Genomic DNA, 243,793 nt, shown 5'->3' with positions numbered 1-243,793 from the left:
TGTTTCATCTGTGGGTGAGATCCACATACAATTTATCAGCAAAAAATCCCATCAATTCTACCTTCACAATGTGTTCAGAATCAAAACGTTTTTCACCAGCACCATGCACAAACCACCATCATCTCTCAACCAGAAATTACAATAGTTTTTTCTCAGTTTTATTGGAGTCTAGTTGATTTACATTGTGTCAGTTTCAGGTGTACAGTTAAGTGATTCAGTTATATATATGCTGTATATATACTCATTCTTTTTCAGATTTGTTACCCATATAGGTTATTACAGAATGTTGAGTAGTTTCCTGTGTGATACTGGAAGTTCTTTTTAGTTATCTATTTTATATGCGAAAATGAAAGTCGCTCATTGTGTCCAACTCTTTGCGACCCCCAAGGTCTATACAGTCCATGGAATTCTCCAGGTCAGAATATTGGAGTGGGTATCCTTTTCCTTCTCCAGGGGATCCTCTCAACCCAGGGGTCGAACCCAGGTCTCCCACATTGCAGGCAGATTCTTTACCAGCTGAGCCACTATGTAGCAGTGTGTATGTATGCTCGTCCCAAGCTCCTAATTTATCTCTCTTCCCTCCCCGCCAACCCAACTCTGGTCCCTTTTCACAAAATTCACAAGAGTCACATTGTCACAGTTAAAATGTAAATCAGCCCACTCACTCCTCTGCTCTCACCCCCACAAAGCCTGCCCCTCTGAGTCAAATCTGTGACGATAGCCTACAGGCCCTGAAGAGTTGGAGCTCCAGGTTTCCTAGCTGAGTGTCATCTACTTCTCCCTCACCTCCTTTGGGCCTTTGCTTGGATATCAACGTCTCACTAAGATTATTCTTTTGAAAAATAAAAAAAAAGTATTTCTTATTGCATCAGGATCGTTTGTTGCTGCAGGCTTAGCTGCCCCCCAAGGCATGTGGGATCTTAATTCCCCAACCAGGAATTGAACCCGTGTTCCCTGCCTTGGAAGGTGGATTCTTAACCATTGGACCACCAGGGAAGTCCCTCAGTAAGGTTGTTCTTGACATCCTAGTCATGACAGCCTGTTAAAAATTGACCTTATTGTACCCATCTCCTTGCTATATTGTCTTCCTTAGCATTTTATCACTGTGTGACATTATATGTGTTTTACTCACTTATTCTGTTTATCTGTCACCCACTAGAATATAAGCTCTGTGACCAGGTCCTTTCTTATCTGTTTGTTTACTTCTGCAGGATGTCTCTTCTGAAGGAGGGGGCCTGGCATATTGTAGACACTGTTGATGAAAATAATCAATAAGCCATAATATGAATAGAAAAGAATTCTCTTTGAGCCTAGCTGAGGACTATAGCCCCGAAGCCAACTTCTCAGATTTCTCTGAGAAATTAACTGGTCCAGAGTTTCAGCACAGTTTTCTATTGTGTCAGAACATTAAATAATTCGGAAATATGTTTCTTCCAGATTTGAAAAACAACCAGACCAAAACATACACAGTAAGAAGCATGGCCTTGGCACCTGGGAAGGGAGTCTCATGGTCAAAGGAGGAGCAGCACTGGCATCCCAGGAAGAGGAGAATTTCATCTTTATTTTTGACATGGACATTCTTTACTTCTGGTCAGTGTGTTCTTCCCTCTAAATAATTAAAGTGGATGCACAATGTGTATTTGATAGTTCACAAACACATTGTCATAACTTGGCATACAATTCAAGTTAGCTCATAAAAAAGCCAGAATGACTTTCCCATACCTCCATATGTGACATTTTCTTTTATCAACACCCAATAAATGTTTTTGAATGGATGGGTGAATGCTTGTGAAACCGATTGGTGTCATTTCAGGCGGGGTCCAAAGAGCTCCAATATTGTAGTCCTTTATGTTTCAGTTCAGAGCAGAGTTCAGCAAGAGCAAAGTGGTAGATAAGCTATTTATTAGACTAGGATACTTAGGGGCCCACAGTCAGGTGGGCGAGAAATGCTGCACCCTGAAAACTTAGTGGGCTGCAGTTTTTTAATCGAAGGGAAAGCAGCAGAGGGGGAAACCCTTCTTTGTCTTTCTTGAGTTAACGTCATGCTTCCCTCATCAGCTCCTCCTCCAAGTTGAGCAGGGGAGTTTCCCTGTCCCTGTGTGGTCAAGCTAGACCCACAAATTATTGTTTTTTGTGTATTTAGAGAACATGTACTAGGGATCATTAACTGACTGAGTTCACTGGGCACTCACTATGTAGGTCTTATGCAACCATTGTTTTATTGTTTTGGGGCATGTCCCGTGCTTCTGTTGCATGGTTCTGTTATTAAGCAAACCTTGAGTAATCATTAACTTATGGGGGTCTCCCATATTTTTCTAATTACAAACCCTTAGTGGGATTAACTATTTAATCACCTATTTTGTCCCTTCATTCTGTCCCTACCACTTGGATAAATGAATGGAGAAACATACAATGTTCTTTGTGGGAAAGATTCAATAAAGCAAAAATTTGATTACCCCCCAATTAATGTGTGAATGTAAAGCAGTACTGTGGTAGACACAAAGATAAGACAGCCAGACCTCACTTCCAAAAAGGACTTGGTGCCCAGTCATGGGGTGTGTAACCTGTACACACAACACAGCCACTTCCCCTGAGGCCCCATCCCTGCTGTGATAGCCGTATCAGCTAACTGAGCGAGATCAGGTAATAAAGGCCCCATTTCTATGAAGCAATGGGCAGCTCTGACAGCCAGTGCAGTCTGAACCCCTAGAAGCCCCTGTCGGATGTGCTAAAGCTTTGTGGGGTCTTTGTAGCTCTAACTTCTCCCTCTGCCACCACCTTCTCTCCCCTTCCTTCACAGGTGTGAACCCTAAGAACTAAACTGTACCCCATATTCAGTCTCCACATTGATTCCAAAAACCCAGCCTGTAACAGATACTAATCCAAACACTGAATAAATGCAAAGCAAGAAAGCAAAAGCATACTGGAAAAAACCTAAATGTTTATCATAAGGGAAAAAGCTTAGTCAATAAACTATGGCAAAGCTTATGAAATGAGATGAAGTTAAAAAAGAAATAAAGGACATTTTATGAACTGATGTGGCCAAATAGTCTTAATAAAATGTTACATGAGTTTTAAAATGCAATTATCAGAGCACAATCCCATTTAACTAGAAAATAGAATCTGAAATGTATTTGCTTTCCTTCCTCCCCTTTTAAGATACTAATAATCTTTCCTATGAAAAGATTGTATGTGTGAATTCAGGGAAAACCCCTTAGAGGGATTTAGAGAGCTGACAGTATTAAACTGAACCCCTTTCATGAAAATAGTATATTCAGAGAGAGCCCAGGCTAGGGTGTGGGGCAGCCCTAGGCTGGAATTCTGGCTCTTATGCTTACCAGGCGAGTGATCTTGGGCAAGTCACAGGATGGTTCTGAGCCTAAATTCTTCATCCAAAATTCCTCCCAACAATCTTGTGGGAATTGAATGGTTAATGCAAATGTCTGGCACAATCCTCATCACAGATTTGATGCTCAATAAATTCTATTCTTTCTCCTGGATCCTCCCTTTCCATTCCAGCGAGGGGGTCCTATTCTCCACCACCTCTTCCCTCCATTCAAATGAAATGAGGATGTAGCAGGGAAAAGCCAATTCTCACTCCATGTTGGAACTGTTTCTCTGAGTTGGATTTTGTTATTATAATCATACATAAAGACCTGCCTCAGAGCATCTGCCCCTCTGCCTGACTGTTAAAGTGTTCAGGACCCTGTCCATCTGTGGATGGAAGGAAGGAAAAATCAACACATCCCTGCCTGAGGTTTGCCATTCTAGGAGATATTTGCAAGACTAATAGCCTTTTTACTTTGTTTCCTCACCCCTTTCCTGACCCCATCTCTGGTCTATAAAAGAAGATGGTTATTTTGAGACATTATTCTGCCATCTTCTGGAAGTCCAGTGCCTGCTTTCTGAATAAAGTCTTTTTCCTTGCCTCAACACCTTGTCCCTGTCATTTAGTGATCAGAGCAAGCTTGGACTTGATAACAAGGAGAGCTGGCCAGAACTCAGGGAGCTTGCTGGCTGAGGCCCCAGAGGAAGATGTCAGGGGCCCTGGGTCAGGATTGAGCAAGAGTAGAGCAAAGGACTCCTCTGGACCTGGGTTTGCAATGATGGAGATGTCAACAATTCCGAGATGTTCACATCAAGGAAATGTAAGGCGGTGTGGGACAGAGGAAGAGCAACACTGGAACTCTGGTTCCTTCTGATCCAATGTTTCACTGCCAAATAGTAAAATTAAGGAAGTCACTGGAGGTCTAAAAAAGTCCAGCTGCCCTACACACGCCACCTCTGCCTGAGTTTTGATTTCAATTCCTTCTTATTAGTTACTGCCTCAAATTGAGGAAATGGGAGTTTCCCAGTTTATAGACTCTTGGTCATTCAGACACAAAGACTAGCAGGTCTCCACTCAGGTGACTCTTCCATCGGCCACCCCCATCCCAACTGTCCGGGATTTCGTTTTTTCCAACTCTGGTCATTGCTGCACAAAGAACTCAAGAATCACAGCCTCTTGACTTCTCACAGGTAAAGGGGCTAGGGATGCATGTGAGACTAAAAGGGCAGGGAGGATGTCAGAGAAAGCAGGGAGAAGGGACCATGGGTCTTTGGTGGAACTCAATGGTAAGATATATAAGGGGGCAGGTTGGGGATTTAATGACTCATGGGAGATTTTCAACTCTATTCCCTTCATTGGATTTGGATTAAATTAGGGAGAAGGCAATGGCACCCCACTCCAGTACTGTTGCCTGGAAAATCCCATGGATGGAGGAGCCTGGTGGGCTGCAGTCCATGGGGTCGCTAAAAGTCGGGCACGACGGAGCGACTTCACTTTCACTTTCCACTTTCATGCATTGGAGAAGGAAATGGCAACCCACTCCAGTGTTTTTGCCTGGAGACTCCCAGGGACGGGGGAGCCTGATGGGCTGCCGTCTATGGGGTCCCACAGAGTCGGACACAACTAAAGCGACTTAGCAGCAGCAGGGCAGCTACAACCTTGGTCACAAACTGATACTTACAGTCAACCCCTTCCCTAGCCTGGTTCTAGCCCTGTCTTCAGCCCCTACCCCAGCCACATCTCAAACCCCATACCAACCCCAGTGGCAGCTTCACCCCCAGAGTTCTTACATCATTAAAAAAAAAAACCTTGGGGGCAGCCCAGCAGGACACACAGGATCCTAGGAACTAGGGATGAAACTCCTGCCCTGTGAAGTGGAAGCATGGAGCCTTAACCATTGGACTGCCAGAAAATTCCCAAGTTAGCTTGACTCTTAACACCAGCCTGCCCCTCTCCCCCACCCCCCGAAAGCTTGAACCTCAACTCTGTCCTATTTTCAACTTCAGCACCAAGCCTATGTCTATCTCCATTCATGGCTTCAACATGAGTACTGATCCCTATACTGACCCCAGCATGAGTACTGATCCTAGCAGGAGACGCAACCTCGGTTCCAGCCCCAACATCAGACCTAGTCCTAGCAATGCATTTAGCTCCAACTTCACCTCCACCATCACTCCAGACTCAACCTGACCCTAGCTCAAACCTCATCCCTGACCCCACCTCTGACCTCAGCTGCAAACCCAAGCCCTTCCCATTCCTAGCCTTCACCATGGGTTCCTTTTCAAACCTCACTCTTTTCTCATCTCCAGCCCTGCCTTGCAGCTCCTCCCTGGTCCCCGCATTCCCCCTTTAATCCAGCTCCTGCCCCGGCCTGCCTACTGCCTCGGCCTCCACTTCTGCTCCAACAGTCTCAGAGACCGTGTTGGTCCAAACATGTCAGTGAAGTACGAAGACCTTCAGTACTTGGAGAGTGAGAAAAAAAGCCAGAGGCTTGCAGAAGGTAAAGGAAAGGGGAAACAGTCTTTGCTAAGCTCTTCTTAATATGTTTAGAAGGCTTTCTGCTGTCAAGTGTGTCACGTCTGCACCTCTACCATGTGTCCTGGTGGGGTCCCCCACTCTGAAGGGGGTCAGGGCCCAGCCTCTGGGGGACCTGGTATGAAGAGGATTCAAGATCCATAGTGGGCCTGACTTCCTGTGCGCTGAGGAAGGGCAAAAGCGTAAACTGTCTTTCTAATGTGTTTTCGCCCTTGAGTGTGAGCTTGCCTTGTGGGCCTAGAGTGTGGGCTGCCCCTCGCTCTCTCTGGGTCCTCCTGCTACCTCCCCAACTCTGATGAGAGGACCTTACACATCGCGATGGTCCTCTGTGTGTCTTTGTGTACACATATCCCCAGGCATGTGAGGGGCCCCTGTATCTGAGCACTGGGGCTGGTCCATGAGGAGTCAGAGACCTGGACACCCCTGGTCCCCCAGTTCTCATCTGGCCTCCCACCAGCATGAGCTGCACTGGCCTCCTCCCTGAGAGGTCCCTGTGGCCCCATCCTCAGCCCCGTCTGTCCCACCACCTGGACCCCCTCCTCCTGACACCCTCTCCTCCTGCAGTGCTGTTTTCTTCCCAGACCTTTCTGAAGCGGCTCCTCTCCAGCCCTTGCCTCCTCCTGCTCTCCCTGGGCCTCAGCCTCCTGCTGGCCAGCATCTGTGTGATGGGATACCAAAGTGAGTGGCACATGATGGGCAAGGAAGAGAGAAATAACGAGGTGTGGTGGGGATGCTGAATGCAAGAGTGATTGGATGAGGATGACTGCTGATTCTGTCACTTGTCAGCTGGGGAATGTTGTCAAATTATGTCCTCTCTCTGAGCCTTAATTGCCTCACTTGCAGTATAGGACCTCTCCTTTTGGGTGGGGTCACTGAAGGGACCCACGAGATGATGCATGTTAGGAGCCCAATGCTGGCATAGAGAGGGCCTGACAACCCTTAGCACTGATTGTCCCATCCTCCTGATCAGATTTCAAGTTTCAGAGTGACCTGCAGACCCTGAGAACAGGTTTCAGTAACTTCACTTCAAACAGTATGGCCGAGGTCCAGGCACTGAACTCCCAGGGTGAGCCTGGCATGAAAGGGGCTCTGGATTGAGGTGGGGTGGGGTGGAGCAGGGGTGGAGGCTGACTCCTGAGTCCCTGAATCCTCCAGGTGGCAACTTGCAAGAAATGATAACATCACTGAAAGCTGAGGTGGAAAGTCACAAGCAAGAACTGCAAGCTGGTGAGACCCTCAGGGAGAGGGTGTGGAGAGGTGGGGGCTGGGCTCTCAGACTGGAGGGTGGGGGATGGGAGCAGTAACAGGGTACTGAGTGCCCTCCCCTCCAGCCCGTAGCTTGAATGACAAGGTGCTTTCTCTGGAGAACAGGCTGGAGAAGCAACTGGAAGAACTCAAAGCAGGTCAGGCCCTTACTGCCTTCTACCTGGGCATGAGGTGTGTGGGAGGGCAGGGCAGGGGCGTTCCTAGGCTGGGTCCTGGGCACGGACCCCCAGTCTCCAGGGACTCATGGAGCAGAAGCCACACCCAGGGCACTGTACCCACTGCCCATCTGTGTGCATCCCAGGTGATTCTGAAATGCTCCTTCAAGTCCAGCAGCTGGTCAAGAACCTGAACTCCCTGACCTGCAAGATGGATGCTCTCAAGAGCAATTGTAAGAGCTGTGCGGGGCATGCCTGGAGCCAGTTCCTGCCCACGTCCCCCTGGGCAGCATCTCAGCCACTCCCCCAACCCCGGCCCCTTAGGCTCTCAAAACACAGCCTGCTGTCCCACAAACTGGCTGGAGCATGAAGGCCGCTGCTACTGGTTCTCTTCCTTGGTGAAGCCCTGGCCAGAAGCTGAGAAAGACTGCCAACTGAAAAATGCCCACCTGGTAGTCATCAGCTCCAGAGATGAACAGGTGAGCCCCTCAAGCTCAGGTCCCAAGACTGGTCTCATTGGCATCACCTGGGGAGTTTTAGCAACCACTGCAATCTAAGCCAGAGTCTGAGATTCCACTGGTTCCGGCATTGGGATCAACACCCTGAATTTCCTCCATGGCTTTAATGAACCCATGAAGTTCAGAACTGATAGTCCAAGGAGCGGGCCTTGGGGCGGGGGAAGTCACCGCTGCCCTTCTGTCGTCCCAGGATTTTATCCAGGCCAACCTACGTCCTTACTTCACCTGGATGGGCCTCAGTGATCAGGATGGAGTCTGGAAATGGGTGGATGGGTCGGACTATGAGACCAACGTCAAGTGAGTGCCTTGGCTTTCTGTACCTTCTTCATTCTTCAGCTCTGCTCCTCCAGGGTCTGGCCCACAGCCCCTTCTCTCCAACCTGGATTCTGTTCTATCTGTTCTTCCTAGCTGGCTGTTTTCCTCTCACACCAACCCTCCCCCTCCCCAACCAGGAATTGGAAGCCAGGCCAGCCGGATGACTTTCATGGGCATGGGCTGGGCGGGGGTGAGGACTGTGCCCATTTCCACCCCGATGGCAAGTGGAATGACGATGCCTGCCAAAGACCCTACCGCTGGATCTGCGAGGCTGGACTGAGCAAAGGCAACTAAGAGAGTGGCCCCTGCCTGGGAAATGGCAGGGTGGGGAAGGGGGACCCTTCTCCTTGTAGGAGAGCAATAAACCCTGGGAGATTAGAGCACTGCCATTGATTTGAGGTTCTTTTTGTCCCCTTAACTTTGAAAAGACTATCTAGAGTTCCTAAGGTATTTTTAAAAAATTTCAGCTTTATTGAGGTATAATTGACGTATGAAATTGTAAGATATTTAAATATCAGGCTTTGATACATATATACTTTGTGAGAGGATTCTCGCATCTAGTTAATGAACATATCCATAACCTCACGTTTATTATTTTTCCTAGGTGAGAATACTTAAGTTCTACTCTCAGCAAATTTCAATTATAAAATAGTGCTATCAACTATGGTCACCACATTTAATGTTAGATTCTCAGCTATAAGACTTTTATAGCTGAAAGCTTGTTCCCTTTTACCAAACTCTTCCTATTCCCCTCAAACTCCCGCCACTGGCAACGACTTTTGCACTTTTAATTTTTTTTCCTGACTTTTTTTTTTAATGATTCTGCAGATAAGTGATATCATGCAGTACTGTCTTTCTCTGTCTGGCTTATATTACTTGATATAAATACCCTCTAGTTCAATTCATATTGTTGCATATAGCAGGATTTCCTTCTTTGTCAAGGCTGAATAATATTCTGTCATTATATATATATGATGGAATTTATATATGTATATATGATAGAATATTATATTATTCTTTATTCCTTCATCCACTGATAGACACTTAGGCTGTTTCCATATCTTGATTATGGTGAACGATGCTCCAATAAACACGGGAGTGCTGGTATCTCTTTGATACCCTGTTTCAATTTCCTTTGGATATAAACCCAGAAATGGAATTACTGGATCATATGGTAGTTCTATTTTTCATTTTTTGAGACATTTCCATATGCTTTCCATACTGGCTGTACCAATTTACATTCCCACCAAGAGTGCATAGATGTTTCTTTTTCTCTACATCCTCACCAACCTAAGGTTTTTTTTTAACCTGAAAAATCAATTTTACTGAAGTGTAATCCTTACATAATAAAATGCACCACTTAAAGAGTAGAGATGACTTTTGGTGTGGCCCAAAAGGATATTGTATATTGGTGTTGATATACAAAACAGTGTTATCAACTATGGTTACCATGTTTTTTTAATGTTAGATTCTCAGACCTTATTCATCTTATAACTGAAAGTTTGTTCCCTTTTACCAGCCTCTTCCTATTCCCTTCCAACCCCCAGCCCCTGGCAACCACTTTTCCACTTTCTGTCTTTTTTTAATGATTCTGCAGATAAGTGATACCATATTGTATTGTCCTTCTCTATCTGGCTTATAGTACTTGCTATAAATGCTCTTGAGTTCCATTCATGTTGTTGCAAATAGCAGGGTTTCCTTTTTTCACAAGGCTGAATAATATGCTGTCATTTTATACATACCTTTATGTATATATTGGATATGGGCTTCCTGGGTGACACTAGTGGTAAAGAACCCATTTGCCAATGCACAAGACGTAAGAGATGCAGGTTCCATCCCTGGGTTGGGAAGATCCCCTGAAGGACATGGTAATCTACTCCAGTATTTTTGCCTGGAGATTCCCATGGACAGAGGAGCCTGTTGGGCTACAGTCCATAGGGTCGCAAAAAGTCAGACATGACTGAAGCTCCTCAGCATGCACAATATATATTGGCTATATGGTAGAATATTATATATAGGTATATATTATATATAGATCATATATACTATTTTCTAGTAGTCATGTATAAACGTGAGAGTTGGACCATAAAGAAGGCTGAGCACCAAAGAACTGATACTTTCAAACTGTGGTGTTGGAGAAGAGTCTTGAGAGTCCCTTGGCCAAGATCAAACCTGTCAATCCTAAAGGAAATCAATCCTGAATATTTATTGGAAGGATTGATGCTGAAGCTGAAGCTCTAATACTTTGGCCACCTGATGTGAAGAGCTGAGTTATTGGAAAAGACCTTGAAACTGGGAAAGACTGATGGCAGGAGGAGAAGGGGGTGAAAGAGGATGAGATGGTTGGATAGCATCACTGACTCAATGGACAAAATTTTGAGCAAACTCTGGGAGAGAGTGAAGGACATGGAAGCCTGACATGCTTCAGTCCATGGGGTCACAAAGAGTTGGACAAGACTTAGCCACTGGACAACAAACTAATGGAGTATTATATTATTCTTTATCCATTCATTCATTGATAGACACTTAGGTTCTTGCCATATCTTGACTATTGTGAATGATGCTCCAATGAAGACATAAGTGCAGATACCTCTTTGATAGCCTGTACAGAATCTGCCTGCAATGAAGGAGACCTGGGTTCTATCGCTGGATTGGGAAGATCCCCTGGAGGAGGGCATGGTAACCCACTCTAGTATTCTTGCCTGGAGAATCCCCATGGACAGAAGAACCTGCTGGACTACAGTTCATGTGGTTGCAGAGTCAGACATGATTGAGAGACTAAGCACAGCACAGCATGGCAGTTCTATTTTTAATATTTTGAGGCACTTCTATATACTGGCTATACCAGTTTACATTTCCATCCACAGTGCTAAGTGTTTCTTTCTCTCTACATCCTCACCAATCTAAGATTTCTTTAACCTTAAAAATCAGCTTTATTGAGATGTAATTCTTACACAGTAAAACGTGTGTGTGTGCTCAGTCATTCGTTGCGTCTGACTCTTTTCAACGCCATGGACCGTAGCCTTCCAGGTTCCTCTGTCCATGGGATTCTCCAGGCATGAATAGTGCTGTTTTTTATTTTTTTTTTATTTATTCAACAATTAGGAAACACTGCCACCATGTGGCTGTCGGGTAATGTGGCTGTCGGCCAAACAGTAATGTAAACTGCCAGGTTTTCTCTGATGTTGTTTAATAAAGGAGAGAACAAAACCCTTGATTCAAAGTAAATCAATCTTAATGTAAAAAGGAAAGTTTTTCCAAGAAATCAATACCTGGGTTCAATTTTCGGATTTCTTACTTTGTTTTTAAAATTCCCATCTAAATCTTCAGGGATTCTGATCCCAAGAATCCTTTCTAGCCCCAGAAACCCCTAGCTCAGAATCAATCTACCATTTCCAGGTCAGTTTGGCATCAAATTGTCTCCAGGCAGTTTCCCTCCGTGGTGGCAGATTCTATTTCAGTAGTAGGTCTGTTCTTGGATGGTTCCACAGTTGGACAGACCCAGACTCAAATATTTTTCTTACTTTCTTTCTTTCTTTTTTTAAGTTTGGCGACTCGGGCAAATCACATAACTTCTCTAAGTCTCAGTGACTTCATCTGTAAAATGGAGGGAACACCTTTTCACAGGGTGATTGTGAAGATGCAACATGACGTGTATATGTCCCTGGCCCATCACAAGGAAGTCCTCTTCCTTCCGCTCTGTCCTGGAGGGCGTATTGTCGTTGAGCATGCAACATGTACTGGTCTGTGATTTGACACCCGAGGTTTACCAGGTTCTCCAGCAACGTTCCCTGAGAACGTTGGAGCTACTCATCCCCTCAGGCTTTGGGAGGACACTATTTCCGTGCGTTGCCTACCAACGTTGGGGAGGCTGGCGATTGCAATCCATGCATCTCCCGGGTGCGCAGCCAGCTGAAGGTGCGTGGGCATGGGCGGGGAGGTGTTTATTCCTCGCCCCTCCCTTCCTTGGGATTGGGGGTGTAAATGGATAATTCAATCCCCGTGGGACTCGGCTCGGTGGATTGGCTGTCTCAGCTCGCCCCAGCCCTCGACACTCCCCATCCCCCCGCCCGCGCGTCCCAGGTGGCTCAGGCGCCCTGTGGCGCTCTCTGTTTACCTTGAGAGCCGGTCCAAGTTGGGCTCCATCTCTGCATTTGCTCCCCTCTAAGGCCCCGCCCTCTGGGGAAGCGGGGAGAAAACCGGGCCGAGCCTTTCTTCGCCCTTCCCCTCCCCCGGACCGCCCAGAGAGGTCGGGTAAGGGGAACCTGGTGTGTGTGGGAGGGGGAGTCTCAGAACTGGGGGATCTGGCTGTTATCCCGCTCTTGTACGGCGCGGACCTGGAGTTCTAGCCCTAGGCCCGAACACCGCCCCCCCCCCCCCCCGCCTCCGTCCTGTGGTGCTCAGGGCTGGATCTCAGGTATGCTAAGATCCATAAAGGAGACACAGACGTGGCGACTTCTCTGATAGATGTTCCCCCTTCCGCAGGAGATGATGACCCCCAAGCCAACCGGACCCCCGGACGGAGGCTGGGGCTGGGTGGTGGCGGCCGCAGGGTTCGCGGTGAATGGGCTCTCCTACGGGGTGTTACGCTCCCTGGGCCTCGCCTTCCCTGACTTCGCGGAGTATTTTGACCGAAACGCTCAGGAGACGGCGTGGGTCAGCGCCCTGGCCCTGGCAGTGCAGCAGGCAGCCAGTGAGGAGGGGCCCCGAGGTGGGAGGTAGGAACTGGGGTGGGGGGAAGTGCCTTGAGAGCAGTGGTAGAGGACACACTTGACTAGTTAACAAACAACCTAAGAAAAGTCGACCCTTAGAGTTCGACCTTCAGACCTAGGTCGAATTTAAAATTCTAAGTTCTAGAATTGAGTGGGCCTTGAGATGAAGCGGGGCAGGGTAGTGGTGGTGGTGTTGCTCTAAGGCGGGGGAGAAGTTTAGGCCAGGAAAACAGCCAATGAGAAGTGTTCGAGCGAGTTTGGGGGTCCAGGGGGCGTGCCTTCCTTGACTCCGCCCCCTTCCAGGCCCAGTAGGCAGTGCCCTGAGCACCCGCTGGGGGGCGCGCCCCGTCGTGATGGTTGGGGGCATCCTCACCTCGCTCGGCTTCGTCTTCTCGGCTTTCGCCCACAGTCTGCTGCACCTCTACCTTGGCCTGGGCGTCCTTGCTGGTGAGGGGAGAGGGATACCCGGGTTCTTAAGGGGGTGATGGTGGAGATAGGAGCTTGTCGGGTAGGGAAACCGAGAGGGCGGGGGCCTCCTGCGAGAAACGGAGCTAGGATGGCAGGGCCTGGCAACACTGGTTTCTGTCTTTACCCGGTCCTATCCATTCGCAGGCTCCGGCTGGGCGCTGGTGTTCGCCCCTGCCCTGGGGACCGTCTCCCGTTACTTCTCCCGCCGTCGAGTCTTGGCCGTGGGGCTGGCACTCACGGGCAACGGGGCCTCCTCGCTGCTCCTGGCGCCTGCTTTGCAGCTCCTCCTTGATAATTTTGGCTGGCGGGGCTCCCTGCTCCTCCTCGGAGCCGTCACCCTCCACCTCACCCCCTGTGGCGCCCTGCTACGACCCCTGGCGCTTCCTGGAGACCCCCTGGCCCTACCCCGAAGCCCTCTAGCTGCCCTCGGCCTCGGTCTCTTCAGACACCGGGCCTTCCTAGTTTTGACACTAGGAACGGCCTTAGTGGGGGTCGGTTACTTCATCCCCTACGTGCACTTGGCTCCTCACGCTTTAGATCGGGGCCTGGGCGGGTATGGGGCAGCGCTGGTGGTGGCGGCGGCTGCGGTGGGGGATATCGGCGCTCGGCTCCTCTGCGGGTGGCTGGCGGACCAGGGTTGGGTGCCCCTCCCGCGGTTGCTGACGGTATTCGGGGCTCTGACAGGCCTGGGGCTGCTGGCGGTGGGATTGGTGCCCGTGGTGGGGAACGAGGACAGCTGGGGGGGCCCCCTGCTGGCAGCGGCTGGGGTCTACGGCCTGAGCGCCGGAAGTTACGCCCCGTTGATTTTCTGTGTGCTCCCGGAGCTGGTGGGCATCGGAAATGTGGTACAGGCCACCGGTCTGGTGATGATGCTGCTGAGCCTCGGGGGGCTTCTAGGCCCTCCCCTGTCAGGTAAGGGCCAGAGCCAGCAGATCCGCTCACCACCCTCACCCCCCACCTGCATCTGGGGACCCAGCCCTCTAAGTTCCTTTCCCTCTCCTCTCAGGCTTCCTAAGGGATGAGACCGGAGACTTCACCGCCTCCTTCCTCACGTGCGGCTCTTTCGTCCTCTCTGGCAGCTTCGTCTATTTGGGGCTGCCCAAGGCGCTGCCCTCCTGCCGTCCGGCCTCACGTCCAGGCACTCCACCCCCTGAGATGGGGGAGCTGCTCCCGGTCCCTCAGGTTGCCCTGCTCTCCCCGGGAGACCCTCACTCCACTCTGGACACCACTTGTTGAGCCCCTCCCCCAATAAAGACTTTTTATCTGCTTTTCCTGCAAGCTCCAATTGTTAGACAATCTATGCTGCAAACAGTCTGCTTAAGATATCCAAAGAAGCTGGTTGATGGGAACAGGATCCCCCTAAGCCATGCCAGGCGGGGTGTTTATCCTGTCAGTCCATTTCTCTTTGCCATTATAACAGGAAACCTTTGAGGCACTCCCTGTCTGTCTGCTTCAGGTTTGTTGGAGGCAGAGGGGTGCTCATGAGTGCTAGCTGCCCCATCCTCATTTCCCAGATAAGTCTTTCTGCATTTCAGTCCCCCTTTACTGGCCTGAGGAAAATACAAGCATCTCAGACTTCTCTCTTAGCTTTATCTCTCCCTTCCAAACTAGCACCCCTCCCCTACATCTCACACCATTTTCTTAATTTCTAAGTTACAGGGGAGAGTGGGAAAGAGGGAAGTCTGTGGGCAAGTGGGAGAAACTGTAGTCCAGAGAGCAGACTCCAGGATTAAATGCTCTGGGTCACCAGAGGTCCTGGATACCTCCCCTCCACTCCCCAGTCTGACCCTATTCAGCCCACTCAGGCTTATGGGCCCAAGCACTTTCTGAGGTTCTGAGTTTTGTCCAGTTTTCTTATTCAGTTTTATCCCAAAGACAGATCTTTTCCAAGGAGGGCAACATTAGAGATCACATGTAAAAAAACTATGAGAAGTATCTTGGCCTTTGATTTTCCACAGTTGATTCACAGCTCAGTGGAGCAGGCTGAACTCCTGGATCCTTCAGAAAAAGTTGTGGGAGCAAACAAGAGACAAGAATCCTCGAGAAAATACAAAGGGTTGGCACACACATTGCAGGAGCCCCACGCCTGCTCTGAGGGGCAGGGAGGGGGTGCAGATCAAGATGCTTAAGGCATTGTGGTTCTCTGGGTGCCAAGATGGGGCAGGAGAAGACCTGGAGCCACCAACCTCTTGTTTTGTGGGTCTGTCTGCCCCTTCTTGGAGTTCAATCCTCTCCCAGCCCCTCCTCAGGCAGGGGGACTTTGGTATCCAGTGCCTCTGTTACAAGGTCCTGGGGCTTGGAGGTAGGAGCTGAGAAGCAGAAGAAGTGGGGCAAAGTGATGAGAACTCCACTTCCTGCCAGAAGGAAGGCCCCAGCCACCACAAAAGAAGCTGTGTAGTTGCCTGTCACATCCCGGAGGTAGCCTAGGTTCAAAAGAGAAAAAGAATACACATGGGTGATTTGTTTCCTGGGACTGATGACTCTGACACATTTTGGGGTAGAGGGATGAAAATGATCCTTAACCCATCATCTTGGAAGAGTTCAGACTGGGTGAGCGTGAGAACTCTGGTTTCCCAAGGGCCCTCAAAATGTCACTTCAACCACCTTCCTGCCTTCAGAAAGGACTGCCAAACTAGCCAGTTTAGGGCATCCCCAGATTTGGGGATACAGATTGAGTCAGCCATACCTGTGCCTTTCTTTATCTTCCATGCCTTCAGTTAATAGTTAGAGGAAAACATTAAGGGTCTGAAGGTTCTGGCTTCTGAAGTGTGGGGAACTTTGACCAGAGGGCTCAGGCCCCTGGCCTGGGGCCCAGTGGGCCAAGGGAAAAGACAGGCACTAGCATGCTATGTCTGGCGGAATCCTCTGAAAACCCCAGCTGTAGGTACACTGCCAAGGGTGCCTCAGAGGTCCTCTTAATCTTTCCAAAGCCCCAGTTTCTTTTCCCCAGACCTGTTTCAAGGCTGCTGTGATTGACTATATGGGCTGTGTATCTTCCATGGCAGAGGGCAGTATTAACATATGCTATGTCAATTCCCCTCCCCTCCACCCCCCGCATGGTAAAACACAGCAGCCATGGCCCACCTGGAAATCCTATTCCCCTTACCTGACAGAGGAGCCCCCAGAAGCCCCCCGATGCTTTCTACCATCTGTACCAGTCCCAGGCCACAGTATATCTTTCCAGTCCCCACCAGTTCAGGCAGCACGGAGAAGGCCACTGGGGTCAGGGCCCCCGATGTGAAGCCATAGGCCACAGTCAGGGCCACCAAGCCAGTGGGCACCTCAGCCACAGGGTACAGGGCCAGTATCACCCCAGTCAGGGTGGTCCAGAGCATCAGGAGTCTTGCCACAGGCCCTGGGACAGCATCGCCTAGCCACCCAGAAGCCACACGCCCCACGAGGTCAGAAATAGCCGCCACCGAGAGGAGGAAGGCAGCGGGCAGTGGGTCCCAACCCAGGTCCCGAAGATGGGCCACCAGGTGCACGTAGGGAATGAAGTAGCCAGTGTTGATCAGGGTGATGGCAATGGTGTAACGAAGGAAGGGGCCGTGACACAGGAGGGAGGTGATCTGGGCCCCAGGGCCACCCACGACAGGGTCCTCAGCCAGGGAGAGTGGACGGAGAAGAGCACCGCAGGCCACTAAGTGAAGGGAGAGGGCGGACACCAGCAGTAGGGCCCCCCGCCAGGCATAGTGGTTGAGCAGCCATTGGAAGAGTGGGGCAAAAGCAAAGGAGGAGAGGCCCACGCCCGTCAGTGCCAGCCCGGTGGCCAGGGATCGCCGGCGAGAGAAGTAACGGGACAGGCAGGCCAGGGTTGGAGTGAAGGTCAAGGCCCAGCCAGATCCTGTCAAAAAGGAAGAAGTGGGGGTTGAGGACCCCTTAAGGAATTCAAACACCCAGTCATCCCAACACTGCCCAGCAACAAAGTGGAGCACAGGCCTAAATCACAACCCTGGTTCGATACTTTCTAGCTGTATGACCTTGTGTACCTTAACCTCCTGACTTCAATCTCATCTGCAAAATGGAGGTAATATAACTTAGCAGACTCTGGAAGCTTAGAGACACTGTTTGTAAAGTCACTACCACAGAACTTTGCAGTTAGACCTGGGCTCTACCATTGCTGGCTGTGTGAACTTCATTTGCCAAATTGCATAAGCTTTAAAGACTTTCCGCATCTGTAAATAGCATCATGATGTTTATTTTACGGCCACAGTATCTTACACAACTTTACAGTAATTCATTCCTTTACATTCCAGTTCCACCAGTTCTTGCCTTGAATCTTTGAATTTCCTGATTTCCCCTAACCTGTTTATCACTTTAGTTACCTCTGTTAAGAATTCCCTTCCAGGCAGAGGTGCTAGCTAAAACTTTCTCTGAGAGATTCCCGTGTCTTTAGGAAGGAGCAGGAAGAAGGTAAAATCCTGAGGCCAAAAAGACTCAGGTTGTGACTCACTGGCCCTGCTCAGGGTCTCACCTGAGAGCAACCCAATACTCAGGTACAGGTGGGTCAAGGAGGTAGCAAAGGAGGCGAGCAGCATCCCCAGTGCAGCCAGGATACCCCCGGTCATCACCACAGGCCTGGGACCGAACTTCGTGCTCAGCACACTGCCCACTGGACCTGGAGAAGAGGAAGATTTCTGAGAGAAAATCTCAGGCGTCCTTCTCCAGCACCGCTTCCCCTCCCCAAGTCCTTTACTGTCCCCGCATCCCCCACTCCCTTCCGAGGGTCGAGGGACACAGGACTCCGGACCTAGGCGCAGCACTCACTCCCGAACTGCTGCACCGCGATTCCTATGGAGGCGATCCAGGAGACTCGCGCGGCCGGCTCTTCAAACGCCGCCACAAATTCCACAAAGAAGACGCCGAAGGAACGGAGCACCCCGAACACCAGCGCCGACTGGAAGAACGCTGAGAGCACCACCATCCATCCCCAGCCCCCGTCGGGGGGCTCGGCCCTATAAGCCATCTGGGTGGTAACAGGTCTGCCTCTTTAAGCCCCTTCGGGAGCGGAGCTCGGGTCGTTCCACCTCTGCCCACCCACCCAGCCGGACAGCTCGGGGCCGCGCCGGAGAGGCGAGGGTGGCAGAGAGGAAAGTACCAACGAGGGCTTGAAAGCTGCAGAGAGGCTGCGTGAGACGCCTGCGCTTCTCCCCTAGTAGGGGCGATTATAATGGGGAGACTAGGCCCGAGCTGGCCCCCACGTTAAGCGCCGGGGGGCGTGGCTCCGCTGGCTTCAAATCTGGAGTCGAGGCCTGGGCGGGACAGACTGGGGAGGGGGCTGAACTGGGCCCCACCCCTGAGGTGCGCCCGTCTCCAGGTGGATTATCCATCTTATCACTGAAAGTGTTACACCTGGCCAGCCAGGGTCTGCATCCCTGTCCGAAGCTCACCAATAAGGACTCGGGACTCCTTAGCAGGGGGCGGAGCCAGAGGGGCAGGGCGGAGTTTAGAACCCCAAACCCCATGTGGGGCTGCAGAGTGGGCTAAGGAGTGTGCACGTAAGGAGTCCGTGGGGGTTGGTGGTGGATAAGCTGGTTCAGGAGAGGAAAACATATTTAATAAGGGGTCCAGGAGTTGAAACGCTGGGCGGGGGTAGGGGGCGTAGAGCGATTATGAGATAAGATTAAATCTAGATGCCTGGATGGAGAGGGTTCAGAGGCCAAGGAAAGAGGAGAATGGGCTGTTGGATTCCTGGCATATATTTCTGTAATGGGAACTTGTTCCTGTCTCTTCTGTTCCCACTAACAGGAAACCTACAGGTCACAGAGACCAAAAATAACTGGGCAGAGGAAGTGCATCTGTGAACTCACTCAGAGCCCCACCAGCACCCGTCTTCAGTGGGGCTGGAAACTTTCCCTCTGCCCTCTGGTAACAACCACTTCCTACTGGGGGCAGGAGGAGAAGGGGACGACAGAGGATGAGACGGCTGAATGGCATCACTGACTCGATGGACGTGAGTCTGAGTGAATTCCGAGAGTTGGTGATGGACAGGCAGGCCTGGCGTGGTGCGATTCATGGGGTCGCAAAGAGCCGGACACGACTGAGCGACTGAACTGAACTGAACCACATTTTTCGATCCCATGATGGGATAGACTAAAAGAGACAAGCCATGACCACTGGTACAATCAGCCCTTTCTTCCCAACCAGTACCCAGTTCCTCCAGCCTTACGTAGCACTAATGATTTGGCTTCAAGCTCCTTAAAACACTGACTTTGAAATCTGAGCTCAAGGGGTCAGACAAGTGGGGCTGGGGTGGGGAGGACGGCTGTGTAATTTTAAAAAGCATATTGAGCCTTATACTTTTTTGTATGTGGGAAATAAAAATAGTCATACCCAAAAAGTTTTTTTTCTTTCTCTCTCTCTCCTCTTTTTTTGTAAGTGGAGTCAGAACTTTGACCGGTAGGGACTATATCAAAGATGTAGAAGTTGGTGTGGCTATATAACATAATAGTTAAGAGCACAGTCTGTAGAATCAAATTGTAGTTCCAATCCTGGCTTCATCACTTATTAACTTGGCCAAGATACTGAATCTCTCAGTTGGTCTCCCTACTTGTAAACTGAGGCTAGTAATAGTTCCTACTTTTAGGTTGTCAGGGGGTTGAATTAGAAAATCTATACACTAAAATGCCTTGGGCTTCCCAGGTGGCATTAGTGGTAAAGAACTTGCCTGCCAGTGCAGGAGATGTTAGAGATGTGGGTTAGATCTCTGGGTCAGGAAGATCCCCTGGAGGAGGGCATGGCAGTCTACTCCAGTATTCTTTCCTGGAGAATCCCAGAATCTCTCCTGTGGACAGAGGAGTCTGGTGGGTTATAGTCCATAGGGTCACAAAGAGTCAGACATGATTGAAGTGACTTAGCATGCACATGAAGCAGGAGATAAGTAATATTAGCAAGTCTTATTTTAAACAGGGGATAAGCCCATAGAGGGAAGGGAAGGGAGGTTTCCTTTAGTTTGTTTTGTGCTTAAAAAACATCTAATCCATGTCACGGGTTTTAAAAGACTGAGACACACAACCACAAACTATAAATGTTGGAAGGAAATTATTCCTTCCATGTTAATGGACTTATTTCACAGATGAGGAATTTAAGTCCAAGAGGGAGGTAATTTATCAGAATTGGTGACCCTTCACCCTCTGGGCAGAACAAAGCTGTGCACCAAGACACACAGGACAAGAGAAAGGGTGGAAGAGAATCGAGTACTAGGCACTGGATGGATTCCAAGACATCGCTGCTGGGGGACGGGTAGCACTGGCACACTGGCTCTAAACACATGGTCTTCTCACCGCCACCTCTAGCATCTGTTGTCCTTAGGGGACCCAAGTCCTAACCATTTTCCGTGGTGCTAGGGGGTGTCCCAAGCATCAAGTTCCCCTGCACAGATGCATCCCCCAGCATCTTGGTATTATTTGTGGCTTCCTGGTTTCTCCCTGCTACCTCCACATCTCAGGCAGGAAGTGACTTCAGAGCAGCAGGATGCAGGTGGCTCCGGAGAGACTTCATGAAGTCACTGGTTCCTACACAATGAGCCGGAAGGCAAGGGCAGGGAAGGGGAGAACAAGGGCCACTTAAAATGGATGGGACAGTGGGATGGGCACAGAATCCAAGATGGTATCCATGAGGAAGAACCATCTTTCCCCAGTCCCCAGATCACCACAGGCAAGAACCCAGGACACAACAGGCAGCACAGAGAGGCTTCTTTATTCCATGATTCTGATCTTGCAAGATCTAACATCTCCACCCCTTGGCACTCTCCACCTGCCCATCCAATCTGCTTAAAAAAATATATATATATATAGTTTCTTCTCAACTCTTTCCTCTGCTTTCCCTCCCTCCTTCAATTCTGCACTGAGGTTAAGAGGGAAAGAGGAAAAAGAGTAGCTTTCTAACCAGTCCCCAAGTGACAGCCACTAGGACTGACCTGTCTTGAGGAAGCTCCATCCCACAAATTCAAAGTGCTTCTTACCCTCTACCCCATGTCCCTAAACCAACAGGCCCCAGAGCAACAGGGGCAGGACTGTAATATTTCAGAGTATCATCTAACATTCTAGACACTCCACACAGTTAAGAGGCAATCCATTTCTAACTTTCTACCTACTTGGCCTACACCAGAGACTATGTCCCTCAAACAACCTTCTTAATCCTATGGGGTACTTGGTCAACTAGATGGTCCATCAGTCAGTCTTTTAAAGCTTTAATCCCAACTACAGCAAATCCATAATGGAACTCAGCCCCTTTTCTGTCCCTGTGGAAGGTTCTAGTGCTTTCACTGGTTCCAGACAGCAATGTAGTGACAGGAAGACCAGGTCACAGACTCAGCTTTTCTAAGGTCAGAAAGTTACCAAGCACCTGTGACTTCTAGAGGCAAAGAAATCTCTGAAATCTGGACACTTGCCAGAAGATGTCCAAATATCTACTAAAAGAAGAAGAGGTCATCTCATGTAGAACCCCCAAGGAACATTCTAACCCAGATGGCTCTGCAGTAAAGGAAAGGTCATAGTCTTAACTCAAGATACTTCTCCCCTAGGTCACTGCATTCTTAGAGACTGGGCAGACTCAGAAAAGATTGCATCATTTTTGATATGGAACTGCAGATCTCTCCTGCATAGAGGGAGCAACTTCGTGTAAGAACAGACCCTAATGGGAGGATTGTGGGCTCAACTCAAGCTCCTGGGTGAGTTCTATCAGATAGCCAAAACTACCATGGAGCCAAACCTAGGTGGCCAGACTAATAGGACAGTCAGGGGCCTAAGAGAAAGTCTCTCAAGTCATCCCCCAACTTCCAGGACTGACAAAGGCCCCACACTCACTGCCTCCAGGAGGTATATATTACCCCCACTTCATCATAGTTTCCTTGAAGGACAGAAAAAGTCTATATCCAGTGCTAGCCTGCTAGAAAACCTACAATATTCAGAACATTCGAGAGGGTTCCTGACCCAATTCCACAAACCCACATGTTCCGAGAGTTGCCTTAGAACAAATAAAGGTTCCAGACCTAGAATTGAAGGGGCAGGGCACAGGGAACCCTTTTCTCCATTTTAAACAAACCAACAAGCAAGTGGGAAAAGAACAATTCTAAAGATAAAAGTTAAGACAATAATAATATAAAACACTCAAGCCAAAGGAGGCAGCCAAGTGCTAATCTCTGCCAGCAGAGCTGTGACCTCTCATTCCGAGTTTCAGGTCACTTTTGATCACACTTGTAGAAGAGGGACATGGTAAATGCAATAGTATGAAGGCCCTGGTGCCACCCAGAAGCCTCAATAAATTATATTTACAGATAAATCAAATGAGACGGGGGCTGCAGGTGGAGGCCTGATTCCTTAAGGAAATCAGGCTTCCAGTCTCTCCGCTCCTCCAGCTCCTAGCTTGTTCTCTGCTCAGAAACAATATCGATTGCGGGGAAGAGGTTTTGACCAGCAAAACAGAGGCAGATCAGGCCAGGATCTCCCACCCCTGCTCCCCACAGTGAGAAATTAAAGGTGGTGGCCGTCGCTGATATCCAGGGGCCTCGCACACCCCCACGCCCAAGCCTGGCAGCGAACCCAGGCGTGAGCCGCAGCTTTCCGTCTTCCGGGAAGGGAGTGGGGCCGGGGCGGCACTCGGCTAGGGCCTCCCTAGAATGTGGTAGTGCACTTTGGTGTTGGTAGCAGCTCCGTGTTTCTGGCGCAGATGTAGCCGAAGTTGACTCTTGTGCCGGAAATGCAGACCGCAGGGGTCGCACTGTAGGATGACAGCCGGGTCAGGTCTCTTCCCCACCCACGACCACCTTTCAGATGTTGAGCGAGGGAGAACCGCCCAGCGCTCCACCTGAGAGAAGCTCTGGGAGATATAGGGAAGCCCCTTGAGTCCCCACATCCTCCCAAATCCTCTGGGGAAGGCCTAGGAGGCCCCCTTCAGCAAAGCGTCTTTCCACCTGTCACGTCCTCTCCAGGACTACGCCCAGTCCAGGAGCCTAACTTCCATACCTGCCACCCCTACCTCGGCCCCACCCGTTTCTTACAAGGACACCGCCCACCTAGCCTCGATCTAAAGCCTCCAGGCCCGCTCCTTTCAGAGCCCCGCTCGTCGGTAAACAGGAGGTAATTCCAAGGCTTTGGGCTAGGCCAGGTCGGGGACTCACGTGGTAAGGCTTCTCTCCGGTATGGATGCGAACGTGACTCTTCAGGGTCTGTAGATGGCGGAAGCGAGTCCCGCAGGTGGGGCAAGGATAGGGCTTCTCCCCGGTATGGATCAGCACGTGCGCGCGCAGATGCGCTACCTGGGGAAGGAGGGAATCTCAGGCCGCGCCCCTGGAAGGGACGGAACCCTCCCCATTCGGCCCACCTCGCCCTCTCGCAAATTTGCCTGCGATCAGGCTCTGAAACTGTCGTACCTGTACAAAGCGCGAGCCGCATGTGTCGCACTTATAGGGCTTCTCTCCCGAATGGATGCGGCTATGCGTTTTCAGGTTAGCCGGCCGGTTAAAGCGGGCTCCGCAGATGGAGCAGTGGTAGGGCTTTTCCCCTGGAGGCGGGGAGGAAGGGAGGTCAAGGAGAATAGCAGTGGGCACCAAGGCCAGGGTCCTCTCCCTGCTCCTCCCCTACCTGTGTGCACCGTGCGGTGACTGGCCAGGTTGCCCTTATAGCGGAAGGAAGACCGGCAGAGCTGACACTTGTAGGGCTTGTCCTCATCCCCAGAAGCCACGGGGTCCAGCCCCGATGAGCACCCAGCCACAGCCTCACAGTTCTGGCAGCTGAAAAATTCACCTCCTGGGGACCGGGTGAGTCATGACAATAATACCAGTGAATTCTCAGACCACAGGGTAGCAGGTTTGGTTTCGTTTTGCCTCCAATTTACTGTTAAGGCTGCTGAAGCTCATTTGACCTGCTCTGGGTCACATGGTTATTTGGGAGGACAAGCCAGGATCTGTCTCTATGTCTTTATAATTTGAGAGTATTCTGCTAATCACTCCAATAGTGGTGGTAGGAGGTGGAGGCCCCTACTTATGGGTGGAAGTTTCTGTTTCTCTTTCTCTCTCACTCTCTCTTATTTTTTTTATTTAACAATATTTATTTCTTTGGCTGCATCAGTCTTAGTGGAGGCATGTGGGATCTAGTTCTTTGACCAGGGATTGAACCCAGACTCTCTGCATTGGGAGCATGAAGTTTTAGCCACTGGACCACCAGGGAAGTACCCCCTCTCTTCTCTCTTGCACCAGCCTGGATGACAGCTTGCCAGAGAGGCTTTGCCAGCTCTGGGCTGACCACTCAGCCCTTGATGGGAACACGCCAGAAGTTGCCAAACACTGCTGCTTATAGGAAGCTTTAAAAAAATACTGATGCCTGGATTCCACTTGCAGACATTCTGATCCATGGGGTGTGACGTGGGCAGTGGGATTTAAAGAAGCTCTCTAGGTGATTCTAATTTGAAAATGGACTAGGCCTTCCCTGCGGTCTTTTGGCCCCAACTGGCCTTGAGTAGCCACAGGAGAAAAGCCAAGGGGGTAGAAGGAGAGGCTCTTACCTGGTGGTGGATGAGCCCTCCCAGAAGGTGACCCAGTGGTCTCTGGAGCCTGGGGTGTGAGCCGATGAGGGGTATTGACTGGAGCCCCACATTTGAACTGCACAGTGGCAGCAGTTGGAGAAAGCCTAGGCAGATGTCAAGGCCCAGAAAAATGGTTAGGAGACATCATATGATGGGGTATTGACCAATGTACCCTATCCAGTTGTATTGCCAAGGGCCCACCTCACTAAGTAAGCCTGGCCTCTGGCCAGCTCCCTAAGGTGAAGCCCATTCTGTCACTTCCTGTTACTGATCATCCAAGCCCAATGGTTGTGCCTCTTGAGCTGAGGCTACTGCTATAAATTCTGGGGGTGGGGTGGGGTGGGGTGGTTTCCAGTTTCTGTACCTGCTCTGGGGACTGGAAATGGGTCCTTCTTCACTGCTGCTGCTGCTGCTGCTGGAAGCCTCATCTCCACTGGGGAGCTGGGAGCAAAGTTGACCAGAACTCTCCCCGGCCAGACTCCCTGCTTGGGAGGCCTGAGAGTTCAGTATGATGAACTTGTATTTTTTCCAGTTGCAGGCCTTGGGGTCTGGGCTGTGTGGACTGGGGGGCCCTTGACTGCAGCTGCGAGACTCAGTAGGTGGGTCAGGGTGCCCCTCCGAGCGCCTGGGACTGCCTGGTGGAGGGGCCGTTGGTGGCGTGGGGGGTTCTGCCTCCAGGGGCCGCAGAGATATGCCCAGAGGTTCATAGCTGAGAAAAAGTGCGATGGACATTAGTGCTGTTTCCTAATCTTGGCCTCTGCCCTTGACACCTGGGATGCCATTTCACCCACGAGGAACACCAAGTTGGGGCTCCCTCACCTGGCCTGGATGAAGCGGTGGCATGCCTGGACCACATGCTCCATCTGCAAGTAGGTGGCGGCCGCGAGGACTGCTGGTGCGGTGGCGGGAGAGAGACGTAGGCGCGAAGTGTACATGAAGTCCAGAAGGGGAGCGAAGCCTCCGGCTTCGGGGCCCCCGGGCAGGGAGAGCATGTCTACCCCTACTCCTGCACGGCCTCGGAAAATTGAATAGAAGAAGCCACTGGAGGGAGGGAAGATATGTCGAGTTAGGGGCTGGGGAACCAAGGGGGAACTCGACCCCGTCGAAAGCCCCGCCCCTACACGAAGCCCCGCCTCCCTAACTCTCACCCCGCCCTCAATTCCCTGTCGCTCCGCCTCCTGTTTGTGGAAGGCTTGGCTTCCGGGTCCTCCCAGAGACCTTATAGCTCCGCCCCCTTTTCCATTTGGTCCCACCCCACTCCTTGAGCCACCCCTCGAACCTGCAGGCAATAAGAACTGCCTTGTGAGCTCGAAGGGGTTGCCCGCCAACCAGCAGCGTGACGTCAGTGAGGATCCCGCGCAGGCGCAGCTCATTTAGGTTGCCGAGCACGTCGGAGGAGTGGCGAGTAAACTCGCGGACATAGCCCAGCGCTCCCTCCGGGGTAGCGGTGGAACCCATAGCGACGGAGGCCTGCGGGTGCCAAGGAAAGGGCTCAGGGATCCTTGTCGTCCCAAGACGGTTTCCCTTCCGCAGTTTGCTTCTTCCTCCTGAGGTGCAGGAGAAAGCCCCCGGCCCCGGCTCACGCAGTTTTACTTAATTCATCTCGTTCTGTCAGCCCTCAACCTCAGTATCGTCCGATTTCCTCCTCTAAGATTCCACAGCGCTTGAGGCGAGTTGAAGTGTCCCACACCGCTGCGTCGATGGCAAGCGTTGGGAATCCAGTCCACAGCGCCCTTACTTAGACTCCCAATGCCCTTCCAGTATCCCCATTTCCCCTCTGCCTCACCGCGCGCCTGGTCTCAGGTGTACGATCCTGCCTGGAGACCTCAGACGACGTGTGGTCCTCATCCCTCCATATCCCAATCCAAGCTCCCTTCCCCGAACCACGAAATTCCACTCTCTAGTCCTGGATCCCTAGTTTAGCCCAATTTCTGGGCCTCGGTCTTCCTACCATCAACAAGCCCCGACCCTCTTAAGGGACCCAGGAGTCTGCCTCCCTCAGTCTCTGGTTCTTACCCCCGTCCTGCAGGGGCTTCTGCTTCTCTTCTCAAGGGGGCGGGGTCTCTCTCCCCTCTTGGCCTCGGCTCCTTTATCTGGCCGGGATGTCGGGGGCGGGGGTGGAGGTGGGGTGAACGCCTGGGTCTGTATCCTTCCTTCCTCCCTCGCTCTCCAGATGGCGAACCCGGGGCGGGGTCTCCGGCTCCAGGGCGGGACCTCGGAAACGCTTGGGTGGTCGTAACGTAAGGGGTCTTGGGCCACTGAAAGTGGAACCGAGGGTGGGACATTGGTATTGGGGAGGAGGTTGGGGATGTTGAGATGGGAAACTTGGGTGAATAAGTCGTTGGGTGACTTTGGTCGTCGGGGGACCCGGGACAGCGAAAATTGATGTGTTGGCTTTAGAAAGGAGCCTGTTACAGGAGTGAATACAGCAGACCCCCGCCCCTGCAATGTACGGTATTAAGGGAGATTGAGGGGAGCCCAAAGAAACACCGGGTTTGGGGAGGAGACAGTGGGCTCCCGTGGGGTCTCAGACAGGGAGGGTGTGGTCATTCAACAGGCTCCTCTAGCGGGGCCTGCAAAGAGGGGCTCTGACCGGGCGCGATAGGGAGGGGGCGGATATGATTTCTAGTTCGTTTCCTTCCATTGTCCTGCGACCGGACGGCTCCGCCAGCTGCTTCCCCTCGAGGAGGTGGGGAAAGCCCCGGGTGGCGGCCGAGAGACGCTCAAGAGACCTAGGGTCCGAAGTTTTCGCTCCCGATGCTCTTCTGAATCCTTTTAGGGATCCAGAGAGGCAGATTCCCGCCCAAAGCCCGCTCACCCTCCCCCAGTCCCAGCTCTTTAGGGCCTTGAGCACCCGCCCGTCGGCGACGCTTAGAGGCTGGCGGGACGCCGCGGTCCAGCGCGGCAAGCAGGCGAAGCTCGGCAATGTTCAGCTCCTTCCACGAGGGGGCAGAAGAGCACTAGCCTCGCCGCGCCCTTCGTCTCCACTCGGCTGGGGGTCCATTCAGCCGGGGGCGCAGGATGGATTAGGTTTGGGCGGTCATTCTCCCCCTCTTTGCTCGCATTTACTTTGTCCAGGGGACTAGGGTTGGGCGGAGGGAGGGAGAGTTAGGCGACAGAAGTGACTTCCCTCTGAACCTGGGGTTCCTGCCTGGGGTGAGAAATCCGCGGGCTTTGGGAACCAGGAAAATGAATGGGACAAAGAGCCGAGGGTCTGAGCCATGGGAGCCCAGGATTTTTTTATTAACCTCGATGCTATTATCTGTATTTAGAGGTGATTTTTTTTTTTTTTTAGTAAACATTAATGTAATGGCTGGATGGCATCACCGAGTCGATGGACATGAGTTTGAGTAAACTCCGGGAGTTGCTGATGGACAGGGAGGCCTGGCGTGCTGTAATTCATGGGGTCGCAAAGAGTCGGACACGACTGAGCGACTGAACTGAACTGAATGTAAAAGTTAGATGCACTGAACAGACAGAAGAGGAAAGCGAGGGTCTCAGGGTAACAAGGGAGAGAGGGCAGAAGGGGCTGATAACCCCAATTTAAGTCCCTGATCTGGGAGATAGGCACGGGTCACACCCTCGTATTTTGTTTGGGGAGAGGAGGTTTATTTGGATAACAGAGCTGAGTCTAGCTGCCAAGCAGGACTTGCATTTGGGCTCAGGAACGTCTACAGTTGCCCAGTAATGACTGGCCATAATCCGTGGAGCTGCATATAAAGACATGGGGCCCTCCTCTTCAGAACTGAGGATGTCTTTGTTTGGGTGCAGGAAAGAACTGCTGAGACATTGGGAATGGGGAACTAGGGATTCAAGATGGTATGGTGGCTTCTGCAAATGAGGGTTACTTTGGTCTCTGCCCAGTTGGAGGTGAGAGTTAGACCCGCCGCTCCTTTGGTATCAGGGCGGAGTTACTTTAATGTTATCTGGTCTATCTGTCAGATGTGGGGTGTTGAGTTACTCATCATTCTCGGCCCTGAGGGCTGATTCAGGGTTGAGGGCCAGTAATAAGTCTGAGGTATGGAGCTGATTTTGAAGCTACATTGGGCTTCCTGGTGGCTCCGTCAATAAAGAATCTGCCTGCAATGTAGAAGACCTAGGTTCAATCCCTGGGTTGGGAAGATCCCATGGAGAAGGAAATAGCAACCCACTCCAGTATCCTTGGCTGGAAAATCCCATGGACAGAGGAGCCTGGTGGGTTTTAGTCCATGGGATTGCAAAGAGTTGGGCATGACTGAGTGACTAACACTTTCATGGAGCTGATTTTGAAGCTATATTAGTTCTGGGGATTCTTACACCCACAATCAGCTAGGTGTTCTTTGGAGATGGATGAAAATTTGGTGTAGGGGATTCATAGTCATTGGTGTATGTGGACAATCTGATTTCAAGTACAGTAATCATGGTGCTTTTAGGGTACAGTCTGATGGGGTACCAGATAAATGTTGAGGTTCAGATTATATTTGGGGCGACATGAAATTCAATTTGGGTTTTTTATTAGCTTGAGGTGGAACATAATAGGAACCTGGGAGCAAGTTTGAAGGCCTTTTGTGATTGTGGGTCCTTGCCGGGGAGCAAGGCTTTATATTTGAATGTTGTGCAAGCTTACTTTGAGGAGGGGGATATTTCTATGTATGCATGAGAGCCAGGAGGCTTTTTCCAGGGGGAAACAAGGTGAGGGCTGAGGGTAGGAGACTAAAGCTTTGGGGTGTCCTTATTTTGGGGTGTTTTGCCACTCTTTGGTGCATCTGTTGAAGCTGAGTGGTGGATCATGACGTGAGATTGATTTTAGGGTTCACTTAATTTGGACTATGATAATGGTTTGGGATATCCTTTGCTTTTAGCTCTCTCTCACCCTAGAGTCTAGAAGTCTTTTTAGTGAACCTCCAAATATGCCCAAGATTTGATGGAAGAAATTTGGAAAGGGAGTGTATCTCCTCTTATTTTTATGTGGCCTGGATAGATCTGAGGGAGAAAAGGTGGTTTCAGATTCTGAACCCCAATTTATTAAGGGCACACACCTTGACTTAGGGAAAAGTGGGGGGAAGTGGGGTATCTTGTGGTCAAGTGGACACTCCTGACTAGGGCAGTGCTGTTGAAATTGTGGCAAGGAGAGGTGGTGATGAGGTACGAGGAGGTGAATCTGTACCCTGATTTTCTAGGATAAGAGCCCCAAACAGAAAGCAGACAGAGGACTGGGAGTGTGGGTGAGATGAGGGGGGGTTCCCCACGGCAGCAGGGGCTGGGGGGTAAGCCAGGCCAGCTCTGCACACCCCGGTCCCTGCTCTCTTCGGCTCTCCTCCCCTCTCTCCCTCCCACCGCCCACCCCCCCAACCCAAGGAAAAAAAAACTGCCTGTGCAACAGCAATGGCAGATTCCAATCCTCCAGGCTTTCCTAAACCACCACGGAGACCAGCCAGGGGGGAGGGGAAGGGAGGATCGGGCTTTCCTGCTTCCCTAAGACTGGGGCTATGAGCTTGACCTCCTGGCCCCTAGCCCTTCGAGGAGTGCCCCCCTCCCCCGGCCTGGAAGCCAGGTGTCCTGGACCCTAGCCCCCGAGCGGGGGGGCCTGGAGAGACGGGAGGAGGAAGGAGGGAGTGACTTCCAAAATTGGCATCGGGACAGAGCAGGGCTGGCGGGAGGCAGGTGAAAGACGGAATTTTCCTGAAAAAACGGGGGGATCTGAGGACCCCAAATTTGGGGAGCTAGTCCAGGACCGTCCTGCCAACATCCTAGATTTTTTTGGGATTTTTTGGGGGCCCCGGGACCCCTCTAGATGGGGTGAGGAATGTAGTGTTGGGGGAATCTGACTGGGGCACTGCAGCTGCCTCTCCCGCCGAGTTGGAGACGGATGGGCTGGGACGGGTTTGGGGGGGGGTGTCCCCAATTCTGACTGGAAGTGGAGGAACCCCCTCCTGTGCTCTCTTGTGGGGGTCCCCCCTCCCTAGGGCACTCCCCACTCCCTGAGCCAGCCGAGAGGAAGGAGGCCAGCGATGCGACTGGGGCGGCTCCTTTCTCCTGCACCCCAAATGTGAGGGATGCACCCCAAATTTTGTTCCCTTCAAAATAGGGGACCAGGATCTCAGGGGAGAGTAGCTGAGGTAAGTGGGGAGGAAAGTGTCCCCTGTTTTCAGGAGAGACATGGCGGTTGGGGGGGAGGTTTGGAGGTGCGTGCTCGGGTGGGGTTGGGCTTTGTCAGTCTTGAAATTGGGGGGATGATTGAAGAGGCTTTCTCTTACACCCCCAAACTGTAGTCCCCCAGATGGAAACCAAAGACTGAGACCAGAGGGCCCCCCAACATCCCCAGCCGTTAGTATAGTGTTTGATTTGTTTCATCCATCCCCACAAAGGCTCTGCCGAGGATGGGAGCTGGGGGCAGCTGTTCAGTTTTGGGGTTATGGAGGGGGGTGTGAGGAGCAGGAAGCTTTGGCAGAATTTGATGTGGGACAGATAGGGGTCTCGTCTGAGGGGGTCTGGCATCCCCCGGGGCCTAAAAATACTGCTTACACCACCATCTTAGATCTTTTTGATTGCTAAGAGTTTTGGGGGGTGTGTCGGAAGGGGGGGTGGTAAAGGGAGGATAACTTTTGGGTTTTAGAGGATATTATTTTGATTTGCGGAAGGGATTTTGGCCCTTGGATTTTGCTTTCTGGGGGGTGTTTTTTAAAAATCAAGTCCTGGACAGGAGAAAAAGGCTGAGGGAAGGCCTAGGGTGGGGGTGGGGAGAGGCATGTTTGTCAGCTTAAACGTGGCTTTCTGGGGTGGGCCCGCCTTCCTGGGCCTGGTGAATAGGCTGGTAGGGGTTGTCGTGGGGGGTGGGACTTGGGTCCTGGGGGGCCATGAGGAATGGGGACAGTCCTGAGGGTTGAATACCTGGCCCCCAGGTCCAGAAGGCCCTCTTCTTGGGCCCTGCTGCTCCCCTTTCCCCCTGGCCTCCATTTCCTGCCTTGGGCCTCCATCTTGTGGCAGGCCCAGGGCCCAGGGCGACTTCCGGCCCCCCTCTCCCAACCATCTTCCGGCCCCACCACCTCTGGACTGCCAACTCCCAACACTGCTGTCCTTGGCCTTCTGTCTTTCCTTGCTTTCTCTTGGGTTCTGACCCAGGGAGGGGAGGAACGGACACAGGAAGCCTTGGGTCCCTGCCCTTGCTGAGTCGAGAGGCAGTCTGTTGGTCCCCTACAGTCATTCCCTATTTCCTCAGATCCCACCTCCCCACACACTGGGGATCCCTTGAGCAGAGTTCCTACAGGGAAGATGGTTCCAGTCTTACTACACTGTAAGCTCACCCCATAGGCCCCTCTCCCTTCAGTGGCCTGCTCAGCTCCTAGCTCTAGTTTCTTGCTTTCCCCAACCCTTCTTGGGGCCATGTTTGCCTTTCAGCCTTCTCTATCTCCCCACCCTTGGTGGTGGTGGGGTCTTCACAGCACTGTCTTGTGCTCCCTTTCTCTCAACCCACCCCAGTCCTGCTCCCGCCCCAGCAGCACACTGTGGTTTGTACGGCACTGTGGCCACGTCCAAACCACACTGTGGTGTTAGAGCGAGGGTGGGGGAGGCGCCGCTGAGGCTTGGCCCAGGAGGCCACCCTGGAGAAGCGACACAGAAAACATCTGGGGCCTTCTGGTGAGGTGGGAGGTGGGGTGGGGTGGGGCGGGGAATGGGAGGTGTGAAAGCCCTGGAAGCTGCCCTTCTGAAGTCCCCAGGGCAGTCTCAGGAGAACTGGCTGCCAGAGACCCCAGAGTACATGCTGCCTCCAGAGAGCAAAGTGGAGTCTTTGTTGCCCACGCCCAGCTCCCCTGGCTCTAGCAGCACAGAAATGTTGGTACTGGGAAGAGAGCCTGCCAATATTGGCTGTGCTGCTCCAGGCAGGGTGGTGAGAGCTGCCGAGGAGGGGCTGAGCCCCGGAGGCTAAGCTGAGAGAGAAGTGTCCCCCATACTCCCGTAATGTCAGGCGGAAAGCACCAGGCTGAGAGGGAGATCTTTATTGTTTTCTGTATAAAAACGTCCATCAGTTGCGGGGGGGGACCCAGGGGTTGGGGTGCAGATGCTCATACGGGAACAGCAAGGTGGGCTGCCCCTGGCAGCCTTTCCACCCTGTCACATGCAGGCCTTGCTCAGAGTCCCAAGCGATCCACAGGTCCAGGGTGAACAGTGAGAGGGGTCAGAGGTGGAAGGCTCAGCATGAGAGCAGAGGAGGATCAGCGGAGGTCAAGAGAAGGCCAGAATCCAGGGTCAGGCTGTCTGGAACAGGAAGTAAAATGGGCCGAGATGGAGCGAGTCCCAAGTAGGACTCCCGCTTCCCCAGAGCACCTGGCTCCTTACAGACCTGACCCCTGCATGCATAGCAGGGAACTTTCTCTTCCCCAGTTCACAGGAGGGGGCTCCTGCTGAGACCCTCCCTACCATCCCCCATCCCTTCAGCTGTTGTGGGAGGAAGAGGACTCCTACCCTGGTCGAAGTTGAGTTTCTTGGCTGGAGGAGTTTCTCCTAGCCCCTCAATATCCACCAGGTCACTGTTGGCGTCCGAGTCGTTCAGAGCACTGAGTGTCACATCTGGGAGGGGGGCACAAGCTAGGTTCTAGGTTCCCTGATGGTTCTCCCCCCACCCCACCCACTTCCCAAAGTTTCAACTTCTCCTTCCCTCCCTTCCCCACCCCAGCCAGTTTCTGGAACCTTCACTGGGAGAGGAAAAGAGATCTGTCCTCTGACCAAAGCCCAACTCTCTCACTGAACCGCGGATGGGACATCTAATCCCCAGGCAGCAACTCCACAGCCCTCACCAGCCTTCTGTTTCTTTATGGGGGGACCCCCGGCCTCAGGGACACTGGAGCTGCTTGGTGGAGGAGCAGTTGAAGGAGGCGACAATACACCAGATGCCACCTTCTTGGGCCCTTTCTTGGGTGAATCGGCTGGAAGGGGGATACCAGAATCTTCATATACCTTTCGTTTCACAGTGGCCTTTATTTGAGCCCTAAAGAGACGAGAGAGCAAGTTAGGAAGGGAGTCATAAAAAAGGCTGAGAGAATAAGGGGGTGGGGGCAGGGGAGATGGGCCACTCTGAAGGAACACTGGGGAGCCCCTTCATAGGAATCCAGGTGAGGGCCTCAACGACCTTTGCTAGGGTTCTTGTTTTCCTGGAAGCTTTGCAGCCAATGAGGGCAAATGGAGCGTGAAGAGTGGAGTCCCTCAACTGAGGAGTGGGAAAGGCCCACCCCCTAATTCTCTTTTGGGAGAGATGTATGGACGTGGAAGACTACCAGGTAAGCCTGGGTGACCTACAGGTAGATTGAAACTTATTAACAGATCCTGATCGACTAGTTCAGGATCATAATATCCCTGGAAACACCACAGGAGTGTTCAAAAGATCTGTATAAATAACCAGGGAATTCCTATTAGCAAATTCAACTATTGGGTATCTTAAACTACTGGGTAACCTAAAATTAAATTCATGTAAGGTCCTGATGACCACAGCATTTTAGTAACTTCTGACCAATTGTGACAATTCTTTTATTCTTTCAGTTCTCAAGGGACTCACAGAGTAGGAAAGATGTTGAGCTGGAAGGGAGTTTGAGGAAGATGGAACAAATGGGTATGGAGGAAGAAAGCTGCCCACCCGCCCTTTCTCTGCCAGCCAGCCCTCCCTCACACTGTCCGTTCCTTGATGACACAGCTGATGTGATTAAGATCGTCCCCAAATCGCTTCACAGCAGCCCTCAGCATCTCTATCTCCGTCTCCGTCCACTTGGCACTGTCAGAAGGGGAGAGGGGAATAGCGAAAGTGGGAAGAGGAGGGATGTGGAGCCAGCCCACAGGCTACGCATTCCACAGCAACCAGCCTCCTCCCTGCAATGTCCGGGGCCCCTTCCATAAAGAGGTCCTCTTTAAAAAACAAACAAAAAAAGCAAAAAAATTCTTAAGGCCCTGTGGGAACCCTGAGGACCCCCATCCAAACGATAATGCAACAACCTTAGAAGAAAACGGCTCCCCCATCAACGTGAAACAGCTACTGTAAACAGCCCACTGAAACTAATTCAACAAGTGGGGGGGTGTCTTACCAACAGACCCCCTAAACACAATCTGTTGCAATCTGATGGAATCCCACATGATTTGGGGTGAATGGGTAGTGGTGATGGTCTATGCTCTGCCAATGCGCAGCAGGACAGAATTGTAAAATGAGTCCAGATTACGAGCCTCAGTCTGTGGTTTATCTGTCATTCATTCATTCAATAATCATTTATTAAGATCTACTCTGCGCTGTGCCAGGCACGAAGGGAAACTAACATCTGTCCCTGCCCTAGAGAGTGTCGGTGTCTGTGATCGAGTCCCAGCGTCTGATCTCAGCGTCCAGGTCCCCAGCCCGGGCTCACGTACCCCGCGGGGGAAGAATCGGCCACGGGATGCAGCTGCATCGTCAGCTCTCCGAGCTTCGTGAAGGCGGCGCCCGCCGCGGAGAAGATCTCTCCGACCTGGGGGCGGGGCAGCGTTACGGGGGGCCGGCGCACAGCCCCGCGCCGTCCCGCCCGGAGCCCCTAGCCCCACCCCAGGTTGGACTCCCGCCCGCCCCCCGCCCGGGACGGAAGAGCCGCGAGCCAACTGGGGGGCCCGCCCTCCCGTGGCCGCCAGGGAGCGCTGTCCGCGAGGGAGGTCGAACCTTTGTGGACGCTGACGTCATGGCCCCGCGCGCCTCCTCACGGAGACGCCGCCGCCGCCGCTACCTCGGAGCCGGGACCGCGAAGAGCGAGGCGGTGCAACGGCTCCAGCCCCCGCGCAGGAAGTCCCGCCCCTTCCCGCAGCTGATTGGCTCCAGTTCGGGCGCTCACCGCCTCACCAGCCGCGGTTACTCAGGCCGCCTCAGCGCGCGGGAAGGAGAGTGGAAGACACCGCCTCACTTCCGGCCCGGTTTCACTCCACTTCCGTCTAGGGGTCGGGATTCCCTATTTGGAGACCGACCTCTAGCCCGGGTACCCGCCTCCTAACCCAGACACACACACAAGTCTTAAGAGAGCAGTTTCTCTTTATTGTGGAACGGGACGAGGCGAGAGGGCCGGAGGGACAGGGAACGGCCAACCCCAACCTCCCTCCACAGAAGCCGGGCGCCAGAGGTTGGAGAACAAGGGATTGAGTCTCTCGCCAAGAAAACCTAGTCCGCAGAGGGCACCAGAATGGGAGGCGGGGGGCTGTGACCTGGGGAGAGTCTTTAAATAGAGGAGGGGGCTGGAGAGGGGGAGCGCCACTGTGCTCTAGCGCACCATGTATTCCTTGCGCTTATTGAGCCGAACTTGACAGAAAGAGAAGCCTCCGAGGAGGAGGTAAAGGCCCGCCGCGATGAAACAGTTGTAGCTGACTTGCTCGTAAAGGTTGTATATGTTCTGGGGGCCATTCCTAGGGGTGGGGATTAGGCAGAGAAATATCAGAAACATTAACAGCACACATTTACGGAACACTTACTATGTGCCCTGTACCCTTCTAAACGCTTTAATGTGTATTATCTTATTCAATCTTCATAACCCTTTGGGGGAGAGTTCTGTTATAGCATCCACTTTGCAGGGGTGGACGGAGGCACAGAGAAATCCAGTAAAATTCTTTTTTTTTTTTCTATGAATTAACTGATTTATTTTTCATAACAGCCCTATAAAGGAGGTGTTATGAGCATCCTCAAAAAATATGGAACGCTTCACGAATTTGCGTGTCATCCTTGCGCAGGGGCCATGCTAATCTTCTCTGTATCGTTCCAATTTTAGTATATGTGCTGCCGAAGCGAGCACCAGTAAAATTCTTAACAGCCACATTTAAAGCGGTGGGTTTAGGATGGTCTCTGAAGTCTGACTCCCAAGACTGTTCCCGGGTGCTAGAGAGAGCACCGTTTCCCAGCCACCGCGGCCCAAGCGTCTAGCCTCCTGCGATTCTCCGCCCCCAATTCTGACCACATCCCCTGCCTCTCCACTTACTCAAAATCTTTCTCCGTGAAGGGGACGTCTTCAATTAACACAGCAGAATGGACATTGAAAAAGATTCCGAGCATTATCTGAAAAAAGAGAAAGAGTAGGTTGTTTTAACTCAGGCAACTGACCTGGTCGCTGCCTGAACTCCTCCCACTTCGAATGTTGCCACAACATCTGGGTCTGGGAATTACAGAATGAGCTGGGATTAGGGATGGTTGTTCCCGGATCTGGACTCCGGTCACCTGGAATAGAGCTTGAATGGTGACACAGAGAAGACGTGGTTGGGGCAAGGGCAGGAATAGTGAACAACCCAGGAACCCTGATTATCCTCCTCTCTGGAGGCGTCATTATCACGGGACAGGGCGAAGAGGGGGGTAGAGGGAATCGGCACTTCTCCATATTATTTCTCCCTTTAGTACAGCGGGTAGAGTCCTGAGGAAATAAGGCCTAGCTATCCATTTCGGGAACAAGCGGTCCCTCTCCCCACTGCCCTCCATTCAGCTCAAGGATCTCTCAAGAACTTAGATCTCCTTCCTCTTACCTTGAGGGTACTCCAGATTTACCAGCCCCGGCTCCCATTCCAACCTCCAGCTTCCCCTCTCCCCTCCAAATCCTCATTTCTCAATCCAGTTCTGTCTTATTCTCCAGAGGCTAATCAACCACCCCCCACCCCCCCAGCCTGTTTGCTGCTTTTCAAGGCCTGGAGTCTCCTAGCCTTCCAGCCCTCCGACACTGAGCCCCTCAGGCCCTCTCCTCTCCGGTAGTCGCCCGGCAGTCCCCTCACCAACATGATCACTCCCCAGGCGCTGAGGACGATGCCGCAGGCGGCCAGCTTGGGCCCACAGCACAGAAGCGACGCCATGAAGAAAGGAGTTGGGAATCGCCTAGATATGGGCCAGATAGGATATCGGTGAGAGGAAGGCCCTAGGAGCTGGGAAAAGGGAGCTGGACTTCAGGGCTCGAGCTGCGGAGGACGTAGAGTAGGGAGGGAGAACGAGGGGGCGTGGCCTCCGGGCTCAACCATCGGGCCGGGGGGGGCACCAGGCGGAGAACGCTGGAGCCTCCGGGTCCTCTCTGGACTTCCGAGGGGAAGGGCGGTGTTTCTCAAATTAGAGTCCATTATTGACCAATATGGATCAATAACTGGGGCGCGAGTTTTGTAGGAGCAAAGTCCTCCGGTTTCTTGGCTACCCCCTCTCTAGTTTGGAATGGGAGGAGCCAGGGTGTCACGTGACCAAGTTCGTCGAGTCACGTGACAAGGAAGAATGGGTAGCCCGGTCTTGGAACAGCGTTTATCTCTGGCGGAGCTCCAGGTAAACTTGGCGATGGGCTGTCAGCAGCCGAGGATTATGTCATTTTGGTCTCAGATACCTTAGTCTTGAGTGGTGTTCTGCGCTGGGAAAATGGTAATTGAGATAGATTTACACCGAGAGAACGCCTCTGTCTCCTCTCTACTCATCCATACCGTTTGAAATAGACACTCTGACACGGTAAAAGGAGATGGCAACCCCTTCCCAAGACCAGGCGTGTTGTCGTGGCTAGAACGCTTTAAAATTGCTGAGAGTTCTTGGCTTTGGAAATCCTTAAGTAACGTTTTGTTACCAAACATGGAATACTGAAGAGTTTTGGATACCAAATCCAGGAAAAATATGGGCGTTAGGAAAAGTCCAGGGGAAGCGGACTCAATGAACAAACTGTTAAGGTGAGTGGCCCTGCCAAGTGTGCTGGAGAAGGCAATAAGTGCACAGAAATGTCAGTTTTCTTCCTTACGGTAAGCGAGAAAACGGAAAGTTTGAACATGATAGAGTCCAAGATTTTAAAGATATGAATAGATTATATACCTTCCAAAGAAAAATTTTGTATACCTCACTGGTGAAACGGAGAAGGCAATGGCACCCCAACTCCAGTACTCTGGCCTGGAGAATCCCAGGGACGGAGGAGCCTGGAGGGCTGCAGTCCATGGGGTCGCTGAGTCAGACACGACTGAAGCGACTTAGCAGCAGCAGCACTGGTGAAAAACAGGTCTATAGACATTATTCAGGGAAATAGTGGTGTTTGAAGAACATAATTTTTCACTGAGTTTTTTGTACCTTTTCTAGTGAGGGCAGTGGTCATAGTATAACTGAGAGGGGTCATTTTGATCCCAAGACCCCAGAACCAGACAGACACTGCCAGTGGTTAGCATCACTTTGTGATATTTCCCCCTTTATTTTGTACATATTGTTCTTTAAAGGATCCTGAAAGAACTTGGAACCTGGGAAACACTTAGAGACCCCAGGGCACTGAAGCTCCTGAGGAAGTGACCTTCAGACTTGTATTTTGTGTCTCTTTTGTTTGAGACTGTCTGGAAGGACATCATTTTGGAGTGAAAGTTTTTCTTTTGCCTTAGAAGCACCATTCGCATGCAGGGACTTTGGGGTAGGTGTATGAATAGGAGAAACGGGTGGAGGGAAAGCTGCCAAGGTAGAGTCAGGAATTTTTAAGTTGGCCACCAAGCGTGAAGTCAAGCTTCTGGTAAAGGAGGATGAATTGAGGTTGTCGGTTTCTCCAAGAAATCTTCCCCTCCCTGCCTCCCTTACCATCCCCCCACTCCCCAGCATTCTCTGGATGTTTCTCAGATAAGGTCAGTACCTCAGGCTGCTGCAGGGGCACCCTGGTGCAGGTACTGCCCCTGAGGGCAAAAATCCACAGGGTTTTGTTGTTGTGTTTTTTGCATTTTAAAATGGTTGACTAAACTGAACAGAGAATATTCTATGACACAAGAAGTTCATATTTCACTGTCCATAAATAAAGTTTTATTGGAACATAGTCACATTGATTTACACGTTGCCTGTGGCTGCTTTTGTGCTACAACAAGAGAATTGAATAGCTGTGACAAGAGTCAGTGTGGCTTCCAAAACCTAACATATTATCAGACCCTTTCCTTAGGGGCTTCCCAGGTGGTGCAATGGTAAAGAATCCAACTGCCAGTGCAGGAGATGCAGGTTTGATCTCTGTATTGAGAAGATCCCCTGGAATAGGAAATGGCGACCCACTTCAGTATTCTTGCCTGGATAATCCCATGGACAGAGGAGCCTGGTGGGCTACAGTCCATGGGGGTCGCATAAGAGTTGGACATGACTGAGTAACTCAGCATGCACACCTGCAAAGGCCCTTGGGCTCATAGGATACAGATGTAGGTGGTTTAATTGGGAAAGGAAATAACCTCAGCAGCAGGATGAATTTGAGCATACTCTGGGAGATAATGGAGGACAGAGGAGCCTGGTGTGCTACAGTCCAGGGGGTTGCAAAGTGTCAGGCGCGACTTAGCAAGTGAACAGCAACACAGAGTTGACTCATTGGAAAAGACTCTGATGCTGGGAGGGATTGGGGGCAGGAGAAGGGGATGACAGAGGATGAGATGGCTGGATGGCATCACCGACTCGATGGACGTGAGTTTGAGTGAACTCCGGGAGTTGGTGATGGACAGGGAGGCCTGGCGTGCGGCAGTTCATGGGTTGCAGAGTCGGACACGACTGAGGGGTTGAACTAAACTGAACTGAACTGAAACTCAAGATGGAATTGTCAGTCCCAGAGCTGATCTGCAGTCTGCCCATGGGGGGGCGCCCTAGAGCTCAAATAGTGACGCTGTTCTCTATGTGGCTGGGCTTTAGGTATTCATAGGGCAGGTCAAGTTGCTCATTGCGGGCTGTAATTTCCCTTTCCAAGTTTTCCAGATCTGTTTGGAATTGATTTAGTACAGACTTGGCCTTGGGGTCTGAGAAATACTTTTCTTTGTGATGCCCCAGAGGCACCTAAGAAAGAACAAAGGATCAGTCAGTTTTGAGTTCAAAGGCAGACACACCTAGAGCCTTGCCCTACTGCTGTTCCTTCCAACTGTCATTTCCATTTCCCCAGAGTCCTCTCTTACCATGTCTGGCTGGCGGCGACCCAGATGCCACGTGATGGCCATTTGAAGACAGGCTTGTCGGACATCAGGTAGTGAGCCCATCACGGTGGCCATTGTCACATCTTCCTTGGTGGTGGGTGGGGGCATCCGCATTGTGCATGGGGCATTAGGGACCCAGGCATACCAGTCCAGCTGGGGGAAGAAACTGCAACCCTAGGATCCTAGTACTTAGGGTTTGAACCCCCGTCTCTCCCATGGGCATCCCATGTCCAAACACTTGCCTTCAGGGATCTGGGCTTTCAGCGCTCCATACCTGGCCCTGGTTGATGGCCCCATGCTGAGCAGTGCACGTGAAAACACACATGGTAAGGAAATGGCAGAGTTGATTCTGGGACTGGAAGGAGACAGGGAAACCTGGGCAGAAAAGGAACAGGATTTAGAGGCTACAGTCTGAGAGGAGAGAAATAAAGGCCGATGTCTTCAGATGTCTAGGTTTTGGAATTGATGGATGTTTGTTTAGTTCATTTGTTCAAGTATATCTGCATCAGACATGGGCTTCAACTCAGACTCAAGTAATACAGTTGGGTTACTTGACCTCTCTGAACCTCAATTTCTTGACCTGTAAAATGTGAGTGATACCTACTTTATAAATGAGTTAATCACCTGGTATGGAACAAGTCTTCCAATAAGCAGTTATTGTTATTTTGGAAGGGTGGGGGGGGTGCTGAAAAGGTTTGAATGATCAGAAACCCTTTGCCTCAAAAAACAGCTGAGAATTTAGGGATGTTGCCTTCTGTTTGCAGACAGGGAATTGCAGGTATCTAATTTATAATATGAAAGATAAGCAAAGTTATAGATTTACAGTGTCACAGGCAAGAGAGGCTTTCTGCAAAGATTATGCTCAAGCCACTCAATTCATGGTGGAGGTGGGGGCTCAGAGACCCAGTAATCCTACCAGTTAAGGTGAGCAAATGTAACACTCCCTTTTTATAGATTAAAAAAAAAATCAAAGACAAAAGAGATTAAACTGCTTGTAGAAGAGCTTTCCTGGTGGCTCAGTGATAAAGAATCCACCTGCCGATGCAGATGTGGGTTCATGGGTTCAGTTCACTGGGTGGAGAAGATCCCATGGTGAAGGAAATGTCAACCCACTCTGGTATCCTTGCCTGGGAAATCCTATGGACAGAGGAGCCTGGTGAGCTACAGTTTGGGCCATCTCATAAGAGTTGGACACGACTGAGCCGCTAAACGAACAACAGGACTGTGGTAATTGGGAAAAGGCAGAGGCTGACCTTGAACTTGGGTTCCTAACTGCTAATCTCAGGTTTGTTTTTATTTTAGCACATTTTTTTCTAAAATGTCTGCTGAGAAAATGAGGCAAAAGTGAGCTGTGAGAATTGAGGGAGAGTGAAGAGAGAATGAGAAGCACTTATTGGAGGCTAAAGTTGACATGTGGATGTTTATTTTCATTTTCCAAATGTAGATGCTGGTTGGGGAAAAGATGGCCAAGGAGAGGAGGAGGGGTCTCCCAGGAGCCTGTAGAGAAAGTTTGGTCCTGGAAGCGGGGTGGTGCAGCCACTGATGCTCCAGAGGGACGCTCCCTCTTGAGGGCGAGTGTCAGACTAGTGCTCATGGCACCCCCAGAGGCTGGCCATAGCGGCTCCCCAGTAAATATCTGTAGTTGCCTCACAGAGGCCGAGATGTCAGTGTGAAATGTGAGGGACAGGGATGGAAGGAAGATTTGGAGCAGGCCATGCTGGTCCGTGTGTGTTAGAGGAGGAGGAAGCCAGGAAGAGCCAAGAAAGGCTGCTGCTTCCCCAGAGGGTAGAATGCCAGTAGGGGTGCTAAAGGCAGTGACTTGATTGTGGGGGAGGCTGGATCGGCCAAAGTGACATGAGCCCCAGGGGGGCACTGACTTCAGGGTTGATACAAAGCCTGTAGAGCATTGTGTTTACATCTAGAAATGACCTTGCACTGTGGCCATTGTGCAGATGGCTTGGACTTTCTTTCTTTGTGCTGGACAGTGGGAGGCAGGAGAAGAAGAGGGAAAACAGAAGGGGTCATCATGGACTTTGGTGGAAAACTCTTCCCATTTATATCCTCAGGAAGGTATAGACAGCCACGAGGAGAGAACGTGAACCCCAGCAGGGCTTGGGAAGATCCCCCACTGTTCCTGGGGGGTGCCATGCTGTGGCAGGTTAGGGGAGGGGGTGAAAGTGAAGGATGATGGCCAGGGTCTTTGAGGAGGCTGATCCTTGGGCATTGGGAATTGTCCTGAGTCTCAGGAGGTAGAAATGGTATTAAGATGTTTGAAGTGTGGAGGGCAGAGGGTGTGATGAGCGGGCGGGGTTCTGAACTCAGACTCTGCTCTGGGCAGAGTGTCTGAGGAGCTCCCATCTCTGGGAGGGATCTCACCTCGCTCCTGGGCCTGGCGCAGCCCCACCTCAGTGATCTCCCGACACCAGGCTTGCAGCTCAGGGTCCCCTTTTACAACGTCATCCCCGTGGTAGAAGAGGTGGACAATCCCCTCCACATACCTGCCCCGGGGAGAAGGGAGGTGAGCTCCTTAAGAGGAGAAGGCTCCGGCCTCTGACCTCTACACTGTTCCATGGTCTCTGGCCAGCTGACTGTTGCTGTGTCTGAGTATAGAGTCTTCTAGGCCTGCCTTTTGGGTCACTCTTAGCTGTTTCTACAGAATAGCCTAGAGAGGAAGGACACGTGGGTCCTTAGTTCTAGGCATTCCCAGACATTGTTGAAAGCCTTTCTTTCTAACAAAACCGCTGATTTGTCCAGGTCCCTCAGCCTTTGCATCCACAGCTTTCCCAATCTATGCTCTCTGTCCCTAGTCTGCTCCTCAGACCCCACCCACTGACTCCCCACTCTTCCTCATCTCTCCCCAGGATCCCTTCCTCTGCTTCTCCTGTCTGGATCTTCTTGTTTTCATGTTCCTTCTGCCCCATGCTGACCTTGGGACCAGAGCCCCACTCGCCTTCTCCCCACCTCACCCCTCCACCGACTCCTTTCTTGGCTTCCCCCTCACCCACCGGGCAGTGATTTCCCAGAGCCGTAAAGCATCGCAGGCGTAGAGAGCACCTGGGGTTCCCAGCAGGTGTCGATCAGCCAGATCGTCAAGAGGACAGAGGGAGCGGTAGGTCAGCTGAGCCAGGGCCCGGCGGAGCAAGTGCACATGACCCCCTCCACCGGTGCTCACAGCCTGGGACAAGAGAGATGCAAGGCCTTGAGGAAGAAGCCAGTGCACAGTATATAAGGGGTTTTCAGATGTGGGGTTTTCACATTTTAGAGACATGGATATAAAGGGCTCATAGGTTTAAGGGTCAGGACATTTATCCAGGTTGGTCTGGGATCTTCAAAGTGGCAAGAGATGGTAGAAAGTCAGGCAGTGATGCAGCCCCACTTACTTTATCAAATATGCCTCCATCTGAGATGAGCTGAGTCCGTGCCCTGGTGTTGATTTCCATCGTGTAGCGGATGTGTGGCATCAGGAGCTGGATGGGGGAGAATAGAGGGGGTCGATTATGGGGGACATGCTCAGGTCCTTCCTTGTAGGCAGCATGATGGCCTTCTCTTCTCTTGGCGCTTTCCTCCCTTGACAGGCTGGTCTCTTCCTGTTCCTATGATCATGCCATCTCATGATCTTGTCACCTCTGTGAGTCATCGTTCTCCAGCCCCACTGACCTGGGTTTCACTTCAGCAGTCATTTTATATTTGTCCAAGGTACAGGACCCTCTAAGTGGTGACCTTTCTCATCTCCTATCCTCATGTGATAACGGTGGCTGATTATAGGGTCTTTTGTCTTAGGAGGCTACAGTGATGCTTACATGAGTGATGCCCTTGAGTAGCAGCTATTATTTATCTTGATGATTTCCACTTGGAGTGTAGGTGGCCTTTGAGAATCAGCCCCTTTTGATTTGCTTTTACTTTTTTTCATCCCCTCTTTGGCTGTGTGGCATGTGGAATCTTAGTTCCCTGACCAGGGATCAAACCTGCAGCCCCTGCATTGTAAGCAGGGGTTTACAATGCAGGAGTCTTAACCACTGGACCACCAGGGTCCCTAATTTGCTTTTTTAAAAAATACTACACATTTATTAATAAGGTCAGAATTTAAAGAGACTAAACATATTGGCAAGGATATGGAAGCATTGGAAGTCCCAGACTCTTCTAGTAGGAATACAAAAGAAAACAACCATTTTAAATCATAGTATGTGTTGATGTGCTCAGTCACTTAGTCGTGTCTAACTCTTTTCGACCCCATGGACCATAGCCCACCTGGCTCCTCTGTCCATGGGATTTTCCAGGCAAGAATACTGGAGTGGGTTGCCATTTCCTACTCCACAGCTGATTTGCTTTTATACTCTGTCATCCTCACAGTTTAAATTAGTCTGTCTGCTCATTTCCAAAGTCACACGTCCATCCCCTGGTTGCTTCACTGTCAGGTTTTGAGGGGTAGAGTTGGGTACCTTCGGTGAGGAGGAGCCATACTGTGCCACCTGTGTAAGCAGCAGAGGTGAAGTGAAAGTCGCTCAGTCATGTCTGACTCTTTGCGACCTCATGGACTATACAGTCCATGAAATTCTCCAGGCCTGAATACTGGAGTGGGTCGCTGTTCCCTTCTCCATGGGATCTTCCCAACCCAGGGATCGAACCCAGGACTCCTGCATTGCAGGTGGATTCTTTCCCAGCTGAGCCACCAGGGCAGCAGAGAGGCTGTCATCAAATCTCCTCCCACCCCAAATTAGGCAGTTAGATTCCCTCTATTTTGCAAGCTTTTCAAGAAATAACTTTTCCTTAGCTATTAAAAAAGGCCACCTGATCTTCCATGCATTTCTTTTTATCTCAGACTATTTTGTTTTCATTTCCACCCAGTTTATGTACAGATTTCACAAAGGGTTGGTATTTATCTAAGTAGTTGTTGCTGGAGACAGAATGAGCCAGAGAGAACTATGGGGTCAGAAGTCAAAGAAGCTTACATTGGACTGAAACTTCAGAAAGTTCATGAAAGTTGCTGAGTGTCATAGAAAGCCCAACATCCACTTGAGAGGAGAAGCCTGAGGACAAACAATTCTTAATAACCGGGACCTCCTCTATGGTCCAGTGGTTAACAATCTGCCTGCCAATTCAGGGACACTGGTTTGATCCCTGGTCCAAGAACTAAGACCCTACATGCCAGGGGGACAGCTAAGCCGTCTCCTGAGCCTGAGCTCTAGAGCCCACAAGCTGCAACTCCTGAAGCCCGCCTGCCCTAGAGCCCGTTCTCCACAACAAGAGAAGCCACTGCAGTGAGAAGCCCACGCACCATAACTGGCAAGTGGCCCCCACTCACCAAAACTAGAGAAAACCTGTGCACAGCAATGAAGACCCAGCCCAGCTCCCTGCCCCCCAAAGGTAATAATAACAAAAATTGCAAGAACTAATTTTTTTCTAGCTTTTAGCCTGTGTCATGCTATTAGGTCATTTCATCCTTTAGCAGCCCCACGATGGTGTTCCTTTTGTCCCCTTTAAGACATGAGGACACTGAGCTCACACCTGTACGAAGGTTAGGACTCAGGATTCAGGCCTTGGCAGTCTGAATCCAGAGCCTGCACAGATCACCACTGGGACATTGGCCGGCTTGGCTCTCCTGTGTGTGCTGATAACAGTGCAGCTCTTTGACATGATTTTGCTCTGGGAGTGGAGACAGGTGGGCACAGGGCTCAACTCGTAAAGGGGGGATATTTTCAGTGTGAAATGAGGCTTAGCCTATCGAAGGTGAGCAGAAGATAGTGGTGCAGGAGCACCATGAGATGAGTAAAATCCAAGATTCTGCTCATCACACTGGACTCCATCTTGTCGGTGCCGCCCCAGCCTCCCAAGAGGCCACAGCTACTGCTGGCCAGGCTTTCAGGGACCTGGCAGGCCCCCGGCTGAAGTACAGTTCAGTCCTTCTCCCTGCCAGGTGCTCACCTGTGTGTCCTGCCAACACTTCCAATTCCATGAACCTCAAACTGAATCTCACCTTCACTTCCCAGCTGGCTTCTTTCCTGGCTTTCCTGTTTCTGACGATTGCTCTGGTTCATATGCTTGTTTCATATGCATATGTTCGTATGCAGTTTTGTCCCTTTTGCCTTGTTCCCTATATCTCAAATGTCATCAAGATTTTGAGGACATTTTAAAGCAAGCATGAGCCTTATGTTGCTGCTGTCAGCTGAGCAGTAGATGCTGAGCTCACTCTTTTATAAAATTACAGGATTTCTAGGTCAGTCTCCCACACCACCCTTGGGCTCCTGAGTGTTGTAGAAGCTTAGACCTCTGACTTTTCTGTCTCTGCTCTGATACCCAGGCTTGCTGCAGCTACTGTTCCTTCCCTTCCCCAAGTCTGATGATTAGAGCCATGTGGCATGTGGGATCTTAATTCCCAGACCAGGGATTGAACCTGTACCCCCTGCAGTGGAATTGTGGTGTCTTAACCAGTGGACAGCCAGGGAAGTCCTTGATTTTTTTTTTTTTTTAATTCTTGTCACCACCTTGCCAACACATGTCTTTCTCCATTTCTCTCTTGGGCTGGAATAAGCACCCTGTTGCGCCGTTCTCCTTGCCTATTGCTCTGTTCCTACTTAGCACTCTCAGTTGGGGTGGAACATTCTCCATCAATATTCTAGTGTTTACCAGCTGTCTCATGATTTCAAATTCTAGGTCCAGGTATTGTTCTCTGGGTAGTTCTTGTGGGCACCATGTGTCTTTCTGGCTAACTCATAAATCTACTAAGGCAGGAACAAGGCTTTTGTTTTACTGGCAATATTCTGGCTATACTCTCGGCCCATTGCTAGATTGTCAGATCTGAGAATTTCAGAGGGTTCCTTTGTAATATGTCCTGAAGAAACGTTAAGTGACTCAACTTAATTAAAACACAAGTCTCAAAATATTGATACAGTCTTTCTTCCTTCTGTTCTCCCTTCTTTTACAAAGTGATAAAATTTTTTTGCTGCTATAATATCATATGATGGGGCTTCCCAGGTAGTGCTAGTGATAAAGAACCTGCCTGCCAGTGCAGGAGATGTAAAAGTCCTGGTTCAGGAAAGTCCCCCAGAGGAAGGCATGGCAACCCACTCCAGTATTCTTGCCTGGAGAATCCCATGGACAGAGGAGCCTGGTGGGCTATAGTCCATAGGGCTGCAAAGAGTCAGAAATGACTGAAGCAACTTAGCATGCACACATGCAGTATCATATGATATTGGCCTGTTTCCTTTCTTTGGGGTCTGAATGAAGTAGGACGTGGAGGGTAGAGGTGGTACCTTGAAGACAGGGTGCAGCCCTGGGAGGCACCTCATGGTGGCCACGGCAATGACCTCAGCCAGCAGATGGGTGTTGAGCAAATGGTATTGGAGCTGATGCAGTTGGAAATCTGAATTTCGGACCCAGGTCTTTGCCAGGAGCCAGGCGAGTGGAGGATCCGAGGGCAGGAACAGTGGTGGGGTTGGGGAGATGGGGCTGGGAGGCTGGATCTGGGAAAAAGAAATTAAGCCTTCATTGAATTCCCACTTTCTGTGTGACCTTATGGTCAGCCATCTTGGGGAAACAGATGAGTAAGTACGATTTTTGCCACCCAGGAGGCTGTAATCTAGAGGATTAGGAGGAGGAAGAATGAGGCCCCTTCCACCCTGCCTCTTACTGCTGTGGCACCGTGCACCTATCATGGTCTTCAGGGTGAATGCAGGGGGTCTGAATGCAGGGAGTCCAGTGAGGAGGTCCTGATGGTGGTTTGGGAGAAACGTTATGGGGGTCTGAGTTATGGTGGGGGATGGAAGGGGAAGCTGGGTGTATGAGATAATTGACAGGGTTTGTTAAACTGACTATTGAGAACAGTGGGAGAAAAGAGAGTGGACTGAGGGATTAATTAGTGACTCTTAAAATGTGTTCCCAATCTTGAAGCATCCACGTCACTTTGGAACTTAGAAAAGCAAATTCTCAGTCCCCATCCCAGACAGACTGAATCAGAAAATCTCAGGCTGAGACCCAGCACACTGTTTTAACAAGCCCTCTAGGTCATTCTGAGGCACACTGCAGTTCAAGAACCACTGGGTATAGGATGAGAACTCCAAAAGGCCATTATGACTCTTGAACAAGTCCTTCCAGTTGGGCAAGTCAGGAAAAACCAGGCTGTAAGCAGAGTGACATGAGGACAGGTCTCACTGTGTGAGGATGGAGCTTGGGAGCAAGGGGCTGGGTCCTCAGGTGCAGAGGTGGAGGTGAACAGCAACAGAGTTGGGAGGGGGTGCCTGGGGCACCTCACCTGGATGACCATGGGTAGCAGCTTTCCACTGGGGTCCATCTTGAGCATGACGAGGGGGGCAGCCAGGTACTGCTTCTCTCCTCGGATCACGTTGGCTGGAATTCCATCCAGGAGGATGAAATCAGCCTCAAACAGGGAACCGTTCTGGGGAAAGGAGGAATGTATCCATCCTTTGAGTTTAAAGTCTAACCCGAGAGGGCAGGGGCAAAAGGGGAACACATTTCAAGATATTTATCTTGATTCTTGCCATCATCATGTGTCAGTTACGGAGTCTTATTGGCAGGACCAGAGCATCTGGCCTGATTCCTCTCATTTTAAGTGACAAACAGCCTAGTGAAGGTAGACGTCTTGTGCAGGTCCGATTTCAAAATGGGCCTGCCTAGTCCAGTGTGCACGCTGGCCCCTTGTCCAGATGGCCAGGCCCCTACCCCACCATCCTGCAGTGACCTGCTCCCTGTGTTCAGCTGTTACCAGCTCAGCAGACGCTCTTTCACTCCCTCTCCAAAACTCACCTCCTGTGTCAAGGAATCCGCTGCCAGCACTGCTGCCCAGTCCAGTGCACACATGCCCATGACATGCTCACATCTGGCCTCGCTCATCATCCTCATATGCAGCTCACCTCCTCCAAACCCAGGAAACCTACACAGTTCTCCCCTGCTGATGGCACATTTTCCATCTTTGTTCCTCCCTTTGGACACTGGTGTCCAGCGCACTGACATCAACCAGGAGATGACATTGTCCCTGGTAACACCACTGAGCCTGTCTGTACCCTGGGGATCCATCCTGCTTCTCCATGCTAGGAGCTCCTCAGAGTTTTCCCCACATACTGTATCACCTCTAGTTTTTTCCAGCACTGGAGTCTGGACCAAGGGCTACCACAGCCTCCCTTCCTCAACTCATCTTTGGTCCCTCCCCTTCATCACTTCTGGCTGCACTGCCAAGGTGAGAACAGTGCAGGGTGGGAGGGATACCTGGAGTTCTCTCTCCAGCTGGGCCCGTAGCTCCTCCATCCCCGAGGGCAGCACCAGCCGAGAAGGCAGAGAGGTGCAGCGTCTCAACAGCATGGGGTTGGCGCCATTGAGAAACTGGTAGCCAAACAACTCATCGTCCTGCCAGCGCTGGTGAACCTTCTCTGTGGGGTCGGGGTGGAGTGGAGTGGAGGAGGAGGTTTACACAGTCGGGATGTCCCTCCTCCAGGCCCTACCCCAGCAATGTAGGCATGTGACCACCCCATATCCAGTCCCTATCTTTTCATCTTGAGGTCTCTGAGAAATGACCCAGCACAATATAGTCTCATCTATGAAACACTTATGAGGGACTGTGGAGTGTGAAGGTCGGGACATCAGGAGAAGCCATCAACAGGTTATAGAGACCTGGGGAACCACTGACCAGCCAAGGGGCTCTTCTGGCCCCAGAAGATGAGATCAAAATCCTCCAGACTGGTCCAGGAGCTCAGGAGGGTGTAAACACGTTTGAGGACCATCTCCAGAGCCCTAGGACAGGAATCAAGGCGTGAACCCACTTGCCCATCCCTCAGCCCCTCACCATCTACCACCATTTTTTAGATCTCCCGGCCCTTTCACCACTCTGAACTCCAGGCCTGTTCTCACCCTGCCTTCAGTGTCCACTCAAAGTCCAGCCTCTTCTCCTCGTGGAATCTCATATTTGCAGGTAGATCGTCCTCACAGCCTGCAGCTATTGTCAGGGGTAACCCTTCCTTCCAGGTGGCCCAGCTAGGAAATGGGGACAAGGCTTCAGGAAGGGTGCCCAGGTCAGTAGTGGGGGTGCGGTCAGGGAAGGGGGTACCACTGAGAGGCCCTGTGGGTGGGTGGTCACCGGTATATCTTATGTCTTTCTTTCAGCTCCTTCTCTCGATGTCTCTGGAACACATCCAATGCATTGTTTCCTGCCAGGCGGGCTGTGGAGATGTTAAGACAGTTGGCCACAGTCTGTGTGGTCCTGGGCTCTCCCCCGCTTGTCTTCATCTTCCTTTCAGCAGTCATGGGCCCTGTGTTCAGTTCTGCTCTGTTGCTTTTATCTCTGGCCTTGCATCACTCCATTGATTTCTGAGACACATTTACCTTGTCATTGCCAACTGTGTACTCTGGGTTTTGTTAATCTCAACCCTCATTTCTTGCCTTGAGACAATCTCATGTTTGACATCTTTTCTTGTCTGTTAACTCGCCTTTCCCCGCTTGATCCTATTTCATCAGTATCTATTGTTGGAAAAATCACTGTAATTAAGGTGATAAAATCTTGTGAATCCCTTGCAGTCCAGTGGTTAAGACTCTGCAAGTCCATTGCAGGGGGCACGGGTTCAATCCCTGGTTGGGGAACTAAAATCCCACATGCTGAGCAGTGCAGCCAAAAAAAAAAAAAAAAAGGTGGGGGGGGGGTAAAGTCTTAGTCACCCATATGCCCTTACCTGTTTTCTTCTATATATTGCCTTGGTTAATTTCATATGTGCTGAACCTCACCTGCCACACCTCAGCCGTCTGGAAAGCTATGAGGAACAGCTCTTTGCTTTCTTTCTCTGACTTCACTCTGCTGAGACCCTCAGAGTCTATTATCACCTTGTTCCTGCTCTTAGCTGCATGTTTATTCACCAGTGTCAAAGTGATGTCTTTCTATCCTTACTTGCCCTGGCGTGCATTTTCCTCCGTGATCATCTCTCTTACTATTTCCCATGATAACAGATTCTGTATTGGCTGTCCTCATTACCCCCGCCCGCTGTCAGTGTGCACCCTGTCCTCATGGTTTGCTTCTGTGTTTTTCCAACCAAACCAGCTCTCCCAGTCACATTGTTTATTATTTCCCACACTGTCTTCTCTCAGGGTCGCCTCCATCCGCTATTCCACATGCTACCTGTACCTGCCCTGCCCCAACTTGTTCCTCATCCCAATACAGATCTCCCGTCTGCTTTTACTTTGGCACTTTCGGTGCTTCTGTTTCCCATCATCGCTGCGACTCCCATCCCCTGCCCTCATCTTCTTGGAGGGTGGGATTTACACGTGAACTTATGTCCCTGTCCAGCTCCACTTGCAGCTTTTTTTTTCCTGTGTATAAATTTGGTATTTTATAACTTTCCAGTGTCCTGCCTTCCCCACACTTAACTTGCTGAACCCTCACTTTCCTCAAGGCCCTCTGACCTTTCTCAGCTCCATCCCCCCTCCTTTCCCATCTGTTCTCCAGGACCTACACCCCTCCTCTCGACACTGCCCCTCACCGGTGGCCTCTGGCAGGCACAGCACGCCGTCACCCTGCACCCAGCGATAGCACGGGAACGCGGCCTCCTCGCAGGCTCCAGGGCCCTGCACCGTGATGCGGTCGCAGAACCACGCGTCGTCCACCAGGGAGTGGTGTTTGCGCAACTTCACGAACTGCAACGGCCCCAGGTCCCCCGGAACTTCGTGCTCAAACTCCTCCTTCTGTGGGACCAGAACCCAGAGACAGTAGCAGGGTTCCAGGAAAGGCCATTTTGCCGGGGTGGGTGGGGGGTAAGTAATGCGGGGGGGGGGGGGAGGACAAGAGAGGAGGGGACCTTTGTGGAGCCTCGGTTGGCAGGGCCTCCAAATACAGCATTCCTCGTTCTGCCTCCGAACGCTTGCGCGGTGGGTCTCACCCCTATCGCCCCGGCAGAATGAGGGAGCCCGGCGTGTGGCTCGCAGTGTCTTGAATTGATGTCTGAACATCAGCACCTCAATCGGTCCTTTAACTGAGCTCCCCCCGCGCCCTCCTTACTAGGAGCATCCTGCTTGACTTCAGATCCTATTACTGACACTGGCACGGGTCACTTGAAGAAGGAGTTGGAGGCTGTGAGGACCAGGGCCGTCGGGGAGCGAGAAGGGTATGCGCCCTGCCTGCACCCTGGCTCCCGATCCCCTCCGCCCAGGCACTGGCGGCCCAACACCTGAAAGCCCCAGCGGACACGGTCCTGCCGTCGTCTCGCCCCCTATCCCGCCCCCTCGCCGGCCTCCCGCGTCCCGGCTCGCCCGCTGACCTGGCCCCGCACTGGCCGCAGCTGCAGCTCCAGCTCCGTTTCCCCGCGCGCCCCGACCAGCCACAGCTGCACGCGGTTGTGCGAGCCGGCGAAGAGCGAGGCCCCGGTGGCCACGAGGATGCGGTAGCGGCCCATGGCCGCCCCGGCGGCTGAAGCGAGGGAAGCCGGGTTCGTGCGCGCTTCTCGAGGCCGCCCGGGGCCGCCGGCAGGTGTCCAGGCGCCTCAGGGCCGGTCCCGGGCCTTTAAAGATGGGCTCGCGTCCCCGCCCTCCTCACCACATTCTGGCGTTCCCAGTCTCCGCCCCAGACTAGCCCGAACCTGCGAGCCGCCGCAGAGCCGGCTGTGGGGAAGAGCCGCGCCTCCCGGCCCGAGCGCAGCTGCGAGGGAGATAAAGGGACCGCGGCCTGGGGGAAGTCGAGAGGACGGATGTGCCCGGGTTTCTCCTCCTCCCGAGGCGGTCAGGGGCCTCGGCGTTGAAGGGAGCAGGACGAGGACACTCCCCGAGGTCGGCGGGACTTTGGGGGAGCTCGAAGGAAGAGGGAGTGTGTCGGTCTTCCAAACGGAGGAGAAAGTCCCTGCTTTTGTGGGCTGGGACCTGGGGAAGACCGTGGGCCGAGCCCTGGAAGGTCGACCTGGGTGGCTGCGCTGGGGCATTCCTGGAGAGTGGGCTTCTCCGGACCCAGTGCAGCCCAGTCAGTCTTCAGTTTCTGATTGCTACCTGATTTGAGCGCAGTCCTTCAATAAATGACCAGAGTTTCCCCAGGTTGCCTAAAACTTGGAAAAGTAACGGCTGAGAGACTTGCTCCTCACCCCACCCCCAACCTCGTCAAACATGGCTGGGTTAGGACACCCCCCCACACACATACACGTCAGATACTGCATGCTATGCATGTTAAGTCGCTTCAGTCGTGTCTGACTCTTTGGGACCCTAGGGACTATAGCCCACCAGGCTCCTTTGTCCCAGGGATTCTCCAGGCAAGAATACTGAAGCGGGTTGCCATTTCTTCTCCGGGGGTCTTCCGGACCCAGGGATCCAACCCGCATCACTTTATGTTTCCTGCATTAGCAGATGAGTTCTTTACCGCTAGCGCCACCTGCCAACCCCTTCAGATACTGAGGGAGGCCTAACTGAGGCAGGGCAGTGAGTGCTTCCTTTTGTCCTGTCTTCATAGTGGGTGCAGAGAATGTTAGGGACCCAGGTGTGAGGGTGCAATGTGGAGCCACTTAGGGACCCAGCATCCTTGGGCGATTCCCATGGACTTTGTCCCTCCAGAATGAATGCAGCCTCTTTCTCTTCTATATGTTCCAGGTACATTTTTATTCTGGCCTCACTGACCCTGGTGCTTGCTTTCCCCACAAGAATCCAATTTTCTCCTAAAAGACTCAGGTGTAAAGTTCTTATTAGTCATGAAGTTCTACTTCTTTCATCTTCCCCCTTGTTTTTATCCCACTTGAAACACATCCCCCCACCCCCACTGTCTCCTGGTCGTTTTTGGCACTCAGGGCGAGAAACTGGGGAACCAGGGAGCAGCGGTGGGACTTTGTCAGGAGGATGATTCAGGACTCAGGCTTTAGCACCCACCCAGGAAGCCTCTTGCTGGTCCCTACCCAAGTCTTCTTGGCCCTAGTCTTTATAAGCATTTGGCTCACAGTGGACGTGGTTGGCAGCCTGGGCTAGGCCAGGGCAAGGTAAACCTGCTTTCATGAGCCAGACCCTCAAAAATGACCCAACATGTTGGTCTTTGGTGGGCGTAAGAGGGATTCCAGTCCTGCCTTCCAGCCTCCAGACCTTACAGAAGTGTCTGATCCTTACTGGGTGCCCTTCCCCTTATCTTCTGGGCCCACTCCTGCCTACTGCATCCTCAGTGCTCAGGGCTGGTGTCTGCTGGCCCCCAGTTTCCTCCAGTTTGGGGTATCCTGTAATATCCAAATAGTGTGGCTCACATTCCCCATCTTTTGTAGTAGCTGAACCTGGCCTTTCCACACGTGCCCTTCAAGTATCACTTTTACCCAAAAAGAAAGTTTACGTGATACTTCCAAGACTAGTCCATACTTCAGCCTGCTTCTCTGCTGTTCAGTGACACGTTTTCTGCCTGCTGGAGCGTACTCAGAGGCAGGGTGGAGGTGGGGATGGATAATTAAGAACAATAATCCAAGCTACTACATCTGCTAATAAGTTAATGTTTAAAACAGAACAATACCTGGCAGTAGTCTCCTTATGTGTTCATTGCTATTATTCTATTACTTACATTCTGGAAACAGTTTTCAATTGAATGTCAGCATCAGTGTTTCTAGAACTTTCTCTGCCTCTCCTCACCCCATACTATTTTTCCACATCTTTTCCATTTAGACGTCTTACTCCTTAAAACCTTCTCACTTATTTTTTTTTCTTTTTCAGCTCATGCATTATATTGGGAAATATAATGAAAAACAAGATTTCCCAACCCAGGAAAAGCTCTCCACAAAGGCAGTGGAGGAAAGAAAATAGTTTTATACTTGAATAAGCATTACCAGAATGTGATGTGCGTCACAGGCCATCTGCTAAGAGATTGTAAAGATAAAGTAATCCCGTCCTGTTATAGTGCCAAACAGATGCAGCCTTTACACATGTTCTCAAGATAAACAGTAACTAGTTCTCAAGTAAGAGGCTTGAGAGCACCATTTGTCACACACTGTTCGTCCTAACTTTACCTGGTGATTGGTGATCCTTGGTGTTATTAATAGGGTTAATCACAGGAAAACCAATATCCTCATATCTTTATGACAGGAGGTTGTTTTGCATCTCAGAGCAAGGTGCTCACCTCAGTTAGGGTCCTGTCCTCTCACAGAAACTAGGAGGTAGGGGTGCTCTCTCTCCTGATTTTTCCATTTCAAAGAGATGACTGCCAGGGCCTTGGGAGAGACATTCCTGGGTCATAAAGCTGCAAGAGGCTGGTTTAGCTTCTAAAAAGATTCCCATACATTTCAAAGAGACAGAGAAAGAACTTACAAGTTTTCTAACATTAATGCTCTAAGGAAGGGATTGGAGATACTTCCCTGGTGAGTCCAGTGGCTGCGACTCCACACTCCCAATGCAGGGAGTCGGGGTTCCATCCCTGGTCAGGGGACTAGACCCCACATGCCACAGCTAAGAGGTCTCATGCTGAACAGTCCACATGCAGCAATGAAGGTCGAAAATTTGCCTGTGCCTCAACTAAGACCTGATGCAGCCAAATAAATAAGTAGTAAAAGAAAAGAAAAGGTTGGAAGAAGTCTCTTATTTTCAACAGGAAGAATTAAGCTTCTTATTTTAAAATGTTTACTGGTCCTTACAGTTACCATTTGTTCTTCTGTTTACCACACGAAGGACCAGGGGCTGGGTTTTGCAGTAGGGAAGCCCATATGTGCACCCCAAAGCTGAACTCTCCTCTTCTTCCAGATCCCCAGGGCCCTGCTTTCTGTCTCACTTTTCTACCACCACTCTTTGCAGGACAATTTAGCTTCTTGATCAAAGCTTCTCTCACTAGATACTTCCCCAGGGACTGTGGGCGAGGGGGATGGACCTTGCATTTCATAGCCAAAAAGTCTTGTTTAAGTGTTCTGAACACAAGAGCAATTTCATCCCCTTCTTTTCTCCTGTACCAGTGTGGCTTAGACTTCAGTTGGCTAGAGGGTCACCCCACTGTCCCCACTCCATGAGTGTTTGGAGCCCATATTTAGTACAGGACTACAGAAGTTTGTGTTTATTCTTTGAGGACAAATTGGACATACAAACACAGCATTATAAACTATGTAACTTTAAATATAGGCTCTGATTTGAGGGTAGACTTTATATCACATATTTTTCCAGTTAGTAATTTGAGTACCCCTCCCCAGTGTGCAGGAAGCCCAGCACCTCCCCTCTCTGAGTGTGGTACTCACTTCTGTTCTTGTTCACTGGTGGCACTAGGGAAACGTCATTCCTGCACCATCTGATGGGTCATTTCTAGTGCCGCATGGGCCTGCTGCACAGGCCACAAGAGTGACCCACACTTGGGCTTCCCAGCTCTTAGCTCATAGAGGGTCTCTCAGAGTGACTGTGGTGCCAGGGGCCAGGGTCAGGGCCGTGTCCAGCCTCAACCCCTTAAACCTTGAGTCTTGATACTGAGCCTGGTCATTTGACCAGATGACTGCTCACAGGGGCTTCCCTTTGGAGAACTTTAGGGTTCTTTCCTGCCGGTGGATCTCTGTTGGAACCTTCTCAACATTCAGAGAGAACTTTATTCATATCAAACAAGAATTCAGTCTCAATCTCTTTTCTTCCAGGTAGAGTCTTGGTCCTTGAGGCATATTTGCCCCCTCGTCCTCATCCACCATCTCTGCCTACAAAGGGAGTTTTGGGATGGGACTAAGAGGGAAGAGCCTTTGTGGGACCTCAAACGGGTGCTAGTGAGGGAATGCTTAAGGCTCAGAGGAGAGTCAAAGAAGGTTTGCTCCCAGGGAGCTATGTCCATTCAGAGAGAAGAAAGCTGGCAGATTCTTGGCGCCTTGCCACCTGTCCCCACCACCTCTGCTGCCTTGATCCCAACAAGTATCCCCAAGTCAAGCCCAAAGAGAGTCTGCTCAGGTTTTGTGGGTTGCATAGAATCATCTTCAATCATGAGTACGCTTCTAGGAGTGGCTGTTTTTTGTTGTTTAACAAATCTGTGCCATACTGTATACTTCTTCCTCATTTAAGAGGACATCTTAAATGTCCTCATGGACGTCTCTGTGGTTCAGTAGTTATACCCTGGACTCATTCTTTTTTGGCCACGCCATTGGCACGTGGGATCTGAATTCCCTGACCAGGGATTGAACACATACCCCGCTGCGGTGGAAGTATGTAGCCCTAGTCACTGGACAACCAGGGAACTCCTTGGACTTTTTCTTTAACAGCTACATGGTGCTCCACGTTGGTTTTAACCATTCCTCTGCCAGTGATCATTCAGTTTACACTTTTTAGACATTTGATGAATGTTATAGAGAGCATGTTTGTATTTATATCCTTATATACTTGGTGGCTTTATTTCTATGGGTTAAAGTTCAAGAAAAGTTACAAAGGGTGAAAGACCACCATTAAAAAAACAAGAACAAAATAAAATGAACAGATAAAAACAGTCAACAAAATTAAGTGTCTTTTTTTGTCAGGCAGAAGAACCCACTAGCGAAGACATTAACTGAATTATTCAGGGAGGAGCCTAAGTCAGGGATTTCTGACTGCTTGAAAGGGGCTGTTCTTAATGTTTATGATGATTAAAAGTTGCAAGTTGGACCCTGGAGAGGCTGGAGAGAGTCCATAGGTTTGTACACAGTGGAGACAAGTCCTGTTGTTCCAAGGGAGTCTTGAAGTTAGGACCACTAAGGATTGGGCAGAGCAATGTTACTCAATATTCACAACCATTTAAAATCCGGCTGGTTAGAAAGAGTTATGGTGAAACATAGTGTCCAGTTTTGCTATCTTCTAGGCACATGCTGGTAAGGTTTCTTTGACATGGAGATTGCTGGGTGGAAGAGTATGTGTTGACGTCGGGACTTGGAGTTCATTTGTGATATTATGGAGAACAGGTTCAGTAGAGAGAAGGAGACAGAATGCAGATCAGAGTGTAGCATGCCCTTCAAGAAATAAGGCTGGAGCTTCCCTGGTGGTCTAGTGGTTAAGACTCCATGCTTCCATTTCATGGGGCATGGGTTCCATCCTTGGTTAGGGTCCTAAATCCCTCATGCCACATAGCCAGAAACTAAAATAAAAATAAAACTTAATTACAATGTATTATCCTTAAAATTTTTTTTTAAGTAAATCATCTAAAATTCTAAACCTAACAGTGTACTACAAGGCCTTTCATTTACACCCCATTTCAATTATACCAAAATTTCTTGAAAGAAAGAGGGCCAGGCAGGGAACAGAGAGGGGGCCATGGCTGGAGGTGGGTGGAAAGGTTGAGATGTGGAGAAACAAGAGTGTAAATGATGAGGGGAAGACCCTGAGGGGGATATAAAATCCAGAAACCGTGGGGAGGAACTGGCTACAGGCCAATTCTCATGGGTGGAGCCACAACACCATAGATTCTATAATAGCTTATGGCCCTTCAGAGGGCCATAAGCAGATACACGACGGTAAAGGCTTTGTAAGGGGGCCATCACAGAAAAAAGGTAGAGAAACATGACTGGGGTGTGATACCCCTAGCAGTACTCACTGCTTGGTTGCTAATGCAAGAAAAATCAAAGATTAGAATCATCCAGAACATTATCCTGAGACTCCGTCTCGCAGAAGCTGATGTGAGCCCCTCCCTCATCCTTATCTCCCCAGCATCACTGGTAGAGCAGGCAGGGACCCTCACTTTTATGTTACCAATTAGCATTTTATGTGAACCTTGTATCAAGAAAAGCCTCTCAGAATCTCTTTCCACTAGATTGACGTCTTGAAACTACTTGGATTTACTTGTTCTCACACTGACTTTCCTCAACATTTCTGTAAAGACATTGTAAGGTTAATCCTGGGCCTTTCTCCAGCCCCCACTGCTTATCTCTGTTCCTCAGGGATCCAGTCTCAAACCCTTCGACTCTCTTCTCAGGACTGAACTGCAAGCCCAGACCCGTGGCATCTCAGGCTTCTCACTCCATCTTGGAGACAAAGATTAAGGGACAGATGAGTTGTGGGGTTCATCAGAGGGTATAGGGAACACAGAAATTCCACCCCTTCTCTGGGATCCCTGCCAATACCCAAAACCAGCCTAAACTCTTTGTTCTAATTCTACGTATTCAAATTTCTTTTTTTTTTTAAATAATCTTATTTATTTATTTTTGGCTGTGCTGGGTCTTCATTGCTGCACGGGGTTTTCTCTAGTTGCAGCGCACTGGTTTCTCATTGCAGTAGCTTCTCTTGTTGCAAAACATGGGCTGTAGAACATGTGGGCTTCAGTGTTTGCAGCACCTGAGCTCAGTAGGTGCAGCTCCCGGGCTCTCGAGCACAGGCTTGCTCAGAAGTCGTGTACATGGGCCTTGTTGCTCCTCAGCATGTGGGATCTTCCCAGACCGAGGACTGAACCTGTGCCTCCTGCATTGGCAAGTGGATTCTTTACCAGTGAGCCACCAGGAAAGCTCCAGATTTCTTAGTCACACTGATTTCTAGATGATTTTCTTGTCTTGTCCACTGCTGATGAATCTCTGCTCCACCCTGTGTTGGACCATGTTTAAAAGCGATCACTAATCCAAAGCTGTTCCTTGTAACAGATTTGTACTAAAGGTTTGAAAAGGCAGTAACCTAGGTGAAGACTAGAGAGAGGCAAGTGAGGCACTTAGCTTGGGTGCCTGAAAACCTGGTTATCAAGGTAAATAGTATTTTAATGCAATATTTGAAAAAAATCAAAATTAGTGCAAAAAATTAACAGTTGACAAAAGATCAAAATTTTAAATAAAGACAGGATCAGTTGAAAGACTTAATATTAGCTATCTCCATGTATTCTGAAATTTTTTTGCCATCATTTGTGCCACCAGAAATTTCTCTCTGATGAACTTGAGCCCCAGCTCCTTAACCCAGGGATTAATGGAGGCTGTTTGCTTTTCATACAGATTTTCAGTCAGTCTTACTGTGTTCAGTCTTAACCTGCACCCCTGTCTTCAGGGATCGTTGGAACTCTAATTTCTGAGCCTTTCTGGGGACCTGGGCTGATTGCTCCACACATACCCTGGAGCCATTTGACTTTTAAAAAAATCATCCATTATTTTATTTATTCTTTTATTTTTTTAATTGAACTTTAGTTGATGTACAATGTTGTGTTAGTTTCAGGTGTACAGCAGCGTGATCTAGGTGTGTGTGTGTGTATGCACGTTTTGTTTTTTTTTTTTCAGATTCATTTCCATTATGGGTAGTTTGCTGTAGGAGGGTGGACTCCAGCATCTATCAGTCCACCATCTTGTAATCAGTATTGAGTATTTATTCGCTCCCAAATCCCCTTGTAGAGATGACTGAAACATATTTTAAAACAATCTTGTGGCAAACTCTGGATCAAAGAAGCAAAAAGTAGTTTAACCAATATATCCTGCTTTACCAGTTTGTTACAAAATTAGGTCACACTCCTTTCAGTTTTTTTTTTTTTTTTGGCCACACCATTCCGTGGCATGCAGGATCTCAGTTCTCCAACCAGGGATCAAACCCGTGCTCCCTACAGTGGAAGTGTGAAGTCTCAGCCACTGGACCACCAGGGAAGTCCCTCCTTTCAGTATTTAAACTGTTCTGTACCTCCATCCTGCTTGTTATGATATTTTTCCTTCTCCAGGATCCTTCTTCCATGATGATAATTAACAGTTCTGTAGTATTTACATTGAGTCAGACATTCTTGTAAGTGCTTTTTACATATATTAGCTCAGGCAATGGCAACCCACTCCGGTACTCTTGCCTGGAGAATCCCATGGATGGAGGAGCCTGGTAGGCTGCAGTCCATGGGGTCGCTAAGAGTCGGACACGACTGAGTGTCTTCACTTTCACTTTTCACTTTCATACATTGGAGAAGGAAATGGCAACCCACTCCAGTGTTCTTGCCTGGAGAACCCCAGGGATGGGGGAGCCTGGTGGGCTGCCGTTTATGGGGTTGCACAGAGTAGGACACGACTGAAGCGACTTAGCAGCAGCAGCAGCTCATAATAATTCCAGACTCCTCAGGGAAGCTTTTTAAAGTATAATGCTTGTTATTATTATCTTGAGGAGAACAAACTCTGAAAGACTGTTCAGTCTGCCAGAGAGGCCTGGGTGTTGTGTGTGTGTTGACTGTTGTTGCTCTTACTCAGATGTGGATTGTTGGTGAATCTCAGGTTGCCTAATGATTTTGATCCTTGTCTATTAGTAAGTGACCCATTGAACACCAGTCAATGACAGTAACATATCCTCCTGGGCAGTGATTGCTTAAGAAGTGGACACATGACCCAGGCTGGGCTAATCAGAGCCAAAGATGCTTGCTTCTGGGACTTGGATGAAAATGGAAAAAATGAAGTCTCTGTGTTTCCACGGTGGCTCCCAAACTTGCAGACTATAGCCCTGTTGACAGCAGTGGCCTCCACTTAAAAAAAACCTAACAGAGAATGTAGCCCACGTCAAGGAAAGCAAAGCTGAATCATGACAGGAGAGACTGAATCCTGACGGTATTGTTTGAACCCCATCATTCAGCCACATTTGAGGTCAGATTGCTCCTGGCTTTTCAGATTACAGGAACCAATCAATGTCTTTTCCTTTTATTTAAAAGCCGCTTTGAATTGACTTTCTGATACATGGATACAAAGAATGCTAATAATGTGATGTGTAGGCAGTGACAGTCTGTAGGCTGGAGCACCTGGGCACCTGTGGACTGAGTTCAAGAGATAGTGACTTAGAACATGATGTTAGCCTGTGAGCGCCATTCTCTCCAGGCAGCCTGGAATATGTATAAGTGGTTTGGATATGGATTTCTCACTCTCTTTCTAGGGTCCTTTTCTAAGTTGTACTCTTCCTTTTTAAATATTTATTTTTATTTATTTATTTGGCTGTGCCAGGTCTTTAGTTGTGGTGCACAGGATCTTTAATCTTCATTTTGGTATGCAAACTCACCGTTGTGCCAAGTGGGATCTAGGTCCCTGACCAGGGATTGAACCAGGCCCCCTGCAGTGGAAGCTCGGAGTCTTAGCCACTGGATCACCAGGGAAGTCCTGGTACTCTTTTCTTAATTGCTGGGACTTTCTCCTCTCAGGGGTGGGAACCTGGCATCTCCTGACTTTTGTCCTATTTCTAGAAACTCTTTGGGTGAGTCAGTTAGTTTAAAAGGCATTGCATTTGGTCATGGGAAGACTGCCCAGTGACTGGCCTTATATTTTCACTTTGAGTCACTATTTAATATTTCCTCTTTCCTCTTATATATAATTGGCAGTAGAAATTCTGGGTGGTTTTTTTTTCCTTCTGAACAACTGTGGTAGGTATTTTTTTGAGGGGAGTGGGTTTTGTCCCAGTGCCTACCTCTCTAGCTTTGGAGGGGTGGCAGGACAGTTCTGTCCACCAGCTGGCCCGGATGAGCTACTTTAAAGTAAGTCTCCTTACGAATGAGTGTATCTACAAAACAGAAATAGACTCACAGACATGGAGAATAGGCTTGTGGCTGCCAAGAGTGGGGGTGGGAGAGGGAAGGACTAGGAGTTGGGGTTAGAAGCAAGCTAGTATTTATAGGATGGATAAACAACACTGCCCTACTATATAGCACAGAGAACTATATTCAGTATCCTCTGATAAACCTTAATGGGAAAGAATATGAAAATGAATACATTTTATGTATAAGTGAATTACTTTGCTGTGTAGCAGAAATTAACATAACATTGTAAATGAACCATACTTCAGTAAAGAAAAAAGTAGGTCTCCTTAACGTGGTTTCTCTCATTCAATTTGTATTTGTTCACAGTTATTGTTCCAGATCTTTTCATCAGTAGGCAGAGAGCAGCTGTCCACTGGTCAACAAGTTTGTTAGTTTTATATTAGTATTGGTTATCTTTTCCATCGTTCCTGGCATCTAAAAGCATTTTTATGAGCAGCAGCAATAGTTAACTGATAGGTTTTGGGGGGTGTATTTTGAGTGCAGTTTTCTAAGTCTCTCTTCCACAAATCCACTCTAGAGCATGCATCTGTGAGTACTTTTGTGGTCTCCACCTAACATCAAAAAGCAGCATGTAAAGCTGGTGATGTCATGAAGGTTTCACTGATTCATGTTTCAAAAATGTCACAACTCCTGCTCAGGTCGCAGCGTCAACAGTATTTGTATATAAAGTTCAGTGGGTTATTTTATAAAGGAATAAGTTCTTTTTAAAAGGTAAACTTTAATTTTATAATAGTTTTAGATTTACAGGAAAACTGTGAAGGTAGTGTAGAGATTTTGTCATCAATAATTTGCCGTTTTTTAGAAAAGTTTTAAATTGCGGGTTCTCTCTGGGGTTATATGGTGGTGACTCTGTACTTCTGTGTACTAAGTTGACTGTTTCAGGTGGTGGCTAGATCTTACCCTCTCTCTCTTGTAATCAGACTGAATTATATCAAGCAACCCTTATACTGAAATATCGCTTCCCCTGCATTATATTTGTGCAACTGTGGTCACTTTCTGGCTTCAGGTGGCCTACACCATACATAGCTAGTGAAGTAATTGATCAACCCATGTGCCTTGAAGGCTCCAGCTCTCAGTCTTTGAGGATGATCTGAGGGTATACAATGTCCGAATACTACCTGGAAATCTATGCAAAGTGTCAGTATTAGCAAGGCTTTTATGTAAATATTGGGTATTAAAATTAGATGTGACTTTCTCATCCATCTTATACTCAAATGGCCAAAAAATGCCATATTTTATAATGAAAACAAAATTTAATCTTACTGTACATTAAAATATTTTCTTTTTTCTTTGATTTGATAACCTTCTTTCATTTATTGTGATCTTAAATCAGCTTTAGTGAGGAATAGTTTGGGTACAATAAAATGCATTCATTTTAAGTGTAAATTCCCGTGAGCTTTGACCTTCTATCTGTGACCACATAAATATATGGAACATTTTTATTAACCTAAAATATTCTTTTGTGACCCACACCTGTCAACCTCCTTAGCCCCAGGCAACCACTGGTTTGCTTTCAGTTACTATAGATTAGATTTCTCTTTTCTAGAGTTATATAAATGGAATCATGTTTTTATCCACTCAACATTATGTCTTTGTGATTTCTACTTTATTATGGGTATCATTAGTTCATTCATTTTAAAAAAACTTTTATTTTGAAATATTTATAGGTTCACAGGAAACTGCAAAGAGGTCCTTAATGTTAACTATAGTACAAGATCAAAACCCAGAAATTAACACTGGCACAATAGGTATATATACTGAAAGTCGCTCAGTCGTGTCTGACTCCTTGCGACCCCACGGACTATACAATCTGTGGAATTCTCCAGGCCAGGATACTGGAGTGGGTAGTCTTTCCCTTCTCCAGGGGATCTTCCCAACCCAGGGATTGAACCCAGGTCTCCCACATTGCAGGACGATTCTTTACCATTGTAACCACCACTGCAAGTGACATATATAACTGTTCCCTTAACCCAGAGGTCTCCCAGTTTCAGGGCTTCCCCGGTGATGTAGTGTAAAGAATCCACCTGCCAATGCGGGAGATGCTAGGGTTTGATCACAAAGAGTCAGATACGACTGAGCACACAGGCATGCATCCTCCCTGGTTTCACATTCTCCCTCCTCCCCTCAACATCCCTGATCCTTGGCAACTACCGATTCTATTCTCCATCTCTGTAATTTTGTCATTTCTAGAATATTATACAAATGGAATGAATAGTATATGGCCTTTTGAGACTGGCTTATTTTTTTTTTTCTCACTCAGCATAGTGTTCTTGCGTCTAGCTGAGTCATGTTTTTTAATCTACTCCATCAATGCCCTTGGCCTCCTCTGAGTCTGGTGGGGAGTGGGAGTGGCACCTTGTTATCACTGGGTGGGAATGGGAGTCTGTGATCACCTTGTGAAGGGAGGCTCCAAGTAGGGATGAAAGTCCTAGATCTCTACCACATCTTCTCCCATACCACCCCAGCAATACCTTAGAGGTACCTTGTTACAGCCAGGCAAGAATGGAAGTCTGGGGACTTCCCTGGTGGTCCAGAGGCTAAGACCCCATGTTTCCAGTGCAGGGGCCCTGGATTCGATCCCTAGTCAGGGAACCGGATCCTACAAGCCGCACCTGAGAGTTCACAGGCCACAACTAAAATAAACATCCTGTGTGCCACAACTGCAGAACCCACATGCTGCAACAAAGGCTGAAGACCCCATGTGCTGCTACTAGATCCAGGTGCAGCTAAATAAATAAGTAATGAATGTTTAAAACAAAGAAAAAGAGTGGAAGTCTGGGCTCCCCATTCAGCTGATATCAGTGGTCATGGGGCTATGGTTCTTCCCATGGTGTCTGGCTGGAATAGGAAGGAAGGAAGGAGGTTTTTGTCTTGCTGATTTGCCCCTTTTCTATTCTTTTGACCAGATAGATTTCTTGGGGATTATTTTGTTTGTGCCCATTGGTGTTCCGGGTTGGTAGCTTCTCCAGAGTCCAGACTGAGCTATGTGAGGCAAAACGAAAACCCAGGAAACTCACTGCCATGTTGTTCCCAAGGTCCCTAGCTTGTCTGTCTTATTATCTCTACCTTTTAGAGTCTTACTTTTTTTAACGTATGATGTTCATAGTTTTTAGCTGTACTTAGTGGGAAGTAGAGGAGGAAGTGTATCTATTTCATCTTCAATTCATTCCTTTTTTTTGACACTCTTTTTTTCCTGAGTCGTAATCTATTCTATAGAAATACCACAGTTGGTTTATTCAGTTACTTGTCCATGTATGTTTGGATTGTTTCCAATTTGGGGCTTTATGAATAATTCTGCTTTGAACATGATTTAATGCTTTTATGAATATACATCATCAAGGGTTTGTGTGGACACATGTTTTCATTTATCTTGGATAAACACATGGGGTAAAATTGCTGAGTCATATGGTAATTATACGTCTAACTTTATAAGAAACTGCAATTGTTTTCCAAAGTAGTCGTACCATTTGACTTTCCCACCAGCAATGGTCCAGTTGCTCTGCGTCCTCACCGACATTTGGTATTGACAGTCTTTTAAGGTTTAGTCATTCCAGTTTTAATTTGCATTTCCCTGGTGACTGATGATCTTGAACACCCTTTCATATGCTTGTGTGCCATTCATACGTCCTCTTTGGTTATGTGGCTGTTAAAATATTTGACCTATTTTGTTTTATTGTGTTGTTGGTCTTATTATGGAATTGTAAAAGTTCTTTATATATTCTGGATGCAATTCTTTTACTAGATACATGTTTTACAGATATTTTCTCCCAGTCTATGGCATGTCTCTTCGTTGTCTTTTGTGTGTGTGTGTGTGTGTGTGGTTTTCACATGTTTATTTGGTGCCATAGAGGAGGGGGCCTCTCCCTGGGTAGTTGTAGGGTGTGGCCTGGTTGATGGTGAGTGAGCACTCGGTGTAGGGACTGAGTGCAGGCAGAATTACAGCGAGGCCCCCAAGGGAGAAGGATGCCGCTAGCACTGCTTCCTTGGCCCAGACATTCTTAAGGAAGGCTGCGATTCTTGTGGTCATCTTGGTCTCAGCGGTGGCATCTTCATTGTCTTAATAGTGTCTTTTGAAGTTTTTGATTTATCAGTTTTTTTTCCTTTCATAGTTGATACGTTTTTTGTCTTACCTAAGAAAACTTTACCCAAATCAACACTAAAAAATTCTCCTATGTTTTTGTCTAAACATATTATAGTTTCAGTTATTACTGAAACTTATGACTTACTTTGAGTTGTTTTTGTGTATGGTATGAGGTAAGGGTTGAGATCCGTTCTTTTGCATCGTGTGTGTGTGTGTGTGTGTGTGTGTGTGCGCGCGTGTGCTAGTTGCTTAGTCATGTTTGACTCTTTGTGACCCCATGGACTGTAGCCTGCCAGGCTTCTCTATCCATGGAATTCTCCAGGCAAGAATACTAAAATGGGTTGCATAAGGATATCCAATTATTCTGGGCTTCCCAGGTGGCTCAGTGGTGAAGAATCTGCCTGCCAGTGCAGGAGACGCAAGAGACACAGGTTTGATCCCTGGGTTGGGAATATCCTCTGGAGAAGGAAATGGAAACCTGCTCCAGTATTCTTGCCTGGAAAATTCCATGGACAGAGGAGCCTGGCAGGTTACAGTCCATGGAGTTGCAAAGAGTCGGACATGACTGAGCATGCACACGCATCCAATTATTCCAGGACTTTTTGTTGAGAAGACTAATCTTTTGTTGAAAAAACTGTCCTAAATTACCTCAGAATCTTTGTTCATGATCAATTGACTGTATATATATGGGTCTATATCTGTACTCTATCCCAGTGATTTATACATTTATCCTTATGCCAATATACTGCTAGCAACCAAACACACACACACTATATATGTTGCTATTCCATAAATTAACACATATTAATGTGTAATAATAGAGTAGGTTATCAGCTTGATCCACTATGTTGACCATTTGCCTAATGATTTTACTAATTGTTAGGGCTGTTACCTAGATCTGTAATCCTTCATCAAGGATTACAAAATGGTGATGTTCTGTCCTTGCTTTTGTACTTATGAATTGTAATTCTTCTATTCCAATCTATATTTAACAGAAGAAAGGGGTTAATCAGGAAGAAAGTGTGCAGTCGTTTTTTTGAAGAATTGGTGGCTCAGTGTAGCCAAGTTAGGTGGTATGGAATCCAGTGGTTAAGACTCCATGCTTCCAAAGCAGGGGGTGCAGGTTGGGTCCCCGGCCAGGGAACTAAGATCTCACACGTTGTATGGTGCGGCCAGCCAAAAAATAAAAGTAAGACTTGGGGTGCTTTTCAAGAGGATCCCCCCTCTCCTTCCTAAGTGGGTGCTGGTTGAATCACAAAAAGGAGGCTGCCTTGTGCTGCTTCCTGGATATGAGGAAAGTGTGGAGAAAGAATTCTTGGGATAATCTTACTTACACCGTCTGGAGATTAGGGAGGTACCCAGAGAGGTACCTGATCTTTGCTCTTTCACCTTTCATCCTTTTCCTCATCCTGATTCTGGAGAAGCCAGAGTAGTATAGGTAGGGGAGAGGAAGGAAGGGAAAAACCAGAAAGAAAATATTTAAAGTTATAGACTACTCCCTCCATTTTCCTTTTTGTGGCGTTTCTGAGTCTCAAACCTGAACTGGGAGGAAGTAAATATACTTTGAATTGGATGAGAAATGCAAATTTAGTAATAGATTAGACTAGGCCTTTTAATATCTGAAATTATCATAATTCGAACAGCCAAAGTAACACAACGGGCTATAGGATCTCAGATGCTACTTATGTAAGTCTATTCAGTTTGTGAAAATTCACTGGACTGTATATACATGATATGTATACTTTTCTATATGTAGCTTATATTTTGATAACAATTTAAAAGAAAGCTACAGGTGGTAATATAATCCAGAGGTCCAGAAGGGAGATGCTACACAGCAGATCTGAGAACAGTGGAGGGTTAAGAAGAAAGAGATTTGGGGATTCCCTGGTGGTTCAGTGGCTAAGACTTTGTCCTCCCAATGCAGGGGGCCCAGATTCAATCCCTGGTCAGGGAACTAGATCTCATATGGTGCAACCATTAATAAGAATTCTCATGCTGCAACTAAGAACTGGCACAGCCAAATAAATAAAAATAATTTTAAAATAATAAAATTAAAAACAAAGTGGGATTTATATATATATATTTGAAAATAATTTTTAAATTTGTTTTTGACTGGACTGGGTCTTTATTGCTGCACAGGCTTTCTCTTATTCTGGAGAGCAAGGGCTACTCTCTGGTTGTGGTGTGTGGGCTTCTCATCGCAGTGGCTTCTCTCGTTGCGGAGCACTGGCACTAGGGCACCATCGAGTGGGCCCAGTAGTTGGGCTTCCAGCTCCTAGACCACAGGCTCAGTAGTTGTGGTGCACGGGCTCAGTTGCTCCACGGCATGCGCGATCTTCCTAGACCAGAGATCAAACCCGTGTCTCTTGCATTGGCAGGCTGATTCTTTTCCACTGAGTCATGAGGGAAGCCCTGTATATACATATTGAAAAAAAAAGGAATAAAGAGATTTTTGATTGTGTCCTATTGAATCCTGCCCTTTTATACCAGTGTCAGGTTGATTATTATCTGACCTTCTGTTGTGTCCAGTCTGATGTAGTCAGGCAAATCCCAGGAATCCGTGCCCTGCTGGGAAATTCTATCATGAAATTAATGGAAAGGATCCCATACCGGGGAGTGACATTCTGAACCATTCACTGAAGTTTCCATGTCAGTAGACTGGAGACCAGTGGATTAGGCAACACGGTCAGGAGGCTATGATGGAAGCTGGGGCTGGACTAGAGCACTGCATGGTGACAAGGATTAAGATTACGTTTAGTTCGAATTTCCACCAACAGTGCAAGCATGTTCCCTTTACTCCACACCCCCCAGCAATTGATACAGTTACTATGGAGCGTAGTATAGAGATTCCTTAAAAAACTAGGAATAAAACTACCATATGACCCAACAATCCCACTCCTGGGCCTATGCCCTGAGAAAACCCATAATTTAAAAAGACACATGCACCCCAGTGTTTATTGCAGCACTATTTAGAGTAGCTAGGACATGGGAGCAACCTAGACATCCATCAACAGATAAATGGATAAAGAAATTGTGGTATATATACACAATGGAATCTTAGCCATAAAAAGGAATGTATTTGACTCAGTTCTAATAAGGTGGATGAACCTAGAGCCTATTATACAGAATGAAGTAAGTCAGAAAGAGCAAGACAAATATCATGTATTAACACATACATATGGAATCTAGAAAGATGGTATAGATGAATCTATTTGCAGGGCAGCAGTGGAGATGCAGACATAGAGAACAGACTTGGGGAAGGAGAAGGGAGAGGGTGGGATGAATTGAGAGAGTAGCATTGAAACATACATGTTACCGTATGTAAAATTAGATAGGCAGTGGAAATTTACTGTATGACACAGGGAGCTCAAACCGGTGCTCTGTGATAACCTAGAGGGATGGGATGGGGTGGGAGGTGGGAGGGAGGTTCAAGAGGGAGAAGACATATATATACCTACAGCTGATTCATGTTGATATATGGCAGAAACCAACACAATATTGTAAAGCAGTTATCTTCCAATTACAAATAAATTAATTTTAACAAGATTACATTTATACCTCCAGCCCACACCTCTCCACCGAGGTTCCCTGTACACAGTTGCCTGCTGTGTATCATCTTTTCACTATTAAAAGACTTATCAGTCTCAACACATTCAGCCTGAACTCATGATCTTTCTCCCAAAACCTAATCCTATTCCAGTGTTCCCAACATCAGAATCATTTTCATCAGATATTAGTTATGCATGTCAAAATCTAGAAGTTACTCTTGTCTCCTCCCCTTTTGCAAGCCTTGTTGATTTTCTCTCTTAAATGTCTCTTGAATTCTTTAGTATCCCTGCATCTCCATGATCTTTTTCCCTGTTGAAGTTGTCTGGGCTATTGCAGCAGGACCCTAATTTGTCCACCTTTGCCCACCCCCTCTGACCTGCATCTGATTCATTTACCACACCAAAGGCAATTGATCTGAATTATTTAGGGTTCTTATGAATGGATCCATTCCCTTTCGTATGTGTTGGCTCCCAGTGCCTCTAGGCTTATGCTCTGCTGTATGGATGACTCTGCTGTCAAAATTTTGTGCACCAAAATCACTGTGGACAGTGACTGCAGCCATGAAGTTAAAAGACTCTTCTTGGAAGGAAAGCTATGACAAACGTAGACAGCATATTAAAAAACAGAGACACCATTTTGCCAACAAAGGTCTGTATAGTCAAAGCTATGGTTTTTCCAATAGACATGTACGAATGTGAGAGTTGGACCATAAAGAAGGCTGAGAGCCAAAGAATTGATGCTTTTATCAGTTGAAAGAATTGTGGTGCTGGAGAAGACTCTTGAGAGTCCCTTGGACAGCAAGAAGATCAAACCAGTAAATCCTAAAGAAGATCAGCCCTGAATATTCATTAGAAGGACTGATGCTGAAGCTGAAGCTCCAATACTTTGGCCACCTGATGCGAGGAGCCAACTCATTGGAAAAGACCCTGATGATGCTGGGAAAGATTGAGGGCAGGAGGAGAAGGGGACGACCGAAGATGAGTTGGTTGGATGGCAACACCAACTTGATGGACATGAATTGAACAAACTCTGAAAGATAGTGAAGGACATGGGAGCCTGGCGTGCTGTAGTCCATGGTTGCAAAATTTGGACACTACTTAGAAACAGAACAATAACAGTCAACATATAGATGGTGTTTCAAGGCATTGGAAATAGATGAGCTTTGCCAAGGACGGTTATGTGAAGAGAAGATGGCCATGGCCAGAATCCTGACCCAGGGGGCACTGCCTGTACCTGGTTGCTAAATAAGGAAATAGCCAGGATGCCAAGACTCAATCCAGCCTCCTCCACCCAAAAGGGAGTGTCTAGAATATTTGATCAAATCAGGAAGTCTTCCCCTTCCCTATTTTTTTCCCCTCCTCTAAGTTTTTTTTTTTTTTTTTTTGGAAAAGACCTTGATGCTGGGAAAGATTGAAGGCAAAAGGAGTAGGGGGCTGCAGAAGATGAGATGGTTGGATGGCATTACCAACTCAATGGATGTGAGTTTGAGCAAACTCCAGGAGATTGTGAAGGACAGGGAAGCTTGGTGTGCTGCAGTCCATGGGGTCACAGAGTTGGACACAACTTAGCGACTGAACTACAAGCTTTTTCTTCTGTGAGGTTTGGGGACTCTCCCAATAGCAGGTTTCTGGGAATTTGACCTCCCCCAATCCTCAGGTTCATACCCTTTTCTTGGGTGAGGTTGATTGCTTTAGAGATAAGTACCTGACTGTGGCTGGCCAATCCTTCCCAGGAATTTGGAAGGCTGATACTTCAGACTGATGAGATAAACAGGACTTTCTGGAAGCATCTAATCCCTGATTCCAGACTCTTTTGAGCCTGTTTTTGAGGACCAGCCAGATCTCTGCCCTTGAGTTCTGTGGCTAACTCCAGGTCCTTAAAATACAATTTCCTTCACAAATGTAAGCTAGTTCAAGTGGATTTGTATGACCCGTACTCAAAATATTCCTACTCTATGACTCTCAGGAAACACTGTTTAAAATCCTGTTTATAAGCAGAAAAACTCTCTGACATTAGTCATAAAATTGTTTTCTTTCCTTTCTAGAGAAAAAGATGGCAATGACAGACTACATATTAAACAAATAACCACAAAGTTCTACCCTCCTTGCAAAAGATAAATGTCACAACAAAGGAAGAACTTTGTTGCAGAATTCCTACTTGAGCTCTTTGAATATAAATCCTGTTCAGCTTTGCTTCAGTTCGGTTCAGTTCAGTCGCTCAGTCCAACCCCATGAATCGCAGCACACCAGGACTCCCTGTCCATCACCAACTCCTGGAGTTCACTCAGACTCGCATCCATCGAGTCAGTGATGCCATCCAGCCATCTCATCCTCAGTCGTCCCCTTCTCCTCCTGCCCCCAGTCCCTCCCAGCATCAGGGTCTTTTCCAATGAGTCAACTCTTCGCATGAGGTGGCTAAAGTACTGGAGCTTCAGCTTTAGCATCATTCCTTCCAAAGAAATCCCAGGACTGATCTTCTTCAGAATGGACTGGTTGGATCTCCTTGCAGTCCAAGGGACTCTCAAGAGTCTTCTCCAACACCACAGTTCAAAAGCATCAATTCTTTGGCGCTCAGCCTTCTTCAAAGTCCAACTCTCACATCCATACATGACCATAGGAAAAACCATAGCCTTGACTAGATGGACCTTAGTCGGCAAACTGGTTGGATCTCCTTGCAGTCCAAGGGACTCTCAAGAGTCTTCTCCAACACCACAGTTCAAAAGCATCAATTCTTTGGCGCTCAGCCTTCTTCAAAGTCCAACTCTCACATCCATACATGACCATAGGAAAAACCATAGCCTTGACTAGATGGACCTTAGTCAGCAAAGTAATGTCTCTGCTTTTGAATTTGCTTACTTAAACTTTATTGTTGCTATTCAAGAATAAGAGGGAGTTTTCCTTGAACCTGCCCTGGCCCCCCACCCCCCACTCCCGTCTTCAGTAACAGAACAGTCATGGATGGATGTTCACACGTGGAGTTAGGTGGCCATCACCACTATCATTTCTGTCTGTTTGAAGGATTTACCTGCTTGTTCCTCCTGAGTCTGGAGGCAATCTTCAGGAAGATGGAGCCTCAAAAATACTTGAAAGGGTTAGGGGAAAAAAAAAAGTATCTCAACAGTGAGGCTTAAAACTTGTATGGAAATTGTTGAGTGTCTCTTAGTTCTAATTTATTGTTACTGTTGAGTCACTAAGTCGTGTCCGGCTCTCTGCGACCCCAAGGATGGCAGCACGCCAGGCTTCCCTGTCCTCCACTATCTCTGGGAGTTTGCTCAAATTCATGTCCATTGAGTCAGTGATGCTATCTAACTATCTCATCCTCTGCAGCACCCTACTCCTTTACCTTCAGTCTTTCCCAGCATCAGTCTTTCCCAATGAGTTGGGTCTTCACAATAGGTGGCCAAAGTATTGGAACTCCAGCTTCAGCATCAGTCCTTCCAATGAATATTCAGGGTTGATTTCCTTTTGGATTGACTAGTTTGATCTCCTTGCCAGGGACTCTCAAGAGTCTTCTCCAGCACCACAGCTCAAAAGGGTCAATTCTTCGGCACTCAGCTTTCTTTATGGTCCAACTCACATCCATACATAACTGCTGGAAAAACTATAGCTTTGACTATATGGACCTTTGTTGGCAAAGTGATGTTTTTGCTTTTTAAGATGCTGTCTAGGTTTGTCATAACTTTCCTTCCAAGGAGCAAACATCTTCAAAGAAAATAATGTTGGAGTATAATTTTAATAACATGAAAATATGGTAACGATATATTAAGTGAAATACATAAGTTCAAAATGGTATGTTCTCATTGTGTTGCAATTTGTCTGTGCAAGTGATGAAAACTCAACTAAAAGTGGCTTCAGAGAAAGAAATGTATTGATTCATGGTACTAGAAAGTCAGGGCACGTAATACCTCAGGCAGGTTGGATCTGGGGACTCACATCATCATGAGTAATCTGTTTCCATCTCTTAATTCTTATTTTGTGTTGGTTTTACTTTTACATAGACTCTCCTTGAGAGCTGTTAAAGAGGGTGTATTAGTCAGTTTTCTCCAGATAAACAGAGCCAAGGGGACCCAGAAAGCTGATGGTGTAATTCAAAGGCTGACAGCCAGAGAGCTGACAGTGTAGATTCTAGGCTGAGTCTGAAGCCCAAGACCCGAACTGCTGAAAGCAAAAGATTGAAGTCCTGACCCAAAGGATCAGGTGGAATGTGAATGCAGCCTTCCTCCACCATTTTGTTCTATTGGGCTCTCAGTGGATTTGATGAGCCCCACCCACACTGGGGAGGGCCGTCTTCTTTCCTCAGTCCACGAACTCAAAAGCTAATCTCTTGGAACACCTTCAGGCAAACACACCCAGAAATAATTTGTAGCCAGCTGTCTGGGCACCCCTGTGGCCCAATCCAGTTGACACATAAAATGAACCATCACACGCCCACCCCGTTAAGCTGACGCTCATGTGTATCTTCTTAAACCATACTAATCTCCAAGTAAAGAATAATAAAGGTTTAATTCCACCGGCCACAATAAAACTGAAAATGCACTAGCCTCTTCCTCAGAAGAGGAGGTAAAGCCCCTGAGTGATGTTTACTCTCCTTGTTATCCTCTAACTTAAACGGTATGATGTAGAATTAACAATACTTAAATACTATGGTCTCAAGTCAGTACATCTTATGTTGCATGATAAGGAAATAAGAGAGGAAAGAAAAGATAACTCACACACAATCATAACAAAATAAGAAGGAAACCTCTATGAGTTAACAATCCTCATTACTCTGACTAGCCATGTGGCTGGTATTGATAACTACCTTCTACTCACTGAATTTTTGTTGGGTTTATTTCCCACCTTCTGGTGGGCAAGAGTCTTACCAAGTGTGGAGTAGTTGCTACTTCTTGCTTACTAGTGCTCTAGTCATTAGTCTGATTAGACTAATGTCAGTGTAGTGCACCAGAGTGATAGCTTGTGGAAAGGAAGTGTGTGAAGTGTTAGTTGCTCAGTCATATCCAACTTTTTGCAACCCCATGGACTGTAGCTTGCCAGGCTCTTCTGTCCATGGGATACCAGGCAAGAATACCAGAGAGAGTTACCATAAAGGGATAAAATCCCTTTCTCCAGGGGATTTTTCCAACCCAGGGATTGAACCTGGGTCTCCCACATTGCCGGCAGATTCTTTATGTCTGAGTCACCAGGGAAGCCCCAGGGAAAGGTGATCAAGATTCCTATGAACTAAATTATGACATTAGGCTAGAGAGGTAAAATATCCCTGAGGTAGGACAGTAAAGGTCTATTATTGGCAGTGCCACCTAAAGCAGACTGCTTAATGAGGTGAAGAAAAAGGCATTTGCCAAATGAGTAGCTGCAGGTGAGGTGCCAGGAGATGTGTTACTTTGCTCAGTCAAAGGAACCACCTCTGGTACGGTATCTGCTATCAGAGTTATTACCTGGTTAAGCTTATGATAATCCACTGTTATTCTCCAGGACCCATCTGTCTTCTGCATAGACCAGAAAAGCAGGTTGAATGGGGATGTGGTGGGAATCAACACCCCTTTATCGTTGACATCCTTGATGGTAGCACTGATCTCTGTGATGCCTCCAGGAATGCAGTATTGCTTTTGGTTTACTACCTTGCTACATAGAGGCAGCTCTGGGGGCTTCCACGTGGCCTTTCCCACCATATTAGCTAGCATTTCACAGTTTCAGGGAACCAGTGAGGGGGTTCTGCTAGCTTCTGAGCATATTTATTGCAATTAAGCATTCTGGAACTGAGGAAATAACTACAAGATGGGCTCAAGGATCCCTGAACCTCTATGAGACAGACCTGAGTTAAAACTCCATTGATCTCCTGTCTTACATTAGGCTCTCCTCTAACTGGTGGGTTCCTAATGACATTTTGGGTCTCCTGGAATTAACTTCAGTTCAGAGCCAATGCCCCAAAGTCTTGAAAGGTCTAATTGTTTCCTTTCCACCGATGCACAGTTACTCTGGTAAAAGCTATAGGTCCCCTGAGGGGAAGGCTGGGAGAAAAATCGATAGCATAAATTTTGGATAGCATACCAGGCTCTTTCCTCAAGGGGACTGGCCTCCCCTTCATTCATGGGGTTCTGGGTCTGTAAACCGGCTCAAGTCTGGGAATTGACTGTTGAACCATTATTCTAGTTACATTTTGTTCACTTGACCTGGAATTCTTTCGCTTACACAAATCAAGTTTAATAGGCTTCCTATCTGTTTCACTTCTGGAACACCATCATCAACCATCCAACTAGGTCAGTGAGAGGCTGATTAATACTTTGACTCTGCTACCCATTATGGCAGTCAAGCCCCTCTTGCCTTTGGGGAGTTGCGTGCTATAACCTGGCCTTCATCGTTCTGGAATCCAGTTACCCCTGTCGCCTTTTGTTGTTGTGGTTTAGTCACTAAGTCGTGTCTGACTCTTCGGCGACCCCCTGGATTGTAACCCGCCAGGGTCCTCTGTCCATGGGATTTTCAAGGCAAGAATACTGGAGTGGGTTGCCATTTCCTTCTCGAGGGGGTCTTCCTGACCCAGGGATTGAACCCGGGTCTCCTATTCCCGTCACCTTTAGGTTTCCCAGTTCATTAGCTGCAGTTCCCCCTGGGGGGTCTAGCCTATCGGGAAGAGCGATCTCAGAGCTCCTCCAGGCTCTGAGGAGGCTCCCCTCACAAGTTTGCTTCTTACAGTAGCGGTGGTGCTGTCTTCCAGACCCTCCCAGGTGGCTAAGCCATAAATGACAGGTCCCCTGTAACATTCCCATCTCCCTGATCCTTTGAATCCTTTCCTCCACATTTAACCAAGGTGGGTTCAGCATTTCTAGTTCACTCACTGCGCCACTCCCCCCAACCCCTCTTGGCCCATATTTCAGCCAATCAACCTAACTGTCAGAGCCCTTTCTAACTTCCCAAGCTGTAGACTAAATGCAGAATCTCTGCTTAGTGAGCCCATAGCAATATATTTGACCTGATCAATTTTATGTTCCTTCCACTATCATCTCACACCCTTATTATCCATTCCTACATGGTCCCCAGATTTTTATCTGTATAAATTAGGGAATCTTAAATTATATATTGTTGTAAATTATGTGTGAATGTGAATACTAGAAAGAGATTTATTATAAGGTGCTGGCCCATGTGATTATGGAGGCTGAGAAGTCCCATAATCTGCCGTCTGTAAGCTGGAGACCAAAGAGAGCCGATGGTGCATCAGAGGCCAGAGAGCTGGAGAGCTGATGGCATAGGTTCTAGTCTGAGTTTGAAGGCTTGGGGACTAGGAGTGCTTGAGGGCTATTTAGATAGTCAGGCAGAGTGCAGCCTCTTCACACCTTTTTGTTTTGTCAGCCCTCAGTGGATTGGATAAAGCCACCCACATTGGGGAAGGCCTTCTGCTTTACTCAGCCCACTCATTCAAATGCTAGTCTCTTCTGGAAACATCTTCACGGACCACCCAGAAATAAGGTTCAACCAGCTACCTGGGCATCCAGTGCATAGTCAGTTTGACATAAAACATTAACCATCACAGAAGGCTAGTAGCAGCTCTGGGATGGTGTTTTATCAATTTAATAACCTAATAAGAAAAGAGTCTTTCCTTTCAAATCATTCCAGTAACCATCCCAGTGCTGAATCTCTTTGGCCAGGCTTGGATCGTGTGCTCCTCTCTTCTAAACTATTATTACATAATAGCAAAATTTATGGAGCACTAATTATGTGTCAAATCATAAATCTGAGTCTGAGTTTTCTATGATTAGATGTGTAACCTTGGACAATTTAGACTTCCCAAGCTTGAAAAGGCACTTAATCTGTGTCCTCTGTATTATTTTACTTAATCCTCGACAACCCAATAAAATAGATTCTATCATCATCTTCATTTAAGTGATGAAGAAACTAAAGCCCAGGCAAGTTAAGTATATTATTCAGGACAAAAGAATTAGCAAATGGTAAGTCAACTTGTATGGGTTGAAAATGTGAGTGGAAGAAAGTTCCCTGCAAAAGAATCAGATCCTGCTTCTGACATTGAAGATAAGACTTAAAAACAAAAGAAAAAACACAGCAAAACAACCACACAGGGTACAGGGGTATAAATACTTTAAAAATCTCTCACTAATAAATTCCTAAAGATAAGAGAATATATCGAATTCATGTTGTAAGAACACGTATGCATGCTCACTCAGTCGTCTCCAACTCTTTGTGACCCCATGGACTATAGCCCACCAGGCTCCTCTGAGGGAATTTTCCTGGCAAGGATACTGGAGTGGATTGCCATTTCCTTCTCCAAGGGATCTTCCTGATCCAGGGATCAAACCTGAGTCTCCTGTGTCTCCTGAATTGGCAGGCAGATTCTTTACCACTGAACCACCTGGGAGGCCTGTTGTAAGAACAGGATTATATAATTATAAATATTAAGAGAATAAAAAAGAGCCTTAAAAATTAAGGCAGGATAGTAGACCTGAAAAAAGTAATAGAAGAGTTGGAAGATAAACTTGAAAAAATCCTGAAGATGAAGAGATGGATAGGAGAGAAAAGATGAGAATATTAGAGTATAAGCCTGGGAGGTTCAATATCTGAATAATAGGAGCTCTAGATAGAACAGAGAACATTTGAAGGAGGTAGTCACCAATAAAAGTGAAAGTGAAAGTCACTCAGTCGTGTCCAACTCTTTCCGACTGTATAGTCCATGGAATTCTCCAGGCCAGAATACTGGAGTGGGTAGCCTTTCCCTTCTCCAGAGGATCTTCCCAGCTCAGGGATCACACCCAGGTCTCCTGCATTGCAGGCAGATTCTTTACTGTCTGAGCCATCAATAGAACAGTACAGAAAAATTTACCAAGCTCGAAGACATGAGTTTCCAGACTGAAGGGTCCTTTGACTGCTCAGAAAAAAGGATGAAAAGAGTCCCACCCAGCTGGACACATCATCATGAAATTTCAGGACACAGGGTCAAAGAGATTTAAAAATCTTTGAGAGAGAAAAAGAGATGGAGATCAGGAATTAGGTTTGACTTTTCATACTTCAGTGAATAACCCTGGAAACAGCAGAGCAATGCCTTCAAAATACTGAAGCAGGGACTTACCCTGGTGGTCCAGGAGTTAAGAATATACCTTCCAATACAGGGGACTTGGGTTCAATCCCTGACTGGGGAACTAGGATTCCACATGCTGAGGGGCTACTGAGCCCACACACTGCAACTAGAGAAAACCCATTCACCACAATGAAGACCCAGCTCAGATAAAAAAATTAATAAAGCAACTCTTTAAAAAATATCAAAGCAGAATGCTTTCCAATCTAGAATTCTCCACTTAACTAAATCATCAGTCAAGTTTGAGGGCAAATAAAGACATTTTCAGATAGGCAAGATTTCAAGGATGCATTTCCCTCCCATTCATGCTTTCTGAAGAAGCTACTGGAAGCTATGCTTTTTGAACAAGAGAATATACCAAGAGGAAGGTGTGCATACATACTCAGCCACTCAGTCATGTCCAACTCTGTGTGACCCCATGGACTGTAGCCCACCGGGCTCCTCTGTCCATGGGATTCTCCAGGCAAATATACTAGAGTAGTTTTTCATTTCCTCCTCCAGCATGGAATACCATAAATAGGAATCTGACACAGGAGAAAGGTGAAAGGAATCTGAGGATGATGGGCGATCTGAGGATGACAGCTATGCACTAGATTCGGAAGGAAACAGATTGAAGCAGTACAACCCCAAAGAGAGACAACATGGTGGAGGGCCACCACCACCATTGCCCCCCTACCCCACTCTCATACAGACTTGTAAATCAAGGACAAAATGCCCAGAGAGTCTGGCCCAAATTTTTCTCTGAACTTCATCAATCCGCTGATCACTCTTGCATGCCCTGCTGCCTGACCTGCTGTAGATAGGGTCTAGAAATGCTCTGCTTTGACCTCTTGGAAGAATTGGAGGGCAAGTCCTGATGAACAGAAGATACAGAACAGCCTTTCCTTCTGACTGTGTCCTGGCTGAACAGCTAAACACTGGCCCATGCTGTGGCACTGGCTCACGTCTCAACGGTGCTGAGCCCCATGCCCAGTGTTACTCATCATCTTACTCATGATTTTCCTATAAAAGTCTCTCGTAAATGCTCAAGGAAGCTGAAGCCCAGACAATGACCCGAGACAGTTGAGTTCATCTCCTTCAACAGTTGCAGCATCACCCTTTCCTTACCCTCCTTCACTGGTGCTTGCTACTCAGATTTTCAAAACTAAGGCATGTTTAGGGAAAAATGTCTAGGCGGAAAAATGATCAATGGCAGAAGTCACCACAGTGTTTAGTGCTGGGAGGTAGAGAAGAGGAGTAAATAGAGAGTTTGGAAAGACTGGCTTTGTTTTATATCTCAAATTTAGTGGATGGTTGTTTACACTATAATTATATTTAGGTTGCATGAATGATTTTATCCCCCCTTTTATTTGATGATGCATTTCACAACAAACTGTTGAAAAACTCAGGTGCTGTTAATAAATAAGGAAATGAGTGGGGACAAGCACAACTAAGAGCTATTCATCAGACTCTTTGAAAAATGAGAACATTTGCAAAGAGAAAAGATAGGAGGGGATATTTGTGTGTGGCTCATTCTATTACAGAGAACAGAGACCTGCTTAATTCATGAAAAAAAAATTCACTGAAGTATAGTTGATTTACATTGTTGTGTTAATTTTTGCTGTATAGCAAATTGATTCAGTTATATATATATATACATTTTCATGTTATTTTCCATTATGGTTTATCACATATAGTTCCCTGTGCTATACTTTGGGACCATTCTCTATATAATAGTTTTCATCTGCTAATCCCAAACTCCCAATCCATCCCTCCCTGCTTAATTTAACTTAAGAAAGGAGTGGGGGTTGTTTTGAGTCTACCTGTGGAATGACCTAGAATGATAAAACTCAGGAATTTTTTCACTCTCCTTATAGGCATCTCTGTGTCCTTGATTGTCTATCCTGTTCCCTATTGGCTACATAGTAAACCTCCCCCAAATTCTTTAGCTTAAAACAACAATAGCCATTATTTATTGGCTCATGATACTGTGATTTAGGAAAGGGTTGGCAGGGACAGCGCATCCTTGCTTTGTCAGGTGTTGGCTGGGTCAGCTTGACTGGGGCTGGAGGATGATGCTGGCTTCACTGACAAGTGTGGCTTCTCAGCTAGGGTGTCTAGAATAGCTGGGAGCTGGCTGGACCAGTCTCTCCAGCAGGGCTTCTTTACACGGTGACTCAAGGCTCCAAGAGGAATAAAGCAGTCAGGCGCCTTCAGCTCTAGGTCCAGAGCTGGCACTGTGTCACTTCTGCGGCATATCTTTGGCCAAACAAGTTCATATCAGAGAGGAGAAATAGACTTCACCTCCTGATGGGGGAAGTGGCATGTGCTACAGAGATGGGAGGAATACTTGGCTGCTGTTTTTCAAACAGTGCTATGCAGCATTCTCCCACCTCATAATTTTGATTTGCATATAATTTTCGTTTGTTGGGGCTTTTTATTTTGTTTCTGTTTTTGCCCTTGCAGCCTGCCGGATCTTAGTTCTCCAACCAGGGATCCAACCTGCTGCCCTGCTGCAGAAGTACAGAGTCTTAACTGCTGGACTGTTGGGGAATTCCCTAATTTGCTGTTGCACTGGATTTCCCAGGTGGCTCAGATGGCCCTGGGTCAGGAAGATCCCCTAGAAAAGGGAATGGCAACCCACTCCAGTATTCTTGCCTAGACAATCCAATGGACAATCCCTGGACAATCCTTGGTGGGATACAGTCCATGGGGTCACAAAGAGTTGAACGTGACTGAGCAACTTTCATTTTCTTTCATTTAAATCCAGCCGTGTTTTTCTGTCACGTACAACTTTATTGCTAACTAGCAGTTTCTTTTTTTTTAAGTAATCTTTTTAATTTTTCATACTTTATTCCTTATATTAATAGGTTAAGAAAGTGAAATCTTCCTAAGTACTGATTCATAGATAATGTTTATAAGTGGCACACAAAACGTTCAGTTTCACAAAGAGTAGTATCCAGTGATCCCTTTAAATGCAATTTTAATCCTTACTTTAAGCTAAGTGCAGGAATAATACAATGAGCCAAATACACACAAAATTTGTATATCCTGAACTACAAAAGTGGTTTCCTTAGCCATACATGGTTTTAGTCAAGTACACATTTTCACAATAAATAAATACTAACAAATACGTTAATGAAACCCCAAATGCTTACCTGCCATCAACTTTTTCAGCAATACCATTCCTGCTACTGAAAGCACTTTCAGAAGTTTTAATCTGACTTGGGGAAATGAGTTCTTTTAAAATCTGATGAATAGTGTATTATAAACCCCAGAGATTTTTAATCCAGTAAGTCTTCCAACACAGAAACATTCATAGGAAATTTTTAGTTTCTCAAAAAATAAAAAATTAAAATTAAACCACTCTTGTTATCTAAAGAAGAGTATTAAATTATCTTAAGGCAAATAAACATTCCTACAAAAGGCTGTATTTTCTAATGTCATTTTCTCCTTAAAAGAAACACAAACCATTTCACTATCTTTTAATAACTTACACTACTGTAGTCTAAAAGCTTTAGAAATACATGAAATACATCTTAGCTATCAAAGTCAAAGGTGCCATTTAGATTTCACATATTAAACAGATGCAGTACAACCTACAATGGCACAATATGATTAATGGCATATATAAATATTAATTCATCGACATGGTCAAGAGTCAGAAGAAACTGAATGGTTTGCAAACCAAAGATACTTAGACTTACATGTGGTCATTAAAATCCAATAAGTAATTCAAGTATGGTAATATAATGGCAGGCAATTAAAGGCTCACATATCACTCTAAAATTGAAGATGTGAAAATAAAGCCTGAAAACTTTGTGTTCTCTGTTTTTCATTCACATGGTTAGGTATCTGGACCTTACTGTGGAAAATATAGTTACTAAGTATGGTTTCCCCAGAAGATAGTGAAGCTTCAGAAAGTACAATAGGTGTCAAGATCCATAGTTTGCTTCATCAAATGCTTTTCTGGCATGTTCCAAATCGTTATTCATAGTAAGCAAGTCTTTAACCCTAGCAAACTTTCTTGGGTCCTTTTGAATCAAGAAGATGATATCTTCAACTTGTACCCGACCATGACTTCCTCCAATTGACTTTGCCTTATGAGTCATTTCAGTGATGAACTCTGACAAGACCTTCAAGAATATCTGCTGATTCAGTATAAGGATTCTGGTCATCTCCAAACCCATACATCATACACCTTAATTCTTTAGAAAAAAATCTCTTTCTTTTACCTTGTCCATCTGCTGTACCTCCTCCAGTTTCTTCATTTTCTTCCTCAAAGGTGGGATCTGCCACCCCACCAGCCAGCCACATCTGCAGCGTACCTACCTCCCTTGGAGCTAGCAGTTTCTTTTTATGCTTTTAGGTTCTAATTCCTAAGAACTGATTGGTTCAGTTCATCTTTTTCTCCTTATGCCACTGGTCAAAGCCTATTTTTTTTTCTCAAGTTTTTAGTTTGAAAACCGTTCAGTTTTTGGAATAGTCGCATATATAGTACATTGCAAGTCTATAGACCCTTTCCTTAGAGTCACTGATTTTATCATTTGCTACATTTGCTTGATCACACTTTCTTTCTCCATGTATATACGTATGCAGTCAGTTGAAGATATCAAATACTTTGGTATATATCTCCTGAGATCAAGGGCATTCTCCTGCATAACCACAGTCAAACAGTCACACCAAGAAGTTTAGCAGTTATAAACAATGTAATCTAATCTGCTACTCAGATTCATATTTCCACAATTGACATATGAATTTTTTGGATCCAGTATTCAAATAATGAGCTCACATAGAAACTAGTTTTCATGTCTCCCCAGTGTCCTTTAGTTTAGACAAGTTCTCTGGCTATTTTTCATCTTTTGTGACATTGACTTCCTGGAGAGACTAGGCCAGCTGTTTTGCACAATTTCTTTCAATTTGATTTGCCTGATTATTTCCTCTTGATTAGATTCAGCTTAAACCTTTTTGGTAAGAATGCTATATAGGTAGGATTTCTCTGGTGGTCCAGTGGCTAAGACTCCGTGCTCTCAATGCAGGGGGCCCGGGTTCAATCCCTGGTGTGGGAATTAAGAGTTCACACGCTGCAACTAAAGATCCCACATGCCACAAGGAGGATGGAAGATCCTGCAAGCTGCAGCTAAGACTCGGTGCTGCTGCTGCTGCTGCTAAGTCGCTTCAGTCGTGTCCGGCTCTGTGCGACCCCAGAGACGGCAGCCCACCAGGCTCCCCTGTCCCTGGGATTCTCCAGGCAAGAACACCGGAGTGGGTTGCCATGTCCTTCTCCAATGCATGAAAGTGAAGTCACTCAGTCGTGTCCGACTCTTAGCGACCCCATGGTCTGCAGCCTATCAGACTCCTCCACCCATGGGATTTTCCAGGCAAGAATACTGGAGTGGGTCGCCATTGCCTTCTCCAGACTTGGTGCAGCCAAACTTAATTAATTAACTAAAAAAAAAAAAAGAATACTACATAGGTGATGTGTGGCTAACCAGTTGATTGGCTGCTTTTAGATAATTGCTGGCCAGTTGCCTATTTGTACTCACTCCCATTCCCTTCCCTGGTCCCCTTCCCCATCAGTCCTCAGGCTCCTTAGCCCAGAGCCTTCTAGGTAAGTTCGGCCAAGAGAAGACAGATGGTTAGAGAACAGGAGGAGGGCAAAGGCTGGGATAGTTCCTGCTCTTTCTCTCTTCCTGTGAGGTCCTTGACTGTGGCTACTTCTTTCCCAAGAAGTCTCCTCTCCCCAACAAACAGACCCAGCCTCTGTGATTCCAGCTCCCTGGAAATCCCCCTCCTTGGTTCTGGCTCCTTCTGACTGGCCCCGAACTCTGTGCTCTGATAAAACCTCCTTCTCCTGCTGTCCCTTCTGCCTAGAGCAGCAGTTGTTTCTGGCCAGTTGCTAACCTTCAGTCTCCTCACCATCCTGTGTTTGGCTTCTCAGCTTTTCCATTTCCTGTGGAACCAATTTCCTTTATTTGGTTTGAAAAACCCAGGGTGGTGTTTGCTTTCCTGACTAAACCCTGACTAATACAGGGAGGGTGTCTAATCCTGGTGACCTGTGGGATGGAGTTATGTGGTATAAACTAAGGCAGCATTAGCAGCAGGGGCTGTAAGAGGGGAAATTGTTTTAGAAGGAGGAGTATGCACTGTAGGGCTCCTCCCTGGTTACATGGAAAAGAAGTATACAAAAAGGTAACATCCCTGGGTGGTATAATTTGGGTGATTTTCACATTATTTTTTCTTCTCTTTTGTTTATCCACATTACCTACATTTTCTGCAATGTTGTTTTGGCATGAAGAAAAAACTCTAGCATGCCATATTTAGAAAGTAAATGAGAGAATGGTACACATGTACAATAAGCTATATCAGAGGATACGGAAGTGGCTACCCCCATAAAAGTACTTTGGCTCCCAAATATTTTTTCCAGCTTTATTGAAATATAATTGATAAATAAGATTTTAACATTAATGGATTTAAAGTGTACACTGTAATGATTTGATTATGCATGTATATTGTGAAGTGACTCCCACAATTGAGTTAACACATCCATCATCTCACATATTTATCACTTATTTATTTATTGGGAAAAGGAGAAGGGAACGGCAAAGGATGAGATGGTTAGATAGCATCACCAACTCAATGGACATGAATTTGAGCAAACTCCGTGGATAGTGGAGGACAGAGGAGCCCTGTGTGCTGCAGTCCTTGGGGTCACAAAGAGTAAGACACGACTGAGCTGCTCAACAACAACAACAAATTTATTTTGGTGCAAACACTAAAGTTCTATTCTCTTAATAAATTTCAGTCATACAATGCAGCATTATCAACTATAGTCACTGTGTTATACATTAGATATACGTATCCCCCAGCCCCTAGCAAACACCATTCTATTCTTTGTTTCTATGAGTTCAACTTTTTTTTTTTTTTGGCTGTGTGGCATGTGGGATCTTAGTTCCTCCATCAGGGATCGAACCCCCATCCCCTGCATTGATTGGAAGGCAGATTCATAACCACTGGACCACCCAGGAAGTCCCTATTGAATTCCTTCTGGAGAGTAAATTTCCAGGAGAAGAATTAATGGGGAAAAGGTCATGTATATTGTTGTTTCTGGACCCCTAAAGACAAATCTTTTCCTATAAGATAGTACTAATACCTACGGTCTCCAAGAACCTATAATTGCTTTAGTTTCACTTCAATTCATTTTTTAGAATAAATAGAAAGGTAGAGAATGAAAACCTTCTTCCTGTTCCAATCTTTCTAGTTCCTACACACATCTTTCCTGGAGACCATGGTATTCATTTCTCATATGATTTAGAGTTTCTCATGAACAAGCCAGCAAAATGAATACATGTAAAGAGAGCATACTAAACACTCCATTCTTAATTTTGGCTTTTAAATTTGTATTTTGAAAATCTTTCTATATCAGAACAGAGTACTTCATCATTCTTTTTACAACTGTAGAATATTCCATTGAATAAATTTACTATGATGTACTTAACCACTCATCTAATGATGGACATGTAAAGTTTTCCCCCAATCTTTTGCTAAAGCAAACAAGGAGATGATTAACCTTCCCCTCACATTATTTTGCCTGTGTGCAAGTAGATTTGAATAATGAATTCTCAGAAACATTACTGCTGGTTCAAAGGGTAGATGCACTAGTGATCTTGCTGAAGAAGTGAAGTTGCTCAGTTGTGTCCAACTCTTTGCAACCCCATGAACTGTAGCCCACTAGGCTCCTCCATCCATGGAATTTTCCAGGGAAGAGTACTGGAGTGGGTTACTGTTTCCTTCTCCAGGGGATCTTCCTGACCCAGGGATCGAACCTGGGTCTCCTGCATTGCAGACAGATGCTTTACCGTCTGAGCTACCCGGGAAGCCTGTGATCTTGTTCAGTTCAGTTCAGTTCAGTCGCTCAGTCGTGTCCGACTCTTTGCGACCCCATGAATCGCAACATGCCAGGCCTCCCTGTCCATCACCAACTCCTGGAGTTCACTCAAACTCATGTCCATCGAGTCCATGATGCCATCCAGCCATCTCATCCTCTGTCATCCCCTTCTCCTCCTGCCCCCAATCCCTCCCAGCATCAGGGTCTTTTCCAATGAGTCAACTCTTCGCATGAGGTGGCTAAAGTACTGGAGCTTCAGCTTTAGCATCATTCCTTCCAAAGAAATCGCAGGACTGATCTCCTTCAGAATGGACTGGTTGGATCTCCTTGCAGTCCAAGGGACTCTCAAGAGTCTTCTCCAACACCACAGTTCAAAAGCATCAATTCTTTGGCGCTCAGCCTTCTTCACAGTCCAACTCTCACATCCATACATGACCACTGGAAAAACCATAGCCTTGACTAGACGGACCTTTGTTGGCAAAGTAATGTCTCTGCTTTTGAATATGCTATCTAGGTTGGTCATAACTTTCCTTCCAAGGAGTAAGCATCTTTTAATTTCATGGCTGCAGTCACCATCTGCAGTGACTTTGGAGCCCCCCAAAATAAAGTCTGACATGGTTTCTCCATCTATTTCCCATGATCTTGTTAGATGTTACCAAATTGCCCTTCAGAAAGATGATATCTATTTACATCCCCACTAGCAATTTTTGATTGGAAAAGGAAATGGCAACCCACTCTAGTGTTCTTGCCTGGAGAATCCCAGGGATGGGGGAGCCTGGTGGGCTGCCATCTATGGGGTCACATGGAGTCGGACATGACTGAAGTGATTTAGCAGCAGCAGCAATGTTTGAGACTGTGATCACTCTATTATCCTATTATGCACAGAAGAGTGTGTTATTAAATCTGTGAGTCCATGTGTCTCATGAAATGTTTATTGTAGTTATATTTATCTTCTCTCGATCTACCATTTGATTATTTTGTATCTTTAATTCTCTCTTTATTATCTTATTGTAATATTTACAGTAGTTGTTTTACAGCCCTTGTCTTCTGATTCCATCATCTCTGTCATATCTGGTCTATTTCCATTGACTTTATTTTCTTCTAATTATTGGTAATATTTTCTTGCCTCTTTGCATTGCTGGTAATTTTAAAATATCATTTATTATTTATTTTTAGTCAAGGCTATGGTTTTTCCAGTAGTCATGTATGGATGTGAGAGCTGGACTGTGAAGAAAGCTGGGCGCTAAAGAATTGATGCTTTTGAACTGTGGTGTTGGAGAAGACTCTTGAGAGTCCCTTGGACTGCAAGGAGATCCAACCAGTCCATTCTGAAGGAGATCAGTCCTGGGATTTCTTTGGAAGGAATGACGCTAAAGCTGAAAGTCCAGTAGTTTGGCCACCTCATGTGAAGAGTTGACTCATTGGGAAAGACCCTGATGCTGGGAGGGATTGGGGGCAGGAGGAGAAGGGGACGACTGAGGATGAGATGGCTGGATGGCATCACCGACTGGATGGACATGAGTTTGAGTGAATTCCGGGAGTTGGTGATGGACAGGGAGGCCTGGCGTGCTGCAATTCATGGGGTCACAAAGAGTCGGACATGACTGAGTGACTGAACTGAACTGAACTGATTATTTATTTTTAGCTGCATTGGGTCTTCACTGCTGCATGCAGGCTTTCTCTAGTTGAAGGCAAACGGGGACTACTTTCTAGTTGTGATGAGCAGGTTCACTAGTTGCAGCACTTGGGTTTAGTTGCTCTGTGGCACATGAGAGCTTCCTGGACCAGGGATCAAACCCACGTCCTGAATTGGCAGGCAGATTTTTATCAACCACTGGATCACCAGGGAAGTTCCCCAGGATTGGTTGCTTGTTTCACAGAAAAAGAAGGATAAAGATAGGAAAGTATTTTGTTTGTTTACTGGATTCATTCACAGAGTGTTTACTGAGCACCTATTATATGCTTGCGTGCTCAGTCATGTTGATTCTTTGTGACCGTATGAACGGTAGCCCAGTAGGCTCCTCTGTCCATGGGATCCAAGCAAGAATACTGGAGTGGGTTGACATTTCCTACTGCACTCCTCCCCCATTGAGGGGCAGAACCCTCATTTCCTGCATCTCCTTGCATTGGCAGGCACATTCTTACTACTGAGCTGCCTGGGAAGCCCTTATTATACACAAGCCATTAAAAATATGGAATTTGTACCCTCGAGGAGTTCCTAGCCTGGTGGGGGAAACAAAATGATAAAAAAAAATAAATTCAACTCTGTACTACTGTGAAGAATGAATTCTGTGTAGGATGTGGAGCACAAGGCGGGGGGAGGGGGTCAGGTTATGTTGGGGAGACAGAAGAGACTTCTTGGGGAGCAAGCTGACCTGAGTCTTGAAATTTGAGTAGGCATCTGCCAGGTTGGTAGAGATGGAGGAGAGTTGGGGAGAAGGTAGGCATTCTGGGCAAATAGGCAGCAAGAGTTCCAGGATGTTGGTGAAATTTCAGGGAAATCCATGAGGTTGGGGCCAGGAAGAGATAAGTGATGTGGTTGCAAAGGAAACAGGAGACCCATGAGAAAAGTTCTTTGGAGTGCTGGTGAGAGATGATAAGGACCAGAAACGGGGCAGGGTTAGCAGGAATAGAGATGGGGGAGGGCGAAAGAGATGCTAAGGAAGTGGAATTGTCAAGACTGTTGTTCCATTGGTGATGGTAGGGAGAGAGAAAGAAGAGAGGGCAGAGGAGAGGCAGAGATGGCAAAAGTGATTGATCCAGCATGACTCCCTGGTTCTTGACTGGGGCAAGTAGGTGTATGACGGTGTCATTTACAGAGATGTGGGACATGTAAGGAAAGACTGGGAAGTGTAATCAAGTTGGGTTTTGATTAAGTCAAGTTTGAAGCACCAGGACTTCCCTGGTGGTCCAGTGGTTAAGAAGACACCTTCTAGTGCAGGGGACGCAGGTTCGATCCCTGGTCGGGGAACTAGAATCCCACATATTGCAGGGTAACTAAGCCTGAGTGCTTTCGAGCCTGTGCGACACAGCTAGAGGACCCCTCGCACTGCAAGGAAGAGCCTGCATGCTGCAACCAAGACCTGAAACAGCCTAATAAGTAAACACTAAAAGAGAAGATTAAAAAAAAGTTTGAAGAACCTCTTGAAATTGTAGATAGGTACCTCATGGCCCACTTTACTGTCCACTGCTTTGCGTGTGTAAGGCTTTGATGTCTGAGAAAGGTCAAAAGTTACCTGCCGAAAGTTCTTCTTTGGTAGAGGAACTATAAGCAAGTGCAATTCAATTCAAAATAAGTTATTGAGCATTTACTATGTGCCACACGGTGCAACGCACACTAATCTCCAAGGGGAGAGAGAGTCTATCTGCCTTGTTCACATTTGCATCCCAATACCTGATACAGTGACTGATACACAGTGGACATTTGATTAGTGTTTGTTGAATGACTGACTAAATGTATGAATGAACATGTTTGGTAATGAAAATAGCAACGAGTATCTCCTGAATCCCAAAAGCTTGGGGAGACAAATGCACAGACAGGGTCAAACAGCATATTAAATGCTTGAATAGAATGGATGTAATGGGCAAGGAGGACTCACGGGGAAAAGGAGTGACTTGTGCTGAGTTTTAAAGTTTTCTGGGCAGAGAAGAGGAAAAGACATTCCAGAAAGAAAGAATAGACCATATAAAGGCCTAGAAGGGTGAAAGTGCATGACATGGTTCTCAGATTAACAGTTTAGTGCAGCTGTACTCCACCTGGCAGCCAGCAGGCCTGCCATCCCCTTAGAAGGAAATAGTCCCCATCCACAGCCTGTGCTGAGGGGAAGCTCTGGGTATTCTTACTTTACACAAAATGAAACTGCTGTTCAGCCACAGGCAAATCATAAGCTGTCTAGGACCCTAAGAGTTACACTTGAGTGGAACAACTGACCCAACCAGAAGGAACAGGGCCAGTCTCTCGCTATGATGTGAGTGTGTATGGTTGTGGTGGCAGCAATGGTATGGAAACCACAGACAGAATCAGTAGCCATAGCATCAAAGATGGAGAGAAGGCAGAGAAGCCAAGATGACCATAGGAAACAGGAGTTACAGAAAAAACTAGAAGCCACATGGCAGAGAAAAGACATGCTGAGCAGAGGGAGAAGCAGTTGCTTTCAGGGAAGCAGATGGAATCAGAGGTCAGCCTGTTATGTCACGTCTACGTAGATTAAAACCCATTATAATGTTACAATGTGTGTGTGTGCGCACTCAGTCACTTAGTGGTGTCCGACTCTGCAACCCCACAGACTGTAGCCCACCAGGCTCCTTTCTCCACGGGATTCTCCAGGCAGGAATACTGGAGTTGGTTGCCATTTCATCCTCCAGAGGATCTTTCTGACCCAGGATCTAGCCCATGTCTCCTGCATTGGCAGGAGGATTCTTTGGCACCCTGCCACCTGGGAAGCCCTAGTAACACTGTAATACTTGCTCAGTTCACTTCAGTTCAGTCACTCAGTCGTGTCTGACTCTTTGCGACCCCATGAATTGCAGCACACCAGGCCTCCCTGTCCATCACCAACTCCAGGAGTTCACTCAGACTCACGTCCATCGAGTCCGTGATGCCATCCAGCCATCTCATCCTCTGTCGTCCCCTTCTCCTCTTGCCCCCAGTCCCTCCCAGTATCAGAGTCTTTTCCAATGAGTTAACTCTTCGCATGAGGTGGCCAAAGTCCTGGAGTTTCAGCTTTAGCATCATTCCTTCCAAAGAAATCCCAGGACTGATCTCCTTCAGAATGGACTGGTTGGATCTCCTTGCAGTCCAAGGGACTCTCAAGAGTCTTCTCCAACACCACAGTTCAAAAGCATCAATTCTTCGGCGCTCAGCCTTCTTCACAGTCCAACTCTCACATCCATACATGACCACTGGAAAAACCATAGCCTTGACTAGATGGACCTTAGTCGGCAAAGTAATGTCTCTGCTTTTGAATATACTATCTAGGTTAGTCATAACTTTCCTTCCAAGGAGTAAGCGTCTTTTAATTTCATGGCTGCAATCACCATCTGCAGTGATTTTGGAGCCCCAAAAAATAAAGTCTGCCACTGTTTCCACTGTTTCCCCATCTATTTCCCATGAAGTGATGGGACCGGATGCCATGATCTTCGTTTTCTGAATGTTGAGCTTTAAGCCAACTTTTTCACTCTCTTCTTTCACTTTCATCAAGAGGCTTTTTAGTTCCTCTTCACTTTCTGCCATAAGGGTGGTGTCATCTGCATATCTGAAGTTATTGATATTTCTCCCGGCAATCTTGATTCCAGCTTGTGTTTCTTCCAGTCCAGCGTTTCTCATGATGTACTCTGCATAGAAGTTAAATAAGCAGGGTGACAATATACAGCCTTGACATACTCCTTTTCCTATTTGGAACCAGTCTGTTGTTCCATGTCCAGTTCTAACTGCTGCTTCCTGACCTGCATATAGGTTTCTCAAGATGCAGGTCAGGTGGTCTGGTATTCCCATCTCTTTCAGAATTTTCCACAGTTTCTTGTGATCCACACAGTCAAAGGCTTTGGCATAGTCAATAAAGCAGAAATAGATGTTTTTCTGGAACTCTCTTGCTTTTTCCATGATCCAGCAGATGTTGGCAATTTGATCTCTGGTTCCTCTGCCTTTTTTAAAAGCAGCTTGAACATCAGGGAGTTCACGGTTCACGTATTGCTAAAGGGTGACTTGGAGAATTTTGAGCATTACTTTTGAGATGAGTGCAATTGTGCGGTAGTTTGAGCATTCTTTGGCATTGCCTTTCTTTGGGATTGGAATGAAAACTGACCTTTTCCAGTCCTGTGGCCACTGCTGAGTTTTCCAAATTTGCTGGCATATTGAGTGCAGCAGTTTCAGAGCATCATCTTTCCGGATTTGAAACAGCTCAACTGAAATTCCATCACCTCCACTAGCTTTGTTCATAGTGATGCTTTCTAAGGCTATCAGCCATCAAACATGTTGAATAATTCACTACTACTGCTGCTACTGCTAAGTCGCTTCAGTCATGAATAATTCACTAGGAGAGGATATTTTAAATTTCTGGAAAACTGGTCAACCACTTGTAACTTTCACTGCACACAAAAATAAACTCAAAATGGATTAAAGATCTAAATGTAAGACCAGAAACTATAAAACTCCTAGAGGAGAACATAGGCAAAACACTCTCAGACATAAATCACAGCAGGATCCTCTATGATCCACCTCCCAGAATTCTGGAAATAAAAGCAAAAATAAACAAGTGGGATCTAATTAAAATTAAAAGCTTCTGCACAACAAAGGAAAATATAAGCAAGGTGAAAAGACAGCCTTCTGAATGGGAGAAAATAATAGCAAATGAAGCAACTGACAAGCAACTAATCTCAAAAATATACAAGCAACTTATGCAGCTCAATTCCAGAAAAATAAACGACCCAATCAAAAAATGGGCCAAAGAACTAAATAGACATTTCTCCAAAGAAGACATATGGATGGCTAACAAACGCATGAAAAGATGCTCAACATCACTCATTATTAGAGAAATGCAAATCAAAACCACAATGAGGTACCACTTCACACCAGTCAGAATGGCTGCGATCCAAAAATCTGCAAGCAATAAATGCTGGAGAGGGTGTGGAGAAAAGGGAACCCTCCTACACTGTTGGTGGGAATGCAAACTAGTACAGCCACTATGGAGAACAGTGTGGAGATTCCTTAAAAAATTGCAAATAGAACTACCTTATGACCCAGCAATCCCACTTCTGGGCATACACACCGAGGAAACCAGAATTGAAAGAGACACATGTACCCCAATGTTCATCGCAGCACTGTTTATAATAGCCAGGACATGGAAACAACCTAGATGTCCATCAGCAGATGAATGGATAAGAAAGCTGTGGTACATATACACAATGGAGTATTACTCAGCCGTTGAAAAGAATTCATTTGAATCAGTTCTGATGAGATGGATGAAACTGGAGCCTATTGTACAGAGTGAAGTAAGCCAGAAAGAAAAACACCGATACAGTATACTAACACATATATATGGAATTTAGAAAGATGGCAATGACGACCATGTATGCAAGACAGGAAAAAAGACACAGCTGTGTATAACGGACTTTTGGACTCAGAGGGAGAGGGAGAGGGTGGGATGATTTGGGAGAATGGCATTCTAACATGTATACTATCATGTAAGAATTGAATCGCCAGTCTATGCCTGACGCAGGATACAGCATGCTTGGGGCTGGTGCATGGGGATGACCCAGAGAGATGTTATGGGGAGGGAGGTGGGAGGGGGGTTCATGTTTGGGAATGCCTGTAAGAATTAAAGATTTTAAAATTAAAAAAATAAAAAACTAAAAAGAAAAAATAAATAAATAAAATTTCTGTTGTTCTTTATTCCCAGTGACCCACGTTTCCTGCTCATATAATCTCCCTTCTGTCTGAATAACTTCTTTTATCAGTTCTTTTGGAGCAGCTCTGTTGGCAATGGATTCTCTTAGTTTTTCTTCATTTGAGAATGTCTTTATTTCATCATCATCCTCCAGGTTTGTTTGTTTGTTTGTTTGTTTTCCTGGATATAGAATTCTGAGTTAACAGGTTTTTTCTTCCCTCTCTCAGCCCTTAAGGAAATATGATTCTACCTTATTTTGGCCTCCATTGTTTCTTTTCTTTTTTTTTTTTAAATATTTATCTTTATTTATTTATTTGGCTGCGCCAGGTCTTAGTTGCAGGATGTGGGATCTTCAATATTCATTGTGGCATGCAGGGTCTTTTTTTAGTTGTGGTATACAAACATGTGGGATCTAGTTCCCTGACCAGAGATCAAACCCTGACCCTCTGCACCAGGAGCCTAGAATCTTAGCCACTGAACCACTAGGGAAGACTCCAGAAGTTGTTTTCAAGTATATTTTTAGGAGTAAATTTCCTCTTTGTTATTATTTTTTGGTTTGAAAACACGTTGGAGTTTTGGCGTGTTCACATTTCTTGGTTCACCTGTGTGTTCTTTCAATGTGATAAATACCCAGTCCCATTGTTTTCTGGCTTCCGTTGTTGCTGCTGAGACTTCTGTTGTCATGCTAACTCTTGCCCTTGGTTATGATCTTTCATTCTTAGAAAGGTCCTGTTTTCAGGACCTTTTCATCTGTGGCATTCTGAAATTTTACTTTAATGTTCCTGGTTATGAATTTTCATGTTCATTTTTCCCTCTTTGGGATACACTGATCTGTGAGTTTTAATGCTTCATTTGTTCTAGAATACTGTTAACCGATGTTGGCTAAAATACTTCTGTTGTTTCTTATGACCATACTTTCCTTTCAAAACTCCAGTTATTTCTATGGTATACCTTCTCATTTTATCCTCCATGTCTCTAAATCTTTCTTTTATATTTTTCGTTTCCATATCTATTTTTCTCATATTCTGGATATATCCTTTTGACAAATCTTCTAATCCTCTAATCCTTTCTTCAGTTGTCCCAAATCTGCTTTTTAAGCCATCCTTTAAGACTTTAATTTCAACAATCTTGTTTTTTCTTATTTCTAGAATATATGTTTTCCTGATCTATCCATTCAATCTTGATCGTCTTTTTATATGCTTTCATTTGTAAATCAACTATTTTTACCCTTTAACATTTCTTGTGTGTATGTGTGTTCTATATTCTATGTTTGTCACTTTAGATTTTTATTTCTTTATTGATTTGATGTGCTGGGTCTTCATTGCTGCATGCAGGCTTTCCTCTAGTTGTGGTGAGCGGGGGCCACTTTCCAGCTGCGGTGCACAGGCTTCTTCTGTTGTGGAGCACAGGCTGTAGGGCATGCAGGCTTCAGCAGCTGTGGCTTGAGGGCTCAGCACTTGCAGCTCCCAGGCTCTAGAGCACAGACTCAGAGTAGATCTGATGCACAGGTTCAGTTGCTCTGAGGCATGTGGGATCTTTCCAAACTAGGGATGAAACCCATGTCTCCTGCTTTAGCAGGTGCACTCCTTACACCTGAGCCAGCAGGGAGCCCTGTATTTGTTGCTTCTAATAGCTTTATCCCCTTGGAATCGAACTCTGTTTTTTTTCTTGCTACTTCTGATTTTTACTCATAGTGGCTGGCTTCCTTATATATTTGATAATCTTTGTGAATCCGTTGATTTGATTGATTGCCTGCATGCTCAGTGGTGTCTGACTCTTTGTGATTCCAGGGACTAAGCTGCCAGGTTTCTCCGTCCAAGGGATTTCCTAGGCATTGCTTGATCTTTGTATGCGGAAGAAGCTTTCTTCCAGACAGTGTTTGCTTTGGCTTCTGGAATAGTCAGGGAGTGCTCCAACATAAGACCACTTTATCCTTTCTTTAAAGGTATTGGCTCAGATTAGGAGTTGCATGCTGGTGTTTCAAGGTTAAATGCCCCCTACAACATTATTCCCCTAGAAATCTGGACTCTGTGTATCCCTGCCTTTCCTGGCTGCATGACCACACAGGCTGAAAACTTGCCTCTCTTTCTCCACAACACTCTGGCTCCCTGCTAACCAGCACATGTAAAAGAACCATTTAGAATTCCTGGAAAGGAAATTTATACTCACTGAAAACCTAAACAGTATACATGAAAAGTTCTAGGCTGAAAATAGTCTATTTCACTAAACAGTTATCATTCAATTCAAATTTATTTGCATGATGTTGAGCACAGTCAGTTATGGTATTTTGTTGTTGTTGCTAAGTCGCTAACTCATGTTGTCAGGACTCTTTGCGACTCCATGGACTGCAGCACACCAGACTCTTCTGTCCTCCACTGTTTCCTAGAATTTGCTCAGATTCATGTCCACTAAGTCAGTGATACTATCTAACTATCTCATCCTCTACTACCCCCTTCTTTTTTTGCCTTCAATCTTTCCCAGCATCAGGGTCTTTTCCAAGGAGTCAGCTATTCAAATCAGGTGGTCAAAGTATTGGAGCTCCAGCTTCAGCATCAGTCCTTGCAGTTAATATTCAGGGTTGATTTCCTTTAGGATTGACTGGTTTGATCTCCTTGCAGTCCAAGGGACTCTCAAGAGTCAGCACCACAATTCGAAAGCATCAATTTTTCCGTTATTGTCCAACTCTCACATCCATATATAACTACTGGGAAAACCATAGCTTTGACTATATGGACCTTTATCTGCAAAATGATGTCATTGCTTTTTAATTCATTGTCTAGTTTTTCATAGCTTTCCTTCCAAGAAGCAAACGTTTTTTGATTTCTTGGCTATAGTCACTGTCCACAGTGGTTTTGGAGCCTAGGAAAATAAAATCTGTCATTGCTTCCACTTTCTCCCCTTCTGTGTATTTTAAATATCTTCTATCTCTTTATTTCCTTCCATTATTTGTTCTTTTTTGTATTTGCACTTTCTCACTTCCTCAGTTTTGTTTGGGCTAATGAGTTATTTACTTTTTAAAAAAGTATTTTAGGTTTATATAATAGTTCTGCTTTTCTTGTTTTCTAAAATTTATTATAATTTGTTTTTTCATTTATTCATTTCTACAGCATTCCTTTAGTTCATTTTGTTATTATTTTCTAACTTTTAAAGAGGAACTCTGATTTCTGCATTTTGTTTTGAAGTATGTATTTAAGGTGATTAAGTATTCCTCTGAGTACTACTTGAACTGCATTTCATAGATTCTGGTATATATTCTTTACGTTATTTTTATTTCCATTAATTCCTTAGTTTTGGGTATGTTTTCCTTTTGACCCAATAATTATATGAAAGAGAGTTTTATTTTTAAACTTCCAAATAGAGAGGACTCTTTGATTTTCTTATTAAATTCATTTGTTGCAATGTGATTATAGGATAGTTTGTGCATTATTTCTGTAGGTGGGGGGTTGCGATAGTCCTTAAGTCTTAAATATGATGAATTTTCGTAAATACTATTGGACACTTGAAAAAATGGTGTGTCCTCCACTTTCAGGATGCAATGTTTGATATATATTAGTAAGGTTTACTCGGAGAAGGCAATGGCACCCCACTCCAGTACTCTTGCCTGGAAAATCCCATGGACGGAGGAGCCTGGTGGGCTGCAGTCCACGGGGTCGCTAACAGTCGGACACGACTGAGCGACTTCACTTTCACTTTTCACTTTCATGCATTGGAGAAGGAAATGGTAACCCACTCCAGTGTTCTTGCCTGGAGAATCCTGGGGACAGGGGAGCCTGGTGGGCTTCCATCTCTGGGGTCGCACAGAGTCGGACACGACTGAAGTGACTTAGCAGCAGCAGCAGCAGCAGCAGCAGCAGCAAGGTCTACTATGTTAATTACATTGTTTAGGGCCACTCTGTTTTTAGCTTTTAAAAAAATTATAACTTGTTTTGAATTGGACAACACAAGTAAATGAAAGCCTCTTAAAAAAAAAATAATGTATTTATTTGTTTGACTGCTGGGTTTTAGTTGCGGCACACAGGATCTTTTAGTTGCAGCATATGTGACCTAGTTCCCTGACCAGGGATCCAGTCCAGGCCCCTCCCTCCACTGGGAACATGGCATCTTAGCCACTGGACCACCAGGAAAGTCCCTAAAGCCTCCTTTTTATTAGCATGTTTTTGTTTCTTTTTCCTTGCTTATCTTGTAATTTCTGCTGTATGAAGGTTACTTTTATGTTATTTTGTAAATCAGTATTCGTAATTATTATATTTTCATTGCCAGTTGTACCCTTTAGCTTTCTAAAGGAACCTTGCTTTCTTGGCTCATATTCTACCTTGTCTGTTATTAAGATCATGACTTCTGTTTTAAATAGTTTGTTGTATACCCTTGCCAATCTTTTAATCTTTAAAATAAACTTTAAGATTAGTTTTAGAGTTACAGGAAAATTATGAAGATTGTACTGAGAGTTTTCATGTACCTACACACCTAGTTTTTATCTTAGATTATTAGAGGGCTTTAAACATGAAGAGAATAGGAGGAAGCAAATAACACAAATTGATAATGTAGGAAATGGAGAAACAAGAATACACATAAAACATTTAAAAATAAAACCAATAAAATAAGCAAATCTCAAACGAGCTTAATTTTTTTTCCACAAAGTGAGAGAATAAAAATAAGCCATATTAGGAGGGAATGAAAGAAACATTACTTATACAATATAGGTTTAAAACAAAAGCAAAAACAAAAACCAACCCACAGTAACTGTAGCAGAGATAGAGAAGAGGGAGTGCTCTAGGAATCCCTAATAATTTATAGAGCCTGCTGCTGGAGCTTCCTCATTTTGCCATGTCTGGTGTTTATGCTGTGACATTCTATTCAGTTAAGTGTCAGCGGTCCTCTTTTTAAGTAATCGGAATTGGTGCTTCGATTTCAGCCAGTCCACACAGTGAAAAATAGAACCCACCTGGTCTGAAGATGAGACACTCTAGAACCACACGTTTTAATTCTTCAGTTTATTGTTCACGGTTTAAATAGAGAGCCCTCTAGGGGGCAGCAGTGGAATAACAGGAGCTGCTGTTGGGCCTTTGTAGAGAGGAGACAAAATGGTGACCTCTCGTCTAGAGCTTCTAGCTCAAAGAGAACAGTTAGCATTACAACCCTTGACCCTTTCTCTTACTGTTTACAGGTGGCCACCATGTTACATACGGCAGTGTGAACCGTTCACGGAGAATCCAGTGTGAGTGCCCACCTGGAATTGGTGCAACAGTACTGCCCTGCATGAGTACAGTTGGATTAAGAGACAAGAACTGATCAAGGTCACATCAAAGGGATGTGACCAGGATTCCTGAAGCTGTTTTGAGCCTGGTATGAAAGGAGGGGAGAAAGACGATTGGTGGGAAAATTAGGGGTGTGAAGTTCATACAGAAATCAACATTAACAAAGATTTAGAGCCTCTTATGTCCAATGATGCCTGGGCAGATTCTGTCAGTAAAATAAGAGTGATTGTACCAGTTCCTCCTGGAAGATTATAGTGGGCTTTTTTTTTTTAAAGTATAGTTGATTTACAGTATTGTGTTAATTTCTACTGTACAGCAAAGTGATTCAGTTATATATATATATATATATATATGTACATTCATTTTTAGCATATTATTTTTCATTATGGTTTATCATTGATACTGAATACAGTTTTCTGTGCTGTACTGGAGGACCTTGTTTATTATGGTGAAATGATTTGAAGACTGGCGTGAGTCCTTGGCCTACCCGCATTCAGTCTTGATAGTTTAATTTGGGTCTCAGTAATCCTGGTCCAATCGTCTGCTTAATTTCTTCACATAAATGTCCATTGTTCATCTAACTCAATTTTTCTTCTCTCCAGCCCAGTCGTGCCCATACTCATAAACCCAGACTCAGTCCTTTAACCTCCTTCATTCACTCCTCTTCTGAAACTCAGTCTTCAAGTTCTTTCAATCTTTACCTCACAGAGTTTCTCCAGAAAAGCTTATGACCAGTGAAAAAATTCTGAGAGTTTATTTCTGAGACTGTCTTTTATAATCCTTCTGATAAGGCAAGTCCTAAGCTCAAACTCCACCTCCTGCTGGGTGAGATGGTGACTGAGTTGTTGAAAGGTTGGCAGCAGTGGGTGGTTTTTAATGGGCCATATATGTCTGTTTCTACCTTATTCACTGTATTATGTTGTTTTTGTTGTTTTGTTGTGGCACACGGACTCTCTAGCTGTGGCTCACAGGCTCTAAAGCATGTGAGCTCAGTAGCTGCAGCTCACGGGCTTAGTTGTTCCATGGCATATAGGATCTTATTTCCCTGACCAGGAATCAAACCCACGTCCCCTGCATTGGAAGGCAGATTCTTAACCACTGAACTGCCAGGGAGGCCCCATTCTTTTTTTCTTACAGCTGAGTATATTAGGAAGAAAAAAAAATGTATATATATGATATTTCTTAATCCAACCATATGTTAATGGGCACTTGGGTTGCTTCCTTGCCTTGGCTATTGTAAATGTGCTGTGCTATGCCCAGTCGCCTGGTCATATCTGACTCTTTTGTGACCCCATGAACTGCAGCCTACCAAACTCCTCTGTTCATGGAATTTTCCAGGCAAGAATACTGAAGTAGGTTGCCATTTCCTACTCCAGGGAATCTTCCCAACTTAGGGATCGAACCAGAGTCTCCTGCATCTCCTGTATTGGCAGGCAGATTCTTTTACCACTGAGCTGTTGTGAATAGTGTGTATCAGAGTTTTAAGTGAGAGTCCCAGAAATTCATGCTCTCTTAGCAAGGCCCCCCTCTCCTTTCCCACCCCCTAAACCCCTCCTCATCTTTATCTCCAGATCGGAGACTGATATTCCATGTCGTTTATCTCTGTTTATGTCAATTGTAATAAGAAGAACAGGTTTAGCGCTGTTAATATGATTCTTTTCATTGCTAGAAGTATTTATTTACACTTTCATCCTTTTTATGTTTGACCGGGCTTGACAGAAGATTGTCAGTTTTGTCGGTCTTCTCAAGGAGTCAGTTTTTTACTTTATTGATCCTATCAACTGTATCTTTATTCCTAATGTATTATCTTAAATTTTTTAATTCACTGTTTCAGTTCCCTGATATTTTATGGATTTTTTCTTCTCCTTTTTCTAACTATCATGGTAGTCTGAGGTCTTTGAAAAGGGAATAGATTGGGGCTAATGTACTGATGCTGTTCTCTATGCAGCTGGGTTTTAGGTATTCATAGGGAAGGTCTACGCTCTCATTTCTGGTCTTGTGTCCTTTGCTGCTGAGGGTAATTGGTAAATAAAACAATATTGTAAATACAAAATGATAATAAATTTGATGAAGTGTTGAAAGTTCCCAAAGTAGAACTAAATCTTCCTCGAGAATAGAAAACCTAAATATATTTTAAACTATTAAAGAATTTTATCATATAGTTAAAAACCTTCCTACCAAAACAAATGAGCAAACAAAACAACAGCAACAAAAATCACACACATACACACACTCAAACAGACCTAGAAGTTTTAGAGTTGTGTAAAATATTCTAGGAAAAGATAATCCCAGTCTTAGATAAGATGTTTCCAAAAATAGCAACAACAACAAAAAGAGAAACCCTACCCAAATAACTCTACTGGGCAGTTAAAACCTTGATAAAAATCAGAGAAGGATTGCTTAAGAAAAGAAAATTATAGACCTTTCTCTCAATAACATAGAGGTAAAAATGGCAAAATGTTAACAAATTGAATTCAGCAATATAAAAAATGACTGGGTTAGATACATATCAAATGTACAAAGTTAGCTTAAGACTTAAAAAGTCATGTAGACAATGCCAGTCAAAATCACAGCAGGTTTGGGCTTTCCTGGTGATCCAATGGATAAGAATCTGCCTGCCAATGCAGTGAACATTTCCTGGTTCGGGAAGATCCCCCTTGCTGAGGGGTAACTAAGCCTGAGTGCCACAACTACTGAAGCCTGAAAGCTTTAGAGCCCATGTTCTGAAACAAGAGAAGCCGCTGCAGTGAGAAGCCTGTACACGCAACTTGAGAGTAGCTCCTGCTCACCTCAATTAGAGAAAGCCTGTGCACAGCAACATAGGACCCAGAGCAACAGCAGCAACAAAATCACAACAGGTTTTCTTTATGGAACTTCACAAACAGAATCTAATATTTATACGGAAGGCCAGAAGTTGAAGAAAAGTGAAAGCACCCTTAAGGACAAATTAAATGAATATGTATTTTCAAATAATAGGCTATGTTCATCATAAAAATGTAGTAATTCTGTTAGTATGGAACAGAGAAAGACAAACTGATAAAGGAAATAAAACAGCCAGAAATAGTCCCATTCATACATGGCAACTTAATTTATGTCAGCATTATAACCTAGTTGAGAAAGATGGACTTCTCAGCAAACAGTGCTGGGATAACTAATTATCCAGGTGAGAAAAAAATGGAATTGGACCATTATTTCACACCATATCTTAAAATTTTATTTTAATTAATTAGTTAATTTTTGGCGGCACTGAGTCTTTATTGCTGTGGGTGGGCTTTCTCTAGCTGTGGCAAGGGGGACTACTCTTCCTTGCAGTGCACGGGCCTCTCATTGCAGTGGCTTCTCTTGTTGTGGAGCTTGAACTCTGGGCATGTGGGCTTCAGTAGTCGTGATGCACGGGCTTAGTTGTCCCGTGGCATGTGGAACCTTCCCGGAGTAGGGATCAAACCTGTGTCCCCTGCACTGGCAGGCAGATTATTCACCACTGGACCACCAGAGAAGTCCCCATATTTAAAAAAATCAGTTTCAAGATGAATAAATGGAGAAGTCAGGGTTCATGCAAAGCCACAGAAATATAGATACCATATAATTTCACATATATAAAATACTTAGAAGAGTCAAAATCATGTAGACAGAAAGTATAATGGTGGTTTCCAGGGTCTGGGGGCAGGGTAGGATATAGAATTATTGTTTAATGGCTATAGAGTTTCAGTTTTATAAGATGAAGTTAGCAGTGGATGATGGTGAGGTCTACACAACAGTGTGAGTGTATTTAATGCCACTGAACTGCTATACTTTAAAATGGTTAAGGTGGCAAATTTTATATTATGTGTATTTTAACACAATAAAAAAAGAGAGAGAGAAAGAAAAAAGACACGAAAAATCCTTGGCTAGCTTTTTCCTTGAATATTTTGAAGGGATGGACCCGATGCTGTTTGGCATTGACTACTGTGACTTGATCTTTTTGCCCTTCTGCCTACAGGACTGTTTACTCATCTTTAAAATCCAGTAACTTTAGGGATATACCTCTGAGTTGACAATTCTAGGTCCGCTTTCACTGGTACTTGATTTTTCCATTCAATATGTAGATTTTTATTTCAAGAGAGATTTCTTCCATTATATACATTTTAACATATGTATTCTATTCCATTGTTCTATCTCATTGCTTCTTTTTTAGGAATTGCAATTAATCTGTCCTTCACTCTCAGTCATTCATACCCGTTGTGTATTTTCCCTCTAAACCGTTCATCTTTATTTTGGTTTGCATTTTGTTTTATTAGCTTTTAAATTTCTAACCTTTCTATTGTGCTTTGTATGTCTAGTCTCTGTTTTGCTCTTCCTAATTTTATCTTATATTTCTTCCATGTTTTTTTCTTTCGCCTTGTGTTTCTTCCCAGAATTCTGCTAGTTCCCTTCTTTACATATATATATATTTCTTAAATATTTTTATTTTCTTTTTTGTGCTCCTGATCTTCCCTCATCCTGTGTTCTGTTAATTAACTCTTTTTTTCATATTCCATTGACTTTCTTTATTGAAGTATAGTTGATTTACAATATTGTAATAATTTCTGCTGTATAGCAAAGTGATTCAGTTTTATATATGTATTGTTTTTTAACAATGAATATGTGTCTATTTATTTTCGGCTGTGCTGGATCTTCGTTGCTGCACTCGGGCTTTTCTCTCGTTGTGGTGAACGGGGGCTACTCTCTGGTTGTGGTGCGCAAGCTTCTAATTGTGGTGACTTCTCTTGCTGCAGAGCTCTGGTTCTAGGGCATGCCGGCTTCCGTAGCTGCAGCGCGTGGGCCGGGCTCTAGAGCACGGGCTCAGTAGTTGCGGTGCATGGACTGAGTTGCTCCACAATGTGTGGGTTCTTCCTGGACCAGAGACCCACCCTGTGTCTCCCGCATTGGCAAGTGGATTCTTTACCACTGAGCCACCATGGAAGTCCATATATACCTTCTTTTTTAATAAGCTTTTCCGTTATGGTTTATCATAGGATATTGAATATAGTTCCCCATGCTGTACAGTAGGACCCTGTTGTTTATCCATTTTATATATAATAGCTAACATTTGCTAACCCCAGCCTCCCGCTACATCCCTTCCCCAAAACCCTCCCCTCGGCAAGTAGCAATCTGTTCTCTGTGTCGGTGAGTCTGTTTCTTAAGTCTCATCAGTGGGTTAATTCGTGTTGTATTTTAGATTCCACATATAAGTGATATCATATGACATTTGTCTTTCTCTTTCTGACTTACTTCACTTAGTATGATAGTCTCTAGTTCCATCTATGTTGCTGAAAATGGCGTTATTTACTCTTCATGGCTGAGTAGTATCCCCTTGTATGTGTGTGCCACGTCTTTATCCGTTCATCTGTTAATGGACTCTTAGGTTGTCTCCATGTCTTGGCTATTGTGAACAGTGCAGTGTACTTTTCTGAATTAGGGTTTTGCCTGGATATACGCTGAGGAGTGGGATTGCTGGATCAAGTGATGATTCTGTTTTTAGTTTTCTGAGGAACCTCCATACTTTCTCCATGGTGGCTGCATCAACTTACGTTCCACTAACAGTATAGGAGAGTTCCCTTTTCTTCACACCCTCTCCAGCATTTGTTTTTTGTAGAGTTTTTAATGATGGCCACTCTGACCAGTGTGAGGTGGCGCCTCATTGTAGTTTCAATTTCCATTTCTCTAATAATTCTGCTAGTTCCCTTCTTACCCCTTCTTTTTGATATTCCTTCACAGTTCTGATTAAATCATGAGGTTTTTTCCTAAACTCACATTGGAAGTATAATTTTGATCTGCTCCCTAGGAGTATGTTTCTGGTGAGAGTCCTCTTCATGCTGAAGATTTTTTTGTTCTTTCCCACGTGTCTCTGTACAGATGCAGGTGGAAAAGAACAAGAAGAATCTTCCAGAGTGTGCAACTCCTGTTTTTAAGGACTGTTTTTTAAAAATGTGCTTTCCTACAACTAGAAGGAGAATTCAGATGGATTCTATTCTAAATCCTACATGTCCCTAAGTATTTCACTGGCCCCTGTCAAAGGTACAGACCTAGTCATCCAGGGTAACCCCTTGACATTTCACATGTATATTTTCCCTGGTGATTTCTCAGTTCTACCAATAGGCCCTCCTTGCCTTCTCCTTTCTTCCACGCTGCTCTCAACCCTGATTTATACAGTTTCCTATACAGCTTTGCTGGTATTCAATGCTTTGGGCAATCAATCAGAACTTCCCTAATTTAGGTTTAAAAGGTTTAAGAAAGCCCTTGAAGGATGTATTTATTACAGGAAGAAATTTTTGTTCCAGGAAAGCATCTTTATTTTCCTTCCTTGAAATCTGAATGAGAGAACAGGAAACAAAGATCTTTTTTCCCACCTCTTTCCTTCACCATGCATAACCAACTTTATTATTCAATTAGATCTTTTCATTTATTTTATATGTCTTTTCATTTCATTTATATACAAACTAGATTCTTTGAGAAAGAGGAGACAGGGACAAAGGACAAAGAAGTGTAGGGCTAGGTGGACATTAAGGTAGGGCAGCTGTGGGTAGGGATGGGCTCCAAAATTCAGTGGGAACCCTTCATTATGTATTCCCTAGAGTTGGGTGATGTAGCATCCCTGAGCACTGACCACACAGCTTAGGGGACAATCTGTTCACCAGAGGCTGTGGCCAAGGAGGGTGGGGTATTCAAAGGGTACTTAGGGAGGGCAGAGTTTGGGAATGATGTGTGCAAGGCATCAGATGGTCACACTGTTCTCTACCATGCTGGGTCGAAGATACTCATAGGGCAGGTCCAGGCCTGCATTCCGGACCTCAATCTCCTTGTCCAGGGCAGCCAACTCCTCCTGGAATTGCTTCAGCACAGCTTGAGGCCCAGGGTCAGAGAAATAGTTTTCTTTGTGCTGCCCCAAGGCCACCTGACAGGGGAGAACAAAAAGGCTCAGCCCGTGGACCCCGCAGCCAAGAACACTGCTCCTTCTCCCCTAGGGTGTAGGCATCCATCTCTAACCATGACAGGCTGGCGTCGGCCAAGGAATTTTATGAAGGTCTTCTGTGTTCGGGCCTGGTGCAGACCAGGCAGTGCGTCTACTATATCCTTCTCTGTCACGTCCTTGGAGATGGGCGGAGGCTTCCGCATGGTGCATGGACCATTCGGGATCCAGGAGTACCAGTCCAGCTGCAGGTGGGAGAGCCTCTCAGAAACCCAGGCTGATGACCCAGGCGTTTGGTCCCCTATCTTCTACCTCCCGGGAGCCCCAGGGGGTGAGGATCACAACAGGTTACCTGGCCGTGGTGGGTGGAAGCGTGCTGACCAGTGCACGTGAAGATGCACATGGTGATGAAGTGGCAGAGCTGAGCTCGGGACTCTAAGGAGATGGGGAACCTGTGTGGGGTAAGAGTTTGAGGCTTTGAGACCAGGACAGGAGACAGTTGATCTCAGGCAGTGAAAGATATCTGGGGATATGGAAAAGAATTCCTGTGTGTGGCTGTGCCTCTAGTACACACATAGTGTGTATTCACGTGTTTATGGGCTTGGATGAACGTTGGCATTAGGGAGAAAGGGTAGGAAAAGGTGAGGGAAAATAACTAAGGGAAATGTATTTGGTTCTACAGGAAGCTCTTAGCAAGTTGCATAAGGATGGGGAATGCTATATGAGAAGATGAGAAAGGAAGGGGGCTGGGGAATCGGGAGTGACTAGAATTAGAATTTCTGGAGGAAGCTCTGAGTGTAGGGTGTCTTAAATTTTTTTTTTTTGGCTTTAAACTTTTTTTTTTTTTGCACTGAGATATGGCCAGTTAACAAGCTTGTGAGTTTCAGGTGAACAGCAAAGGGATTCAGTGGTACATATACATGTATCCATTTCCCCCCAAACTCCCCTAGGGTGACTTACAGTATTGTGAAAAGGTGTGGATTGTTGACAGGGTCAGTGGGGAGGGATCTGGGCCTTACCCCCGGTCCTGGGCCCCCTGCAGTCCAGTCTCAGTGATCTCGCTACACCAGGCCTGCAGTTCTGGATCATCTTTCACAGCTCCATCACTCTTGTAGAAAAGACTGACCATCTTCTCTACATACCTGCTCCCCAGGGAAGAAGACACTGGGTTTCAGATGGCCAGCCTAGGACCTTCTGGATCTGCAGTCCCCCTTGTTCTCACCAGGGGGCCCACGGGATCTTCCCTGTGGTGTGGCTCTCACCGGCTGATGGCTCCCCAGAGCCTGAGCGCATCTTGGCCATAGAGAGAAGACTTCACATCCAGGAGCCCACGGTCTGCCAGGTCATCAGGAGGGCAGAAGGAGCGATACGTCAGACCAGCTGTGGCTCTCTGGAGAATGTCTACGTGGCCGCCACTCCCAGTGCTCACCACCTGAGGGCAACCCACAGCAGATAAATTAGTGTTTGCCACGTCAGCTGAGGGCTTACCTGGTGGCTCAGAGCATATAGAATCCGCCTGCAATGTGGGAGACCTGGATTCAATCCCTGGGTTGGGAAGATCCCCTGGAGAAGAGCATGGCAACCCTCTTCAGTATTCTTGCCTGGAGAATTCCATGGACAGAGGAGCCTGGAGGGCTACAGTCCATGGGGATGCAAAGAGCAGGACATGACTGAGTGACTAAGCACGAAGCACATGTCAGCTGAGGGGGCTGGCAGTCAGGGTCAGGAGATTCAAGCCCAGTGGCCCTACTTAGGTCCCTTTATGAAGGAAGCTACTCAGGTGTGAGGCAGATCAGGGCCGGCCTTTGGTAGAGGACACAGAGCTTCAGGGAGGAATGGGAAAGTGAATTTCTTCATCCTTGTACCCTCCTCCCTCTTTACCCATCCCTCTCCATACCAGATCAAAAATTCCCCATTCAGAGACAAGATTACTCCGGGCCAGCATGTTGATCTCCATGGTGTAGCGAAAGTGTGGAATCAGGAGCTGATATGGAAGAAAAAATTGGGACACAGTCAAATAAGAGGGGTCCCAGGACCCATGAGTGGAAAGGAGATTAGAGGACCAGAGAGAGGAAATAAACAGGGGAGAGGATGGGTCTTCATGAAAAGAAGAGCGTGCCTGTTGGATTGTATTGGGTCAGGTTAAGATTTGGAAGAGGGAAGATGAGAAACTGTCTTCTTGGGGTCACCCAAGGTCAAAGTTCACTTATTTGCACAGTTTTATGTAATATATAAGAATTTTAGGAGTCCTTTGTCTCACATCACAAAAAACTAGAAAGTTTCCTACAAGTGAAATTCTGTCTTATACCTGTGTCTTATTCCTGTCAGTAAAGTATCTCCACTGGTTTCCAATGCAAACTCTTCACCTCCTCTTTGCCTTCCCTAGGATGTCACTCCTGCTCGTTCTCTCTCTCACTTAGTATTTGATACTCTAAAGAAGAAAAACCCTTGGCTTAAACTTAAACCACTCTCTAGCAGCATCCTCATTGCTTGCTTCCCCTTTCATAGCAAGTCTTCTTTTTTTAAAAACTTTTTATTTTATATTGGAATATAATTGATTAATAAAGTATTAGTTTCAGGTGTACAACAAAGTGATTCAGTTGTACATATACATGTATCTATTCTTTTTCAAAATCTTTTCCCATTTAGGTTGTTACATAATAATGAACAGAGTTCCCTGTGCTATACAGTAGGTCTTTGTTGATTGTCCATCTTTTTTTGTTGTTTGCTTTGTTTTAAATTAATTTGTATATTTTAATTGGAGGCTAATTACTTTACCGTATTGTGGTGGTTTTTGCCACACATCGACATGAATCAGCCACAGGGTGCATGTATCCCCCCATCCTGAACCCCCTCCCACCTCCCTCCCTACCCCATCCCTCTGGGCTGTCCCACAGCACCAGCTTTGAGTGCCCTGCTTCATGCATCAAACTTGCACTGGTCATCTGTGTTACATATGGTAATATACATATCTCAATGCGATTTTCTCAAATTGTGCCGTCCTCTCCTTTTCCCACATAGTCCAAAAGTCTGTTCTTTACATCTGTGTCTCTTTTGCTGTCTCGCATATAGGGTCATCATTACCATCTTTCTAAATTCCATATATATGCATTAATAATATACTGTATTGGTGTTTCTCTTTCTGACTTACTTCACTCTGTATAATAGGCTCCGGTTTCATCCACCTCATTAGAACTGACTCAAATGCGTTCTTTTTTTGTAGCTGAGTACTATTCCATTGTGTCTATGTACCACAACTTCCTTATCCATTCATCTGCCAATGGACACCTTTACTATAGCAGTGTGCGCATGTCAATCCCAAGCCCCCTGACCATTCCTCCCCCCTCCCCTGCCCCGGTAACCGTAAGTTCGCTCTGTCAGTCTGCACATCTGCTTCTCACAGCGAGTCTTAAAGGAGTTGCCTAGTATTGTCTCTGCTTCCCCACATGACATTTTTCTGCTCAGCCCACACTGACCGGGCTTCTGCCACCTCCGCTCCCCTGAGATAGGATTAACCAGCGGATTAACCAATGACCTCCATATCAACAAATCCAAATGTCACTTCTCTGTCTGTAACTGTGTTTGCTTCTCAACAGCATGTGACACCGTCACACCTCTCTCTCGAAACACTTTTTCCTTTTGGCTGCCCTGGTATCACATTTCTTGTTTCCTTCCTTCCTCAGTAGATAGCTCTCCTCTTGCTCCTTCTCTTACTTAATTCCCTCCTTTCAATTTATAAGGGTTATGACACCCTAGACTTATATCTGGGCCAAATTCTCTGCTGTAGCTACAAACCCTAGACAGCTTCATCGAGTCTTCATAATGACTTTAGATATGTCTGTTTTCTGATAACTTTAAAATCTATACCTTCAGCCACACTTGCCTTCTAAGATGGCCCACACTCTGTGGAGTGTGTTTCTCTCAAAATAAATCCACTTCTTACCTAAAAAAAAATACATAAAGAAATCTTTATCTTTAATCCTGACCCATTCCAAGAACTCCAGGCTCATATCTAACTGCCTTCCTGACTTTTTCTTTTTCTTTTCTTTACTTTTTTTTTTTTTTTGGCCACACCACATGACTTGTGGGATTTCAGTTTCCCAACCAAGGAATGAACTCAGGCCTTGGCAGTATAAGCTTGAATCCTAACCACTAGGCCACCAGGGAACTCCCTTTCCTGACATTTCAAGCAGAGCTCTTGATTCTTCTCCCCACCAAGTAACAGGGCTTTCCCCCTCATCTTCTCCCACCTCCCTTTCCTCCTACCCAGCACTTCGATCACTCACACCCTTCTCTCCAGTCACACCTGATATCAGTCATCATCCACAGACCTCCACAGATCTCTCTGACTGGAATGTCCCGCCCCTTGCTATCCAACTGACAACATCCTCAGCCCAAATTTCAATTTCTTTGTAAAACCCATTCTCACTCTTTCTTTAATCCTAGGCATTTCCATAGCACTGTGTATATGTGTGTCTGTGTAAACTGAGATTGCTACTAAACATGCCACAAGCTCATGTGTAAACATCTCCAGAGTCTAGGAGTATGAAATCTGAAGGGCAGTCAGATGCAGAATTAAGAGATGCTGAAAGGTGGCGCCAGTGGTAAAGAACCTGCCTGCCAATGCAGGAGGCATAAGAGACGCAGGTTCTATCCCTGGGTCGGGAAGATCCCCTGGAGGCGGAAATGGCAACCAAACTCCAGTATTCTGGAGAATCCCCTAGACAGAGGAGCCTGGCGGGCTACAGTCCATAGGATGTCACAGAGTTGGACACGTCTGAAGCGACTTAGCACACACGCACGAAATACCTTGTAGATAGGATGCAGGCTGGGCAGGCTCCTCATGGTGGCCACAGAAATAACCTCAGCTATCAGGTGGCCCCTCAGCAGGTGTGACTGTAGCTGGTGCAGCTGGAAATCAGAGCTCCGGACCCAGGTCTTGGCAAGGAGCCAGGCCATGGGGGGATCTGAAGGCAGGAACAACACAGGTGGGGGGCATCCATTCCGAGGTGGCTGGAGCTAGAGCAGGAGAGAGAGTTGAGGGCTAAGGACCTGGGTGTCCAAGTCCCTAAGGAAGATCAATGACTGGGGGCAGGACACCTGGGTCCTCTCACCTGGATGACCATAGGTAAGAGTCTTCCATCGGGCTGGAGCTTCAGCATGACCAGAGGGGCTGCTACATACTGTTGCTTAAAAATGATGACATTAGGCTTGACCCCATCCAGCAGGGAGAAGTCAGCTTCAAACAGAGATCCAGTCTAGGGGGTGGGGAGCAGGGATAGATAAAGGGATTGAGGTTAGTTCTGGACCTGACCTGCCCTTCTCTCATTGGTCAGGCTGATTCCTTTCCCTATCCATCAAGTCTTTTACTTAAATACCAATTACTTCTCCGATAACCAAAGCCCTAAGTGCACAGTTTCCATGTCCAGTATCTTTCATCAGAGTTGGAGCTCTCCGATGTGAATTTTGTGGTTTTCCTTCTACCCCCTTAGCCCACAACAAAACTCTTCCCTTATCACCCTCCTTCAGGCTTTAGCCAAATGTGGCACATTTCTTTGATCTGAATTCCCGTCCCCCAAAAAACATAGCCCCAACTGTCTCCAGGGCTTTGTTTAGTCTCTCTTGCTATTTCCCTCCAAAAGTTTGGGCTCTTCCCTAAGGCTGAGAAATAGCTAATGAAGAAAGAAGAGATGAAAATGGAGATGGAAAGAAGAGTTAGCAGAAGGAGATAACAGCAGTTGGTGTAGATCAGTGGGTCTCAACCCAAGATGTTACCCCCTAGAAGATACTTGGCAATGCCTGAAGACACCTGGGGGATGCTGCTGGCAGCTAGTGGGTTGTAGCCAGAGATGCCACTAAGCATTCTACAATGCACAGGACAGCCTCCCAGAACAGAGTTATCTGACCCAAAAATATCAGCGCCAAAGTTGAGAAACCCTGAAGTATAGATGGAGGAGGGTGTAGATTAAACAGGTGCTGATGGAGGAAATGAGGGAAGGGGAAGAGAAGAATGAGGCAAAGAGAAGGAGACTGGAATGACGGTTGGGTGATGGGTGAGCAGATGAAGCACAGCACCTGGAGTTCTTTCTCCAGCTGTGTCTTCAAGTCTTCCATTTCTGGAGGCAGCACCAACCGTGACGGGAGACTCGTGGAGCGTCTCAGGAGCATGGGGTTTGCCCCGTTGAGGAACTGGTACCCAAATAGGGCATCATCCTTCCAGGAATTGCGGACCTGCTCTAGGGACAACAGGTGGGAGGATGCTGTGAGCTCCGAGCTCCTGATGTCACAGCCCTATTACTCCCTGACCCTCTCCCCTCTCCTTTCAGATCCCTGAGTTAGAAATATGTGGGTAGGTCTGGGGAGGTTAAGGTAACTGACCAGCCAGAGGAGTTTTTCCTCGTGGGAATACTTTACTGAAGTCTTCCAGTCTTCTTACAGAATTTGTGAGATCTAATGTCCCCTTTAAGGCCAAGTCCTTCAACCTGTGCAGAGAAGGCAAGTGCAAGAAGTTCAGGAGAGAATCCCACCTTGCATCCTGGGATGAAGATGTCAGCCTTAACCTGGCACTCGAGAGTTGGACCATAAAGAAGGCTGAATGCCGAAGAACTGATGCTCTCGAATTGTGGTGCTGGGGAAGACTCAAGGGTCCCTTGGACATCAAGGAGATCAAACCAGTCCATCTTAAAGGAAATCAACCCTGAGTATTCATTGGAAGGACTGATGCTGAAGCTGAAGCTCTAGTACTTTGGCCACCTGATGCAAAGAACTGACTCATTGGAAAAGACCCTGATGCTGGGAAGGATTGGGGGCAGGAGAGGAAGAGGGTGACAGAGGATGAGATGTTTGGATGGCATCATCAACTCAATGGACAAAAGTTTGGGCAAACTCGGGAAATTAAGGACAGGGACTCCTCATGTGCTACCTACAGTCCATGGGGTCGCAAAGAGTTGGACATGACTTAGCAACTGAACAGCAACAACCTGGCACTCACACTTTTGCCAGAGAGAGACTGAAGTCTAAATCCTTATCTTCAAGAAATCTCTCGTTTCTGGGAAGATCCCATTGCGAATTCCCTGCTATAGGCAGGATTAATCCCTCTTTCCAGAAACCCCATCTGGAGGAAGAAGATGGAATTGGTATAAGTAGGGTGGTGGGTTTCTTAGGATCTGTTAGGGATCAAAGACTTCCTGGGGCTCACCGGTACACCTTCCTTCTTTCCTCAAGCTCTTGCTCCCGATGTTTCTTAAACTGGTTCTGGGGATCATCCCTCATGGTCCGGGCTGGGGAAGGGGTCGCAGTAGAACAGGGTCTCCATTAACATAGCTTAGTTCTCGGACACCTTCCACAACTGAGCTGCTCAGCCCCATCCTTTCCCTTCTCCCTTTCCCTCCATCTCTCTTCTTTCCCTCTTATATCAGAACATCCAGCCCACCAGGTGCCGCCTCCTGTTTTCCCACTGCTCTCACCGGTGCCCTCGGGCAAGCAGATGATCTCGTTGCCCTGCACCCAGCGGTAGCAGGGGAAAAAGGCCTCGCCTTGGGTGCCGGGACCCTGGACCGCGATCCACTTGCAGAACCAGTCGAAACCCACCAAGCTTTTGTGCTTGCGCAGCTTCACCAGCAGGAGGCGCCCCAGATATAGGGAGACTTCGACCTCTAGCTGCACCTCCTGCAGCACAGGACGCGCTCAGACATGGGGTGCAGGGGTCTCGGAGAGGGCGGGTCAGAGAACCCTCCGAGAAGCCAGGCTTCTCTTTCCCCTCCGACCGCTCCCCGGAAGAGACCTGAATCCGGGTTGGAGGCGAGGAAGAACAAGCCACTCCGAGGGGAACTCAGGCCGGCAGGCGTCTCCTTTTCTCTTCCCCTCCACCCGGGCAAGTAAGTGTAGCGCTTCTCTCCCAGACCTCTCGCCTTCTCTTTTGCTACTTGGCACCCCACCCGTGCCCGATCTCCTTCCCCAGATGCCCAGGGGTCCCTCGCTGCCAAGGCCCCAGCGCCCGCCATGTGCACCCCTCCGCGACCGCCGCAGTCACCACCTTCTCCACTAACCCTGGTCCGTATCGGCCGCAGTATCTTCCCCAGGTCCTTCTCCCCGTGCTCGCCCACCAGCCACAGCTGCACCAGGTTGCTGGAGCCAGCCAAGAGCGAGTCTCCAGTGGCGACGCGAATCCTGTATTTGCCCATCTTACCCGGACTTGGACCTGGGGTGGGGGACCTGAAGGAAAATAAGCCTTTTATGGGAATCTGAGGCCCAGCCCCCGAGGAAACCACACCCAGACCACTGTCTCTGTTGTGTCTAGTTTCAGGGTCCCCACCTAACACCCACTGGTTCGTCTGGCCCTCAGATGTGCAGGTCCCTGTCTTGTCAGCTGCTCTGTGTCCGCAGGGTTTCTCACAGAAGCTCAGGCAGGTGAGCAAAAGAGAGCAAAACTCACCCACCCTTACGCATTTGGCAAGCACTTCGTGATGCTAATTCCACTCCCAGCTAGGAGTTGAACACACACACCAGCTTGTGGATGATGGCAGCTAAACAGTGCCATCACTGTTTGCCTGTCATGCCCACCCAATTTTGGTGAATAAATAGCAACAGGCAAGAGAGATAAGGAGGGGTGGGACCATTTGAAGTGTGGGGGTGTTTTCAATGAAGAGTGAGTTAACCATCTTGGCATTTTTTCGAGGATGAGATAATACCAACAGGTGAAACAGAGGAGTTTGTTGTTCAGACTCCTCAACCAAGAGGAGAGAGTTTGGAATTCCCCTTCAAGTCGAGTCCTGAAGCTTCCTTTGGACTTCCCCTGAAATGAGCTCCTTGGGGCCAGCACCATGGATGGAGCACCAGTAATATACCCAGTCAACACACTCCCTTTGCATCCAGTTTTCCACGCCACCCCCCACCCCTCCTAATCTTGGCTCTCCGAAGCCTCTTTAGGGACCACTGCTGTCCCAGGTACAAATCCCTTCCAGATTCCTTCTTTGGATGTTCATTTCTACCCACCCGTCTAAGGTACTTCATCTCTCCAGTCCACTTGCCTCTTCCCTGGACGTCCTGTTCCATTGTGAACAAAAATGTTTTGAATCGCTCTCGGCTCACAGTCCGGCCGCCCGGAGGGGTCTCTTCCCCCAAGGTCCCAGCACCTGCGCCCTCATGGCCGAGGTGAAGGTGAAGGTGCAGCCGCCTGACGCGGATCCGGTGGAAATCGAAAACAGGATTATAGAATTATGTCACCAGTTCCCTCATGGAATCACAGACCAAGTAATTCAGAATGAAATGCCGCATATAGAAGCCCAACAGTGGGCAGTGGCCATCAATAGACTGTTGTCCATGGGTCAATTGGATCTCTTAAGGAGCAATACAGGACTTCTGTATAGAATAAAGGATTCTCAGAATGCTGGTAAAATGAAAGGATCAGATAACCAAGAAAAACTAGTGTATCAGATTATAGAGGATGCAGGAAATAAAGGAATATGGAGCAGAGACATCCGATACAAAAGCAACTTGCCATTAACAGAAATTAACAAAATTCTAAAGAATTTGGAAAGTAAAAAGCTTATCAAAGCCGTTAAGTCTGTGGCAGCCTCAAAAAAAAAGGTGTATATGCTCTATAACCTGCAGCCAGACCGCTCTGTGACAGGTGGGGCCTGGTACAGTGACCAGGATTTTGAATCTGAATTTGTGGAGGTGCTTAACCAACAGTGTTTTAAATTCCTACAAACTAAGGCAGAAACCGCACGAGAAAGCAAACAGAATCCAATGATACGAAGAAATAGTTCATTTGCTTCATCACATGAAGTGTGGAAGTATATCTGCGAATTGGGAATCAGTAAGGTGGAGCTGTCCATGGAGGACATAGAGACCATCTTGAATACACTCATTTATGATGGGAAAGTAGAGATGACGATCATTGCTGCCAAAGAGGGCACTGTTGGCAGTGTGGACGGACACATGAAACTCTACCGGGCGGTCAGTCCCATCATCCCGCCCACAGGCTTGGTCCGGGCGCCCCGCGGACTCTGCCCAGTTTTTGACGACTGCCATGAAGGTGGTGAGATTTCACCATCTAACTGTATTTACATGACAGAATGGCTGGAATTTTAATAGAAAGCCATGAACTTTGCTGACGTTTTGCAAATGAAGTTACTTCGGAAGTAAATAATTTAATTCATGATGGAACATCACACTCCCTTGAAAGCATTCAAGGTACAGACTTGCTGCTACAGAAAAATATTTTTTTTAATCTATGAAGACTAAATTTATATTGATAGTGTAGTCAGCAGGGTATGAAACAGATAACAAGGTTAGTGGAGAAATCCATTCTTCAGTAAGCAAAATACTCAGAACCTCTTGGAAGACCACCTGTTGGAACGTTCGAGACTTCTGATGATTCACAAGAAAAGAAGCCAGCAAGTCAGTATTCGCCAAGGACTGTGATAATGGTCAGAACTTTAAAATGCCTGTTTTAAAGGTGTTTATCAAGGTCTTCATTGGGAATTTTTCACATATGGCTCAGTGTCACCGTTTCTGTTTTCTCCATGGTTTCATTGAGGACGCAGACTTGGAGCATGAGGTGGGAGACAGTAGAGCATCCCTTTCCACACACTACTGATGCCTTTTTATGTCAGAAATATTCTTTCCGAGGATGACATTGGTGTACTTACCTCAAACCCAAATGGTAACTGTTTGTCAAGGTCATGTTTTCAGTGCATAAATGTTCATTGTTCTCATCCTAAAGGGAATATCTTCCCTGGCTCTTTGTTGTTAAAGTCTGTGGCTCAATTGTATTATTTGCTAGAATTTTCCCCTAGATTCTTACTTAACTAAAATTAAAACTAAAAAAAAAAATGTTTTGAATCCACTTTTTGCTTTTAAGCTTCTATCTCCTCTGCTGCAATAGTTAATCAAATAGTTGGAGCAAGTGAGAATCAAAAAATATACAGACATATGTAAACATTTTTAAATGAAATCATAAATGTATAGCTACTGGTGAGCTTCCCCCATAGGTCAGTTGGTAAGGAAACTGCCTGCAATGCAGGAGACCCCAGTTTGATTCTTGGGTTGGGAAGATCCCCTGGAGAAGGGATGAGCTACCCACTCCAGTATTCTTGGGCTTCCCTTGTGGCTCAGCTGGTAAAGAATCTGCCTACAATGTGGGAGACCTGGGTTCATTCCCTGGGTTGGGAAGATACCCTGTAGAAGGGAAAGGCTACCCACTCCAGTATTCTGTCCTGGAGACTATACATTCCTTGGGGTCACAAAGACTCAGGCATGACTGGGCAACTTTCCCTTTGCAACTTACCCTTTCATAGCTAGCTACTGGTCAATGTTTTTGTATAGCGCAGGGAGTTTTCAAGAGTAGGTCCAAAATAAGAGATTTTTTCAGTCTTTCTTACATATACCACACCCAAGTGAGTTGACATTTATTTTTTATTTGATTTTTGTATGGAAGTAGTTGATTTACAGTGTCGTGCTAGTTTTAGATATACAACACAGTGATTCAGTTTATACATATATATATTCTTTTCCAGATTTTTTTCCCTTATAGGTCATTACAGAATACCGAAAATATTTCCCTGTGCTGTACAGTAGGTCCTGTTGTTTGTCTAGTTTATATATAGTAGTGTGTATAGCAATATTTCATTCTTCTTATGGCCAAGTAATATTCCATTCTATATATACCATGTTTTCTTTATTCATTCATTTGCACTTAGATTGCTTCCATGTCTTGGCCATTATAAATAGGTGCACATATCTTTTTGAATTAAAGTTTTCATCTTTTCTGAACATAAGCCCAGGAGTGGAATTGCTGGATCACATGGTAGCTCTATTTTAAGGATTCTCCCTACTGTTTTCCATAGCGGCTGCACTAATTTACATTCCCACCAAGATTGTGGGAGGGTTTCCTTTTCTCCACAGCTTCTCCAGCATTTATTATTTATGGACCTTTTGATGATGGCCATTCTGACCAATGTAAGATGATACCTCATTATGGTTTTGATTTTCATTTCTCTAATAATTAGTGATATTAAATATCTTTTTGTATGCTTCTTGGTCATCTGTATATCTTGTTTGAAGAAATATTCTATTTCAGTCTTATACCCATTTTTTATTGGATTGTTTGAATTTTTTTGATGCTGAGTTGTATGAGTTGTTTGTATATTTTAGAAATTAGCCCCTTGTTGGTTGCAGCGTTTGTGAATATTTTCTCCCAGTCAGTAGGTTGTCTGTTTGTTTTGTTGATGGTTTCCTTTACTGTGTAGAAGCTTTTGTGTTTGATTAGGTCTCATTCGTTTATTTTTTTATTGCAAAATCTTTGTGCAAATACACTACAACTAATATATTTCTTGCCTTGTTGACTGGCATTTGGGTAGTTTCCAGTTTGGGGATATTGTGAATAGTGCTGCTATGAACATTCTAGTGAATTTTAGCAAACATACATACACACATCTATTGGCTGTATAATTAGGAGTGGAATTGCTGGAATATGGGGTATGTATATGTTCATTTTTAGTAAATATTGCCAAATAGTTTTCCAAAGTAGTTGTACCAATTTATACTCCGACCATCGGTGCAGAAGGGGTCTGTCTGCTCCACCATCTCACTCCATGGCACTTGGTATTTTCCATGCAGGTATGTTCCCTCCTAAAGAGGACAGTGGATATTGGAGAGCAGTTAGCAGTCTCTGTCTCAAATAGAGAAGGAAATGGCAACCCACTCTAGTATTCTTGCCTGGATAATCCCATGGACAGAGGAGCTGGTGGGCTACAGTCCATGGAGTTGCAGAGAGGTGGACAGGACTGAATCGACTTAGCACACATGCACACCTCAAATAGAAACACCTTAATACAGAAATTTACTCTGGGGAAACAACACCTTCACTTTTTCAAGTACTTTCCAGACAGTTTTCCATTTTGGATAGAGAAGTAATTTTCCATTTTGTCCCATTTTGGGACAAAACCGCTGGGGTTTTTGTCTAGGAACACCTGGGTGCTGAGTATTCTGTGAATGGGAGTAGAAGAAATCAACTGTTTTGAACACAATATTTAAATTAATATCTATTTTTAACCCTGCTTCTCAGTTCTCTTTCATCATACTTTGTACCTGGAATGCATGATCCTATCTAAGGATCTGAAAAAAGGATCAGCTTATCCACAATATAAGCTTCTCACCTTTTCAAGTCTGCAGCTTCCTTTACCCCACTTCATCATTCAACCCCACATCTCCTTTCCATCTAAAAGTTGTTGGAATTTTCCATTCACTTCGGACCTTCTCCAGCCCTTTTCAGTATGGGTCCTTCCTTGTTCCTTTATAATCATTTTAATAGCATCTTGGGAAGAAAACTAAGATCATGGCATCCGGTCCCATCACTTCATGGGAAATAGATGGGGAAACAGTGGAAACAGTGGCAGACTTTATTTTGGGGGGCTCCAAAATCACTGCAGATGGTGATTGCAGCCATGAAATTAAAAGACGCTTACTCCTTGGAAGGAAAGTTATGACTAACCTAGATAGCATATTCAAAAGCAGAGACATTACTTTGCCAACAAAGGTCTGCCTAGTCAAGGCTATGGTTTTTCCCGTGGTCACGTATGGATGTGAGAGTAGGACTGTGAAGAAAGCTGAGTACCAAAGAATTGATGCTTTTGAACTGTGGTGTTGGAGAAGACTCTTGAAAGTCCCTTGGACTGCAAGGAGATCCAACCAGTCCATTCTAAAGGAGATCAGCCCTGGGTGTTCTTTGGAAGGGATGATCCTAAAGCTGAAACTCCAGTACTTTGGCCACCTCATGGGAGGAGTTGACTCATTGGAAAAGACTCTGATGCTGGGAGGGATTGGGAGCAGGAGGAGGAGACAACAGAGGATGAGATGGCTGGATGGCATCACTGACTCAATGGACATGAGTTTGAGTAAACTCCGGGAGTTGGTGATGGACAGGGAGGCCTGGCGTGCTGCAATTCATGGGGTCGCAAAGAGTCGGACACGACTGAGCGACTGAACTGAACTAAACTGAATTGGGAAGAAAAGGAGAAAAAGAGCCCTCAGTTCTTCATATCCAATCAGAAAATCTTTTTTTTTTTTTTTATTGAGTAAATAGTTTGTTAGGTTATGATTCTTGCTTGTGGAAATGAAACACTTTCTGATGGGCCGTAAATATCTATTGAAAGGGAAAGAAATAGAGTGAGTACTTTTGTGCACAAAAAGACGGAACTAAAGAAGATGGAATAGAAAATGTAGGAGGGGAGTTCCTCTCCTGGCATGACACTGTGAGGAGTTCAGTGGACCCAATCTCTAGTGAAACTAGTGCAAATTATTTTTAAATAACAACCGTTTAAAATTTCTGGAGGGCTACCCTGGTGGCTCAGTGGTGAAGCATCCACCTGCTAATGTTGGAGACGTGGTTTTCATCCCTGATCTGGGAAATCTCACTTGCCGTGGAGCAACTAAGTCCTTGTGCCACAACTGCTGAGCGTGCTCTCTAGAGCCAGGGAGCCGCAACTACTGAGCTCACGCACCCCAGAGCCAGTGCTTCAGAAGCCACCGCAGTGAGAAACCAATGCACCTCAACTAAAGGGTAGCCCCCACTCACTGCAACCAGAGAAAGGCCCATGCAGCAGCAAAGACCCAGCACAGCCAAAAATAAATAAATAAAAATTTTAAAGCGATAAAAACTACTATATATAAAGTAAATAAGCTACAAGGATATATTGTACAGCACAGAGACTGCAGCCAAAATAACTGTTCAGTTCAGTTCAGTTCAGTCGCTCAGTTGTGTCCGACTCTTTGCGACCCCATGAACCGCAGCACGCCAGGCCTCCCTGTCCATCACCAACTCCCGGAGTTCACTCAGACTCATATCCATTAGGATGTCAATGATGCCATCCAGCCATCTCATCCTCTGTCGTCCCCTTCTCCTCCCACCTTCAGTCTTTCCCAGCATCTTTTCCAATGAGTCAGTTCTTCACATCAGGTGGCCAAAGTATTAGAGTTTCAGCTTCAACATCAGTCCTGCTGTGAATGGAGTTATAATCTATAAACACTCTAAATCACTGTCTTGCACACCTGAAAGTAATATAATATTGTAAACTAACTATACCTCATTTTAAGAAGATAAATATTACATACTGATGAGAAAAAGAAAATCTATATAAATTAACTGTGCAAAACAACTGTTATTATTAACAAAAATTTACTCAATATTCTTATCTCAGAATACATTCTTCCTACCTCTCCAAAGTGTTTGGATGAATAAAAGGAAAATTTTTACTCATATGAATTTACATCAAGCCAACTTTTAGTGATCATAAAAAGCCTTAAACTCTTTTTACTGAGACTTTTAATTAAGATATAGAAGAACTTACTTTTAATCAGTAGAAGAAAAAATAAGTGAATCATTTTAATCACTCTAAATTTTAAATCAAGGCAAACCCTCTGGTAGATTAAGTTGTTCTGTAAATTTTGGGTAGAAGGTGGGTCTACATAGTGTCCTGGTATTTTCCAAAATGTGAAATAAAAGTACAAAATGATATTTAAGTTTATGGAAGCATTGAGATATGTCTGTTTAAAAGGCTAAAAAATGTAACTTTCTAAATTCCCTATACTTGCTTTATGGGTCAGATAAGTTACATTACACTATTATTTAAGAATATATAAAAGTGTATGTGTGTGTGTGTGTGTTAAGTTGCTTCAGTCATGTCCAACTCTTTGCAACCATATGGACTGTAGCCCACCAGGCTCCTCTGTCCATGGGATTCTCCAGGCAAGAATATTGCCGTGGATTGCCATGCCCTCCTCTAGGGGATCTTCCCCACCCAGGGATTGAACTCGCACCTTTTACATCTCCTGCATTGGCAGGCAGGTTCTTACCACTAGTGCCACCTGGAAAGTATACATGTATTCAGCTAAATTGGTATTGCTTAAATTTAAAAATGCGGATGACTCCCACATGTGTGTCTAGCATGGATCTTTTGCTGAGCTCCATACATTCATATACAACATCTCTATCTTGCATCAAACTCAAGTTTTTGAAAAATTGCTCACTCCTCTCCCTCAGCCCCCTCACTCTCACTGTCACCAGATCCCCATGCTCATCTCTCCTGATGTCTGGGGCAATGCCACTGCCCTCAACATTCATCCTGGGAATTTTCAATTGGCTCTGACTCCTCTCTAACTCTCCTTAGTCATCGAGCCACTTGATTTAGCCTCCTTTGTATTTCTCATGTCTATTTCTTGCCATTCCCCCTCACCTCTCCCTTATTATAATCCCCTATTAGGAATAGGGAAATACTGTCATAACTGGTCTTCCCACTCCAGTATCTTTCTCTAGTCACTAAACCTCTGCCAAGTTGATCTTTCAAATGAGCTGATCTGATAATGACACTCCCATACTCAGCAATGAACACTGGCTCCCTGCCATCACTGCAACCTCAGAAAATCCCACTACAAGCTAATTACCAATGAATCTTCCTATCCCTCAGTTGTTTTTTTTTTTTTTTACTATAAAACGTAGTGCATACAGATTCTGGAAGATGATATCAGCAGAGGCAGCAATAGATTTTGGATTTTCCTGAATATTCACATAAAAACAGACAACTACGTATCAAAACCAAAAACCCATTGATTTTTTTTTTCCTTTTTTGGGCTGTGCTGTATGCAAGATCTTAGTTCCCTAGCCAGGGGTTGAACCTGTGCCCCTTGCAGTGAAAATGCAGACTCCCAACCACTGGACTGACAGGGAAGTCCCCAAAATCCATTGATTTTTACACTTATATTTTTATATTTACTAAAATTTGGACAGCAAGTTGTCCCACAAATCCTGTAATACAAGTGAATTGGGACAAACCACCAAGAGCCACAAGAACTATGAGTTTTCAGCATCTCATCTGGCGAGAGAACACAGAAGGAAGCAACAGGAAGCCTGACAGAGGATAGGTGGGAGCAGGCCACTTTGGGAGCAGCGACTGAAACTAGAGAGGGGTTTGTTCCCCCTGCTCTAATAGCAGGTAGGTGCTCGGGCCTGTGATTAGGCCTAAAGGGACTAGAACAGTCCATGAACTCTTGAAACCGACCAACTAAGGCCAGGACAAAGCTTCACACTGAGGAGAAACTCCTTGGACAATTCAACAAAGATGAAGGAAAGAAAAGATCCCGATAAAAATAGGGAAGGGGAACAGATCCAGGAAATCTCAACAATCAAGACACCATGGTTTGTGAACATTACAAGAAAAAAAATATAGAAGGAGATCCAGAAAGTTAGAAATGCTAGCTGAGCAGAGCCTCTTCCAATAACACAGGAAAACTAAATTCACATAGAAACGGCAATACAAAGGGAGTAAGGTGAAATGCCATGCAAAGGTACTATAAGGAAAAGAGAGAATAAAGAACAAAACCAAAAGAACACTCACACAGATGTTTATAGCATCTTTATTCGTAATTACCAAAACTTTGAAGCAACCAAGTTGCCATAAACTGTGGTACATTCAGACAGTGGAATGTTATTCAGCACTAAAGACAAATGCACTATCAAGCCATGAAAAGACATGGAGGAACCCCAAATACTTTCACGAAGTGAAAGAAGCCAATCTGAAAAGGCTACATAACATTTCAAAAAAGGTGGAGACAGGTTATGATATAAAAATGTCATAGTTGCCAGGGATTAGGAAAGAGGAAGGAATGGATAGGTGGATCACAGAGGGTTTTTAGGACAGTGAGAAAACTCTGTATGATACTGTAATGATGGATACATGTCATTATACGTCTGTTCAAACCCACAGAATATAATGCCAACTGTGAGCCCTAGTGTAAACTGTGGGCTTTGGGTGACTTTGATGTGTCAGTGTAGGTTCCTCAGTTTTAACAAAAGTACCACTCCAGTGGGGGCTGCTGATAATGGGGGAAGCTGTGCTTGTGTAGGGGTGGGGTCTATGGGAAATCTCTACTTTCCTCTCAATGTTGCTGTGAATCTAAGACTACTCTTAAAAAATTATCTTTTAAAAAAAAGTACAAAATAACATCATTACAGAAAATGAAAGCATACCAGAAAGATGATCAAAAACCAGAGCAAGGGCTCAGAACAAATATTAAAACTTATAATCAAGAAAATATTCCTGAAATAAAAATGAGCAAATATGATGTAACATATTATGAGTATAATATATACCTAAGAAAATCAACCTAGAATGACCGGCACTAAGACATGACCTGATAAAATCACTGACCTTTAAAGAAAAACAAAAAAAGATATTTGATGCATCTAGACAAACGGCATATGACTTATTAGGGAAATATAATTAAATTGTCATCAGACCTTTTTAACAGCGTAGTAATGTACTATGTCATTTTAGTTAAACTCAAATTTACCAGAATTGCCTTCCCTCTGTGGTTCTGGATGAGGGTTGATCAAGAGAGAAATTTGCATAAGATTTGGAACGCTTAAGAGAAAGGGCAGCTATTTTGTTGTTGTTTTCACACTTGCAGGGTTGGAGGAGGGCCCCAGGCACTGTGCCAACTCAAGCACGTTGCTGCTTGTCTGCTGGCTCACCTTATCAACGTGGGATACCACCTGGGGCCACAGCTTCTTCGAATTCCCACCAGATCACTTCCTTCAGATCTTTAAGTCCTGGGCCAGCAGCATACAGAGCTCCATGATGAATGCACTAAATTCTCTTGGGGGGCTTCACACCTTCGACGGTAGAAAGAGATATATACAGGTTCCAGTTTGTCCTCACAAATTCCAATTTGTCCTTTCTCTCTTCCACGTCACATCTACATTTCCATCTGCTAGCTGAGCTGGCTTTTAGAGACTTTAGTCTCTATGCTAGTCACAGAGGCAGCAGACACGCATAGTCTTCTCCAACAGCTCCTTCAATTGTGTTAGGTCTAATTCCTGTATTAATCCCTAATTTTGCTTCTCTGATTGAATGCTGACTGATACAACCGATGCTTTGTACCAAAAGGAAATGAAGAGATATATTTAAGACGCTCATAGAAAGAAAATGTGTTAGGGATTTTAGATCTAACAAAACTGGTTTTCAAATATAAACGGTCTAGACAGACTGTTATCAAAATGCAAGAAGATGGAGAATACTGTTCCTACGGGTCCTTCCTAAGCTATCCCGTACTAGAAAATGACCTTGAGACAAAACTGAAACAAAATGGCTGGAGAGTCAGAACTGGTGATAAGCGTTGAACTGATTGTTACTTGTAGAACAAAATAAGGATTAAAAGGAGGATGTTTTAGATTTTTAACTGAAGTAGAGTTGACTTACAATTATTCAAGTGTACCGCAAAGTGATCCAGTGATACACATCTCTATATACTTTTTCAGATTCTTTTAATTATTGCTGCAAGATATTATTGGGCTTCCCTGGTGGCTCAGTTGGTAAAGAATCGGCCTGCAATGCAGGAGACCCAGGTTCGATCCCTGGGTTTGGAAAATCCCCCTGGAGAAGGGAAAGGCAACCCACTCCAGTATTCTTGCCTGGTGAATCCCATGGTCAGAGGAGCTGTGTGGGCTACAGTCTGTGGGGTTGCAAAGGGTCAGACACGACTGAGCAACTTTCATGTTCACGTTCACAAGACACTGAAATAGGTCCCTGTGCTATGCAGTTAATTCTTGTTGTTTATCTATTTTATATGTAGTAATGTGTATCTGTTAATCCCCAATTCCCAATTTATCCCACCACCCCTTTCCCCTTTGGTAACCATCTGTGAGTCTGTTTCTGTCTTATAAATACGTTCATTTGTATCATTTTTTATATTCTAGATATAAGTGATATCGTATGATAGTTGATCTCTCTTTCTCTGTTTGGCTTACTTTTCAGTTAGTGTGATAATTTCGAGGTCCATCCATGCTGCTACATATGGTATTTATTATTTTATTCTTTTTATGGCTGAATAGTATAACATTGTATATATGTCCCACATCTTCTTTATCCTTTCATCTGTTGATGGACATTTAGGTTGCTTCCATGTGTTGGCTGTTGTATATAGTGCTGCGATGAATGTGATGTGCATATATCTTTTCGCATTAGGGTTTTCATCTTTATCAGATACATGCCCAGGAATGAGATTGCAGGATCACAAGGTAGCTCTGTTTTTAGTTTTTTAAGGAGTCTCCATACTGTTTTCCACAGTGGCTGCACCAACTTACATTCCCACCAACAGTGTAGGAAGGTTCCCTTTTCTGTACACCCTCTCCAGCATTTATTATTTGTAGACATTTAAATGATGGCTGTTCTGACTGGTGTGAGTGATACCTCATTATGGTTTTGATTTGCATTTCTCTAATAGTTAGCAGTTAAGCATCTTTTCATGTAGGTTAGTGTCTTAAATTTGTACAGCCGTAGAGTTCTGGGTGGGCTACAGGTACTGTTCCAGGCTGGGTGGAGAGGGAAGGGGAGAGACTCAAAGAGACTCACAATGCTAATCTTGGCATTAGCAAATGCAAAGATTATACCTATGGGATGAAAGCTGATAAACTGCAGGAGTTCCGAAGTAGCTGTGCTGGTCATTGGCTCCTATTTCAGTATCTAAAGCTGCTGAGTTTATTTCGAGGGTAGCTGGTCACTGACCACAGTCATTCCTACTGTATCATTACTATTAGCAGACCCTGCTCCTTTTCTTGTTCCTAACCGTATCCATATGTGTTAGCTTTGCTGGCCTGGATGGGATGAAATATATACACGACCTTCCTGAGGTGCCCCCAAAGTCTGGGGAACCTGCTTGTTTACTCCACTCTTTCTTTCCTGGCAAAAGGAATGATGACAACATTAATGTAGGCTTGCAAAAAGGATTAAATCTGGATCAGATCAAGTCTCTTGATCTAGCTGCTTGGCTGTGGAAAATACATGGGACAGAGGTGTTGAACTCCACCATGAATAGGCAATCAGCAAACTCCAGTAACTCCACTGGTCAAACAGCCTGGGTTCTCCAACATAAATTATAAGGGTAAGGGAAAAGAGGGAAGGAGAAACTATGGAATAAAGGAGATGTAAAAGACATATGTTTAATTAATAAGCAATACTACAGTGTTTACACATGCACACTTGAGTGATAGAACCAAGAAGAAGTACAATGAAATGATGGCTATAAAAGTCAGTATGTTAGTTACTTTTGAGAGAAAGGTATGTGGGGAGGAAGGAGTTGTGATCAAGGTTGGTTTGTCCTGTTTTGGTCAAACATTAGGGTGACATCTACTTGATTATAAGCACCTCAGTGGTGGCAGAGGCCACATGTCAACTCATCTTCACCTCCCAGAGCGCAGGGACAGTTAGTAATAAACGCTCAATACATATATATTAAGTGAGTGAACATGTGATTGGGTTTGTATTTCTTTTGCCTGTCAAGGAAGTATGCCTGGTTTGTTCAGTTTCATTGGACAGAAACCTGTTGCTTTTTTTTTTTTTTTTTTTAGCATGCTTGTCTAATCAGCCCAGCCAGTAGGCAAGGATGTCTAGGGACAAAGTATAATCTTGCTGAGGGCCACACAGCTGATAAGTGCTGTGTGGATCCAGGATTGGACAGAGGAGCCAGCTACAGTCCATGGGTTCACAAAGAGTTGGACAAGACTAAGCACACACGTTCAATCTTCCTTCTTCCAGGACTGGAACCTAAGCAGTGCAAGCCCAGAGCCTGTGTTCTTAACCACCACTCTTCTGAAATCCTGTGATGGAGAGACTGTCGGAAGCGGGAGCCTCTGAGCCCATCAGGGACTCTATTCCTCCTTCTGGGATTTCAAGTATCTATTCAGTCACTCAATTTTTGAAAAATGAAATCTATTTTTTTTAATGTAAAAATGTATGTATAAAATAAATGCACAATGCTGGTGTTGTCATTTTGCCTCAGGATTGTGATCAGTATATAAGAGTCCCCAGCCCATCCATAAACTGCAGAAGGAAAGTTCAGGCCCTTCTGGCCACTCTTGTTTCATTCACAGGGAGGCAGGAAGTGTTCAGAGTTCCTAGGCCAGCTCTGAAGCCCCCACAGCTGGCCTGTTTTTCTTGGCTTTGTGGGCACCCTGAGGTTCCTGCATCTAGTACTGCTTGGCAGTCAGCAGGTGGCGCACAAAGCTCAAAGTAGGCTAAAGAGCCTTCCTGGATTTGTCAGTTATCTTTTGAAGACAGGGGCTTCCCAGGTGTTGTCAGTCACTCGGTCCTGTGTGACTGTGACCACAGGGGCTGCAGCACACCAGGCTTCCCTGTCCTTCACCATTTCCCAGAGTTTGCTCAAACTCACGTCCATGGAGTCGATGATGCCATCCAACCATCTCATCCTCTATCATCCCCTTCTCCTGCCTTCAATCTTTCCCAGCATCAGGGTCTTTTCTAGTGAGTCAGTCCTTTGCATCAGGTGGCCAAAGTGTTGGAGCTTCAGCTTCAGCATCCAGTGATACAGTCCTTCCAATGAATATTCAGGGTTAATTTCCTTTAGGATTGACTGGTTTGATCTCCTTGCTGTCCAAGGAATTCCTAACAGTCTTCTCCAACACAACAGTTTGAAAGCATCAGATCTTCAGCCCTCAGCCTTCTTTGTGATCCAACTCTCACATCCATACATGACTACTAGAAAAACCATAACTTTGACGGGACAAATCTTTGTCAGCAAAGTGATGTCTTTGCTTTTTTAATGTGCTCTCTGGGTTTGTCATAGCTTTTCTTCCAAGGAGCAAGCATCTTTTAATTTCATTTTTATAGTCACTGTCCACAGTGATTTTGGAACCCAAGAAAATAAAGTGGGGACAGGGTGATATAGAGCAGATAATTCAAGGATAGTTAAATGCCCTGGGACTCGAGCAGTCAGGTTCACTTCTCATAGATGAAGCACATTGTCCATCACTGATGGAGGCATTGCTTCTTTTTTTCCCCCTTAAGATGTATTTATTTGTTTTGACTGTGATCAGCCTTCGTTGCTACGTGGGCTTTCTTTCTTTTTTTTTTTTTTTAAGCATGCAGGGAGCAGGGGCTACTAGTTTCGGTGTGCAGGCTTCTCATTGCGGTGGCTTCCCTTGTTTCAGAGCGTGGGCTCCAGAGCTCAGGTTTCCATAGTTGCAGCTCACGGGCTCTGTGGGCTCTAGAGCACTGGTTCAGTTCTTGTGGTGGACGGGCTTAGTTGCTTCGCAGCATATGGGATCTTCCCAGACCAGGGATCAAACCCATGTCCCCTGCATTGGCAGGCGAATTCTCAACCAGTGGGAAACCCCAGGAACTGCTTCTTAACTGAGAAGAAAGCAGCTCAAAGTCCGAGTAATGGTGGAAATTCAGGCATCAGGAGTATGCGCATCTATGGCCCAAGGTCAGGGTGAGCAGGAGAGATGAGGTGGAGAGGACTAGCCCCATTTGTTGACTTTACTGTTCCTCCCTGTCACAAATGCCTCTCTTCAGCTTCCCTATAGCTCAGACGGTAAAGAATCTGCTTGCAATGCAGGAGACCTGGGTTCAATCCCTGGGTCAGGAAGATCCCCTGGAGAAGGAAATGGCAATCCACTCCAGTATTCTTGCCTGGAGAATCCCATGGACAGAGGAGCCTGGTGGGCTACAATCGATGGGGCCACAAAGAGTCAGACACCACTAAGTGACTAACACACACACTGTTCCTCCCCAGTCACAAATGCCGCTCTTCAGCTTGTAGTTAAGGATGGATCTACCTTTGCAAAGACCAACATTGTGCCCTGGGATGCTGCGTCTCTGATCCACGATGCCCAGTGGCCCCCTCTCTCCCTCAGATCCTGGCCCGGGCTCAGCACCACGTTTCTCTGGCTCCTAGCCTCTCCTTCTGGACTTTGTTCTGAGCTTGGCCCCCAGATATCTGTGTTTCACACAGTGTTACCAGATCATGCCTATCAGAGCCAAGCTGGGTGTCCCGAGCCCCAACATCCATTCTGGGGTCATGACTGGAATTGCACCACCACGGCCAGTTGATTATCTTAGCTTGGTTCTCTGACATAGGTTCTAACAGTTTAGGTCAGGAGGGCAGATCCTGGGTGGAAAAAGAAATGTCTGAAAGCTCTCCACCAGCCCAGACTGCTTCTCACCCTCAGGGAAACACTAGTGCTTCAACTTTCTGAGCACCCTGCTTCCCCACTGAGAGCTGTGAATTTTGAATGACTGGTCTGCCTCCAATTGGCAAGAGGAAGTGGATTTAAAGTCCTTATTAACCTTTTCCTGAAGATGCTGCTCCTCCCTGGCTTAGACATGGTGCTGCCACCTCACTAGGAGAAGACCCGGATTTACAACAAGATAATAATTCTCCCTCAGACTCACTCCCCGTCACACGATGGGTTAGAAATCGGGGAGCCTCACCAAATGTGGAGAGTCACTACTCTCCTTCCCCTGCTCTTTTAGAGTTAACCGCCACCTAATGTTGCATTTAAAAAGCTGCTAGCGGACTTCCCTGGTGGCCCAGTGAATAAGAATCTACCTGCCAATGCGGGGGACCCTTGAGCTGCAGCTACTGAAGCCCACTCACCCTAGAGCCTGGGCTCCGCCCCAAGAGAGGCCACAATATTGAGAAGCCCGTGTTTCGCATCAAAGAGTAGTCCTCGCTCGCTACAACTAGAGAAAGCCTGCGCACAGCAGTGAAGACCCAGCACAACCAAAAAGAAATAAATAATTTTTATGAAGATAAGAAACTGCTAGCCAAGCTCCAAATGCTTTGCTTCAAACACTCTTATGTAATAGAACGTTTATTCGTACCCAAAACAGTTATGTTATCATTGCATGTTATCTTGTATTACTTAGTCAGTTGGGTTATTGCCTGGAAAGTTCATAGGAATTTTATGTTCTACTCTCCCCGTTAGGTGAAATTCCATACTTAAGTGGATACCCAAGAAAGGGAGTCAGGCTCCTGGCATTTGTCCTGTTAGAGATGAACCTCCGCTCCACTCCTCTTCACTGGCTTAGACACGATGGAGCCACCTCACCAGAGGCAGATCCCATGCAAGAAAACCAACCAACAACTCCCCTCAGTACCCACTCCTCCACAAGAGCCAGTCCTCAGAAAGGGGCCAGTGACATGTAAATGTAAACCACACATAAGTAAGATACCAGATCTGGAAGAGAAAGTTTGCATATTGAGAAGATCAGAGATTTTGTTTATTACTGTCAACACAATTCCAAGGACTTTTCTGGGAAGCAGATTTTGAGGGCAGCCAGCCAAGAGAAGAGGAGCATTATTTTACATCAAGCTGAAACTGTTGGTATAGGTGGGCTTAACAGGGATTCTGAGTTCAGTATGTTGTATCACATGTGGGTGTGATTCTAACAGCTTGATAGATTGAGCAGTAAATTGCCAGGTACAGTTCTGGGTGATATAAAGGGAGTTTAGATGCCATAAAATCTGGGCATTTTGCACAGGAAGAAACTAAGACCCAGAGACATAAGAATGCTGGGTTAGTTCCAATATATGTCCCTCCCATTCGCACGCTATGTCCCCTTATAGGATCCAGAATTTTCTCCCCTCACTGAGACTAAGGAAGCATTGTGTGTGTGTGTGCGTGTGCTCCGTCGTGTCAGACTCTTTGCAACCCCAAGGACTATAGCCCACCAGGCTCCTTGGTCCATGGGATTTTCCAGGCAAGAATATTGGAGTGGGTTGCCATTTCCTCCTCCAGAAGATTTCCCTGACCCAGAGATCAAACCCCAGTCTTCCAAGTCTCCTGCACTGGCAGGCGGATTCTTCAACTGCACACATGGGAAGCACATGGGAAACATTGGTTCTTTTAAATAAGTTTTACTGGTTCTCCTAAAAAAAAAATGTTACTCAAGAAGATAGCTGGAAGCTGTACAATGACCATGCTTTATTTCCTCTGCTCTGTAATTTTTATTTTCACTAGTAGCCTCCATATAAAATAAAACTACCCACTCAGTTACCTCAACTTTGATTTAGATTAAGGTCTCATAAGCGATTAAGAATTCTAGAAAGTACTAGGACTTCCCTGGTGTCCCGTGGCTAAGACTCTGTGCTCCCAATGCAGGGGGTCCAGGTTCTATCCCTGGTCAGGGAACTAGATCCCACATGCTACCACTAAGAATTCACAGGCCACAAGTAAAGATCTCAAATGCCACAACTGAAACTTGGCAAGGCAAATAAATCAATAAATAAAATAGAAAAAGTTTAGAAAGTATATAATAATACCATAAAACTAATACCATAAAACATCATCATTATTGAGAATAAGCATTCCTCAGAAAAATTGTTGGCCTTCAGTTGCTAAGCTGTGTCCGACACTTTGTAACCCCATGGACTGTAGCACACCAGCCTCCTCTGTCCTCCACCATCTCCCAGAGTTTGCTCAAATTCAAGTTGATGGAGTTGGTGCTGCTCTCTAACCATCTCCTCCTCTGCTGGCTCCTTCTTGTTTTGCCTTCAGCCTTTCCCAGTGGCAGGGTCAGAAATATATGCCATCTTAAAACTTTCTACCCAGATAGTATAGATAGAATAACTCATAGCTACACATATTTTTCAATTTTATCTAATACTTGTAAGAGCTGGTTTATAAAGATTTTTTAAATGTACCAATTTGGTTGAACACGTATGGTTTCATCACTAAGTTGTGTCCGACTCTTGCAACCCCATGGACTGTAGCCCGCCAGGCTCCTCTGTCCATGGGATTCTCCAGGCAAGAGTACTGGAGTGGGGTGCCATTTCCTTCTCACTTTTATATGTTTTTAAATAATAGTGTGGTGTAACTTTTCTGACTTATAAAGCAAGTATAGGGAATTTAGAAAGTGACATTTGTTTTAGCCTTTTAAAAAGACATATCTAGGGGACTTCCCTGGTGGTCCAGTGGTTAAGAATCTGCCTTGCACTGCAGGGGATGTGGGTTCCATCCCTGCTTGAGGAACCAAGATCCCACATGCTGCACAGCATGGCCAAAAATTTTTTAAAAACTTAACAAATAGAACACTGTCAATTTGGTATTATCTCTATCTAACCCTCTTTGCACTTTTCCTTTTTGTAAAAAAATATTCATTTATTTGCTATGCTGGGTCTTAGTTTCAGCACAAGGGGTCTTCCATCTTCGTTACAGCATGCAGGACCTTTTTTTTTCCCTTGAGGCATGTGAATTCTTGCCCCGTGGGCATGAGGGATCTTGTTCCTGACCAGGGACTGAACCAGGGCCCCTAGGTTGAGAGCTTGGGGTCTTAGCCACTTGACCACCAGGAAGTCCTCTTGCCACTTCGTCATCTTAGGTTTTTACAAGTGCTCACTGATTTCTTATAATTAAACAAAATAGACACTCTGTTTAACTTGGAAGATTTCATGACCTTTATCAGTTCAGTTCAGTTCAGTTCAGTTCAGTCGCTCAGTCGTGTCCGACTCTTTGTGACCCCATGAATCGCAGCACACCAGGCCTCCCTGTCCATCACCAACTCCAGGAGTTCACTCAGAGTTGCATCCATCGAGTCCTTGATGCCATCCAGCCATCTCATCCTCGGTCGTACCCTTCTCCTCCTGCCCCCAATCCCTCCCAGCATCAGAGTCTTTTCCAATGAGTCAACTCTTCGCATGAGGTGGCCAAAGTACTGGAGCTTCAGCTTTAGCATCATTCCTCCCAAAGAAATCCCAGGGTTGATCTCCTTCAGAATGGACTGGTTGGATCTCCTTGCAGTCCAAGGGACTCTCAAGAGTCTTCTCCAACACCACAGTTCAAACGCATCAATTCTTCGATGCTCAGCCTTCTTCACAGTCCAACTCTCACATCCATATGTGACCACAGGAAAAACCATAGCCTTGGCTAGACAGACCTTAGTCGGCAAAGTAATGTCTCTGCTTTTGAATATACTATCTAGGTTGGTCATAACTTTTCTTCCAAGGAGTAAGCGTCTTTTAATTTCATGGCTGCAGTCACCATCTGCAGTGATTTTGGAGCCCCCCAAAATAAAGTCTGCCACTGTTTCCACTGTTTCCCATCTATTTCCCATGAAGTGATGGGACCGGATGCCATGATCTTCGTTTTCTGAATGTTGAGCTTTAAGCCAGCTTTTTCACTCTCCTCTTTCACTTTCCTCAAGAGGCTTTTTAGTTCCTCTTCACTTTCTGCCTTAAGGGTGATGTCATCTGCATATCTGAAGTTATTGATATTTCTCCTGGCAATCTTGATTCCAGCTTGTGTCAATGACCTTTATAATATCTCAAATTCAAAGATACTCCTTTCTGAAGGAAATTGTTTTTCTTTGTTATCCTTGAAGTATGTATAGTGCCAATCCTTGGAGGATTGACAACTTTGGCAAGCATACTATTTTTTTTTTGATTAAAGTATAGTTGATTTACAATATTGTGTTAGTTTCAGGTGTACAGCAGAGTGATTCCAGGTTTTTTGGGGGGGGTTTTGTAGGTTATATTACATTACTGGTTATTACAAGATATTTGGTGTAATACCCAGTGCTATACAGTAAGTCCTTGTTATCTATTTTGTGGATAGTAGTTTCTATATTTTAATCCTATACTCCTAATCTGTCTCCCCCACCTCCCTCTGGCCTCTATGGAGAAGGGGGTGTAGCCTCCAAGGAGAAGGGATGCCTTTGTGGGTGTGACTTCCAGGACCCTGTCATTCGCTTTGCTTATAGTTCTTCCGTGGCTGTTTCCTAAGGGTCAAGCCTAATTTCCTGAAATGAACCACATTGTTCTGGAGACTGCCCCTCTTTCCAGGCAAGAATACTGGAGTGGGTAGCCATTCCCTTCTCCAAGGGATCTTCCTGACCCACGGATCAAACCTAGATGTCCTGCACTGCAGGCAGATTCTTTACCATATGAGCCACCAGGGAAGCCCCTTTGGGTTCTCCTAGATAGACCCCTTAGGAGAAGGCAATGGCACCCCACTCCAGTGCTCCTGCCTGGAAAATCCCATGGATGGAGGAGCCTGGTAGGCTGCAGTCCATGGGGTTGCCAAGAGTTGAACACGACTGAGCGGCTTCACTTTCACTTTTCACTTGCATGCATTGGAGAAGGAAATGGCAACCCACTGCAGTGTTCTTGCCTGGAGAATCCCAGGGATGGTGGAGCCTGGTGGGCTGCCGTCTATGGGGTCGCACAGAGTTGGACACGACTGAAGCAACTTAGCAGCAGCAGCAGACAGACCCCTTGGAAAAGACCCTGATGCTGGGAAAGATTGAAGGCAGGAGGAGAAGGGGATGACAGAGGATGAGATGGTTGGATGGCATCACCTACTTGATGGACATGAGTTTAAGCAAGCTCCAGGAGTTGGTGATGGGCAGGGAAGCCTGGCATGCTGCAGTCCATGAGGTTACAAAGAGTCAGACACAACTGAGCAACTGCACTGAACTGAGATAGACCCCATCATTAAACTCTACTCCCACCTCTCTTGTTTATTTCCTATTCTTCCTTCAAGGATCAGACCAAGCATCACCCATATGTCTTCTGCCAAACTAAACAGAATCAGAAGCAAGAAGCAACTTTGATCATACTGTAAAGGAAACACTTCTGGCTTGTGTTTACTGTTAGTTTCTATTTTAAAATATCCACAGACAATCATATTAAGAAATCAAACTTCCTAGTTTATTTTTCCAAAATTTTAATCAGATACAGAAGTTGGATTTTACTGACTCCTTTGTTGTTACTTGTTAAAATAATGAGATTTTTAGTACTTTTCCAGCTAATCATTTTTATTTGGTGCTTCCCAACTGATGAAGTGCAAATGGGTTACAGACAAGGATCCTTTGGGGAAAACACTGAGGCCAGATATCTCCAGCTGAGAGCAGTTTCTGTCGTTTAACCAGTTTCCTTCCATTGATCATTTTCTAACTGAGTGAGTCTTGAAATAAAAATTGTGAGAACTGCTGTGTTAATTGCTTTGTGTTGTGTCTGGTTTCAGGACAAGTGGTGATTCCCACCCGGTTAGAAAGTTATGCTGTATATTCTTCTGCCAGTATTTGACTTAGGATGCATGTGTGCATGCTTAGTCACTACAGTTGTGTTCAACTCTTTGTGACCCAATGGACCATAGCCCTCCAGGCTCTGTCCGTGGGATCTCCCCAGGCAAGACTACTGGAGTAGGTTGCCATGCCCTCCTCCAGGGGATCTTCCCCTCCCAGGGACCAAACCTGCATCTCCTGCATTGCAGGTGGATTCTTTAACGCTGAGCCACCAGGGAAGTCCTTGATTTAGGAGTCTGGACTAAATTCTTTTCTTTCCTTAGTCTAAAATGCCATTTTTCTTGTCATTAAACTCAACTTAGGTTCAAAGTCATACTTGATTCTAAAGGTATGGAGTAATATGTATGATACCCTATTCTATTCTTGAAACTGTTTGTATAAATGTGGCTATTACTGCTCAATGGGAGATCTGAATGATCAAGGAGGAAGGGCGAGGGCAGAGAGGAAGAAATGGGAATGACTTCCCTAGGTGGTGTATCTAAAGTCAGATTTGTTTACGGTGGGTGTGGACAGTGGAAAGGTGATTTGGGGGAAGATGGAAGTTGGGAAGAGGATGTGGTTGGTGGAAGAGGGCTGAAACAACCCACGGCTGGGGGTACTCATATGGCCACGCTGTTTTCCACCAGGCTGGGCCGCAGGTATTCGTAGGGCCAGTCCAGCTGGGCATTCCGGATCTCGATATCTTTTTCCAGGGCAGCCAGCTCCTCCCTGAACTTCTTCAGCACAGCCTTGGGCTCAGGGCCTGAGAAGTACTCTTCCTCATGCTGACCCAGAGCCACCTGGGACAGAGAGAAAAGGCAGCTGAGAGCTTTAGCCCCGCAGTTTGGAGTGCCACACCTCCCTGTGCCTGTCCCCTTCCTCGGGACCCGCACCCAGCTCTCACCATGACGGGCTGGCGTCTGCCCAGTTGCCAAGTGATGGACATCTGGAGAGAAGCCTGATGGAAGTTCGGCAGTGTCGCCATCACTTTCTCCAGGGTCACATCTTTGGTGGTCGGTGGGGGCAGCCGCATTGTGCAGGGTGCGTTAGGGACCCAAGCGTACCAGTCCAGCTACAAAGGGCAGATATCTAAACTCACTGTCTGCTAAGCAGGAGAATCCCTTAGCCTGCCTGCACGTGGCCCCCTCCCCACTCCAGGCACAGATGCTCAGCTGGCCCTCTGTGATGAGTACCTGGCCCAGGTGAGTGGAGGAGTGCTGACCAGTGCAGGTGAAGATACACATGGTCACGAAGTGGCACAGCTGGCCCTTGGACTGCAGGGTGACGGGAAACCCTGCAGTGGAAAGGAGAGTTAGAAGCTGGGAGGCCGAGGCTAGAGGCAGAGCTCGTAGGAACTGAGGAGGAGACCAAGGGCTCTCAGACACCACGGTGGGGAGTGACTGAGTGTGGGCTGGGGTGGTGGAAGCAGGGAGATTTTTGGGAGGGTCCCACTCAGTGGGGTGCTGGTGCAGCTCACACTGGCTCACAGGGACCAAGGATGTCAAATGTTCAAGTATTTAGCAAACCAAATGACATCACCCTGGTAGCCACGATGGGACTATTTACATCACGGGGATGGGCAAATGCTACAAATCAGGGGTTTGTTTTGCTGTTTTTTTCTTGGAGAGCAACCACTGGTCCCACTGCATCTGGGACCTAGAGGGGCTCCCCCTGCACAGGATGGAGACCTGCCTCTAGCTGAGAGGAAAAGGAGTCTGGGAAAGCTTTGGGTGTGTTCATAGGAGTTGGAAATGCTTCTGGAAGGTTCCATAAGAAGTAGAGAAGATTCTGGGGAAGTTCTAGGGAAGAGTCACATGTTGGAGTCTTGGGGCTCATCCTACCTCGGTCCTGGGCACCCAGCAGCCCGATCTCAGTGATCTCTCGACACCAGGCCTGCAGCTCAACATCATCTCTCACAGACTCATCCGTCTTATAGTGGAGACTCACAATCCCCTCCACGTAGCTGCCAGCAGAGGGGTCAGGGTGGGAGAGTGGAGGCTGACAAATACGGAGCCCTCAGGCCCTCTACTCCTTACCCACGTGGTCAGGCCAGGGCCCACAGACCCCTGGCTGGGGCACAGACCTCCTCTTCTCCCAGACTCCCCCCACCACCAGCCCTGCCTTCCTCCCACCTCACCGAGAGAGAATTTCCCAGAGCCTCAGGGCATCTTGGGCATAGAAAGAAGACTTGACTCCCAGGAGCCCCCGGTCAGCCAGGTCATCAGGGGGACAGAAGGAGCTATAGGTTAGAAAGGCTCCTGCTCGCTGGAGCAGCTCCACGTGGCCGCCCCCACCTGTGCTCACCACCTGAGGAGCAAAGACAGCATGGTCAGGCAAATCCACCTGCCCTCAGGCCAGAGGGAGCGTGAATCCCACTTCCTCTCCTGGTACCTGGTCGAAGACTCCCTTGTCAGCGACCAGCCCAGTCCTGGCCCGGATGTTAATTTCCATGGTGTATCGCAGGTGTGGAATAAGAAGCTGGAGGGAGAGGAACAGGGAAGGACAGGGTCAGAAGACAGCTGTGGCTGGTCCCTGAAGGAAATATGGGCTGAAAAGCAGGAAAAGTGCCAAGTCCTCAGGAAAAGCAGACAGAAGACCAGTGGCCTCTCGACAATAATGTTCTTTGATAATTGAAGGAAGCCATTCTTCTTTTCTCTTCGTGGAAGACCAAGGTCTAGCTCAACATTTCTCCACCTTTTTTTCATTATCACTTCTCTAAGGAGGCTTCTTAGATATTTTTTTTTTGTATTCTCACCTGCCCCATGACATTTAGTGCTACAGATATGCCATCTGTAATGTTCTCTATGTACGTATGTCCTGTATACAAAAAAATAAACAGATTTTTTTGCCTTCCCCAGAACATGATCTAATCCACTACCTCCAGAACTTCACCCAGTTCCCTCCCCTTTGTCCATTACACTCACTTTCTTTCTGTCCTTCAGACACACCAAGCTTGCTCCTGCCTCAGGACCTTGGCACTGTTTGTTCCCTCTGCCTAAAGCAATATGCCCCTTCCTCATCCTATGACTGGCTCCCTGTAATTTCTTTTTATTATTTCTTGGTTTTTGGCTGCACTAGGTCTTCCTGGCTGTACTCGGGCTTTCACTAGTTGAGGCAAGGGGGAGCTATTCTCTCTTGGGGAGCAGGGACTTCTCATTGTGATGGCTTCTCTTGTTGTGGGGCATGGGCTCTGGGCATGTGGTCTCAGTATCTGTGCTCCACGGGCTTACTCCTCAGCATCTTCCTGAACCGAGAATTGAACCCATGTCCCCTGCACTGGCAGAGGGATTCTTAATCACTGGACCACCAGGGAAGTCCATCCATATAAGTTCATTCTCTCTTCCACCTCCTTAAAGGAGCATTTCCCAACCACCCAGTCTAAGCTCACTGTCACATCACCCTGCTCTGATTCTCTGCAGTGGACTCATCACAGCTGATCCATTATAATGCTGTCTGGTAGCCCATAATGGAAATGACAACCCCCAAAGACTAGGACCTCGCCTGTCTTGCTTAGCACTGGCATCTAGAATGGCATTTTTTTTTTTTTTGCCATGTCAGAGACTCTCAAGAAAAGTTAATGGATGAACACTCTGTTCTCACTGTAATAAGCCAGGCTGCTCTTGTTGACCTGAGCCCCTATAACTGGCCTTTGTGAAGGGTTCTATTTGAGAACCCTTCAAAACTGACTGGAAAAGTCTTCTGTTATTTGCACGGTCCCCTCTTGTTGAGGGAATCCTCAGTCATTGAGTATTCTGTGTATATACTGTATATGTAACTGTGCTTTATACATAAAAAGTGTAAGATTTCTCACTCCCCACCCTTCACCCTCCCACCACTCCCCACCCCATTAGGGAGCCACTTTTATCTCCTCAGCAAGTGATATCAACGTTAAAAATGCAGAGCAAGCCACGCTCTCACGTCTTGTTCACTTGTCTTTTATTGGTTTTCTCCCCGAACGCTGAGATTCCACAGAGAAGGTGCCTCCAGAGATGGAACCTCACTGTAGGGTAGAGAGTTTGGGGGCGGGGGGGGACGTGGCTTAAAGTGTTACCTTGAACATAGGATGTATAGACGGAAGGCACCTCCTGGTGGCCACAGCCATGACCTCAGCCATCAAATGTCCCCTCAGGAGATGAGAGTGCAGCTCGTGAAGCTGGAAGTCAGAGCTCCGGACCCAGCATTTGGCCAGGAGCCAGGTCATCGGGGGATCCGTGGGCAGGAAAAGCAGGGGTGGTGGGGACCCCTTGTGTGGCAGTTGGAGCTGGAGCAAGGACAAAAGTGGGGGGGAGGGAGGGGTGAGGGCCAGTGCACAGCAGACTCCCGCGCCCCTTGCATGTTTAAACGCTTCCCTCTCTCTTCAAAGTCACTTAGCATTCTCTATCTGACCACTACCGCTCCCCTACAGCCCGGGTCCTCTCACCTGGATGACCATGGGTAAGAGTTTCCCATCGGGCTGCAGCTTCAGCATAACCAGAGGGGCAGCAACATACTGCTGGGTACACAGGATGATGTTGGCCTTGATCCCATCCAGCAAGGAGAAGTCGGCTTCAAATAGCGTGCCTTGCTGAATGGGGGCAGAGGGCAAGGGCTACATCAACATAAGGCATCTCTTCCTGCCTTGATTCCCCAAAGGAAGAAAGAACTAACTTGTTTCCATCACCTATTTAATACTGGGTAATGGTTCCTGTACTTATGGCCTCATATAATTCTTAGGTGCCCTTGAATTAGCCCCAGGTTTATGCAAGAGGAAACCGATGGTCAGAGAGGATAGATATGTTGCCTGAAGTCACACAGCTTATAAAACAGCAGAGCCAAGATTCAAGCTCAAGTCTGTCTCACCAAAATCTCATGAGTTTTCTGTTTTTCAAATGTACTGTTATCTGGGGGGAGCTGTGCTGGGTGACTCTAAAGCTCTTCATACTCATTAACACTAAGGCCCTCCCTTGCAGCACCCGGGCTTTCTCTAGTTGCGGCATGCGGGCTTAGTTGCATCACAGCAAGTGATTTCTTAGTTCCCCGACCAAGGTTCGAACACACGTCCCCTGCATTGGAAGGAGGATTCTTTACCACTGGACCACTAGTAAAGTCGCCTGAGTTTTCTCTCTGAATTGCTCCGTGCTGACCCCATCAAAAGCCCCAGCCCTGATCCTGATTCTCTTACTCCACACTCTCCCTAAATCCCCAGTTATAGCTCCTCATTTTGACTCTGTCACCCATCACATATTCTCCCTCCACAGCATGCTGTTCTCATTAGGAGAGGAGAGTCATGGAGGGTCACCCCAGGATCAGTCAAGATTTCTACTGTGGAATTCCGTCTTGCCATCCGGCAGCAGGCTGGGTCCACAGTGGACCCTGCAGCAGCACAAACGCTGACCCCACCCCCATTCCTCTGTGCCGTCTCCTGAGGGCTCTTCTGTGCTCACCTGGAGCTCCTTCTCCAGCTCGGCCTGCAGCTCCCCCATCCCTGGAGGAAACTCCAGGCGGGCAGGAAGGCGAACAGAGCGTCTCAGCAACATGGGGTTGGCGCCGTTGAGAAACTGGTACCCAAATAAGGCATCCTCCTTCCAGGAGTCCCGCACCCGCTCTGGGGATGGCATTTGTGGAGCTTGCTGTGGGATCTGAGCTCCTGGTCCTTCCTACCCCCACTGAACCATCCCCACTTGATCCCAGCCTACCAGGCCTCTGGTCTCCCATCCCTGGTTCCCTAGAATGGGTAGGATCTGGCAGTAAGGGTCTTGGGATAAATACTGGGGTAGGGGTACTAACCAGCCAGCTTGCTCTGGCCACACCAGAAAATCCTGTTGAAGTCATCCAGACTTTTCCAGCAAGTCAGAATGTTTAAAGAGTCTTTGATGGCTAGGTCTGCCAGCCTTTGAGGAAGGATGGGTGAAGAGTCTGTTATTCTCAGAATCAAACTTTACAACCCCGTGCATCCCTCTTGGGCTGGTCCAGCCCTGTGAAATCCATAAGCCTGGACTGACCACTGGACCAGGAAATATCCCTGTTACCCAGCCTGCCTTGTTCTTACCCCTTGGTCAGTGAGGCCTCGAAGTCAATTCTTTTGTCCTCTAGAAATCTCTCATCTACAGGAAGGTCATTTATTGTGGCCCCAGCTATATTCAGAATTAACCCGTCCTTCCAGTTACCCCACCTGCAGTGGAAAAGAAACCAGGCATTGGTACTGGGAAAGGGTCGGCAGCTCGCCGGTGGGGCCAGGAGGCAGGGGTGGGGCTGACCGGTACAGCTTCCTTCTCTCTACCAGCTCCTCTTCCCTGTGTTTCTTGAACAGACCTTGAGGGTCATCGACCACGGTGCGACCTGAAAGTGGGGAGAAGGGCACTGGCTATAAGGCTCCTCCTGAGAGCCTCTCCCCTGTCCCTACCAGGGGACCCTCGGCCCACCCCTGTGGCTGGCCCCTGACCCTTCAGCATCTCTGCCCTCTCCCAGCCTCCACTGCCCTGTGCCAGCTGCTGCGTCCTGCCTCTTCTGTGACCCCAAAGGCCACGCTCCCTTCTCCCCTCCCCCTTAACTTCTCTCCAGCCCCAGGCTTCTTACACTCCCAAGCCCCCCGCGGCTCACCGGTGCCCTCGGGCAGGCTCAGGATGCCATCGCCCTCCACCCAGCGATAGCACGGGAACCTGAACTCGTTCCCACTGGCCCCGGGTCCCTGCACGGAGATCCAATTGCAGAACCACGCATCTTGCGAGAGGAAGTGCCGTTTGCGCAATTTCACGAACAGCAGCCGCCCCAGGTACTCGGACACGTCCACCTGGAATTCCACCTCCTGCCGGCGACAAAAGAGGATCAGCAAGCGGGGCTCTCTGGAAGGGATCCTCGGATGAGCCCTGGACGCCCTTCCCTCTGGGCCTCTGGCAAAGCGGCGCAAAAAGAGCCAGAGAGGAAGCGGGCGCACGCACCAAGCAGTTGGCTCCACGACCCCGTCCTCGGTCACAGAATTCCTCAGCCCCAGGTGAGGTGGGGGACAGAAGATGGAGCGGGGCGTGACTCCCCGAAGTCCCTGATTGTGCGGAGCACTGGGCTGCACCCTGGGCGAGCTCACTGGTGACCAGACAGTTACCGCGGCCCCCTACCGTGTCACCAGGGCCGTGGGCTCAGCACTTGTGGCTCCCCGGCTCTGGAGCACAGACTCCATAAATGTGGCTCAGGGCCTTAGTTGCTCGGAGGCATGTGGGATCTTCCCAGACCAAGGATGGAAGCCAAGGCTCCTGCATTAGCAGGTGGATTCTTTACCACTGGGCCCCCAGGGAAGCCCTGCGGGGATGTTTTAAGGGTGGGAATGTATTGGGAAGAAATCGCTGGCTGCAGAAGGGGTTGGAGCTGGAGCAATGAGGCGGGCGAAGAGGAAGAAGGTGATGTAGTAGGCTCGAGGGGACACTGGTCGTCAGAGTGGGATGGACATCAGGGCAAGGGTGCGAGAAATGTCTAAGAGATGAACTGGACTACACCGGGTTTTTGGTTAGACGCAGGCGAAAAGAGGCAGAGGCGCGAGTGCACCTGGGAGAAAAGAGGACCGGTTTGGGAGGTGGGCAGAGGGGAGGACCTCACGTGAGCACGGTACTCTGAAGCGTCCGTGGGATAAACGTCGGGTCTGGGGCTCTTGGGGAGAGCCGGATGGGAGATGGAAATCTGGGACTCGGCGGAGGCAAAAAGTAACAGGAGCCAGGGGCGAATGCCAGGTAGACGTGATGGGAAACAGGGTGGGCCGGGAAATAAGAGTGCTGTCACCAGGCGGCTTCTTCGGTTCTCCCCCGCTTCCCGCGTCCCCATTCCCGCTCCATCCCGGAGATAAAGCCCGCAAGGTCGGAGATCTAGCAACCTTACAGAAGATTTGAAATAGCAGCTTCTAAGAAGAGGAAACAGGAGACCGATGTCCGCTCCAAGGACCCCGGAGTTTCCGGAAAAGACCGAGAACCACGAGACTATCCCAATTCCAAGCAGGCCGGGCAGCAAGAACACTTATTGAGCACTTTACCCAGCGGCCTCCGAGCGATCTCCGGGCTGGGGGCGTGCGCCAGGAGCCGCCCGGGAAAGCTGAGGCCATCTGGGGCGCGGCTCTTCTCGAGGACTCGTGGGCCTGGGGGCCAGGGGCGCCGCGCACCCCGCCCGGCCCTGGCCAGCTCACCTTGCCCCTCGCCGGCCGCAGGCGCCCCCCGAGCGCCGCCTCCCCGTGCTCGCCGACCAGCCACAGGTGCACCTGGTTATTGGAGCCTGCGCAGAGCGAGGACCCGGTGGACACGCGGACGCGGTAGAGACCCATCTTGCCCACAGACGTTTCCCCCCTACTGCGGGGGAAGCAGAGAGGACGCCAAATAACCCCTCGCGAGACCCCGCCCCTCCAAAGCCTTGCGAAGTTCAGGGTGTGGGTAGCGGATCTCCACCCAACCCGATTTGGACCTCTCTGCCCCCGCGCCCCCCCACCCCGGCTCCGCGCCTCCCAGAGCTAAGCCCTGATGGCAGGAAGGCGGGGCCCTGGCGGCGGGCGAGCGGAGTGTAGGGCGCGCAAACCAGTATCTTGGTGGGAGGAAGATGGTAGGCGCAAGCAGATGAGGATCTGGGCAGAAAACATGCAAGAAGGAATCGATATATGGCCCAGCAGACAGATGATGTGGCTGGAAGCCCCTCCATCTAAACATACACACACACGCAAACTCACGAACACGCGTGCCTCCCAAGTTGGCTCACCTCTACTAGGGGTCGCGCTTAAGGTTACAAGGGAAGATGGAAAGGGCAAGGAGATGTGGTCATCACAGCATTTGTGTGCCAAGTAGTCCCAGGAAAAGAATAAGAACTGTTCCAAGAACAGTAAAGACGGAGCAGTCCATCTGACTGCCCAGAATAACCAGGTAGAAAGGAGGTCCAACCAGTTAACCAACACTGGCACTCACACTCTGTGACCGAGGGGAAAGAGGGTCCTGAGATGCTGAGTTAGCCGCATGCCCTAAAGAGAAGCAGACACAGCCCTCCTCTTCCAGGAGATGGGTGCACTAGACGTGCTCTTAACCATAACAAGATATTAGCAATGCATACATAAGTCAATTTGTCATTATGACCAAATCAGGAATTCCAGACTCTGGCCAAGTGAAACTAAAGGAATCCATCATTTCAGAGGAGAAAGAGAGATTGCGGAAATTAAAAAGTTATGTAGAAAATGAAATTTTGAGGTGACAGGAGAAGTTTTACTGGAGCAAAGATAGCTCCTTGGGAGAAACAAGCCTCGGATGCCCAAGCATGAATCAACCTGCTGCGAAGCCTGAGATTCTGTAGCTTCAGTGCATTTGAGGATCTGAGACAATATTCTTTGGAGGGAATGAGGGAATCTGGCAAAATTTCGGTAACACCAAGAAAATATCTGAAATATTTTAACAACCTTAAGAAAGTATCTTATTCCTAGAAGAAAACAAGAACAAAGAAAACCAACGAAGTAATTAAATCCATGATATTGGTGTTCGAAAATAGATATAACGACAGCAAATCTTTTAATCATTGCCTTTGTGATTCTTTCCTGTACTATTTAAAGTGTATTCAAAAAAATCATATTAAATTTGTAATCACAGTTTAGAGTTTTTTAAGGAAATTTAATAAACTCTGCAATTAATGTTTAAGTATTAAAATATGGATGGGATGGGGTGGCAGATGGGAGGGAGGTTCAAAAGGGAGTGGATATATGTAGACCTATGACTGATTCATGTTGAAGTTTGACAGAAAACAACAAAATTCTGTAAAGCAATGATCCTTCAATAAAAAAATAAAAAATTAAATGTATTTTTCAAAGTTCTGTTTATAGATGTATGTTTAGTAAGTCAGGCATTAAGTAAAATATGGATATTTGTGGGGTGTCCTCTCCAATGACAAAAATTTTCCTCAAACTTTAAAAACTCTGTCAACAATGAGCATAATATGTGTCCACAATAAGCATAGAAAAATAGCTGAAAGAGTGGACATCAAAGTATTAGCAAGGATTATTTCTATGGAGTGGGAAAAGGTGGAGAAGAGACTTTCATTTTTTACATACTTTAGAATTTTTCAAATGTTTAGAGAAGCATGAGTTATTTTCGTAATCTCAAAAATTTAATCTTGAACAAGATTCAAGGCTATAAGAGAAATGCTATCATAAATGCAGTAACTATAATCAAGTGTGACTAAAAGGGAAGCCCCCAAACCAAAGTTCAAGTTTTCTTTTCTAAATGAAATTCAGAAAAATTGAAATATAGTGGATAAAAGTCACTACCTGTAGCAATAGAACGAACATAATACTTTCTTCAGATTAAAAGTGTGATTGAGGGACTTCCCTATCAGTCCAGTGGTTCGGACTCCGAACTTCCACTGTAGAGACGGCAAGAACTAAGATCCCATATGCAGCACGGCACAGCTGAAAAAAAAATAAAGCAAACCCAGGACATTTCCCCTACTTTTGGTTTTTTATTTGTTTTGTTTTTCTTTTCAGAATTTAAAAAATGAACCTAGTTGCTGCATGTGGGATCTAATTGCCTGATCAAGGATGTCTTAACCACTGGACCACCAGGGAGATCCTTCCCTCCCCCTTTGAATACGAATGACTAGGTTCAGTTCAGTTCAGTCGGTCAGTTGTGCCTGACTCTTTGCGACCCCATGACTTGCAGCATGCCAGGCCTCCCTGTCCATCACCAACTCCTGGAGTTCACCCAGACTCACTTCCATCGAGTCCGTGATGCCATTCAGCCATCTCATCCTCGGTCGTCCCCTTCTCCTCCGGCCCCCAATCCCTCCCAGCATCAGAGTCTTTTCCAATGAGTCAACACTTTGCATGAAGTGGCCAAAGTACTGGAGTTTCAGCTTTAGCATCATCCCTTCCAAAGAACACCCAGGGTTGATCTCCTTCAGAATGGACTGGTTGGATCTCCTTGCAGTCCAAGGGACTCTCAAGAGTATTCTCCAACACCACAATTCAAAAGCATCAATTCTTCGGCACTCAGCTTTCTTTACAGTCCAACTCTCACATCCATACATGACCACAGGAAAAACCATAGCCTTGACTAGACGGACCTTTATTGGCAAAGTAATGTCTCTGCTTTTGAATATGCTATCTAGGTTGGTCATAACTTTCCTTCCAAGGAGTAAGCGTCTTTTAATTTTATGGCTGCAATCACCATCTGTGGTGATTTTGGAGCCCCCCAAAATAAAGTCTGCCACTGTTTTCACTGTTTCCCATCTATTTCCCATGAAGTGATGGGACCAAATGCCATGATCTTCGTTTTCTGAATGTTGAGCTTTAAGCCAACTTTTTCGCTTTCCTCTTTCACTTTCATCAAGAGGCTTTTTAGCTCCTCTTCACTTTCTGCCATAAGGGTGGTGTCATCTGCATATCTGAGGTTATTGATATTTCTCCCGGCAATCTTGATTCCAGCTTGTGCTTCTTCCAGCCCAGAGTTTCTCATGATATACTCTGAATGTGACTAGGTTACCTTATGCCTTTTCCACCCTCATATAGGGGATGGGGAGGTGGGGAGGCAGTTGACTTCCTCTTTAGTTCACAGATCTTCAGAAGGAGAGGAATTTCACTGGAGAAACAATGCTTAAGGCTATATACTTGAGAAGCCTCATCTATGCCTGAACCTGATTTAGATGATGGAATTCTGGAATTCAGGGCTTCCCTGATAGCTCAGTTGGTAAAGAATCTGTGTGCAATGCAGTTAAGACCCCGGTTCTATTCCTGGGGTGGGAAGATCCCCTGGAGAAGGGATAGGCTACCCACTCCAGGATTCTTGAGCTTCCCTTGTGGCTCAGCTGGTAAAAGATCCACCCACAATGTGGGAGACCTGGGTTCAATCCTTGGGTTGGGAAAATCCCCTGGAGAAAGGAAATGGTACCTGCTCCAGTATTCTGGCCTGGAGAATTCCATGGACTGTATAGTCCATGGGGTTGCAAAGAGTCGGACACAACCGAGTGACTTTCATGTCACTGGGCTTCAGGCTGATACAATAATGGGATTAGATTTTGGGGTGCCTTGAGAAGGGATGGGTGTATTTGGCATGTGGGAAGAATATGAATTATCGGGGGCCAGAGGGCATACAGTGGTAGCCAGGTTCCAGAGCAGCCCCCAGGGGCCCATACCTCAGGGTATTCATGCCTTTGCATAGTCTCCTCCCAAACTGTATCAGAGTTGGTCTTTGTAACCAGTGGAGTATGGCAGAAGTGATGGCACATGACTTCTGAAGCTAGGTCCTAAAAGATGTCTTCTGCATGTCCTGCGTTGCAGATGGATTCTTTACCAGTTGAACTACCCAGGAAGCCCCTTATTCAGCTATTTCTCCCTTATTGGTACCAGTTACCAACCTTGCTTATTTCTTTGGTTGCAGAATGAAACTCCAAATGTTGAAAAAGAGAAGACTGAACCAAGTCCATGGAAGTGCTATTAGAAAACTGATCAATCAGCGAAGCGTTAACAAATAACACGGATGTAGTAAGAAGGATGGGCTTCTCTGGTGGCTCAGACGGTAAAGAATCTGCCTGCAGTGAGGGAGACCTGGGTTCAGTCCCTGTGTTGGGAAGATCCCCCAGAGAAGGAAGCAGCAACCCGATCTAGTATTCTTGCCTGGAGAATTCCATGGATAGAGGAGCCTGGTGGGCTATTGTTCATGGGGTCTCAGATTCGGACACAACTGAACAACTAACACACATACACAGTAAGAAGGGTCACCCACCTGAGCTAATTCAGACAGGGGCTAAGCAGGGTTTTAGGGCAAACAGTCAACAGGTGACGCATTGGCCACAATCAAAGGGACAGGCATGGCTTGTCTTTTCCCACAGCCATGATCTACTCATGGGAGTCTTTTCCAATCCTAGGCTTTGCAGCTCAGAAATCCAAAACTAAGGCTCAAGTAGGGTAGGGCCAGCTGAAATTGTGGAAGAAAGTATCAGGACCTTAACCTATGTTTCCATTGTATTTTACAAGTATTATTACATCAAAGTGGGACCCAGCTATGTAACTTAACTGATTATAAATATTGCTCCTAACAGTCATGGGAGAAAGGTAGGAGGGGGCAGAAGGTCAAAGAGATTGCTGAGTATTCTGTGCTGCGTGGTGTGGTTCCTCCAGTAAACCTTCCAGACCTTCCATAAATGTTCTGAAATACTTGGTGTGATGTGATCTGATGTGAACCGAATTTTGCATCTAAGTTTGTTCAGGAGCCATCCCCGTGTTGGGAGTTGGGGTCAGACGCCAGAGTTTTACTGAGACGAAACCGAGTCGTCTGTGGAAGACGTCCGCAGAAATTTAGGGGACCTTTTGGATTTCTCTAGGCCTTTAAAGTTTGAGGAGTATAAGGAGATTTCCTCTAGAATGTAAGGAACAGGGGTGTTCCTAATTGATCATCATGCTACATTTTGAGGATCTATCCAGGATAGTTTGAACTAAGGTGGTGTAAACACACACACACACACAACACAATGAACTAAGGTGGTGCATATAACCAGCTATACGTTGATCCTGAGCAAAGAGTACACCCTCCCCACTACTGCCAACTCTTAGATGGTTGATGCCAGGATACTGATGCTAATTCCACAGAACCCTCTATGGTCCCAGGGAATCCACTTCAAAGATAAAGGGAAGTTGTGTTACTTTAAAATCACCCATATAATTTTCAGAGAATGAATGTACAATCTCGAATTGGATGTTTCGACAGGAAGCTTTATGTGAACTTAGAGCCAGCGGGGCCTAAGAAATGCTCTGGTGAAATAAGTAGTGGCAGAACACCTCAGCAACTGGTGTTCACCAGCCTCTGTAGACATCCCATTCCTTAGGAGAGTCGGGTTTTTTTTTTTTTTTTTTTCAGGAAACTTATGACATGCTTGAAATTATCATCCTCTATCCTGTTTCTTTGCTGAAAAGGGTTCCATTATCTACTTGAAGAACATTGGGTTGTTTATATTCTGGGTGATTATAAATAAGACTACTATAAAGATTTGCACACAGGAACTTGTTTCCTTATGGATAAATACCTAGGAGTGAGATTGCTGGATCATACGGTAAGTGTGTGTTTATAAGAAACCCCCCAACAGTTACAAATAGTGGTTATCATTTTGCATTGCCACCAATGAGGAAATAAACAAAGATTGCCCAAATGAGAACAAACAGGCTGTTTACTCAGAGCTTACTATATAGCAGGGGAACCAGCCGTTATCACTAGAGTTTGGCAAGCAGGGTAGTTCAAAAGCTTTACGGTAGGAAAAAAGGGAAGATTTTAGGTATTTCCTGATTGGAAGCTGTTAGCATGGAAAGATTGTAGGCCAGTTGAAAAGAAGTGGGGCATCCTATGTGATTGGTTAGGGGAGCAAGTATGTCTTTCTCTGGTTCATCTGAAATTGGAAACAGGGGCAAAATAGGGAAGCTGGCAGTTACTGACCAAGTCTTGACCGTTTGGGTCCAGTTGCTACAGAGGTTGTGGTTTGACTTCTCTGACTGGTTGCTTCAGAGGTTGTAGGTCATGGCTCTGTTTCTTTATACAATTCTGGTCATTGCCTTTGTGTTGATTCAGTCTCTCACTCAGAGAAGGCAATGGCACCCCACTCCAGTACTGTTGCCTGGAAAAATCCCATGGATGGAGGAGCCTGGTAGGCTGCAGTCCATGGGGTCGCAGAGTCGGACACGACTGAGCGAACTCGCTTTCCCTTTTCACTTTCATGCGTTGGAGAAGGAAATGGCAACCCACTCCAGTGTTCTTGCCTGGAGAATCCCAGGGACGGGGGAGCCTAATGGGCTGCCGTCTATGGGGTTGCACGGAGTCGGACACGACTGAAGCGACTTAGCAGCAGCAGCAGTCTCTCACAAGCAGTTCCAGTTCCTGATTTTATTTATTTATTTTTTTTGAGGAGGGTTCCAGTTTCAATGCATCCTTGCCAGTACAGCTGGCAGAGATGGAATGACTGGTGGCGGGGAGTGTTGGCCATCCTAGTAGGTATATAGAAGTATATACCATCATGGTTTTAGTTTACACTTCGTTAATGACTATGAGCATCTGTTCATGTCCTTCTTTGACCCTTGTATATCTTTCTTGGGGAAGTATCTTTTGCCCACTTTTTTTATTGTGTTGCTTCTCGTTGTTTTGAAAGTGTTTTATATATTCTATATATAAGACCTTTCTAAGCTATGTGATTTGCAAATACTTTTTCTCAACAAGCAAGGTCTCAGGAAGTGAGGATATCTTTTCATCTCTTATCGGTGTTTTCAGCAGAGCAGAAGTTTTCAATTATAATGAGATACACTTCTCTTTTATGAATTGTGTTTTCCTATGCTTTCATGCATTGGAAAAGGAAATGGCAACCCACTCCAGTGTTCTTGCCTGGAGAATCCCAGGGACTGGGGAGCCTGGTGGGCCGCCGTCTATGAGGTTGCACAGAGTCTCTCTACTGTGCTTTCTTCTCGAAGTTTTACTTTTTCCCTTTTTTTGTTTTTGGCTGCACAGCTTGCAGGATCTTATTTCCTTGACCAGGGATCATGATGGTGAAAGCGTTGAGTCCTAACCACTGGACTACCAGGGAATTCCCATTTATTCACATTTTGCATTTAGGTCTGTGACCCATTCCAAGTTAATTTTTGTATGAAGTGTGAGGAATGGGCCAAGGCTGATTTTTTTTTTTTTTTTGCATGTGATTGCACATGGAAATGGTGTTCCAGCACATCTTCTTCTTTTTATTATTCATTGTTATTGGAGTATAGTTGTTTTACAATGTTGTGTTAGATTCTGCTGTACAGCAAGGTGAATCAGCTATACATATACATATATCCCCTCTTTTATGGATTTCCTTTCCATTTAGGTCACCAAAGAGCTTTGACTAGAGTTTCCTGTGCTATACAGCAGGCTTGCTTCGGTTCTGCAAAAACTTGCATGTCCTCCAAGCATCATGTAGCCTAAACAATAAGGTGTTTGCCCAAGTTGTTTTTTCAGAAACTTGGAGTCAGCTGTTCCCAGTTCAAGCTAGAGCCGGTAGGAACTACCTACAGACCAACTGGGCATATGCGCATGTCCAGCAACCTTCTGAGGTCAGAAGGCCGGGAGCTTCAGCCTCAGAATGTGCTATGCTGCCACTCTCTGGACGTGCATCCCATGAGGAAGCCCGAGGTTAGTTGTGCAGAATGGTGCTTGTTGAATATTTGCTTATCTCCATCCCCTTTCTCCATGCTCCTTATGCTCCCCATGCGCCCCACTCCCAGCTGCATCTTATAAACACCTCAAGCCTCTCGCGTTGAGGGAGGTAGAGCTGAGGTTTGTTCTCTTCATTTGGCTGCTCTGTGAATAAATCCTTCCTCTACCACAAACCTCGGCATCTCAGTGTTTGGCTGGCTGTGCGTCGGATGAACGAAACTGGTTCAGCAGTTTTACCTGGCTTCAGTGATTCGGTAAGACTGGCTTCATCAAATGAACTGGGGAGTCTTCTCTCTTGTGGTTCCCAGAAGATTTTGTGTAGAACTGGTATTATTTCACCCCCAAACGTCTGGTAGCAAAGCTCTCTGGACCTGGAGTTTTTATTGTTGGAAGGTTTTTAACTATAAATTCAATTTATTTAATAGATATATTAATGTTGTGATTTTAATAAATATGTATTTGGTCTTCATCCCCATTTCTGGCACAGAGTTCCTAGAATGCTTGGAATTTCCTAAATGATAAGAGCAATAAGATGTTTTTACTGTCAATAAAGTGACTTTTGGGAAAGGCCCTAAGGATGGGAGCTGGGCGCTAGAGAAGGCGACTAAGTAATTAGATGGTTGGAATTTCCATCCAATTGACCTGACTTTTGGGGAGAGGAGAACAGCTGGAGGTTGGATCAATCACCAATGATTTAATCAATTGTGACCGTTACCAAACCAAACTTGGGTCTGCTCACCTGGGTGCAATAAAGTCAATCTACTGACACAAGGTTGTAGTGAAGGGAAGTGCAGCGTTTGCTCTAAAGCCAAGCAAGTTCTCTAGGCAGCTAGTACTCAAAAGAACGGTTTTGGAAGATGCAGTGGAGAGGGTTGTGGGGTGCATGGTCAGCTCGTGGACATTCTTCTGACTGGTTGGTGGTGAGGGAACTGGGGGTCAGCAGCATCAGATTTCTGGTTCCAACCTATCTGGGGTCTCCATGCTTGTGGTCAGCATCCAGGTAACTACTTTCACCTGGTGGGGGTCTCAGTATCTGCAAAACAGCTCAACGGATATGACTCAGAATATTTTCTGTAGCCCTTGAGGAGGTACTAAAGGCCTTTGGCTTTGTTTAATGGGTAAGCTATTATTACTTCGTTTTGCTTAACTGTTCTCCTTTGTTTCTGCATTTTTCTCTCTTCCCATTAAATTTGTTCTTTCAAGCTCTGAGAAGGCCTCAGAGGCTAAAGGCTTTCGACAAACAAGGCAGGTGGCGGGCAGGAGAGTGGGGAATCTGTCCTGGGAAGCCCTCATAGGGTCCTGCTCAGTCACAATCCCCCCTTTTCTCTGATCCTTCTCAATCTTGAGGGGGATCGCGTATGGGACAAGAAAATGAGTAAAGCTTTGGATAGAGAGGTTAATCATAAATTTGAGTGAGGAACTTGGTTTTTTGAGGAACTCTGCTTCATAACGATGTGTTTGTGTGTTAGTCGCTCAGTCGTGTCTGACTCTTTGTGACCCCATGGACCACAGCCCACCAGGCTCCTCCATCCATGGGATTCTCCAGGCAAGGATACTGAAGTGGGTTGCCATTTCTTCCTCCAGGAGATATTCCCGACCCAGGGATCGAACCTGCGTCAGTTATATCTCCTGTATTGTCAGGCAGTCTCTTTACTGCTAGTGCCACCTTGGAAGCCCCATGACAATGTATGAAGCCTCCATAAAAACCCAAAATGACTGAGTGTCTGCATTAGTGAGCACATGAAGATTTAGGGAGAGTGTTACCCTCAGAGCGAACCTGGGAGCTCTGAGCCCTTCCTCATACCTTCCCCTATGCATCTCTTCTATCTAGCTATTCCTGAGTTAGGTCCTTTTACAGCAGACCAGTGGTCTAGTAAGTAAAATGTTGCTCTGAGTTCTATGAGGCTCTCTAGCAAGTTAACTGAACCCAATTTGTGAGGGGGGGGGGCAGCGGTTTGCTGGAACCTCCCATCTCTAGCCAGTTGGTTAGAAGCACAATTGATAACTTGGACTCACAGTTGGCATCTGCCATGTGTGCACACATGCTTGTGTGCGCGTGTGTGGGGGCCGATGAAGGGAGAGGCAGTCTTGTAAGACTGAACTTTGGGGACTTCCCTGGTGGTGCAGTGGTTAGGACTCTGTGTTTTCACTGCTATGGGGCATCTGGGTTCAGTCCCTGGTGAGGAAACTAAGATCCCACAAGCTGTGCAATGTGGCCAAAAAAGAAAAAAAACTGAAGCTTTCTTTTTCAATATTTGTTTTGAGTTGCAGTGAGCAGGAATTACTCTTTGTTGTGATGCTCAGGCTTCTCACTGCGGTGGCTTCTCTTGTTGAGAGCACAGGCTCAGTAGCTGTAGCTCGTGGACCTTAGGGTTCATTGGCTTCAGTAGTTGTGGCATGCATGCTCGGAATCTGTGCTGCATGGGCCTAGTTGCTCTGAGGCATGTAGGATCTTCCTGGACTAGGGATTGAACCCTGCATTAGCAGGCAGATTCTTACCCATTGCACCACCCAGAAAGTCCAAGACTGAACTCTTAACATGTGAGATCTGGTGCTATCTCCAGGTACATAAGAGTGAGAATTGTGTTGAATTATAGGGCTTCCCCAGAGAAGGCAATGGCAACCCACTCTAGTACTCTTGCCGGGAAAAGCCTGTGGACGAAGGAGCCTGGTAGGCTGCAGTCCATGGAGTCACGAAGAGTCAGACGCGACTAAGCGACTTCACTTTCACTTTTCACTTTCATGCATTGGAGAAGGAAATGGCAACCCATTCCAGTGTTCTTGCCTGGAGAATCTCAGGGATAGGGGAGCCTGGTGGGCTTCCATCTCTGGGGTTGCACAGAGTCGGACACGACTGAAGTGACTTAGTAGCAGCAGCAGCAGCACAGGGCTTCCCTGGTGGCTCAGACAGTAAAGAATCTGCCTGCAATGCTGGAGACCTGGGTTCAATCCCTGGGTTGGAAAGATCCCCTGGAGAAGGGAAAGGCAACCCACTCCAGTATTCTTGCCTGGAGAATCCCCGTGGACAGAGGAGCCTCTCAGGCTACAGTCCATGGGGTTGCAAAGAGTCAGACATGACTAAACCAACTTAACACACAAGTCTTTCAAGTAGTTAGTCCATTTCATCTGCGCTGTCAGATATGTGGTGGAACTGTTTGTAATATTCCCTTATTAGTCTTTTAATGAGTAGAGTCTATAGTGAAGCTGTGCAAACAGCAAAGATGATTTTTTTCCAACTTAAATCTCTGAAGTACACTTGTATTTTTTAAAAATGCAGACACGAGGGTCAGTGCTGGGACTTCCCTGGTGGTCCAGCAGCTAAGACTCCCCACTCCCAGGGCAGGAGTGGGGGCAAGGTTTGATCCCTGATCAGGGAACTAGATCAGTGTCACAACTGAAGATCCCTCATGCTGCCTATAACTAAGATCCAGCGTGGCCAAATGAATGCATTTTTTAAAGAGAATTGGCCGGGATGGTGCCCTCGGCTATATGCAGTTTTTCTATCCTGAGTTACCTTTTTTCTGCTGTGAAGTTAATGTAATTAACCAGGTGCAAAAATAGTTGCAATCAACTGAAATTAACCTTAAGCAACTCATAGTGAAGCACCAAGCTCTAAACGGTTCTTTGAAGACAGGCCACAGAAATTGTGGAGGTCACTAACTATTCAACAGCAAAATGTTAAGAAAATAGGTATTTACATAGTAAAAAACCAAATGGCAAAGAAGTAATGCATTTTTTAAAAAAGTAGGGATCCATAACTTTTCTACTATTTATATAATTTTTATACATAATTTACATTATATAATTAAATAATAAAATTTATATTCATAATTTATGTAATTTTATTTTTATAATTTTAAATTCACTTAAAACCCTTACATGATACAGACTTAAGTTCAATAAAAGAAATGCTTCATTATCTTCCATTTTCTAGCCATAATTATAATTATTTTCACATATGACTACTAAAACATAATTTTTAATATGCTTATCAGTTTTGGGTATCAAATAAGCTAGGTATACAGCTATGCCCGTTTCTATTGTAGCAAAAATGGCACTTGTGATTAAAACTTAACCTGGGACATTAAGATGGATTGTATTTTCCAAACATGGCTGCCTTACTGCTTTCTTCCCATTGAGAGATGCTTCTTATGTTCGGTCACCTTGCTTTTGAGTGGACCCTGGTGACAGCCTTGACCAAGAGAGTACAATAGGAACGGTGTTCTGACTCCCAAGGCTAGGTCATAAAAATTTATGCATCCCCTCCACCTTATTCTCTTGGAGCCCAGCTACCATGTTGTGAGGAAGCCCAAGCTACTCGGCGAGACCACAGGTAGGTGTCCCAACTGATACCAAGCATCAGAGACAAATGTCTGCCTAAGGAATCCTTCAAGACAACTTCACTTCCAGTCACAGCCTGAGTGTAGTTACCTGGGATTCCAAGTGAGACCCACCTAGGTCTGGTGACCCTCAGAACCATTAGAGATGATGAAATTGTCTGTCTTTTAAGCCTCCAAGTTTTGGAGTGATTTGTTACTAGCAGGAGGCACCCAGAACAGATTGTGGGACCGTGAGTAGGGTGCTGCTGAAACAAAAGCCTGAAATGTGTGGCGCTGGCTTTAGGATCAGATGCTGAGCAGAAGTCTAAAGTACTTTAAGGAGGATATTGGTAAGGACATAAAGAAAATAAAAATGTTACTGGAAACTAGCAGAAAAGAATGATGTATGCAAGGAAAACTTTGTTATATGTGTAGTATCTTTACAAAATAGTGGAATCTTGTCCCCTGTATTAGATGAAAAGTGGGAAGTGTAGCTAAGTAGCTGAGGAAATTTCTAGGCAAAATGCTGAAAGTACCACTTGACTTCTCACTACCTGAGATTAAAAATAAGAGAGTGAAGTTAAAAGATCAAATATTACATGTGAATGATTCAGGATTTGCTGAGTTCAGAAATAAAGCTGTTTCTTAGCCACTCTAGATGATTAGCAATGCCAAAATTAAGAAATGGCTCATAGGCAGAGGTCAAATCCAGGGTATTTCTCAGGAAAACATGTTCTAAAGATTAAGCCAAAAATGTAATAGAAGACTTTTGTTAAAGCCTCAGAAAGATTTAAGGTGGTGTTTCAAATAAAGGCCTTTTACAGATAGTAAGGGTATGCCTGGAAATTTTTCTCTAATAGGACAATAGGTTTCTAAGAATTGTAAGGGCAAATACTAGAGCAGGAATTATCAGGAAGTGATTTGAGTATGGTTTTTGTCTGACAAATTGGATTATAATTGCATGCAATACCCACAAGTTTTGTTTTTTTTTTTAAAAAATTATATGCATTAGAACTGAAAGGAACAATACAAACAGAAAAATGATTTGGACCCAGAAATTCTATAGGCTAGGATTAGGCTAAGAAAACCACTCACCTGCAAACAGAGGCTACTGTACAGAAAAGGAAGGAGGACTTAGAAGAAGAAACAAAGATCCTAGGGGCAATGCCTAGAGCCACAGTGGACTTGCAGGAAATAGAACTGAGCCCTGATTAAGTAGCTATACCTGAGAAACCACACACAAGCCCTTCATCCACACCTGGGTGAGACCCTGGGCTGTAAGCTGAGGCCATTGTTGTTGTTCAGTTGCTCAGTCGTGTCTGACTCTGCAACCCCATGGACTGCAGCACGCCAGGGTTCCCTGTCTTTCACTAACTCTCAGAGTTTGTTCAAACTCGTCTCATCCTCTGTCATCCCCTTCTTCTCCTGCCTTCAGTCTTCAACCTTTCCAACCATCAGGGTCTTTTCCAATGAGTTGGCTCTTCACATCAGGTGGCCAAAGTATTGGAGCTTCAGCATCAGTCCTTCCAATGAGTATTCAGGGTTGATTTCCTTTAGGATTGACTAGTTTGATCTCCTTGCCATCCAAGGGACTCTCAAGAATCTTCTTCAGCACCACAATTCGAAAGCATCAGTTTTTCAGCTCACAGCTTTCTTTATGGTCCAACTCTCACATCTATACATGACTACTGGAAAAACCATAGCTTACACACCATAAATGAGATGCAACTTGAGGGAGGTACTGAGTGTACCTGTGAAACAGGAGGGAAGGGGGCAGGGCACAACCTTTAAAAGAACGACAAAGCCAAGGACGCAACAGAAACTGATAGAACCAAAGAGGTCCAAGATGGCGGATGAGTTGATTTCCAGTAGACTGTGAGCCTCGGTATACGCTCATTGTAACACATCAGCAAGCTAAATGACACACCCACAGGTGCCATGACAGTTCCAAGTGAGTGAAGTGAAAGTTGCTCAGTCGTGTCTGGCTCTTTTTGACCCCCATGGACTGTAGTCCTCCAGGCTCCTTTGTCCATGGAATCCTCCAGGCAAGAATACTGGAGTGGGTTGTCATTCCCTTTTCCAGGGGATCTTCCCAACCCAAGGACTGAACCCAGGACTCCTGCATTGCAGGCAGATTCTTTACCATCTGGAGCCACCAGAGAAGCCCAGGCCAACCATAAAGATTAAAAAAAATGGGTCTGGCCTAATTCCTGGAAATCCCCACCCCACCAAAATAGCTAGAATACTACAACCCATTAGCCTATGAAACAACCCACTCCTATAAAAACTGACAACCCCATACCATGGGGCTCCTGCTCTTGCCTTGTGAGATGACTCACACTGTGTCTGTGGAGTGTGTTTTTCTTTAAATAAATCCACTTCTTACCTATCACTTTGTCTCTCACTGAATTCTTTTTGCAATGAGACATTAAGAACCTCAGCTGCATTGAGTCCTGAGATCAGGTGTGATCTTAATTAAAAGACTGTACATTCGTTCAAATCCCACTCTGGGTTTTGGCTGAGTTCAAGTCCCAGCTCATGGGTTGAAACCCCAATTTGAGTTACATGGTTTCATCTGCACATGGAAGGGATGTGACTTGTGGTCAGAGGGTGGACTGTGACCAATTGTGTTTTGCAAATATCCTCCTCCAGGAGATCTTCCCAACCCAGGGATCCAACCTGAGTTTCTTATGTCTCCTGCGTTGGCAGGCAGGTTCTTTACTAGTGCCACCTAGTTCAGTTCAGTTTAGTTGCTCAGTCGTGTCCGACTCTTTGCAACCCCGTGAACTGCAGCACGCCAGGCCTCCCTGTCCATCACCAGCTCCTGGAGTTCACCCAAACCCATGTCCATCGAGTCGGTGATGCCCAATCCAATCATCTCATCCTCCCTTCACCTCCTGCCCTCAATCTTTCCCAGCATCAGGATCTTTCAAATGAGTCAGCTCTTTACATCAGGTGGCCAAAGTATTGGAGTTTCAGCTTCAACATCAGTCTTTCCAATGATCACCCAGGACTGATCTCCTTTAGGATGGACTGGTTGGATCTCCTTGCAGTCCAAGGGACTCTCAAGAGTCTTCTCCAACACCACAGTTCAAAAGCATCAATTCTTCTGTGCTCAGCTTTCTTTATAGTCCAACTCTCACATCCATACATGACCATTGGAAAAACCATAGCCTTGACTAGATGGACCTTTATTGGCAAAGTAATGTCTCTGCTTTTTAATATACTGTCTAGGTTGGTCATAACTTTCCTTCCAAGGAGTAAGCATCTTTTAATTTCATGGCTGCAGTCACCATCTGCAGTGATTTTGGAGGCCCCCAAAATAAAGTCAGCCACTGTTTCCCCATCTATTTGCCATGAAGTGATGGGACTGGATGCCATGATCTTCGTTTCCTGAATGTTGAGCTTTAAGCCAACTTTTTCACTCTCCTCTTTCACTTTCATCAAGAGGCCTTTTAGTTCCTCTTCACTTTCTGCCATAAAGGTGGTGTCATCTGCATATCTGAGGTTATTGATATTTCTCCTGGCAATCTTGATTCCAGCTTGTGCTTCCTCCAGTCCAGCATTTCTCACGATGTACTCTGCATAGAAGTTAAATAAGCAGGGTGACAATATACAGCCTTGACATACTCCTTTTCCTATTTGGAACTAGTCTGTTGTTCCATGTCCAGTTCTAACTGTTGTTTCCTTATCTGCATACAGGTTTCTCAAGAGGCAGATCAAGTGGTCTGGTATTCCCATCTCTTTCAGAATTTTCGACAGTTTCTTGTGATCCACACAGTCAAAGGCTTTGGCATAGTCAATAAAGCAGAAATAGATGTTTTTTCTGGAACTCTCTTGCTATTTCGATGATCCAGCAGATGTTGGCAATTTGATCTCTGGTTCCTCTGCCTTTTCTAAAACCAGCTTGAACATCTGGAAGTTCACAGTTCATGTATTGCTGAAGCCTGGCTTGGAGAATTTTGAGCATTACTTTACTAGCGTGTGAGATGAGTTCAATTGTGCGGTAGTTTGAGCATTCTTTGGCATTGCCTTTCTTTGGGATTGGAATGAAAACTGACCTTTTCCAGTCCTGCGGCCACTGCTGAGTTTTCCAAATTTGCTGGCACACTGAGTGCAGCACTTTCACAGCATCATCTTTCAGGATTTGAAATAGCTCAACTGGAATTCCATCACCTCCACTAGCTTTGTTTGTAGTGATGCTTCCTAAGGCCTACTTGACTTCACATTCCAGGATGTCTGGCTCTAGGTGAGTGATCACACCATCATGATTATCTTGGTCGTGAAGATCTTTTTTGTACAGTTCTTCAGTGTATTCTTGCCACCTCTAAATGTCTTCTGCTTATTTCTGTCCTTTATCGAGCCCATCTTTGTGTGAAATGTTCCCTTGGTATCTCTAATTTTCTTGAAGAGATCTCTAATCTTTCCCATTCTATTGTTTTCCTCTATTTCTTTGCATTGATCACTGAGGAAGGCTTTCTTATCTCTCCTTGCTATTCTTTGGAACTCTGCATGCAAATGGGTATATCTTTCCTTTTCTCCTTTGCTTTGCTTTTCCCTTCTTTTCTCAGCTATTTATAAGGCCTCCTCAGACAGCCATTTTCTTTTTTGCATTTCTTTTTCTTGGGGATGGTCTTGATTCCTGTCTCCTGTACGATGTCACTAACCTCCATCCATAGTTCATCAGGCACTTTGTCTATCAGATCTAGTCCCTTTAATCTATTTCTCACTTCCACTGTATAGTCATTTGATTTGATTTAGGTCATACCTGAATGGTCTAGTGGTTTTCCCTACTTTCTTCAATTTCAGCCTGAATTTGGCAATAAGGAGCCAGCTCCCTAGGAAGCCCCACAATTATAAAAACATATGCAGTGTTTTTTGTAATAGATATTCCTCTCATTGATTGAATGGTGGGGTCTAGTTGCTCCTCCATGTGTATGTGGACCCAGCTGATGATGTGGCTGAGGAAAACGACATTTTAAATGTCAGAACATGCTGGGAGCCAGCACAGGCCATCCTACCCATGACAAGGTCATGTGGAAGAGACCTGATAAGCAAGGCTTCAGGACTCGAGGGGCTCCCTAGACCAGCTCGAGCATCTACCCCCAAACCAGAATCTGTCTGTCTTATTATTTTGTGCCTTTCACCAACTCTCCTGACATTAACAGGGGGCTATCCCCGACCACCTTTCTCTGGAGAAAATCAACCTAGGGCTCTAGCTAATAAGTCTCCAGGACATAAGAGGAATATTTCCAATCAAACCCCCTCTGTTAGCATTCTAGCTTGCTTGGCAGGTTTATCCAGACTCTTGCAGCTACCCATGTGATTATTCACAGCCTCCCAACTGTGAGAGGCACGGGAAGCCTAAAACATAGAGCCTTTCAAAGAGTTAAAAAGTTATTAGAGTAGTGCTGGTGTAGGATTTCATTATTGGGCCGATGCTTGCTGCCAAGTTCCTATATCTCTTATCCACTGTGCACCTGGGAGTGCATTAGCTAGCATAGTTGGAATGTAAGAAAAACAAGTGTAGCCTTGAAATTAACCACATCAGACCTTTGAGCTAATTGGTTCTTTCTTGTAACTCACTGCACCTTTGCTCCATGAGAAATGTAACTCTGTTTAGCATTTTCTGAGGCTGACATAGATTAGAAATATAAAGAAAAAGCACTTTGAGGGAAAATAAGTTTTCTGGTTGAACAGCCTTTATCAAAAGAGGGCCATAAAATGTCCACAGGCCTCCAAGGCCAGAAGATAATGTACACAACATCATTTGTGGGAAAGGTATGCAAAAAAAATCCTGGCTTTGATAAGGGCAAAACTGCTGGAGTGTTTGGGCTGATTCTACATGACCTTGCATCTTTCATTTCCCTCTGTGTACAAGTCAAAGTATAAAAGTCCCTTTTGCAAATAAAGTTAGGGGCCTCAGTCACCGAAGCTTGGTCACTCCATGTCTTTCTTCTTTTTTTTTCTTTCTTTCTCTCTCTCACTCTCTCTTTCAGGTTGATCCCTTGGAGCATAGAGGCTCTCTGCGTTCACTTTTCTGCCTGGGTTTCTAAGACCTCAGTGGAAAGGCGTTCTGCATCTTTACTCCCTTGGCAGACCGGGAGGGCACCTGCGGCCTCTGTGAACAGGGCAAGCTCCTTGTCTTGGGGCTTTATTGGCTTTCTGTGTAAACCAAGGAATATCAGCCTCTTTCTCTCCTCTGTTTTCTTATCTACAACATTCTTTCTTTATCTCTCTCTAAATCATTCTCCAACGCCGTTTCTCCTGAGGGTTCCCCTGGATCCTGCAGGGGCTAGACTCCGGCAAGAACGCCCACTTGGGAATTTTAAATCCCAAGTGTTTATGTGGGAGTAAAGTCTAAGAGGTGATTATAAAAGAAAAATGCCTTGTAGAAGACTCTTAAATGATTTTAAATTAAAAGCACCAATAAATGGATTGGCTAAATCAATAAGCAGTAGTACTTCACATTATGGAAACAGATTGAATAAAACATTAAATTCCACAAAGAAGGAGAGCAGCAAGTGAGACAGATTCATTTTATTTTGGTTTTGTCTTCCTAATTTTGTCTTAAAATGGAATAGCTAAATATAGAGAATTCAATAAATTAGATTTCTATCTGCTGCTGCTGCTGCTAAGTCGCTTCAGTCATGTCCGACTCCCAGCAATCCCATGGACTGCAGCCCACCAGGCTCCATCCATTGGATTTCCCAGGCAAAAGTACTGGAGTGGAGTGCCATTGCCTTCTCCAAGATTTCTATCTGGCTCTATCTAATGGATAAAATCTATGTGTGTATGTGTGTGATCAGTTATATTCTGGGTATAATCCAAGCCATTGGAAGCAAGAACTATTTGTAAAATTGGCTCAAACTATGGATGTTCTCAGAATGAGGTTATTGATGTTTTTGTCATTTGAAAGTGATAATATAATATAATAAGTTTAAACTTGGCTACAGTGTATTAAGAAAAAAAGGACGTTTCTGAGAGACTTAGGTCAAGGACTTGGAAAAGGAGATGTCATTTTTCACAAACTCCAGGACCCAGAAGAAGAAATGGCAGCTGGAAATATTTCTAGTGAAATTCCAAGTGGTATGGTGTCACTGGAAAAATGATACTTTTTCCAGTGAAATCTTAACAAACAATTTTCAAAGAAATCAGATGTTGGTTGTTGTTCAGTTGGTTTACTTTGGAAGTAATTTAGGGTGTAGATTTAAAAGTGAAGGATTAAGAAGTTTGGACCACCCAAACCCATCTATGAGTCATGAATATATGACTGTGAAATTTTAGAAACATCTCAGATTCAATATAGGTAACTTGAGCCGTAAGACTCTAAGAGACAAGATTAAGAAAAGCAAAACAGGAACTTCCCTGGTGGTCCAGTGGTTAAGAATCCAGCTGCGAATGCAGGGGACATGGGTTTGATCCCTGATCCAGATATGAAGATCCCACATGCCATGGGGCAGCTGAGCCTGTACACCATGACTATTAAGCCCACACTTCATATATAACATCTATAACAAAGCAGAGACAGTTGTAAATGCAGAGAATGAACAGGTGGTTACCAGAGGGGAGGGGGTGAGGGAAGGAAAGAAATAGGTGAGGGAGATTTAGAGGTACAAATTCCAGGTGCAAAGTAAAATGAAAACAGGTATGAAATGTACAGCATGGGAAATACACTCAACATCTATATAATATCTTTGTATGGTGACATATTAGAACTAGTCTTATCATGGTGATCTGTTTGAAATGTATAGAAATATCAAATAACTATGTTTTGACTGTGTGGATCACAATAAGCTGTGGAAAATTCTGAAAGAGATGGGAATACCAGACCACCTAACCTGCCTCTTGAGAAATCTGTATGCAGGCCAGGAAGCAACAGTTAGAACTGCACATGGAACAACAGACTGGTTCCAAATAGGAAAAGGAGTACGTCAAGGCTGTATATTGTCACCCTGCTTATTTAACTTCTATGCAGAGTACATCATGAGAAACGCTGGACTGGAAGAAACACAAGCTGGAATCAAGATCGCTGGGAGAAATATCAATAAACTCAGATGTGCAGATGACACCACCCTTATGGCAGAAAGTGATGAGGAACTAAAAAGCCTCTTGATGAAAGTGAAAGAGGAGAGTGAAAAAGTTGGCTTCAAGCTCAACGTTCAGAAAACGAAGATCATGGCATCCAGTCCCATCACTCCATGGGAAATAGATGGGGAAAAAGTGGAAACAGTGTCAGACATTATTTTGGGGGGCTCCAAAATCACTGCAGATGGTGACTGCAACCATGAAATTAAAAGACGCTTACTCCTTGGAAGGAAAGTTATGACCAACCTAGATAGCATATTCAAAAGCAGAGACATTACTTTGCCGACTAAGGTCAGTCTAGTCAAGGCTATGGTTTTTCCTGTGGTCATGTATGGATGTGAGAGTTGGACTGTGAAGAAGGCTGAGCACTGAATTATTGATGCTTTTGAACTGTGGTGTTGGAGAAGACCCTTGGATTGCAAGGAGATCCAACCAGTCCATTCTGAAGGAGATCAACCCTGGGATTTCTTTGGAAGGGATGATGCTAAAGCTGAAACTCCAGTACTTTGGCCACCTCATGCGAAGAATTGACTCATTGGAGAAGACTTTGATGCTGGGAGGGATTGGGGGCAGGAGGAGAAGGGGATGACTGAGGATGAGATGGCTGGATGGCATCACGGACTCGATGGATGCAACTCTGAGTGAACTCCAGGAGTTGGTGATGGACAGGGAGGCCTGGCGTGCTACGATTCATGGGGTCGCAAAGAGTTGGACACGACTGAGTGACTGAACTGAACTTAACTGATGTTGTATAACAGGAACTATCATAGTATTGTAGAGCAACTGTACTTCAAAAATAATTTACAGGAAAAAAAGATAAAATTTGTGGTCACTGAGGCAGGTGGGAACTAGATGAAGGCAATCAAAGAGTACAAACTTCCAGTTATAAGATTAAATAATAGGAATGTGACATACATGATAAGCAATACTGCTGTATATTATATATGAAAGTTAAGAGTAAATCTCCCTCATAGCTCAGCTGGTAAAGAATCCGCCTGCAATGTGGGAGACGTGGGTTTGATCCCTGGGTTGGGAAGATCCCCTGGAGAAGGGAAGGGCTACCCACTCCAGTATTCTGGCCTGGAGAATTCCACAGACTGTATAGTCCATGGGGTCCCAAAGAGTCTGACATGACTAGGTGACTTTCACTTTCAAGAGTAAATCCTAAGTGTTCTCATCACAAGGAAAGATAGTTTCCATTTCTTTAATTTTGTAACTACATGAGATGACCGGTGTTCACTAAACTTACTGTGATAATCATTTCATGATATATGAAAGTCAAATCAATATGCTCTCCACCTGAAATTTATCCAGTACTGTATGTCAGTTATATCTCAATAAAACTGGAAGGGAAATAAAATAATGGAATGGCTCACACCAATCCCAGACTTCCTTTTCCTGCCGCCTGTTGTCCAGTCAATTCCTGGCTCCCCCATCCCTTCTGTTTTATGTTTCATTTGTCCCACCAAAATATGAATGCCTCCTGGGTTATCACAAGAGCAGTTGTATCACCTAATCGGCCTGACAGCCAAATTCAGAGGGGTTTTTGAGCACCAACCTCCATGTTCTGGGAAAACTGAAGAAGTGATGCAAGTGGTGAGTCTAGGTTAGATGTTTGTGTGTGTCTCATCCCAGCAGTCAGGAGCCTCACCTTTCATGACTGTGTGAGCAGATGAAAGAGAGATGGTTGGCAGGAGCTTGATGGTCTATCAGTCCTGCCCACAACCTGGACCTTACCTTTGTCTGATATGTATGGCATTTTTGTTTGACAGGCTTCTTTTTAGTAGAAAGTTATGACTCTCTTGTTAGTTGGGATTATTTAGGCTTTTGATCAGAGAGAAAGGGAAAAGTAAATCCTAATTCTAGACTCGAATGCTTTAACAACAAAGCAGGGGTTAGCAGAGGTAGCCCATGCTACAGAGATTCAACTAAGGGCTGTGAATGAGATAGGTGACCTATATGTATATGGATATAGGTCAGGGAAGGGAGGAGACTCAGGAACAGGATGAGGTAGAGAGTTCAGTTCACAGATGGGGCAAGGGTGCCATGACTTAGTGACACAAAAAGCTGAAATTCACAAACAGCTATAATGGAAACTACTGGGACAATTGAATTTTGAATATGCACAGCATATTATTAGGTAAAGGACCAGTGCCAGTGCAGGAGACATGAGACGAGGGTTTGATTCTTGGGTTGGGACAATCCCCTGGAGGAGGGCATGGCAACCCACTCCAGTATTCTTGCCTAGAGAATCCCATGGACAGAAGAGCCTGGCAGGCTACAGTCCATGGGGTCGCCAAGAGTCAGACATGACTGAAGTGACTTAGCACGCACTCACTCACTCACTCACGCATTAGGTAATAGTACTCTCTCAATTGTTAAATGTAATTGTCAATGGTTGGGTGGCATCACTGACTTGAAGGACATGAGTTTGAGCAAGCTCTAGGAGTTGATGTTGGACAAGGAAGCCTGGTGTGCTGCAGTTCATGGGGTGGCAGAGTTGGACATGACTGAGTGACTGAACTGAACTGTTAAATATCTTGACTGATAATCATATCATGACTGTGTCAGAGAACATCCTTAATCTTACGAAATACTGTATCAATATTTAGAGGTGTGGGAGTATTGAAAGTATCACAATATTACAACTTACTCTCAAAGGGTTCAAGGTACAGAAAAAGTAAATGAGACAAAATGTTAATATTTTATTAATCTAAGTGAAAGCTATATGGGGGACTGTTGTATTGCTATTGTTTACTTTTCTACAGTTACGAATTTTTTAAAATTTTACTGTGAAATGTCCTTCCTCTTGGCTCTAGTCACTTAGGATTGCTGGAGTTCCCCAACCTTCTGTCCTGAATGTCCCCAGGCAAGGGGCACTGCTCTCCAACGCCCTGATACTCATAGTTCTCCCCTCCCTCCCTGCCCCTTCGTGGACCCAGCGTCTCTCCTCCAGGGCTCCCACTGTGCTCTGTCATCACACAGATCCTCTTCCTGCCCTCCTCTGTTTAGCTTCCTCTTCCCCAGGAGTCTGAGCTGTCCTTGAGGCAGTGCCTGAGTAGTTCTCCTGTGTGTTCCTGCAGCACGTGGCATCATGTGTGGCCTCCGGGAGGTATGTTACAGGTGTACTGCTGCTGTGGAAGCAGTGAGGGAGAGAACGACTCGAGGGATGGAGAGAGAAAGGTAGGTGGAGTGTGACACATGAAAGCAAGTAACCTCCAGGCAGGTTGATAGCGACTAAATGATCAACATGTAAATGGATGTAGATTCTTGGTGTCTTGAGGCTCAAAAATGTGGCTCAACGGACTTCCCTGGTGATCCAGTGGTTAAGATTCCAAGTTTCCACTGCAGGGAGCATGGGTTCAATCCCTGATCTGGGAATTAAGATACCATGCCTTGGTGGCTCAGACGGTAAAGAATCTGCCTGCAATGCAGGAAACCCCAGTTGGATCCCTGCCGGGGTCCAGCCTCAGCAGAGTCCAGGGACACCCTCAGGATGGACGACGCTGGCGAATGAATGAATGAATGACACAGAGTGACCAAGCTTCAGTGAGCGAGGCCCGTCACTTTATTTTCAGAGAGGGCTTTTATACCCTGAGCTGTACATTGAGCAAAGTGAAAAATGCAGAGTCAACTCAACATTCCATCAGTATTAACTTTTATCGATACCAGGTTCCTTCTTGCAAAAGTCTTATTTTTTTGTACATTATCTTCTGGACCGGAGGCCTGTTGATATTTTATGACCTCTTTTTAATAAAGGTTGGTCAGCCAGAACAATAATTTCCCCCTGAAGTGTTTTCTTAAATTCCTAGCCTGTGTCAACCTTAAAACATAGAGTTCCATTTTTATGGAGCAAAGATCTAGTGGGTTACGGCAAAGAATGAACTTATTAACTCAAAGTCTAATGTTGCTAATGCTAAGGCCACTGCATGTTGTTTCTACGTCCTAACTATATGTACTTCCAGGAACACAATGGATAAGGGATGTGAGAACTTGGCAGCAAGCACTGGCTCAACAATGTTGCAAGAGTCTGGATAAACCTGCCCAGTAAGCTAGAATGCTAACAAGGGGTTTGAAATACTCCTTTCATGCCCAGGAGATTTATCAACTAGAGCCCTAAGTTGACTTTTTTTCCCAGAGAAAGGTGGTTGGGGAGAGCCCCCTGTTAATGTCAGAAGAGTTGGTGAAAGGCATAAAATAGTAAGACAGACAGATTCTGGTTTTGGGGTAGATGCTCGAGCAGGTCCAGGGGGTCCTTCAAGTCCTGATCCGCCTTGCTCGTCAGGTCTCTCCACATGACTTTGTCATGGGTGGGATCGGCCCGTGCTGGCTCCCGGCAGATCCCCAGGTGGGCAACATCCCCTGGAGGAGGGCATGGCAACTCACTCCAGTATTCTTGCCTGGGAAACCCCACAGGCAGAGGAGCCTGGCGGTCTACAGTCCATGGGGTGACAAAGAGTTGGCCACCAGCGGAGCAGCTGACTCACACACACACACCAGGGCAGGTGCAGCATCTAGTATCAGCAAGCAGCTCCACATGAGCCCGGGGAGACTGCACCAGGCCCATGGTCAGGAGATCAGTGTGACCCCAGGAAGGCTCTGCAGGACCGGTGCTCTGAGAGCTGCCTCTGGAAAGGTCCCCTTGGCTGGCAGGGGCAGAGCGGTCCCAGGGGCCCTATAGCCCAGCCCAGGCTTTGTTCAACACTGCCTTCAGCCTTTTAAGAGGGACAATCACTGTGTGAGCTGAATACGGGGTGACCTCTTCAGACGAGCGAGGGAAGAACAGCTTGGCAACCTCAGCTTGACAGGATAAACTCTGCTAAACTCTCTCTCTACAAACATACCCGTCAGTGGGGAGGGAGCCTCATGGGCCCCTGCAGAGCATATCAAGTTGTGGGTGAGGCTGGCTTGGACTGCACTTTCAGCTCCGACAGGACCTCAGTGACCCGTGTCATGATACTCCCAGGGCCCCACAGAGATTCTGCCTCCGTGACTCATTCACTTGTCTTCACTCGTTCAGTGGTTGCCAAACCCCCACCTCAGACCAGGAATCCGAGACGGAGTTACTTCAGTGGACAGACTGAAATGAAACAGTCTCTGTTCTGATGGTGCTTACGTTCTATTGGGAGCAGACAAGGCCATATAAATTCGTATAGATCATATATGTCACACGGTGGTAAGTGCTAGAGTGGAGAGTAGGGAAGCAGGGGGAGGGCTGGGTGATGGGAGATGGGGACAGGTGGGATGGTTTTATTTAATTTTTTGGTTGCACCACATGGTATGTGGGATCTTAGTGCCCTGATCAGGGACTGAACCCACACTCCCTAGAGTGGAAGTGCAGCACTGGTCACTGGACTGCCAAGGGACTCCCTGGAGCGGTGACTTTACGAGGCATGTCCAAAGCCCCTCAGAACACGTCGGCTTTCCGCCTCGGTTAGGGGAGGCCAGAGCCTGAGACCTGCCTGGGGAGCTGTGCCTCTCCCTGGAGGTTGTGGCAGGAACCACGGGCTGGGTTGAGGAGTGCTGTCCCGAGAGATGGAACGGTGCAGAGGACAGAACAGGAGCGGGGCGGGGCAGGCAGTGGGCTGCACAGTGGACAGTCCCTGGGTGGAGGGAGGTGGCATGGAGTATGCCCGCCCCAGGGCCCCCACTGCTCTATTTTCTCTCATCTCCTTCCTGGCAGAATCTCACTGTCCCTTTTTTTTCACCTCCCAACTATCCCTGAGATCCATCCCCACCAAGCTTCTGAGACTGCTTTGCCCAAACCTGCTGATGACTGAAAAGTCCCATGGGCTCTGATGTTTTCCCCCTCCTGTTTGAAGCTCTTCTCTCATTTTCTGGGACATCACCCTCTCCAAGTTCCCTTCAAGGCTCCTCTTGCCCCTAAAATGTTGGTGTTCTGAGTTCCATGTGCAGCCCACTTTTTTCCCTCCAGTTGTGTCCCCAGAGTGACTTGCCCCCCAAATCTCTCAGCCCCCACCCCCCTCCTCAGCTGCAAACCCCACATATCCAGCTGCTGGCTATCCTAGAGGAACCCTTATTCAGAGTGTTCTGATTATTGCCAGATTGTGAATCCCTTTAGAGAAAGATCTTGAATAATGTACTATTGATTTCTCCAGCGCCTGCTACCCTGCTTAGTTCAGCTCAGTCACTCAGTTGTGTCCGCCTCTTTGCAACCCCATGGACTGCAGCACACCAGACTTCCCTGTCCCTCACCAACTCCTGGAGCTTGCTCAAACTCATGTCCATCAAGTAGGTGATGCCATCCAACCATCTCACCCTCTATCGTCCCCTTCTCCTGTCTTTAATCTTTCCCAGCATCAGGGTCTTTTCTAGTAAGTCAGCTCTTCACATCAGGTGGCCAAAGTGTTGCAGCTTCAGTATCAGTCCTTCCAAAGAATATTCAGGACTGATTTCCTTTAGGATTGACTGGTTTGATCTCCTTGCTGTCCAAGGGACTCTCAAGAGTCTTCTCCAATAGCACGGTACAAAAACATCAATTCTTCAGCACTCAGACTTCTTTATAGTCCAACTTTCACATCCATACATGACTACTGGAAAAACCATAGCTTTGACTAGACGGACCTTTGCTGGCAAAGTAATGTCTCTGCTTTTAAATATGCTTTCTAGGTTGGTCATAGCTTTTCTTCCAAGGAGTAAGCGTCTTTTAATTTCATGGCTGCAGTCACCATCCTCAGTGATTTTGGAGCCCAAGAAAATAAAGTCTGTTTGCGTTATTTCCCCATCTATTCCCTGTGAAGTGATGGGCCTGGATGCCTTGATCTTTGTTTTTTTTCAACGTTGAGTTTTAATCCAGCTTTTTCACTCTCCTTTCACTTTCATCAAGAGGCTCTTTAGTTCTTCTTGGCTTTCTGCCACAAGGGTAGTGTCATCTGCATATCTGAGGTTATGGGTATTTCTCCTGGCAATCTTGATTCCAGCTTGTGCTTCATCCAGCCTGGCATTTTGCATCATGTACTTTGCATATAAGTTAAATAAGCATAACATAAGGGTGACAATATACAGCCTTGACATACTCCTTTCCCAGTTTGGAACCAGTCTGTGTCCAGTTCTGCTGCTTCTTGACCTGCATACAGATTTCTCAGGAGGCAGGTGTTAGGTAGTCTGGTATTCCCATCTCTTTAAGAATTTTCCAGTTTGTGGTGATCCACACAGTCAAAGGTTTTGGTGTAGTCATAAAGCAGTAGATGTTTTTCTGGAATTATTTTCCTTTTTTGATGATCCAACAGATGTTGGCAATTTGATCTCTGGCTCCTCTGCCTTTTCTAAATCCAGCTTGAACATCTGGAATTTCTTGGTTCATGTACTGTTGAAGCCTAGATTGGAGAATTTTGAGCATTACTTTGCTAACGTGTGAGATGGGTGCAGTTGTGCAGCAGTTTGACATTTTTTGGCATTGCTACCCTGCTTAACACCAATTTAATAACCTACCCTTTCTACCAGATATTGGAACATCTCATAAAGCCACAATAAATAAGCATGCACAGGGCGATCAATGGAATAGAACACAAGGTCAAGAAATAGACCCAAATAAAAACATACACGAATTCAGAATGTAACAAATGTGGCAAGACATTACTTTCACGTACCTCTTGGCCATCTGTATGTCTCCCTGGGAGAAATGTCTGTTTAGATCCTCTGCCCATTTTTTGATTGGGTTGGTTTGGGGTTTTTTTGTTTTTGATATTGAGCTACATTGAGTTGTTTGAATATTGTGAAGATTTATCCTTTGTCAGTTGTTTCGTTTGCAAATATTTTCTCCCATGGCAAGCGTTTTCTGTTTATGATTTCCTTTGCTGTGCAAAAGCTTTTAAGTTTCATTGGGTCCCACTGGTTTCTATTTCCATTACTCTAGGAGTCAGATCCAAAAAGATCTTGCTGTGATTTGGCAAAGATTGTTCTGCCTCTGCTTTTCTCAGTTTCACAGCAGCGGCCCCCAACCTTTTTGGCACCAGGGACCAGTTTTGTGGAAGACAGTTTTTCCACGGACTTGGGGTGGGGAGCTGTTTCAGAATGATTCAAGCATATTACGTTTATTGTGCACTTTATTTCTGCTATTATTACATTGGCTCCACCTCAGATCATCAGGCATTAGATCCCGGAGGTTGGGGGGCCCGTTTTACAGTATCCAATGTTACATTTAGGTCTTTAATGCATTTGTGTGTGACACTAATGTTCTAGTTTCATTCTTTGACATCCAGCTGTCCAGTCTGCCCAGCACCACTTTTTGAAGAGAACTGTCTTTTCTCCATTGTATATTCTTGCTTCCATTGTCATAGATTAACTGACTATAGGTGTGTGGGTTTATTTCCAGGCTTTCTATCCTTTTCCATTGATCCTGAGAGAGCTCCCATCAATGAACATTCCCTAGGGCCTCCGCTACCCATGTCCTTATCCCCACAGTGAGCCACAGCCGACCCCCATCTCCTGAGGAGATCCTCCAAGACCCACAGGTAGGTCTTGCCCAGGCTCCTATGGAGTTACAGCCTGTGCCCTGGGTTGCAGTGCACGTGAGAACTTGTGTGTTCCCTAAGTCCCGTGCAGCTGCTGCACTCAAGCCCTGCTGGCCTTCAAAGCCAAATGCTCTGGGGCCTCCTCCTCACAAAACCAGACCCCCAGGCTGGGGAGCCTGACATGGGGCTCAGAACTCTCCTGTGGGTCTGAGATGTATAATTATCTTCCAGTTTGTGGGTCATCCACCTGGCATACACACGATTTGGTGTCATGAAAGCACCCCGCCCACCATCTTGTTTTCTTCTTTGCATATACAGCATTGTTTTTAAGTTTGTCAATGGTTGTTCAACAGTGAGCAGTAATTTTGTTGTTTTCATGAAAGGAAGTAAGCTCCAGGCCTTCTATGCCATCATATCTCCTCCCTTCTGGGAGGTTAAGGGAGGGAGGGCATGAATATTTTTTAAACATCTACTTAATCTTCCACAAATTAGCTCAGATGTCACTTCTCAAAGAGGCTGTTCAGGATACGTGCAGCTAGGAAGTCACTCCGTTTTCTGCACTTCCAAGGCACTTATGTTCACAGACTGAAAAAACCCATGAAACACCTACCTCAAGCCCCTAAGCCTCAAAACCGTCTCACATACACACCGCTGCATTGATGCTCACATAGGCACCCCAAGTCCTAGGATCTGTAGTCTCCCAATGCTCAAAGGGATCAGATCCTGGCTGGGAAACATCCAAACCTCAAGAGCAGGTAGGAAGGCCGACAGTGAGTTTGTCAGATTCCTGCCAGGGGTACTGTCACTGCAAGGACCAGGCCTAGAATGCATCATCCATACCCATGGTGGATGCCCCTGTTAATTTAGGATGCCCCAGGTTCCAATTCACAGGAGCCCCTGACTAAACTCTGTACCTTATCATAACTTTCTAAACTTCTATCACTCAGCCTGCACTTTTAGACCAAGGCAGTGTGTGTGCTATAACAGGTTCACTCACTAGGATACTCAGTCCCATACATCCCATCACAGCACCCCCCAGACTAACAGAAGCAGGGCTGCTTGCTTCTCCAGGCAACCGAGCACACGCTTAGTGTAGCAGGAGCAGCGGGCCAATGCACTCAACTTCTGACACTGGCTTGCAGAGCGACCCCTGTAGGTCAATGGCTCCTCTATGGACAGCAGGGCTCACAGGCTGCCTGGGAAACACTGTGGGTACAGGCCAAGCCCAGCAGACACCTGGGCTTCTGCCTGGGGACAGCCTGGTGGCAAAAGGCAGCAGCAGCCGTTGCTATCGAAGGATGTGAATTTATTGGAAAAGAAGAGGGGGAAGTGGGGTGGGCTAGGAGTCAGGCTCTGAGGCAGGGGGCGGCTTCTCGTCGTCCGGGGGGCAGTCAATGAAGTCGGCCAGCATGGCAGCAGTGTCACCCTGCTCCTTCCAGGGACAAACAAAAAGTTCAGAACAGTTGCAGACACAGACCAGGTCAGGACGCATGTCGCTCCCGCCCCTCCTCCCCGCTGGGCCCCCTCACCTTTTCCGGGGGGAGAGCTGCCGCCTCCACCTCCATCTCTTCCACCGCAGATGCCTCTGGGGGGGGTGATAGCTTGTCACCCCCACCCTCAGCCCCCTCTTCCAGCAGAGTTGGTGGCCCAGAGGGCTCCTCCTCCACAAGCTCCTGAGGCGGTGGCCCTGCAGGGGGGCTCCCCCCTTCCCTCTCCACCTCCCCCTGGGAGGGGAGCACCTCGGGGGCCAGCATGGGGGCCACCTCAGGCCCAGGCGCCTCCTCGGTCCCCGGCTCCTCCACTTCCAACAGCAGCCCGGGTTCCAGTCCTGGCTCTGGAGGCCCCTTGGGAGACTCGGCAGGGGGCAGCACCGGAGGCAGGCTCGGGGGCGCAGGCCCTCCTTCCACCTCCCCACCTGCCGGGCCGAACTCCACCTCTTCCAGCTCTTCCAGCTCCTCGTCTTCCTCCTCGTCCTCCTCATCCTCCAGCTCACCTTCCTCCTCCTCAAACTCCTCCTCAAACTCTTCTTCCTCCTCTTCCTCCTCCTCAAAGTACTCTTCCTCCTCCTCGTCCTCCTCAAAATCCTCCTCCTCGTCCTCCTCTTCGTCTTCCTCCTCCTCCTCCTCCTCCTCTTCCTCCTCCTCCTCATCACTGCTGTTGATGTTAATAACCGTCAGGTCTTCTTCCAGGGCTGGGGGGCCTCCCCCACCAGGCGTCCCTTCCGGCACCAGCTGGGGTGGCGGCAGCGTCACCGGGCCGGGAACAGGAGGCGGGGGAGGGGGCGGGAGCGGCCCCGGGGCTGCAGGCAGCTCTTCTGGCTCATCCTTGGCTGGCACAGGAGGGGAAGCTGCAGGTGGCCCAGCAGGGGCGACTGGAGGGGGTGTGGTGCCTGAGGGGGGCGGGGGTGGGGGCGGCAGCCCCTCAGGCACAATTACCACACTGTCATCAGAGTCGCTCTCCAAGGAGATTTCCACGTCTGACGCCTCCTCCTTGTCATAGTGGACAAAGGCCGGTCTGGGCACTCGCCCCCCAAAAGTCTCATCTGGGGGGACGGTAGGTGGGGGACTGCCACTAGGGGCCAGGACAGGGTCCTCACTGGAGCCTGCCCGGTGGTTTTCAGGGCCAGGAAGGAGCCGGGGGGGTACAGACACCAGGCCTGGCACAGACAGGCCCAAGTGGTTGGCTGTGGCTGGAGGTCCAGGGCGTGCAGTGGGCAAGGGGCCCGCCGGGGGCATGGGGCCTGCAGAAGGCATCGGGCCCGCTGAGGGCAGGGGGCCCGGGGCATGGAAGGCTGGAGCCCTGAAGGGAGCTGGAGCCTCGGGAGGCGGGACTGGGGCCGGGGCAGGGCAGGTGGGGCCCACAGACTGCAAGGGAGGAACTCGGGGGTGAGTCAGAGCCGCACAGGTCACCAGCGCTTCTGAGCAGAAAGAGGAGACCTGGGGGAAGAAGGGGGCGAGAAAGGATCAGGACACGGGCTGTCACGGTACTAGGCGGGGAACACAGCGGTGGACACGCGGCCCGTGCAGCAGTTACCTCCAGGCTGTCCTCCTGCTGGCCCATGGAGAAGGCCCGCAGCGCACAGGCGAGGGGCGGTGGGCAGCGAGGAGAGGGGGCCAGCAGCAGGGCCAGCAGCAGGCGGTAGAGCTCCCGGCGGCAGTGGGAGCTGGTGTACGGGGAGCTGCAGAGCGCCTCACCCTGCTGAACACCCATGACCAGGGGGAGCACCAGCTCGTGCAGTCGCTGGAAGGACAGAGCACACACCTGGAGATACCGCCAGATGACCCGGCCGTCCTCCAGGGCCTGCACCCAGGTCCAAATGAACCCCCACCAGTACCCCTTCCAGTGGGGACCAGGCTCCCCTCACCCTGTGAGTCTCCTCCTTGATGAGAGGCCCGCACATCAGGATGGTCCGGCTGAGGCCTGGGGAAGGAGATGAGTGTGAGAGGCTGACATGATGGGCGGCCCAGGGGAGCGCCCGCTCTGGCCGGCCCACCTCGGGCAAGTCACGTGACTCCTGTTTTCGTAACTATAAAATGGGGCTCACGAGTGGACCTCTACTACATAAAGCTGTGAACGTTATGTAATTCAGATGGAGATACATTATAAATGTGCATTTATACATGGGAGCGCTGACGCTGCCCCACACAGGAGGCTGGAGGGCAGTGCACACGTGGACCCCAATGGAAAGTCACTTCTGCTTCCAGCAGCAGGCCTGGGGCGTGCAAGCTCCGCAGGGCAGGGGTCTCATCCTCTTCCTCCCCTGCCCTCCAGGACACACGAGCACTCACCATGGACAAAGGATGTGCGAAGACGACACCTGAGACCCGGAGGGGCGGGTCAACACCAGCACCCCATCCAACAGCAGGACCCAAGGTCCCACCTGCAGCCCTGGGGGGAGCGCAGCCCTTTGGCAGGCTCTTAGCTGGCTCTGCGTGTTTCCTACCCCTTCCACCAGGACACCCAGTCCCTCCAGGTGTCCCCAGACCCTCCCAGCCCCGAGGTGCAGGGCACAGTCCTCACCCACCTCTCAGCGCAGCTGCACACACGTCGCTGTTGGCATTGCTGTCCCCTTTCCGGTGGCTGGGCGGAGCGATGGCCTCCCCCACGTCCAGCTTCAGCTTCTTGGGGGCACTGGGCTTCCCAGTCTGCAAACCCGCGTCAGGGCTCCCCCGGGGGCTGCGCAGCTGGCGGGGGAGGGAACACAGATCACACACCAGCCAGCAGGAAGGCAGAATGGTCGGGAGGCTGGATCGGGTGAGGACTAGGGGTGCTGGGAGGCCTCTCTCACCCTGAGGGCGTCTGCCGGCGGGGAGATGTCGCTGAGCAGGTGGGAGAGGAGGGCTTCCCCCGAGGCGCCCCCCTGCAGCACCCCCGCTGAGGCCCCGCACACCTGCACCCAGAGCTCCAGGACGGCGTATACCTTGGTCCGCACGGTGCTGCAGGGAGCACAGAGGGTGCCTGTGAGAGGGAGGCCACGTCCCCATTCCCAGCCCGGCAGCACCGAGTCACCACCACCACCCCCTCCTCTTTACTCCCTTCCTGGATGGTCACCTGTAGGGCCTCTCCTGGCCCGGTCCGAGGTTCTCCCTCCCAATGCTCCAGGCACTGAGGACCTGGGGAAGCAGGCGGCTGATCAGGGCCCCGAAGCGCAAGAGCCGTGCTCCACACCTGGGGGCGAAGACAGAATGGTGACCCCTGCTCCCAGCACGTCCCAAAGCCTGCACCACTTCCTCTCGCCCCACTCACGCGAGGATGAGCGCCGAGAGCAGGTCCAGGGCTTCAAGGTGGAGAGAGGGCAGCAGCAGCAACCGCAGGGGACCATCTCCCAGCAGACTCTGTGCAAAAAAACCAGCAAATACGGAGTGGAGGAAGAGAGAGAGACTGCGAGTTTGGAAGCAGAGACAGGGGGGAGGTGAAAGCCTGCATACACACAGGGAAGGAAGCCGCCCCGGCCCAGCTCCTCCGACAGGATGAAATCACCGCCCTCAACAGAGTGGGGAAGGAGCTGAACCCCTCGGCGGTGACTCAGTGGACACCCAGCTCACTGTCGGCTGGGGAAGCACCTGCTCCAAGCGCTCCCGCGGCACGGGAGCCCATCCACGCTGGCAGGCGCGGGGCAGGAGCGCAGGCGTAAGAGCAGCTGGACGGGTCAGGACCACGCGCTGTGGGAGCCCCTGCCTGCCTGCCCGGCTGCCAAGGGTCCCTGGAAGGGGCCGCCAGCAGGGCCGGCTCCACTCACAACATTCTTGGCGCTGACGCTGAGGGTCCGGCAGATGAGATCCAAGATGTCCTGCACGGGGACGGACACGGGCGCCCCGAACTCGGAGCTGGAGAGGATCAGCAGGGAGACCCTCAGTGCGGGGTCCCCAGTGTGGTTCTCCGCCTCCCTCCTCACTCCCTCACTCACCTGAGCATGAGCCCCAGGCAGCGGGCCAGCCCCGAAAACCTCTGCCGAAGCCGGAGAAGGGTGTGGGCGTCCACGTCTTCTGAGGGGGACAGCAATGTTTCTGCCCCAGGGCTCTCATACTGCATGGGCGCTAGACAGACACAGCCACCTTTACTCTTCAGCCCTGCATCCATTTAGGTGGAGGACCCACCCATATTCTACCTACTGGCTTTTGCCTAGAAATCAGCGGCCCCACTTCTCTGGACCAGTCCCCTGGTCCCCTCACTGCCCCCCGGGGCTCCCTCACCCCTTGCCCAAGAGCGTCAGCCAGGCGGGCCCTACCCGCTTCCGCGCCCTCGTATAGGCCCCCGAGCAGGCTGTGCAGAGAGGCCAGCAGGCTGCGCAGCTCCTGCTCCCAGCTGTCCGTGTGCTTCAGGCCCTGGGAGAAGCCGGCCCCCAGAGAAGGCAGCCGGGAGTAACACTCGCAGGCCAACTGCCAGAGAGAGGGGGCACCCGATCAGGTGACAATCAGCCCAGCTGTGGATCCCAACCCCACCAGCGTCCAGGAAGATGGAGGTCAGTGCGCTCGGAGGGGAGATGCAATGGAAGGAGAGGCAGAAGACCCTACTGGTATGTACTGCGCATTGACAGGGAGGGGAATGAGAATGCAGAGAAAAGCGGCAATAGAAAACAGAGGTGGGGGAAGCACCAGCTCAGAGCCCAGGCTCCCCGCTGTCTCCCTCCTTCTCCTTACCTGCTGGAGTTGAGGGCTCAAGGCATCCACCCGCGAGAGGAAAAACGAGGCCAGCTTGCCCTGGATCATGGGGAGAGAGAGCAGGAGGCTGGGGAGTCAGCTTCCAGGGCCAGAGACAGAGCCCCGGCCATCCCAGCAGCAGGGTCCAGGCCCAGGATCTCAGGCCCTTCTCTTTCCTGCAGATGAGGAAGCAGCGCACCCTCAGGGGTGCTGTGCCTAGGGGCAGACGCCCCTGTCCTCAGCCTCCCTGCTCTGGGGCTGTGTCCCACAGACCACGGGGCTCCTCCTCCAATGTTTGCAGAGTGACAGCACCCTCAGGCCAAAAGGACACAGCACTGAACAGCAGGCGCCTCCAACCCCAGCTGCCTGCCAGCTCAGACCAGGAGCACAGGGCCCCGGCTGGGAGCGGTGAGAGTAGCACGAAGTCGACAAGAGAAGGGAAGGCAGACCAGCAAGACAGGCGCAGTGAGCTGAGAGCAGTGACTGATCAGTCACCAGGACCCGCCTGCTGCCGGGCAGCACCCATGAGGCAACATGTAACTGGGGCCCCACGTATCTGGGGGCAGAATCAAAGGGACCTGTGAACATGGACGGGAAGTTTTTTTTTAAAATCATTTTCACTTGCCTGTAAATAAAATGTAAATTTTTCTTTCAACTAGAAATGGAGACAAAAAGCCACAGTAGTATTAGCAGTCCCTTTGTCACCAGCAGAGATCATTCACTTTCACTTCACATTACAGCTGTCAACAGGCATCTCACTCACGGGCATCACTATCATGAAACTTCAGGACTCATCAGACCTGCTGCTGGATTCTGTTACTTGATATGTTAACAAAGATGTGCATTCTATCACACTCTCCCTGCAATTCCATGTATTTTACTAATTGAAAAACACCCGGAGAAGAGATCCATGGCACAAAAAGAACACTAAAGCAGAAAAAGATTTCCACCTTCAGTGGGTGTAACAGGAAGACAAATGTATGAAAAGTCATGACCTGGAACCAAAGATGGCGGCTCTGGAGGGACTGAGCTCGGAGGCAGGACTTAGCTGGGCTTGGGAGAAATTGGAGGAGCCAGGTAAGGAGACGGGGGAGCCAACACAGTGAGGAGAGCGAGTCTCCCACAGGGCCCATGGAGAAGCAGGCTGGGCCTTAAATCCCAGGCGAGTGTGTATGGACCCCACCGGGGTCAAAAGTCAACTTCCAGAAAACAAGGCAGACAGCAAGGGAAAGCAGGTGCAGAGCCCATCAGAGTGAATCAGGAGCCCTCCAGGGCTCCCTCCCTGCTGCTGCCCTGGTTTCCCAGGGTCCAGAGCAGGACTCTCAGTGGGAGAGAGACAGCACTGTGATGGCTGATCCCAGGATAGAAGGCCTAGAATGACCGGGACAGCACTTTCACGTCTGGTGGGGCAGGGCTCTGAACACTTCAAACCAAAAGCAGCAACCACCCTCTGGGTTCCTGACCAGCTTCTCCAGGGATGTTATTTCTTTTTTTTTTTTGGGGATGTTATTTCTTAAGAGTCGCCAAAGCCTTATCCACACCGGTGCTCAGCCCTTTGGACCAACTTCCTGCTTACTCTTTCCCTGAGACCCAGGAAGCCAGGTTGCTGAGGCCAACAGAGGTCTGCTTATGTGACTGCAGTCAAGCAGAGTGCAGGGACACAGCCCTGATCACACAGTTCCACCTGAAATGACCTGCAGTACAAACCAAAATAATGGCTCACTTGGGACATTTCATCAGGAACGAAAGCATGTGTGCGTACATGGTGTCCCTCAAGACGGGGGTGAGTTTTCCCACTCATTCCAGAACAAATAATCAATGTGTTGAGGAGGAGGAGAGGTGAAGCCTGGACAGACTGACTTCATGGACCCAGAATGCTGAGATGCCTCATTTGGGAGGAGTCCTGAACTTGGAGACAGCAGCTGCCCTGGGAGCTTCTAGGGGGTGGAACAGAGAGCAGATACACACTCTAGCTATCCACTTCCCAAGCACTGGTCTGCAAGATGTTCCAGTAGAAACTGCCCCTGGTGCATCTGTGCACGACAGACTCATGTCTGCCACACTGGCAACAGACAAAGCCAAACTCCTACCAGAGGGCATTCTCCGGACGACGCTGTGTCCTCAGAGAAGTACAGGCTTACACACGCTGCAACAGCGTGAGTTCTGTCGCTCAGTTTGCAGAGGGCACTCAAAAGGCCACGCCTTCAAAAATGCCATCTGACAAGAGGCTGTGAGTTCTAGATCACTTCTCCTGACCACTCACAATGAAAATTAAAGGCCCTGGCTTCCCTGGTGGCTCAGTGGTAAAGAATCCATCTGCCAAGGCAGGAAACTTGGGTTCGATCCCTGGGTCGGGAAGATCCCTTGGAGAATGAAATGGAAACCCACTCCAATGTTCTTGCCTGGAAAACCTATGGACAGAGGAGCCTGGTGGGCTACAGTCCACAGGTTGCAAAGGAGTCAGACACGACTGAGTGACTCAACAACAACAAGCAGAGGACTCACAGACAGTCTAGTACGACTATTCAAATCCTGATCCCACAGGTAACACTCAGTTCTCCTTCCACTTTCTGTGGGGGATGCAGAGAGACACTGATGCTGCTGCTAAGTCGCTTCAGCCGTGTGCGACCCCACAGACGGCAGCCCACCAGGCTCCTCTGTCCCTGGGATTCTCCATGCAAGAATACTGGAGTGGGTCGCCATTTCCTTCTCCAGCAAGGAAACACAGATAACCCCAAACCAAGCTCAACAGAAACAGGCTTATGCAGTAAAATCTCACAAACTGTCACCAGTAAGAGTCAAAGACACAGAGGTAGCCTGTGTAATTTGAGAAGTTAATTTACAGTTTTAGAAGATGGGCAGTTTTTACTAAACTTAGTAAACTCTAGTGAAAAAACAAAACAAATTCAGTAAAATCCCTGAGTTACTCCAAATGCCTTGACAAAGTACTGCCCTGCTAACCAAAGATTCTATCACCTGCCAGGAGTGGCATTCCTGTGAAAACAAAACATCAATAAGGACATGGCCCCACGTTCCCTGAGAAATACCATGTGCTCTGGGGCTTTTCAAATACTGCAAGTAACCAGTCAGTAAAGCCTCAGTAAGGACACTCCCAGACCATAGCACAGGTGCCCATGACACGCTCACAATCCTTCCCATGCCCCCAACGATGGAGCAGAGCTGCCATCAGTGTAGAAGCCTAGCTGCCAATCCTGTCCACATTCTTAAAACCACCTGTGGAGCTCAGTTTGGTGAAAAAAAAAAAAACAAAAAACCAGGCTTGAAGGGCAAGCAATTCCTGCTCACACCCTGGTTTGACAACTACAGATACATAGGCTTGGGTTAGTCAAACCATTCTGGGCCCATCTCCTGTTTCATTTGGTGACAGCAACTCCACAGAATTACTGTAAAATGAGATGACACATGGCAGACACACAGCAGACAGCCTGGCATGTAGTGGATACCAGCCCCCTTTCTGTTTCTTTTTACTTTTTTGACTTGGTCATAGAACTATGTGATTTGACTTTCAAGAAAAGCTGAATGGCAAACTCCCCCTTAACTAGCAATACCGAGTATAGTAAGACAAATTACTGTGATTAATCACGAGTTACACAAAAATGTTATTAATTTGCCACTAATTGCAGTTCTCCACAGACCTGTGCTTTCATCTGAGATAACCCAGTGGTTTGGCGAGCAATGGTGAGTATACCAAAGCAAGAGAGAGCGTTTAATCAGGAGAGGAACACCTATTTGTTCTTAGGTACGAGTTGGCATCAGAATTATTCTGCAGACAATAAGTGTACCAATTCCAGAGGCCCTTTAACTGTTACTGCTTTGGCCAAATCGGATGACCATTTGTATTTGTTTTTGTTATCTCCTTAAAAATAAAACTCTAATTCTTTCACTGGCCTCCTTCCTCCTGCCCTGACCCACGTCCACCCTGCCTATTTGACCAAGCATGGCCCTGCTGCTCAGTGCCCCCCCTCACACAGTCAACAGGAGAGGAAAGCGCTGGGGAGGCTAACGGAGGGAAAATATAAGGCAGGAAGGCTTCCTGGAGGCAGTTACAGAGTGTTGGGAACAGAGTAACCAGGACGGTAGGAAAACGGGCAGAGCGCCCAAGAGGCGCAGAGAGGGCCAGGCAGAGAGGAGGCCAGGGAGAGCCTGGGCTGGCCTCAGACCTCAGGCAAGTTATCTAATTTCGGTGTCTTCACCTGTGAGAGTCAATGAGAATGCATTTAAAGCTACAAGGTGAGGGCTTCCCTGGTGGCTCAGTGGTGAAGAATCTGCCTGCCAATGCAAGAGACACAGGTTTGATCCCTACACTGGGAAGACCCCACAGGCCACGGAATGGCTAGGCCTGTCTATTCTCAGAACCTGGGAGCCCAAACTACTGAGCCCACGTGCCACAGCTACTGAAGACCAAACACCCTACAGCCCGTGCTCCACAGCAAGAGAAGCCACTGCAATGAGAAGCCTGTGCACAGCAATGAAGACCCAGCACAGCCTAAAAGGAATGAATGAAATCATTAGAAAACGAATTAGAGCTGTGGAGACAGACGCTTATAAATCTCAACAATGGAACCTGAAGTAAGACAGAGACCGTGTTGGTAGGAAGAGGAGTTTCTATGAACACTTACTTTGAGAGACCCACACGCTCGAGGAAAATGGGTCATACATGCCTTCATTCCTTCTAGCGCGGAGAGCTCACACTGTGGGAAGAACAGATGGTCAGGAAGAGCCCAGCCCCCCAGAACCCATCCATCTCCACCCCACCACCCCTCAGGGTCTCTTCTCCTTACACTTTTTTTCAGCCCCTCCCTCTTCTCACTTCTTCAATCCCATTCCCCAATCACTTCCCATCAAGTTCTCTAATCCAGTGGGTGTGAATGAGAGCAAGCACTGGAGGGGCCCAGGGTCAAGGGAGCTGAGAGGCGGCTCACCTCCGGTCTGAGGCCCAGCAGGGAGGTGAGGAGGCCGGGGAGGTGGTTCATGGAGATGTCCCGGAAGACTGCAGGAAGCTGGGCCGCGTAGCGGAGTAGGTCCTTCAGCACGGTCACAGCCAGCTCCATGGTAGGGGGCGGGTCCTGGGACTAAACAGCACAACAGCCCATGCTCCCACCTAGCCCTCAAGGTCACCAAGAGGAGGAGGAGCGACCTGCATGACAACGTGCAGCTTCCGACAAACTCCACAGCGACCGCCCCATTCCTGTCAAATCCCCTGGGGACAAGTGTATCAGCGACACGGAGCAACCAAGTCACACATTCATCCAGAGAAAGGATGTGTGTGCACACTTTAGTATTGTGGTGTCGCGGTCCTAGGAATGTTCGGCAGGGGGCGGCGGGGGGGGCAGGGGAATAATGAAGCCATACCTTAACAATCTCACTAAACAATCTCAAGAGTTTCTTGCTGCTCCCACACTGCAATCCCCTGCTAGGATGGAGAGGAGCACTTCCCAGCCCAAAGTCTCAGCCACAACAGAGCTACCCATCTCACTAAGCTTGCATGTGGCTGGCTCAAACCTACCCTGAACTCATGCAGGATAAATGGTTTGAAATCTGAGGACTTTTCCTAACAAATTAATATATACCTAAGGAAAAAGCGTTCAGTGCATTACCTCCTGCTAGACCAGTGGCCACATGTCAATGAAACAAACCAGAATCCTTGTGAGAAATCAGACTCGGTGGGTCTACCAGCCACAAATGGGCCTCAACACCATCTGGCACTCCTACTGCGTCTCTCACTGGTTAGCTCCCTCTGCTGCTCAGCTCTTCTCAGGCACCGTCACTTCTGTGTAACCTGACCTACGATTTCAGAGAAGCCTGCACTCCAAAGATGGGAACTCTCTCAGCTTCCCACCACCAAACTGAAAACTCCATCTCAGTCCTCCATCTGAGGACAATTCCCCCCACCCCTTCCTCTCAGAACCACCTCACACTGTTAACTAGCCCCTGTCTCCAGCCCCCTGAAAAGGATTCCTCTTGCTGGCATTTGTGCCTGCTCCCATCCTAAACATCTCTCCCACCCTGAAAATCCTTGCCTGAGCCTGTACTCCATGTGCCCGATTTCAGGTGTTACCAAGCTTCCCTGCCCTACCACTGAAGCCAGAGGTCTTGACAGGACTGTCTCATCTTCCGCAATCCCATGCCTTTTCCTGCTCACTGCTCACCCCAGGCTTCAGTGTCCACTGCTCCGCTTTCTGCTGCCATTCTGGGTCAGTTCTAATCCTGTCTCCACACAGTGGCCAGAGTGGCATTTCCAACTGAAAATTTGCTCACATCACTACCACCACCAACACCACCTCCTTCCCCCTGCTCAAAACCTTCCATGAATCCCTGCTGTTCCAAATATAAATGCCCAGCTTCTTAATATGCCTGCACCACCACCCACGGCCTAGGCCCCATCTACCTACGTCCCGAGTTGCATCTCAGCAACCCCTGCCACACCCACTTGCTTACAATTCTTCAAATGAGTCAAATGCCTTTTCGCTCAAGGCTTTTGCACACGTAGAACACTTTGAAAGCTTTCTCAGCCCAATGTACTCCTACTCATCAGAGCAGAAAAGCCCTCCCTGAACCACTGATCCTGATCGCTATACGCACACCACCCTGGTCTGGCTCAGTCTCTCGTTAACATGCTTTCAGAGAACTATATATATATTTTTTACCTCCAGAGCATCTACCACAGTTTAGTTCTTCACACTCACTGTATAATTATTCTCTTCCACTAGAACACAGGTCAGCAAACTCTGGTCTGTGGGTGCCTGTTTTTGCACAGCCCACAGGCTAAGAATGGTTATTACATTTTTTAAAGGGTTGTAAAACAAACCAACAGAGAAACACTCAGCAACAGAAACCATGGGAATTTCTGGCTGTCCAGTGGAAGGACTGCTCACTTCTGCTGTAGGGGGCTCAGGTTTGACCCCAAGTCAGGGAACTAAGATCTCACAGCCTATGCAGCACAGCCAAAAAAAAAAAAACCAACCAGAAACCATATATGGTTTGTAAAACCTACATTTTACTATCTGGAAACACCTACAAAGGTTCCCAACCCCTGCAGGAGATTCTAAACACCATGAAAGCAGGGTCCAACTGCATCTCCCTACCATCTCTCCAGAACTCAGCACACAGCCTGCCATGTGTGCCCAGAACACACTTGTGGAAGAACTAAGTGGGGATGTCATCAAAGGATGTAAAAGTAGAAACAAATTTAAATCTTAAAAGAGGAAGAGATCCATGGCTGATTCATGTCGACATATGGCAAAAACCACCATAATACTGTAAAGTAATTAGCATCCAATTAAAATAAATTAATTAATTTTAAAAAAAAAGAGGAAGAGAGAAGTAGAAAAAAAAATTGGGGAATTCTCTGGCAGTCCAGTGTTTAGGACTCTGAGCTTTCACCGCCGAGGGTGTGGGTTCAGTCCCTGCCTGGAGAACTAAGATTCCCATGAGCCACATGGTGCACAGCCAAAAAAATAAAAATAATTTGAACAAATAAATTCTAAAAATCCAACACCTGGAGAAAGGAGCTTCAGAGATGTCACTCATTAGAAGAGCTCACAAGGAAGTGAAACAGTCAGAGGTCACAGTGAGCGTGTGTAAGGTCAGGTGAATTAAAATAACCCAGTGGATAAAAATAACAAAATCTTTAAAAGCATGTATCTATTTGTAGCTTATCCTGCTAGAAAGAAACTGCCCTCGGAACTCAAAGTCTCCCCCACAAAGATGTCAAGCTGCGTCTGAATAGAGACCAGGTAGTGGCTGGGGCGGAGGTGGGGAGTGGCAGGCGGTAGACTCACCTGCAAGATCTGCTGGATGCTGCGAAGCCAGGAGACACAGTGCTGCTGGAACATCTCCGTGGGGCTCTCCCCCACCAGCAGCGACAGCAGACAAAGGCCCTCAAACCTGGTAAGACAGAGGTGAGTGATGACACAGGAGAGGTGGCTAGACTGCAGAGAAAGCATTCAACGCCCTCTTACTCTCACTGGCCAGAGTGAAACCTGACTCCAGATCCACAGCCACTTCTCATTCCCGAGATACTTGAGGACTTGGAGTGAGGCATGGGCAGCAAGGGAAGAAGGGGACAGAAGGCGGGGCGAGGGACTCTTGGAAGCCACACAAGTGAGCTCGTGAAAAGAATCAAACTCTCCACCCTGGGCATGGAGAAACCTCCTGGCTCCACGGGGTGGTGATGATGGATGGACAGATAGATGGCCCTCTTCCTAAAGAAACATGCCCCCTGGAGAAAAAACACGGCTGGAGACTTACCGAGTTTTGATAGAACCGAGACGAGCATTACTGAGACCCACCAACGCCCCAACAGCAGAAAGGTTCTGGAGGAAAGAAAACAGTCAGGAACAGGATGCTAAAGACATAGGATTTCTCTAAGCCCGTCCCTGCCCCAGCCCTTCCAGAGCCTGTTCTAAGTCACACCTCCAGTGAAGCCCCGAGACCATTCCCTTCGACACCTTCAGCCTCTGCCCTATTTTCAGTAGGGAGCACACAGCAGCCTGTCCCATGGGCTTTCCTCAAGTCACATCTCACCAGGCCGCTCCCACTGCCCACCCAGCAAATCAGGGCTACGCAGAGGGCTAGTCAGTCTGACTCAGCCCGTCGGCCAGACTTCAAAGACAGGCTCCTACTCCTGTGTCTCCCGGGACAGTGTTGAGCTCAAAGGGGCATCCCTAAATGCGCGCTGACTGGACAAGGAACTCACAAACCCTCACTCCTTCACTCCAAATCCTCCTCCTGGTCTGGCTTCCTTCAAGCTGCTAATGCCAACACAGACAAGTCAGCCGGAACTTCCTTCCCGCACATTATGGGAGCCCTGAAAGAGGTCCCCTCTTCAGGGCCCCCACAAGTAACCTCTCCACCCTCTGAAGGGCCAGCCTCCTCTGAGGGCCTGCTATCTTCCTAACCGTTATCTTCATTCTCTCAACAAACACATCTTATACACTGAGTCAGATGAAGGAATCCAGAGCTGAGTAAAAGAAATAATGTCCCTGGTTCTCATGAAGGGCAAGTGTTGATTCACTTAACAATATTTATTTACCTATTTTATGTGAGACATTGCTTGAGGTGCTAGTGAGCTTATACTCTAGTTGCTAAGAGGAAAATAAAGTCGACTGAGGAAGGAAAGGAAAGCCTGGAGCAGGGCAGGCAGACGGCACTTCATGTGGTGCAGGACCAGGGCCTTCCGTCAGGAGGCCACCTGAGTAGAGGAAAGTTGAGAGCAAGATGTACTGATATACTCACAAGCACTGATGGGAATAGAAAATGGTGTAGCCACTTCAGAAAACAGTCAAGCAGCTCCTCAAAGGTTAAACATCTTTTACGTATGACCCAACAATTCCACTCTGAAGTATATGCCCAAGAGAAACGAAAACACATATTCTCATCAGAACTCATACATGGGGCTTCCCTGGTGGCTCAATGGTAAAGAAACCACCTGCCAGGGCAGGGGACACAGGTTCAATCCCTGATCCAGGAAGATCACACATGTCTCGGAGCAACTAAGCCCATGTGCCAAAAGTATTGAGCCTGCGTTTTAAAGCCCAGAAACAGCGACTACCGAAGCCCACCCACCCTAGAGTCTGTGTTCTGCAACAAAAGAAACCCCTGCAAGGAGAAGCCTGCACACCCTAACTCAAGAGTAGCCCCTGCTTTCTGGAACTAAAAAGAAAGCCCACACAGCAAAGACCTAGCACAGCCAAAAATAAATAAATAAATAATTAAAAAAAAAAAAAAAAAAGAACTTGTACATGAACATTCACAGCAGCATTACTCGTAACAGCCAGAAAATGGAAAAAAACCCAAATGTCCATCAACCATGATTGGATAAACAAAATGAAGTATATCGACACAATGGAATATTACTTGGTCATAAAAAGGAATGAAGTTCTGAGACAGGAATGAACCTTAAAAACATTATGCTAAGGGAAAGAAGTCAGACCCCAAAAGCCACATGTTCTATGATTCACATCTATGAAATGGTCAGAGTAGGCCTTTTCTATAGGTTTCTATAGGAAAAAAAAAAAAGTAGATTTGCAGTTGCCTAGGGCTGAAGGGCCAGAGAAGGCAATAGCAACCCACCCCAGTACTCTTGCTTGGAAAATCCCATGGGTGGAGGAGCCTGGTAGGCTGCAGTCCATGGGGTTGCGAAGAGTTGGACACAACTCAGTGACTTCACTTTCATGCACTGGAGAAGGAAATGGCAACCCTCTCCAGTATTCTTGCCTGGAGAATCCCAGGGACAGTAGAGCCTGGTGGGCTGCCGTCTATGGGGTCGCACAGAGTCGGACACGACTGAAGCGACTTAGCAGCAGCAGCAGGGCTGAAGGGCAGAGAGGTGTTTGGTGGGGGGAAACAGGGAGCAACTACCTTTAATGGACAAGTGGGTGAAAGGGTAACAAGACACAAAAATATATAATCTTCCCACAGGAATAAATCATAACTTCATAATGAAGATACATGGCAACTATCACCTTAAACCATGATCAAAGTTAACACCACCAGTAATGGGACAAAGAGACATTATGTGCTACCTGATAAAATGTAACAGGAATGTCACATATCATTTCTGCAGTATTCCTGCCAAAAATCATCAGAAAACAGCAGACGAACCAACCTGAGGGACATCCTATAAAATAACTAAAATTCTAAATGTTAAGATCGTAAGAAATGTTTCTCTTACTAAAGAGGACACATTTAGCACAACTGAAAAAACTGGAATAAGATTGTATCAACGTTGATTTTCTGAGTTTCATGATGGAATGTGGTCAGGTAAGGGAATGTTATTTTTAAGGAAATAGAAGGGCATCCAATCTCCAACTTCCTCCTTTATGGTCCTAGAAAAAAATATGCACAGAGAATGATAAAACAAACATGCATTTAAAATGTTGACATTCAAGGGATCTGGGTGAAGTGTATATTCCCTCAAATTCTCTATAAATCGCAAGTCATTTTCAAAGCAATTTTTTTTTTTTAAAGAAAAGAATGGGAGAAAGTACAAGTACAAACAACTCTTCTGAGGAGTTTTGCCATAAAGAGAAGTAAAGAAATGGGGCAGGAGCTGGAGGGGGACTTTTTTAAAAGCAGTTTTGAGCTATACGCTGATGAAAACAACCTAACAAAGGGAAAAGCTGATGATGAAGAAGTGAACTTGCCTAAGTGGAGAGGGGATAGACGTCGTGTACAAGCAGAGGCCTGGCCTTAGTACGGGCATGGACCAGCTCACCCCTAATAATGGCAGGGACAGCCGAGCACAGGGCACAGACAACGGTAAGCTGGCAGATGTGGTGGCAGCACCTATGCAAATTCCCATCCCGCTGTTCTTTTCTCAGTGAAACAGGAAGTGACATCATCAGCTAAGCGTGAGGATGGAGAGAAGTCATCAGAGGTTGCAGAGGAAAGAAATGTAACAGGACTGCTAGACAACAGCAAGAGTTTACTTGAGATGATGGTGGCCTTGAATTTAAAATGAGACCAGCCAATCAGGATATGTGCTCTTTTTCAGCTACACTGAGCTGTGCAGTGCAGGCACCAAATAAACAGAGTTGGATTTAACACAGTTGGGGTGTTGTGAGGCAAGTACAATGAAGGGAGAAGGGCAAGGAAATAAGTACAACGGAATTTAAACAGGGTGAGAAGAGAGAACATGGCAGATAATAAATTATTTAAAATAGTGATAAACACTACAAAATAATCAAAACAGAACAATGTGACAGAAAATGATGGAAATAAGAAGGACCACCATATGCTCGGTGCTCAGGAATGACTCCTCTGAAATGGTGGCAGGGAAGCTGGGACCTAAACAGGCAACTCACTTCCCCAGGAGATTCCCAGCAGGGTGAAGGATGTGAGGAGCCGTGGCCTCAGCTGCTGCAGAAATAAGGTCGGCCTCAGTGGCTGAAGTCTAGTGAAGACAGGCCAGGAGTCATGTGAAAGGAGGTCAACAGGCTTGGTGCAGTAAGTAACTGCATGGTTTTAAGCAGGACAATGCTATAATCTTGGCGACATTTTTAAAAAGATCATTGGCTACTGGCTAGAGAATGGGACAATACAAAGGCCCAGGGATACAAGGTGGAACCAGACACTCTATCCTTTGAAGTATGTGCAATTGTAAGGGAAACGAGATGTGGGATGTGCTTTAAAATGCTCCAAGGGAAGGGGAGGTTGGAGGCAGAGCTGGGAAAGTGAATGAAACAAGATGAGCAAAATGTTCGCTGTTAGATCTGGGTGACAGAGACAGCAAAGGTAGGGGTGATTCAAGATACAATTTTCTTGAACTTCTACGGTGGTCCAGTGATTAAGAATCTGCCAATCAATGTAGGGGACATGGGTTCGATCCCTGCTCCGGCAAGATTTCACATGCCCCGACGTGCCACAGGGCAACTAAGCCCGTGTGCCACAACTACTAAAGCCCGTGAGCTCTAGAGCCCATGCTCCGCAATAAAAGAAGCCTGCTCATCACAACCAGAGAGTAGTCTGTTTGCCATAGCTAGAGAAAGCACGAACGCAGCAACAAAGACCCAGAGAAGACCCAGTGAAGCCAAAAATAATTAAGTTTTTAAAACACGGTTTTCTCTATTTTTGTGTCATCTGAAATTTTCCATAAATTGTTTAAATTAATTTATTTTTTAATTGAAGGACAACTGCTTTACAGAATTTTGTTTTCTGTCAAACCTCAACATGAATCAGCCGTAGCTATTACATATATCCCGTCCCTTTTGAACTTCGTAAGAAAAGCTGACAAGGGAGTGAAACAGTCAAGAGGTAACAGTGAGTGACACTCCCTCCCATCTCCCTCCTCACCCCACTCCTCCAGGTAGATTCCGGGCCTGGGTTGAGTTTCCTGAGCCTTGCGGCAAATTCCCCGTTGGCTATCTATTTTACATACGGTAATGTAAGTTTCCATACATCTCTCCTTCCCCTTCCCTCGGCCTCCGGTCCATAAGTCTATTCTCTGTTTGCTTCTCCATTGCTGCCTTGTAAATAAATTCTTCAGTACCATTTTTCTAGATTCCATATATATGCATTAGAATGCAATATTTTTCTCTTTCTGACTTACTTCACCCAGTATAATAGGTTTTAGGTTCATCCACCTCATTAGAATTGACTCAAATGCGTTCCTTTTTACGGCTGAATAATACTCCATTGTGCATATGTACAACTTCTTTATCCATTCATCTGTCGATATAAAATTTCTTTTTAAAAAAACACCACCACAAAAACAAATCAAAGCCCAGCTGTGTGGGTACTAAGTGTATATGAAAAATGAATATATAATTTCAATATGGTGTAATAAAGAATAGCCAATCATAGGTTGGAAAGGTTTCCCAAAGGCAGTGACAAACATTAAGTTGAAAAGATGTGGGGGGGGTGGGGTGGGGAATGGAGCAGCAGCTCATGGAGGGTTTCAAAGCAGAGGACAGTAAGTGCAAAGGCGGAGTCAGGAAAGTCCAGGAGCTTAAAGATTTTAAGAGGCAAGAAACAGGATCAGCTGTGGGAAATGGATTAAAAGAACAAGACAGAGCAAGACCGGTTAGGAGACCAGTTGCTAGGACGCAAGCCAGAAATTGTGAACTGTTTTAAGGTTAGTTTCATTCTGGAACTACTGAGTTTACAGTACCTGTGGGAAAGCAAAGTTGGTGATTTAAGCTTAGACGGAGGCGGCAATCAATGGATCTCTTTGTCTCTCAAGCTCCAGGCCTATTTACTTACCCTCAGTTCTCATCTCAACTAGAAATTCTCCAAGGAAAACAACAGTATCTTACTTATCTACCTGGATAAGTAGCTACATAACCGTAAATGTCTGTTGAATGAAAATCTACAGGGAAGTGAAGAAAACCCACCACATGGTTCCCCGTACTGAGAATGCAATATAACACAACACAAGTATAAAAAAACTCAAGGCAAGATATACCCAAAAATATAATACAGGCAATAATAAAGGGGTGTTCAACAACACCCTTAGCTTCTTCACTCAAAATACTTCTAAGGGAACGGAGGGTAGGGACGGGATGGGCCAGGAGTTTGGGACTAGTAGATGCAAACTATTACATATAGACTGGATAGACAAGGTCCCTGTAGCTCAGATGGTAAAGAATCTGCCTGCAATGAGGAGACCTGGGTTCGATCCCTGGGTCAGGAAGATCCTCTGGAGAAGGGACTGGCAATCCACTCCAGTATTCTTGCCTGGAGAATCCCATGGACAGAGGAGCCTGACGGGCTACAGTTCGTGGGGTTGCAAAGAGTCAGACACGACTAGGTGACTAACCCACCACCCACCACTGTGTAGCACGGGAAACCATACTGAACATTCTGGGATAAATCATAATGGAAAAGAATATAAAAAAGTATGTATATGTAACTGAGTCACTCTGCTGTACAGCATAAATTGATACATTGTAAATCAACTATACTTCAATTAAAAATCAATGTTTCTAGACTTCAGACACTTAAAAGAATATAAGCAAGACATTAAGTTCATGTAGCTCTCCCTGAGAGAGAAGGGGAAGACTTGAAAGAGATGATGAAGGAAATCACACATTTACAGGCAGAAGAGATGCTAATATTTCAGGAACACTTAGGAACCACATGAATCACTGGGCTGAGCTACCTGTCACCCTCAAAGAGGACTAATGTTAATATAAATAAATGAGGTCATCGCTGATAAATTTGGGGCTAGATTATTATTTCAAAGATTACTGAAACACCCAGCAGGCTGTGACAACCCTCTTCGTGGAAGGAAGCACAGAGCTGGGAAGGTCCAAGTAACAAAGGTGGGACAAGGAAGACCTCATGTACCTGGGTCTTAAAGGATGGGTAGAATTTGGGGGAGGGTAAGGGGGAGAAAGATGAAGCACAGCAGATAATATTAAAAGTGAACCTATCATAGGTTAGACAGTTACCTCTTATTAGTATCTCGGTCAGATAATGGGGGGTTAAGCCAGTATGGGGGCAATGGGAAAAATATGGAAAGGATATGGAAAGCTACATAAAAGATAAAATCAAAAGGACTTAACAGACTACATAAAGAGGTGTGTGAGCAGGACGAAAGTGTCTAGAATGACATCTGGGTTTCAAGCTTACAGGACTGAATGGATGTTAGATTCTACTCTGTACAATCCAAAGAACCCTTCTAAGCTAGTCTACAAAGTGCTGCATGACTTGTCCACAGCCTACCCACCTCATCGCACCCACTCTCTTCCTCTCCGTCTCTAACCCCAAGCACCACGCCCTTCTTTTCAGTTCCTACCAGAGGAACTTCCCACGGAAGCTTTACGCTGACCGAACTGCCTCTTCCATTTTCTTCCCCTACCAAACCCCTACTCATCCTTGCGGATCTCAGCTTAAACTCTGGTACCTCAGAAAAATCTCTCGGTGTTCCAGATTAGATTAGAGGGCTATACAATTCTATACAATTGTATGGAATTATTGTATACCACTATACAATTCTCACAGTGTTTCATAACATTTTGTTCATCGCCATCGTATCTATAACTGGAGCGCCCAGGATGTGGCCCTCAGTAAGAGCTCAGTAAATATTTGCTGAATACATCCATTCACTCAGTCGAAACAATCCCCAAAATAGATACTGCCGAAGGAAAAAGAATCTAAAGATTATACACCTGGTACGTGAGCGGGCCTGGGATCGAACCCATTCATAAGCGTCTACCGATAGCCTAGCAACAGAGAAAACGAGGTCCTTCCTCTTCCTTGAGTTTCTTCTACTCACGGCTGATAAAGAAGTGAGTGAATCTCGTCCAGATACCTGGATCCGCCTTCTGACTGCAGCTCTCCTTCCCTCTACCCGCCACTACATGCAGCTATAATACCCCGGCGCAAAACAAGCTGAGCCAACCTACGAACAGGGCCGCAGACCTGCGGGCTACAGACTCACCTGGGCCCCGCCCACCGTCCCATGTAGCCGCAATAAGCACATGAGCCCCGGCAAATGTGGGGCCGAGCGGGCTGGGGGATGCACGGGAGCAACAGCGGACCCCGTTCGCGGCTGCAGCAACCCCGACACGCTCTCCAGCAGCATCAGGCGGAGACGGGGACCGGAGCCCACCGCCGAGAGACCGCCGGCCCCGCCGGGAACCGCAGCCGCGGAACCCGCAGAGGGCCCGCTAAGAACGGCTGCCGCCATCTTCAACTGGGCTCTAGTGGTGGCGTGGCGCGATGACGCAAACACACCGCGACGGATGTCTCGAGGGGACGGGTCGTGAGGAGGGGGCCCTGGTCCTGCGCATTGGATTCCGCGCGCCTGCTGAGAGTGAGCATGCGCGGCGTGGAAGTGCCGGGACTCAAGGCCGGGCGGATGGGCCGGGTCGAGGACCGGCTGGGGGCGGGCCCGGTGGGGCTTAAAGAACACGTGGTCAGGACTAAAGGCGCCAGAATCCAAAAGCTAACCTTTAATGTAACGGAGCTTCTGGACACTTTCCACCCAGACATCACTGCTACCTAAGGAACTAGTCTCCTTGTCTGAAATCATAGACATTGTTAACTACATTTACAACGAGAGAAATGATACAATACACTCGCCTTGCAAAACAAATTCAAACAAAGAGGGCATAAAGTTAAAAAATAGGAACTCACCCTCCACCTTTTCATACTGTTCATGGGGTTCTCAAGGCAAGAATACTGAAGTGGTGTGCCATTCCCTTCTCCAGTGGACCACTTTGGCCACCTGATGCAAAAAACTGACTCATTTGAAAAGACTCTGATGCTGGGAAAGATTGAGGGCAGGAGAAGGGGACGACAGAGGATAAGATAATTGGATGGCATCACCGACTCCATGGACATGGGTTTGGGTGGACTCCAGGAGTTGGTGATGGACAAGGAGGCCTGGCGTGCTGTGGTTCATGGGGTTGCAAAGAGTCTGACACGACTGAGCGACTGAACTGAACTGAACTGAACTGAACCCTCCACCTAAGTCTTTACCCCAGTAATGGACATACTTTCCTAATATTAGCCTACGCACAAACACATAAATACAGAGTTTATTTTCATTCCGTACATTTAGGCCTTAAGCTGCTTAGAATTTAAGGTATGTGAAGTATATAACTTTTTTCCCTAAATGGATAGCCAATTGTCCCAACTCTATCTAGTGAATCTGCCATTAGTTCTCCATGGGCTTGAAGCAACACCACGTTAGACTGTGTGTGCATGCTCAGTCGCTTCAGTCCTTCCAGTCGTGCACTCTTTGTGACCCCAGGGACCACAGCCAGCCAGGCTCCTCTATCCATGGAATTTTCCCAGCAAGAATACTGGAATAGATTGCCATGCTCTCCTCCAGGGGATCTTCCCCACCCAAGGATACAACCTGAGTCCCTGCACTGCAGGCGGGTTCTTTACCCCTGAGCAGCAGAGGAAGCCCCCACGTGGGTCTATATCTGGACACGATTCTGTTTCACTGCTACATTTATTATGGTTGCACCCATAACACTATTTTCATTATCATAACATAATAAACTGGTAAGATAAATGCCCACTCTACTCCAGTTTTTCAGAATTTTCCTCACTACACTTGAAAGTTGATTCTTTTTATTATGTTTAAAATTCGGTTCCCTTCCAAAAAAGTCTCATTGTTATTTTGATATGGCATTAAACTTACAGACAATATGAGGAGAAATGATGTCTTTATAAAATGATGGTTTTCCCACCACCATTATACGGTATAACTCTTTCATTCTTTCTGGCCTTCTTTAATATCCTCCTAAAGGGAACATGTCATGCAAAGATGGGCTCAGAAAAAGACAGAAATGGTATGGACCTAACAGAAGCAGACAATATTAAGAAGAGGTGGCAAGAATACACAGAAGAACTGTACAAAAAAGATCTTCATGACCCAGATAATCACAAAGGTGTGATCACTCACCTAGAGCCAGACATCCTGGAATGTGAAGTCAAGTAAGGCCTTAGGAAGCATCACTACGAACAAAGCTAGTGGAGGTGATGGCATTCCAGTTGAGCTATTTCAAATCCTGAAAGATGATGCTGTGAAAGTACTGCACTCAATGTGCCAGCAAATTTGGAAAACTCAGCAGTGGCCACAGGACTGAAAAACGTCAGTTTTCATTCCAATCCCAAAGAGAGGCAATGCCAAAGAATGCTCAAACTACCACACAACTGCACTTATCTTACAGGCTAGTAAAATAATGCTCAAAATTCTCCAAGCTGGGCTTCAATAGTATGTGAACCATGAACTTCCAGATGTTCAAGCTGGATTTAGAAAAGGCGGAGGAACCAGAGATCAAATTGCCAACAACCGTTGGATCATCGAAAAAGCAAGAGAGTTCCAGAAAAACATCTATTTCTGCTTTCTTGACTATGCCAAAGCCAAAGTTTATTGTGGATCTCAATAAACTGGAAAATTCTGAAAGAGATGGGAATACCAGACCACGTGACCTGCCTCTTGAGAAATCTGTATGCAGATCAGGAAGCAACAGTTAGAACTGCACATGGAACAACAGACTGGTTCCAAATAGGAAAAGGAGTACGTCAAGGCTGTATACTGTCACCCTGCTTATTTGTTTAACTTCTATGGAGAGTACATCATGAGAAACGCTGGGCTGGAGGAAGCACAAGCTGGAATCAAGATTGCCGGGAGAAATATCAATAACCTCAGATATGCAGATGACACCACCCTTATGGCAGACAGTGAAGAGGAACTAAAGAACCTCTTGATGAAAGTGAAAGAGAAGAGTGAAAAAGTTGGCTTAAAGCTCAACATTCAGAAAACGAAGATCATGGCATCCGGTCCCATCACTTCATGGCAAATAGATGGAGAAGCAGTGGAAACAGTAGCAGACTTTATTTTGGGGGGCTCCAAAATCACTGAAGATGGTGACTGAAGCCATAAAATTAAAATATGCTTACTCCTTGGGAGAAAAGTTATGACCAACTTAGACAGCATATTAAAAAACAGAGACATTACTTTGCCGACTAAGGTCCGTCTAGTCAAGGCTATGGTTTTTCCTGTGGTCATGTATGGATGTGAGAGTTGGACTATAAAGAAAGCTGAGTGCCAAAGAATTGATGCTTTTGAACTGTGGTGTTGGAGAAGACTCTTGAGAGTCCCTTGGACTGCAAGGAGATCCAATCAGTCCATCCTAAAGGAAATCAGTCCTGAATATTCACTAGAAGGACTGATGTTGAAGCTGAGACTCCAATACTTTGGCCACCTGATGTGAAGAGCTGATTCATTTGAAAAGACCCTGATGCTGGGAAAGATTGAAGGCAGGAGGAGAAAGGGATGACAGAGTATGAGATAGTTGGATGGCATCACTGACTCAATGGACATAAGTTTGAGTAAACTCTGGGAGGTGGTGATGGACAGGGAGGCCTGGTGAGCTACAGTCCACCACATCGCAGAGTCGGACATGACTGAGCGACTGAACTGAACTGAAAGTTGTCTTTACATTAGTATTTTTTTAATACAGTAGCTGTAATGCCATGCCAGTCACAGCCTTTCAGTTCCAAAATCACCTTAGATATGTAGCAATATAGATCTCATTATCTTCTGGTCATGACCCTTTGACATAAATGATTCATGAGTCCAAAAGAAATGTACCAGCTAAAGCTTGAAAAGGGTGAAGGGTGAGCTTAGAAGGGTAGGAGAACTGGAGGTGGGAGGTGGCAGCTGATAAGGCCTGCTGCTGCTGCTGCTAAGTCGCATCAGTCGTGTCAGACTCTGTGCAACCCCATAGACGGAAGCCCACCAGGCTCCTCTGTCCCTGGGATTCTCCAGGCAAGAACACTGGAGTGGGGTGCCATTGCCTTCTCCGGGTAAGGCCTGCATTTGACCTTAAAGATGATCTCAGAGACTTGTGTACATTACTTTTTGTTGCACAGAAAAGTGGAGAAGAATGAAGTCAGTTCATTTGGGGAAGATGAGGGAATATGGGAAAACAGATGGAAGGAGGAGAATACCTTAGCTTCTTAAGTCCAAAATGTCCATCATTCATCATCCTCCCCCAGTCTGCTCAATTTTGCCCTAGAAATGACTCTTCAGCCTGGTTCCCCTTCTCCCTTCCATTCTATTGTTCATCTTCTCTCCTTGATTAGTTTCAGTCTATGACAGTGTGCCCCACTCCCTTCACCCTCCACACTGCCCAGAATTGTCTTCCTAAAGGAGAAGTCTCATCATGCCACTCCACTCCTTGCCTTAAAGAGCAGATCCACTACTGGATCCACGTGTCCTCCTCCAGGGGAGGCTCCTGGCTCATTTCTTTAGCTGCTGAGCTGCTCCTGCTCAGTCATGTCCGAGTCTTTTACGATCTCATGGACTGTAGCCTGCCAGGCTCCTCTGTCCATGGGATTTTCCAGGCAAGAATACCAGAGTGGGTTGTCATTTCCTACTCCAGGGGATCTTCCCGACACAGGGATCGAACCCACATCTCCTACATTGGTAAGTGGATTCTTTACCACTCCATCACCTGGGAAGCCTCATTCCTTTACCTGCTATACAAAATCCTTCACACCCTGTTCCAGTCATCCTCTTCAGCCTTCTCTCTCCTGCCCTCTACTCCCACAAACACCTCATTATAGGATGTGCCTTGCTTTTCTCTGTCTTTGGAATACCCTTTCTTAACTTCTGCCCACACTTCAGAAAGATTATCCTCAAACGTGCCCTCCTCTGGACAGCCTGCTCTGCCTCCATCCCTCCCCAGCCAAGCTCTGGGAGTCACTTTGTCTTCTGAGTCATACCTCTATTATAGCATTCCTGGAATCATAATATCTCTTCATATGTCTCCTCAACCATACGAGGAAGGCAGGGGTGATGTTAATTCATGTCTGAGTTCCCACTGCCTAGTATAGTGATTAGCACAAAATAGACATGGATAGATGTATGGACGGATGTATGCATGAATGGATGTTAACTTCGATGAATGGATGGAGAAGAGTAGTAAGAGAATTTAGAAGTAACCCTGCGAAGATCAAAGAGAGACACCAGAGGGAGCTGACACACCACAATAAAGAAGTGGGAGGGAGGGCCAAAGACGGCTACAGGCTCCGGGGTGAGCGGCGCGCAATAGGCGAGCATCTCGCAACTGGAACCGCTCACCACCTGTGCATCCCCTTATCCTCCTTCCTAGACTGTGTTCGAGCTCACCCACTGCCCCCACCACCCCCGTAGCCTCCAACGCCACTGAGAAAGCAAACAAAGGGGAGGAAACCCCTGCAGGGTGCTTGATGCAGGGAGCCAATCAGAATGCTTTAATCTCCTGGAAGGCGGGCGCCTCCTTTTGAGGGGGCCCAGTTAGTTCCTAAACGGGTGCGGAGGGGCGGAGAGATGGGCGGGAGTAGCAGGGTGTAGAGACCGCGCGCGGGGAGGGATCCCTCCGCAGGGGTCGGGGTGGAGGGCGGAGGGGGCGGGCGGAGCCAATCACCGCGCGTGCCTGTAAGGAGAGGGAGGGCAGTGCCGTGGCGCGCGCAATCCGGCTGACGCATCTGGACTCCGTTCTCCAGATCCAAGTTGGGAGGGGGGAAGGAGAGGCGGGGGTAGTGGAGAGAGCGCGGGGGCGCGCGTGCGCAGTGGCGCGGGGAGGAGCAGGGACCTGGCAGCGGGCTAGGAGGCTGTGAGCTATCCGCGAACCGGGCGGGCGGCGGGCGCGCGCACCATGGGGGAGAAACCCGGGACCAGGTAAGAGAGGTGGGGCCATTCGGCGGGACGTGGACGGCGGCACCGGGCGGGTGCCGGGACGGTCCTCAGACAGGAACACCAGGGAGAAAATTCGGGGGCCGGACGCCTGGGTCCCTAGGGGACAGCCATTCGGGGCCGCACGCCTAGGTCCTCGAGGATAATGAGGGGAAGGCATGCCACAGTCCCTGCAGAAAGCGAGGGCTGAAGATCAAGAAACCTGCATCGGGCTTCTCGCAGAGATGTAGGGGGCCGGACGACTGGGTTCTCCGGTGCAGCCTGCGTTGCAGGGGCGGAGGAAGGAGCAGGTGGCCGGCCCGGAGGGGACGGGTGTGGGCAGACTAGATGCCAGGGGCGGGATCCCCCGAAGACTCGTGCCCAGCCACTTGAAAGCCTCCTATCCAGTACCCCACAGGCAGTCAGACTGCCCCCACCGGCCCCAAGGGCCGGGTGGCTCTGCTTCCAAACTTCTGCTTTCCCCCGGGTTGCTAGGAGCAACAGCTTCATTTTGGGGGAGCAAAGAGTGCTTGACGACCCTCCCCAATTCTGGGCCTTATCCCTCTTCCCGTGAGTGAGGGGAGGCTGTATCTGCCCAGGGCACGCCATCCACTCCCCGGATGTTTTCTGTGCAATCGAGGCTCCTTCCTTCCACTGACACCCCGAGTTCTCTTTTTTGGTCTCTAGCAAAATCCACTTCCTGTTGTGACCCAACACCTCCGGGGGTGAATGCCTGAGTCTCTGGGGAGCAGGAGCAAAAGAGGGAAAAGATTAGGGCTATTTGCTTCTCTCCAGAGAGGATCAGGAATGGGGGCCTGGTTCTGAGCTGTCACTTGTTCTGCAAAACATTTTACCAGCCCCACAGCTCCCCACCCATAGAATAGGAAATCACAGGTTCCCGAACACCCAGTCGATTGATACTGGAGAGGTGATCAGAAGGAGGACTGGTGTCCTGGATTAGGGGTTAAACACAGCAAAAGGGGAAGTCGCTGACTTGAGGGAGGCCCCAGATTTCCGTTATGTGGTTCAGGGAGGGGGACGGATGGACCACACAGGGACTGCTGACTTGGCACAATTCCTCCCACCTCCATCAAATTCTGGGCCACAGGAAATGGAGAGAATAGCAGGAAGTGTGAAGGGGCATCTGCTTCTGCTGCCCCCTCACCCACTCGGCACCTCTCAGGTCACCCCAAAACTCCGCCTTCTTGGCCAGCCTCACTATACACATGCTTGCTCCTCCCTAGCAGGCAGGAGGCTGGCTGGGTTAGGATCCAAAGGGCAGGTGCCCTGCAGCTGCTTCAGGGCAATTACTCCAGAACCACACTCCAGTTGTCCAACAGACTGTGGCTGTCCCAACCCTCTGCCAAGGACTCCTAATAGGAAGAAACACTGGGACAGAGAGGAAAACCAGAAGCAAAGGGGAGGGAGAGCTGAAGGCTGCCACAGCAGTCAGCCCCCAGGTGGGGACAAGAGATAGGGTGCTTATCCTAGTTCCCACCATACCAGTGTCTGCCCTCCTTTCCTCGATGGGGGTACCTGGGGGCCTCTGTACCCTATGCCTTGTGGTCTTTGGATAGCTTGGCCTTCTGGGAAGAAGGGGCATGTGACTTTGTTACAGTGGATGGGCCAGGTGGCAGGATTTCAGTTTCTACTACCTGGGGACCCTTCCTGGGTATCACTGCTGAGGCAGAGTGGATTGGTAGGAGTAAGGTGGGGCAGCAAAGAACAGGCCCACAAGTGGCCAGGGCACAGGGGTTGCCAGACATCTCCCTATCCTCCCAGCAGTGGGTGGAGTCCAGGCTTAGACCATTTCAGCAACCAGAAAGCGGAATCTCCTTCACTCCAACAAACATAATGCCAAGAACAGAGGCAGGATAGTACAATCATTTAGTGATGAAGAGCCAGAGTACCTCTGTACCCGAATTCCACCATTTACACTCTCCGTGACCTCAGGCAAAATACTTGACCTCTCCTGGGCTTCAGTTTCCTCACCTGTAAAATAGGAATATTAGGACCTCCATCACTGGGTTGCTGAGAGCATTAAATGCAGTCACACACCTGAAACACTTGGCACACTACAGGGCATGAACCATACACCCATAAATGTTAGGAAGCATCACGGCGTCTGGCTTATGGCTGCAACTATGCTGGGGATGCCTGAATCAGTAAGGCCTCTGTTGCTCACAGTCTAGTGAAATACATGATACACAGCTAACTGCACATTATCACACTACATGTGTGCTAAGTCCAGTTCTTTGTGACCCCATGGACTGCAGCCCACCTGGCTCCTCTGTCCATGGGATTCTCCAGGCAAGAATACTGGAATGGGTTGCCATGCCCTCCTCCAGGGGATCTTCCCGGCCCAGGGATCGAACCCTTGTCTCTTACATCTCCTGCATTGGCAGGCGGGTTCTTGACCACTAGCACCACTTGGGAAGCCCTATCACACTACAGGTAAAGCATAAACAAGGTGTGACAGAAACCCCAAAAAAGGGAGTGACTAGAGTGGGGCTGGATCTACTTTCTAAAGGAGGTGACATCTGAGCTGGGCCTTGAAAGACAAATAACATTTTAAGCTGCTGAGATCAGAGACAGGGACAGTTGGAGGTTAATGGAGAGTAGGGTCACACTTAGAAACCTCCCATAATAGAAACCAATTTAGAGCCACTGCTCTTTCCAGTATTCCAGCTCTTGTGGGAGGTGGAGACCAGAGATGGAAAGAGGGAGAGGTCTTATACAGACAACCTGCAGCCTGCCCATTCAGGTCCCCCTGGAGGAGATCCTCTGGGAAGAGCCTGAGCAGTTCCTCTGGCAACTGGAGGCCATTACCAGGGGAGGAGGGAAACTACTGAGGGTGGAGCAAGGGGGCTGCCATGCTGGTAGTATTAAGGACTTGTGGTTACCTGTCCTTCTGGGGAGAAGTGGGACAGGGTAGGGCTGGGTAAAGCCCCAAAGCCTACAGGTGGGAATCTCGGGTGAGCTCTGCCTTCTCGGGCAAGGGAGGGACGAGGTCCTGGCACCGGGGTCCCTGCTGAGTCTGAGGCAGGCAGTGGGTTTCCCTTTCTGTTTTGTTAGGGTCTTCAAGAAGTCGAGTCCTAACTGCAAGGTGAGTCTCCCACAGCGCTTCCCCTCCCGACCCTCCCTGGGCCCTCACAAGGCCCGGCCTGCCCCTAGACGATCCCCAACCCCAAGCTCCCCACTTCCTGTGACAGCTAAGAGCCAACTTCCTTCCCTCCTGAAGCCCCTGGCCGCAAAGGCCTAAGCCAGCCACAGGGCTGGGTGGGGACAGGCTGGGGTCCTAAGTGAGACTCAGGGGGAGGGGCCAGAAGCCCAGGCCTGGAGGCATCTGGTAAGGCTAACTGCCTGCCTAGGGCCAGGTTCTCCTGGACACACAAACACACCCACCCACCTGGAACCTGTATTAGGGAGCAGTTTAAAAGCCTCAAGTTCAGCTAGTCAGGGGAAAGCCCACCACTCTCCTCTTGCAACCCTATAAAAACCCAGAGAAACTCCTTCAGAGACCCCCAGCCTGGGAGGCCCAGGGGCAGGTCAGTCACTTTTGAGGGCTCTGAAGCCCTGCCAGCCCCCTACCCAGTCTTCCTGTGACCCTTCTGCGTCCTTAGCTCACGGTGTACCTGGGCAAGCGGGACTTTGTGGACCACCTGGACAAAGTGGATCCTGTAGGTAAGAGTGCCCAGAAGGGAGCATCATGTCCCCCGAGATGGGAGGCAGTTCCTGGGCCCAGGAATGGAGGAGGCAGGCCCTGACAGGAACTGCACTCCTGTGTCCCCTTCCCCAGATGGCGTGGTGCTAGTGGACCCGGACTACTTGAAGGACCGCAAAGGTACCGGCCCTGAGGCCAAGGGCCTGAGGGAAGGGAGTCAGGAAGGTGGTGTTGGCACTGAGATGGGCCCCAAGGAGACAGGTGGGGAGCTAAGGCGAAAGCCAGGAGCGGGGTGAGATTCAGGCTGGTGCTATGCTGCTGAGAAAGGAGCAGCTGCTGCTATGAACTGGGGGGACTTTGGGAGGGGGTCTCCTGACCACCCCGCCTTGCCCTCCCTTGCTAGTGTTTGTGACCCTCACCTGCGCCTTTCGCTATGGCCGCGAAGACCTGGACGTGCTGGGCTTGTCCTTCCGCAAAGACCTGTTCATCGCCAACTACCAGGCCTTCCCCCCAACGCCAAACCCACCCCGGCCCCCCACCCGCCTGCAGGAACGGCTGCTGAGGAAGCTGGGCCAGCATGCCCACCCCTTTTTTTTCACAGTGAGGATGCCCCCACCCTCTGCAGAGCAAGGGGTCCGGGACTGTGTTGGGGGCAGGGGTGAGGCACCTGTTACAAGAAGGTCTGGGAGTAACACTGTGGGACCCCCAGATCCCTTCAGGGTCACCCTGCACTCCTAGCCTCTCTGCCTCCTCCCTGGGGCCCCCTCTGTTTTCCTTTCTCATCCCCAGGAGTCCTCCAGCCTCTTAAGTTGAGGGGAAGATCTGGGGACTTTCTGGAAGAACTGAACTCTTTTCCTCTGCCACAGATACCCCAGAACCTGCCCTGCTCCGTCACCCTGCAGCCAGGCCCAGAGGACACGGGGAAGGTACGGGAGGAAGAGTCCAGCAGGAGCCAGGGGCACACCTGAGGCGGGCTGGGGTGCTGAGGAGACATCAGGGTGGGACTCAGGACAGGGAAATATGCCCCGTGGTGGTGGCCCTATGGAATGGGTGCTGTCCCCTGTGCCCATGCAATACTGCCTCCTGCTCTTGACCTGCTCATAAGGGTAGAAGGGCTCACCTTGCACAGCCAAGACCAAGCCCAGGCAGGAGCCAGGCCTCAGGGAGGCAGAGGCAGGAGACCCAGGCCCTAGGCTCCTCAGACCAAGAGTCCTTGCCCAAGGCCAGGGAAGCAGGAAGGAAGGGAGTGGTGGCAGGGACCTTGTGTAAGATGTGACCTTTTCTACCCCCTTGAGGCCTGCGGGGTAGACTTTGAGATTCGAGCCTTCTGCGCCAAATCACTAGAAGAGAAAAGCCACAAACGGTGAGGGAAGCAACCTCCCCTTGGGCCTGACCCGGACCCCTGTGGAAGATGGGAACCAGTGTCTGACCCTCTGAAGACTGACCCTCTCACCTCTCACCCCCTGCCCCCAGGAACTCTGTGCGTCTGGTGATCCGAAAGGTGCAGTTTGCCCCAGAGAAACCCGGCCCCCAGCCTTCAGCCGAAACCACACGCCACTTCCTCATGTCTGACCGGTCCCTGCACCTTGAGGCTTCGCTGGACAAGGAGGTGGGGTGGCGATGCACGTGCTGCAGTGCAGGCCCTGGGGGAGGGCTGGAACCACAGGGCAGGATGATGTTTTCAAAGGAGGCCACCTTAGCTGAGGGTGGGCTTGGGTACAGGCTGGGAGGAGGCCCAACCCTGTGTGTGTGTGGCCGGGGTGAGGAGGGGGGCATGCTAATAACAGGACCAGTGAAAACACCCAATTAACCTGACCCCCTCCCCTCAAAAGCTGTACTACCATGGGGAGCCCCTCAATGTCAATGTCCACGTCACCAATAACTCCACCAAGACTGTCAAGAAGATCAAAGTCTCTGGTAGGAGGTGGGGGTTGGAAGGGGGCCTTATGGTGGTCGGCGAGGCGGTGGGGTGGGCAGTTTCTGCCAACGTGGCCTCAAGCATCAGCTCAGTCCCAGGACAGAGCCCAGTTTGGGAGACCCACAGGGCTCAAAGACCTCAGGCTGTCTGTCCTGAGATGAGATGGAGGGGCAGTGAGGGTCCTCAGAGGGGCCGGGGCAGTGATGGCCTGGGGCCTAGGTCTGGAGCTAAGTAGGGGGTTGTCTGTACCCCATGCCCCGGCTTGGCACCCGGCCCCTTCCCCCCACAGTGAGACAGTACGCCGACATCTGCCTCTTCAGCACTGCCCAGTACAAGTGTCCCGTGGCTCAGGTTGAACAAGAGTGAGTAGCAGAACAGCCCTGGGAAGGGTGGGCCCTGGGAACATGGGGACGTGGGTGGTTCTTCTCAAACTGTCTCAACTTACAAGGGCATTCCCTCCAGTCTGAGGGTGGCTCTGAGCTGCCCGTTTTCTTGAGCAGCTTGAGCCAAAACCTACTCCTTGTGACCCGTGCCCACAGAGAGGAGGGGCTGGTGATGCGGGAGAGGCCGCTGGGGGTGGGAGCTGCCCCCTTGCCCCGCCTGCCCCCTCAGAGTCTCCCTCTCTTGTCCCCACCCTGCAGTGACCAGGTGTCACCCAGTTCCACATTCTGTAAGGTGTACACCATAACCCCCCTGCTCAGCAACAACCGGGAGAAGCGCGGCCTCGCCCTGGATGGGAAGCTCAAGCACGAGGACACCAACCTGGCGTCCAGCACCATGTGAGGGGGAGTCGGCAGGGAGGGGGGCTGGCTGCAGCGCAGGAAACTAGACACCCATTCTGTGCGGCTGTGTGCCAGGTTCTGTCCCCGGGGCCAGGGCTCTATCACTGAATAGATCCCAAACACCTCTCCTGTTCTCAGAGGGAGGCCAGACAAATCAGATACAGGACAGAATGTGTAGTGTGTTTAGTGACAGGTGTTAAGGAGAAAAAGCAAGACTGACATGGGAGATATAAAGGGGAGGGTGGTAGAAGGGATGGGGAGGCCTGATCCAGAGGTGGATTCTGGGTGAAGACGCCAAGGGAGTATGTCATGTGGATGTGCAGGGCAGGAGCGCTCCAGGCAGAGGGTACCGCAGGCACAAAGACCCTGAGGTGGACCACCCGGGTGTCTGAGGCAGGCCCTCTAGGGGCAACAGCTTCATAAAGTAGGGGCTGGATTTCACCCCTCCCCACCCCTCTGTACACGACCACACACAGCAAGCCTTGGAGGCCAGCCTGGGAGCTGGAAGTGGGGTCAGAGGGCTGATGGAGAGCAAGACAGTGCAGGGTGGCTGGGCTGTAAGGACTTGGGCTTTTACTGAGAGAGCGATGAGAAGGACCACAGCAGAGTACTTTACGTGACATGAGCATGCTGGTATCTGTAGTCCGCCTCCTCATGGGGGCCCCGGGGTGGGCAGTGGGCAGAGCAGTGGGCTCTGGTCCAACCCCTTCCCCCAACTGCAGCGTGAAGGAGGGTGCCAACAAGGAGGTGCTGGGGATCCTGGTGTCCTACAGGGTCAAGGTGAAGCTGGTGGTATCTCGAGGCGGGTGAGTGCTGGGCTGGGGGGAGCCTGGGGGTGGGGTGGGGCACAGGGGTTTCCTCTGGCTCTGCACTATCATCTCTTCTTGCCACCTCTCCCCCAATCCCAGGGACGTCTCAGTGGAGCTGCCTTTTGTTCTCATGCACCCCAAGCCCCATGATCACATCGCCCTTCCCAGGCCCCAATCAGGTGAGCCTGCCACCCACCCAAGCCCACAAAGGGAGGGTCTGAAGCAAGGCCAGCGGAGAGGAAAGCTGGTCCTTTTAGTACCCACCCACCCCCCGGCTCTCCTCCCCTCAGCTGCTCCTGAAACAGATGCCCCTGTGGACACCAACCTCATTGAATTCGATACCAAGTAAGAGTGCCCCACCCCTTCAAGCGTTGACTCTCTGGACAGATTCCTGTAACATTCAGATCTACCCTATTTTTCCCTTTGGGAGGCGGGATGGTTGAAGCATCCAATTGAGAGGACTTAGGCTAATGAGCTGCCAACTACCACCCCTTCTCTGTCCCTTCTGCAAACATCTCCAGTCCCAAGGCTGCTCTGGCCGGCGCCTCTGTCTCTGGGAGGGGAGGGGACTGGGAGGTGGAGGAGGCCTAGGGCCCCCACCTCACCCCCTCCTCTCTACCACCAAGCTATGCCACAGACGACGACATTGTGTTTGAGGACTTTGCCCGACTGCGGCTCAAGGGGCTGAAGGATGAGGACTACGACGACCAGTTCTGCTAGGAAGGGAGGCTGGAAGAAGGGAGTGGATGGCAGGGGCGGGGGGGCAGGTGGAGGCAGGACCAAGACCCCCACTGTCACTGAGGGGGATCCCAGTCCCTCTTCCCTTCCCCTCCACCCAGCGGCTTCCTCGACCAATGCCCCCCCCCCACTCCCCCACCCCCCACCAGATACGCACTGGACCCAGCTCTTGTGGAACATGGGCATTAATTTTTTGACTTCAGCTGTGCTTCCCCAGTCCCCCAGTGGGTGGCAAGCTGTGTTCACACCTCAATTTTTTGGAGGGGGAGCCGAAGAGGAGTGATAATAGGAAAAGAGGGGGAAAGCACTCCCACATTCAACCTCACACCTACACCCCCTCCTGTCACTCTCTCTGCCTCCCATTCCTTCAGGATGAGACCCTTTGGGGGGCAAGACCACTTCATTGTTTCTGAGCATAAAGAAGAAAATAAACCTTTTAATAGGCCGGAGTGCGTGTGTTTTCTGAGCGGCGTTTAAGGAGTGCATCGTGTGCTCATCCGTGACTGTCAGCTGTGAGACTCAGTCCCTTTTCTGCACCCACGTGGCACCTGGCCCACAGGCTGTCAATAAACATTTACGGAATGGCTGAACTGTACCTGTGCCCCAAGGTGAACACAGAAACTTGATTTGGTCAGTCCCGACTCAAAGGCAGTTTGATAAAACCACAGAGCAAACTCTCTCATTTACAGAGGGAATAACAACTCACTTTCCCACAGACTAGATGCTTGTGGGAGGTGGGCAGGGCAGCCCCGTCCCTGTTGGGGCTAACATACACGACCACGGGGTGACCTGTTGTGGCTGAGCTGTTTCCACTGCTCTGTGTGGTTGCTCCCACTGTCTGTTCCTGGGGCTTGGCGGGGCCACAGCTGCAGGCAGAAGCTACACGACTGACATCTCTGTGGAGCCTGGTACTTACACTGTCACACAGAAGCTGAGGCTTCAGGCAGCCAAAGGCAGTCATGCTGCTGTGGACAAGTCCCAAGAAGCTACAGCCCACCACTGTCCCTCTGACGCTTGTCGGGGACTCCCAGAGGCTGGGCCCAAGGCCCTGGCTGGGCTGGAGGGAGGCAGTGATACTCCTGACATCCCTCACCCCCACCACCCACTCCCACTCCTGCAGTCCAACCTTCCTTTTTCTCTTAAGGCTCATTCATTCGTGCCATGAACCATCTTGATTTAAATCCCCATCAGGTGCTAAGCATAGCACAGGGATGGCAGTGATCAAAACAAACTTGAAATCATTACAGTATCTGCTCCAAAGGAGAAACACAGCAGCTAGGAAGCTCTGACTGAGGCAAGGGCTGGAGACTGATCTCCCTGGAGGTGGTGGTGACCTTGGAACAGAGCCCTGGAAGATGAGGAGGAAGCCAGTATCCCAGGCAACAGCAACACCATGTGTGAGGGCAGCGGGAACAGAGCACATTTCAGAGGCTGAAAAAGGCCAGAGGGACTGGGACAGAGACATCCCGGGGCAAAGCAGTTCCAGATGAGGCCGGTGAGGCAATGGGGGCCCCTCCTACCAGCATTTAGTGGCTCAGTGGTAAAGAATCCGCCTGCCAATGCAGGAGATGCGGGTTCAATCCCTGGGTTGGGATGATCCCCCTGGAGGAGGAAATGGCAATCCATTCCAGTACTCTTGCCTGGAAAATTCCACGGACAGAGGAGCCTGGCGGGTTGACCCTCATGGGGTCACAGTCAGTCACAGAGTCAGACAACGACAAAGCACACAGGCACGCACATGGCTCATGAAACCTAATTAAATCATGATTGACCCACAGGCTTTTCGTGCCCCCAGAATGCCAGTGACCTTTCTTACCTCTCCACAGTAGCAGTCTATTTGCACACCCTGGTCTTCTTCACACGGAGGAACCGCCATCATCCCTCTGACTCCAGAAACGTGCTCCTTGACCTCGGAGCTCTTGGCCTGTGGACCTCACAGCTTTTCAGGTGAATCCAAATCCTCTGGGGTGCACGATAAAGACACAGAGTCCTAGGCTTCCACCTTTCCTGATTCTGATTCATTTGGTCCCAGGAAGAATCCATCAATCAGGATTTTGAATTAGAACACAGTTTGAGAAACAAGGCCTTTTTCCTTTTAGCTTAAAAACATTTCTAATGCTTTTAAGAAAGTGAAACATGCACATAGTTAAAAAAAAATCCGCAGGGAAGAGAAGCCTCCCTCCTGCCCTTGACCCTCAGCCTCCCATTCCTCATTCCCAGAGGCAGCCAGTATCACCAGTTCCTTGATTATTCTTCCAAAGACATTCTTCAGACACAGTCATACCCATATAACCTATATTTCTCCCTTATTTTAAATACAGATAACAGCAAACAGTTAGAACTGGACATGGAACAAGAGACTGGCTCCAAATAGGAAAAGGAGTATGTCAAGGCTGTATATTGCCACCCTGCTTATTTAACTTCTATGTAGAATACATCATGAGAAACGCTGGGCTGGAGGAAGCACAAGCTGGAATCAAGATTGCCGGGAGAAATATCAATAACCTCAGATATGCAGATGACACCACCCTTATGGCAGAAAGTGAAGAACTAAAGAGCCTCTGATGAAAGTGAAAGAGGAGAGTGAAAAAGTTGGCTTAAAGCTCAACATTCAGAAAACGAAGATCATGGCATCCGGTCCCATCACTTCATGGCAAATAGATGGGGAAACAGTGGAAACAGCAGCTGACTTTATTTTGGGGGGCTCCAAAATCAGTGTAGATAGTGATTGCAGCCATGAAATTAAAAGATGCTTACTCCTTGGAAGAAAAGTTATGACCAACCTAGACAGCATATTAAAAAGCAGAGACATTACTTTGCCAACAAAGATCCATCTAGTCAAGGTTATGGTTTTTCCAGTGGTCATGTATGGATGTGAGAGTTGGACTATAAAGAAAGCTGAGAACAGAAGAATTGATGCTTTTGAATTGTGGTGCTGGAGAAGACTCTTGAGAGTCCCTTCAAGGAGATCCAATCAGTCCATCCTAAAGGAGATCAGTCCTGGGTGTTCATTGGAAGGACTGATGTTGAAGCTGAGACTCCAATACTTTGGCCACCTGATGTGAAGAGCTGACTCATTTGAAAAGACCCTGATGCTGGGAAAGATTGAGGGCAGGAGGAGAAAGGGATGACAGAGGATGAGATGGCTGGATGGCATCACCGACTCAATGGCCATGAGTTTGGTTGCCCTGTAGTATGTGGGATCTTAGTTCCCTGACCAGGGATCAAACTTGCGCCCCCTACACTGGAAAACAGATTCTTAACCATTGGGCCACCATGGAAGTCCCTAGATCTCCCTCATTGCTTTAAAGATCACCTGGCTTCCATTGCCTAGATGTCATTTACTTTTCAGTTGTCTATCAGTGAACATGAAGGATGTCCACTCTTACTAATTCAAACACTATTACAATAATTATCCTTGAAGATATGTCTTTTTTCACATGCAAAGTGCATATGTAGAACAAACTGTTAAAAGTAGAATTGGTGGGGGAATTCCCTGGGTGTCCAGTGGTTAAGACTCCTCGCGCTTTCACTGCTAAGGGTCCGCTTTCAATCCCTGGTGGGGGAACTAAGATCCCACAAGCCGCAAAACACGACCAAAAAGAAAAAGTAGAATTGCTGGGTCAAAGAGGGTGAGCATCAATACTATATATAAAAGAGATAACCAACAAGGACCTAATGTATAGCACATGGAACACATTCAGTATCTTGTAATAGCCTAATACAAAGGCAAAGAATCTGAACAAGTATATAGAGGCTTCGTAGGTGACACAGTGGTAAAGAATCCACCTGCCAATGCAGGAGATATAGGTTCAATCCCTAGGTTGGGAAGATCCCCTGGAGAAGGAAACAGCAACCTGCTCCAGCACTCTTGCCTGGAAAATCCCACGGACAGAGGAGCCTGGAGCATTATAGTCCATGGGGTTGCAAAAAAAGTCAGACATGACTTAGCAACTAAACAACAAGGATATAAGAACTTCTCTTGTGGTGCAGGAAGTAGCCCCCCAAAAGTATACATACAAAAAAGTATATATGTATTTAAAGTATATATATATATGTGTGTGTGTATATATATATATATATATATATATAATTGAATCACTTTTCTGTACACCTGAAACTAACACATTATAAATCAACTACACTCCTATAAAAAAAAATTTTTTTTTAATGAGAGAAGAAAGGGTGAGCATCTTTTCGATCCCTGGGTCAAGAAGCTTCCCTGGAGAAGGAAATGGCAACCAAGTCCAGTATTCGTGCCTGGAGAATCCCATGGACAGAGGAGCCTGGTGGGCTACAGTCCCTGGGGTCGCAAGGAGTCAGACACAACTTTACCAACTAAAGAACAACAACAAAATTGTTGACTACATATTACAGTTTAAAAACCCATGAATTTTAAATTGTAATATGTAGTCAGGTACAATCATTTTTTTAAAATAGCTTCTTGGTTTTTTGTCACAAAACTTGCCCCTTTGGCTTTCTCACAATTTAACACTTCCTTTTCTTTCCAGATGAAACTTCAAGATCATCATATCAACCACCATCTCAGCAGCTTCAAATGTTCCTCCTTTCACAAAACCTACTCTCAAACCCCACCCTTGGCTCTGCGTAAGCAACACCTCACCCTTCTCCGCTCCAGCACGGGGTTGCTGAGGCACTGCCAGAGAAAAATCGCACAACCAGTTACTTGTTCATTCATCACATTTTTTTGGCCATGCTGAGCAGCATGTGGGATCTTAGTTCTTCTCACCAGAGCCCCCTGTGCTGGAAGCCCAGAGTCTTAACCACTGGACCGGGGACTGAACCACAAGTCCCTCAAGAAATATTTTTAACACATCCCAGGTGCCAACACCATGCTAAGCAATGGGTATGGATCTGGGCCACTACAAACTTATAGCTTCTAACCTCAGCTGGGACCCTCAATACCTGATAACTACCAGTCCCCCTCCCCTCCATGTCCCTGGTCACCTCCTTTCTCCTTCTCCCACCCTACTCACTAATTTTCCAAACCTTTCTCACCTTCAGAGTGATTTCTCCCCTACTCTTCACAGAGATTAGACTCTAAGGGATAAATGAATCCCATCTCCTACCAACAAGCATTGACACTGTTTCTCCTACACCACATGCCTCTTCCCGGGCCAGGCTAATCCCTCCATCTGTGCTCAGATCACTCCCCTCCCAACTCCTCTGAGACACTGATTCAGCAAAACGGCCCCAGCTCTTCAACCTCTGCCTCTCTCTCTACTGATTCTTCCTCCATGGTAAATAAACCCGCACAGGTCTCTTTCATTAAAGGAAGAAAGGGAGAGAAGAAGGACGGACGGAAAGAAGGGAGAGAAAGAAAGAAAACCAAAGAAAAAAGCATTCCTCCACACTTGGGGCTCTTTCACAGTAAAGTATTTCTCAAGTTTTTCTTCTCTCACTTTTCTTTTTTTTTTTTAAATCAAATACATATTTAATTAAGAAACTAATAATGCAATATTACCCAAACAATATGTAAGCACATGTTCAATTATCATGTTCCATATTTCAGAGAAGAGGCATTAAGGATTTATGCCATAAGTTTATTTACAAACATATCTAGGATGCTGAGTTCAAGGGACTGATCCTTTTAAGAGACTGCACCTCTTAATATGCTCCTCTTCCCATCTGTCTCATGGATTACTTTTTAAGCAGTTGGTGTCTTACTATAAAGAAAGGTGCAGCAAATCGAGACTCAAAGTACAAAGTCATCACAGCTAGTAACCTCCACTTTCCACTGAAAATGGTATATTCTTCCCTGGACCCTCCTCATAGTGGCTCCGACGAACCACAGAGGTTGTGAACCTCCGGATGCTCTGTCCCAACATAGCGCTGTTGGACGCTCTACAAAAGATCCAGAGACCGGAGGCAGAAGAAATGGCGGCTACAAACCTACGGCTCCTTGCCTCATGACCTTGCTCCTCTAACTGCAAGGATCGAAAGGGAAGATGGGAAATCCCTCTCTCACTTTTCATGTTGATTTAATTTTTACTTTCAAAGGTGTATACCCACACAGTGGAAGGAGTCAGATATAACTACGAGGCCTATCACAATAAAAAGTAAGCCCCTACCCTCTCTACAATTTCCTTCTTCTCACAGGCAACCACTCTCACCTCATCTAGATGTTTCTTTTGGTATTTACTCTGTATCTCCAAATAAGTTTATTTTGCTACTTTTTCATGCTTCCTGCCATGTAAGGTGAAGTCTGAGTCCCTTTCACCATCCCCGCTGCTCCAGCATGGGATACTCTCTCAAGAGCACTCTGTCAACATTCAGGATTTATTGCAAATGTTACCCTGAGCTGCACTATGTGGTATACTCTGATTACCCTTCTCTACTTGCGCAACTGTTTCCCCTGAACAACTGTCATTTTTAAAAGTTGCTTATTTTCTGAATTTATCATTCATTCTGCACTATATTCTTCTCCAAAAAGAATCTACGTATCCTCTCAATTAATTCAAAACAAAACAGATGTGATCTCTGTCTCCTTGAAAAAAAAATCTCTCCAAGAGCTGTCTAACTTGGGTCTAACTCTAATCACCTCCTGAGAAGCATACTTGGGAGACAAACTTGAGACCCTGTACATATCCAAATGTCCTTATTCTGTCTTTGTTATTGACAGTTGAGCTGTTGTGACAGTCTAGATATCCCCCAAAATCTAATCTATTCTCCCATGGTGCTAGAAAAATATTGATAGTCAACCACCTAAGTAGGGACTGGATTTCTCCAAACCCTGGAGCTGATGTGAGACCACATGACTGAGTTTTCTTCGAAGGAATGTGAGTAAAAATTACATGGGCCTCTCCCTAGCCAGAGAGACAGGTGTGCCTGTGCCTGAGACAGGTGTGCCTCCTCCATACTTTCTCTTCTGCCTTCCTGCCAGCTGCGACCCATGGATGGCAGCAATCCAGTTATGACACTGCAGACAGCAATGCCCCAGGGCAGTGTTTCTCAATGTTTACTGTGCACACAGAGCATCTGGGGATCTTCAAACAGATGCTGATGCAGTGGGTCTTAGCAGGGCCTGAGAGTCTGCTTTTCTAACAAGCATCTAGGTAATGCCAATCCTATGGCCTGAAAAAACAGATTTTTTTAATTAATATATTTATTTGACTATGCCGTGTCTTAGCTGCAGCATGTGGGCTCTTTAGTTGTGGCATGTGAACTCTTAGTTGAGGCATGTGGGATCTAGTTCCCTGACCAGGGATCAAACCCTGGCCCCCTAAATTGGGAGTAAGGACTACTTAGCTACTAGACCACCAGGAAAGTTCCATGAAGACCATACTTTTGAGCATAAGAGCCTAAAGGATGGCAGAGCTGCACTGCTAGCCTTGGTCTCTGTCTGATTTGTGGAAAATACTGAACTACCCACAATGAACTGTTTTCTGAGAAAAAATTAAGTTCTGTTTGGTTGAACCACTGCATTTTTAGCCTGCCCAAAGGCTTCAGTAGAGAACTGCAGGCTGGAAACCACTTTCCCCTAAAATGTTGAAGGCACTACTCCACTGGTGCAGACAGTTACTATTCAGAGGCTTAGCGCCATTCTGATTGCTGATCTGTTTTTTCTCTGGAAGCTTCTGCAAGACCTCCTTTTCTGAGACTAGTGATCTGACATTTTATGATGTGCCTTGACGCTAGTCACTTAATGAGCGCTTTTCATCTAGAAACACACGTCTGTTCCTCCCCTTTACCTTGTTCTCTTACAGAATTTAAGTCCCTGGACTGATTCTCTAATTTTGTCACTTGCTCTTCAACCCTTTTGCTCAATGTATTCCTTCCCTTGTGGTTTTATTTTAAACTGTGTTTTCTTCCATTCAATCCTCTATTATAATGTGTGTGTGCTAAGTTGCAAGTTGCTTCAGTCGTGTCCGACTCGTTGTGACCCTATGGACCGCTGCCTGCCAGGCTCGTCTGTCCATGGGTTTCTCCAGGACAAGAATACTGGTTGCCATGCCCTCCTCCAGGAGATGGAACCTGAGTTTCTTAAATCTCCCAAATTGGCAGGCAGATTCTTTACCACTAGAGTCACATGGGAAGCCCCAGTCTCTCACCTAATAGGATCAATGTTTTTTTCCTTAAGTTTTACTCTTTGTTATCTAAGGTGCTTTTTTTCCCCCCCAGTATATTTGGTCTCTCTCTAACCTGAAGTTAGAAAGTTTCAGCAAACATCTGGAAATCCTTTGTTTTAGATCTTTCACCTTTCTTTTAAAAAATGCACATTCTTGTTTTAGTATTTATCTGGCTGCATCAGGCCTTACTGAGTTGGGCATATGGGATAGTTCATCATGGTGCGTGGGCATTTCATTGCAGCACGGAGCTACAGAGCTCATGGAGTTGCAGCACACAGGCTTAGTTGCCCCATGACACGTGGGCTCTTAGTTCCAGATCAGGAATTGAACCCATGTCCTCAGTACCAGAAGGGTGATTCTTCCCCACTGGACCACCAGGAAAGTCCCAGTCTGCTCATCTTTCGGGGGACATACTAAGAAGATGACTAGAAGATCTGAGGATACAGTTGGGACTTACAACTGTGGGTTTTACTGGCGGATGATCCAGCTAACTGCTCTGTTGAAGAACCCCTGACATTAATACCCTTAGGTCTTTTCTCTGAATAGTCAAATTTACCAGGTAAGAGTCTTCCAGTCTCCGACCTTGAAGGTATAAGCCTAGTTGCCAGAGTTCTAGAAACCATCACCCAGTAAATAACTTTCACTCAATCTCTGTCTTCAATACAATCATACCCAGGTACCCTCCATGAGAAAGACTCTGTTTTCCATCACTAACAAAGAAACCTCCAGCAATCTGATGAGTTGAGGGTAAGTAGTTGCTGAGACACATTAAGTAAAGAAGGAGATGGGGGGGTCAGTTCAGTTCAGTTCAGTCGTTCAGTCGCTCAGTCGTGTCCAACTCTTTGCGACCCCATGAACAGCAGCATGCCAGGCCTCCCTGTCCATCACCAGCTCCCAGAGTTCACTCAAACTCATGTCCATTGAGTCGGTGATGTCATCCAGCCATCTCATCCTCTGTCGTCTCCTTCTCCTCCTGACCCCAATCCCTCGAGCATCAGTCTTTTCAAATGAGTCAACTCTTCGCATGAGGTGGCCAAAGTATTGGAGTTTCAGCTTTAGAATCATTCCTTCCAAAGAACACCCAGGATTGATCTTTAGAATGGACTGGTTGGATCTCCTTGCAGTCCAAGGGACTCTCAAGAGTCTTCTCCAACACCACAGTTCAAAAGCATCAATTCTTCGGCGCTCAGCTTTCTTCACAGTCTAACTCTCACATCCATACATGACCACAGGAAAAACCATAGCCTTGACTAGACAGACCTTTGTTGACAAAGTAATGTCTCTGCTTTTGAATATGCTATCTAGGTTGGTCATAACTTTCCTTTCAAGGAGTAAGCATCTTTTAATTTCATGGCTGCAATCACCATCTGCAGTGATTTTGGAGCCCCCAAAAATAGTCTGCCACTGTTTCCACTCTTTCTCCATCTATTTCCCATGAAGTGATGGGACCAGATGCCATGATCTTCATTTTCTGAATGTTGAGCTTTAAGCCAACTTTTCCACTCTCCTCTTTCACTTTCATCAAGAGGCTTTTAGTTCCTCTTCACTTTCTGCCATAAGGGTGGCGTCATCTGCATATCTGAGGTTATTGATATTTCTCCCGGCAATCTTGATTCCAGCTTGTGCTTCTTCCAGCCCAGCGCTTCTCATGATGTACTCTGCATAGAAGTTAAATAAGCAGGGTGACAATATACAGCCTTGTTACTTCAAATAATCCTCCTAATTTTAGTATTACCTACATTCCAGCTAAAATGGACTGGAATGGGTGAATTTAACTCAGATGACTATTATATCTACTACTGTAGGCAAGAATCCCTTAGAAGAAATAGAGTAGCCGTCATAGTCAACAAAAGAGTCCGAAATGCAGTACTTGGACGCAATCTCAAAAACAACAGAATGATCTCTGTTCGTTTCCAAAGCAAGCCATTCAATATCACAGTAATCCAAGTCTATGCCCTGACCAATAATGCTGAAGAAGCTGAAGTTGAACAGTTCAAGACCTTCTAGAACTAACACCCAAAAAATATGTCTTTTCATTACAGGGGACTGGAAGGCAAAAGTAGGAAGTCAAGAGAGACCTGGAGTAAAGGGCAAATTTGGCCTTGGAGTACAGAATGAAGCAGGGCAAAGGCTAACAGACTTTTGCAAAGAAAACACACTGGTCATAGCAAACACTCTATTCCAACATCACAAGAGAAGACTCTACACATGGACATCACCAGATGGTCAATACTAAAATCAGATTGATTATATTCTTTGCAGCCAAAGATGGAGACACTCTATACAGTCAGCAAAAACAAGACTGGGAGCTGACTGTGGCTCAGATCATGAACGCCTGTTGACAAATTCAGACTTAAATTGAAGAAAGTACGGAAAACCAGTAGACCATTCAGGTATGACCTAAATCAAATCCCTTACAACTATACAGTGGAAGTGACGAATAGATTCAAGGGATTAGATCTAATAGACAGACTGCCTGAAGAACTATGGATGGACGTTTGTGACACTGTGCAAGAAGCAAGACCATCCCCAAGAAAAACAAATGCAAAAAGGCAAAATGGTTGTCTAAGGAGGCCTTACAAACAGCTCTGACAAGAAGAGAGGAGAAAGGCAAAGGAGAAAACTAAAGATATACTCATTTGAATGCAGAGTTCCAAAGAACAGCAAGGAGAGATAAGAAAGCCTTCCTCAGTGATCAAGGCAAAAAAAAAAAAATAGAGGAATACAATAGAATGGGAAAAACTAGAGATCTCTTCAAGAAAATTAGAGATTCCAAGGGGATATTTCATGCAAAGATGGGCACAATAAAGGACAGAAACAGTATGGACCTAACAGAAGCAGACAATATTAAGAAGAGGTGGCAAGAATGCACTGAAGAACTGTACAAAAAAGATCTTCATGACCCAGATAACCACAATGGTGTCATCATTCACCTAGAGCCAGACATCCTATAATGTGAAGTCAAGTGGGCCTTAGGAAGCATCACTATGAACAAAGCTAGTGAAGGTGATGGCATTCCAGTTGAGCTATTTGAAATCCTAAAAGATGATGCTGTGAAAGTGCTGCATTCAATATGCCAGCAAATTTGGAAAACTCAGCAGTGGCCACAGGACTGGAAAAGGTCAGTTTTCATTCCAATCCCAAAGAAAGGCAATGCCAAAGAATACTCAAACTACTGAACAATTGCACTCATCTCACACGCTGGCAAAGTAATGTTCAAAATTCTCCAAGCCAGGCTTCAACAATACATGAACCGTGAACTTTCAGATGTTCAAGCTGGATTTTAAAAAGGGAAGAGAAACCAGAGATCAAATTGCCAACATCCAATGGATCATCAAAAAGCAAGAGAGTTCCAGAAAAAAATCTATTTCTGCTTTACTGATTATGCCAAAGCCAAAGTTTATTGTGGATCACAACGAACTGTGAAAAATTCTTCAAGAGATGGGAAATATCAGACCTCCTTATCTGCCTCCTGAAAAAATCTGTATGCAGGTCAAGAAATGAGTTACAACTGGTCATGGAACAACAGACTGGTTCCAAATTGGGAAAGCAGTAAGTCAAGGCTTTATATTGTCACCCTGTTTATTTAACTTATATGCAGAGTACATCATGAGAAATGCTGGACTGGATGAAGCCCAAGCTAGAATGAAGATTGCTGGGAGAAATATCAATAACCTCAGATATGCAGATGACACCACACTGATGGCAGAAAGCAAAAAAGAACTAAAGAGCCTCTTGATGAAAGTGAAAGAGAAGAGTGAAAAAGTTGGCTTAAAACTCAACATTCAGAAAACTAAGATAATGGCATCTGGTCCCATCACTCCATGGCAAATAGATGGGAAAACAATGGATACAGTCGCAGACTTTATTTTTGGGGGCTCCAAAATCACTGTAGATGGTGACTGAAGCCATGAAATTAAAAGACACTTGCTCCTTGGAAAAAAAAAACTATGACCAGCCTTAACAGCTTATTAAAAAGCAGAGACATTACTTTGCCAATGAAGGTCTGTCTAGTCAAAGCTATGGTTTTTCCAATAGTCATCTATGGATGTGAGAGTTGGACTATAAAGAAAGCTGAATACAGAATTGATGCTTTTGAACTGTGGTGTCAGAGAAGACTCTTGAGAGTCCCTTGGACACCAAGGAGATCCAACCAGTCCATCCTAAAGGAAATCAGTACTGAATATTCATTGGAAGCACTGATGCTGAAGCTGAAACTCCAATACTTTGGCCGCCTGATGTGAAGAACTGACTCACTGGAAAAGACCCTGACACTGGGAAAGACTGAAGGCAGAAGAAGGGGACGATAGAAGATGAGATGGTTGGATGGCATCACCGACTAAACAGACATGAGTTTGAGTAAACTCCGGGAGTTGGTGATGGACAGAGAGGCCTGGCGCACTGCAGTCGATGGGGTGGAAGAGCTGGACAGGACTGAGCAACTGAACTGACTGACAGCCCAGCTGTACTGTAATCCCATTGATTTAGGGGTAAATTAAGTTGCTTCTAAGCTTTCTTCACTGCTGGTTTAGTTAACCATATGACCTTCTGTTTTCCAGTTTCTATTGAAAGTTTTGCTATTATTAACTCCTTTCCTTGACCCCTTCCTTAAATCCCCTTATTGTTATCTTCTTAGGATTTAGAAAAAGAGTGAAGTTAAATGCTAGATACCTCAAATTTAACTAAAACCCTCCACTCGCTTGCTAACCCTGGGCAAACTGGCTTCATTCTCAACCTTCCATAAACTGTCAAGATTGATCTTTCCTGAAAGATATAGCTGGTCAGAATCCACTTCTTGAAAACCTTTCAACCGTTCCCAAATGCCTTCAAAATAAAGTTCAAATTCCTTAGCTTGCAAGCCATTTTCTGGTCTGGCTCCCCACTGCGGTCTCCCCAGTCACACCTAGCCACCAACCACACTGCGTTCACTCCAGTCAAACTTATTGGACTTCCAATCTGTCGGCCCCTCACAACACTAAGCGCTTGCTGTGCCCTTCCCTTTTCCACTCCAACCTCTCAGTCACCTGGTTAACCCCCAGATTCAGTTCAAGCAACATTTCCTCCTGGAATCCTTTCTCCATTCCTAGAGATACACCCTGGGCGTATCCCTAATAAAGCACCTATCCACTCTCACGTGAGTCCACCTCACTCACCTTTGTATCCCCAGAGGCAACCACATAATAAGCAATCAGAGAGGGAAACGGCTGACAGGAGCAAGCGCCTCAGAATATATTGACAGTCCGTGTTTTAGCGCAGCTCCCGGTCAGAGGGAAGCGCTACGGCGAATAATGTCACACTCACCAAGTCGTTTTCCCAGGGCCCCGATAGGTGGCGGAGTGGGATAGGCAGACAGAGGGTCCATGGCTGTCCAGTCTGTAATACCCCAAAGGTCCTACCATCATCACCCAGCACCCCGAAGACGCTCAAGAAATTCTTGTAGAAGAAATTAAACAGACCACAACAGTGTCGTGAAGGTGGACAGGTCTGAATGGCCTTAGACTGGAGAAATTTTCGATACTCCGTCTTACCACAGGTGGTCACGCGGTGGGGTCTCGCAGCGGGCATGCGCACGAGACCCTGGGAGTTGTAGTTCACCCGGTGAAACCGGAAGGGAAAGACCACGCTGAGCATCCTGGGAACTGTGGTGTTGGCTAAGGTGCGCCCTCTGCGCAGGCGCAAACCGACAGTTACTTCCGGGCGTTTTTCCGTAGTATTTAGCAAAAGAAAACCCGAGGGTAACGATGGCTACCTACAGCCTGGCGAACGAGCGACTACGCGCCCTGGAAGACATCGAAAGAGAAATTGGAGCCATTCTTCAGAATGCAGGTTCGGGATACGAAGACGAGAGGGGCGCGACCGCTTGCACATGCGCGGACCAAGTTGGGTTGGAAGGGATCCTAACTGGGTTTAGGGGTGGGTGGGGCTGGCCCTGGGGCGGGGCTATACTGGCGGTCTTCGGATAGCCCCGCCCGCTCTCCGCTCCGGCAGGTACCGTGATCTTGGAACTGTCCAAGGAAAAAACCAACGAGAGGCTCTTAGACCGACAGGCAGCGGCCTTCACCGCGTCGGTGCAGCACGTGGAAGCAGAGCTGTCGGCTCAGATTCGCTATCTCACTCAGGTGTGTGTGGTGGAACGTGCTACGCTCCCACCCCAGCTCTCTGCCTCAGCCTTATTCTTCAAGAGTCCGGGGCACAGCTTTGGACCCCCGGAGCCAAGCAAAACCAGCCCTACCCAGCAAGCCCGTCGATCCTGGCAGCATCCTTCCCTTCCAGGACAGGTTTCCTGTGTCACTGAGTTGCATCACATGAGCCAGTGGGTGGGAAAGCCCTGGGAGAGGGCATCTAAACAATAGGAAAGCTATAGGATTTGCCCGTAGACATTTGACCTGACCTCAAGTGTACAGCGCTCCAGACAGCTACCTCACGAGAAAAGGAACAGGACTGAAAGGGCTCTGAGGTTATTACAACAGGAAGCACCATTTACTAAACGTGTACAGTGTGCTAGACATTCTGCATTATCTAATCCTATAACAACTCTGAAAAGTGAAACTGTTAGTCTCTCAGCCGTGTCCGACTCTCTGTGACCCTGTGGACTGTAGCCCGCCAGGCTCCTCTGTCCATGGAATTTCTCAGGCAAGAATACTGGAATGGGTAGCCATTCCATTCTCCAGGGGATCTTCCCGACCCAGGGATTGAACCCGGGTCTCCTGCATTGCAAGCAGATTCTTTACCATGTGAGCCATCAGGGAAGCCCATAACAACTCTAGGAAGTAGTTACAGTCATCCCCACTTTACAGAGGTTTTTAATAGAAGTTCATTGATGTGCTCTAGGTAATCCAGCTAACCATCTGGCATAGCAAATTCAAACTCAGGGAAGAAATGAGGCAAAAGACCTGATGACTTGTTGGGGAGATGGGTGAGGGAAGGGGTGCTTCACTGATCAATCTGAATGTCCTATAGGTGGCCACAGGGCAGCCCCACGAGGGCTCCAGCTACTCTTCAAGGAAGGACTGTCAAATGGCCCTGAAGCGAGTGGACTATGCTCGCCTCAAGCTCAGTGAGGTGGCCCGAACCTGTGAGCAGATGCTGGAGAACTAGGCCAAACAGGTGAACAGCTTGGAGGGAGAGCTCCACATATACCCCAGAACCGAATCTGGAGAATGTGGGCTACCCTGTACCTGCCGTACTGGTCAGAGGCCATGAGGACAAGGGTGCAGAAGGTGGGAAGGAAGACACTTAAGAGACCAAGCCTGTGCACAGCTGTGCCCTGGCTCCTCCAGCAGGTTGCTCCTGCCATGCACTTCACTGAGTACGGACAAGCTCAGACAGAAGGTGGAGACTTAGACACCCAACCCACTTCCTCATGTCCCTGCCCTAGGCTTCCCGCAGACTTGGACCAAGGAAGACACATTTTTGGTTCACTGAAAAAGACAAAATGAGAACGAAGGGTTTTGCTAATAAAAATAATAACACTAAAACAAGGAGCTTAGACTCTAATTGGGCATATATGGTGATGTAAGGGGTTGAGGAAGTAAAACCAGGCTGCATGGCAGCTGCTGAGGAGGGAGGGTGGAAAAGCCCAGGCCTTTACTGTGGGTTCAGGGCGTGAAGCAGGAGAGGGTAGAAGCTAGGGAGGAACACTGGTGTGGTGTGACGTGACAAGAGCAAAATATACGGGTCATGGGACATGGAGGCTGGTGGGGGTTGGGAGGAGATGTTGAGGGGGAAGATGCTAGGTGGCCATCAGCAGAGAAGCTGAAGCCAAGAACCAGGCATGATTAGGGGGCAAGGGCATAAGACCCATGTCTGCAGAAAGAAGAGCCAAAAATTATAAAAATAAGTTTTAGTAGTTAAAAAATATGGAATTTATACAAGACATAAACAGTAAATTTTATATCACAGTATAGGAGAAATCCAAAATAAAAGAGGAAAGGTCTAAGGGAGGTCCGTGGCTGGTTAGTTGTGAATTAAACACTGACCAATAAGTAGAGTGTCTACCATGTGCCAGAGATTGTTCTTGTATATTAATTGATGCTGAATAAATCACAATCTGCCCTCACAAGATTCCATTCTGTGCACTGGTTCTTCTGCTGCAGATATATAATGAAGCTGCAAGATCTGGAAAAGATAAAGAAATTAACAGATGAGCTCTGAGATCAAGGGAAGTTGGGCAGGGTATCAGGGGGGCAAGGGGTGACAGCTTAAACTGGGGAATCAGAGTCCAAAACATTAGCTGTAGACCAGGTACACAGCAGGTGCTCAACAGTAAAGATCTGTGAATTGAATGAAGGGCTCCCACCTTCCTCCACAGCTTCATCTCCCACTAGTCTGCTCTAGCTGCCACCTTGATGTTGCTCCAAGCACTGCCTGACTTCGAGGGCTGGTCCCTGGGCCTATGATGGCGTCCCTCCCTCTCCACTCTGTAGTCGGGCTGACTCTTCACTCATCGCCTGTATTTGTCTCTGGGTCTGCCTGGGAGCTGCTGCTGGCAGAATCCCTGCCAGGGAGGCTCTGGGTCCCTGGAGGAGGGGTTCAGAAGCCCAGTTTACCTGGGGGATGCTGTAGAGGCTGCTTCCTCCTCCGCTTGCACACCACGTAGAGTAGGACTCCAGTGAGGATGAAAACGATGGCCAAGAGGGACAACACAGGCACCATGGCTAATGTCCCAGCCGCAGGACCCATGTTTTCTTTCAGCTGCTTCTGGTTCTCCCTAGCCTCAGGCTCTGCCCCCAGACTGTGGCCTGAAGTGTAAGTGGTAGTTTCATGGGTGGGGATGAGCTTGCTGTCCAAGGACAGTGCTCCTTCCAGAGGAGTGGGTTGCTGGGTACGCTGCAAAGTGGATGGCAGGTACATCTGGGAAGTGGTGGCTGTGTCTGAAGGTGCTGCTTCTGTGGGCTCAGGAAGCTGGGTGCTGTGAAGAGGTGCACCCGCCTGGTGGGTCACCACCCTAGGTTGAGCATGTCTACATTCTGAAGAAGCAAGAAGTGAGGAATCAGGGCTATGAGGTTACAAGGTGAAGAACTAGACAGAGGGCAGGGTAGTGGGTCAAGGAAAACACCAAGGGAACAGCTGAAGGCCAGGAAAGGAGGGTAGAGGGAAAATAGGGAGAGATGGAAGTGAGCAACTACAACATGGAACCCCTGGGGCAATCATGTCCTGGAAAGTCAGGACACCCAGGTTGGAACCCAGACTCTGCTACAAAGTAGCTGTGACCTTGCCCCTTGTTGCCTAACCTCTCTGGGGTTCATTTCTTTTAGCTGTAACTTAGGGATAATTTTATTAACAAAAGCCAGAGTAGCAAGGAAGAGTAGATGAAATCAGATAGGTGCTGGGACCTGGAAGAACACCTGGTGTCTTAATGGTTGTGTATTTATTTTAGGGGTAAAATACAACCAGCATATCAAATTTGTGACTTCACAGGTGTTCCTGCTTAGGACAAGTTGCCATTAAGTTTTTCAAAAGTAGCTGTATACACTTATTTATTCATTTCATTGTTTTAAAATTTCACTTCAAAGGAACAATAAAATACAGAACTCTCCTTAATAATATACATGGTGAAATGTCTGGGAATAAAGTATAGTCAAACCTGCAACTTACTTGGAAGTGTACAAAAAAGATATTAGGCAGATCAATGAGGGATAGAGGGATGCATAGATAGATGGGTGGGCAATAAAGCAAATATAGTTACAATGCCTTAAACTCGATATTATAAAATATAAAATATATTTGCTTTATTATGGATGTATATAAAATACATCAAATATAAAAATCAAACATAGAATTAGGTGGTGGTTATATGGATGTTCACTGGACAAATCTCTCAACTTTTGTACATGTCTTCAAATTTCCATAATAAAATTGTTCTTGTTGTTTAGTCATCAAGTAATGTCTGACTCTTTTGCAGCTCCATGGACTATAGCCCATAAGGCTCCTCTGTCCATGGGATTTCCCAGTCAAGAGTGACATCTTCTCCAGGGGATCCTTCCAACCCAAGGATAGAACCCACTATCTCCTCCACTGGCAGGTAGATTCTTTACCCCTGAGCCACTGGGGAAGCCGCCACCACAAAATACCCGAACATAAAAATAGTGCCTTGATTTCAAGAACAACATTAAGTAAATGCACAGTGATAGGAAGTATTGGCAAAAATCATGAAAGTGATGGTGAAGGGTTTATGGTAAAGAGGAACTTAAGTCAAAGTGTACTGAAGAAGAAAGGGCTGAGGCAAAGAAGGGTGTAAGGGGGCCGCACAGGAGCCCTGGGGACAGGGCCTAGGGAGGAGGGGGAAGCTCTCACCTCCGCTGTCAAAGCAGCGCATCAGTTCCTGAACCCAGCGGTCAGTGCTGCCTCCACACACAGTTCCGCGGGGTAGCTGGAACCTGAGGAACGACCTGGTTTCAGATGTGTCCCCACTCTCTGTCCCACCCCCGCTATTCTCAGCTCTCTCCTGGTTCCAAGGAAGTGAGGTCACTCCCGAGCTTCGGCAGTTTCTGCTGGGACTGGGAAATTCCAGGTAGGTGGGACAGGGGAAAAGGGAAACTGAAGGTGCAACGAATTAGGGCGAACGTGACCGGGAGGAATGGGGCAGGGGCTAGACGTCCTCCCAGAAGGAGATCGAGTTTGACCAGAGGATCCTGAAGGGCTGGGGGCGAGGGGCGCCGCGCAGCCCTCCCAGGGGTGGGTGGTGAGATTACCTGATGTAGGAAAAACAGCGCTGATATGCTGTCAGGTATTTTCGGAGATGACTCATTTCACTCTCGTTTGGAGGGGAACGGGAAGGGATTGTACGATTGCAGGGACACCTCCCAACCTTGCTGCCTTCGTTGCCATTGCCTGAGAGGGATGGAAGTGGCTCGCACAGGCCCCGGTTCAAGGGGCTCATGCAGCTGCTACTAAGACTTCAACCCACAGCCTCGCTACAGTGTCTCCCGTAGACCCCAGGATCTGAGCCCCGACCCCGGCTCGACCCACGCTTCACTCTCCCCAAATATGTCCATAATCACATCTGGACCCAGGTGTTCCCCAGCCCATCCCCAAGCCCAAGCAGCTGGCCCTCCCCCTGCCCCAGCTGCCTTGGGGACCCTGGCTCCTCACTTAACTCAACCCCGCGGCGCTAGTGCCTCCCGCCCGTTTCCTTCCCCGGATTCGGGGCTCCGGGCCTCTGACAAACCTGAAGGAGTGAGACAAGCTACAAACAGTAGGACCAAGAGTAACCGGGATGCCCGGCCCAGCATCGTCTCGGCCCGCCGCGTTCTGTCTGACTCCCCGACGTTCTCCGGAGCCTGACGACCAGCCGGTTTCTCAATGGCTTTCGCTTCCTTCTCCCGCTTCGCCTGTGATTCCGAGGGACACGGCGGTCGTCGGCGCTGGGGCCCGGCCGGCCGAGGCAGGTCGCGAGGGGGGCGGCGCGTCCCTCCCGGCGTCCTCACCGTCTCAAATCGACAGTGGGGTCAGTACCGTCGCAACCGCGTGATCGCAGGCTTGCGGGCGGCGGGGAAACTCCGGGAGGTGGAGTTTCTCCGCCAGCACCCCCGCACCCAGCCCAGAGCCTCGTCGAGGGATAACCAGGAATGACGGAAGAAGGCGAGAGAAAGCGAAAGGAAGCCCGAGGTGCACGGCTCGGCTGGATGGCAGCCCTGCCCCCTGGGCCGATTCGTCCGGCCCAGAGATGCCAGCACCGCCCGCCTGCCCTCCGCAGCTCAGTCTCTGTGACCTGCTCCTTAGAGAGGCTTTCACGTTTTGACCGGGCTCAGTCACGTGGGCGAAGCGACTGTCAGCACCAGTCCGCGCGCTCCGCCCGCGCAGACACTGACCCGGGCGCCTCCGCGCCGCACCAGACTTTGGGGCGTGGCCACCCGAGCAGCCGGCCACGGGCTCGGGCAGCCTGACGTCACACCGCACCCCGAGGTATTTACCTTCGAAAAGTGGTGGCGGCTGCAGGTACCGGAGTAGTGGAGCGGCCGGGGCGGGGCTAGGTGTACTGGGGTTCACCGCCAACCCTAACCCCGTCCAAGGCGAAGGGAGGCCCTGCCTCTGATGCCCTCTTCCCACACCCCACAGAAGAGTCCAGAACTCTTCCCCATAGGATTAACCCTCTCCCACTTCGATCCTCGATTTAATTCAACCCCTACGTTTGAGGGTTTGAGCCTCAGATTTGGAGCCCCAAATATTATCTCCCTCCTGACTACTCACTTTTAACCCTAATCACCCACTTTCAAGTCTGGCCCCCATTCTCATCCTGAACTCGCATCCTCAGCCCTAAAACCTCCTTTCTAGCTCCCAACATCCATCCATAGATTCCACCCTAAGGGACCCCTCCAACCCACACTGTCCCCGGTGCCTCTCCCTCACCATACATCCCTTCCTCTTCTCAGTCTGGCTCAGGCCCTGTGCCCCTGAAGACATGGAGTTTGTGTCTGGATACCGGGATGAATTCCTTGATTTTGCTGCCCTCCTCTTTGGCTGGTTCCACAAGTTTGTGGCAGAGCGCGGGGCTGTAGGGACCAGCCTTGAGGGTCGCTGGCGGCAGCTGGAGGCTCAGATCAGAAGGTTGCCCCAGGACCCGGCCCTTTGGGTGCTCCACGTCTTGCCCAACCGCAGTGTGGGCATCAGCCTGGGGCAAGGGGCAGAGCCAGGCCCTGGACCAGGCCTGGGGGCTGCCCGGCTGCTGGGAGATGAGCCCCCACTCCACCTGCGAGACCTAAGTCCCTATGTCAGCTTTGTCAGCCTGGAGGAAGGGGAGCAAGGAGAGGAGGAGGAGGAGGAGGAAGAAGAAGAGAATGGAAAGGAGGAGGGTGCCGGCACCAAAAAGGTAGAAACGGACGAGGATGGGGAGCCGGCCCCTGGCAGCAGGGAGCCCCCCCGGGAAGCCACCCCTCCAGGGGAGCCAGAGGATGCCCAGCAGGAGGCTGGAGGTGGCGAGGATGGCAAAGAAGACAGGGCAGAAGACGGGCCGGGGCCTGAGAGGAGGATGGGGCGGAGAGGCGGTAAGAACCCGGGACACCGCTGGCCCCCTCAGAGCGCAGTTAGGAGTCACACATGGGTGGGCCTCAGGCCAAGCTGGCCTGAAAAGGTGTTTTCATTGATCCACATTTTTTTTTAAGTTTCACCAGCATTTAAATAGTAAAAGAAAAAAACAATTCCAGAAGTCGAGAGTTAACACCTCAAGAAAAATGTGAAGTTCCCACAGCACACCCCCACATTTCTGCCTGGCAGCAAATGCTCGTTCTGTGGAGCCGCTGTCCCCTTCCAAAAAGGCCTGCCCTCTCTACCTAGTCTCCTCTCCTGGCCCCAGGAGTATCTGATTTGGTACCCTGCCCCTAACAATCTTCCCCCTCTACCCCCGACTTTTCCTGTCTTCTGCAGATGCTGCCCCCTTGCACCTTTCCTGTCTCCTACTGGTGACGGATGAGCATGGCATCATCCTGGGCATTGACCTGCTGATGGAAGGAGCACAGGGGAGCACCAGCAGGGGCTCAGGGGCTGAGAACCTGGCTCCTCGAGCCTATGCTCTCCTCTGCCACAGCATGGTCTGCCCCATGGGCTCCGGAGACCCCCGAAAGCCCCGACAGCTTACTGTGGGAGATGCCCAGCTGCATTGGTACAGAAAGCTGGTAGAGGGTGGAGAAGCCTGGGGGCCTGGGCTTCTGAGCTCCACCCCCAACCTGATGCTGTCTCCACCCTCATTCAGGGAGCTGGAGAGTCTGGTCCCAAGGCTGGGAGTGAAGTTATCCAAGACCCCGATGCGGACATGGGGTCCCCGGCCAGGCTTCACCTTTGCCTCCCTTCGGGCTCGAACCTGCCATGTTTGTCACAGGCACAGCTTTGAAGTGAAACTGACACCCTGGTGAGCAACCTGCAAAGACAGAGTGAGGGGGAGGAAAGTCTGGCAAACAGAGAGGAAGCAGGCTAGTGGGGGACACTGTGGACAGACAGAATGAGGACCAGAGAAACAAGAAGATGGAAAAATACCATGCCGTTATAGGCAAAGAGAGTACACACGGACTGAGTGACATATGGGCAGCTGCAGAACAGATGGACAGCAGACAGGGGACCTACATACACTAACACTGGATACCCCACCACCTCCTATAACCCCAGCCCTCAGTGCGGTGCTGTCTTGTACTGTGGAGAGGCTTGTCTCCGTGCGGACTGGAAGCGATGCCCTGATGACGTAAGCCACCGATTTTGGTGCCCAAGGCTTGCAGCCTTCATGGAGCGGGCTGGAGAACTGGCAACCCTGCCTTTTACCTACACCGCAGGTACCATAAGGTCAGGATGGATGGGGGAAGCAGAACTAGGTCCTTGGAACAGGGTCCTGGGCTTGAAGGTTAAGTGCCTGTTATTTCAGAGTCTTGATCCCTGGAGTAACAGCTGAGCACTGGGTGTGTGGGGCTGGGAGCTAGACCCCTGGGGCTGAAGATAGCCTCTCTGGAGCTGAGGACTGAGTTCCCAGGTCCCTGAGAGAACTTAGGGGATTCAGGAGTAGAGATACAAATACTTGCTTCCCAGTTTCACAAGCTGGCAACCTGAAACAAATCACTTTACTTTTTAGAGTTTTTCCTCACCGGTAAAACAGGCAGATTAGCAAATGTTAAAACCCATGGAATTGTTATATGGCTTCTGTGGACTATGCTGTAGCCACTCAGGAATGTTAGTTCTCTGCCTGACTAGAAGCAGACTCAGACCCAGGGTCCTGGGGAGAGGCTGAGGTGAGCCCAAGTCTGGAATCCTGGCCACTGGGCCCTCAACCCCTCCCCTCATCCTTCTCCAGAGGTGACCAGTGAAACCTTTAACAAGGAGGCCTTCCTGGCCTCCCGCGGCCTCACTCGTGGCTACTGGACCCAGCTCAGCATGCTGATTCCAGGCCCTGGCGCCCCCAGGCACCCAAGGGGCAGCACACCCTCCCTCAGCCTTCTTCTCCATGGTGCGTGGGGCCTCTCTCCAGGCATGAGTCGCTCAGACTAGAGAGCAGGAGGGGAGATCACAAAGTTGTCCAGATCCTAGAAAACCCCTCCACATACACAGCAGACACTCCCACCCCCAGCACCAGGGCACTGCCTGCCCCTCCCCAGCCCTCGGAAAAGTCACCCCTGCCCACCCTCTCCAGAAGCCCCATCCCTAGGCAGTTTCCCAGCCCCCTGCTGCAGCTCCAGGTCCTCTCAGGGAACACAGCTCCTTTGGAAGAAGGAAGCAGCCAGGTGGGAATCTCTCTGACACCAGGCTCATCATCTTTCATCCTCACAGGAGATCCTTACCAGCCTCTCCAGGGGGATGGGCCTGCTCTGATGCCTCCAGTGCCCCCAGATTCACCCAGGGGCCTCTTTGGTGAGCCAGAGGGGCCCTGAGGGAGCTAGGGGTGGGGATATGATCTGCAGGGCCAGAGGTCTTGGGTGGCTGAGAAAGGAGGCTGTTAGACTGGAGGGGACCTGAGGTCAGGTCCCCAGTAGCCCACTCTCCCCAGGCTCGTGGCAGGATTACTACATTTGGCGGGGCCTCAGCTTGGACTCCCCCATGGCCGTGCTCCTCACCTACCCACTGACTGTGTACTACGTCATCACCCACCTGGTGCCCCAGTCCTGTAAGGAGAGCTGAGGCAGGGGGGAGGACTGCGTGGAGCAGAGGGGCCAGGGGGCTGGTAGGGGACAGGAGGGAGGGGAGGAGGAGACCACATTCTTAAGTGGCTAGCTTATCACCCAGTCCCTGAGCTCAATATCCAGAACAAACAGTCACTGAAAATCCACGTGGTGGAGGCCGGGAAGGAGTTTGACCTTGTCATGGTGTTTTGGGTAAGTCCCTCCAGGCCTGAAGGGTGGGCATCTGGGTATGGAGGTGAACACAGGGTGGGATCCAGCTTCGTCCTCTCTGCCCTTCAGGAACTCTTGGTCTTGCTCCCCCACGTGGCCCTGGAGCTGCAGTTTGTGGGTGATGGCCTGCCCCCTGAAAGTGACCAGCAGCACTTTACTCTGCAGAGGGTGAGGGTTGAGTACCCCCTCCCCCTGTCCCCCACCCTAATCTCCAGACCTGGTCTCTCTGTTATCATCCTGGTTGGGCAGTGCCGTTCTGATCCCTGCCTTCTCTCCCCTGTCTTACCTGACACATCTTCCAGCACCATCACTTCCACTGGCCTCTCTCCCACTTCTGACTCTCCAGGATGGCCCTGAAGTATCTGTCCGCCCTGGTTCTGGCATATCAGCACGGCTCAGCTCTGGGACTAAGGAGAAGGGGGGCCGCAGAGACCTGCAGATCAAGGTGTCTGCAAGGCCCTACCACCTGCTCCAGGGGCCCAAGCCTGACTTGGTCATCGGTAAGAGCCGGGGGTGGGAGGGTGGAGAAGGTGGGAGGAGGCCATGGAAGCTAGCTTCTCCCTGCTCTCCTTCCCTCCGCAGGATTTAACTCTGGCTTTGGACTAAAGGACACTTGGCTGAGCTCGCTGCCCCGGTTACAGGTGGGGGATGGGGCAAACGAGACCTTCTCTAACCTGCCTCCCGGTCCCCCATTTTCTAAAAGTGTCTTCTTCCCCATCATCTACTCCACAGACAGAGGGTGCACCCACGGGTCCTCCTGGCCCCTGTGTCTGCCTCATGCGTCTCCCCATCCCAGTCCTCTGGGTCCCCAGGAGGTATATGGGGGTGGGAGCTTTTCTGTGAGTGTCTGAGGCCCCGCTCCCACCCCAGTCCCTCCGAGTGCCGGCGTTCTTCACCGAGAGCAGCGAGTATGGCTGTGTGATGGACGACCAGACCATGGCGGTGGCCACAGGAGGGGGGACCAGCCCTCCACAGCCCAACCCTTTCCGCTCCCCCTTTCGCCTCAGAGCGGCAGACAATTGCATGCCCTGGTAAGGCCTTCGTGCTCTCTGGCTGCTCATCCTGAAAAGCCCACCTCAACCCTCGTCTCTATGGTCCTGGGACCCTTCTGGCCCAGCCCTACCCTCTGCTTCCTCCGCCCGCACTCCTCACGACCCCCACTGGAGGGTCTCGACAACGCCCACACACCCCTCTATAGAACCAGCTCACAAAATCTCTCCAACCCCTGGTCGTCTACCCACCAAAACATAGCCCTGATTACACCCTGGCTCACCCACGGAGCCCTAAGCCTAGCCCCACCCCCCGGGAACGCAGAATTTATAAGCCCCGCCCCTTGGGATAGCCCAGCCTATTGGCCCCGCCCCTGATGGAGCCACGCCCCCTCAGGTACTGCAACGCTTTCATCTTCCACTTGGTCTACAAGCCCTCGCACGGAAGCGGGGCCCGCCCGGCGCCCGGGCCGGTGACTCCGGCCCCAACTCCTACAGCCCCTCCCGCCCCCGCCCGTAGGCGCCGAGGAGAAAAGAAACCTGGGCGGGGGTCCCGCCGGCGCAGGTGAGGGCCGAGAGACAGCAGTCTACCGTCTCCCCCTACACGCCTCAGAAAGGAACGCGAAACAGGGGAGGCCGAGGGCGGGGCCGGTTGGCGGAACACGAAAAGCTAAATAAAATAACTTGTTTGAAACCACTGAGTCAAATGCTCATCGTTGGGTCCTTAAATGGAGAGAGGAGAAAAAGGATTTAAGGACGACATTTTCCTCCAGCTTTCTTCAGTTCCTCGACCGCTATCTCCTCTCTCTTTGCTTGGGATTCTAACCTTCCTGGGTAATCCCGTGCGTGCGTGCTAAATCGCTTCAGTCTTGTCCGACTCTTGGCTACCCCATGGATTGTAGCCCGCTAGGCTCCTCTGTCCATGGAATTCTCCAGGCAAAGATACTGGAGTGGGTTGTCACTTCCTCCTGCAGGGGATCTTCCCGGCCCCAAACTCCTAATAAGAAGAAGTGTTGATAAGACACTTTCCGGCCCCAGGAACATTCAGGGACCGGATCCAAGTCAAGATAAGACCAAGAAACGGAAAGTGACTTCTCTGTGGAAGGGGGGAAGGGAGGGGGTGCGGGGGCAGGGGAGACATACAGCTTCCTAGGGGCTGCACAGCCTTGGTTTAGAGTCAGTGAAAGCCCCAGGCCACCCACCTGTCCCGCTTAGAAACCTCATGGCCATCCTTGACTCCACCTTCTCTCATCTTTCATGTCCCGTAAGAACCAACTGAATGAGACTGCTGGTCACTCAGCCTCCAGCAGTTTATGTCCAGTCCCACTGCAAATGCCCCCCGTATCGCCTATTCCTTCCAAAACAGACATTCAAAACATTATTCTCTGCTTAAATCCCTTCAGTGACTTTCTTCTGATTTTAAAATCCCCATAAGCATAAGCTGTGCCTAAAGATGCTTGTCACAAAGTATAAAAAAGGAAAAAATAGTGGAGAAACCTGGCAGACACCACCTGAATCAACTAATATTTATGAGAAATAAGAAGTCATGCTGACATCATGCTCCCTGACCTGATGCAATGACAAGGCCACACTCCCATCCCCTCTGTAGTATTTTTCCCCAAATCCATAACTTTAGACTAATCACAAGAACACATCAGGAAAAAAAATTCCTGGGACAGTCTATAAAACACGTGACCACTATTTTCAAAAGTATAAGTCATAAAAAGCAAAGAAAGACCAAGAGAGATCGACAGATTGGAAGAGACTAAAGAGACATGACAATTAAATAGGATATAGTATCCTGGATTGGATCTTGAATGGAAAAAAAGAAGAATGGGAAAACAAGAAATTTGAATAGTCTGCTATTTAGCTAGTGGAATTGTATCAATGTTAACTTCTTAGTTATGGTAAAAGTATCATGGTCATAGAAGAAGTAACATTAAAGGAAGATGGATGAGCAGTATTTGGGAACACTCTAGTGTCTTTGCCAAAATCACTGCAGATGGTGACTGCAGCCATGAAATTAAAAGACGCTTGTTTCTTGGAAGAAAAGCTATGACCAACCTAGACAGAATATAAAAAGCAGAGACACTACTTTACCAACAAAGGTCCATCTAGTCAAAGCTATGGTTTTTCCCATGGTCATGTTATGGATATGATAGTTGGACTATAAAGAAAGCTGAACACTGAAGAATTGATGCTTTTGAACTGTGGTGTTGGAGAAGACTGTTAAGAGTTGCTTAGACTGCAAGGAGATCCAACCAGTCAATCCTAAAGGAAACCCGTCCTAAATAATTCATTGGAAGGACTTTGCTGAAGCTGAAACTCCAATAGTTTGACCACCTGATGCAAAAAACCTACTCATTGGAAAAGACCCTGACACTGGGAAAGATTGAAGGTGAAAGGAGAAGGGGATGATAGAGGATGAGATGATTGGATGGCATCACTAACACAATGGACATGAGTTTGAGTAGGCTCAAAGTAGGGAGTTGGTGATGGACAGGGAAGCCTGGCGTGCTGCAGTCCATGGGGTTGTAAAGAGTCGGATACGACTGAGCGAGTGAACTACTGAGTGTCTTTGCAATCTACCTATAAATCTAAAATTATTTCAAAATAAAATGTTTAGAAGATCAGACTCTTTAGTATGGCTTATAAAGTACCTCTCTTTCCATTATCCTCTTTTTTTCTAAATATTTTATTATCTAAGTTTCCAAATCCACAAAAACCCTGGAAGACTTGGCAGAATGAATCTCTATGTACCCATCACCCAGCTTGGATAATCACCAGCATTTTTCAGTTTTATTATTATTCCTTGTGATGACGTGATAATATAAGAAATATATATTTGGTCTGCATCCTCCGTTCTTGGCAGGAGAGCTTCTATGACCTGAGTGATAGAGCTGAGAGGAGCCTCTTTTGTTATTCGTAATAAGCCCTTTACAACCATACCTGAGTTTATTCTAATAAGGTGACTCTGGATGAGTGTTTAGCTTCAGGATGGAGGTTAGATACCAGAGCAACCAATTATGTGAGTTGTATCCTTTATAGTAAATCAGTAATAATTAGTATTATTACTAATTCTGAGTTCTGTGAACAAAAGTTACGAATGGAAATAGAATTTAGAGTTGGAGTCAACCCCAGGAAGTTGTTTCACTAGAGGCATGTGTGTGTGTGTTAGTCACATAGTCTGTCCAGCTCTTTGCAACCCCATGAACTGGGATTGCCAGGCTCTTCTGTCCATGGAATTCTCCAGGCAAGAACATTATAGTCGGTTGCCATTTCCTTCTCCAGGGTATCTTCCTGACCCAGGGATCGAAGCCGGGTCTCCTGCATTGCAGGTGGATTCTTTACCGTTTGAGCCACCAGGGAAGAGCATAAAGAAGTGCAAACCAATAAGAAAAAAAATGTGAAGTACGCATCCCTTGGTGATTATTTGCAATAGCTATAATGAAACTTAAACATGAGCTCTGGTTTGGATTTTGATGCTAGACTAAGTTCAGATTTGGGTGGGCCGAATTTTGGCCGCTAGCCTCAAAGTTATTCACTAAGTAAAAAATTAGGCTGGGACAACAGAAAGTACCTCTAAGTCTCCTGGTCACCAAGAAGGTAATTAGTGTGCATGCTCATGCATGCTGACTCTTTGCAACCACATGGACTGTAGCCTGCCAGGTTCCTCTGTCCATGGGGTTTTCCAGGCAAGAATATTGGGACTGGGTTGCCGCTTCCTCCTCCAGGAGATCTTCCCAACCTAGGGATCAAACCCCAAATCTCTTGCATTGGCAAGCAGATTCTTTGCCACTGAGCCACCTGGGAAGTTAGCATGGGTAAGGAGGGCAAAAACCAAGAAACTCCTGAAAGCAGGAATATAGTTGTGAAGGAGTTAGCTGCTTCATTTTTCAGACTGCTATCATCAGCTTCCTGAAGGACCTTTACTAAAATGGATTGTGAGAGTGACTAATTTAGGGGCAACATCATTGGCTGTAAATGCAGCAGTGCAGAAGAGTATGTTTGGGTCGATATAGGACCCACAAGTCCCTGTTAAACAATCACAGATGGCTCTACGCCATCCAGACACACAGGAGGTTATTCCTGAGGAATAACCAGGGAACCATTGAGTCACCTCATTAGCATAAACTCAGGTATAGTCGAAAGGGGCTTATAATGAATAACAGAAGACATTCCTCTCAATCACTTTGGAAAATTTCAAGGGTTTCATACAATTTTGAGCTAGGAATATGGGACAAAGGCCAAAAAGTATTTCTTTCTTTTTGGCTGTGATGGGTCTTTGTTGGGAAATTCAGGCTCAATAGTTAACGCAAGCGGGTTTAGTTGTCCAGAGGCCTGTGGGATTGTAGTTCCCCAACCAGGGATAGAATTTGAGTCCCCTGCATTGGAAGGTGGATCCTTTACCACTGGACCACCAAGGAGGTCCCCCAAATATATATTGTTTATATCAAAATATCACACACCCCCAGCTTTTTCCCAGAGTGTTGTAAAACACACCCGCAGACATCAGTTGTCTCACATGCATCTACAACAAATAAGGCCTTTTAAAAAAAGTGTAACCACCATGCCATTATCATACCCAATAAAATTAACGATTATTCTTTAGTATCTTATCATAGTACCCAGTTCATGTTCACATTTCTTCAGTTGTCTCCAACCTGCCTTTTACAGTTGGTTTGTTACAGTCAAGAAATAAATAAGGGTGGCTCAGCAGTAAAGAATCCGCCTGCCGATGCAGGAGGCATGGATTCAATCCCTGGTCCAGGAAGACCCCACATACCATGGAAGACCCCCACATAACAAATCTGTTGCTCCTCACACCGCAGCTATTGAGCCTGTGCTCTAGAGCCTGGGAACCTCAACTATTTAGCCCATGTACTGCAACTACGGAAGCCCATGCTCTAGTGTCCTATAGCCCAGCAAGAGAAGCCACCACAATGAGAAGCCCGAGCTCTGCAATGAAGACCCACCACATCCATAGATAAATAAATTAAAATTTTAAAACAAAGAAATAAAGAATATCTACAGGTGGCTTTTGGTTGTTATGTCTCTTAAGCTTGGGTGTTTTGTTTTATTTCCTATAACAAGCCTCCTTCCCTTTTTTTACGTTCACGCTGAGTCAATGAGTAACTAAATGAGTAACTAAATCATTTGTCCTGTAGAATGTTCCTCATTCTGGATCGGGCTGATTACTTCTTCTGGGAGGTTTTATTTTATTTTTTTTAATCTGTGCATCTGTATTCTTTAGTTCCTGAAAACTGGCAGTTAGAGCTAGATAAAAATGCTCTTTTAATGTGGTCCCTGCGAGCCTTCAAAGGCAATTTCACTCCACTTCCTGCCCCCATCTCTACCCTGGAGCCAGAAGCTCTAAATGAAGACATTTCTCAGTGTGAACTTTCCCATTTTCTTGCACAACAAATTTCTTTACGGCTTAAAGGTCACTTCCTTAGAAGGGTAGCCTTCCATGACCCCAGATGAGGGTAGAACCCCTTCCCTGGTACCTTGTGTGTCTCCTAATGCCATAAAAGGGCAGCCTAGGTCCCTGATGGATTGAGGGGAAATAGAACTTTCGTCACTCCCTTGGCCAGAAAAATAATCTCTCGCTAAGTTCCTGTGCTGTCCTACATAGAATTACCAAAGCATATTGTTATCTCCAAGCGGTAGCATTATGTTTTGTTTTGCTGTCCTGCTCATTTTTCCTGCATGAACACACAGTACTTTCGTAATAAAAATGTTTAGATTACAAGCTGCCTACTTTGATAATTCACTTACTAAATACTGATTGAATGCACACACGGTTTTGTGTTAGAGATGCAAAGGGGAAAAAACACAAAAGATTGGTCCTTGCCTCCATGAAATTTACAAGGACCTCACCCCCATCACTCTACTCTTGCATTTTCTTTGAGCTTGTGTCACAGTTATTTTATCATGTCATTCATTTATGTTTATTACCCCTCCTCCTCCAATACACACTAAAAACCAAATTCCATAAAAGGGGAAACCTTGCCAGTCTGATTGTAACTATGCCCTTGCACAGTGCCTGAGACGTAATAGACACTTAGCATTTACTAAAAGTATTTTTTTTTCTTGGCTGGGCTGGGGCACAGATCTTTTCAGTTGCAGCATGTGGAATCTAGTTCCCTGACCAGGGATAGAACCTGGTCTCCCTGCCTTGGAAGTGTGGAGTCTTAGCCACTGGACCACTGGAAAGTTCTTCCAGAGGAATTTTAGAAAGCTATTCCTGCTATACTGGAGGGAAAATTGACTATGAAAGAATAAGACTTGAGACAGATGAGCTAGGAGTTTTGGGTAATAATATAGGCAAGAGCTGGCAGTGCCTTGATGCTGGAGACAGGTAAATCCTGGGGCTAATGAGGAGGTAGAAATAACAGGTGGTGAGCAATCATATTGGAACAAGGTGGGGGGCAGAGAAAGAGCTGTAGGTTCCTAGTCAGGGCAACTAGATGGAAGGAGGTGGAAGGGTGGAGCTAGAGAGGTTGGAAGGAGAAGGAGACAAAGGTGATGAATTCATGTTAAGTTTGAAATGCTCGTGGAAACTCATGGTAGAAATTCTGGTAGGCAGTTAACATGTGAGAGAGAGAACTCACACAAAGAGGAGAGACGATGAGGGCCTGAGAGAGAAGAAGTGGCCTTAAAAACAGAACCTTGGGGACTTTCCAGATGGTCCAGGAGTTAAGACTCCACGTTCCCAAGGCAGGGGGGCCAGGGTTCAATCCCTGGTCAGGCAATAAGTTCCCACATGTCACAACTAAGACTCAATGCAGCTAAATAAATTAATATTAATTAAGTAAGTAATACATAAGGGTTTTCCCAGGTTGCACAGTGATAAAGAATCCACTTGCCAATGCAGAAGACACAAGAGACACAAGAGATGTAGGTTCGATCCCTGGGTCAGGAAGATCCCCTGAAGAAGGGAATGAAAATCCACTTCAGTATTCTTGCCTAGAGAATCCCATGGACAGAGGAACCTGGCGGGCTACAGTCCATGGGCTCACCAAGAGTAGGACACGATTTAGCACACACACACATACACATATATATAGGTGGGTGGTAGGAGGTGGGTGGTAAGTGTTTTATATATATATAACATATATGTATATATATGTATATGTATATATATATATATATGTGTGTGTGTGTATATATATATGTGTGTGTTATATTTATTTATTTATTTATGGGCTTCCCTGGTAGCTCAGCTGGTAAAGAATCTGCCCGCAATTCAGGAGACCCTGGTTCAATTCCTGGGTCTGGAAGTTTCCCTGGAAAAAGGATAGGCTACCCACTCCAGTATTCTTGGGCTTCCCTGGTGGCTCAGATGGTAAAGAATCTGTTTGCAATGCAGGAGACCTGGGTTCGATCCCTGGGTGGGGAAGATCCCCTGGAGAAGGGCATGGCAACCCACTCCAGTATTCTTACCTGGGAAATCCCCATGGACAGAGAAGCCTGGTGAGCTATAGTCCATGGGGTCACAAAGAGTTGGACACGACTGAGTGACCAAGTACAATATATATATATATATATATATATATATATATATATACATATATATATGTATATATATATATAATAGAATCAATAGAATACAATATATATCATATATATAATATAGAATACTATACACACACACACACACACACACATATATATATATACACATAATAGAATCCTGGTGGAGGGAAGGATGGTCAGAGGAAGAAGAGCCTGTCCTGAGAGAAAGAAGTGCTGAGGGCAAAGGAAAACCAGGAGGGTTCAGAAACAAAGAAATAGTACTCAGTTGTGCCAGACACTGCTGAGGCCAGGTCATGTCAAAGTGAAGAAATGTCCCCTGTACTTCACAGCAAAGACATGAGAGTATTCAACAGACCAGTGGTGGCAACCTTGAGAAGGTAGATAGTGAGATGGAGGTGAACTGGAAGCAACAATTGGGCAACTTAGAAGATACAGAAAACACGGAAAAGAAAATTCAAATGACCCTCAACCTCAACACCCAGAAATGACCATCGTCGCCATTTCGGTGTGTTCACCATCCCTTTCATCAGAATATGTATTATTTGGCTGTGCTGGGTCTTCACTGCCACATGTACGATCTTTTAGTTGTGGTATACAGGATCTAGCTCCCTGACCAGGGATTGAACCTAGGCCCCCTGCCTTGGGAGCACAGAGTCTTAGCCACTGGGCCAGAACACACACATTTTCACAAACTTCAATCATATTGTACGTCACGTTAACTAGCTTGCTTTTTTAAGAAACCAATACATTATGAATTACTTCTCATGTCCTTGTTGTTGTTCAATCTCTAGGTCATGTCCAACTCTGACCCCACGGACTGCTGCACGCCAGCCTTCCTTGTCGTTCAGTATCTCCCAGAGTCTGTTCAAACTCATGTCCATTGAGTTGGTGATGCCATCCAACCATCTCATCTCATCCTCTGTCGGCCCCTTCTCCTCCTGCCCTCAATCTTTCCCAGCATCAGGGTCTTTTCGAATGAATGCTCTTTGCATCAAGTGGCCAAAGCATTGGAGCTTCAGCTTTAGCATCAGTCCTTCCAATGAATATTTAGGGTTGATTTCCTTTAGGATTGACTGGTTGGATTTCCTTGCAATCCAAGGGACTCTCAAGAGTCTTCCCCAGCACCACAATTTGAAAGCATCAATTCTTTGACACTCAGCCTTCTTCATAGTCCAAATCTCACTTCTGTACATGACATGTCATTAGACAGTTTATTTTCATAGATGGATGTGTTAGGGGAAGCACATTGATTGAAACTGCCCACCCTGCCCAGGCACCATAGTAACCATTTGCATGAGTTGTTTTATGACAGGAGATCCTGATAAGGAATATGGAACTAATAAGCCACCACCAACTGGAAGAGTTCAGGTAAGGTGGAAAGGAGACACCCTGTGTCCATCCACTTCCCAGAATCCCTCTCGCTAGCATCCATCTTGGCTGAGCGATGTGTGCGCCACCAGGAAAGACGCTGAATTAGAATGATTGGCCAAAGACCACCTGGAAACTAGTCCCATCACCATAAAACCGAGACTGCAAGCCACACGGCAGAGCAGTTCTCCTGCGTTCCCTTACCCTACTGCTCTCCACCCGGGTGCCCTTTC

At 47.4% G+C, this 243,793-nt stretch overlaps 15 protein-coding genes, 1 long non-coding RNA gene, 1 other non-coding gene and 2 pseudogenes across 83 annotated transcripts; 7 read left to right on the top strand and 12 right to left on the bottom strand.

The window, feature by feature from the left end:
* Positions 1-4,353: 4,353 nt before the first annotated feature.
* On the top strand, positions 4,354-11,100 carry LOC101117600 (C-type lectin domain family 10 member A). 6 transcript variants are annotated; one of them, XM_004013284.6, is made up of 10 exons: positions 4,354-4,518; positions 5,638-5,828; positions 6,428-6,541; positions 6,834-6,929; positions 7,019-7,090; positions 7,195-7,266; positions 7,431-7,517; positions 7,609-7,763; positions 7,993-8,099; positions 8,255-11,100. In XM_004013284.6, exons 2-10 carry the CDS (start codon positions 5,762-5,764, stop codon positions 8,409-8,411), a joined length of 927 nt encoding a protein of 308 aa, XP_004013333.1. In that variant the 5' UTR covers positions 4,354-4,518; positions 5,638-5,761; the 3' UTR covers positions 8,412-11,100. The 6 variants fall into 6 exon arrangements, with proteins under 6 accessions (XP_004013333.1, XP_042111571.1, XP_027830810.1 ...); XM_042255637.2 differs by having other exon boundaries at positions 8,211-11,100; XM_027975009.3 differs by lacking the exon at positions 6,428-6,541.
* Positions 11,101-11,888: 788 nt separating this feature from the next.
* Positions 11,889-14,575, top strand: SLC16A11 (solute carrier family 16 member 11). Of its 6 annotated transcripts, none has more exons than XM_027975011.2 (5): positions 11,889-12,035; positions 12,603-12,810; positions 13,133-13,276; positions 13,442-14,209; positions 14,304-14,575. In XM_027975011.2, exons 2-5 carry the CDS (start codon positions 12,606-12,608, stop codon positions 14,531-14,533), a joined length of 1,347 nt encoding a protein of 448 aa, XP_027830812.2. In that variant the 5' UTR covers positions 11,889-12,035; positions 12,603-12,605; the 3' UTR covers positions 14,534-14,575. The 6 variants fall into 6 exon arrangements, with proteins under 6 accessions (XP_027830812.2, XP_042111570.1, XP_027830811.2 ...); XM_042255636.2 differs by having other exon boundaries at positions 12,603-12,835; XM_027975010.3 differs by lacking the exon at positions 11,889-12,035 and adding an exon at positions 12,229-12,366.
* Positions 14,576-15,136: 561 nt separating this feature from the next.
* Positions 15,137-18,678, bottom strand: SLC16A13 (solute carrier family 16 member 13). Its single transcript, XM_004012625.6, has 4 exons — positions 18,065-18,678; positions 17,772-17,915; positions 16,404-17,141; positions 15,137-15,720 (listed from the first exon to the last, which is right to left on the bottom strand). The coding sequence occupies exons 1-4, from the start codon at positions 18,261-18,263 to the stop codon at positions 15,521-15,523; spliced, it is 1,281 nt and encodes a 426-aa protein (XP_004012674.3). The 5' UTR covers positions 18,264-18,678; the 3' UTR covers positions 15,137-15,520.
* A 2,296-nt stretch (positions 18,679-20,974) lies between these two features.
* On the bottom strand, positions 20,975-26,887 carry BCL6B (BCL6B transcription repressor). Of its 4 annotated transcripts, none has more exons than XM_042255633.1 (9): positions 26,837-26,887; positions 26,100-26,290; positions 25,640-25,861; positions 25,185-25,529; positions 24,800-24,924; positions 23,881-24,045; positions 23,670-23,800; positions 23,418-23,555; positions 20,975-23,116 (listed from the first exon to the last, which is right to left on the bottom strand). In XM_042255633.1, exons 2-9 carry the CDS (start codon positions 26,276-26,278, stop codon positions 22,901-22,903), a joined length of 1,521 nt encoding a protein of 506 aa, XP_042111567.1. In that variant the 5' UTR covers positions 26,279-26,290; positions 26,837-26,887; the 3' UTR covers positions 20,975-22,900. The 4 variants fall into 4 exon arrangements, with proteins under 4 accessions (XP_042111567.1, XP_004012672.1, XP_060251366.1 ...); XM_004012623.5 differs by having other exon boundaries at positions 20,975-23,017; XM_060395383.1 differs by lacking the exon at positions 23,881-24,045.
* Positions 26,888-31,361: 4,474 nt separating this feature from the next.
* LOC132657407 (uncharacterized) lies at positions 31,362-34,518 on the top strand. The gene is made up of 2 exons (XR_009595549.1): positions 31,362-34,074; positions 34,334-34,518. It is a non-coding gene; the product is annotated as an uncharacterized LOC132657407 (long non-coding RNA).
* Positions 32,782-35,550, bottom strand: C11H17orf49 (chromosome 11 C17orf49 homolog). 4 transcript variants are annotated; one of them, XM_015098605.3, is made up of 6 exons: positions 35,466-35,550; positions 35,186-35,280; positions 34,461-34,562; positions 33,595-33,785; positions 33,263-33,367; positions 32,782-33,055 (listed from the first exon to the last, which is right to left on the bottom strand). In XM_015098605.3, exons 1-6 carry the CDS (start codon positions 35,484-35,486, stop codon positions 32,991-32,993), a joined length of 579 nt encoding a protein of 192 aa, XP_014954091.2. In that variant the 5' UTR covers positions 35,487-35,550; the 3' UTR covers positions 32,782-32,990. The 4 variants fall into 4 exon arrangements, with proteins under 4 accessions (XP_014954091.2, XP_014954092.2, XP_014954093.2 ...); XM_015098606.3 differs by having other exon boundaries at positions 32,782-33,051; XM_015098607.3 differs by lacking the exon at positions 34,461-34,562.
* A 260-nt stretch (positions 35,551-35,810) lies between these two features.
* Positions 35,811-37,731, bottom strand: RNASEK (ribonuclease K). Its single transcript, XM_004012621.4, has 3 exons — positions 37,541-37,731; positions 36,763-36,839; positions 35,811-36,196 (listed from the first exon to the last, which is right to left on the bottom strand). The coding sequence occupies exons 1-3, from the start codon at positions 37,616-37,618 to the stop codon at positions 36,055-36,057; spliced, it is 297 nt and encodes a 98-aa protein (XP_004012670.1). The 5' UTR covers positions 37,619-37,731; the 3' UTR covers positions 35,811-36,054.
* On the bottom strand, positions 36,473-36,579 carry LOC114117139 (U6 spliceosomal RNA). The gene has a single exon (XR_003590923.1). It is a non-coding gene; the product is annotated as a U6 spliceosomal RNA (small nuclear RNA).
* A 282-nt stretch (positions 37,732-38,013) lies between the features above and the next one.
* LOC105607815 (DNA-directed RNA polymerase III subunit RPC6-like) lies at positions 38,014-166,975 on the top strand. Of its 22 annotated transcripts, none has more exons than XR_009595543.1 (5): positions 38,014-38,069; positions 40,654-40,734; positions 100,163-100,341; positions 149,402-153,163; positions 165,485-166,975. XR_009595543.1 is itself a non-coding variant. In XM_060395381.1 (3 exons), exon 3 carries the CDS (start codon positions 116,158-116,160, stop codon positions 117,274-117,276), a length of 1,119 nt encoding a protein of 372 aa, XP_060251364.1. In that variant the 5' UTR covers positions 38,014-38,458; positions 40,654-40,734; positions 100,163-116,157; the 3' UTR covers positions 117,277-119,704. The 22 variants fall into 22 exon arrangements, 3 of the variants coding, with proteins under 3 accessions (XP_060251364.1, XP_060251362.1, XP_060251363.1); XR_009595540.1 differs by having other exon boundaries at positions 163,506-166,975; XR_009595531.1 differs by lacking the exon at positions 165,485-166,975 and adding an exon at positions 52,125-62,975 and having other exon boundaries at positions 149,402-153,662.
* ALOX12 (arachidonate 12-lipoxygenase, 12S type) lies at positions 39,523-53,148 on the bottom strand. 6 transcript variants are annotated; one of them, XM_015098595.4, is made up of 14 exons: positions 52,933-53,148; positions 52,159-52,360; positions 50,769-50,850; positions 50,543-50,665; positions 50,322-50,425; positions 49,904-50,064; positions 48,933-49,076; positions 47,935-48,144; positions 44,065-44,151; positions 43,690-43,859; positions 43,061-43,182; positions 40,959-41,059; positions 40,667-40,837; positions 39,523-40,550 (listed from the first exon to the last, which is right to left on the bottom strand). In XM_015098595.4, exons 1-14 carry the CDS (start codon positions 53,065-53,067, stop codon positions 40,371-40,373), a joined length of 1,992 nt encoding a protein of 663 aa, XP_014954081.2. In that variant the 5' UTR covers positions 53,068-53,148; the 3' UTR covers positions 39,523-40,370. The 6 variants fall into 6 exon arrangements, with proteins under 6 accessions (XP_014954081.2, XP_060251359.1, XP_027830855.2 ...); XM_060395376.1 differs by having other exon boundaries at positions 39,523-39,767; XM_027975054.3 differs by having other exon boundaries at positions 52,159-53,012.
* On the bottom strand, positions 83,516-84,124 carry LOC114117008 (transcription initiation factor TFIID subunit 13-like; annotated as a pseudogene).
* LOC101113251 (polyunsaturated fatty acid (12S)/(13S)-lipoxygenase, epidermal-type-like) lies at positions 106,656-115,387 on the bottom strand. Its single transcript, XM_042255630.2, has 14 exons — positions 115,230-115,387; positions 114,648-114,849; positions 114,380-114,461; positions 114,173-114,295; positions 113,560-113,663; positions 113,257-113,417; positions 112,296-112,439; positions 111,991-112,200; positions 109,079-109,165; positions 108,444-108,613; positions 108,201-108,323; positions 107,534-107,633; positions 107,259-107,426; positions 106,656-107,166 (listed from the first exon to the last, which is right to left on the bottom strand). The coding sequence occupies exons 1-14, from the start codon at positions 115,362-115,364 to the stop codon at positions 106,987-106,989; spliced, it is 1,989 nt and encodes a 662-aa protein (XP_042111564.1). The 5' UTR covers positions 115,365-115,387; the 3' UTR covers positions 106,656-106,986.
* On the bottom strand, positions 136,668-145,350 carry ALOX15 (arachidonate 15-lipoxygenase). 3 transcript variants are annotated; one of them, XR_006061156.2, is made up of 15 exons: positions 145,189-145,350; positions 143,625-143,829; positions 143,282-143,363; positions 143,074-143,196; positions 142,812-142,915; positions 142,469-142,629; positions 141,466-141,609; positions 141,097-141,306; positions 139,437-139,523; positions 139,183-139,352; positions 138,887-139,008; positions 138,239-138,339; positions 137,950-138,117; positions 137,279-137,845; positions 136,668-137,234 (listed from the first exon to the last, which is right to left on the bottom strand). XR_006061156.2 is itself a non-coding variant. In XM_042255628.1 (14 exons), the coding sequence occupies exons 1-14, from the start codon at positions 145,321-145,323 to the stop codon at positions 137,666-137,668; spliced, it is 1,992 nt and encodes a 663-aa protein (XP_042111562.1). In that variant the 5' UTR covers positions 145,324-145,350; the 3' UTR covers positions 136,668-137,665. The 3 variants fall into 3 exon arrangements, 2 of the variants coding, with proteins under 2 accessions (XP_042111562.1, XP_042111563.1); XM_042255628.1 differs by having other exon boundaries at positions 136,668-137,845; XM_042255629.1 differs by lacking the exons at positions 142,469-142,629; positions 142,812-142,915; positions 143,074-143,196 and having other exon boundaries at positions 136,668-137,845; positions 143,197-143,363.
* Positions 166,976-175,357: 8,382 nt separating the features above from the next.
* Positions 175,358-223,423, bottom strand: PELP1 (proline, glutamate and leucine rich protein 1). Of its 11 annotated transcripts, none has more exons than XM_060395373.1 (19): positions 223,012-223,157; positions 211,585-211,781; positions 196,628-203,849; positions 188,480-188,544; positions 188,011-188,116; positions 185,152-185,301; positions 184,849-184,920; positions 180,209-180,268; positions 179,797-179,947; positions 179,476-179,605; positions 179,308-179,395; positions 178,815-178,903; positions 178,620-178,736; positions 178,357-178,504; positions 178,093-178,252; positions 177,433-177,488; positions 177,102-177,308; positions 175,598-177,004; positions 175,358-175,500 (listed from the first exon to the last, which is right to left on the bottom strand). In XM_060395373.1, the coding sequence occupies exons 3-19, from the start codon at positions 196,667-196,669 to the stop codon at positions 175,408-175,410; spliced, it is 3,141 nt and encodes a 1,046-aa protein (XP_060251356.1). In that variant the 5' UTR covers positions 196,670-203,849; positions 211,585-211,781; positions 223,012-223,157; the 3' UTR covers positions 175,358-175,407. The 11 variants fall into 11 exon arrangements, with proteins under 11 accessions (XP_060251356.1, XP_060251357.1, XP_042111543.1 ...); XM_060395374.1 differs by having other exon boundaries at positions 203,768-203,849; XM_042255609.1 differs by lacking the exons at positions 196,628-203,849; positions 223,012-223,157 and adding an exon at positions 223,160-223,423 and having other exon boundaries at positions 211,585-211,692.
* On the top strand, positions 201,754-210,213 carry ARRB2 (arrestin beta 2). Of its 2 annotated transcripts, none has more exons than XM_027975067.3 (15): positions 201,754-201,863; positions 204,933-204,963; positions 205,481-205,541; positions 205,657-205,701; positions 205,925-206,121; positions 206,388-206,447; positions 206,817-206,884; positions 206,995-207,130; positions 207,354-207,438; positions 207,729-207,801; positions 208,081-208,218; positions 208,944-209,027; positions 209,130-209,209; positions 209,321-209,375; positions 209,657-210,213. In XM_027975067.3, exons 1-15 carry the CDS (start codon positions 201,841-201,843, stop codon positions 209,748-209,750), a joined length of 1,230 nt encoding a protein of 409 aa, XP_027830868.1. In that variant the 5' UTR covers positions 201,754-201,840; the 3' UTR covers positions 209,751-210,213. The 2 variants fall into 2 exon arrangements, with proteins under 2 accessions (XP_027830868.1, XP_027830867.1); XM_027975066.3 differs by having other exon boundaries at positions 209,288-209,375.
* Positions 215,317-215,734, bottom strand: LOC114116881 (cytochrome c oxidase subunit 7C, mitochondrial-like; annotated as a pseudogene).
* A 151-nt stretch (positions 223,424-223,574) lies between the features above and the next one.
* On the top strand, positions 223,575-225,922 carry MED11 (mediator complex subunit 11). 2 transcript variants are annotated; one of them, XM_004012613.5, is made up of 3 exons: positions 223,575-223,684; positions 223,847-223,977; positions 224,819-225,922. In XM_004012613.5, the coding sequence occupies exons 1-3, from the start codon at positions 223,600-223,602 to the stop codon at positions 224,954-224,956; spliced, it is 354 nt and encodes a 117-aa protein (XP_004012662.1). In that variant the 5' UTR covers positions 223,575-223,599; the 3' UTR covers positions 224,957-225,922. The 2 variants fall into 2 exon arrangements, with proteins under 2 accessions (XP_004012662.1, XP_060251365.1); XM_060395382.1 differs by having other exon boundaries at positions 223,847-225,922.
* Positions 225,687-229,599, bottom strand: CXCL16 (C-X-C motif chemokine ligand 16). Its single transcript, XM_015098600.3, has 5 exons — positions 229,029-229,599; positions 228,553-228,691; positions 228,155-228,237; positions 226,408-226,827; positions 225,687-225,976 (listed from the first exon to the last, which is right to left on the bottom strand). Exons 1-5 carry the CDS (start codon positions 229,090-229,092, stop codon positions 225,915-225,917), a joined length of 768 nt encoding a protein of 255 aa, XP_014954086.1. The 5' UTR covers positions 229,093-229,599; the 3' UTR covers positions 225,687-225,914.
* Positions 229,302-235,354, top strand: ZMYND15 (zinc finger MYND-type containing 15). 11 transcript variants are annotated; one of them, XM_042255617.2, is made up of 13 exons: positions 229,302-229,765; positions 230,233-230,844; positions 231,224-231,458; positions 231,549-231,704; positions 231,959-232,119; positions 232,632-232,784; positions 233,105-233,185; positions 233,322-233,438; positions 233,558-233,832; positions 234,011-234,164; positions 234,247-234,305; positions 234,535-234,695; positions 235,051-235,354. In XM_042255617.2, exons 2-13 carry the CDS (start codon positions 230,262-230,264, stop codon positions 235,220-235,222), a joined length of 2,307 nt encoding a protein of 768 aa, XP_042111551.1. In that variant the 5' UTR covers positions 229,302-229,765; positions 230,233-230,261; the 3' UTR covers positions 235,223-235,354. The 11 variants fall into 11 exon arrangements, with proteins under 11 accessions (XP_042111551.1, XP_042111552.1, XP_004012660.3 ...); XM_042255618.2 differs by having other exon boundaries at positions 229,302-229,798; XM_004012611.6 differs by having other exon boundaries at positions 229,302-230,844; positions 233,558-233,646; positions 233,734-233,832.
* The last annotated feature ends 8,439 nt before the right edge of the window (positions 235,355-243,793 follow it).

This window comes from Ovis aries, chromosome 11 (assembly GCF_016772045.2).
Source record: "Ovis aries strain OAR_USU_Benz2616 breed Rambouillet chromosome 11, ARS-UI_Ramb_v3.0, whole genome shotgun sequence".
NCBI classification, from domain to species: domain Eukaryota; kingdom Metazoa; phylum Chordata; class Mammalia; order Artiodactyla; family Bovidae; genus Ovis; species Ovis aries.
The sequence above is the reverse complement of the archived record's forward strand: the minus strand, read 5'-3'. Positions and strand labels throughout refer to the sequence as shown.

Excerpts from the sequence above, each read along its gene's own strand:
- LOC101117600 (XM_042255637.2), top strand. The coding sequence starts at position 5,762 with ATGTCAGTGAAGTACGAAGACCTTCAGTACTTGGAGAGTGAGAAAAAA. Across the intron at positions 6,542-6,833 it reads CTGTGTGATGGGATACCAAA|ATTTCAAGTTTCAGAGTGAC; the intron begins GTGAGTGGCACA and ends CCTCCTGATCAG. Across the intron at positions 7,267-7,430 it reads ACTGGAAGAACTCAAAGCAG|GTGATTCTGAAATGCTCCTT; the intron begins GTCAGGCCCTTA and ends TGTGCATCCCAG.
- SLC16A11 (XM_027975011.2), top strand. The coding sequence starts at position 12,606 with ATGATGACCCCCAAGCCAACCGGACCCCCGGACGGAGGCTGGGGCTGG. Across the intron at positions 12,811-13,132 it reads GGCAGTGCAGCAGGCAGCCA|GCCCAGTAGGCAGTGCCCTG; the intron begins GTGAGGAGGGGC and ends GCCCCCTTCCAG. Across the intron at positions 13,277-13,441 it reads TGGCCTGGGCGTCCTTGCTG|GCTCCGGCTGGGCGCTGGTG; the intron begins GTGAGGGGAGAG and ends ATCCATTCGCAG.
- SLC16A13 (XM_004012625.6), bottom strand. The coding sequence starts at position 18,263 with ATGGCTTATAGGGCCGAGCCCCCCGACGGGGGCTGGGGATGGATGGTG. Across the intron at positions 17,916-18,064 it reads CGCGGTGCAGCAGTTCGGGA|GTCCAGTGGGCAGTGTGCTG; the intron begins GTGAGTGCTGCG and ends CCTCTTCTCCAG. Across the intron at positions 17,142-17,771 it reads GAGTATTGGGTTGCTCTCAG|GATCTGGCTGGGCCTTGACC; the intron begins GTGAGACCCTGA and ends CCTTTTTGACAG.
- BCL6B (XM_042255633.1), bottom strand. The coding sequence starts at position 26,278 with ATGGGTTCCACCGCTACCCCGGAGGGAGCGCTGGGCTATGTCCGCGAG. Across the intron at positions 24,925-25,184 it reads ATTTCCAGTCCCCAGAGCAG|GCTTTCTCCAACTGCTGCCA; the intron begins GTACAGAAACTG and ends ACATCTGCCTAG. Across the intron at positions 24,046-24,799 it reads GAGGGCTCATCCACCACCAG|GAGGTGAATTTTTCAGCTGC; the intron begins GTAAGAGCCTCT and ends CCCGGTCCCCAG.
- C11H17orf49 (XM_015098605.3), bottom strand. The coding sequence starts at position 35,486 with ATGACGTCAGCGTCCACAAAG. Across the intron at positions 34,563-35,185 it reads GCCGATTCTTCCCCCGCGGG|TGCCAAGTGGACGGAGACGG; the intron begins GTACGTGAGCCC and ends CCCTTCTGACAG. Across the intron at positions 33,056-33,262 it reads GAAACTCAACTTCGACCAGG|ACAGCCTGACCCTGGATTCT; the intron begins GTAGGAGTCCTC and ends TTCCTGTTCCAG.
- RNASEK (XM_004012621.4), bottom strand. The coding sequence starts at position 37,618 with ATGGCGTCGCTTCTGTGCTGTGGGCCCAAGCTGGCCGCCTGCGGCATC. Across the intron at positions 36,840-37,540 it reads CCTGGGGAGTGATCATGTTG|ATAATGCTCGGAATCTTTTT; the intron begins GTGAGGGGACTG and ends CTCTTTTTTCAG. Across the intron at positions 36,197-36,762 it reads TTCACGGAGAAAGATTTTGA|GAATGGCCCCCAGAACATAT; the intron begins GTAAGTGGAGAG and ends CCCCACCCCTAG.
- ALOX12 (XM_027975054.3), bottom strand. The coding sequence starts at position 52,624 with ATGTTCAGACATCAATTCAAGACACTGCGAGCCACACGCCGGGCTCCC. Across the intron at positions 48,145-48,932 it reads TGCTACCCATGGTCATCCAG|ATCCAGCCTCCCAGCCCCAT; the intron begins GTGAGGTGCCCC and ends TCTTTTTCCCAG. Across the intron at positions 40,838-40,958 it reads GGGCCATCAACCAGGGCCAG|CTGGACTGGTATGCCTGGGT; the intron begins GTATGGAGCGCT and ends TTCTTCCCCCAG.
- LOC101113251 (XM_042255630.2), bottom strand. The coding sequence starts at position 115,364 with ATGGGCAAATACAGGATTCGCGTCGCCACTGGAGACTCGCTCTTGGCT. Across the intron at positions 112,440-113,256 it reads AGCTGGAGAAAGAACTCCAG|ACTGGATCTCTGTTTGAAGC; the intron begins GTGCTGTGCTTC and ends CCCACCCCCTAG. Across the intron at positions 112,201-112,295 it reads TCTTACCTATGGTCATCCAG|CTCCAGCCACCTCGGAATGG; the intron begins GTGAGAGGACCC and ends CTCCTGCTCTAG.
- LOC105607815 (XM_060395379.1), top strand. The coding sequence starts at position 116,158 with ATGTTCATTTCTACCCACCCGTCTAAGGTACTTCATCTCTCCAGTCCA.
- ALOX15 (XM_042255628.1), bottom strand. The coding sequence starts at position 145,323 with ATGGGTCTCTACCGCGTCCGCGTGTCCACCGGGTCCTCGCTCTGCGCA. Across the intron at positions 139,353-139,436 it reads ACAAGGGAGTCTTCGACCAG|GTGGTGAGCACAGGTGGGGG; the intron begins GTACCAGGAGAG and ends TTTGCTCCTCAG. Across the intron at positions 138,340-138,886 it reads GCTGGGTGCCCAGGACCGAG|GGTTTCCCGTCACCCTGCAG; the intron begins GTAGGATGAGCC and ends TTTCCACTGCAG.
- ARRB2 (XM_027975066.3), top strand. The coding sequence starts at position 201,841 with ATGGGGGAGAAACCCGGGACCAG. Across the intron at positions 206,122-206,387 it reads CCCACCCCTTTTTTTTCACA|ATACCCCAGAACCTGCCCTG; the intron begins GTGAGGATGCCC and ends CCTCTGCCACAG. Across the intron at positions 209,376-209,656 it reads CTCATTGAATTCGATACCAA|CTATGCCACAGACGACGACA; the intron begins GTAAGAGTGCCC and ends TCTACCACCAAG.
- PELP1 (XM_042255609.1), bottom strand. The coding sequence starts at position 223,423 with ATGCCCGCTGCGAGACCCCACCGCGTGACCACCTGTGGTAAGACGGAG. Across the intron at positions 185,302-188,010 it reads GCATCCAGCAGATCTTGCAG|TCCCAGGACCCGCCCCCTAC; the intron begins GTGAGTCTACCG and ends TGTGCTGTTTAG. Across the intron at positions 179,606-179,796 it reads ATACGAGGGCGCGGAAGCGG|CGCCCATGCAGTATGAGAGC; the intron begins GTAGGGCCCGCC and ends GTGTCTGTCTAG.
- MED11 (XM_060395382.1), top strand. The coding sequence starts at position 223,600 with ATGGCTACCTACAGCCTGGCGAACGAGCGACTACGCGCCCTGGAAGAC. Across the intron at positions 223,685-223,846 it reads AGCCATTCTTCAGAATGCAG|GTACCGTGATCTTGGAACTG; the intron begins GTTCGGGATACG and ends CCGCTCCGGCAG.
- CXCL16 (XM_015098600.3), bottom strand. The coding sequence starts at position 229,092 with ATGCTGGGCCGGGCATCCCGGTTACTCTTGGTCCTACTGTTTGTAGCT. Across the intron at positions 228,238-228,552 it reads CGCTGTTTTTCCTACATCAG|GTTCCAGCTACCCCGCGGAA; the intron begins GTAATCTCACCA and ends GTCGTTCCTCAG. Across the intron at positions 225,977-226,407 it reads GCCTCTACAGCATCCCCCAG|ATCTTGCAGCTTCATTATAT; the intron begins GTAAACTGGGCT and ends TATCTTTTCCAG.
- ZMYND15 (XM_042255617.2), top strand. The coding sequence starts at position 230,262 with ATGGAGTTTGTGTCTGGATACCGGGATGAATTCCTTGATTTTGCTGCC. Across the intron at positions 232,120-232,631 it reads GCCTTTTACCTACACCGCAG|AGGTGACCAGTGAAACCTTT; the intron begins GTACCATAAGGT and ends ATCCTTCTCCAG. Across the intron at positions 234,696-235,050 it reads GCAGACAATTGCATGCCCTG|GTACTGCAACGCTTTCATCT; the intron begins GTAAGGCCTTCG and ends ACGCCCCCTCAG.